Source organism: Rhinoderma darwinii, chromosome 13 (genome assembly GCF_050947455.1).
Source record: "Rhinoderma darwinii isolate aRhiDar2 chromosome 13, aRhiDar2.hap1, whole genome shotgun sequence".
NCBI lineage: Eukaryota > Metazoa > Chordata > Amphibia > Anura > Rhinodermatidae > Rhinoderma > Rhinoderma darwinii.
The window spans coordinates 31,250,966-31,539,323 of NC_134699.1; the positions used below are offsets into that span (position 1 = coordinate 31,250,966).

General features: G+C 41.9%; 3 protein-coding genes and 1 long non-coding RNA gene across 10 annotated transcripts; 2 read left to right on the plus strand and 2 right to left on the minus strand.

Annotated features, from left to right (window-relative positions):
• Positions 1-9,666: 9,666 nt before the first annotated feature.
• NDRG3 (NDRG family member 3) lies at positions 9,667-50,485 on the plus strand. Of its 4 annotated transcripts, none has more exons than XM_075845522.1 (17): positions 9,667-9,904; positions 25,960-26,049; positions 29,310-29,345; positions 36,168-36,273; positions 38,109-38,229; positions 38,357-38,419; positions 38,941-39,001; positions 40,273-40,359; positions 41,033-41,089; positions 42,613-42,716; positions 43,339-43,401; positions 43,967-44,018; positions 44,607-44,654; positions 46,281-46,316; positions 46,570-46,621; positions 48,409-48,447; positions 49,045-50,485. In XM_075845522.1, exons 2-17 carry the CDS (start codon positions 25,993-25,995, stop codon positions 49,224-49,226), a joined length of 1,164 nt encoding a protein of 387 aa, XP_075701637.1. In that variant the 5' UTR covers positions 9,667-9,904; positions 25,960-25,992; the 3' UTR covers positions 49,227-50,485. The 4 variants fall into 4 exon arrangements, with proteins under 4 accessions (XP_075701637.1, XP_075701636.1, XP_075701635.1 ...); XM_075845521.1 differs by having other exon boundaries at positions 9,668-9,947; XM_075845520.1 differs by having other exon boundaries at positions 9,670-9,884.
• On the minus strand, positions 34,242-132,582 carry LOC142665768 (uncharacterized). 3 transcript variants are annotated; one of them, XR_012851566.1, is made up of 4 exons: positions 127,574-132,582; positions 124,937-124,996; positions 115,716-115,780; positions 34,242-34,443 (listed from the first exon to the last, which is right to left on the minus strand). It is a non-coding gene; the product is annotated as an uncharacterized LOC142665768 (long non-coding RNA). The 3 variants fall into 3 exon arrangements; XR_012851565.1 differs by lacking the exon at positions 34,242-34,443 and adding an exon at positions 46,670-46,882; XR_012851564.1 differs by lacking the exon at positions 34,242-34,443 and adding an exon at positions 90,993-91,327.
• On the plus strand, positions 63,916-89,858 carry SLA2 (Src like adaptor 2). The gene is made up of 8 exons (XM_075845524.1): positions 63,916-64,114; positions 73,637-73,757; positions 75,462-75,561; positions 76,835-76,921; positions 77,675-77,778; positions 81,231-81,380; positions 85,562-85,691; positions 88,094-89,858. Exons 2-8 carry the CDS (start codon positions 73,682-73,684, stop codon positions 88,242-88,244), a joined length of 798 nt encoding a protein of 265 aa, XP_075701639.1. The 5' UTR covers positions 63,916-64,114; positions 73,637-73,681; the 3' UTR covers positions 88,245-89,858.
• Positions 132,583-132,707: 125 nt separating the features above from the next.
• On the minus strand, positions 132,708-234,603 carry MMP24 (matrix metallopeptidase 24). 2 transcript variants are annotated; one of them, XM_075847053.1, is made up of 9 exons: positions 234,137-234,603; positions 160,169-160,317; positions 157,962-158,078; positions 154,833-155,137; positions 151,195-151,356; positions 142,412-142,623; positions 139,275-139,413; positions 138,340-138,606; positions 132,708-133,928 (listed from the first exon to the last, which is right to left on the minus strand). In XM_075847053.1, exons 1-9 carry the CDS (start codon positions 234,254-234,256, stop codon positions 133,591-133,593), a joined length of 1,809 nt encoding a protein of 602 aa, XP_075703168.1. In that variant the 5' UTR covers positions 234,257-234,603; the 3' UTR covers positions 132,708-133,590. The 2 variants fall into 2 exon arrangements, with proteins under 2 accessions (XP_075703168.1, XP_075703169.1); XM_075847054.1 differs by lacking the exon at positions 234,137-234,603 and adding an exon at positions 187,837-187,953.
• Positions 234,604-288,358: the final 53,755 nt, after the last annotated feature.

Consider the following 288,358-nt stretch of genomic DNA (forward strand, 5'->3'; position numbering starts at 1 on the left):
AATAGAATGAAGAGGGGGGGGGGGGGGAGTAGACAGACACCCAAGGGCTGACAAAAGGGGGGAAACAGAAGGGGGCTGGGACCCCTGTGACCGATGTTGGGAAGGGGGCTATTACCCCTATCGTACAAGGGGGCTGGAACCCCTGCGATATCGTGGGTACGGAGGGGGCTGATACCCCTATCACCCAAGGGAGCTGGAACCCCCATAACCGTTCTGGTAAATGTGGGGAGTGGGACTCCTTCCACAGCATGGGGTCTGGAACCCCTCCTACATACATATCAAAATTGATTTTTTAAACCAATCTGTTTAAAGAGAATGGGTCACCAGAGCAGGTCCATGTAGATTGGGGCTGCCATAGTTGTCCACTCAATAGCTCCCCTAAAAGTACCATTCAAGAGGCCACAACACAGCTTGTAACTCATGGCATCCTCAGGACGCAAATACAGTTGAATCAAATGCTAAAGCAGGCAAACGTCATCTCCCTATTCCAGCATTCAACTATGGAGTCCCAGGCTAGAGCCGTCTTGGGAAAGCCCTTGACGTCACTGTCCATATATGGACAGTGACGACAGTGGCTCCTCCAGGAATCAGAATCCTCAGCCAGGATTGCGCTTGCGCTACTCTGGCCTCAGTGTATTCTGTGGGTGATAGCTCCATTGGGGCTCGCTCTAGGAGCTATCTACAGGGGGTGTTAGCACTGTGTGCAGGCAAGGTGGAGCTTTCTTCAAGGGGATGTGTGGCATTATCTACATGGGCACTGTGGCACAATATGGGCACCATCAACATGGGCACTGGTGCTTTATATGTGGGCACTCAATATGTGGGCACTGTGGTACAATGTTGGCACTGGCACTACCTACATGGGCACTGTGGCACTATATGGGCACCATCTACATGGGCACTGTGACACTTTGTGGGCACTGGCACTTTATATATGGACACTGGCACTTTGTATGTGGGCACTGTGGGGGTATGTGGGCACTATCTACAGTGGGCACTGTGGCACTATGGAGCATTATACAGTATGGGGGTATCTGTGTGGGCATTATACTGTATGGAGGCAGCTATGGGGCCATTATGCTGTATGGGGACAGCTATGGCGGCATTATGCTGTATGGGGGGCATCGGTGTGGGCATTATACTGTATGGGGGCATCTGTGTTGGCTTTATACTGTATGGGTGCATCTATGGGGGCATTATACTGTGTGGGAAAAATCTATTTGCCATTATACTGTATGGGTCAGCTATAGTGGCTTTATACTGTGCGGGGGCATCTATACTGGCATCATACTGTGTGGGGGGGCAGCTATAGTTCCATTATACTGTGGGGGCATCTATAGTGGCATAATACTGTGTGGGGGGTGGCAGCAGCTATAGTGGCATTATACTGTGTGTGGGGAAGCTATAGTGGCGTTATACTGTGTGGGGGTTCTACAGGGGCATTATACTGTGGGGAGGCACTGTGGGAGCATGATACTGAACCGGGTGTGTATGGACGGCAGTGGCGTAACTACCGCGGTAGCAGCAGTAGCAGCTGCTACGGGGCCCGGGGCTTGAGGGGGCCCGTGCCGACAGCCGACACGCCCTCCCAAATGCTTGGTGGCGCCGCTAGCAGCCGTTATGGCTGCTACAGGGGTAGCACCGGTACTGTGGGGCCCGCGCCACCGAGCCTTACACAGGCACTCTCATGCCTGTAGGTGTCGCTAGCACCGGAGGGGCAGCCAAATACATGTATTAGCACTGAATGGCCGGGCATGTTCCGTGCCTGACCATCCAGTGCCTTACAATGACACTGATTGGCTAGCGGCGCGATGACATCATCGCGCCGCTTCCATGCTTGGAAGGTGCTGATTGGCGGGGCAAGTCATTCTGCCCCGCCAATCAGCGTCATTGAAGGACGCTCATTCAGCTCCTGCAGACATGCTCAGAAGAGAGCATGTCTGCATCGCCAGTGAACAGCGTGGGAACCGGAGAATGTGAGTATGTCAACTTTATATATTTTTTTCCTCATAAAAATGTGAATGGCATTATCTATAGTGGGGGGGTCATCTTTATGTGGGCTATTATATATAGGGGGGTCTATATGTGGGGCAGTAGCTACAGGGGGGTCTATATGTGGGGAAGTAGCTACAGGGGGGTCTATATGTGGGGGTGTGGGCCACTATATACAGGGGGGTCTATATGTGGGCCACTATATACAGGGGGGGGGTCTATATGTGGGGCACTAGCTACAGGGGAGGTCTGTATGTGGGGATGTGGGCCACTATCTACAGGGGGGTCTATATGTGGGGCAGTATATGTGAGACACTATACAGGGGTGGGCTATATGTAGAGCACTATCTATAGGGGAGCTATTTTTTAGGGTACTTTCTATAGGGGTGGGCTATGTGTGGGACACTATATACAGGGGTGGGTTACCTGTGGGGCACTAGCAACAGGGTGGCTATATGTAGTGCACAGTCTACAGGGGTGGGCTATATGTGGGACAATATCTACAGAGGTGGGCTATACGTGGAGCACTAACTATAGGGGAAGCTATATGTAGGGCAGCACGGTGGCTCAGTGGTTAGCACTATTGCCTTGCAGCTCTGGAGTCCATATGTGGGCACTATCTACAGGGGCTTCTATGTAGGTCACTATCTACAGGGGGCACTATCTACAGGGGGCACGGTGTGTGTGTGTGTGTGTGTGTGTGTGTGTGTGTGTGTGACAGTTATATTTAGAGGTGTTGAGAATTTTAACTTAGTTTATAGGTGCAGAAATGTTTTAAAAGTGAGAAGCTGAAGACATCTAAACGGAAAACTGCAGAAATGGGTCATGGCCGGGAGAAATCCATCATAGATGTCTGAACCGGAGGGAGAAGAAAAGAACTAGAATCTGAGACGTCACCGGTGAGTCACTTAATGTAAATGTTTATTCTGCCTCTAATCAGTATTGTAGTCTCTGTATGATCTGCAGCGATAGGATGGGTGGTATGATTTTTTTTTGTGAAACCGCATCTCCCAGCATATCCTTATCATTGTTTCGGCTATGCTGGGAGCTGTAGTTTTACGCCGTACAAACCTATGCGCAGTGGCGTAACTACCGCTATAGCAGCCGTAGCGACTTCTACGGGGCCTGCAGCATGAGGGGGCCCGTGCCACCCGCCGGCACGGCCCCTCCCATGGCCGCAGGCTCCGCTAGCAGCCGCTATGGATGCTACAGCGCGACGCCACTGAAGGGGTTGTTCCTACAAAAGACATGCATCCCCTAATCACAGGATAGGGGATACATGTGGGATCGCTGGGACGCCCAGCGATGAGGAGAACGGGGGACCGAAAGTCCCCCCTAAGTTCTCCATGACAAACCTCGGACTTCCGTAGTCTGTCTGCAGCTCCATGGAAATGACTTGCGCACCGGTCGTGCTTGTGCGCATGCGTGACCAGCGCTCCTTTCATTTTTATTGAACTGCGCAGACGCCGGAAGTCCGAGGTTAGTCATGGAGAACTTCGGGGGACTTTCGGTCCCCCGTTCTCCTTATCGCTGCCAGCGATCACACATGTATCCCCTATCCTGTGGATAGGGGATGCATGTCTTTTGTAGGACAAACTATAGGCCGTTTTTTTTTTGGGGGGGTCTGTATGGCGTAATCTACAGAGGGGGCTGTATGGCGTTATCTACAGAGGGGGTCTGTATGGCGTTATCTACAGAGGGGGCTGTATGGCGTTATCTACAGGGGGCTGTGTATGGTGCTATCTATAGGGGGGCGCTGTGTGGTGGAATCTATAGGGAGGCACTATCTACAAGGGGGGAAGGGTTGTGTGATACCCAGCAGAGGGGGGGGGGGGGGCCCAGTCAAAAGTTTGCTATGGGGCCCAGTCTTTCCTAGTTACGCCGCTGATGGACGGGGTTAGAGGCGTAGCTTAAAAGGAGAAAAATTGCCGCGATGGTTGTCCCTCTTTGTGATACTTTAAAGTTGGGAGGTACGGAGCATATATGGATAACAGGACATGTGTTGTGCTTGATGATTTTTAGATAAAACTAGATTGAAGGGGTATTTCTATGTTAAAATCCATGATAGTGCCACTAGGTGGCAGGATTGTTACATACAATGGATGTTTTTCTCAGATACAAAGTGCTTGTAGTAAGTTTCTTCTTTCATTATAGTTTTATTATTCGAGCATAAAAAACACAGTTGCCTTAAAGGCTTTTCAAAAATATGAATGTTTTTTTCCTTCAATACTAGTCACTGCAATAATAATAATTATTATATAATAATAATTCAATAATAGTGCACGAGTGTCTGCATAAACAGGGCCAGGTAGAGAGTGCACGCATAAACGGCCAGGTAGAGAGTGCACGCATAAACAGTGCCAGGTAGAGAGTACATGCATAAACAGTGCCAGGTAGAGAGTACACGCATAAACAGGGCCAGGTAGAGAGTGCATGCATAAACAGTGCCAGGTAGAGAGTACATGCATAAACAGTGCCAGGTAGAGAATACACGCATAAACAGGGCCAGGTAGAGAGTGCACGCATAAACAGTGCCAGGTAGAGAGTACACGCATAAACAGTGCCAGGTAGAGAGTACACGCATAAACAGGGCCAGGTAGAGAGTGCACGCATAAACAGTGCCAGGTAGAGAGTGCACGCATAAACAGTGCCAGGTAGAGAGTACACGCATAAACAGTGCCAGGTAGAGAGTACATGCATAAACAGTGCCAGGTAGAGAGTACATGCATAAACAATGTCAGCTGCAGAAAGGTCCCATAAACAGTGCCAGGTAGAGAGTACACGCATAAACAGTGCCAGGTAGAGAGTACATGCATAAACAGTGCCAGGTAGAGAGTACATGCATAAACAGTGTCAGCTGCAGAGAGGTCCCATAAACAGTGCCAGGTAGAGAGTACACGCATAAACAGTGTCAGCTGCAGAGAGGTCCCATAAACAGTGCCAGGTAGAGAGTACACGCATAAACAGTGTCAGCTGCAGAGAGGTCCCATAAACAGTGCCAGGTAGAGAGTGCACGCATAAACAGTTTCCCTTAAACAGCGCAAACTAGAGTGCCCCCATGAAAAGTGTCAGAGTCTGCCCTCATAAACAGTTCCAGCCAGTGTCCCAATAAATAGCGCCAGCCAGAGTGTGCCACCCATAAACAATGGCAGCTAGCGTCTGCCCCATAAACGGTTCCAGTCAGAGCGCACACCCATAAATATGGCAGCATGAGAGTCCCACTGTAAAGAATGCCAACTAGTGTCTGCCCCCATAAACAATGTCAGGCAGAGTGCCCATATAAACAACAGTGCAGAAGAGAAGGGTGAGGAGAAATAGGGGGGCATAATAGCTCATTTGGACCTGCCATTATAATATGCTGCCCTTACCTAGGGCAGAATATTATAATGGCAGAACCACTTTTAAGGATACGTGCACCTTTACAAACAATTTTGTTTTTATTGTTTTACAGCATCATACTGTCTGTAGGACATCAAGAACAGGGGGTAGAGGTACGGAGTACTACATGACGGCAGGATCTGAAAACGGTTTGTGACCATGGAGACACATAGATCTGCATTGGAGCTGTTTACACAAAACGGTAGATTTTTTAAAAAAAATTCAAGGCTATATGCAAATTTGCCTCATTGTTTTTTTTATTTTACATGCCTTGGAGCAATAAAAAAAATTGTTGCAAAACGGCAATCACCTTTTAAACACAGCCGTTTATTATTGTTTTAGTAAATGATCTACTAATATTCATTTTTACAATATTCACCGCAAATATGCAATGGGCAGGTGCCACTGCTCTGAACAGATAGCCCTCCTTCCCTGCCAATTGGTAGATGTCCTAATTTTAAGCAGCCTGTCATAGAGATAAATGCCCGTACGTGTTGCCATGTAAACTACAGGTGCTTGCTGCCACATGAGATGGAAGGCAGGAGGAATTCATTATTTAGTTTCCCGCTTACATAAGAAATCATGCGCCACGACATACAGTGACTGTGAACGTCTCAGGTTGACTTGCCCACAATATCATGGACGCTGCGACAGTATTTGTAAAATGTAAACAATCATGGAGGATGTTGACGTTGTGCAATGTATTATGTATGATGTTGGACCTAAATATGATCACGTGACCCTTTCTATGCGCTCGTGTAGACCACGCAGTCGTCTCATGCTGTTTCTTCGATACTGTAGTTGCTGGGCAACTCTGACTGGGGCTGTGAATTTATAGCAGAAATCACTGTACAGAATATTGGAGCACGGTGAGGAATTCCAGGCAGAGATATTCATATGTGGTTACCTAGCCTATTGAGCTTGCAATCTACCGTTTTTTGGTTTGTCCTTTTCTGTCCAGTTAGAAATTGTCTTTAGCTGTTTTGGTAGTTATAACTGTTTTTAGGAAAGCTGTTAACAACCAATACAACTCCCACTAGGATTGTCACTCAGCTTTCCTAGAGCCCTGAATGGTAAAACCTGCAGTGATATGGCAATGTGGGGATGTAACATATCATAGATCACACAATCCCTGGGAGAACTGTACTACTAGTCATATTGGTTGTCAATCAGCTTTCCCAAAAAACAGCTCAATAAACTATCAGCAAAGAGCTCCAGGATTTCTGGCAGAGGAAGAGCTAGGAGTCTGGTCAGTAGGAGAAGGCTCCATCCAGAGGAGAACCCTGTCCTGGTGCTGATCTGTACAGATCAGTGGTGCCGGAGGAGAACCCTGTCCTGGTGCTGATCTGTACAGATCAGTGGTGCCGGAGGAGAACCCTGTCCTGGTGCTGATCTGTACAGATCAGTGGTGCCAGAGGAGAACCCTGTCCTGGTGCTGATCTGTACAGATCAGTGGTGCCGGAGGAGAACCCTGTCCTGGTGCTGATCTGTACAGATCAGTGGCGCCGGAGGAGAACCCTGTCCTGGTGCTGATCTGTACAGATCAGTGGTGCCGGAGGAGAACCCTGTCCTGGTGCTGATCTGTACAGATCAGTGGTGCCAGAGGAGAACCCTGTCCTGGTGCTGATCTGTACAGATCAGTGGTGCCAGAGGAGAACCCTGTCCTGGTGCTGATCTGTACAGATCAGTGGTGCCAGAGGAGAACCCTGTCCTGGTGCTGATCTGTACAGATCAGTGGTGCCGGAGGAGAACCCTGTCCTGGTGCTGATCTGTACAGATCAGTGGTGCCGGAGGAGAACCTTGTCCTGGTGCTGATCTGTACAGATCAGTGGTGCCGGAGGAGAACCCTGTCCTGGTGCTGATCTGTACAGATCAGTGGTGCTAGGGGAAGTGACATGCAAGCAGTGGCTAGTTGGCCACTATCATGACACTAACTGGCAACATGCAGAGGCGCTGGATGAAGAATGTACTGTATGTGTTTGCTTTTTTCTATTGGCAGTATTTACATTGACACTCTTTAATGGGGGTATTCCGTCTGACACTGTTAATGAGGGCACTCCTGCTGCCACTATCTGTTGGGGCATTGCCAACTTGGGAGGCCAGGGCTTACATATAAAAATAAATGTTTCATGTAAGATCTCCTTGAGCAGTTATGAGTGTGATGACCTCTTCCATGTAACCTCCTAGTACGAGACTATTATAAGGGCACTGTGGGTGCTGGTCGCTGCTGTTATAGATACACTGTAATTACTGCTTTGTTGGGGCTGGTACTGTTACAGGAGCACTGTGGGTACTACTGTACTGGGGGTATCCTGGATGCTACTATTATGGGGGTATTGTGGATACTACTGTACTGGGGGTATCCTGGATGCTACTATTATGGGGGTATTGTGGATACTACTGTACTGGGGGTATCCTGGGTGCTGCTATTATGGGGGTATTGTGGGTACTACTGTACTGGGGGTATCCTGGATGCTACTATTATGGGGGTATTGTGGATACTACTGTACTGGGGGTATCCTGGATGCTACTATTATGGGGGTATTGTGGGTACTACTGTACTGGGGGTATCCTGGATGCTACTATTATGGGGGTATTGTGGATACTACTGTACTGGGGGTATCCTGGATGCTGCTATTATGGGGGTATTGTGGATATTACTGTACTGGGGGTATCCTGGGTGCTGCTATTATGGGGGTATTGTGGATACTACTGTACTGGGGGTATCCTGGGTGCTGCTATTATGGGGGTATTGTGGATATTACTGTACTGGGGGTATCCTGAGTGCTGCTATTATGGGGGTATTGTGGATATTACTGTACTGGGGGTATCCTGGGTGCTGCTATTATGGGGGTATTGTGGATATTACTGTACTGGGGGTATCCTGGGTGCTGCTATTATGGGGGTATTGTGGATATTACTGTACTGGGGGTATCCTGGGTGCTGCTATTATGGGGGTATTGTGGATACTACTGTACTGGGGGTATCCTGGATGCTGCTATTATAGGAACATTGTGGATACTACTGTACTGGGGGTATCACGATTGCTGCCTTTATGGGGACATTGTGGATACTACTGTACTGGGGGTATCCTGGGTGCTGCTATTATGGGGGTATTGTGGATACTACTGTACTGGGGGTATTCTGGATCCTGCTATTATGGGGACATTGTGAATACTATTGTACTGGGGGTGTCCCGGGTGCTACTATTATGGGGGTATTGTAAATACTACTGTACTGGGGGTATCCTGAATGCTACTTTCATTTGGACATTGTGGATACTACTGTACTGGGGGGGAGGACGTGGATGCTGCTATTATGGGGGATTTGTGGATGCTAATGTACTTAGGCTTTTGTGATGGCTGCTGTTACAGAAGCTTTGTGGACTCCAGGTATCCTGCTGCTGCTGTTATGGGGATACTGTGACTACAAGGGTAATGGGGCTACTGTGGCTGGCACTGTTACAGGTACACTATGACTACTACTGTACTAGGGGTATCCTGGATCCTACTATTATGGGGGCATTATGACTACTGTATCGGAGCTGCTATGACTGCCACTGTTACAGGAGCACAGTAATTATTATTGTACTGGGGGTATGCTGGATGCTACTGTTATGAGGACACAGTGGCTACTTCTGTACTGCGGTGTATCCTGGATGCAACTATCATGGGAGCTCTATGGCTTCTATTGGACTCCACTAATGCTGGCTGCTGCTATTATGGGGGAAGGGTGGTTACTACTGTACAATAGGTATAATGATTGTTGTTATGGGGGCTCTGTGGTTACTACTGTCTAGTGTTTATGTTGTTGTTAGGAGGACACTGTGGTTACTACAGTACAATGGCTATACTGCTTGTTCTTATGGGGACACTGTGGTTACTACTGTACTTGGGGTGTGGTGGTTTTCGTTGTTGTTATGGGGACACTGGTTACTACTGTACTTGGGGTACGATGGTTGTTATGGGGGCACTGTGGTTACTACTGTACTGGGGTAATAGTGGTTGTTGTTGTTATGGGGGCACCGTTGTTAGCTCTGTTATGTGTGGGTTTGAGGGGCACGGTAGCATGTGAAAAATGTGCCTGTCTTCTTATGTCCGTCACTTCTGCCACCAGTTGTTTGTAGTGAGTGAAACATGAGAAGACATGACAGGATCAGCAGTGACATCATGTATCATCCGTACAGACAGTCAGGTGACATTGCGTAGAGTCATGAACGCCGCCCCTCCCGCTCATATAACAACAACCCTAATAATCATAACTCTGTGCCGGTAACACATGGAAATGACTAGAGCGTCCCGCCATCCAATCACAGCCGCGCTCTCATTGCTGGGAGAAGCTGTGACAGGCGGCCAATAGAAGGTCGCGTAATATAAGGATTTAAAGACGCGCAGAGGGAGGCGCTGTTTTTCTGTCAGTCCTCGGGTCACATCTGCCGGCCCGGCGAGGAAAAAAAAACAACGAGGGTGGAGCCAGCGTCAGTATCGCCTTGGTGTCTGCAGGAGCTTACAGAGGTGAGAGGTGGTGTGAACAGGTGTGTGCGGCTCCATAGTCTGCGAGCGACATTATCGCACTAGGTATGTCCATGTACCTGGGTAATAACAATGGTGACAGATGAGCGCTGCGGTTTGTCTTTTTTCCTCCGTGCAGACGTGTGTGCCGCATCTGTGCTCTCTCCTCTGTATATACTGTATGTGAGGAGGGGGCGCAATACCGTCTGTCTGTCCGTGGATGTCAATGATTAACCCCTTCATCTTAGCTGTAGATTACTGCATAAATAATTTACCTACATGACCGGATCTTCCCTCCCATCATCTCATGTCCTCCTCGTACATGTCTCTTCTCTGCGATCAGATGCTGTAGTTATTAGGGCCGTATCTCACAGGTGGTCTTGGGCTATGTTCACACGCACTGTTTTGTGGCGTAAACGCCTTGAAAATGGTAGCTGACCGTCTACGTACATCTGCCCATTGGAAAAAAAGGCTTTTAGTTCAGACGGGGCGTTTTTTTACACCCATGCTTTAAAAAAACAAAACTGTAAACGCCCTGTAACGAGGAGCATGTCCCTCCTTGAGCCGTTTTTATGTATTTCAAGGAAAAAAACGCTCCAAAAACACCCGAAATGTTTTCAGCTGCAAATCCGAATGTTTTCCCTTGAAAACCGCTCCGTCATTTTGAGGCGTTTTTAGATTTTGTGTGTGAACGTGCCCTTCTAATGGTCCTGTTTGGTTGGAGCTGATCATTCGGGCACTATATACCATTATATACATGGGGTGGCCTGCTGTGACTATTGCCGGTAATAAGTGACTGACTTCCACTTTGTGCCCGGTCCCTGTTGCGTGGTTTTCTCCCTCTAGTCGGTGGCCGCCATGTTTGCTGTATTCCTGTTTATTGGTGAGGTGGAGCACATGACCGACCACATGGTTTCAAGGTCAATGTGATGATGTGAGTTGTTGATCAGGTTCTTGCGATGGAGTCTTCTATATTTCTCTCTGCACAGCTGGCACTCGGTGGTTGGCACGATTGTCTTGTAGCACTTGCGGTGGCGGCCTGTAACCCGTGGCTTCCATTTGTAATAAAGCCATGACCGTTTTATAATGAACATTTTTCGAAATTTATACCAGGTGTGACCGCAAGAATAGCGCTGCCGACTGCAATATACCTGCTGCCATAAATACTGGAAAGGAAGACAAAACCTCCTAAGGCCTCGTTTACACAGAGTTTTTTGCATGAGGAAAATTCTGCCTCAAAATTCAGTTTGGGATTTTGAGGAAGATTTTCCTCTCCCTGCACGTCGTTTGCCGTGATTTTCGCTGTTTTTCACCTGCGGCCATTGAGTGCTACGGGCAAAAAACTCTGCGACATACGCTTTCTCTGCCCCCCATTGATGTCAATGGGAGGTCAGAGTCGTAAACGCGCGAAGATAGGGCATGTCGCTTATTTCTCCCGCGAGGCGGTTTTACCGCTCGCGGGAGAAAACCACCCCGCCTCCCATTTGAAATCAATAGGAGGAATTTTCGGACAGTTTTTGACGAGTTTTGCGGTGCGGTTTCTGCTCCAAAAAGCTCGTCAAAATACTCTGTGTGAACAAAGCCTAAGAACAGTTCTGGCTAGAAAACCTCAAAAACTGCATGAAACAGAGCTGTGTGAACTTGGCCCAAGGGTGTATTCAGATTTTGAGGTGCAGTTAAAACCGCATCCAACAAACTCATCAAGAACCGCATTTGTTTTTACCACAATTTGATGCGTTGTTTTTTTCCCCATCTAATACTGATATTGCTGGCCTTTCCTAAGGACAGGCCTGAACTGGATAACTGACCCGGCACTGAATACTAGAATGAAGGTTTCGTGACTGGCACTGTCTGGCGTTGCAACACCACCCCACACACCCTTTTAGTTTTCCATGTTGGGTGTGGGTTGAACATTGAAGTCTTCTTTGTTAGGTGTGACTCCTCACCACATCTTTGAGGCTTTGTTCCCGCAGGTCCGAGTGTAAGTCATGTCCTCCGTCCCCTGATGTATGACACGTGCTTTACAAACCATACTGATGACAGCCCCATAAAGGATCCCATAGTAGTCACCTATCCCAGTGCGCATAGGACCAGTCTGTTGTGTCATTGGCTTCCAGTTTGTAACCTGCGCCTCAGCATTTACCACCTGGCTCTATGGATGCCCTGTGTTATCAGGCCTGTATACAGCGGGGTGTGTATATACTTCAGTACTGTGGTTATGGTCCTGCACTCTCAGTTTTGGGGGGCTTTTTATGATCTAATTCGCATTTCTAAAAGATACAGTAACATGCCCTACGGGAATCAAGATGGACGTCTAAAAGGTACACCGCTCCTTTAATCAACATTAGAACTGTGTTTTTCCTAAGGTGTTCTGACGTAAAGGCAGCATTTTATAGTGTATTTCCACCTTAGAACACCATCTTACAGTTTATATCTAGAAATAATCCATAGGAGGTTGGGTAAGTTTTAGTAAATACTTATCTTGTACCGATCCTGAGTTACAGCCTGTATTATAGTTGAGAGCTGCATTCACAGTTCTGCCGACTTCAGAGCTGAAATCTCTCAGCATTAGTTTCTGGCTCATCCGTAATCTACATTGTACATTGTAGTGGCTCATCCACGCTGTTACAAAGAGGAGCCATATCTGGACAATCCTTTGTACTAGGGCAGTACCTGTGTTTGCCACCATGAAGGCAGGTGTGTTAGTGCGCCCCATCATTTGATAGGCTGAGGGGCATCACACAGTTGGTATTCTGACCCTTGCACATGAAGCGCATCAGAATGTTTAACGCGTGATCTCTTGCCAATCCACTAAAAGATTTGCATACAAGAAGTCCCTTTGAATGACACACTTGGGGTGCTTTCGAGTGGGTGCCGTATCAAACAAAAGCGCTGTTTAAGTTGGGCATCTGTTAACATATTTTAACCCCTTCCTGCACCACTTAGTACATTTACAATGCTGGCAGGGGGTGGCCCGCACAGCACCGTGAATGTACGAAGTGGGGATGGCATGAGCTCAGGGGCAGTGCCCCCACATCAGCTGCAATGGCCGGCATCAGAGCCGACTGGAACCCCGGCTGTTCAACCCTTTAGGTGCTGCAGTTGCTTTTGATCGCAGCATCTACGTGTTTCACTTGTACAATTGGCGATTTGAGTGTGAAAATACACCTTGGGCCTTGTTTTTTACAAGCAGAAAAATGAATTTTGAGGCAGATTTTGTCCTGGCTGCACTCTGTTTGGCAAGTTCTTGTGTGGCATTCTTTGGCCGTGGCCATTGAGCGCCGCAAAAACCGCTTTCTCTGCCTCCCATTGATGTCAATGGGAGGTCAGAGACTGAAACACCTGAAAGGGCATGACCTTTTTTTTTTTTCCGCTCGCGGGATAAAAACTCCTCAGCCTCCCATTTAAATCAATGGAAGGCGTCTTTGGCAGTTTTTTGGCGCCGTTTCCTCGTTACAAAAATCGTGCCAAAAAACAGAATTAGGTCTTACTGTGTAGGGACACACCCTATTGATAAGGGGAATGGAAACTCCTATTCACTTATTCACACATTTACAGGAGGAGTAACTGAGGAATGGCAAAATCGAGTTCTAAGAAAAGATGCTCTAGTATTGTCTTATGGGGAACACAAGGGTTTAATAAAAGGTGGTCAGGAGGGGTGACGGGTCTGGTCTCTCCTGGTTAGGTGCTGTAATGATGCCTCGTTGTGGAGCAGAGACTATCGGAACCTGTAGGACTCTGAAGCCATTGTGATGATTCTCCTTTGTTTTAGCGGTCGTCGTCTTCTCCTCTTCTCCTGCACTCTTGGCTCCTCGCAGTTCTACGTTATGCCTACTTTCTTTTGTTCTCGAGTGTATTTATAACCTTTAATGAAGCGTTCAATCCGAGGTGTAAAGAGAACCTGAAATCTTGCAAATGACTTAGAAAGACTTTAAAGCCCTGCAGTCATTTTCATTATCGCTCAGCCAATTAATGCCTTTCCACATGTAATGTATATTCATGAATGTGCCCACACTGCCCCTTGTCTGCCATTAAGAATACATTCAGCGAAATGCGCTGCACAAAGTTGTTTTCCTCGGAAACCCGATCAGAAACCTAGCGACACCGCACTCACCAGTGTTTCTATCGCTTTGTTTTAGTGATTTGTGGGGGTCTGTGCGTGGATCTCCACCGATCAAAACATCTGACATGTCAACAGAATTAAAGTTTAGTTCAAGGGGTTTTCCCCATGAGGGACATTTATGACATCCACAGGATATATCATAAACATCAGATGTGGGACCCGCACCGATCTCCAGAATGGGGCCCCCTAAACCCCGTTCAGCCGCTCTGTATTGCAGCTGAATGAGGTGAATTCCGACCATGAAAAACGTTATATGGTCGTTAGTTACGGAAACAGCGTAGCTCGCATGCTATTCCTCTTCCATAACTACCATTCACTACTCAGCGAGATGCGCTGTTTTCGTTACTCCTGACCATATATCCAGGAAGTGGCCGGGAGTCCGCAAGATCAGACAAAGCTGGAACCGGGTTTAGGGGGCCACGTTGTGGAGACGGGTGTGAGACCCAGAGGTGGGACCTGCATCTATCTGACATTTATGACATCCTGCGGAAACACCTGAAAAAACGGAAGCTGAACGCCTACAAACATCTGCCCATTGAAATCCATGGGAAAAACAGCATTTAGTTCATATGGGGCGTCTTTAAAAAAAAAAAAACAAAAAAAAAAAACACTGAGCGTAAAAAGTAGCATGTCACTTCTTGAGGCGTTTTTTGGAGCTGATTTTCCATTGAACACTGAAAAACGCCTCAAAAGAAGCTTCATTTTCAGCTTCAAAAACGCCTGGAAATCAGAGGCGGTGTTCTCTGAAAACCGCTCTGTATTTGGTTAAGCGTGTGAACATACCCTCAGTGTGAAGCCACGGGTTACCTCAGTCACACCCACTTTTTTTAAGGAAAAAAAGTGGTGAAAAAACAGTCACACAAATTTTTGTGGAAATATGGTCTTTTCTATGCCGGAACACTGGAATAGATTGCTTATAGGGTTATTCCTGTCGCAGACATTCATGGTATATCCACCGGATATCTCAAAAATGTCGGATAAATGTGGGTCCCAGCGCTTGGGGGTCACACAACCACTGATTCCAGATGGGGAGTACGCTGATATAAATTTCCCTCAGTGAAGACCATTGGGGGACTTAATAATTTTTTATTTTTTTTAAAATCTATATTTAGTAACTATTGTCATAGTTAGGGCTATGCTGGGTCTAGTCAGCTACTACTGTCGTTCCGGAAATCATCTGATCAGTCGATTCACCGCCAGGACCAATAGATGTGCGGTGTACGTGAGATCAGAGTAGACGCTAGCAGTTCTGCTTCTCAGACTTGGTCAGAAGTCTTGATGTTGTTGCAAGTCACCAGCAACCCCCCCCCCCCCCCCCCATACAGAATCTTTTGAGTTCCCGCGTGAATCATGGCAAATCCGCAGCCTCTTTGTGTTAGGCTTTATTCTTTATTCAGACGAACGGGAATTACGTCCGTGCAACGCGCATGATTTGCACGCGCGTTGCACGGACCTATATTAGTCTATGGGGCTGTGCAGTCCGCTGAAAAAAAGTCACGACATGTCCGTTCTTTGTGCGAACAGCGTGATTCACGCAACAGCTGTCAAACTCTGAATGTAAACAGAAAAGCATCACGTGCTTTTCTGTTTACAAACATCCAAATGGAGTGTCATAATGATGGCGACTGCGCGAAAAGCACGCAGCCGCGCATCATATGATGCTGCCCCACGGAGCTGTTAAGTGGCTTTTGCGCACGCAAAACGCCACGTTTTTGCGTGCGCAAAAACTCCACGCTCGTGTGAACCCAGCCTTAGAACGTGGCTGGTCACATATCGGACGGCAGGCTCAGATTTCTCGGGCAGATGCTTTCTGGGTTCTGTTCTGGCCTCCGGCCACTAAAATAATTGGCCCCTAAATCTACGATCTTTGTCTACCTGTGTTCGGGACTTGCCATTTCTTTCCTTTTATGCTCTGTATGGTCTTCACGTTTTTCCATTTTTGGGTCTGTGTTCTTCACATGAGTTTTTTTTCAGCGTCGTACTGTGCACGGTTTATTTTTTCCCTTTATGATGAAATCTTATGAGCTCTGAGACAATTGCCATAGATGTGAAGTATTTCTTATAGACTTATGTAAAACATTGTTAATGATTTTTAGGAATCCACATAATGAATCTTCACAGATGGAGCACAATTAGCTCCGAGTCCCGTGGCTGGTTTCCATGGTGAAGACGCCTGTGGGGTTCAGTACTTGTCTGCTTCAATCTATCAAGTGTTCTCCAGTTCTCTGAAGGAAACCCACAATTAAGAAACTACTAAAAATGAACTTTTCTTGAAATTCATGTTCTGGGCAAGTCGTGTGGCTCTTTTGTCTGTTCTTCTGCTGTGTAGACATTCGGGTGTATGATTGTAAGGCATGATGGTCTTATAAAGCAGTCATTCTTACTTCTTAATGCTTCCTATTTGGGATTGGCAGGACAACTTTGACTATATTTTCTGAAAACTACAAAAATAGTTTAAAGAGCATTAAAAATGATGTCCTACAATGTGCTGGGCCTCCCATGTCCCAATGCTTTTCTGCTTGCCATTGCAGAACATGGTGGTGCGGGCAGATGCTGGTGAATGCACCCAGCGCTCCATTCATGGTCTAGTAGAATGACGTAAACAGCTGAGCACTGTACTTGGCTGTTTCTGTCATTACCATAGACTTTGAATGGAGTGGCAGCAGTCGAGCCCTGAGGAGGAATAAAGGTTTGGGATGTCCGTTCTCACAATCATTAGGGTGCTGTGTGTAGTTTTGCGATTTTTCGATACCAAAACGATACTTTGCCAACCGTAATAAAAAATAAGTCCTTTGCATTTTCTGATGTGAGGCACGAGGTCTGAAGAATTTTGAATGTCCCTCACATTAATAGTAATTAACCCCATCATGTTCCTCAGTCATAATGGACAACATTGTGTGAGGTACATGATGGGGTTAATTACTATTAATGTGAGGCACATGGAGGTTCAAAATTCATAATATCACGTGCCTCACATTAATAAGTGAGGTTTTTATTTAACTTTTTTTTTTTTTTTTATAGCATACACATCATAAATGGCACAACAAATTTATTGTGCTGGTTATTACGGCCGCGCCAAAACCAAATGTGTGTTTTATGTATTGAGACTTATTTTAATGTTTGTTGTAAAAAAAAAATTGCTTTTATTTTTTAACATTACTTTGTTTTTACTTTTATTTTTCAACTTTAATGTACTGGCATATATCTATATTACAGTACATTAGCCTGTGTACAGATAGTATACAGGCATTTGTTAGGGCATACCTAGGTATGTCCTAACAGGAGATATGGTAAGACAGCCCTGGGGGTCCTTCAATGGACCCTGGGCTGTCTGCCCATATATGGTATGGCCCTCAATCGCGTCAGAGATTCCCTGTGATTTGATCCATGGGGCATCTCCCTTTGCATTTTCCCCTCAATGCCGCTGTGGTGGTTAGCTTTGATCGCAGCATTCAGGGGAATAGCGGCAGAGATTTGAGGTTTCTCTGATCTCCGCCGTTAGGGCTGGGGGTGTGTAATACAGCCATTGCCCCGCTCCTGACAACAAGTGTGCGTGTGGTCAGCATGAGGTTGAGCGGCGGCGCCGCCGGCACTCAACACCGAACGTGGGGGTGTTTTGCAGTGCGCCTGTCATGTTCTGACTTCAGTGCCGCCGCTCATTAGTGCAGCGCTGGTCACATCACATCATGCTGACCGTGGTCGCGCGCACACACTTGTCAAGACTCAGGAGCGGGGCAATGGCTCTGTTACACAGCTGCATATATTCATGTGTTGCTGTGCGGTATACATAAAATAACGGGATCAAACCGAATCTGTTTCGCTGCATCCTCCATCCCTAACCTATCCAATAGATAGGTGATAACGGTTAGGGCTTGTCCACACATAGCGGAATTGCTGCATATTTTCCATCCAGAATTGTGGAAGGAAAATACACAGCAGCAGCAAAGTGGGTCAGATTTCCCAATTTCCGAGCAGAAATTCACCTGTGGTGCGTGTTTTTAGTTACGCAGCATGTCCATACCCGCTGAGGAAAGTGGACTGAATTGCTGCGTTTTTAAGAGGAGATGTCACCATCTCCCAGCATTGAAAAATACGCAGTTAAAAATGCAGGAAATGGAGAGTAATTTCTGCAGAATTGCTGCAGGTATTTTCTGCAGCAATTCTGTTGCGTATGGACAAGCTCTTAGGCCGTTGGGGTCTGACCACTGGGACCCTCACCGTTCACCAGGACTGGGTCCCGTGTTCCCTACTAGCCGCAACTCCACTGCCAGGAGGTGCTGAATGGAGTGAAGTGCACCCTGTCGCTTCATTTAAAATCTGACACTGACCAGCACTTGGTATTTGCCAGTTCTGGCGATTGGTCGGACCCCCAAGCTATCTTACAGTTATCACCTATGTGGATAGGTGGTGCTTTGTTGTCACCGGAATACCCCTTTTTAGCTTAAAGAGGCTCTGTCACCAGATTTTGCAACCCCTATCTGCTATTGCAGCAGATAGGCGCTGCAATGTAGATTGCAGTAACGTTTTTATTTTTAAAAAACGAGCATTTTTGGCCAAGTTATGACCATTTTTGTAATTATGCAAATGAGGCTTGCAAAAGTCCAAGTGGGTGTGTTTAAAAGTACAAGTCCAAGTGGGTGTGTATTATGTGCGTACATCGGGGCGTTTTTAATACTTTCACTAGCTGGGCGCTCTGATGAGAAGTAACATCCTCTTCTCTTCAGAACGCCCAGCTTGTGACAGTGCAGATCTGTGACGTCACTCACAGGTCCTGCATCGTGACGGCCACATCGGCAGCAGAGGCTACAGTTGATTCTGCAGCAGCATCAGCGTTTGCAGGTAAGATCGACTTACCTGCAAACGCTGATGCTGCTGCAGAATCAACTGTAGCCTCTGGTGCCGATGTGGCCGTCACGATGCAGGACCTGTGAGTGACGTCACAGATCTGCACTGTCACAAGCTGGGCGTTCTGAAGAGAAGAGGATGTTACTTCTCATCAGAGCGCCCAGCTAGTGAAAGTATTAAAAACGCCCCGATGTACGCACATAATACACACCCACTTGGACTTGTACTTTTAAACACACCCACTTGGACTTTTGCAAGCCTCATTTGCATAACTACAAAAATGGTCATAACTTGGCCAAAAATGCTCGTTTTTTTAAAATAAAAACGTTACTGTAATCTACATTGCAGCGCCTATCTGCTGCATTAGCAGATAGGGGTTTCAAAATCTGGTGACAGAGCCTCTTTAAGTCCCCGTGCACTCAACCGTAGAATTTGTCTAATTGCATACTGTATTTATGGTCCGCAATTGTGGACCAATTCACTTTAATTGACCAGACACCTTCCCGTATATTTGCAGGAAGGCGTCCAGGCCGTAGAAAGCCTCCGCTAAAGATAAAATATGTCCTATGTTTTGCTTTTAATGGACCGTGCTCCCATACGTTTGTATGGGAGCATGGGCGCCGAAAATGCACATGGCTCTCGCCGGCCTTTCTCTTAATCGCGGACCGTGATTACGGGCATGGCCGTGTGCATGAGGCCTTAGTCTTGAGCCTTCATGCTGCTTCCTGTGAATTCTGCTGACTGGTAATGAATGGCATTGTGGAATATGATGGGTAAGGTAGCACGGGGCATTTTTAACGAAGAACAATCTGGAGTCATTACAGCCGCAGGCATATTACAAGCATGACCATTGTACATAAGCAGAAAAGAGAATGAAATCTGAACATTTAGTGTTTGAGCCCGATGCCTGCAGCATGTCACTCCGTCCTCTCCTCTGCCAGGTCTCTGTTGGTTCCCGCACACCTCACACTGCTGTATTGGGGAATGTCAGCATAAATCCTCATCGTGAACCGGTTGCTCGGCTACTGTCGAGGCTCTGCGTCACCGGTTCGCTAATTTAGTTCATGTAGTGGGTATTTTCTGTGGATGGCGAGGGCTTGTACCATCCTTCAACATTGTGTATTTAGTTTACAGGTATGGTGAGGGTAAATTGTTTGTTTTCCTGTCTACTGTATTTCTCAGTGTCCTCATTGTGCCATCTCCTGAGAGTTGGCAGGGACTGCCTGCCGTCATTGTACTATATATGTCCTTGGTTTTACATTAAAGGTGACATAAATGTTTCATGAACCTGCACTTCCCTCCCCCATGACCCTGGGGAGTGCGAGCTGCATGGTTATTAATGGTAGATTCCAGGCACTGGACTGGTGGAGGAGTTCCCTGCACTCATCTACATTGGATTAGCATCTAATTACAATTCCTCATAGGACTGCATGGTCTGACTGTAAAATATCTGGCCTGTGAATTCATCCTCCTTTTTAAGTGAATGTCAGCTGACCTTTAAAAGGGTCGCAGAGCTAAACTAATGCTACATCCCCTTTGTTCTCAGGATCGTTGGGGTCTCAGCCATTGGGGCTCCCACTGATCAGATAGTGATGATGTATCTAAGCAATATGCTATCACTTTCCTTTGATGGGGGAAAAAACCCTTTAATGGGCAACCATTCAACACGTGGTCACATGAGGTCCTCTTGAGAAAGCGGCTTCTCCATTCTGGGTCATCTGGGAATAAGACTATTTTGGGTTTAAAGAAGTTGTCTTTTAATGACCATCCCCTTTTTAAAGCAAAATGGTCGCTCATAAATATTCATTCGGAGTTCGGCCTCTGTCGATCCCTCTTACAATAAATCTTTTAGCAGCTTCCTCTACATGCAATAAAATGCCTCTAGTCTGACGTCCAGTGGTTCAAGCCCTGGAGCGTGAAAAATGGTTGTGTACTGCGGACTGTTGAAGTCCTGTACCAGTCATCGTAATGACACCGTAATGTCTGGCTGCATGTTATATATCCAGAGGTGTAACCTGCATTTCCTGGGCCCCAAGTCACATTTTTTTTTTTTTTTTTTAACAGGCCACAACTATCATTTTTCTCACTTGGTTCCGGTCTCACTTGGGGAAGGAAGGATCTTTTGGGCCCCCTCTGGGTCCGGGTACCCCTTAGGGTATGTGCACACGTAGTGACCAAAAACGTCTGAAAATACGGAGCTGTTTTAAAGGGAAAACAGCCCCTGACTTTCAGACGTTTTTTGAGCAACTCGTGTTTTTCGCTGCGTTTTTTACGTCCGTTTTTGGAGCTGTTTTCATTGGAGTCTATCAGAAAACGGCTCCAAAAACGTCCAAAGAAGTGTCCTGCACTTCTTTGACGAGGCAGTCATTTTACGCGTCGTCGTTTGACAGCTGTCAAACGACGACGCGTAAATTACAGGTCGTCTGCACAGTACGTCGGCAAACCCATTCAAATGAATGGGCAGATGTTTGCCGACGTATTGGAGCCCTATTTTCAGGCGTGAATCGAGGCATAATACGCCTCGTTTACGCCTGAAAATAGGTTGTGTGAACCCAGCCTTATAGTTACCCCCCTGTGAATATCTTCAGGTCTCCACTAGTTTAATGTTTTCTAGAAGCGGGCTGTTCACATTCCAGCGTGTAGGTACTTGTGTACACAGTTACTTATTACCCACCGTTCAGTTGTGAAGTTTTATTTTTGTAAAGTTCTTTGGTCGCTCTGTTCTCCAGGAGTATAATATATGGCCGTGTTCTCTAACCTGCGGCTCTCCAGCTGTTGCAAACTACAACTCTCAGCATTTGCTGACAACCTGTGGCTGGGGTTATAGTTTTGCAACAGTTAGTGAGCCACATGTTGGACATCAGTTCTATGTCCTGCAGTATCATGCCAGATACATAAAATACAGATGGCTTCCCAATTTGAGGATCCGAGCACCAATCTAGTGAACGATCATTCACATTTATCAACTTATGCATTCTATTGGAACGAGCAGCTTCTCCCGCTATGCAATGCAGCCAGGTGTCTGCCATTCTAGGACACTCCTACAACTTGGGGAATCCTTTGTTCAGTTTGTAATATTGTTCATTATCAGTGATTTCCTACTTTTTTAACCACAATGTAGGTTTTTTTTTGTTCTCTTCATTCAATGTCTGGTTTTCTGTTTTTGAACAGTGTTTTTTATTTTTCTTCTTCTTTCCCTTACCATTGGGCTGGAGATCTCCACATACTGTTATCTCTAAAAGTAGATGGCCCCAGGTCCTCATCATTTTCTAAATCTGAGGCAATTGGTCTGCCTAGTATTTAAGGATAACACACTAGATGGTTTTACACAGTGCGATTATCGGGCAGACTAGCGTTCATATAACGCTCGTTGCCAATAATTGCCCTGTGTGAACAGGAATGATCAGCAAATGAACAAGCAAAAGCAAGATCATCTGCTTGTTGTAGTTTAAAAAAAAAGTAAAATATTATCGTTGTCGGCAGCACATCTCTCTGTGTAAACAGACGCGCAGGTGATAATGGATGGGGACAAGTGATTAGAGTAACGACCGCTCATCCCCATCCATATCTCAATGACAGGAGCAAACGAGCGCCGATCAACAATGTCTCGATTGGTGCTCGCTGCACCGGCTGCTTAGCGGGTAAAAGGGCCTTTACACCCACGGAGTAGAGTATTACTGCCCTTCTCACTCATATTCTCCGATTATCACTACTGGCCCTGGTGCTTACTAGATATATATCCTATGCCTCTGGTCAGACCACGATTTTGGTTTAGCTTCCTTTTAATTATCCCCCACTCCCGGCTTACAGACCCCTCGTTTGTTCTGAAGTGCCAAAACTTACATGTTAATACTTCTCCCTGAATGAGTCGCAGAATTGTAACTCCCCCTGGAGCTGTTTGGCTCACAAGCCTTCATGAGAGGACATCTTCATAGTCTAGCCTCAAAGAAAGAGAAAAATTATCTGAGCATTTGGCTTTACAACGACAATAGACTGTTTTGGAGATCATCAATGCTCCACTCCTCTAAGCTCATCAGGCGCTCTAAACTTCAATTAGATGCTATCCTCCCCCTCTTATAGAATTGTATGTTGGACTTAGGGCGTTTTACACTGGCCGACACTCGGCTGGTGCAGAGAGCGCTGGTCAACGAGACTGATCGCTCGTCCCCATACATTATCATGTCGGCAGCGCGTCTCCCTGTTTACACAGATCTGCTGCCGACAACAATGATAATTCACTTTTTTTTTTTAAACGTTACAACCAGCAGATTGAGCGTTTGCTCGTTCGTCTGCTGATCGCCGCCCTTTGTACACAGGACAATTATCAGCAATGGGCGTTCTATGAAAGCTTGTCTGCCTGACAATCGCCTAGTGTAAAACCCCCCCAGTTCACATACTATAAAATTTCCAACCAGTCAGATAAGTTGTTATCCTGACTGAGGAATAGGAAACATGTAAAATCACCACTAGCTTTGGCTCACTCCTCCAATCCCAAAGTCTTTCGAGCCACCTTCCATGATTATTTTATTTTATTTTTTGTAGAAACTATTTGCCCAACCTTCTCAAAATCAATCCAGTATCTGTGAATTTATTTCACCTCCTCCTTTTTTTAAGAGACTCCCTAACCGCTGTGAATGCACCTATAGTCTCTGAAGTTCTTGACACTATCAAACTACTAACATAAGGGAGAGCCTTGGGTCCAGAAGGATTCTCTGCATTACACTATAACTATTCTTGCCCCATTTTGCACTATAACTGTATAACCCCCCCTGCCCCCTCCAGAGTTTATTTCTGTGCACATTATGGTTCTCCCCAAATAAGGAAAGATCCCCTTCTTAGGATTGTAGGTGCATTTCACTCCTCAATTTAGAATATAGATTCTTCACATCCATACTAGCCCACAGATTTCCCCTCACTAGTCCACAAGGACCAGCTCTCTTTATCCTGAAACAGGGACCTGATCATATCCATTAAGCATTATACCTTATCCACTTCGACCAACCATAGAAAATGTACCAAGTCTTGTAGCTTTAGACATAGAAAAGGCGTTTGGCATCTTGTCTTGGTCGCAGTTTGTTTTGCGTTCTCCAGATGATGGGGTATCGGCAGCCTGTCTGTAACTGCCCTCCAATTCTTATACTCCCAACTCTCAGCCACCTTGAAGAATCTTACTACTTAACACCACATTCATATTCAGAGGGGCACTAGACAGGGTTGTCCCCTTTCCCCGCTTTTGTTCACACTTGCCATGAAGCCACTGGCTGCTCATCCGAATGCTCACCTAAACATCCCGGGACTCGCCGTTCGTGATCATTCCTACAAATTGAATTTGTTCTCGGATGACCTTATCCCTCACTAATCCTCTTCGATCCGTCCTAAATTTAGTATCTCAAAAAGAAGTCCAAACTTTATGTTCCACAAACCACTAAAGTTGAGCTTCGTTTTGGGTTTACGTCGTTACTTTGGCATACATTTGACTCTCTCATTCTACATACAGTCCAGTATGTGGGATTATAACTTATTGTGGATCTCAAATTATGGGATTCTCCACAATTCTCTTGACGGGTAATATTAATTTTATAGAAATGGTCCTCCTGTCCTGGAGATTATACTTTTTTTCACGAGCCTTCCTGCCCTAGCCCTAAGGAGAGACGTTGACTCTCTCCAAAGACAAATTTCCCTTTTATCGGGGCTGGCAAGAGACCAGACATTAAGGCCTCAATCTCTTACAACCATAGAAGACTGGGAGGGTTCTCGGTCCCCCACAGTTACATGTATGAATTGGTGGCACAAATTGCTCAATTGATGGAAGCTGGGCATAATGCCCCGTATGGCTTTCCATGGCAGCGACTAGGTGGTTCCCTCAACCCTTTTCATACCCATATCCCTATTCTACACCATTCCTTACACCTATGGAGGCGCTGGCTACATTATGCCTGTTCTTGCACATCCCAAACTTCACCTTGTTCTGGTACAGCCGAGCTATTTTACCAAACGATCCCAGATTCTATCTAAACAAAAAACAATATCTGGGGATAAATGTGCCCCTCTGCAAAACCTTTAATTTTATTTAGGTCCGGTTATTTACAAAAATCCACTATTGAGGTCTACACGTTACCTATACCCACACAATTTGAGCATATATATGTCTCGTAACAGAGGTATTTCTAGTAAATATTTTACTCAACCACTGCCGGACCATAAATAAATAACCTTTTATGTGCAGGTGGGAGCGGCTCTCCAAATTCCCCTGTCCCTACCCGGACAACACCACTGCTCTATAACTTCTAACTGAAGCCATCGTGGATCTCTTGCTGGAATGGCCACCTCAATTCTACACCGCACTTGGGCTATGTTCACGCTTAGCAAAAAACGTCTGATAATATGGAGCTGGTTTCAATGGAAAAACCACTCCTGAATATCAATGTTTTTTTTAATTAACGCGTGTTTTTCACAGCCGTTTTTGGAGCTGGTTTTCTATAGTCAATGAAAACTGCTCCAGAAGTGAAATGCACTACTTTGTCATGGGCGTTTTTTACATGGCCGTTTTTCAGAACGGCCACGTAAAAAAAAAACGCCTCGTCGGAACAGAATGCAGTTTTTCCCATTGAAATCAATGGGCAGATGTTTGGAGGCGTTCTGCTTCCAATTTTTTATTTTTTCGCCCGAAAATAAACAGTGTGAACATACCCTCACCTGGTTCCACAGAAAATCCATTGGATAGAACCTCCTTATGTTCTAGAGGCGACTTCTGTGTGTATTGATTCACATCTCTGCCTTTTTTTTTTTTTTTTTTTTTTTTTTGTTTTTTTTAATGGTAAACTTAATAAAGCAGAAAGCTCCCTGTAATAAAAAAAAATGGAGGCTGCGTGCAGCCATCACTAAACTGTCTATGCCTGGGATTTGGAGCTCTGACTGCTACACAGATAACAACTATAAATGGGGTTCTATGGATGTGAATTATTAATCTAGGCATCCAGCGGAGCATGCTGCTTTTTTTTTCTCTGACTGCAAATACAAAACACTGTTGTAGAAAAGACTTTTCCATATAGATCCCAAATACTTATGTGAATAAGCCCTTATGCAGTATATTTCCTTCCCTTGTAACAGGAGTAACCTTGTCTTCAATTACTGAACTTAAAAATGGATGAACTACAAGATGTCCAGCTGACCGAGATAAAACCTCTACTTACAGACAAGGTAAGACCAGCACTTGTAATCACCTGAAATGTTATCTGGTTATGAATGTGCAAAAAGCTTTTACCAATTATATTTATGCTGGTAAGAAATTAAATGAAGCCACTGCAGCTCCTATGTGAAACGGTCTCCATGGTAACAGACAACAAATGTGTAGTCTGATCCTGCTGTACTCCCTTCTAGTTACCTCTTCTTTTTCTAGTCTACCAAATGTATATTAGGTTGAAGTAGTGGCTAGATGCAGTAGGTATGAGTGCAGGATTTGACTTTACAGGGCTTGTTTGTACTATATTTTAATATTTACATATTTTTCTGCTGTCTTATGTCTTTCATATCCTATCTGACCAGGGGAGAATGGCAGAAGTGTTGTACATAAACCAATATCTGAAATCCAATATTTTTCCATAATAAATTAATTCTACAGATGGAGTTGTCTTGTATAGACCTACAAACGCCATGAGATAACAAGAACGAATTCCCTCTGTATCATGGACGTGATGGTTTTTCTTTTGTGCAAACATGGTGATTGCACGCCGGACTGGAACAAATACTGTTTTGTTCATTTTATATTGATGATCTCTATAGTTGTGCCAGTGGGGCACTGGTACATCCCCCATGGCATAAAGAAGCTTTTTGTGTTCTGCTGATATCAGTTTGTGCCCGCTTATACCAGACGTGTCACACTTTTTTGTTTGCAAATTTGTCAGCTTATCAGTGGGAAGTGAGAACGAGACACCCCTATTGTGCCACAAACATTTTTCCAACCGCTGGAGAGCCACATGTTGAAGACCACTGGTCTAGGCAATCTCCTTAGCTGGACACAACAGCAGTACTTATTTCTTCTGTCTTGGATTGCAGTCTGGCAGCTATTTCCTATGCTATTGCATTGTTACAACCAGCTTTCAGCCTGTCAATGTGAACAAGAATATTTGCATTCACTGAAGGCAAGCAGAGATCTTGACAATTGGGAGAAATGAAAACACAAAGCTTAACACCTTCCCGACCGCCCACTGTCTTTTGGCGTCGCTGCAGGAGAGGCTGATGAGCGCTCGTGTGAGCACTCTTCCTCTAAGCAGGAGCTGTTACTAACAGCTCCTGATCTTAGAGCAGCCTCCTGAACACAGCTGGGGTCGACAAACATTCGGACCCCAGCTGTTTAACCCTTTGATTACCGCGGTCCGTGACCGCGGCATGATCAAAGGGAATTCCCCTCTTTGATCGCATTACCGGGATTCCAGTGATGCGATCAAACACTGGGGAATCCCTCTGCAGTCAGCCCTGGGGACCTACAAAGGACCCCAGGGCTGTCTGTTCCGTGTGCCTGCTGTTCGGGCACACTGTGCTGCCCGATCAGCAGCCTGTGTCATAATGACACAGTGTAATGTATTATCATACAGAAGTATGCTAATACATTGCAAGTAAAAAATAAAGTTACAAATAAAGTTATCCCTTGATGGGATTAAAAAAAAAAAAAGTAACAAAAAAGTGTCTTTATTTTGCATTAAATACACTAAATAAAAACAAAAAACCTACACATATTAAGGTATCTACACGACCGTAATAACCTGAAGAATTAATCTAATGGGTTATTTAGCGTGAACCGTGAACGGGATAAAAAATAAACATAAAAACCTATTCCGAGAATCGCTTTTTCCTATATTCACGCCGTGAAAAAAAAAAATGTTTTACCCCCAAACTGTGGGGAAAAAAAAATACTATTTTTCTTGCATAAAACAAGGCCTCATACAGCCACGTCAATGAAAAAATAAAAAAGTTATGGCTGCTAAAACGCAGAGAGGCAAAAACAGAAAAATTTAGCTGGTCATTAACTCCTTAACGCCGAAGGACGGATATATCCGTCCTCAGCAGCTGCTAGTTCGTGCAGGAGGACGGATTTATCCGTCCTGTGATCGCGTGGGTACTGTCACTGTACCCACGCGATCAGCGGCAGGAGCACGGTTGTTATACTCAGCCTGGCTCCTGCTGCAACTGCCGGAATCGAAGCGCGCGCCGATTCCGGCAGTTTAACCCATTAAATGCCGCTGTCAATAGTGACAGCGGCATTTAATGTGTTTGACAGAGGGGGGAGCTCCCTCTGTCACCCGATCGGCGCCCCCGCAAACAAATCGCGGGTCGCCGTCGGCTTTCCATGACAGCCGGGGGTCTAACAAAGACCCCCAGGTCTGCCTTCAGCATCTGCCTGTTAGGCGATGCCAGAGGCATGACCTAACAGGTTGCCTGTCAGTTTTACACTGACAGGCAATAATGCTTTGGTATACGAAGTATACCAAAGCATTATATATGCGATCGGCACATCGCATAGTGAAGTCCCCTGGTGGGACTAAAAAAAAAAATGTAAAACAGTTAAATAAAGTTTGTGAAAAAAATAAATAAATAATTACAGTCAAAGTCAAATAAAACTACTTTTTTTGGCCCAAAAAGTGGTTTTATTTAGTAAAACGGTCAAAACAAATCACACATACACATATATGGTATCCCCGCGATCGTAACAACTTGACCAATAAAATGAACATATTAATTAAACCGCCGGATGAACGGCGTCCAAAGAAAACGCAAAAAACAACGGCAAAATTCTCTCTTTTCTCCCATTCCCCCCATAAAAAATAAAATAAAAGTTAATCTATAAGTCCTATGTACCCCAAAATAGTACTAATAAAAACTACACATTGTCCCGCAAAAATCAATCCCACGTACGGCCACATCGACGGAAAAATAAAAACGTTACGCCTCTTGGAACGCGGCGATGCAAAAACAAGTAATTTTTTTCTAAAAGGCTTTTTATTGTGCAAACGTAGGAAAAACATATAAAACCTTTACATATTTGGTATCCCTGTAATCGTGCCGACCCATAGAATAAAGTTAACATGTTATTTACACTGCATAGTAAACGGCGTAAATTTATAACGTGAAAATTAATGCTGGAATAGCTGCTTATTTTCAGTTCTCTCCTAAAATAAAGTTAATAAAAGTTAATCAATATATTGTAAGCATCTAAAAATGGTACAATTACAAAATACAACTCGTCCCGCAAAAAACAAGCCCTTATACGGCTATGTCGACGGAATAAAAAAAGAGTTACGACTCTTGGAATTCGACCGTGAAAAAACAAAAAATAATCCTTGGTCATTAACGTGCAAAATGGCCCGGTCATTAAGGGGTTAAGGTCTTTTCAGGCCCGGTCATTAAGGGGTTAATTGTTTAATGCTTATTTACCTTATTTCTTTCTTGTGATTCTTTCTTAGACTACTGGCCGTAGCTTTGAGGATTTTGATGGACAGGTAAGTTGATTGTGTCACAACTTCATGTAAGAAGCAGAAGTGTTAGATCCCATTTACATGAATGTATTGGCCTTCATTTACATTTATGCCAGGAAAAGCTCCTGACGTATGTTTTAAGGTGCGACTGATGCCTAACGGGTACCCATAGGCTATACATTTAAGATATACCTAAAATCATAAACTTTTCATGACCGACTTTAAACGGATGTGATAATAGTCTGAGTGACACTACTGATGGGCATCAGTCACAGGCATCCATTTAACACGTCCTAAAAAGCCCACGACATTTGTTTAACGGATGACTGGCGTATTCCATAAAGTGGCTTGTCACCCGTAGGCTCTTTGATTGGTATGTATTTTTGTGTCTGTTTAGAGTGTACCCTGGGAGCTTTCCTGGCATTCATGCTAAATGTGATGTGAACAGGGCCATAGAGGGCTGGTTGTAGTGACATGCCATCACGGTCTTTGACTTCCTTCCAGAAACTGGCCAGAGAGATTTTCCATACAAATATATAGGTGGGTTCACAAGGACTGGTGGGTTAAGCCTGGCAGTCCTGATTAGCAAAAGAACTAAGTTGGCAACCGACTCCTAAATGCCCATATTATTTGATGGAGGAATTTATATTCTTGTCAAGAAGTCACCTGAATGGAGATGATGCGCGTCTTTATTCTTATCGATCAGGATACATTATGGCTTAAAGAGGCTCTGTCACCAGATTTTGCAACCCCTATCTGCTATTGCAGCAGATAGGCGCTGCAATGTAGATTACAGTAACGTTTTTATTTTTAAAAAACGAGCATTTTTGGCCAAGTTATGACCATTTTCGTATTTATGCAAATGAGGCTTGCAAAAGTACAACTGGGCGTGTTGAAAAGTAAAAGTACAACTGGGCGTGTATTATGTGCGTACATCGGGGCGTGTTTACTACTTTTACTAGCTGGGCGTTGTGTATAGAAGTGTCATCCACTTCTCTTCACAACGCCCAGCTTCTGGAAGTGCAGATCTGTGACGTCACTCACAGGTCCTGGATCGTGTCGGCACCAGAGGCTACAGTTGATTCTGCAGCAGCATCAGCATTTGCAGGTAAGTAGCTACATCGATTTACCTGCAAACGCCGATGCTGCTGCAGAATCATCTGTAGCCTCTGGTGCCGACACGATGCAGGACCTGTGAGTGACGTCACAGTGCTGCACTGCCAGAAGCTGGGCGTTCTGAAGAGAAGTGGATGATACTTCTCGTCAGAACGCCCAGCTAGTAATAGTAGTAAACACGCCCCGATGTACGCACATAATACACGCCCAGTTGTACTTTTACTTTTCAACACGCCCAGTTGTACTTTTGCAAGCCTCATTTGCATAAATACGAAAATGGTCATAACTTGGCCAAAAATGCTCGTTTTTTAAAAATAAAAACGTTACTGTAATCTACATTGCAGCGCCGATCTGCTGCAATAGCAGGGGCTGCAAAATCTGGTGACAGAGCCTCTTTAATGTCTGCCTCCATCCTGAATGACAGGGTTTTTATACATTTTCTGAGAATAACTTGTCTGGACTAGTTCTTGTTACATTTTGCTTCATATATCACAATTGACAACTAATTAGAAGTTACACCTTTGTCCAGAAATTCTAATCTCCCTTTTTAGGAATTCAGCTACCCCCTCATATATAATATCCGTTATCTTAACAATAAAACATACTAGACATTGTTAGTCAAGGTTTTACAGATACTGTTTTAGTCTTCATTAGATAAAGTAATCATAAATTTAAAACTTTTCTATCATTTTATAAAGAATATTTGGCCTCATGTAAAAATCCCACTGCACAAAATAAACACTTGCACGTTTTAGTCATAATTCCATTGTACTGTTTGTCTATTGCTGACAGCTGTTAATATATAGTTTCATAGGCTCATATAGTCTTCTCTTCCCTCACATACAATACTATTAATCTATGTCGCCCATTAAGATCCTTTTAGTTCTAGTTTTAAAAAGGCTTGCGTTCCCCATAAAATAATTTTCTTAGAACTTTATTGTGGTGTCCCTCTGTTATGCCTCCTGGAATTGTGTAAAGAAACTGATAAGTGGGTGTTTAACATTTACCTTGTCAGATGGGCGTGTCCCTACAGTTAAACGTTCCTATCATTGCTGAATGTTAGATACACCCCATTCACAACTCTGCATTACCAAACCCCATAAGGAGATGGGCGCTGTAATGTAGGTGACAGTAATGCTTTTTATTTTAAAAAAAGATCTATTTTCACCACTTTATTAGCGATTTTTAGATTTATGCTAATGAGTTTCTTAATGCCCAAGTGGGCGTGTTTTTACTTTAGACCAAGTGGGCGTTGTACAGAGGAGTGTATGACACTGACCAATCAGCGTCATGCACTCCTCTCCATTCATTTAGACAGCGCATAGGGATCTTTTTAGATCGCTATGTGCGGTCTTATACTAACACATTATCGATACTGAAGTGTTTAGACCGTGAATAGACATTCCACGGGATGTCTATTCACAATCTGTGCACTTCGTTACTCGTTCCGTGGTAGTTACAGCAGAGGAAGCGTAATCTAGCGAGATTACACTGTAGATGACAGGTTACGAGATTACGCTTCCTCTGCTGTAACTACCATAGAAACAGTAACGAAGTGCAGAGATTGTGAATAGACATCCCGTGGAATGTCTATTCACTGTCTAAACACTTCAGTATCAATAATGTGTTAGTATAAGGCCTGATTTACACGAGCGTGTGCGTTTTGCGCGCGCAAAAGGCATTTGACAGCTCCGTGTGTCATCCGTGTATGATGTGCGGCTGCGTGATTTTCGCGCAGCCGCCATCATAGAGATGAGGCTAGTCGACGCCAGTCACTGTCCAAGGTGCTGAAAGAGCTAACTGATCGGCAGTAACTCTTTCAGCACCCTCGACAGTGAGTTCCGATCACAATATACACCAACATGTGAATCAAAAAAAGACGTTCATACTTACCATGAACTTCCTGCTTCCTCCAGTCCGGTCTCCCGGCCGTTGCCTTGGTGACGCGTCCCTCTCGTCATCCGGCCCCACCTCCCAGGATGACGCGGCAGTCCATGAGACCGCTGCAGCCTGTGATTGGCTGCAGGCTGTGCTTGGCCTGTGATTGGCTGCAGCTGTCACTTGGACTGAATTGTCATCCCGGGAGGTCAGACTGGAGGAAGAAGCCGGGAGTTCTCGGTAAGTCAGAACTTCTTTTTTTTTTTACACGTTCATGTATATTGTGATCGGAAGTCACTGTCCATGGTGCTGAACCAGTTTAACTCTTTCAGCACCGTGGACAGTGACTGTCTCCTGCCGTCGCGTACCCGAACATTTTTTGCCGGGTTCGGTCAAAACGAGTTCGGCCGAACCCGGTGAAGTTCGGTTCGCTCATCTCTAATTTGACACTCCGTTTGGATGTTTTGACAGCTCTTGCGCGAATCACGCAGTTCGCACGGAAGTGCTTCCGTGCGGCATGCGTGGTTTTGCGTGAAAAACGCACGATTATAGAACATGTCGTGAGTTTTACGCAACGCACTCGCGCTGCGCAAAATTCACGCATCGTCTAAAATGCCCCATAGAGTAATATAGGTGCGTACGACACGCGTGAAAAGCACGCGCGTCTCACGCGCGTATATTACGCTCGTGTAAATGAGGCCTAAGACAGCACATACTGATCTAGCAGGATCCCTATGCGCTGCCTAAATGAATGGAGAGAAGTGCATGACGCTGATTGGTCAGCGTTATACACTCCTCTGTACAACGCCCACTTGGTCTAAAGTAAAAATACGCCCACTTGGGCATTAAGCAACTCATTAGCATAAATCTAAAATCACTAATAAAGTGGTGAAAATAGTTTTTTTTTTAAATAAAAAACATTTGTCACCTACATTATAGCGCCCATCTTCTTATGTAGGAGACAGGGCACTTATAATGTGGTGACAGAGCCTCTTTAACTAAAAGCATCAGTTCTAACGAATAAATGAAGTCACCGTAACCTGACCTGGCAGAACATTCAGAACGCCCTTTTACATTAGACAATGCAAATGTTCTCTGACTGTCGTAAATTTGGATTCATACAAACCCTGAATGTGATGACATACAGCAGTACTTTTAGTGGCATTTTAGTGATATGACTTGTCATGGGGATGGGAGCTGGGACCTCCAACAGTCTTCACAATTCAAGGGCTGCAGGATGGTCCATTGAATGACACCCCCCACCCCCCCCCCCCACCCCGATAATACCATCTTCTGCCGCGTCTCTAACATCAGATCATGGTTATCGTAACCTACAAGGCTGCCCAAGAAGAAGGCTAACACACTTAGGCCTTATTCACGTGGACGTGTTATGCGTCCGTGATACGCGCGTCGCATGGACCTATGTTAGTGAATGGGGTCGTTCAGACTGTCAGTGATTTTCACGCAGCGTATGTGCGCTGCGTAAAACTCACGACATGTCCTATACTTGCCTGTGTTTCGCGCAGCACGCACCCATTCCGGGTGCCGCACGTGATTCGCGCTACAGCTGGTAAAGAGAAGGGAAACATAAAATCCCCTCCTTTACGGTGTCGCATAAAAAGGAGTGTCATAATCATGCTGGCTGCGCGAAAATCACGCAGCCACGCCCCATATACACGTCACATGCGCACAAAACTGACACGTTCATTTGAATAAGGCCTTAGTGTGTGTGTGTGTGTGTGTGTGTGTGTGTGTGTGTGTGTGTGTGTGTAATATATATATATATCTCCATCTATATCATCCCGCTGTTGATTAATGGTTTGTGATAAGATATGAGAAATGGCATTTGTCACTTACACAGCACCTGGTAATCTAGGGCGTCACAATTGGCTATGGATAATGCAGCGTGTTTATTTCCAGTCACCCATCCTTATTACGTGTTGAAATCCAATTAGTCGGCAGATAATCCTCTCTGCTCGTGCGCTGCTATTGTTTGTTTGTTTTTGAAAGTTTTGCTCCTGTTGAATATCCTACACGCCACCTTCTCTACCAATGGCTTACCTGGATGTAGACCAAATCTATTCTTCACTGGTTCCATTGGTAAGTTGATGTGCAGGATTGGTTATCCCTGGTTGGGAGGAGGATCACTTTTAGTAAATGAAACACGAATGATCCGCAGAGACTTGTACATGTCTGATAATTGTAATGAATTGGTGTTGAGCGTTGGGTCTTTTATATCTGTACACTGGGGAGTACGGTTGTAGATTACCCCCCACCCCCTCAATTTGAACCTCTATTCCTTTCAACCATGATGTCATTTAAAACTGGGTTTAAAAAATAGGTGTCCTATGTCTTGGCTTTTGTTTTACTATATACTGTGGGTATTTTGGTAATGGGATAAGACCTACAAATGCAACTGGTGGTTTGTTTTGAGCAATTTTATCTTGAGCCACCCGGTTGCTTTCATTGAGTATCTGTGCAGGGCAGGATTTCTAGGTCTGTAACTCTTGACCTCATTACTATAGGGGGAACCCTGAACTATTTTTTTTCCACTCCTATATATTCTATAATTCAGGTTCTAGGGAACTCCTGAGATCAGGAAAGATCTGAGTGTAAAACGTTTGGTGCAGGTGGTTAGGACATACATTCTTAACATTCGTTCTCAGAAGATGCAGTAACAGGACTACCTACTGGTCTATTACGCTTCCTTTATTTTCTTCTATGGATTGCCAACATATTCCACAACGCTGTATAGGATGTGCACCCATCCAACCCTGTCCCAGCAACTCCTAAAACATTCAAAGGGCAATTTCCTAGGTAGACTATTAACCTACCAGACTGTCTGCTTATTAACCATGTACAATACACTGGTCAGAACAGTGCTTAATGTTTACTAGCCCAAGTTTTTCTAAATGGCAGAATTCTGATTGGTTATGTGAAATAATTACCGTTTCGCTTGTACATTAATATATACTTAGTGTAGCTAAACGTTTGACAAGCTTCTGACGTGTCATAGTGACGTGTCAGACGTTTGGATTGGTGGGGGTCTGAGCACTGAGGTGTACAGACTCAATAGAAGGTCTGAGCCCATACTCAGATAAATTTATTTCCGGAAAAAGCCGAACCGACCCAAAGCCTCACACAAGCGCTTCAGCTGCTTTGTTCTAGCGATTGGCGGGGGTCTCCGTGCTCGGACCCCACCAATCCAAACTTCTGACATGTCCCTATGACATGTCAGAAGTTTGTCAAACGTTTAGCTACACTTTCAATGAATCTTGCCATCAATGTTTTGGTTTTTCACCTATGTAGAAATCCCCTGCATAGTTAAATTCTGATGTTCCGGTAGCCACCACTAAGGGGAGCAGTCTGTATACTCTTTATATATTTAACGTCTGTCTAGAGCAGTTCTTCTAACACTGAGGCACAAGTTGTTAGGGAGGCAACTTTGATAAAGGCGATCATATGCTGCACGGACCTTTCTCTGGCTCGGATTCTGCAGCATAATTGACTTGTTTAAGCCCCAGTAGAAGGTGGAGCAGCCCTGGTCTAGAGGATCTGTTTAAAAAAAAAAAAAAAAATGGAGCTCTGGCCACTATAAAGATATGTTCTGAAATTAATACACAATCTTGGACCTAAAAATAAAATGGTTATGTGAACATTTTCTTTAAGCTTTTTTTTTAAAATTAATTAACACTGTTGTGGATATAGATCCTTTAAGTTGCTGCTAAATGATCTTGTAGCACATGTGATATTTTCTGATCGTTGTCGTATGTCCCGATCCTGAGGCTCTTCACCTTCCACACCGCGCATCTGTTAAGTGTAATAATTGGTACTTTTGTTTGTTTTATGTAGGAACATGATATTGAGACCGCTTATGGTGTGCTGCACGTCACTATGCGGGGAACCCCTAAAGGCAATCGACCAGTCATTCTCACATACCATGACATTGGCCTTAACCGTAAGTTTCTGTTTTTATTTTTCGTTGATTATGTTGAAAAATGTTACATTATGCAGTTTACTGTACGTGGTCCACAAAATAACTTGTTTTGCAAAGCACCAGTCGCCTTTCTTTGCACACATTGCAAGAAAGTAAGTTACAAATTGTAGCTTTAGTTCACAAACCGAAGTTCAGACCTGTAATAGACTCCAGCGGGAGCCCTACCCGCTACTGTCTGCAATAGACCAGACAAATAAGCATCAATGCGCTGAAAAAGGCAATATCCCTTGTAAACATGCAATGAAAATAACCATTAAAAGGTGAACCTTATTTTATTTTTTTCCCCCGTTTAAGAAACTGATAAGAAAAAAAAGTTGACATTCTTTTATTAATGGTTTCTAAAAAGGTCACCAGACTCAAGAGTTGCTGCATGAAAAAGCACAAATAAGAACAATATTTTTAGGTTTTTTGTAGGGCATATGGCTTTTTTCCAGCTCCTTAAAATTGATGGCCTAACCATAGGATAGGCCATCAATATTAGATTGGTGGGGATCCAACTCTAGTCACCCCTGCCCATCAGCTGCCGACCGAGAAATGTAGTATTATATTGACGGCTCAGAGCAGAAGCCGCTAATACTTGGCAGCTATCCCCTTTAACGGGAAATCCCCCACCCCAATTACGTCCCTATGTCTTAGTAGTGACAAAATCCCTCTAAGTGTTTTGACGGCAACTGTCTTGTCACATGTTTAATAACCGCAAGATATCATTTCTGTCTGGAGGGCACAAAGCCATGAACTTCCTGCATTACCATCAGCAGCATAGAGACCATATTTAGATTGAAAATTCCACCTTTAAAACAAAAAAGGAAATAAGGTTCGTATGTAAAAACAAGACCTTGTCTTTTCTATATTTTATTTAAAATGTTGATAAAGTTAACAATATAAACTTATATAATCCGGCTTGTCCTCTAGGGGTGTGGAAAGCTCACAATGTTATCTGACTGTCAGACCAGCTTCTAATAACTCCCTCTTCTTCTTTCCTTTTTAAAGTAATACTAAACCTAAAAAATTAACCAAAAAATATCCCAGCAACCCCCCCCCCCCCACCCAATCACCTGATTTTCTTTTGATCTTATTTTGTCTTATATAAATACTGAGGCTTGTATAAAGAAATCCTGTGCATCCCAGGAAATCAGTCATTTCCGTCCTTCTCACAATCCTGTATCTGCCTGTGAGACAACTGACTGCAACAGGAGACTCTGCCCTGTCTGCAGTAGGACACCGATTAAGCCCTCCACTGTTCACAAGCTTAAAATGTTAGAGACCAGCGGGAAATTAACCCCTGATTTCTACAACTTTGTTTGCTTGTTTTAGGAACGTGCAGAAGATCTGGCATACTGACAGTGTGGACATGTTTTCCTCCTATTAACTTTTATCACGAATTAACGTTTTTAGTGTTACTTTTAAATGGGCTATCCACAAAAAAACCCTCATTGCCTATCCACAGGATCGATACATGGCAGTACATTATAGTTTGTTCTTTAACTTGTACAATAAACTAATAACCTCACTTAAGATTATCATGGGACAGCATAAAAGTAACTAGCACAACTGCTCTTTATTTTTTTTATATACATATGCATTCATCCCAAAATAGAGTATAAATGAAGTACTAATGTAAATGTATGTAAAAAAAAAAAAGGCAACGCAAGCTTAGTCCGGCAAAAAACTCAAGCCTCTGTGGTGGGTGAAGAACTGTACATGAACCTAAACCTTGCTGCTTTTTATTTCTTAGTTCTGTCTTTCGGTATCGGAGCTGAATCTTCCAGTTGTTGATAGAAATCCCTGTATTACAGATAAGTCCTGCTACAGCACATTCTTTAACTATGAAGACATGCATGAAATTACCCAGCATTTTGCCGTTTGCCATGTGGATGCCCCAGGGCAGCAGATGGGAGCACCACCATTCCCGAGTGGGTAAGTTTAACTATTGGTTTTAAAAGGCCTGTATATAGAAAGGGTGTATTGGGGGTAAATTGGTAGATACATTGGACCTTCGTTATTATGAGCTTTGACTTATATTGAGTCTTTACATCTATTTCAGGTACCAGTACCCTACCATGGATGAGCTGGCCGAGATGTTATCTGCAGTCTTGACCCATCTAAGGTAAATGCCTCATTAATTACATTTCAAGTGGAAATTGGGACAAACCTTGAAAGGAATGATGTCCACTGAGTGCAATACAGGCAGTGAAATGGTTACAGCTTAGACTCTGTTCACATGACATCTGAGATTCTGTCACACATACATGTTGGTATTGCCCAACGTATGACTTTGATGGAAGACTGTCGTATGCTACAGTATATGAATATAGTGGCGTACGTCCTCCGGAGTCCCCATGTTTAAAAAAATAAAATAAAAAAACATAAATGTATACCACAAGCTGTTTTTTGTTTTTTTAGATGCCTCTGCATTGAAAAGCGGAAAATACTAAGGCCAAAAGGACACTCTTGGAGCCCAATGCCGGGAGTGTTTCCCGGCATATTCCAAATGTAGGGCTCGAATGTGATTTGAACAGAATCTAAGTCTAATCTTTCTCTCAATGTATCTTACCATTGGCCTGAAGGGTTAATGACCAATAGCACAGAACATATAGTTAATTGTTTTTACCTTTCTTAAACTTCTAGCCTGAAAACCATTATCGGAATAGGAGTTGGAGCTGGTGCCTATGTGTTGTCAAAGTTTGCTGTGAGTACAGTTTTTCTGCTCCTTTTAATTTATTTTTTTTATTTGCTCTCACGCCTTTAATTTTGGAATTTAGTTAAAATTATCTAAAGACCATCTTCGGCAGTGTGCGGTCTGACTTCTAGTAACCAATCTTTGAGCAGTGCTAAATGGGTTGAGGTGCTCTGTAGAACCCGTTCATTCTGGGAATTGGTGGTGCTCCATGAATGTGACTTCACCTGTATCTATGACGCTCCAGAACATTGACTGGATTAGTGCTCTTACAAAGGTTTACCCCTCTCATACTTTTAATAGCTGCTTTTGGCCTATTAAAAATGATGTCACCCCTTGACATGGTTTTTGTTTTTAAGTAAATTCTTGTGTTCCCCATGAAACTCAGATTCTGGAGCATTTTTGTTCCTCTGTTGTTCGTCCTGGAAATGCAAGACTAAATTAACAACTGGGGGTTTTCCTTCTCCTGTCAATGGGGTGATTGGACCGTGTCATGTGCAGGGACATGTCCCATTGACTAGGGAAATGGTAATACCCAGTTGTCAATTTATTCATACATTTACAGGAAGAATAATAGGGGAACCGCATAAGGCATAGTTCTAAGATTCTCCAGAATTGTTTAATGGTTAATACAAGTATTTACTAAATTGGTCATGTCAGGAGAGCTAAAGGGTCCTCTTAAGTATTCCACATAATAGTTTCTTCTAATCTGTATTAATTCTCATTGGCTTCAGTGACCAGATAAATTCACAAGTTACTGCAGCTCTTTAGCATTTCAGTGAATTAAGGGGTTTTCCACTGAAGCGACCACAGCGCGCAAACATGCAGGAGAAGCTTTGGGGTTTGTATGGTTGCCTAGGCAACGGTTAGGCCGGTTTTTCCAGGCTGCGTCTCCCTCTATCGACTTTACAATTCTGTCGGGAGACCAGCACCAGCGACACCAGAGGTACCTTTTTAATTTGATGGTCTGTGTGACCTATTCAGTATCCCATGCAGCCGTCCAAGCTCCCACCAGGCAGCAGATCTGTATCTAGCGTTGCAACCAATTTTCCATTGGTGCAATGCAAAAAAAAGGAAGTTTGAAAATACCCTAAAATGTAACTGCTCCGGCTCCTGTGCTGACCTGTGTTCATGGTAACAGACTACAAACAAATCCTATGTAGTCTGACGCTGTGGTCACGTTCTCTTCCATCTGCTCTTCCTTTAGCTATTGAAACTTCTCAAGGACAAATACTTGGTTTATAGTCTTAAAGCCGTTCCTCTTTTTTTCCCTGGTTTTACAGCTCGATCACCCAGACTTGGTGGAAGGCCTTGTTCTAATGAATGTTGACCCTTGTGCAAAAGGATGGATTGACTGGGCAGCTTCCAAGGTAAGACCACGTCCTGCGTATCCCTGAGAGTTCTGTATAAAATCTACGCTATGAATGTGACGTGTGAATAGACCCATACTGAACACAAGGGGCAGTCTGGAGGGATGTGATTACTGGATGTCATTGAACTAAAGGATTGTCCAGTTCTAAATAATTGTCCTATTCTGAGGATAGGCCATCAATCCCATCTGTCGGGGTCTGACTCCCAGCACCCCCACCGATCATCTATTTTGAAGGGGCCACAGCACTTGGACGAGCGCTGCTTCCACTTCGTTGCCTTTGCTACTCACACTCTGAATCGCGAGCACGCTTGTAGCAGCAGTTCATAGTACAGCCTTCTCCCTTTGAAGTGAATGGGAGAAGGCGGTAATTGTGAACAGCCGCTAGAAGTGCCACTAATAATAAAGGAAATGAAGGGGAAGCATCGCTCGTACAAGCTCTGCGTCCCCTTCAAAACGGCTGATCAGCGGGGGTGTCAGGAGTTCTGTCCTGACAGATAAGATATTGATGACCTATCCTGAGGATAGTCCAGCAATTTCTCAGGACTGCACCACTCTTCTTAAATTTGGTTTTGTTCCTTTATTTCTGAATAAACCTTAATGTGTTGTATTGGAATTAATACTCTAGTCACAAGGAAGCTGATGAGAATAATTCTGTTTTTGTTTTTGTTTAGCTCTCCGGCTGGACAACAAATGTAGTGGACACTGTGCTGACTCATCTCTTTGGCTATGTAAGTCTGATTTTTAGATCTGTACTAATGGGTTAATTCCTGACCTCTGTAGTTATGTCAAATTTGGAGCTCCGCGATCAATGCTCATGAGTCTAGTGGTGACGAGTGCCACTGTATGGCATTTGCCTGAGGAATCTGTTTAACGTATATGTCGCAAGCTGTTCCTAATGTATATATTAATCGTACACTGCAAATGACGTGTGAACACTGCCTTGGTGGGTAAAATATCCATTTTGCAGTTCAGAGAATTTGAGGTTTGCGGTCACTTATTGATATTAATTTTATACGTTTCATTCGGCATAAACTCTCCTTTTAAAGAGGTGCTCTGATGCATTTATTTTTATTTTTATTGTGGCACTTGTTTGGAGAGCACACTTGGTAAGAGGATTACCCATGTCACGTGCCCGCACTGACTGTACGACTCCTGCAGCGTCTGCTGTGCGGGCTGGAGCTCTATCACTATAAATGCCTAAGACGCTCAATGTGTGTCAGGAATGCATAGTGAAAGACTTCGGGTCCACACAGCAGACTCTGTAGGAATCGTGTGGGTTTCCCTTTATGATGGTGTAGGGTAACTATATACGGATTGACTGGTCATGGTTGTATTGGCTAAATTGTGTCTGAAGTTGTCTGGCAGCACATCTACTGGAAGTGGTTTATTGACATTGCTGGTGGTCTAGGGTAGAGGAGGGGGCAATACCTGTTGTCCCGTGGTGTACTCCCCCCTACCAGGCTCCAGTAATGTTTGTCGGGTCTCTTTGACTTGAAGTTGGACATGTGCTCCTCACATTGGCTGTCCCTTGCTCAGAAGGGGAAGAGGGTTGAACAGCTGCATAGTTCTTTCTGTGATGAGGCCGAGCACTTCATGGGCAATCCACTTAATCCTCAAATTAACACACCCCTGCCCCCCGGTCCATGGGTCAAATTTGAAATATGTTTGGGTATATGGACTAAGATTACATTGTGCCCTCCAGGTGCCGTGCATACACCATTTTATTTACCCTCTGTTGCCCCAAAATGGCAACCGCGCTTCTCGGTTGAACAGATGCACATACTTTTTGTTCTCCCAATTTCCAGCGCTAGTCACGGCCAATCCCGAGAACAGACAGAGCATCTAACGCCCTATGTATATTGTGCATTGATAGGCTGGGAAGTTCTGCAGCCATTTTGGGACAACAGAGAGGACCCTAAAATGGGGCAATTGGAGGGTACCATGTATTATCACTCCGTATACCCTATGACATTTAAAGTCATGCCCCTGGACCGAAGGGTCGCGTCAAGGTCACTGGGCACCACTGACCTTGGGTTATACTGTATTTTTTAGACTATAAGAAACCCTTTTGGGGGAAGTAATTCAGAAGTGACCGCTAGTCTAGCTGCTTTTCCTGTTGTCACTTTTTAGCAAACATTGCATTGCAAATCTGCTCCGCTCACTTCTTCTAGTTTACGAATATATGGCCAATTCCACACTTTGGGTGGACGTCCTGTTTCTACTTAGTAGCTTTTTGTTTTTTATTTTACAGGACGAACTCCAGTCAAATCTGGACTTGGTTCAGACCTACAGGTTACATATCGCCCAGGATATTAACCAAGAAAACCTTCAACTCTTTGTTAATTCTTATAACAGGTAACTCGCAAGAATCTGTGCACATCAGTGAGGTTATGTTCACACGGCATATTTTTGGCCGAAAAATCGGAACCGGAACACCTCCAAACATCTGCCCATTGATTTTAATGGGAAAAACGGCTTTGTGTTCCGTTGGGCTGTTCTACGCAGCAGTTTCGAAAAACTACCGTGTAAAGAAAAAAAAAACTGCCTTGAAAAAGTGCAGGTCACTTGGGATGTTTTTGGAGCCGTTTTTCATTCTCTGTAGAAAACCGCTCCAAAAACTGCTGTAAAACACTGCGAAAATCACGAGTGGCTTAAACGTCTGAAAATCAGGAGCGGTTTTCCCTTGAAAACAGCTCGGAATTTTCAGACTTTTTTTGGTGAAGCGTGTGAACATACTCTGTGTCCCCTGAAGAGTATGAAAAATAAATCTATCTAAAAAGTGTCACAATCTGCGTGATCCGTATTATAATGACCATTGATGTAAACGAGGGAACGCCGCTCATCACTCAAATAGCAAACAAGTCTGGAAAGCCGAGCTTCGCGTGTTCTGCTCATCCACGTCTGCACACAAACCTTAAGTTTTCAGCCTGTTGCAAATTTACAGAAAATTTTCTTTGTTTTTCTCCCCCCCCATTAGCCGCAAGGATCTGGACATAGAAAGACCACTGCTTGCATGCAATAATTCTGTAGGCACACTCAGGTAGGTGGGGTGAAGTTATTTTTTTTTGCTTTCTATTTGCATGATGACAATCATTGTACAAGATCATACACCCGGCCATCATACATAGCTGTAATAGCACACGTACATTTCTAGAGACACAATCTGGATGACTCCGATCTTCTATTGAGGCACATGGAGATGGTGTTTTCATTATTACAGAAATCATTTACTCAGAGGCCCCCATACAACAGAACTAAGTGAGCCTATTGAGGTCCATAATACAGACCTGTAGGCAATGTGTGCCGCCCTACAGACTTCTTGTACATGGCAGTGCCATGTACATAGTTCCTTCCATTGATTACTACTGAAGATTAGGCATATTGCTTCAGTGTTGGTTTATTATCGATGAAGTGTTTTTTTCATTTTCTTTTACATAGAGGCGAGTTGGTAGAATATTACTGAGAAGGATTATAAAGTGTTTTGATCTCAGACTTTGCAGATCGGACATTATTTAGAAGAGCTGCAGTTGATTTATCACAATCGTGGCATCTGTTGTGTTCCTGGTCCTCAAACATGAATAAATCGCCAGTGTTTTGTTTTCTAGGTGTCCTGCCTTGTTAGTGGTTGGGGACAATTCTCCTGCAGTCGATACTGTGGTAAATATTATAACTTTATTTAGCTGTGTCGCTGCACATAGCGTTACATTGTCCAGACAGAATCGTGTACATTTTGGAGCAGTAAATAAAATGGTTGTAATAAAGAAATGAAGCTACTTGGTTATCAAACAATCGCATGTTCAAGTCTCACAGCGGCCATTGTAATATTGACTTAAATAAAGTTATCCTGTTTATACTGCAGTGAATGGCGTTAAAGGAAAAAAAAAATCGACAAAATTATTGCTGAATTGCTATATTTTTTTCATTCTCTTCCACCCAATTATTTTTTTAAAATTAAAGTTATTTAATACATATGGACTCCATGCTCTGACTCCCACCTGACGTGTCACTGACACGTCAGAAGTTTTTCTGAAAGTTTAGTTTTTACTGTTCAGAATTGTTGCACACTATTCAGGTGCTCTATAGGGTTAAGGTGCCATGTACACTTGATATTGGGAATCTGACTATGAAATGTTAAAGGTCCACGATGGGTGCAAGATCATCAGCAAATGCCACAGAAATTGAGTAAAAAGTTGTAAAATCTGTTTGTAGGTACAACTCCTAACCTTCTTTCCTTGTCACTTGCAGGTAGAATGCAACGCCAGATTAGATCCGACAAGAACAACTCTTCTGAAGGTAACTTTATTACGGCTGCTCACAAGATTTAGAAAACTGCAATGCATTGTACGAGGGCCGCAATCTACTGTAACAATGTACAGCCGTGGAAAGGAAGCGACTTATTTTACATATCTGGCATGAATGGGACAGAGGTTCTTGTCAGACTTTCAGATCTGTATGTAGCCTGTATTCACACAAGTGCCATTTTTCACTATTTTTGCAGTAATTTTTGATTGATCACTGCCACATTTAAGTGAAATGATTGACAGATCTCTCAATCGGTGTATGGGGAGAAATTTGTTTATCCCAATGAGCAGTCCTGGAGAGGACGACTGGCACCATAATTTTTTAAACACGGCAGTCATTATTTAAAGAGGCTCTGTCACCACATTATAAGTGCCCTATCTCCTACATAAGGAAAAACGATCATTTTTGAGCAAGTTATGAACATGTTCGATTTATGCTAATTCGTTTCTTAATAGACAACTGGGCGTGTTATACTTTTTACCAACTGGGCGTTGTGAAGAGGAGTGTATGAGGCTGACCAATCCGTGTCATACACTCCTCTGTACAACGCCCAGTTGGTAAAAAGTAAAACACGCCCAGTTGTCTTAAGAAACGAATTAGCATAAATCTAAAATTGTTCATAACTTCGTCCAAAATTGTTTTTCAAAATAAAACCCACTGCTGTTATCTACATTACAGCACCGATCATATTATGTAGGAGATAGGGCATTTATAATCTGGTGACAGAGACACTTTAAAGGAAAACATACTGCCTTTAACGCCTTGACCCTGTCACTAACTTTTTTTCTGCGCTCAGATTAGGCAGATGAGTTCAGAGACTGGTTCACTTAAAAGGGATTTTGACGAAGGACATTTATAGTACATCCATAGTGGCAGATGGGAGGCATATACTTAGAGGGTAATTTATTAAGACTGGCGTTCCATACCAGAGTCTTAATATTAAGGCAGGTTGGAGTAAGATCCGACACATTAAGAGGTGACCGGCTATATCGCATCTTTCAGCAAACCGTGTTGGGGAGGGGGGCAATGTATGGGGCCTGGCAGATCTCCAGTATAATTTACCGCCAGTTTTTTTTGCATAATATATTGTCACTGTCCCAGTGTGTTCACTTTTGAGAAGCCAGGCCCCGTTTTGGCAAAAGTGGCTTAATAAAAAAAAAAACGTCTCATTGTGTCTTTTCTATGCCAGTTAACTGGTGTAGAAAGGTTGATCAATTCCCCTAATAGTTTCTAATCTGCTGCTGAGATGTAATAAGCCAGGAGGGTTTTGTGTCCTCCATTGCCTAAGATGCTGTGACACTTCCTGGAGCGTCTCCGCACAGACACAGCGACATGTCCGTGTCTTTTTCTCAGGTGCACGAGTATATACATCATTGCTTCAGGTACTGCAGTGGAGGTGGCTTGTTCTGCTGATTAATCGGATCCCCAACAAAAACACATTCATGGCTTATTAGGATTGACCATCCTGGAAAGTAGTTACACTGCTACTCATTTCTGCCTTTTTTTTTTTTTTCTTCCCACCTATAATCAAAATCAAATACCCATCTTCTGGACAAAAATGACATATCTGGGTCATCACTACATAAGAATATACTAATTCCTGCACTTGTATTTTAGATGGCAGATTGCGGAGGGTTACCACAAGCGGTGCAGGTTGGTTATCAATTTATTTTCTAATAAAATAAACAGTTATGAAGACAATAACCGGTTATGTGATTAATGAATCGCTGCTGCACCTCGGTACTTCATACTGATATGTTTATGGCTATAAAGAATAAGCTAAATAGGAATAGTAAGGAACAACAAACATTAGAAAAGAGTCACGTATTTATTAGCACTAATAGTCCTACGTCTGTGTATCTGATGAACTGAATTTATTTATGCTGCAATTTATTATATTATTTAGCCTGGAAAGCTGGCAGAGGCCCTGAAATACTTTATCCAAGGAATGGGATACAGTAAGTAAACTTTATTGTCCTTTTCAAGTATATTTCTAGGTCCGAACCCTCCAAATAAATTTAGATAGCCATAACTCGTGGATCTCTCAAACCCCTATGTTTAGTGGAATCTCTGCAGTAATCTCTCCAGCTCTTACCTCTTTATGAGCGGTCTGTCCTCAAAATATTCCTTCTAGGACTTCTACTGACAGGTGCATTGAACCCATATTTAACGCTTTCTATTCAGGACGCCCGGACCTCAGTGTTGGTCTTTATCTGAAACTGTAAGTTCAGTAAGTTTTTAAATATGGGTACAATAAGCCAGTTTATGGAAGCTCTTAGGCCATGTGCAGACATGGCAGATTATTAGATCAAAATTTCGTAATGAAAATCTGCGACCCGCAGCAAAACTGCTCGATTTAACTGAAATTATGAGAAAATGGTGCAGTTTGGTCATGATTCGCAGCAACAAAAAAAGAACACTGATTGTGACATGTGAACCCAGCCGCCACCTATGTTCACACGAAGGATTCCCGAGGCTGACCCTGGGATTTCTGCCAAGGTTTTTCAGTAAAACCAGCAGTGTTTCTGTATGCAGACTTGCAACATTTAGTGGGGTTAATCTGCATATGTCTACCAGATGCTGTTGCCATGGCGATATACACCACGGAAAACACGTCAAGAAGTGACGTCACTATTTTTTTCTTCAGTGAGGTGGTTTGCAATTCTGCCCAGTCTAAACAGGGAGGTCTCCCGTTAAAGTAATGGAAGCCTTTTTAGAAGTGGAATTGCCGCAGTCGGAATCGGTGAATGTTTTTCTATTGTGTGAACAAGGCCTTAGGATAACCTTACACGTAGCAGATTTCACCGCTTTTACACTGAAATGTCTGAAATCGCAGTGAACATCCAGAACAGAATGAGCATTTTGTAGATTTGAAAATCCGCAGGATCTGCAGATTTTTTAAAATCTTGTCCACTTGCCTGCAACAGTTTGTTCTTCAACTCAGCCCTGACCCTCTACTGCTGACACTTCTGAAAGAACTTCATGTTATTAGGCATGTGACTTTTCTGTCACCAAACGGGCCATTTAATCTGCCTCCTGGTATTTCCCTGTGGATCAGTCCATAAATGCAAGCAGCAGATGTATGAGTATATATGTAGCTGCCACTATTGTACAATCGTTGTTTTCTTTCTACTCTTTAGTATTCTATCATCTTTACAGCTTTATTTGTGGTATCCTTTGCTCCCCCCAAAAAATTTGACATGCAAATTAAACCCTGAAGTGCATAACCGCATACATTCGTTATATAATAAAGTTATACAATTTTCCAATGTACTTTCTGTATACATTCCACAGTTTTTTTCATGAGCTCTGCTTGCTGTCATTCGAAAGGAATCTTTGCTTTTAGTGGATAAAAATCCATCCTGGGTTTGTGTTGGAGACCGTTGCACGGCTCGTAACATGACAGAGCTCTGATAACAAACAAGTTCAGCAGCTGGATGTCCAACTTATAAGGATACAGTAGGTTATACACTAAGTACTATGAAGGTTCCTATGGAATGATAGCAAGCAGAGATCTTGAAATCCGAGAAGAATTGATACAGAACGTATGTTGCAAAATAACCTTTACTTACTGAAACCTTAATTACTTTTTTTTTTTTAAATCTGATCACGTTAAATTCTGGCTGTCTGAATAATGCGTAATGACTAACCCTTGACTTGGTGAATAGTGTGGTATAAAGTCAATTTCTTGTGCTCCTAACTGTTTCCCATGTGTGCCCTTTCCCCTTGTTACGTGTCCCCACAGTTCCGTATGTTCAGCTCAGTCACTTGAGCAGTGAATCAGGTATCTGTAGTGCGGTGTTCAGCACGTCTTGTGGTGTTGCTCCTGTTTGAGCACAATACATTGTGATTTGTGCTTTGCTGGTGAATGTTTTCAGTTGTATTGTACAGTGGTTTGGCATGTTGGTGTTTATCGACCAGTTACTGCATGATGCATGGCAGCATTTCATATATGTGCTTTGAGTATAAGGTTAAAGGGGCTCCCCGATTTTGTGTAACTTAATCTCTACATAATTGGAGCTGTGCATGTTCTGCTATGTGATTCATCCCCAGAGCAGATGCTGAGGCGTGCAGAACGGACAAGTTGTGTCTAGCATTGTTCCTGTAGCCATTTTCCTAAGATCCGTCATTAGAAACCTGAATGCTGAAATATTATGAAGGTTTGGAACAAACTTAAGGTTTTACACAAGAATGGGGATCCCTTTAAGATGAGATCTGACTCCAAATGGTGATGTAGAGCTCGGGGGGGCACATAGTGTGCTATATATGGCCACAGCATCTGGTCAGCCCTGGTTTATTGCTTCATACAATAAACTGTAAATTTCCGATGGATGAGTTACAGCCACATCTATTGTATTCACTAATACCCGTCTCCTTCCAGTGCCAACATCCAGTATGACCAGGCTTGTACGTTCTCGTACCCACTCTGCCTCAAGCTGTGGCTCGACCGAGGTGCCTCGTAGCCGCTCCCAAACGAGCAACGCCACGCCGGACACCGTGCCAGGCTCTGCAACGACGAACGATGCCCAAGAGGCGGCTCAGACAATAGAATTATCTTGCTAGATCACGACACTCGCCCGTCTGCTGTATTATGGACCCTGCAGACCTGCAACCTGAGCGGCTGTGGAAATAACCTTTCCCTCCCATGAAACATCGACCTGTAACTTGTGCATGAACAATTCTGTATCCTTATCAGATTAGTCTTTGATACCTATTTTCTTTCTTTCCAGTAAAACTAACTGCGGTAATCCTATCCCTTGTATCATTCCTGGAGTTTTGTTGTGGTTGGACTGTTCTGTGACCAGCTGAATCTCACGTGTTTGTTTTCTAGCCAATGAGGGTTCACTTTTTTTCTTTTTTACTTGGAGGGGGAAAAAAAATCTGCTGGTGTGGTTGTTTCTAGATTTCCTGTAGTATAATGAGCGTTTCTGCACTTAATGTATCTTTATTCATACTGCTATAGGCTTTAGGAAAATACACTGCCAGTATATCATATAAGCTAATCTGAGCCTTCACAAGAGACTAAGGGATCCTCTAATGCTTTTAACCTCACAAATGGACTTCACACCAATATCTCGGTGTTTTTGACCTACCTTTTGTCCTAGCTGCTCGTTTTTTTTGTATTATATTTGTTTGCCTTTGTCATTCCAGTGAATAATCCCCAATAATTTATGAATGTCCTTTTACCATGCAGAAGGGAGTAGATAATATGAATACACTAACAATTAAAGGGTTAACCTGGGATTAGAAAATAAGGTCTGCTCCCCACCTCTCCAGAAACTGTGCCTTTCTTGTCTATATGTTGTGTCTATTACAGCCCCGCTCTATTTACTTGAATGGGCATGAGCTGCAATAAGAGACAGCCCGTGCATTTGTGCCGTTTCTGGGGAGGGGGGGCAGACCAAATTTTCTAATCTTTTAATTTATTTTTAAAGGACCTGACCGTTCTCCTGACATGTCTGTTACAGTAAATAGTTGTACTCCCCAATTCTGGAGCATCTTTTCATAGAACTCTGCATAGTGCCATTGCTTTGTTATTCCTCCTGGAAATGTGTGAATATATTTGACAACTGGGCGTTACCATTTCCTTTGTCACTGAGGCGTGTCCCTGAACACCATATTAACGGTAACACCAACGGTTGTCAATTCCTCTATACATTCCCAGGAGGAATTAGGGCCTGTTCACATCAGCATTGGCTTTCCGTTCAGGGGTTCTGTCGGAGGTTTCAGTCGTGGAAAGTCAAACGGAAACCACAGCTTCCGTTTGCATCACCATTGATATCTATGGTGATGGAAACATTGCTTATGGTTTCCGTTTGTCACCATTCCGGCAGGTTTCTGTTTTTTGACTAACGCAATAGCGCAGTCTACTAATCTGAAACCCTCAAAGGAAAGCCAACGCTGACGTGAACAGGCCCTAACCGAGCAATGGTTCACTGCAGAGATCTGTGAAAAGATGCTCCAGAATTGTAGTACAAGTATTTACTAAGACGCATGTATGGAGAGCTAGAATTAATACTATATGTATAAATAAATAGATTTGTACCAGGACAGAGCCTTTTTGTTTGAACAACTTGGGCCAGGACTCAGGAGCATCATGGGTAAATTCTCCTGCTTCATATGCGAGTGGTTGGCATAAGGTCATTTGCCTCATTGCACACCTGCATTGAAAAAACATGCGGTTTTTAGATGTTTTTTTTCTTTACCACATCTCAACCACAATGTCTGAATACACCCTGGAGCCGCAGCGGCAGGACATATATTGTTAATGACACTCCTGCCATGACAGTGTTAAGCTGCAAGAAAGCAGTATATGGAAATAGGTCGGCCTTATAGAATGAGGAAAACCCAGAATAGAAAAGATTGGCTAAATAGGGGTTGGGTCCAGGTGAGGATAGATCTATCATGACATTAACTTAAGTCACTTGTTCAAATACCAAAAATACTGTTTCTATTGAAATGCTGCGAGTTCTAGGTTTCTAGAAGCCGCAGCTGCTGATTTATGATCCACATCTTACCATGTCCCCTAATGTAGAATGTAGAGTTCTCCATGTAGTCCTGTCTGTTTTATTTGTATCTTAGATCTGTGCCCCTCCTCCGCACGCCCTTTGTGGGTTACAGATGGACATGACTGTTTTGTGCCTAGTCACCTCTTTAGCCAGCAGTAGTAATAGACCAAGAAGACTTAAAGGGATTGTTACTACTTTCTATCTTCTAAGCAAGCCTATATTATATATTTTTCCTGTTGTTGGACAAGAATGTAGACTCGATATAACCGTTATTATAGTTTTCTGCTGTTTAAATAAAAGCATTGTCATTCTAATGGACTATGGTCTTACTAATAAAGAAACTGCAATGTGTCCTGTGCCTGGGTGTCCTCTTCTACAGCTCATCTCAAACTGACCATGGAATTCATACATTCAGATCTTGGGCCAGGGCTCCAAATCTGTTTTAGTCCCTGCTATACCCATACATTGTCTGTCATGTGCCTGATGTTTTCTTTGCTACCACGAAAATCACAATGTCTCTGTTGCAATCATAGGTCCTTCAGTGAAACAGCCATATAATGGACCTGCATAGGCTGAACATTTGGGATAGCTGTAACCACAATTATCACACTTTGTGGTAGATTACAATGCAACATTTGGTGTTGTGTATAAGAGGCCCTGTCACCTCTCCTGATGTGTCTGTTTCAGTAAATAACTGGAATGGTCATTTCATACAGAATCCAGAGCATCTTTTCTTAGAACTCTATGTTGTGCAGTTTCATTATTTCTCCTAGTAATTTATTAATAAATTGACAACTGGGTGTTACCATTGGGGGGGGGGGGGGGGGGGTGTCCCTACACAGACTGACCATGTCCAATCAGTGCTGACAGAGACTGAAGGGACGCATGCCCCTTTGAAAAAATTGACAACTGGGTGTTTCCATTCCACTTTTCATACATTTCTAGGAGGATTAACCCCTTCCCGACATTCGACGTATCCATATGCCAAAGTCTGGTTGGGGGGAGGGGGGAGTATGGAACGGGCTCATGGAGTGAACCCGCTCCATACGATCTGGGTGTCTGTTGTATATTACAGCCGACGCTTCAGAGTAACGAGTGGGATCGTGCTCTAATGCGATCCCGCTCATTTAACTCATTAAGTGCTGCGGTCAATAGCGACCGCGGCATTTAAATCGTTCGAAAGAGGGGGTAAAGATGGAGGTCCGCCATCTTTGTGCGATTAAGCCCTGCCGGAGGCCTGTCAACCACGATAGACGTATACATTAGGAATTAAAAATGTGTAAAATAAAGTTTTGTTTTTTTATGTACAAAACAAATAAAAATATTAGAAGTTCAAAAAAACCAAAACCTTTCCCCCCTAGAGCAGGGGTCTCAAACTCGGCCGGGTAGGTGGGCCACATATAGAAAAAATGGGAAGTTGACGGGCCGCATTACTTTCAAATTTGATACAATACAACATTTTTGTTAATCAATTAGTTATTTGAACTACTACAACACTATATTACTACTACATTACTATAATAATAGCGCTAGGTTTAAAATGAGATATTTCTCCACGTGCTTATTTCAACAATCCAGTTTAAGTGTCGCTAAATGCAGTCCGGCGGCTCAGTTAGCAGCGTTTGACAGACAAATGTCAAGATTGGGCAGCCCCTTTTTAGATGCTGCCGCAGTGATGTCAGGCTTGCCCAGAGCTGGAGTCCCGGAGCAGAGCTGCTTCTAGCACACTGCCTGGGATTCCAGCTCTGTCCATATATGGACAGAGATGTTAGGGACAACCCCGGAGCTGGAGTCCCAGGCAGAGTGCTAGTAGGCTCTTCCTGGCACTCCAGCTGTGCTCCTGACATCACTGGGACTCCTGCTCTGAGGAAGCCCCTGACATCATTGTCGATGTATGGACACCAATGTCAGAGGCTTCCCCAGAGCAGAGCCTATACTAGCGCTCTGCCCGGGACACTGGCTCTGGGGAAGCCCCAGACATCGCTGTTCATATGTGCAGAGCGATGTCGGGGAATTCCAGAGTCTCTTAGCAGAGCCGATACTAGCGGCTCTGTGTCCCGTGGGCCGCAGATGACAGCCCCAGGGGCCATGTGCTTGAGATGCCTGCCCTAGAGCATAGTAAAAAAAAAAAAAAACAATTGGTATCGCTGCATCCGTAAAAGCCTCAACTATTACAATATATCATTATTTAACCAGCACAGTATATGCCATAAAAAATAAACGCCAGAATCGCTTATTTTTTTGGTCACCACCTCCCACCAAAAAATTAAGTAATCAAAACGTTGCATGTACCTGAAAATGGTATCATTAAAAACTCCGGCTTATCAAGCAAAAAATAAGCCCTCGCACCACTAATCAACAGAAAAATAAAGTTATGCCTCAGAATTTGGCAACACAAAATAAATTATCTTTCACACTTAGGTTTTTACTTGGAAATATAGGAAAAACTATATTTGGTATCGCCGTAATCTTATTGACCCGCAGAAAAGTTAACATGTTTTAATTGCACAGTGAATTCCGTAAAAACAAAGCGCAAAAAACAATGGAGGAATTGCTGTGTTTTTGTTTTTTTTTCGTTTTCTACCCCACCGGTTTTTGTTTGTTTTTTTTCCCCCCCTTTCCTAGTACATTATATGGCACAATAAATGGTGGTACGAAAAACTACAACTCGTCCCGCAAAAATCATGCTCTCATAGGACTATATCGACGGAAAAATAAAGTTTATGGCTTTTGGAAGGTGGGGAGGAAAAACTAAAATGAAAAATGGCTGCGGCAGGAAGGGGTTAATCGAACTCTGGATTGTGCCGTTCATGTAAGACTATTATTGCCCATGAAATTACTTATGTTCCAGAATTCTTCTTACTAAAATAGACATGGCAGGAGAAGTGACCCGTTACTCTTTAAATAAATTCTTAATACATAAAATTTGCAGCAATTTTTAATGGTTAGGAGAGGGTTGTGATGTTTGGATATATGTGGACCACTAAGGGTATATTCACACTGTGCAGTCAAATGGCATTTTATTGCTGCGATTACCGCAAAACTGCCTCATTTTAACCGCACTGTGAATATACCCTTATTTGCTATACTGCAGATGGACGTGCAGTGTTTTCTTTCACACTTAAAGATTTCACACTACAAAAGCTAGATTAGATTTAAGACCGCGTACACTTTGTGAAGGCAGTCAGAAGATGCACCAAGTTTACGGTATAACTTGCACCACTCCAATTTTTCTGCCTTGTACCAGTTCATGGTTGATGCAAGTTTTGTTTTTGCGCCCAAATATTGGCGCATTTTTCACCCCTTTTCTAGACCCTTTAGAACAGTGGGTAGTGAGGTGCTGAAATCTGACTTATGCCAAAAAGTGCAATTTAGTAAATCTGCCCGATTGTGTCCAAACAACTGGAAAAGGGCTGTCTCTGGTGCAGGGGCTTCATAAATGTCATTCACCCTGAATGCCACTACTCTGACACAAACCTGTATTTGGGAGAAAAGTGGGCATTGCGTCAGAGCCACATGCCAGGTGATGTAGAAAAGTGGTTTGAGTATCCTGATAAAAGGGATGGGAAGATGCCGCCTGATGTTTTAGGCCTGGACCATATTCTTCACCAGGTTGTGTACCATGTTTAAGAATATAGTGCGCTAGGGCAGAAAGTGGCACACTGCTCAAAGTGCACCGGTATTACATCACCACTAAAAATGTGCAGCAAGTTCACTCAAACAGCTAGGGGACTTTTTAAAAAAATAAAAAAATTTAAAAAAAAAATCATGTGGTTTGCCAGGTCATGGCAGAATTGATGCAGCTTTCTTTAAATTCGTCCAAAACGTCACTTTTCTCTAGAGCTAAAAATGGCCACACTATCACCACCCCTACTCCTGGGCTAATACAGGTGGCATTGCTAAATACATACTTTATGGACATATCCAAAAAGTTTAATTTGCTATATTTTTATACCTCTTTTTAGGCTGGGTTCACAGTTTTTTGCAGGCAAAAAATCTGCCTCAAAATGCCGTTTTGAATTTTGAGGCAAATTTTGCTCTGCCTGCACGACTATTTTCGTGGCCATTGAGCGCCACGGGCAAAAAACGTAGCGAAATACGCTTTCTCTGCTTCCCATTGATGTCAATAGGAGGTCAGAGATGTAAACGGCTGAAGATAGGGCATGTCGCTTTTTCCCGTGAGCCCTTTTTCTGCTCGCAGGGAAAAAAAAAAAACTGCCTCCATTGAAATCATCGGGCGGCATTTTCGGCCCATTTTTTGGTACGTTTCCGAGTAAAACGTGTAAAAAAACATTTGTCATTCAGCCCTCTATGTAGGAGTTACACTTCTCTATATAACAGGGGAAAATGCATGTACTTAAAAAAAATAAACTACTGAGTGTAGGAAAGAGGCCTTGGAGTGCGACTGCCTTTGGGATCATCGCCACTGTGTAAAGGCCTAAAACCACAATCTGCAAGCTCTGGCTCTCCAGCTGTTTAACTACTACTCCTATCATGCCCTGACAGCCATTGTTTAACAGTAGGCGAGCTAATGGTTAAACTACTGGCCCATTGCTTGTTTCCCGCTGCTAAAGAGAAGCATTTATCTGTGTACAATAGTTAAATTAATAGACGGGCCATTCATTTCAGAGGTAACAAGTCCTGCTGAGCAAGAATCACTGTGCCCTCATATTACCTCCTTCGGTCATTATACAAGATATTTTATGAATCAAACAACCCCCCCCCCCCCCCCCCCCTTAAAGTCATTTAAAATAACCAGAATTCAGTTGGATTCTTTCAATCAGTCACTTTCAATAATTTCATCAACAGCTAGACTATAAAACTGTATCTAAAATACCAAACATCATGCAGTGTTACTTCCACTAGAGGGAGCAAAATCACCGCCTGAGTCCATGAGGTTTTAGCGATGACTTATAGAATACGGTTTGAAACTTTTTTTGTTGCCATTTTTTTAAGGTCACACAACCTCAAATGTCCCACTATGGAAGCCTCCACAACTAATGAAACTATTGCATAATTTCCATACCTGTTCAAGTCAATGGTCAGACATTGAGTGCTACTGTACGTTGAACCATAAACCGTAAAGCTACTCTGGTTATGCCTATGGGGTAACTGTGTAAAAGTGTGTCGTTTCTGTACATGTATCAACGTATGGCCTTTCATATGCCCTATGATCTTTTGCCATAGGGTTTATTTATTTCTTTTCAAACCTGCATTCAAGCCTGTAAAGAGCGCCTAATTTATTAAGCGGCTGCATCCCCTAATAAATTAGGCACATCTCTGGCTGTCTGTGGACCACGAAGGGAGACCTACATCAGCGACGAGCTGGTGTTGATTTCTGCTATAATTTGCAGCAGACTGCAGGTGCCCCTGTACCCTTCTGCTAGGCCCTGCCCACAAAAGATTGTGGTAAGCGGCGTAAATTAGTAGTCACAAATTTTTGCACAAGTTGTGACACAAACTGGCATCGAAGAGTTAACAAATTTCCCCTCATGTCTGACAATCTTGCGTATCATAGTAATGGCTTAACCTACTTGGATTAGTATATTTCGCATACCTCCCAACATCTGCAGGCCACTTTTAAGCCCTGCCTCCAAGCCACATGAGAACACCCCCTTATGCAAATCTGTATAAACCCCACCCACTTTGCAACCCGTTTGCAGAACAATCTCACAAAGACCGGAGGCAGGTGGGAGGTATGCGCTTTAACATCTTTGCCTAAGGCCAGAGCTACCTAGCTTTATAGTAGTACTACTAAGGGCTTCTCTACACGTAACGGAATTGAGTTAACAAATGTCATCCACACGCTGCGGAACAATTTAGTCCAGAAATTCACCTGTGGTGCATAATTTTAGTTCCACAGCATGTCAATTATTGCTGCATAAAGTTTTCCTGCGTTTTTTGGATGTACTGCAGAATGTGCTGCAGCATTTCTTACAGGGGGTGTAAATGACATCACAGGAAGACTACATATCACCATCACACAGTCCTTGAAAAAAAAAAAAAACGCAGCAAAAATCAGCACTATTTTGCATATTAAAAAAAACTCATTAAATAGTGCGGATTTTGCAGTGGATTGTCTGCTAGTTGATTTGTAAATGCTGTGGGAATTTTTGGCAGCAAATCTGTTACATGTGGACAAGCTGGAATTGATTAACTATTGCGTAACAGCTGCTGCCCAAATGAATACATTGAGTTGCGTGCAATCTTGTGGACTGCAGCTGACACTCAAGAATTAAAATGAAACCGTAGCACTACAAAGAGGCTCCGTGTATTCCTGGCCTCTGTGTAGGAGTGCCCCAATGTACCCTGGGAGCTTGTAATGCAAACGCCTCGTTTGTTCGTAGACATGTAGCGCTTCAGCTTCGGGTGTCAATAGTAATATATAAGATACTTAGAAAAGCGGTAAATACACTTAAGGTTTTGTTACGGAACATTGTTTGGAGAAGTGAAAGCTTTACCTTCTTTGTAATAACTCTCATAATGTAAATTATTTCTGTGAAAGGTTGTTTGCATAAAGAGAAGACAAAGCCTCTTGTTGTTACAGTAAATGGTTGGCGACCATGTCTGAGTTACGAGGGTTTGACTCTCTTATCTTGCGAACAGTCCTATACACACTCTGCTAGACCAAGAAACACCACTACTACTGATAACAGAAGCAAAGGCCTTCAGACTACGACTACAATATTTAGCCACAACTATTTTGGCAAGCATGGACAAGAATAATAAAACAGTTCCTTTTGGTCCTCTGATCTGAGAAACGTCAGTGCAACTTTTTAGAATGAGTAATTTAAATATTTAAGTACGGAGCTCCCTCAAATTATAATAGTAGTTCCAAAATGACCATCGTAACTTGAAAATAATGTAACACGAGAAAATAAGGGTATGTTCACACGGCCTATTTACGGACGTAATTCGGTCGTTTTTGCCCCGAATTTCGTCCGAAAATAGCGCCTCAATAGCGCTGACAAACATCTGCCCATTGAAAGCAATGGGCAGACGTTTGTCTGTTCACACGAGGCGTATATTTACGCGCCGCTGTCAAATGACGGCGCGTAAATAGACGCCCGCGTCAAAGAAGTGACCTGTCACTGCTTTGGGCGTAATTGGAGCCGTTATTCATTGACTCCAATGAATAGCAGCGCCAATTACGTCCGTAATGGACGCGGCGTTCAAGCGCCTGCACATGCCGCTACGTCTGAAATTACGGGGATGTTTTCAGGCTGAAACATCCCCGTAATTTCAGCCGTTACGGACGCCCTCGTGTGAACATACCCTTACTCTCAAAAAAGAAAAAAAAAGTGTTGAATAAAAAAAAAAAGAAGCAGGTCACTAATACAGACAAAGCAAGTCCTAACATATAAGGGTGTGTTCACATGGTGTTTTCAGGCGTATTTCGGGACATTTACGCCTCAAAAACGGAAGCTGAACGCCTACAAACATCTGCCTATTGAAATCAATGGGGAAAAACAGCATTTAGTTCATACGGGATGTCTTTTTATGCCGCTGTTTTAAAAAACGGAGCGTAAAAAGACGCTCTGTAAAAAGAAGTGCATGTCACTTCTTGAGGCGTTTTTTGGAACGGATTTTCCATTCAACACTATGAAAAACACCTCAAAAGAAGCTTCATTTTCAGCATCAAAAACGGCTGAAAATCAGGAGCGGTTTTCCCTTGAAAACAGCGCTGTATTAGCAGACGTTTTGACTCAGCGTGTGAACATACCCCAAGAGTCAAATCAGTGTCAGTAATTGTCAATTTCCGTTAGTTTTCCCCAACATGTGTAGTTAAGATTATTGTCACTGAGTCTCTGACCTGTTTAGGGGATATATAAATTGTCAGTCAACGCTTCACTGCCAATGTTTGTATCATAAGTATGTCGGCTTATACAAGATAAATTATACAATGGATCAAGAATATGTGTCTGGTGCTTTCACACTTTGCATTGACACAAAATAAATTAATCTAGTGTGGTAGTTAATAATGCTAAAAAAATAACCACGTATATTTATGTCCAGTTTGTACCTTAGTTACTATCTATTTTTATTTGTTTTTATATGTTTGTAAACTGGACATAGAATATCAGAGATATAGGTGGGGCCCAATAGCCGCACCTATAGAGATCTGCACAAGGTAGAAAGATTCAATCCAAGTCCCGCACGTCCAAGTTAGGTGCAAGGAATATTGTTCAAGTGCTAAGACCCTTAATTCCTATCCTACCCACTATTAGCCCTACACGTTTCTTTGCTATCTATTTCTGCCGCAAATCTTCAGGGACCACAGCAATCAATCTATTAGATCTTCTAGCATTCTAGAAGTCTAAGTGTACAATGCACTGAATGCAACAAATCGTGCTACAACGTGGACATAGTAAGCTAGCCACTGTTGGTGGCCAAACACTACATCTTATAAGGTGGAGGACACTCCCCCCACATGAGCATATTGAACCAATGGAAAGGGCCCAGCGCGTAATGCCAGTCACACCCACACAGGTGGGGGCGATTCCAGGTCAGCCAATCATAGTGCAGCATAGTGCCGCCTCCCCTGAGATGACGTGTGGGGCTGTGATTGGAGACTATGCGCTGTCAATCAGCGCATGGAGCGTCCCCAGCAGCAGTGGGCTGAAACACTGTTCCAAAATAACCTCCACGTCAGGGGAATGTGACAGGCAATGCTTTCTCTAAGTGTATATGCGCTGTGCCCACATTATGAACATTGGTAAGGGGGTCACAAAACTACGTGGGAAAGACCATCCCGGAGTTTAGGCAAAGAATTCTGGAGCACATGGGAAATATCCAAAGAAAAGAAGATACGTGTCTAGCGAGACACATGCTAGAGAAACATAATAACAACACTGAGGAAATGACTTCAAGTAATAGAGGTAATGAGATCGTCAGTACGTGGAGGGAATTTAGATAGACTCCTCCTCCAAAAGGAATGTAGATGGATCTATCTATTAAAAACAACAAATCCTGAGGGTATTAATGACTACATATCCTACACTAGCTTTATTTAACATTATACTTCACCCAGTCTGTTTATCTTCATCTCTGATCCACCCATTGATCTGAGCTACTGCTAGGATTTTTGTAACATGATTTTGTTATTTGCGCCTATCATTATAAATCTAGAGCATCATAGCCTTTATTTTATGATATACCTGCTCACACCTTATGTTACCCCCTTACCAATGTTCATAATGTGGGCACAGCGCATATACACTCAGAGAAAGCATTGCCTGTCACATTCCCCTGACGTGGAGGGGTTTTTGGAACAGTGTTTCAGCCCACTGCTGCTGGGGACGCTCCATGCACTGATTGACAGCGCATAGTCTCCAATCACAGCCCCACACGTCATCTCAGGGGAGGCGGCACTATGCTGCACTATGATTGGCTGACCTGGACGCGCCACCACCTTTGTGGGTGTGACTGGCATTACGCGCTGGGCCCTTTCCATTGGTTCAATATGCTCATGTGGGGGGAGTGTCCTCCACCTTATAAGATGTAGTGTTTGGCCACCAATAGTGGCTAGCTTACTATGTCCACGTTGTAGCACGATTTGGTGCATTCAGTGCATTGTACACTTAGACTTCTTGAATGCTTGAAGATCTAATAGATTGATTGCTGTGGCCCCTGAAGATTTGCAGCAGAAATAGATAGCAAAGAAATGTGTAGGGCTAATAGTGGGTAGGATAGGAATGAAAGGAAGGCTGTCGCGAAAAAACATTTTTTTAGATCAATTTGCTTTTAGTGTTTTATTAAAAAAAAGTTATTTATTTGTGTGTTTGTTTTACTTTTTCTAACTTTTACTTCTCTATGGGGGCTGCCATTTTTTTTTCATCTCTGTATGTGTCGATTAACGACATACAGAGATGGAATACGGCACATACATCCCCATAGAGAATGCGAATGGGAGCCGTTTGCATTCACTATGGTGTACGCCGTCTGTATGGGAACGGCGCATGCGCCGCTCCCACACAGTCCAAATGGAAGGTCTTCGGCCGAGCGACATCCGGCGCGATTTTCTTGTGGACCGGAAGCCGCGGCCGGACAGTAAGATGACTACTTCTGGTCGCGACATGTGTTCTGAAGCAAGCACTAGGAGCGGAGGGAGCGGCGGCGGCAGGAGCAGGTAAGTTATGTCTGTGTATGTTCGTGTTTTAGTGTGTGATTACCACTGGATGTAATCCTACTACACTGTGTTAGCTCAAAAAATGGCGGCACACAGTGTAGGAGGTTTGAACATTGAATCCCCTCCTTTCTCCTGGCACTAGCCAGGATAAAGGAGGGGGGATTCGGTGAGCACACTAGAGCGTGTGTGTTTACACCAAATTTGCAGCATAAAGCAATGTGGTTGCTTTACCACATGCCAATGCTGCAATTTTGGGAATTGCTCCCTCTAGTGACCAGCACAGGGAAATGTTATAAATTAGAATCGAATTTATAATATTTCCTGACTTGTGAAAAAATTATAACAATGTCTAATCATGTATACACTAACTGTTTAAGGGTATGTTCACACGAGGTCATTACGTCCGAGCTCCTAGCATCATAGTTATGTACGACGCTAGGAGTCCCTGCCTCGCTGCTGGACAACTGTCCCGTACTGTAATCATGTTCGGTCCGGTACTTGCGGCCGAAATACGTCCGTCAATTACGGACGTAATGACCTCGTGTGAACATACCCTAAGGGTCTTGGCACTTGAACAATATTCCTTGCACCTAACTTGGATGTGCGGGACTTGGATTGAATCTTTCTACCTTGTGCAGAGCTCTATAGATGTGGCTATTGGGCCCCACCTATATCTCTGATATTCTATGTCCAGTTTACAAACATATATAAAAATAGATAGTAACTAAGGTACAAACTGGATATAAATATATGTTATATGTTATTTTTTTAGCATTATTAACTACCACACTAGATTAATTTATTTTGTCTCAATGCAAAGTGCAAAAGCACTAGACACATATTCTTGATACATTGTATCATTTATCTTGTATAAGCCGACATACTTATGATACAAACATTGGCAGTGAAGCGTTGACTGACAATTTATATATCCCCTAAACAGGTCGAGTCAGAAAGAACTAAAATAAATAAAATAGGAATTAAAAAGTCCTGTACACAGGGGCATATCCAGGGGGAAGAGGCGCTGGGTCATTGGGACCCCTGTTTTCACAATCTGTGGATAGGTGATCATTTATGATTTTGGGAATACCCTTTAAGATATATTGCAATTAATATATTTTTAAGTTATATAATTACTTTCACTTCATGTAAATAAATAGGTTGGTTGCGGTACCAGGCCTCTAAACATTACAATCAAAAAACATTTATCTGACTCTATAAAGAGCAAAAGCTTCCAACCCGTCTGATGTGTACACTTATTTCAATGCCATGGTCGTGATTTTCAAATTTTTATTCTTTGGCATTGAAGTGGTGAAAACCCCTTTTAAATGGGTGTGATCATCGGAGTTCTCTGCTGAATCGGGAAGCCTATAGGGATTTTTGTTCTCAATACAAGATATCCAATGGGCCTTAAACACCGCCGTGACCTTATATATCATTACCAATAATAGTCTTACAGTCCAATTTTTAAGATTTGTTTCCTTCTTTTAGGCTTTTGCATACTTCCTTACACAAGATTGTAAATGCTTTAGGTTTAATCTATATGATGTGAGATCATCTGACATGCTATGATATGTTGAACTAAATAATATGATTGAATTTTTTCTGACGTGATGTATTTAAATACGTGTGTGGTTTTATATTATGACTAAGAACCATGATCTAAAGGAGATAGTCAGGGATCATTACCATGTATATTGTTTGCAAAAATATTATCCTCACACATATGTATATACATTTCAGTTCTTTGTGTAATATACTGATATATAATAAGTTCTTTGTTCATGTCGGACACACCTATGGAAGACACCGCCCCCTGGAATGCAAGAAGAGTGAGTCTGAGAACTTGCAGCTGAGAAGCCGTTGGGGGCTTGGGCACTCCCACATCCCTAGGAAGGAGGCATGTGTCTTTTCCTGTGTTTCTTTGTTCTGAATAAAGTCAGTTCGCTTCCTGCTGGACTGAGGGAAAGATGTCTACCAACATTTGTCTGTGTGGTGTACTTCTTTCCAGGCATGCCTTCAGCTTTCAATTTACAGAGGTGGTTATTCGGTGTGAAATAACAGGGGAAAGGAAGATACCCTGAAATACGGACCTGACAATACGGTCTGAAACGCATAAGCGATTTACAGATGAATACGTTTTAATGCTCCTGCAATAAGAGTTACTTTTTACGGGAAACGCAAGTGTTAAGATTTATATTTTACATTGATAAATTGGTGAAAGATTGGAGAATGGCTTAAAAACGAATGCAAAAATGCTTCTTTTTTTTCCTATTTTTTAATAAATGATGTCTTGTCTTATCGCAGTATTGCTGCCATTTTCAAAAAATTGTCGACAAAAACTAAACTCATATGTTTGCACTGGTCCACCAGAGTATATCACAAGAATTTAAATGAAATGGAATATGCACTTGTGGTCTGGGGATCACTGACATTTGAGAATTGAATGTCTTTTCAATTTGTTCTTTTTATTAAAGAGGCATAAAAACAATTTGTACTTTCCATGACCTATGTGTCTAGTGATATTGCAGCACACAATCCATGACACAAATAAGCCGGCTAGTGATGTAGTTTCAGACACTCCTACAATTTATACACTCAGGTCTCCCTTAAGAGTTCTGGGAGTGATGTCAGTGACAAACCTGTGGGCACGTCGCTTGTAATGTCACTAGAAGAGACGTCCCACATGAGATGCTGGTGACACTATTTGCTGTTCATTAAGAACCTTGCAGTCAAACTGGAAACCTCCTCCCTCATTAACTCTCAGTGCGTGAACCCAGACCATGCTCAGCTGATGAAAACATGCGAATAAAGTAAGCTTTACTATGTACTACCATCAACTGTATGTATCATTTAGCAGAGCGGAGTTTGTCAGAAGTAGTAGAGCCAAATTTGTAATTGAGATGTTTTAAACAGGACTAAAGGCAAGTATACTGAATTATCTTACCACAATGCATAAACAATTCAGCTCTTCTATATCTGTAATAAATATATGGATGTAGCCATCTTTATCTTGACTGATAACTTGCTGCAGCGTGATATCACACAACAAAAGCCATTGAAAAAGTAAAGGATCTTCCCACTGTTTATTTAGTGTGTTAAAAGTCAAGATAAAGATGGCTACATCTATCTATCTAATATCTATCTATCTAATATCTATCTATCTATCTATCTCATATCTATCTATCTCTATATCGTGTTTGTTTATCAATCTTAATATTAATTTGAAATTGAGCTACAACCTATAGGCTCTGTTACCAGTGTTTATTATACTTGTGGAGCAAAATGTAGAATTACCTCTATAGTAACACAGTGGGGCACATGTACAAATATTGGCCCACACGGGGTAAAATTAGGAAAAATGGTGCGTGTACAATGGGCCATAAATACAACTTGTTACATAATACCACAAACAGCTCAGGTCATTGCACATACTCCATACATAGGAGACTATAGGTGCTGTTTATTTTGGCCTGTTCTCTGATATCTACGGTGAGATCACTGCTCCAACTAAAAGAGTGACTCGGATAACATTATACAGTAAAGTTCCTTTAATGTAGCATTGAAGTCAAATATTCTAAACTATCAAACAGCCGTAGAAAAGTATATGAACCTCACTAGTAACAGTTGGGATTCTTTATGATCAAAATAAAAACAAAATGTTAAATAAAAAGAATGGTTATAGAAGCAGATTGTCTGTTAAGGGAAGTTTCTAATTTGCTATCTCCGGTTTATCTTCTACTTCTGATCTTTTGAAATTCCACATTGTATTGCAATTCTGCGCAGGAAACAAGTGGCGGATTACCAGAATTAGGTCTGGTGGTCAGACCCACAGCCGGGCCGGGATTAGCAGGCATAATACGGGCCCATATTACTGTGGTCTGAAATGCTGGATAGAAGGAATCTCACAATATGTAAACTAGAGGTTTTTAATACCAGTTGCCTAGAAGTTCTGCTCATCTCTGGAAATCATTCCATTTGATCATTTGTTATTAAACATTTGTGTTTATTCAGTTTTTCTTCCTGTATACCTATAATTATTCCTATCCATTACATGTAACTAGTCCCTTTACCTGTATAATCTGGCAAATGTTTCCCCTTCAAATGCACCTTTTGGGAATACACTTTAGTTTCATGTTTCTATGTCCTTGTCTAGAGGAGTGTTGTATTCTGTTTTGTTGCTTTTTGCTGCTGTTTCAGGTTCTGTGTGCACCAACATCTGCCAGGCAGCGAGTGTACAAATGCCTAAAAAGTGTGTCTTTCTAATAAACTACAGCTGTCAGAGTTTGATCATGTGTATTGATAAGATATCTGTATGTAATATGTGGACACTGGGGTCAGATTCATTGTATGTATATTGCTCCATTATAATATTAGTAGGCATTGTAATCCACAGGCAATAATGTGCTGGTTCTGTGTATGGCATAAATAGCAATTCTATAGTTACCATTTGCCAAGGTCTCTAGTTATTAAATCTTAGCTGGTCACAAGTTGTTCTTAAGAAAACTGGAAAGTAAACTTGGATTTGGAACCAAAGAGGACTTCAGGATTATATTTGGTGGTTCATTTGATTGTCTTGGATATGAGGTGTCTTTTAGGGTCCTAGAAGTATGGCGCACCATGGTTATAGCATATTTGTGTACTACCGTATAAAGCATACAGAACAAATATTCTACTCAATTTGTCACTTCATGTAAGTGGTAATAATGTCTCTGGAATTTGAAAACTAGAAGCGTTTCTCAGTTAGTCTGAAAAAGACATTACTATGAAAGTATACTTGGATCTACAGACAGTGACAGATGTAGGTAGATACAATGTGCACAGCGCAACATAATTTGTTGGCTCTAAATATATATAATGGATAAGAAATAATAAGATAAGTAGTTGTGAATTAACCAGAGTGTGGGGGAGGCACATTTTACAACCTGCAGCTATTAGTTTTTTTCTTCCTTTTGGGGATTACAGTGAAATGGAGATTAGAAAGATGGGCAGGCGGGGACCTAAAGACCCTTTTAGACGGGAAGATTTTATACCCGGTAAACATGTGCCGATCGACGCTCATTTACTCTATTTAAACGGAGCAATGATCGGAATGTATGTGGGCGAATGATCATTGCTGCGATCGCTGGTTCCCATACATTTCCATTTTATCGGCAGCACATCCCCTGTTTACATGGCGAGATGGGCTGCATAACAGATTTCCCCAGGGTGTTTGCTGCCCTGTTTACAAGGGGCAAATCCTGACACCACGGTCTTGGGCATGAAAAAAAGCTTTGGTGAGATAGATAGTCTTTGATTATGTAACGACATATTGATAAATATAAAATAATAGAAAAAAAAAGGAAGTACAAAGACCATGTACTTGCCTATATGAACTCCATAGCACTACCTAGCTTTCACATGAATCCCATATTTTTAAATAAATGGATATGTGGTCCTCTAGGTTACCAATATACTGTATGGTAAAATGTATTAAGTATTTGCCATATTTCTACATCTAAAAATTGCCAGACAGACTACACCAATTCAGACCAGACTTACATCGTAGACGCAGAGTTTTATTTTGTGGCATTAGATGTTTTCCTGAATGGAAAAATTTATAAAAGAAATCAAACTTATTACTGATCAGGTTTTTAAAATGGAAAGTTTGTAATGTGGCATAATTCATTCTGAAATCACGCGGAGGTAAACCGTCATCATTATCTTAAATACGGAAATATTCCGATGGTGGCTCAAAAGATTCAATGAAAATCCAGCTCCGCTACGTCTCTTCTCATATCAATTTCTCTTTCTACCCAAATATATGTCATTATCTATGTCATTTTACTTTATCTACTTACCGACACATCTCTTCATCTAATTATCTATTCATGTAATATCAATTTATAAACCTACCTGATCATCTCATTATTTATTACCCATCTATGTGATAATGTATTTATCTACTTACCTGACTGATCTGTTCATCAATTTATCCACTATCTATTTATCTTATGATCTATCTCATATCCATTTATTATGTGAATCTTATTCTCTCCACTATACACCGCACTATATTATCAGAGCCTGTGAGCTTTATATTACAAAAAGATAGGATGATTATCACGATTTTCCATATTGCAATGTAACTAGAAGCAGATAGGTTTGAAGAATAGTTCCTTGTAATGCAGGTGTAGAGAACATAAACTGCACTTGGCTTGTGGTTTTTTGATAATGGTGGCAGTGTAAGCTTACAATGTGCAGGAGAAGCTGCGGATCCTGGAGGCCGAGCTGTACTTACTACAACGATAGCATTCAATTTTCATTTCTTAACTTTCTAAAATGAATTTTCGCTTTTGTGAAACCTCACAGAATCATTTTGTAAGTAGCTCCCAGTACTAGTTAACACAGAAGGTTAAAAGTGGCTGCATGGAGCTCCATCACAGAGCTTCTGTGCAAAGGTTTACTAGCCCAACCACTTGGTACCAAAAATTTTCCATTAAAATCTATTATTTATTGCTGATGGATTGAAACCACAGGTCTGCTCAGCTTCCTGGACATGTACAGGGAAAGAAATGGGCAGCGATCTGCCAATCATTATCTTCTCAGCGTCACTGGTGTCAATGTTTATTAATGATATCTAGATACCAGCAGTTTTCCGCTGTTACCGGGAAACTGTCCAACAGGATCCACTTTAAAATGTGCACAATGTTAACATTAAGATAACGGATTTCGGTTGTTTAGATAATAAGAACATCAACGGGGGGGGGGGGGGACATTTGCTACTTTAGTCTTCAATACGATTACTGGTCTCATAGCCAAAGTAAACCACCAAGTGCCCTTTGGATTCTCCTATGTATGCCTATGCCTACACATGGGAATAAAGTAGTGCGGACTGTAGAGGTTCTGTCACTGCTATATAACATGTTAAGGTATGGAAGAGCCAGCACTAGATGTTTCCAAGCCAATGTAGACCAGATGGGCAAATGTCAGCCTCTGCAAATCAAAGCCATTTAGTGTCACTTTGTCACCTTCAGAGCTCACATTTTATGGTGTTAGTAGTAAACCCTTGTCAAATAAGGAAACTCATTATCTGTGTAACATAAAAGCCAACCACAGCTTCACGGTCTATGGGTCTGATAATATAAGGAAGGCGCCACCTATGAGCAACATGTTGATATATTTGTTAGCCATGCATTGAGAATTAGAGCTCGGTGAGTGATTTCAGTATTAATATTACTTCTCCTTGCAGCTTGTCTTCCCTGACAGCTCACCATGAAACCCTTCTTAGTCAGCATCAGTCGCTAAATGATCTACTGTAATTGTCTACTAGGAAACGCATTGACTTTCTAGAGTAATAATAGCAGCAATCGTGGTGCATTTTGGCAGAAAACTCAATGGGGCTCATGTATCGAACTGCCTGCAACAGAAAAATGGGCACTTGAATTAGGTCCCATATTTATCAGTGAATTTCACCATTCTATTGCCAAAATACTGACACCAGATGTAGCTACCAGCTACAAGTGTATTAAATGAGTAATATATGGAATATTAGGAGAGCAGAGGTCCCTGATGTGCAGTTACAGAAACAGCCATCCCCTACGTATGGGTGGTCCATATTGGCGTAATAAGTTACAGCACAAGAAAATTAACCGTTAATGCGGCATACAGCCATAAAATAACATGTTCATGTGATGTTACGTCACTATAGATGCAACGTCACTGCGACCTACTCACACAGGACCAAAACAATAAAACACTGGCATTTGAGCCCAGAGGAAGGGTTTGGAGTATGTTGTATTTTTTTCTTCTAGTTTTTAAAGCTCACCATTTTATTTTTTTTTAAATGTCCACGTCCCAGACAATCCATTTAATAAAAGTATCCACAGATAAGTGTATGTATCTCTCCCCCACACACAGTTTTCAATGTTTTTGGTTTTTAATTAACAATTTTTTAGCTACAACCCCCAACATGCTTTAAACCTGTAGAAAAACTGCTGTGAGAAGCATTTCTACAACTTTTCAGCCTACAGATGATCTATGCATTGTAAATGTAGTTATAAAAGCCCCCGTATACATCTCCTGCTGATTTCTACAAAGTCTTGCAAAACAGTTGTTACATTAAAAAAAGCATTATTACAAAGTAAAAAATAAAATGTGAATTGTGGCTTTTCTTACTTGAGTACCAGAGACTCCTCTGGTGGGCCCAGGTTCTGACACAATAATGTGCCCCCCGGATACATCAGAGTGCCCCAGATGAGTAGAACACAACCTCATTTGGAGGTGACTTTGGAACCACTCACTTGCTACTAGGGTCTATTTCTTATGGGGTGATTCACAAATAACCTGTTCGACCTTATTGATGATCTGTCCTACATGTGTAATGATGATAACAAAGGGGGGGATTTATTAAACACTGAACTTGTAGGAAAGTCGCAATTTTATTTTTACGCCGCCAACACCCCATTTGAAAAATAAGTGGGCAGGGTTTAGCAGGAGGGGCGTGTCCACCTATGGTCTAACAAATGTATTATCATTTATGCCAGAATAGCTGGTGTAAATTTGACTTTCTGGCGCACGGGCAGCCAGAGATGTGCCGAATTTATTAGGAGACGTGCACATCTTACTCCAGCATGTTTCAGATTAAGACTGATGTATGAAATGCCAGTCTTGATAAATTCCCTCCAAAGTGTACAATACTATTAAAAGTGGATGTGCACTTGTTCTGTATAGATGGAGAAGACCTTCAGAATCATTTCCTCTGGTGGGCCCAAGAATCCCATGTCAAACGCTGTTTACGGTTTTGATTTCTTGTATTAATCTACCCCGCTCCCCCCAAAAGAATAGAAAATAATATATAATGACATAATATCTACATATACTAAAGCTTAGCAGTCTGCACCCTCAATACAGCCACTATGTTATTTTTCCTATGGTTTTAAACCTCAACCACAGGTGGGAGGCAACATCTATATATAACTAGGTTCTAAGAACACGTTAAATTATGTTATTATTTTACGAATAAGGCTTCATCCACACGAGCGTATCTGATTCACGCAAGTGAAAAACGCGTGGGAATCGGGTCCGTGTGTGTTGCGTATGCATCAGTGTGCTTTGCGAGGGTCATGCGTTATTCACGCACTCGCAAAGCACTTTTTAAAAAATATATAATTTTCAACTGAATTGATGGGCAAATCACGCACAACAAACACGGATGGGCATGCGTGTGCGGTGCATGGTTTTCACGCACCCATTGACTTCAATGGGCGCGTAGGTGCGTGATAACGCACCAATATGGTACATGCATTGAGTTTCACGCAACGGATTCTCGCTTCGTGAAAAATCACGCATATGTGAACGGCCCCGTTTCAACGCACAGCATACGGACGTTATTCACTACTCGTGTGAACGGGACCTAAATGGGAGCAGAAGGAAAGCTTATCCACACTAGTAATCCTCTTGTGTCCATCACATTCTAAATATTCGACAGCACACAGTCCAATTGTCCCCAGCAGTAGGGAAGACACTATATGGCGCCAATAGGTCTTTTATCAGGGCTAGCCACCGGACAGGGGGTTGTCCTAAAAGTTAGCCCTGTTTTTCCTTCTCCCATTAGACCCAGGCTACAACTAGACTTTTTGTAGAGCTACTGATTGATTTTAACTATTGAGCTATAGCTGCAGTCCAAGTAAATACATAGAGTTGCATGTGATCTTGTGGACTGCAGCTGTTATTTAAGAGTTCAAGTCAATCAGTAGCACTACAAAAAGTCTAGGTGTAGCCCTGTCCTTAGGGTTTATGCAATTTTTAGGGAACCTAGGCATAGTGACCTCTACCGTACTCACAATGTCTAGAACTTTTACTCTGCAGATGCCAATTACAGAACAATACGACAGACAAGGAAAGACAGTACTACTTTTTTGGACCTCATTGCTGGGAATAATTGGATGTATAAAAAATATCTGCAGAATATTTATAATACTGTCCCAGGGTGCTATGTGGTTTTTGTATATTTTTTACAAGCATGTGATTTAAAAAGTTTATTTTACTAATTAGTGACACCATTCTCTGTGATTTGATTTTGGAATTATTTTGTAAGTTATATTGCGCCATCATTGGGCAATTGCTGTGAATTTTTTATAATAATACATAAAAATTCTGTACATATAAATTTACACACATACACATGGTAAAAGCTAATAAAAAAAGGCTGTCTATTTGAAAAAGAATAATTGGAGTACTCTGGTGCCCATCCCTACCAACATAGTAGTGTGCCACTACAGGGAACCCAAACAGAAAGTTGATCTTTATGGGTTAATCCCTTATGTTGAATCTGTAGGTACTCTTGTAGGACTCATGATAGGTGCACTTTAAAATATTCCCTTTTATACTTTTTGCATTTTTATGACCCTATGTTGGCTGTAACTTTTCCACGTACCGTCTTATCACCCGGCAGTTCTCCCATCACCCACATGAAATGAGTGTTTTTTTTAGTGTATTATTGGTAATGTGGAATCCGCACATCATACACCTGGAACACAGCATGTATGATTTTCCACCGTACAGGAGAGATAGACATTCATGTATTAACAATGTATATGTGATGAATAGGTTCATGTTTCACTTCTACTTTAAAAAAAAAATAAGTTATCAGGTTTGTAATCTTTACAGTGGTTTCCAAACCATTCTTGGTCTTTCATGGGTAACAGAAATCTTGTGAACGCTTTCGTTGGAAGTCAGGTGCATAAACTTCAGTGTATATCTATCTATTGTATATATAGCTGTGATATTACAAGGTCTTGTTAGTGGTTTTGCATAGGACTGCAGTAACCGGTTATGATGATGGACAAAAGAAATTACAAATTCAGATCTGCTACATCAGTATATGGAAAAGGTTACTCATAATAGATGTGAGAATGTTCTCTATACATTGTTATAAAGTGTGTCAGCAGTATATACAAATAATTGCATTTTTTTATTTTGGTATTGAGTTTTTAAACCCGCAGATACATTAGAGCTGAATTTGTCACATGTTCTATTGTAGTTTTCTATAGGACTGCAGGTAATCCTTCTATATTACCTTAAAATAAATGTCCAGTCTTAAACATCATGGTTTGTTTTACTCTCTCTAAGCCCTACATTCTGTGCGCATTCATTAATATATCTTTATATCGGTCTGAGCTCGGTTTTTCTGATATATAGAGCTGTAAATCTCTTTAAAAGGGACTTTATATTGATGGCCAATCCTTAGGCTAGGTCATCAATGTCAGATTCGTAGGGGTCAGACTCCCGGCACCCCCACTGACCAGCGGACTGAAGGGGCCACAGAGTTTGTCGCCATGGCCTCTTCATAGTTTACCAGGCACAGCACTGTACACTTCCGTAGAGGCTGTGCCAGGGATTGCAATTCCGGTCCCATTCAAGTGAATGCCGTTCTTCGCTGCGGCCCCTTCTGACAGCTGAACGGTGGAAGTGCCAGGAGTCGGACACTCACCAATTTGATATTGAAGGATAGGCCATTAATAGACAAGAAAAAATAATTGACTTCTTGTTGCCTGTAGTCACCACTAGAGGGAGTTTAGGAGCTTATTGCATACTATTTATACATTGAACTCAATAATACCACATTATGCAGTAAGCTCCTAAGAAGTCGATTTTTATCATTTAATTGTCTATGCATGGGATTTGGATCCCTGTATCACAAATGCGAAGCACTGACCTCAATATAAACCATATTGAGAAATTTAAATCAGCACAGATTGTTGGACTTAAAAACGACAGTGTAAAAAGGTAAACTGGCTTACATGTCCTTAGATTTAGGATAGGGTAATATTAACCTATTGCATAATTTTAAAGGGGTTGTCCTAGAATCGACAATTATCACCTATACACAGGATAGGTGACAGTTGCCTGGTCGCAATTGGGTGGGACCCCCACCGATCGCAAAAGCGTGGGCCCCAAACCCCCCATTCCTCCTCACTGAACCCCCGCACTGAATACCTCCGCTCCATTCAATGTCCTCCGAACTGCGGTTGAGCAGTGAGGAGGAACAGGGGGTTAGAGACCCTATTCTCGCAACTGGAGGGGGCCACAGCGATCAGACAATTATCACTTATCCGGTGGATAGGTCACAATTGTCGATAGTGTAAATACCCCTTTACTTTATGAGATGACCTAAAGGTCAAATTACTGAATGAACTCTGCTATATCTGTTGTCATTGGTGGCGATTCAAAGTAACTATTATAATCCATGATTACTATTGTACTTGTGTATCCAGGTGTATAACACATAATCCCATTAACAAATAATTATAAACAGGCTGTTTGTATAAAAACCTGCCTCTTATTTCCGCCAGATTTTTACTACTGAAGGAACTTCACTACTGAAAATAACCTGAGGAATGGGGAGCTTGCCCAGCAAAAGGGGATATTCAGCTATAGAGGCCGGCATGTCCAGCGTGGAGATAAACCCTGTTGGTAAGAATTGGACTCTTTTTACTTTACATTTCTAGTGACAATAATCTTCGAGGGGTTCGGTTCTCCAATACTATATATCTATAGATCTCAAAAAACAGAGCACAAGTCTAGCAGAAGATCCTGAGCTTTAATTTTGGGGGTCCCTACTGTAGGGGCAGTTTACATATGCTATTCTATATAACTAGGATGCATGATATGTAAATATCCCTCATCCGTGGAAATAATCAATACCTTCCCAGCAGTCACAGTCCTAAAGGGACTAAAATTGCAACATAAGGGATATTAGGAAATTAGAGCATGTCTCGTGCTCTGTTAATTGATCTGCAGTGATGTAGTCCCGGGGGACCCCTATAATCCACAGGACCCTCAGTATGGCATGCACAGCACCATTAGTACTACTGCAGCAAATAGGAAATTGTTCTGTATCTTGTCTGACAGTTCCAGTTGCAAAGTGTAAAATTATTTTATGTGCAAAGTAAATAAATTAATTGTTATAATTTGCTTCAAAATTGTGCTGGAGTGTAAACCATTGTTGAATGTGCCCACTGCTAAGTGCCCTACTTCTGTGTGCTGTGCCAGGAGCCTGCCTCCACTGTGCTAAGCTGCAGTATTCACTTTTTCCATTGCTCATAATGAAAGACAACACAACGACATGCAAATTATTTGAATCTCCTGTTATCTGAACCCAGTGACGCTTTTAATTAATTGTCAGCCTATAATATTTTATAAGTTTAACCCTTCCACTTCAATGACCTGCATGTGCCCATCTAAACTGTTATTAATAATTGCCAATCCTAGTATATAGCATATCAAAGTGTTTGTTGTAGTCTGTTACCCTGGAAACGCATAGATCTGCATAGGAGCTGTAGACACAAAATGATCGTAACTTTGACTATTAGCAAATTTGCTTCATCTTTTATTTTAGACGTATAGGTGCTAGAGGAAAAAAGTTAGATGAAGGTGGACTTAGCCTAGGGGTGGTCTCAACTAGACAAAAAATTGTGATTAAGTTAATATAGGTGGGTCTCCCGGGCACTACCCTTACCTGTTGGCTAAGGGATCATGCAATTGGTTGTATTACAGCTATGTGCATATATGGCGAGCTGTATATTTCGTGCCAATATAAAGACCAGATCTCATCTTGTTCGATCGGAAAAGGCTTTCCCAATCATATAGGACAGGATTAGATCCCATCCTTAGCTCTAAATATACAGTTCATACATGGAGCTGTTATATGGCCATGTGAATGAGCCTTAAAGTAGACCACTACAATCCTTACAGTTCTCAGCTCCAGGGGACCACAGGAGTACACAGATAGAAATAACTGCTGATGATAGGGGTCTACGGGACGATCAGGAGCTCTTAGAAGATCTCTGGATCAATTCATTCCAGTGAGTGCAAAACACCAAAAGGGATTCAACCATCTTCATTAGATATATTAGGGAATTTCTGACTTTCTTGGTTCCAAGCAGATATTAATATCGTGTTCTTGTATAGCTGGTTCCAGAAATCATCTAAATTTACACTACATTTACAGAATTGAATTGTCTACCATTTCAAGTAAGGAACTGTAAATCGTGTTTTTCCACTCTCACTCTCAACATCCTCATCATTTATATGCAGCTCTACTTACTAAGCTACATGCTCAGGCACAGCGTGTGACATTTTCTATAGTGTTGTATAACATGGCTTTCTGTTTTTCAGTAGTGGACAAGTGCGTGTTTGTGGCTTTGTACAATTTTCCAGCTGGTGGTCGAGGTGATTTAAGCATTCGAATCGGCGAGCAGCTAAACATCCTTTCTGAGTAAGTGACCTCATAATGCAGTGTTTTTCCTGCAAGCTAAACATGATGCAAATAAATATGTATTTAGGTTACCATAGTTTGAGATACTCACCCTGGGCAATGTACATGATCCTAAAAAAACAACAACTTTGTCCAAATAAAATTATATATAGAGTCTGCTGGGTCTAAGAACTGTAGGGAGGATACACTTCAACCGAACCCTTAATTCAAACGTTATTTTAGGCCTCATACCAACAGCAGGGTCATGTGCACAGAGGTGGCACGGAGGCAGAGTCCATCTGTAATACACATCTGTAGGCACTTCATGGTACCTCAATACGGCTCTGTATTACAGGGATATTCTTGCATTATTTCTAGGGAAGAATCATTCTGTAACATGGCATCCAATGGAGCATGCCATAAGAAATGGGAGGGATACTAAAAAGGTACACTGGTGCCCCATAGACTGCTATAGGTGCCCTATGACAGATACAACCTCAGAGTTGTACGGACCCGTAAAACGCTAGTGTACATGAGCCCTTCATTTGAATTCCATTTATTCATCCTACAATTAAAGTTAAAACAACTTAATCATATTAGGAAGGGATTCTGATAAAAGATGTGCAGGGTTGTGGCAAAATCACGCTCTGTTCTACAACCTCACCAGCACCATTGGAGGAATATAGATACCTTCAGTTTTATACAGGTTCCATTTACAGCAGCCTGTATTATGAGCTTCTTGCAGAAGCTGTGATGTGTGCATGTGTATTGTGAGTTGAAATATTCCCAGGTTAGAAGTGAAGTGGCCCTCTGGTTTAGGAAGACACCAATATCCCTTCTGCAATAGTGTTTTAGATATCACAACAATGTCTTCATTGCTTGTCCTAAATATATATGAAAGTGTTAATTTTTACACCAATGGAGTTACCAGGTATTGGTGGTAATCATAATAAATTAAACTTCTGAGCAAGACAATTGGACCTTTCCTAAGTAAGAGATTACTCAGCAGGAATTAGGCGCACTTGTAAATGCAAGGATGCTATCCCTATAGAGCTCTCTGCAACTGCATAACCAGGAGCACATACGAAGACTAAAAGGTCAATAGATTTTAGTCTGTCTAGCAATGAATGAATGGATTCTGGGAGTGACAGAATATTTCTGGGATGCGTCTCTTGAGAGAGACATTGAACATTCGTCGACATGCTAAACAGCTATATGTAGGTGATGGTATCAACATATTATAAGTGAATACTGACAAAAATATCTGTGACTGATGCTGGTTAATATTTTCCAGGGACGGTGACTGGTGGAAAGTAAAGTCAGTTCCTACTGGACAAGAATGCTACATGCCGAGAAATTATGTTGCCAAAGTGTACAACAGGTAAATGTTACTATGCGGACATCGTGCATATACAATTGCACATAAGGCTGCTGGTTAATAGAATTGCTATCTTGGAACATGGCGGCCATGGGTTCAAATCGAACAATGTGTAATGCTCCCGTGTTTGTGAGGGATTTCTACATATAACTAGGTTGAATATAAGTGGAATATTACTATGATCATTCAACACTATTAGAGGCTACTGGCTTTTAGGTGTCCTATGAAAAACACATGGCAATATAAGGAGTTGCACCATACAAACTCAACTTTGCTATAGCTGCCTAAAAGAACCCAATTAATTGTATTGTGACCTCTCCTGTGCATATTGCTATAATTATCCGAATCGTCTGGGAACGAACACATTGTGGGGCAGATTTATTAAGTCTGATGTTGGATTACTGAAGGCCGGTAGAGTAAAATGCGGCCATTTTTTTTACATTTATTAATAACTTGTTGCTGCGAGCTGGCGTGTATTCCTGCTATAATTTATGCCAGTTTCTGGTGTAAATTATAGTGAATCTGCAAGGCCGCTGTTGGCCTGCCCCCTTCCACTAGAAAAACAGCAAAGAGTTACAAATTATTGCGCAAATGTTCTACTTTTTATCGCCATGATACAGGTGTACAGCCGTTCTAAAATTCCCCCCCCCCCCATGTTTACTTCCTCTATACAGATTTATCACAAAAATATTTTCCACAACATGACGCATAAGGAATCAGGCAGTGCCTAACCTCAAGTTCCTGATTATTTTACAGGTGGTTATATAAAGGCATCAATCGGGAGAAAGCAGAAGAGTTGCTTCTTGTGAGCTGTAACCAAAGTGGCTCCTTCTTGATCCGAGACAGTGAAACCAGAAGAGGTACAGTACACGATAGCCAAGTGCTACTTCCTCTACGAAAAAGTACAATTCATCCACCACATATAAAAAATAGAAGTAACAATTAAATGCAAAGTGATAAATATATCTTTAGCTGAATATTTCAGCATCTAAGGAAATTCATACATTCGGTGGGTAAGCGAGTAGTAGTGGTCAGATAGGAAGGAGTAGACACATGACTGTAGGATCAGGCCACACAGGGTTTATTTATAGTCTGTAAACATGGAAACACATACATTTGCACATAAGCTGTATATGCTATACACTTTTTAATCTAGAATCTTTGTAAAGTTGGCCATAGTGGATTTTGGTTGATAGAAACAGTACCTGATGTTAACATACACAATATCAAAGAATATATATATATATATATATATATATATATATATATATAAAATTGGATTTATATATAGCCTTTAACATTGTGTATTTTAATATCAGATGCTGTTTCTATCAACCAAAATCCACTATGGCCAACTTTACAAGGATTCTAGATTAAAAATATCCTACCTTAGTGTGTACACAGCGCCTATGCAAACAATGTGTCTCCATGGTTACAGACTATAAATAAACAAAACAAGTGTAGTCTTGTAAGATTTGCCCGGAAAGAGACTGACAAGAACAGCTGCCATGTTATTTGGCAGTTAACATGTTGTGTTATGGATGTATAAGCCATTTTCTTTCAGGAGAGAAGAGGAGACCTGATGGGCGTTGTGAAGGTGTTGTGTATTATTATACTGGTTTTTTTTTGTGTTGTTGTCAGAGTCAGGTGGTTTGGAACATAATGGTGGGGAAAATACCACCCTTGGGCGCCATGTTATCCTGACAGAAGAGGGTGCTGTAACAGGAAACCCTGTAGTTTAGACATGCGGTGATTGGTTTAGCCATCTTGTGAGTGGGTGGAGCTAGCAATAAAAAAAAAAATGGGTGGGTTTCCTGCCTATGCTTGTTGATCTTTAGTTTTGCAGAAGCTGCTGTCAGAGGTGGGGGTGAAAAGTTGCACTGCATGGGACTCGAGCTGGGCCATGACCGTAAGAAGAGTGCCACATGTTTCCAAGGCAGAGGGACTAAAGGGAGGGGCTGAGACTGCAAGAAGGCAGTGCTCAGAGTGAGATTACCCCTGACAACAGGAGCAGAGATAATGAGACAGAGTGGCAAAACTAGCCTGCGGAAACATAATCCCAACCGCTAGGCTGAGACAATCCTGAAACTGAGCATTGTACCAGTGTGTGACAACTGGCAAGATAGATAGAGATTTCAAGATATATTTCTATTTCGATAGATAGATAGATAGATAGATAGATAGATAGATAGATAGATAGATAGATAGATAGATAGATGATAGATAGATTATATATAATGTGTTATTCGCCTCCAGAAGTAAACGGTTGTGTTTTGTAAAGACCATTATGTAAGTTGTTACCGCACTATTCCTTTTGCGTGGCGGTCACCACAGACCCCCTCGTCTTGCAAGGGGTTCCATGTCCCTTTGCTCGGTCCACTATTTAGTCCTTTCTATCTGTCCACTGCTCTTGCTAACCCACCAAATGTATGAATTTCTTTAGATGTATATACCTATAAAAGAAAGAAGTTACACATTGAGGGAGATTGTTCCCTAATGGATAACTCCATCTTAACCTGGAAATACAGATGTAACTGCAGTTAACCCCAGTGATCGACTCCCCCATTCCTCCCCATGTCACACTAAGGTTATGTTCACACGGTCAGGATTTCCAGTAGGCGAATCCACTGTGGCTTTTAAAGATAATTTGTGCCATAAATCTGCAACTGAAACTTGTATTTCTGTCACGGATTGGCATGTGGATATGCAAGCAGGTTAGTGTCATTGAAATTCATAGCGGAATCCACGTCAATAATGGGTATGCTTCAGAAATTAAAAACTGCAGCGCTTTCATTATTCTGTACTGATTTTTTTTCCAGAGCATGTGAATGGGGCATAAAATTCCTCATTTACATAGATTGCCAATGGAATGGTTGTGAATAAGTCCTAACAAGGGGAGAAAGGGACATTGGGGAGAACTACAATTGCTACTGTATTTTCAGATTTTGAGTGATTTTGACTTTTGTTTCCATGGCAGTTAAATTTAATAACTTGGCCCTTTAAATAAAACTGCTGCCCTTTATCTTTAGTCTAAACCCTAACAAAACAACAAATATTTATGGGGATGTAGCACACCTATTGGATTGTAATGTACATTATTCGGTTACCTCTGAACTCTAAAACAAAATTCCTGCTATAAACAATATCAATCCTCTATAAACTTGAAATATCCACCATAAGTCTGATAGGGTCGTACTTCTCAGAGAGCACGGTTGTCTGCCCTCAGGAAGTCCTCACACCTGTCAAACAATATGTGGTGTTAGCTGTGGAAATGATGCATTGAAGACATTAGTAACAGGAAACCATATAGCCTGGTGTTTATACGCAGGTGCCATGCACTATTTGTTCAGTCAGTCCTCCCATGTGATTTGCTGGATACCATAAAACAGCAGCAAGCATAACTCAAGTAGTGTGATATAGTGGTATGGTGTAGTAATATGGTGGTATGATGTAGTAATATGGTGGTATGATGTAGTAATATGGTGGTATGGTGTATGGTGTAGTAAAGTTATGCGGTGGTATAGTGTAGTAGTCTATATAGTTTAATTGGGGGTATGATGTAGTGAAGTGATATGGTTTTGATGGAGTATAAATTGAGGAGGTGTAGGGGTAAGCTATAATTTTGTGGCTTGAGGGTATAGTTTGGGGGTGTTTTGATATATACATTATATATTAAAAATTTGGTATGGAAATATTTATTGGCAGAGTTTTATGCTCTGAATATATTGTCAAAGACCTTTTTGGATGGGAGTGATATATAAATGTTGTGCTTTAAACTCAGACTCTTGTAATAAATGAAAGTGAACCTGTCAGATCAGGAGATCAGAGAATTGATGTCCTCATTTAGACACACAGCGTGGTACGCAAGAGAACACCTTAGCGGCTCTTTGGGAGCATTGGAAATTCCCTAGATGTATTAGGGAGAACGATATTGGGACCATACCAGGTATAGTTAGACTACTTGCATAGGTGCTTACGGGTGGGACGGAGGGTGGGCCGTGTCGGAAATAATTGTAACATCTTACTTGTATGGACGTTCTAATGGGCATTATTTTGTGTAGGATAATTGATGTCGATACATTTTGGCAAATGTTAATTTGTTCTTCAATGTTTAATGTTGTATTGAATTGTTATTATGTAAAATTGGAAAAATGCAAATAAAAATGAAGGTTTAAAAAAAAAAAAAAAAGTGAACCAGTCTGAAAACTGAAAGGTACAAACTAGGTAAAGACTTTTGTTCTTACATCTAACCATGAAGATGTAGCTCAGATCTATAGAACTCCTATTTATATAAGATATAACTTCATTATAGGGTGTTACAGTTTATCAGTACGGAAATCAACGCAAGCTACCCCGGACTCTATCAAGCATTATCGTATTAATCAGTTAGGAAATGGCTGGTTTTATATTTCTCCTCGTCTGACCTTTTCAACTCTCCAGGATATGGTGAACTACTACTCTGGTAAGACCATATAAAACTGTAAGGATTTTGTTTACACAAGGTGTTTAAAAGGGTTGTATGAGAGTAGAAAAACATGTTAATTTTCTTCAGGAAACAGCACCACTCTTATCCATTGGCCATGTTTGGTATTGCAGCTCAGCTAAGATGCAGTACGTGACGTGACACTAGGAAAAGAGCGGAGCATTTTCTGGAAGAAGTACAGATTCATTTTCAAATCTCATACAGCCATTTTAAATATAAGGTTTTAGGTTAGCCATTTAACATAGCACAGAAAATCAGTAGAGTGTTCCAACTATTAAGTTTCTAACATGTCATGAAAATTTAAAGGAGCATTACGACAAATGTTTTTATTCTCTGGCCCGTTGGAAAGGCACATTATGTAAATTGTGGTGAAGGTCATTTTCTTAGCGGTGGCTGTATTTGTAGGAAATATATGTGAGAAAAGACCTCCAGCTCACCTTGGGCAGAATCCCACTGCCAGCTGCGCTCGGATCCTCGTGTCGGCACACGGTGTGAATAGCAGGCAACGATGCAGGGTAGGTTCCAGCGCAACAAAATTTTCGTAGAAAGTGATCATTTAAAATGGAAAAAATTCCAGTTTTATTTGAACAATGGTAAAACAGGGAGACAATATCCCACGAAGAAAGGTGGATGAAAAATAAACCACGCTGAAGCCATGATAAAGGACGCGGAAGCCGTCTGAAACGCGTTGGCAGCGTGGTTTATTTTTCATCCACCTTTCTTCGTGGGATATTGTCTCCCTGTTTTACCATTGTTCAAATAAAACTGGAATTTTTTCAATTTTAAATGATCACTTTCTACGAAAAATTTGTTGCGCTGGAACCTACCCTGCATCGTTGCTGGCTGTATTTGTGTTATCCACTCCCTTCTGGTCCTTAGCTGTGTTATGACCAGTAATAGAACTCTCCAACTGCCACAGCTTCTCATGTGTGGACAAGAAGTCAGTTTCTCCATTCATTCCTATAAGACTCACATTGCGGCTGTGATAGTAATAAATGGAGAAACTGACTTCCTGTCCACACATGAGACGCTGTGTCAGTTGGAGAGTCCTATTACTGGTCACATGACACAGCTGAGGACCAGAAGGGAGCGGATAACACAAATCCAGCCACCGGTAAGAAGATTCCCTTCACCACAATTTACATAATGTACCTCTAACGGGCCAGAGAATAAATATTTTTGTGGGAGTGCTTCCTTAAGAATAAAACCATAAGTTTACAAAGAGATGAGGGGATAGCAATATAGACCAACTTGAAATGGGACCTTCTCTAAATTATAGGTCCTCCTCTCTTAAATTGCCACAATTCCCCCCCATTCCATGATAGTAAGTTTCAGTGCCTGTTATTTTCCCCTCTTTTCTTCCATTGGAAGCCGGACATTTGGTTTGAAAATTTTGCTGTGCTTGTGAAGGAGTATAAGGAAAAGTTGGTGTTAATTAGCTTGGCAACCAATCAGATTATAGCCATAATGTTGTAGGTTACTGTAGACTAGAAAATGTGACCTTACGTTGCCCTAATGGACACCATTACTTTTTCTTTGCTCTAATTTTCATCTGTTTTTTTAAGGGGTTGCTTAAAAATAGGAAAAGGCTCTACTTTTTTCCTCAGAAACTCTTGTGTATTGGCTTTGTACTGTATATGCAACTCAGCCTCATGCACTTGAAAGGAGCTCAGCTGTAAAAGCAGATACAGCCTATGGACCAGAGCGAGCCGGTTAATGGAAAAAAAAAATAGTTTTTAATTCTCAATCTCTTTGGGTAGGAACACACACAACGTAAACACTGCGGATATTCCACAACGGATTCATTGCGGAAAATCCGTTCCGATTAGAGGGGGGTAAGCATGAACGGGTTTTGTTTTTTTTTTCCGGCGCCGCTTCGAAGAGGAAATTCCGCTGGAAAAACGCATCACAATGTGGTGCTATTTTCCGGACGGCATTCCCTGCAGTGTTCAGGGCGGATACGCTGCACAGCCTAACACAGTGTATCCGCACTGAATACGTTGCGTGCGTTCCCACCCTTTAAGGGAAGTATGGGGTGGGCTCACAGGCTGGGCCTGCTCTATAATTAGTGGGTGTCAGCTGTAACATACAGCCGACACCTCATTACAATGGCCAGGATCTTAGATAACTCAGATCCTGGCCGTTTAACTACAAGGAAGCCCGGCCGTTTAATCCCTTCCCGACATCCACTATATATATACAGTGCACGTCGGGTGGTTGACTATGAGCGAGTGTGTCGGTTGTGTGTTACAGCCGACACTTCAGGTTATCGAGTGGGACCCGCTCGAGTGCGATCCCGCCAGTTTAACCCGTTAAATGCCGTGGCCAATAGCGACCGTGGCATTGAAATTACTAGAAACAGGGGAGCGGCCCCCTGTAACGTTCCAACCTCCCCCCCCCCACCTGCGACACCATCCGGGGGGCTCCGTTGGTTGGTCTGGGGGCCTGAAGAGGGTCCCCAGGTCTGCCATCTTTGTACTCCTATGAAACCCTGCCTTAGGCAGGGCTTCATACTAGATAGTCAGTATCACGATATACTGCAATACATTAGTATTGCAGTATATTGTGCAATTGATCCAATGATCGCTGGTTCAAGTCCCCTAGTGGGACAAGCAAAAAAAAGTAAAAAACAGTAAAATAAAGTTTTTACCATTTTCCCTCAAGCACAAAGTAAAAAAAAAAAAATGAACATAACTGGTATTGACGCGTCTGTAAAAGTCTGAACTATTACAATATATATCATTATTTAGTCCGCATGGTGAACGCCGTAAAAAAAAAAAATAAAACCGCCAGAATCGCTGTTTTTTGGCCACTTCATCTCCAACAAAAATTTTTATAAAAATTATCATAAAGTCTTATATACCCCAAAATGCTACCAATAGAAACTACAGCTCGCCCTGCAAAAAAAATAAATAAGCCCTCATATCACTCAATCGACGGAAAATGTAAAAAGTTATGGCTCTCAGAATATGGCGAAAAAACGCAAATTTTATATTTGAGGGTATGTTCATACGGCATATTTTCAGGCATTTTTCGGGTCATAAATGCACAGAAAAATGGCTGAAAATACGGGGGCTGAACGCCTCCAAACATCTGCCCATTGATTTCAATGGGAAAAACTTTGTTTCGTTCCGACGGGGCGTTTTTTTACGCGGCAGTTTGAAAAAATGGTGTGTAAAAAAAATGGGCCCTGTAAAAAAAAGTGCATGTCACTTCTTGAGCCGTTTTTGGAGCCGTTTTTCATTGTCTCAATAGAAAAACAGCTCCAAAAGATTGATGCTTAAAAAACTTCTGAAAATCAGAGGCTGTTTTCCCTTGAAAACAGCTCAGAATTTTACAGCAGTTTTTTGTTTAGCGTGTGAACATACCCCAACAATCAGTTTTTTCCTTGTAAAAGTAGTAAATCATAAAAAAAACTATATAAATTTGGTATAGCTGTAATTGTATTGACCCGTAGAATAAAAGTTAACATGTAATTTTACCTCAAAAACAAAACTCCCCAAAATATTGAGGAATCGCTGTTTTTTTCATATTCCACCCCACAAATATTTTTTTCCCATTTTCCCACCACATTATATGGTTCAATAAATTATGCTATGAAAATCTACAACTCGTCCCGCAGAAAACAAGCCCTCGCACGTCAATTTTGACGGTAAAATAAAAAAGCTTTGGCTTTTGGAATTTCGGCAGGAACGGCTGCGGCAGGAAGGGGTTAACTACAATGAAAAGCGAAAACCCATCAAAGCAATGGCTGAATCTACGATTTTTTTCCCCATTTCACCCCACAAAGATTTTTGTTTTTTCAGTTTCCCAGTACATTATATAATACATTAAATAGTGCCATTAAAAACTAGAACTTGTAACACACAAAACATGCCCTCATACGGCTTTATTGATGGAAAAATAAAGAAAGTTATGGCTTTTGGAAGGGGGAGAGGAAAATTTTTTTATAAAAAATACCTTGAAATTGGCTGTCTCTCCAAGAGGTTAATAACGTTTAGTACTTTATATGTTATAAATTATAAGTTCGTCCTGAAATGTACATATTAACATATATAAAACATGGCAAATAATCAGATGATTTATGCTAGTCATATGCACCTTTTTCCATTTATCAGTGTTTAATTTGCTTCATATAATTTTCCTTTTTTTTTTTTAAGAAATGGCAGACGGAATTTGCTGCATCTTAAAGGAGCCCTGTGTTGTACAAGGTTTCATCCCTCCTGCTGCTCTTTCATTAGAACCCATCATTGTCAGGAAACCCACACTGAACTGGAGAGCTCTAGATAGGTAAATTACAGATCATATTAAGAAATCCCAAATAACCATGTCCTCCTTTCCAACGCCATCAGAACATTGTGGGATTCTTCTATTATTATGAATGTGTCAAAGTTACGTGATAAATTAGTGGCCGTGGGGCCATCACAAACAATCTGACATTCGTAAACGTATTTAAAAAAAGGGGCCCCGCAGCAGAGTAAAGCTTGCGGCCCATCTCAGTGATGCTATCTAAGTTTGATTCTGCTGTGGGGTCCTCTTATTTCTGTACATCCCTGAATATCATATTGTTGATTATATAATGGGTCACTATTTTAGCACCACCTTCATTTCTCTTGACAGGCAGGCCCTTTGCTTAACCACTATCCTCCTCCCCATTTGCTGTTCATTATAGCAGAAAAAAGGGGCTTGATCTTTGGGACCCTTGTGGTGTCAATGAAGAGGGACAGCCCTGAAAAGGACATATGTAACCATAGTGTAATTTTATATATTAGGAAAGACAGGAGCTTACAATCTATACAAAATTAGGGGCAAATACAGGCAGTGAGGGAGCAAGTTGGTTTGGCAAATGGATATACTATATAAACCGTAGTTAAATAGAACCTGTCACCTTTCCGGAGATGTCTGTTTTAGTAAATACCTGTATTCCCCATGGAACAGGAATTCTGAATTATCTTTAGTAGAATTTTGCCTGGTGTGCCCTTTATGTTGTTCCCCCTGGAAATGTATGAATACATTTAAGCCTCATGCACACGACCGTGTTCGGTCCATGATATACGGACCCCATGTCGGCTGCATTTCCCAGATCGAACACAGTTCAGGGAGCCGGGCTCCTAGCATCATAGTTATGTATGACGCTGTGAGTCACTGCCTCCCCGCAGGACTACTGTCCCGTATTGTAATCATCTTTTTGGTACGGGACAGTTTTCCCGCGAGGGGGCAGGGACACCCAGCGTCATACATAACTATGATGCTAGGAGCCCAGCTCCCTGAACTGTGTTCGGTGCGGGACACGTGTCCGTATATCATGGACTGAACACGGTCGCGTGCATGAGGCCTAATAGCTGGATGTTACAGAGTAGAAAAGCACCTTGTTGGCAAGGGGAACTGTAAGTCTTGATTGGACAGTGGCAGAGTGTGTAGGGACATGCCCCAATGGAATGGTAACACCCAGTTGTCAGTTTAGTCATACATTTCCAGGATAAACAGAGGAGTGGCACAAAGGCAGAGTTCTAAAAAAAAAAAAAAGTACAACAATTGTTATTTCATGAGGAATACAAGTATTTGATAAATACTTAAGGTCCTCTTTAAAGAGGCTCTGTCACCACATAAGTGCCCTATCTCCTGCATCATCTGATCGGCGCTGTAATGTAGATAACAACAGTGTTTTTTATTTTGAAAAATTATCTATTTTCACCAAGTTATGAGCAATTTTAGATTTATGACAATTACTTTCTTAATGCCCAACTGGGTGTTTTTTTTACTTTTGACCAAGTGTGCGTTGTAAAGAGAAGTGTATAACGCTGACCTATCAGCGTCATACACTTCTCTCCATTCATGTCCGTTTGTACTCAGCACAGCGTGATCTCGCGAGATCATGATGTGCAGTCACATACACCCACATTAACTTTACTGAAGTGTCTTGAGAGTGAATAGACATCACCTCCAGCCAGGATGCGATGTCTATTCACAATCCCGACACTTCGGTAATGTTTGTGTGGGACTCGATGTGCTGTCATTTATAGCGTGATCTCGCTATCTCGATAATTTCACAGACCCTGGGATAGGACATGTTTTATAATTGCATGGCCCCATAGAAATAAATGGGTCAGTTTGCTATCCGCATTTTTACGGTGCATGAGTCCTAAGGGGGATGTTAAAGTATACCACCATTTCTGATCTTCCATCCGACCTGACATGAAGTTTGGAGAGATACTCCTGCACACTGAGAAAGTATTGTTCATGGTTCCCAATCTAACAAAGAGGACAACTCTCCAGGCGTTGCAAGGTTGCCATGGCAACTGTATTGCCCAGTGTACAGGAGCGTCTCTTCACGCCGAGGTCAGTTCGAACGGGAGATCACAAGTGGAGGTACACTAGGTAAATTTATAAGCTTGTTTGAACAGGTGAACCTTCAAGGTTTACTAAAGTTTCGGTAGTTTCGAAAGAGGAGGATATCATGAGACAAGAAATTGCAGAAAAAAAAGGAAAGTCCCAAATTAGACAGAATGAATGTGGTTTAAAGCAGCAAATATGTGGAAGCCACGTTGGCTAGAGCTTTATCTTATTAAATTGTACTCTGTGAGTAACGGACTGGAAGATGCGGACATTGCAGTAATCTACCAATGTGAATTCAGTGCTCATATCTGTGACCGCCATACCATTGCTAACCATCTTTTTATTTTATTCCCTAGCTCTGCCCTATTTACTGACAATACCAACTTAAATGAAGAAGATTGTCCGGTCAGCTTGGGTCTCAGGGAGGCGGTCAGTTCTTACATGTATATGACAGAAGATATGGACTCAATGACCGCTCTGGAGAGAGAGCGTCTGTGGAAGTCATGAGCAGTGGTTTCATGGTCTGCCGACTCACCTCATTGTTTGGGAAATTTCACGTAACAGTTGAGAAATGGACAATTTTCATGAGCCAATGGACTACAGTGAATCAGTATCTGTTCAGCAAGACGTTGCAGGCCAATGCTGTCTGACTGGTGCTGCAAAGGACATTACTATATTTATTGCAGCTGTGCTGCTTTGTTGTTTGTAAAGAAATTTGTGTTTGCTATTAACAGCTTTTTGAATTGTCCATTATGAAATAAACGGCCTCTGTTGCCTTGGACAAACCAATATACAACCAACATCAAACTCAAGAAAATACAGAAGCAAGACAGGCTTTGGTGAATTCAACACGTGAACATTTTTGATGAACCACAATAGTAAATAGGGTAGCAATTTGTGAATTTAAATCCGCTTGTTCTAAAACTGGGGATAACTGAACAAAAGGACCTGGGTATTTTGGTTACAAATAAGCTAAGCAGCAGTACTCAATGTCAAGCAGCAGCTGCAAAAGCAAATAGGGTTTTAGGGTGTATAAAAAAAATATTAAAAAAAGAAGAAAAAATTAATTAAAAAAAGAAGAGATAAAAAGCTGTCATATCACCCCTCTATAAATCCCTTGTAAGGCCACATCTTAATGAATTCAGTTTTGGGCTCCAAATTGTGAAAAGGAGAGCGACTAGATTATTATAATGGGATGGGAGGTGTCTCTTACAATGAAAGGCAAAAAAAATTTGGCTTGTTTAGCTTGGAAAAAAAAAGACGCCTTAGAGTTGATCTGGTTAACATGGTCAATACAAAGATGTAGCACATAATCTGTTCTTTCCAAGAGCTTTACAAATGTAAGAAAGGCGCTTCAGAACTAAATATAGGAAAGGATTCTTTACAGTTAGAGTAGTAAACTATGAAATGCCCATCCCCAAAAGGTAGAAAGGGCAGATACTATGTCAGAATTTAAAAAAAGGCTAGATGTTGATTTACTGACGAATGGCATTGGGGGTTATAATTAATCTAGCAATGAATGACGTGTAATTGATAGAGGTTGAACTTGATGGACCTGTGTCTTTTTTAAACCTATGTAACTATGTATAATACTATGTATAAACTGGCAGATTCAATGACCAGTGAACACTAATGCAGAGCCCTGCCTGTTAGCTCAATTTTCTAGGTATTTAATAGTCCCACTGTGATAACATTAAAGAATATATTGGACAGCTGCTTAAATATTAATTGCAGTGTGATATAATTGCGGAACAATTAAGAAGGAGCTTCATTTTAAGAAGCTACTAATTGTATCAAGGACTCTGATACTGGGTTTTACATGTGGCGGTTAAAATAGGAGTGCTTATGGCTCCACAGTACAGAGCTGTAGCGACTGCTGCCATACAGGCTCTGTGTAAACTGATGCAGTGGTGAAGGTTAAACGTAGTGACAGGGCAATACAAGGAACACATACTATAAGACAAGTTGGTGTGCCACACAACCCAACAGCCCACCAATCAAGACTCAAGGATTAACCCTTTTATTGCTAGCCCAGCCAAGTAATAGTACCCCAGACTGCTAATACAGAACTCTGTTAGACACTGCAGTATTGCCTGTGTATTTAGGGGGCTAGGTGCTACGTATGCCTCTAAGTTTTGTAAATGGTTTGCAAGAAGGCGTAGCATAGAGGGTCAATCCCTTCAGTATTTAAATACATGTGGACAAACGAGAATATCCGTTCAATAACATAAAATAGAATCTATTTGTCATTATCTCAACTGTACAATGACACGTTACATTCTATTTACGCCTGTACATAATGACATCACGTGACAACCACAGCCAATTGAGAGCCGTGACAGCACTGGAATAAAGAAGAATCCCTTTGGAAGTATACCGGAAAGTTTGTTTGTTTTTTCTCATCTTGTGGCCATAGGCCTTAAAGGGAATGTGTTGCCAGCAAAACATGTTTTTTTTTTTTAGTTAAACAATTAGTGTATAGGTGATTAAACATTGTTCTAATTATTTTTTTTTTTTTTCACGAGTCAGGAAATATTATAAATTGGATTCAATTGGATTCTAATTTATAATATTTCCCATTGCTGGTCACTAGATGGAGCCATTCCCAAAATTGCAGCATTGCATGTGGTAAAGCAACCACATTGCTTTATGCTGCAAAATTGGGTAAAAAGCCCTCGCTCTAGTGAGCTCTCAGCATCCCCCCTCCTTTATCCTGGCTAGTGCCGGAAGAAACGAGGGGTTTGAACGGTCTAACCTCCTACACTGTGTGTCGCCATTTTTTGAGCTAACACACAGTGTAGAAGGTTTACATACAGTAGTAAACACACACAAACACAAACATACATAGAAATCCCTTACCTGCTCCAGTCGCCGCCGCTCCCTCCGGTCCATCCGCTCCGTCTGCTGCTCCATGTGCACAAGTCCGGAAGCCGCGACCGGAAGTAGTAATCTTACTGTCCGGCCGCGACTTCCGGTCCACAGGAAAATGGCGCTGGACGGCGCGCATTTCAAATTGAACTGTGTGGGAGCGGCGCATGCGCCGTTCCCACACAGCGGCGTACATGTTAGTGGATGGAACGGGCCCCGTTCGCAGTCCCTATGGGACTGGAGCTGCCGTATTCCATGTCTGTATGTGTCGACACATACAGAAATGGAAAAAAAATGGCAGCCCCCATAGGGAAGAAAAAGTGTAAAAATAAGAAAAAGTAACACACAAACACACAAATTAATCCAAACGTTTTTAATAAAGCACTAACATCTTTAACATATTAAAAAAAAAATTGTGGTGACACTGTTCCTTTAAAGGCAAAATTATCTTCGGACAAAATTACAGTACATTGGTGAAGTTTATGATGATCATCGATTTCCAGAAAAAAAAATATGGTGAAATCCTGCTCCATGTAAAATCCCCAAAAAACGACAAGGGGGCACTCCCTCCGTCTGGAGAAAAAAAAAGGTTCAATTGCAGAGGTGACAAGCCTTCTTTGATGTGAGAACTGTGAATCTGCGGAGCAATGTTTCCTCTAAGTCTTGGCAGCTACTAAGCGGGGCATAGGGAGCAGGGAAAGTCCCCATCAATGGTGCGTGATCTGATGACCAAAAGTAATACCCTCGTAAACACTAATATAGCGACTAAATAAGAGAATAAGAAAACTTATTTTAAATTAGTTGTAATTACTTTTTTAAATATTACAAGTACACCTGTAAAATAGACAGTTATAAACTACAATTATAGGCATCAATGAAAGAATCCCGCTATTACACCACTGACCCTATAGATAGCACCACACAGACCCCCTGTAGATAGCATCACATACAGCCCCCTTGTATATACTGCCACAGAGCAAGCCCCGTTCCCCTTGTATATACTGCCACACAGCAATCCCCCCCCTCCCCTTGTATATACTGCCACACAGCAATCCCCCTCCCCTTGTATATACTGCCACACAGCAATCCCCTCCTCTCCTTATATATAGTGCTACACAGCCCCCTTCCCCTTGTATATACTGCAACACTGCAATCCCTTCCTCCCCTTGTATATAGTGCTACACAGCCCCCTTCCCCTTGTATATACTGCAACACAGCACCCCTCCCCTTGTATATACTGCCACACAGCAATCCCCTCCTCCCCTTGTATATGGTGCTACACAGCAATTCCCCCCTGTATATAGAGCTACACAGCCCCCCTCTCCCCTTGTATATACTGCCACACAGAAAATCCCTCCTACCCTTGTATATACTGCTACACAGCAATTCCCCCTGTATCTTACCACAGCAATTCTCCCCCTCCCTGTATATACTGCCACACAGCAATCCCCCCTCACCTTGTATATAGTGCTACACAGCCCCCTCACCCCTTGTATATACTGCCACACAGCAATCCCCCCCCCTGTATATTACCACACAGCCCCCTCAAAAAACAAAAGATTGTACTTACCTTGCCCCGCTAACGCGAAAGAATACACTTACTTTAAGGGGTTGTCTAGGATTATAAAAACATGGCCGCTTTCTTCTAAAAACATGACCACACCTGTCTTGAGGTTGTGTTTGGTATTACAGCTTAACCCCATTCACTTTAATGCAGTTGAGCTGCAATACCAGACACAACCAATGGACTGGTGTGCATTGTTTTTAGAAGACAATCCTGTAACTGGCATGCCTTAAAGACATCCCATTTATCTAGCCGTCAAGGCAGAACAGAAGTTTTCCTCACAGGGTCTGCACAGTTTGCAAAAAGGAACCAATAAATCCCTGCGACAATCCCCAATTAGTCTTCTGTTACCCCTTTCCTCAGTCATCCACCAAATATGTGGTTTGGACCTCACACACAATACAGGTGAATGCTGAAAAAGAATTATGTTATCACATCAGATGTCTAGCAAAAGTACACAATGGTGTCCATGATGGAGGATGAGAAATCGAGGAGGGAGCTCAAGGGGCTTGGCTGATTTATCCATGTGAGGCCCAGATACTTCTAATGACAGCACTGCTAACAATTAAAAGGGCTCCACGGGTATATTACATTGGTTAACAAAATGTGAACATGAAGTGTAATTTACTCTCTTTAAAAAAAAATGTGCCGCCTAAAGCAGTTAGAAAAAAAGTCTAAGGAGGAAGCAGTGAGACAAGCAAGAGGCTCATCCTTGCACGCAGCTACAAGCGAAAGCTTGCTTTCATATCACTTATACTCCTTATATATTCTATTCGATCCTGCACTCTAATATGAAAAAAATCTCTGTTTCTACAAGTAACTGTTCAGCAGACAGGCTATATGCTGATGAGAGATCATATTTCTTTTGTGTTAAAACTCAGCTCAACGTAAGCTGGCCATGCACATCTGTCGAACCTGTCGATTTCGGTGTGATCGACACACAATATCTATGGGGGTCAGGGAAAGAAGGATCAGGCAAGTTGGCTTCAACATGCCCGTTCTTTTTCTCCTGCAAGAGATAAGCCGCTGCCAGATGGGTCTAGTAGAAGCTTATTCCGCTCTCTCTCGAATTAAAAAAAAAGTGTACACTCAGCCGACCGTGCATGTTTTTAGTGGAGCCAGGAGGAATAGCTGACTATCAACTGCTGTGTAAAGTATATGGCATATAAATGAAAGAGGTTGTATGAGATTAGAAAAAAAAACGGTCTTTTCCAGAAACAGCGCCTATCTTGTTTATTGGCTGTCCTTCTGGGAGAGAAGGTTTCATTGTGGCTGCTCTACACTCCATATAACTGATGGATGCAACCAATGAGCCCCCCTCTATAGTATGAGGATGCCCCTAAATAGGGTCTTTGAAAATTGGTTTTCAACCAGACAACCCCTTTAAGTTTACATGAGTGGACATGGGAAACATACATAAATGTTTTATTGTCTTAGGCTGGGTTCAAGGGTGGGATCCGGCCGGTTTGCCCTGCTTCTCCTGAACCGGTTGTTAAAATTACAGCCGGTGAAGCCGGAAACCGGAACCGGTCCCCTGCACTCAATTGTATCCGCGTCCTTGGAACGCGGATACAATTGAGTTAACTAGCGTTGCCCGGACAAGGCACATGATGCCACGCCATGCGCTTTAGTGATGATGGAGTCGGTGCAATTAAGTCGTCGTTACGCTGTAGGACTGGCGTCGCTGGAGGATGGCGCGGGAACGGGACAGGTAAGCATATGTTTTTTTTCCTTTTACTGTGGGCAGTGTTGGGGGCCTTTTCCATAGAGGACACTAACATCAGGGAGGACTATATACTAACTACAGGGGACTATATAGGGGCCCCTATCTACAGGGGACGCCTCAGGGGGCACTATCAGCAGGGAACGCCACAGGGGCCACTTTGAGCAGGGAACACCACAGGGGGCACTATCTGCAGGGAATGATAGTAATAATAATGCCACAGTGGGCACTATCTACAGGGAGCACTATCTACAGAGGGCACTACGGGGAGCACTATCTACAGGGGGCTCTATAAGAGGCACTCATTACAAGGGGCACTGTGTGTGATGCATTACTTTACAGTGTTTGACAATTTTATTCATGGACACAGTGTATGGTACTATTATATTCAGGAGAACAGTGTGTAGCACTATTATATTCGGAGGCACAGTGTATGATACTATTATATTTAGGGGCACACTGTATGATACCATTATATTTAGGAGCATACAGTGTGGCCCCATGAGAATTCTATCTTCGTTTATAGGTGCGGAAATGTTGGATAAGTGAGGAGTGAAGACTTCTGAGCAGCAAACGCTGCAGAAATGGGTCATGGCCAGGAGGCGTCATCATAAACGTCTGGACCAGGTGGAAAAGAAAATATAAAAAGAACGACTCCACTCTGAGAAGTCGTCACCAGTGAGTCAAGAAATGTAAATGTTTATTCTCCCTGTGACTGATCAGTACTGTAGTAACTGTATGATCTGCAGCGGGATGATGGGTGTACCGTTCTTTTTTTGTGAAACCACTCCCAGCATATCCTTACCATTGTTCTGGCTATACTGGGAGCTGTAGTTTTATGCCGTACAAACTTATATGGCAGGGGTTAAACAGAATTTGCAAATGATCTCTGTATTGATTTGTATTTGTGCTTGTGCTATATTTATGTACTAAGCTTGGCTTCTGGTTCCGTACATATGTACTGAGCTTGGTTCTTGTGTTATATACATCATAACAACCAAGCTCGATACATATATAAAGCACCAAAAAGAAGCTCATTACACAAGACAACTCCAGAACCAAGCTCAGTACCTATATACAGCACCACAACAAAACTCAGTACCTATATACAGCACCACAACAAAACTCAGTACATATATACAGCACCAGAACAAAGCTCAGTATATATATACTGCACCAGAACAAAGGTCACTACATATATACAGCTCCAGAACCAAGTTCAGTACATAAATATAATACCAGAACCAACCCACTATATATATATATAAAGTACTAGAACTAAGCTCAGTGCATGTATACAGCACCAGAGCAAAACTCAGTACATAAATACAGCACCTGAACCAAGCGCAGTACATAAACACATCAAAACATATCTACATGTACCGAGCTTTGTTTTGGTGCTGTATTTATGTACGGAGCTTAGTTCTGGTGCTGTATTTATATGCTGAGCTTGGTTCTGGTACTACGTATTGAGCTTGGTTCTGATGCTGTATATATGTACGGAGCTTGGTTCTGGTGAGTATATATATGTACTGAGCTTGGTTCTGTATTTATGTAGTGAGCTTTGTTCTGGTGCTGTATGTATGTATGTGTGTGTATGTATGTATGTATATATATATATGAGCTTAGTTCTATCACCATATCTGTGCATTAGCCGGGAGATTTGTAGCGGCTTACTGCGCATGCCGCACTGTCCTCCACCTTTCACACAACTAAATGGGCTGAGCACGCTTAGGATATTGAATGTGCGCTTATAGGTCTATACGTAATGGGTGGGTTTAACCCCTTCACGACTGCCATACGGCTATATACATTCTAACTGCCAACGCCCCGTGCAGTTAGCACGTGTATAAATGTTGACAGACTGGAACGGGCTTAATGAGTGCAGTGCTGCTTCAGTGTGAGCAGCACTGCACTCATGCCTGACGGAGCTTTGAGAGCCCCGTAATATACCCCCCATTGTAGATAGTGCCACCCACAACCCCCTGTAGGCAGTGCAAAACCCTCTCTAGATAGAGATACCTAAGCTCCCTCCAGCATAGGAATCCACGGCCAGCGCTCTGGCCGAGGATCCCCCTCCTAGAGGGAGCCCCCACCGTCTCTCCATCCCCGGTGTAGATAGCACCACCCCCCTGCAGATAGCAACCCCCAGCTGTAGATAGCATCACACTCCCCACTGTAGATAGCGCCCCCTGAACTGACTCTAGGTGCGGAATCCCCGGTGTCAGATCACATTGGATTCCGCTTCTAGGGAGAGCCCCTGACGTCACTGTCCAAATGGTTAGTTAGTGGCTCTCTCTAGGAGCGGAATTCCGCTACTGGAGAAACCCCTGGTGTCACTATCCATATATGGACAATACCGTCAGCGGCTCTCTGTAGGAGCGAAATCCACGGTGTTAGATTGCTCTGTTGGGGATTCCACTACTGGAGAAGCCCCTGGTGTCACTATCCATATATGGACAGTGACGTCATGGGCCACTCCTGAATCAGAATCCCCGCTCCGGCAGGGGATTCCGCTTTTAGAGTTAACCTCTGATGTCACTGTCCATATATGGACAGAGACATCAGGGGCTTCCAGTAGGAGCGAAGTCTTCGGTCAGATGGATTCAGCTCCTACATTTGGATACAGTGGTGCTATTTACAGGAAGGGGGTGCCATTTACAGGGGGGTTGGCGCTATCTGCAGCGGCGATATTGCTAAATGCAGAGGGGATGTTGCTATCTACAGGGGGTGGCGCTATTTACAGGGGTGTGGTGCTATCTACAGGGGGTGCTATATACGGGGGGTGTGGCACTACCTATATGGGTACTGTGGCATCACTATGTTTGGCACTATTTGGGCATTATCTACAGGGAGAACTGTGGCACTATTTACAGTAGGCACTGTCTATGTGGGCACTGGCACTATCTATGTGGGCAATGTGGCAATCTCTACAATGGTATTGCGTCACTATCTACATGGGCACTGTGGTGTTTTCAGGGGGTTGGGACAAAAAACCCTAATGATTAAGATTCATCCATTTTTATTTTTTTTAACGTCCATAAAAAACGGATGGCAAATGCCAGTTAAAAACGGTCAGATGGCCGAGAAATGGATTCAAAGTTTGAGAAACATTGATGCAAAAAAGCCATGAAAAACTGACAGTTGATCCGTTGTTGACTGTCATTTTTTTTACGGTCGTGTGTATATAGCCCTCTTCACTCTCCCCTCACAGCGATCCAGGGTGACGGAGAGAGAAAAGGACTAATTGTTAGAGCTCAACAGTGTATGTATAGAGCTATATAAAAAATTATGAAAAAAGTGTTGTTTTTTTAATTTTTTGTGATTTGTATGCTCATAATAAAAATGAAAAACACTGAATTAATGTAATGTCAGGATAGGGAGACAGACAGGTGAGCCCTAATCTACCCGAAACTCCCAGTCCCTGCCTACTTGCACAGCCCGTCCTAGGCGATGGCGTACAACTGGGCGACGGTCCCTACGCTGAATATGTGCACGACAGACAAAACAAGACAGGGTACACAGAAGCAAGGGAAGTGGAGCAGTTGCCCACGGCAACTCCGTGAGCAACAGAGAGTAGTGAACGAGCCGAGTCAAACCAGGAGAGTACGTGGTAACAAATGCAGAGCAGGAGAATAGTCAGTTAAGCCAGGGTCAATATAAGCAGAGGTCAATGGTAACAGCAGAGCCAGGAAACAGGAGAATCACAGGCAAAGGACAAGCAGCAAATGAAGGTATAAGTAGACCAAGGGCGGGAGCTAGAACCATCTGGCCAGGCTGCGATAGTCTCTCCCACTCCTCAGCCTACCAGCCTGAGTGTTAGCAGATCGAGTCACACGATCGTTAATATACTTTTACCTCTCTTCTGTCAGAGGAAGAGAGGATCGAGAAATTAAACGGAAAGCAACGGTTCCGTTACAATTACTATTGATTTACTATTGATTTCAACGGTAATTCTTTCATTTCAGTTGCTTTTCGTTTGTCTCCGTTCACTAGGTTTCTGGTTTTTTTCACGGAAACAAAAGTTCTGCAGACTGCAATTTTGCTTCAGTTAAAAGAACGGAAACCTAGCAAAACTGAGACAGACGGAAAGCAACTGAAACAAAAGAATTACCATTGAAATCAATAGTAATTCTAACGGAACCGTTGTTTTCCGTTTAATCTTTCTATCCTGTCTTCCTCTGACAGAAGAGAGGTAAAAGTATATTAACGATAGTGTGAAAGAAGCCTAACAGTGAAGAAAGAGACTGACAGAACTAATAAGGTTTTTATTTATTTAGAAAAGACCCAAAACTATCCGAACTACAATATAAGAGTGGAACACAAGTAATGAATATATTGAAAAAACTAAAAATACTATAAAAGGAGTTAAAAAAAAGGATCAGATGAAATTCAGATTACATGTATAAAAGTCCATTTCCTTTTATAAAAAAATTCATTTTATAGGAGTTGTTGGTGTATATTGGCCTCACTCATGCAAGATTTAAAAAAAAAATATTTTTCACATAAAATGCGTTCCTCAAGAAATATACTGCATTTACAGTCAAGCTTTGGTTGCAATATTTTTTTGTATTAAAGAAAGATGTATAATGCATATAATAATAATAATAATCAAATCTATTTTCAGCGATGCACACAAACGTTATAATGTGGGAAATGGTTAAGGGTTAGAAAAACAGGACTGCACCGTCCATACCTGTCCATGGGTTGTATCTGGTATTGCATTGAAGTGAATGGGGCTGAGCTGCAATACCACACACAAACTCTCTAATTCTGGACAATCCCTTTAATTTTATTGTATTATTTATAATAAACATTTATATGTACCAATTACCAAAATGAAATAAAATGCATTTTTTGTTAATATTTATATTGCAGTTGTTGAAAATTTGAAACATAAGAAATTTTGTGAGAGAGGTATATTCAGGAATAGATCTGTCATACGTGTTTGATGTTTAGATAATGATTTAATTTATTAGTAATTTATTATATGTACAATGCATTAGCGATAATGTGAATATCGTTACCAAACAGATAATCTAGTGTAAGAAGCAGAGATGGAGAATTATTTTACAAGTTGGTATGTACATAGGGATATGAATTTCTTTTTCCATTAAAATTACTTATCTAACTTTTTTAATTTATTTTGTGTTTCTCAGCAAAATTTCAGAAACTATTGTTTAGTATCAACGATCAATGTAAAATTGTTACGAGCATTGAAAGAGCTATTAGACAATGTGGAAGATTTACCAGAACTAGTGAAAGGTAAAAGTAGAGATATCAGGTTGCAGTTTTTATTTTCCAAGAGAACTCTAAAAATTGGGAACTGGAATGTGACTGGTTGCTATGGGCAAATCCCCAACTGTACTTCTGTACTAGTTTTGATGTCTCCCCAAATGTATTTTGTAGAATCCGTAGTTAATTATATTAATAAATGCCCAGGTAATGCAAATCACAAAAAGAAAAATAATTTGAAATAATAAGTTAATACAATTAAATAATCATTATTTTAATGAATGTTTAAATTCCAAATTTCTTAATCACTATAATATTCAAATAAATAACACAGTATATTACCATGTATGCTCACCTTTTGCAATCATAAAAAAATATACTGCGGAATACTTTAATAGAGTTAAGTAAAGGGTTAATTTTGGACTTGTCCCCCTTTAGCTGCACGAATGTTCAAAATATATTTTATTTATATTATCCTCTATTCCATAGGCTGCTGTTTAGTGCAGCCTGTAACCTGTAAAAATTCTCCAAAAATCATACATTGAGATGGCTGGTGTCTGTTGTCCCTCTACCTTGCGTGTTTTTTATCTGAGTACAGTATATTAAAAGGAGCAACTATACTAAGAATTTTAGGATATTGTTATTGAAGTAATTTTTTGAGACAATCTTGTAGGTTCATCAACATTTAACTTACCCTTTATATACCCTAAGTAAAATGCTGCCAGCTTTGTCACGGCAGTGTTAAGAATATTTCCATTCTGATTGTGCCCAATCTCAAAGAACCGTGATCTGTGAGTCAAGCATTTTCCTAAAAGCAGTCTCTGTTGCTACATGATATTTCCACCCTATAATCTGAGCTAGTTTGTGATCATCATTAGTAGGTTAATTTCCTTTTATACAATGAAAACAAGAAAGAGTAATATTTCTTCCCCCGTGGGAGGAGGACATGGCAGAAGATTTTGCCTGAATCTCTACCAGACGTGTGAGTCATTGGAGAGAGCTGCCTACAACCTCAAGTTTTGAACAGGGCCACATGACTCCTACAGTCATTTTAAGGAGAGCAACCGCAGGGGATTCCTTTTTAACAAGAAGTTATTTATCTGAATTTGTACAGCTGAAAATGGAGAAGAAAACATCTGTAACCTACCATTTAAAGGAGGACTAAACTAATTTGCCCACAACATGTCATACTGATCTACAAGATGGCATAATATTAGTAAAAGTGAAACCAAATAAGTAATTACCCTTACTGGTGGCAGCACCTTAGTTTGTCTCAGAATTAATATTGGTGGCATATCGATATGATATTCCGCCAATGCCCAATCGATCTAACTACTGTGACCACTGACAATCACTAGAATGAAGTGACAGCGACGATAGGAAAGCAATGTGCCACCACTTTTTTTTCAGGCCGATCATGCTCCTCCAAAGAAAGCCAAGCAAAGCCGACAGGAGACAAGGTAGCACGCCACTCTCCTAGCACCACTGCCACTTCTTTCTAGCGATCAGTGGGAGTCACATTGGTCGGACATTGGTAATATACGCTAGTGATATGCCACCAATGTTTATGCCGAGACTACCAAGTGAAGCAGTAAAAAAAGCAACAAAATGCTTTACTTTTTCCCATCCTTAATGAGGAATTTAAGATAACTCTTCTTTGTAGAGCTGCTTATACCCAGGCACATAGGCATGAACTGCTGGCATCAGGTTCAAAGGAGATGGAAGGGAAAACAAAGTTGCTGAGAAAGAATTTATTTTGCTGTGCAACTTTATTGAACCACTATGGGAGCCATTACCTCCAAATAGGATAGATCCCCTGGGGTGATTGGCCTGCCAAAATTACTGTGAGCAGCAAACAACTCATTCAGAGACCAAGTCACTCACAAGACAATAAAAAGTGATCCAAAAGTCGCATGTATTTAAAAATAGTACCTATAAAAACTACAACTCATCTCGCAAAGAAACAAGCCCTCAAACTTATGGTCCTCAGAACAAGCATTGCCTTACTCGGGAGAAATTGCTTTACAAACGTTGGGGTTCTTTTTCTGCTTTTATTTGTTGAGAAAATGAAAAACTAAAGCTACATCTTACTGGAAAAAAAATTAATATTTGTATTTTCACTGCTCAATTCTAATAAAATCTATGAAACTCCTGTGGGTCAAAATGCTCATTTACAGCCAAAGATGAATTCCTCAAAGGGTGTAGTTTCGTGAATTGAGTCACTTTTGGAAAGTTTCCACTGTACTGGTAGCTTAGGGGCTTTTCAAAAGCGACATTGCGCCGAGAAACCAATCCAGCAAAATCTGTGCTCCGAAAGCTAAATGGCGCTCCTTCCCTTCTGAGCCCTGTCATGTGCCCAAACAGCAGTTACAGGTATTTCCATACTCTGGAGAAGTTGCTTTACAAATGTTGGGTGGCTTTTTCTCATTTATTCCTTGTAGACTAATGGAGAAAATACGACATCTTATTGGAAAAAAATTACCATTTTTCATTTTCACATCCAAATTTTAATAAAACCTATGAAACACCTGTGGGGTCAAAATGCTCACTACAGTCCTAGATTAATTCCTTGTGGAGTGTAGTTTCCAAAATGGGGTGTTCCCTTTGATTTTGGCACCACAAGACCTCTTCAAACCTGACACAGTGACTAAATTTATTCTAATAAAAAGAAGGCCCCAAAATCCACCATGTGCTCCTTTACTTCTGAGGCCTGTGCTTCAGTCCATTAGCACCTCCACTTTAGGCGTTTCACAGGAATTAAAGCAAAGGGTTAAGAAATGTTCTAAATGGTGTTTTGAATACTTTGAGGGGTGCAGTTTTTAAAATGGGGTGATTTATAGGGGTTTCTAATATATATAGGCCCCTCAAAGCCACTGCAGAACTGAAGCTTTTGAAATTTTCTTGAACACGTGAGAAATTTCTGCTAAACTTATAAGTCTTGTAATATCTTAGAAAAATAATAGGATGTTCAAAAAACAATTCCAACATAAAGTAGATGTATGAGAAATGCTAACTAGTAACTATTTTGTGTGGTATAACTGTCTTTCTTACAAGCAGATACACTTAAAGGGGTTTTCCCATAAGAGACATTTATGACATATCCACAGGATATGTCATAAATGTCAGATAGATGTGGGTCCCACCTATCTCTAGAACGGGGCCCCCTAAACCTCGTTCTACTGCTCTGTGTTGTGGCTGAAGCGTGTGATTTCCGACCATGAATTACGGAACCAGCGTAGCTTCGCTGAGCTACGCTGTTTCCGTAACTCCCAGAGTAGTGAATGGCAGTTACGGAAGCAGCGTAGCATGTGAGCTACACGGTTTCTGTAACTACTATTCAGTTCTATGGGACTTACAGAAACAGTGTAGCTCAGCAAGCTAAGCTATTTCCGTAATTCATGGTCGGAAATCACACGCTTCAGCCAAAATACAGAGCAGTAGAACGGGGTTTAGGGGGCCCCTTTCTAGGTATAGGTGGGGGTCACAGAGGTGGGACCCCCATTTATCTGACATTTATGACATATCCTGTGGATATGTCATAAATCTCTCTGATGGGAAAACCCCTTTAAATTTAGAAAAATGCCTATTTTTGCAAATTCTCTCTCAATTTTGGGGTTTTTCACAAATAAAGGCTGAATGCATCAACCAAATTTTAACTCTGACAAAGTGCAAAATGTCACGAGAAAACACAGAATTGCTCGGATAGGCAAAAACATTCCAAAGTTATTACCACAAAGTTACACGTCAGATTTGCAAAATGAGGCTCTGTCAGAAACGTCAAAAGTGGCTGCAGCGGGAAGGGGTTAAGGATTGCTAATCTAAAATTTTTTCTTTCTGGACAATTTATGACAGACACAATGTTTACGGACAAATTGAAAAATCATAATAAATCATAAAGATCATAAGTAATATAAGTCTAGAGAATACTGATATGAACACATAAGCAGCATGTCCGGTGACCTTTAATATGATCATTACAAAATCACGGATGCAATAATTTTTTTTATGAACACAGAAATAAAATCTATCTGTACGGACGGTAGGAATGTCTGCACTGCATTGGGGAAACCATGATGCCACCACCACCCACCCTCTCTGATGATCGTTCAGACATTCTATCCAGCCGAGTGTGTGGCTCTCCCTTTTGGAGTCTAAGGGCTTATTTTCAGAGACACGCAGGACCCGCTGACACTGAACCCGTCAGTGCCGCTGACCTGACGGATTCAGGTCTCAGAGCTAGATACAGCTGCTCTGTATACAGAATACAAAGCTGCTGTATCTCAAAAAGTGATAGAAAGTATTTAGAAAGTTGCATTAAACACGCTGATACACATTGTACATAGCTTTTAACTCTGATAGACTTCAGGGAAGAGGATGATGGGCATGCATGGCCTCTCCTATAGCTGGCTGCAATAAAGTCAGATGGGGTCTGGGTTTCAAAGGTCGGGGCCCCACCAACCTTAATATGTCCCAGTATTTATCTGTATAATCTGTCAGATTCGTATGCTAGTTATATATTATTGTAGGACTGCTGGACATCAGGATTTTTTACTGCACTCCCCTGATGCACAAGTCTTTTAATGTAATGTTGTTTTGTTTTGTTTTTATTACTGTGACTGTAAGATGTCTCTTAATTTGACTTTTATTTGTAAATCGGCGTTCTGTAAGAAAGCCGCTCGTAGGAAGTACCCCACCTTTTCTCACAGATCTCAAAGTCATGCTAGATATGCAGCCGCTTCGGACACCAATGACGTACATTGTTCGGTGCAAAGTACAATTCAATGTTATATGTCCCCATGATCAGTAAATTGACTGCAAAAGCTGAAAACCATAATAAGTGGGTGGCTAACAGGATTATTTTTAGTACTATTTGATTAACTGCATGTAAGGTATTAGTTCAACATCTAAGAAGAAACTTTACAGATGGTGACCCTTAGGCCAGATTCACACAAGCGTGTTCGGTCCGTGATATACGGACCGTATGCCGGCAGTATTTCCCGTACCGAAAACGTGATTACAGTACGGGACAGTTTCCCCGCAGCGAGGCAGGGACTCCTAGCATCATCGATAACTATGACGATAAGAGCCCGGATCCCTGCAGTGTGTTCCGTTCGGGAAATTAGGCCGACAAATGGTCCGTATTTCACGGACCGAACGTGCTCGTGTGAATCCGGCCTAAGTATAAGCTCTACCAGAATGAAATATTTCTGTATTGTTAACTTAGGAGCCGAGGTACAATTAATAGTCAAATAAAATAGCTGTCTAATTCGGTTATCGATGTCAATCCTAATTGTAATCTATTGTTAGTGTAACTTTGCATTAACACTTTTAGAAGTTATATATTTGTAGTATGTTACACTTTATAGAGAGGTGGAACAAATTTGTATAAATTTGTAAGTGTGTGTATGCGCGCACATGTGTCCATGGGGGGAGAGATACTGGCACACCGCTCAAATGTGTCACCAGTATTAATAATGACAAGTAAGTGACCAAGTATAATCCCAATGTTGTGAGGTCTGAGGAATTAGATATAATACCAATAGCCCACATTTATAAAGAACGGCAGTCAAAATGGATGAGTTAGTTGTAGTGATGTGCACAAATATTATTAAAAATTGCATGCCTCTTAATAAATGTGGTGAATTTTGACTTCTAGTACAAGCAGAAAATATAATTTAGATTTGCACCAGACATTTTCACTTAATTTTATAAATTTAATCTAAACTATTACTACTTGGAGACCACGCCCACTTTTCTAACTTTTATTGACGATAAAAGTTGCAAAAATTTTCCAAGTCACGTCTGTGCACTTTACGACAAACTGGCATAAACTTATTAGTAAATGTAGACCATAGACCATCAAAGATAAAGAAAACCTTTTTACCATTGAACCCCACCTCCTTTTGTTAGAAGGCTTCCCCAATAATAAGCTGATCACAGGATTTCCTGTTGTACAACCAGTGATCATCAGCAGAGAACCTGGAATTGTTTAATTTACCTGTAACGCCGCCGCAGCAGAAAATGAAGCATTACGCAGTTTTAAATAAAATCTATGGGGTGTCCATGGGATGCACAGACGTCTTGAGTCATCTGGAGCAAAAGGGGCTCTTTGTAGAAACAAGAATCCAGAAAAAGGGAGTCCCGTCTATCAACGCAGAATTCCCTAATATGGTTCTTGAAATTGGGTTTTCTATACCAAACATGCATATGCTGCAGAAACAACCCCTTTCAGATGTACAGAACGGATTTGCAGAAATATCTGCAACAAATGTAAAAATTGGCCATATATTAAGTAATCAGTTTGGCCAAAGTTTATTTAATTTTTAAATTTTTATTTTTTTACTTACTTGCCATTTTCTGTTTGCCATTTTTGCAAAAGGGACAACAGGAAGTGCCATTTTGTGGTCACTTATTAATTAGTTAATTTAACCCAACATGCTGAAAGTTTGCAATCAGTTTCTGAAAAGCGGTTTCAGAACCAATATTTGCAAAGAAATAACTGTCACAATTGATTAGAGATTTGCTAAAATATCTTTAGGTAAAAGAAACAAAATTAGCAAATGTTGGATACTGTAACTTATAATTTACTAATATAGGAGGCTCATTTTTACATTTTCAGAGACACGCAGGACCCACTGACACTGAACCTGTTAGTCCCGCGGACCTGACGGATTTAGGTCTTAGCAAACGATACAGCTGCTCTGTATACAGGATACAGATCAGCTCTATCTCAAAAAGTAACAATTATTTATAATAAAAACTAATTTGAAAGTTGCACCAAGAACACTGATACACATTTTTTTTTTTAAATGTACAAAAAAGCTATGTACACCTCACTTTCGAAGGAGTACCTAGCTTTCAAAGAGAACCGTTGAGTAAATACTTTGACAACTCGGCATTATTATTCCCCTAGTCAATAGTGTGTGTCCCTGGGTTCACACGTTGCAGTAGTGTGACGTGTGGCTATAAAATGTGTGTCAAATCCTTATGAGAATTGCTGCAGTTTGCGATGTGGTTATTTGTTGCACATTTTTTACAGATGAAATATGTTAAAAATATATGTGTTTCACCTGCAAAAACCAAGCAATCAGTAACTGGCAATTCGTGATAAAATGCGCACAATTTTAGCTGAGTGGCACACTACCCCAACGTGTAAACCCAGCCTATAACGGTCAGCTCTGATTGGACTGTATGGAGACATAACCCTTTGCCAAGGGGAATAGTTACTGCCAGCTGTCAGTTTATTCATACATTTCCAGGAGGAATAATAGAGGAACGAAACAATGCAGAGTTTAAGAAAAGATTTCCAGAATAGTTTTTTTTATGGGGAATGCAAGTATTACACAGACTTGACAGGAGAGGTGACAGGTCCTCTTTAAAAACATTTTAAATGCACATTTCGTTATATATAGCACATGCTTGTGAAAATGAAAATTGTTAGCGTATTTTTTCTTTTACTGAGCACTTATAAAAGTAAAACTTGTGACAAAAATATAAATCACCAGTATTAACAATATCCTATTACCACAAGTAGAAGCAGTAATCTATTCTGAGAAAGACGTGCTTTGATGCGGTTCACAGGATGAACTCATTTTGCTGACCAAATTTCCAAAACACTAAAGACCACTAGCTGTAAAGAGCAACCGTCAAACCGTCATTTCAATTTCTTTTATTTCAATCATTAGCGCATGTGACTTCATGTTTAGTGCTCCAGAAACCCTGCTGAAGTGTCCTGCAAAACACTATTCATACATACCCAACATGGCAGCCACTGCTCATTGCCAGGGGAAATCTGTATTCAATACAACCGACCTGTATTAATATTGACTGATCGTCGAGTTGCAGCTTACTGAATGATCAGATATGTATAGGCACATTGGTTGGTTGTTGTAGCTGGTATTAGAAATTGTGCATGAAATGATAGGTATGCCTTAAAGGGGTTTTCCACGTTCTGACAACTGATGACCTATCCACCGGATAGGTCATTCGTTTATGATTGGTGCGGGTCAGACACCCGGACCCCGCACCGATCAGATGATCCGGCTATCTCCGGGCACCGAATGTTATGCAGTAGTTGGAGCCGAAAGCAGATGGCTCTGATCACTGCATAACGGCTGTTTGGCAGAACTGCGGCTCTGCTCCTATTCACTTGAATCGGGGAAGAGCTGCAGTACTGCAGCTCGGACGCTATTTGACCGGAGCATCTGCATCCGGATATATCGTCCAATGCCCGGAGGCAGCCGCAGCAGCTGATCGGTGCGGGGTCTGGGTGTCAGACCAGCACCATTCATATACTGTTCAGTTGTCAGAACATGGAAAATCCCTTTAAAGACTACACCTTCGCAACCAATTATTTTATAATTCCAATGCATCTAAAATGAAGCATATACAATGTAACAGGATTTTTACATTTCATTATTAGGATATGCCATCACTTTCTGAATGGTGGGGGGGGGGGGGGACTGCCAGGATCCTTACTGATCATGAGAATGAAAAGGCCACAGAGCTAGTTTAGCACTACGTCCTCTTCAAAGTTCCCTGCACAATGGGTGGCCAGTGCGCCGCTTGAATGAGGCTATGCTCCAGTTGGCTGGAGAGTTGCAGGTAAAACCAGCACCTATTCATTCTCAGGATCAGTGGTGGTCCCGGCAGTCAGACCCCTGATGATCAAAAGACTATGGCCTATCATAGCAATATGCCACCACTTTATGTGATGGGTAAGCCCCTTTAAATAAAAATGAAAAGCAATAAGACACTTTTAATAAAGACTATTTAATGTGCGACTGCTACTCCATTCAAAATCCTGCGATCGTGTAGTTAGGAGGAACGGGGGTCGGGCCACTCGTTCTAGAGATCGGTGGGGGCCCCGACGATCATACATTTATCACCTATTCTGTGGATAGGTGACAATTGTTATTTGTTGTAAATCCTGTTAGGCTGGGTTCCAGTGCAGATTTTGCATGTATTTTCTAAGCCAAAACCAGGAACAGAACTTAAAGTGTAGCTAAACGTTTGACTAACTTTTGGCATGTCATAGAGATATGCCAGAAGTTTGGATTGGTGGGGGTCCGAGCACGGAGACCCCCACCAATCTCTAGAATGAAGCAGCTGAAGTGTTCGTGTGAGCGCTCAGCTGCTTCGTGTCTGTTCGTCTTTTTACGGAAAGCCAATGTATCAGAGTACGGGCTCATAGACTTTCTATTGAGTCCGTACACCGTACACATTTATTTCCGGAAATAGCCGAACAGAAACAAAGCGGCTGAGCGCTCACATGAGTGCTTCAGCTGCTTCGTTCTAGCGATTGGTCTGGGTCTCAGTGCTCGGACCCCCACCAATCCAAACTTCTGACATGTCACTATGACATGTCAGAAGTTTGTCAAACGTTTAGCTACACTTTAAACATAAGAAATATATAAAGAAAGGCATTACAGGTCTGCTCTCCTGGATCCAGTTCTGGTTTTGGCTGACAAAATGCAGGCAAAATCTGCAGCAAATCTGCACTGTGGGAAGCCAGCCTTGGAGGATCTGTCACTAGTTTAGTAATGCCCAATATCCTATCTAACCTAATAGGCGCTGTCAAGCTGATAATGCTACTGAAAATTGTGTCCCAAAACGTTTGTTATTTTAAAATTTATGAGCTTTTTTCTAAATATGTAAATGAGGCTATACTAGACAAGTGGGCTGTGGTGTGATTTTTTTGGCCAGACTTTCCACTGCGGTAGAAAAAAAAAACTTTTATACTTACTGTGGTCATTGTCATGGTGACGCGTCCTTCCTTTGCCGTCCAGTCTGGCATCACTGAATGACGCTGCAGCCCATGTGACCGCTGCAGCCTGTGTTTAGCTGCAGCAGTCACATGGGATGAAACGTCATCCCAGGAGGCCGAACTGGAGGAAGAAGCAGGGTTCTGGGTAAGTATGATTTTTTTTCTTTTTCTGAGTTGCGATTTTTGCAGTGGAATCGCTATGATTCTGCAGCAAAACTCGCAACACTTGGCTATCTGTTGTGTGTTTTGCATCGCAATTGAATTCAATGGGGAAAACCCGCACAGAAAAGCTACGAAAACGCAGCTTAAACTAACATGCTGCGTATTTAATTTCCGTACCACAGGTCAATAAATGTTTTTGTTGCGTTTTTTCCCCACAGTGTGGGCATGAGATTTTCAAAATCTCATCCACTTTGCTGCTACTGTAAATTTACGCACAGAATTCCATTGTGGAAATTTCGCCGCGTTTATGCTATGTGGGAATCGGGCCTAAGCATTGCAAAGGGTGAAATACACTGTGAAAAATCGCACCATTTCCACATGAGCGTACAGCTTTGTACTAGAGAATTGTAGGCACAAAGCAGTATTCTATTTTTAGGAATAAATTATTATACATTTACTTTGTTAGACCTACAGTGTAGCATGTTGTTTGTATTCTAGATATCTATTGAAAGGATGTTTCGCAGTCAGTGACCACAGGAAGGGGATGCTGATCTTTGACATACAATGGTTAAATTAAAAAACAAAACACAAAAAAAACAACAAAGCAGAAAGACCAAACCCAAATGCTAAACATAATAAGTAGGACACTTAAAAATTCTAGAAGCTACACCTAACCCCAAAAAACATACAGGCACATCTTTTCGATGAGTGACCTACTACGCCAGTTGAATAAATAACATGCTTGTTTATGTAAGACAGCCTGACAACACTGGATACAATAAGAATAAAGCCTTATGCACAAGGCCTCCAAGTTGTACGGAGTTGTAATGCGGCACCAGTAGACTCCTACCATACCTCCGTATGCAGCAAGTTTCATACGGAGGGATACAGAGATTTTTCCTAACAGACTCTGTATGTATCTGACAAAAAACAAATTGTGGCATGCTTCATTGAATGCCATATTACGGAGCATTGCTTCTGGGGGAGAATAACCCCATAATACGGTGCAGCATGGAGTACCATATGCACGGCACACAGTGCCTACGACTCCATAATTTGACACACAGGGACTTCATGTGCCAGCATACATCCTCCTGCACGTGGCTCTGAAGGAGCATTTCCTTAAAAAAAAAAAAAAAACAACCCAGCAACAATGCTGCATGGCTCAATGTCACGCTGTGTATTAAATGCGGCAAATCGCAAATCCACAGTGTAATACAGTACCAGCAAAGTAAATGAGGTTTCAGGAAATCATGTACACTGCGTTTTTTTTCTGCACGGAAATGGACCTGCGGTGCATATTTTACAAACCGCAGCAAGTCAATTTATCTTGCGTTTCCGCTTGCAAATTGTATCTGTCTAGTTGTAAGGAAAAACGCACCAAAACCCGCAGCAGAAAAACGCACCGATTTACGCATCAAAATTTAAAAAACGCACAATTGGGTTAGGTATTTACCTGTGAATTTTCTGCGTTTTCATGTGTTTTTTTCCGCAGCAAAACGTGCAACGTGTGCATTTAACCGAAGGGCCTGTTCACATCACCGTTCGCTTTCCGGGGCTCCGTCGGAGGTTTCCGTCAGGTGAACCCCGCAACGGAAAGTGAAACCACAGCTTCTGTTTCAGTCACCATTGATATCAATGGTGACGGAAACATCGCTAATGGTTTCCGTTCGTCACCATTCCAGTAGGTTTCTGGTTTTCCGACGGAATCGCTATTGATTCTGTCTGAAAACCGGAAACCTGCTGGAACGGTATAAAAGCACAAATACTATTTTGCTTTTTATGTGAATCCACTCCTGGTTTTGGCTGTAAAAACTGCGTAAGAAAAAAACCAAACATGATCAAGACTTGTTTGTGTGAATACACCCTAAGGCCTGGTTTACATGAGCATGTGCGTTTTTCGCACGCAAAAAACGCTGTGTTTCGCTCGCTCAAAAGGTACATAACAGCTCTGTGTGTCATCACCATATGATTTTCGCGCAGCCGCCATCATTATGACACTCCGTTTGAATGTTTGTAAACAGAAAAGCACGTGGTGCTTTTCTGTTTTCATTCATCCTTTTCAGTGCTGTTGCGCGAATCACGCTGGTCCCACGGAAGTGCTTCCGTGTGACATGTGTGGTTTTCACGCACCCATTGACTTCAATGGGTGCGTGATGCGCGAACAACGCACAAATATAGGACATGTCGTGTGTTTTTTGCAGCGGACTCACGCAGCGTAAAAATCACTGATTGTCTGCACGGCCCCATAGACTAATATAGGTCCGTACAACACGCGTGAAAATCACGCACGTTGCACGGACGTAATACACGTTCGTGTAAACAAGCCCTAAGTTTCACTCTATGGTAAAGGTGTGACTTTGAGACTCACCCCAAAGCCACGTGCAAACAGGACCTAAGGCCCCATGCACACGATCGTAAAAAATCTACGTAATTGCGGATTGTAATACGGTCCGCAATTACGGAACCGCCCGGTTCTTTTGGCCGTGGACACCTTTCCGTATCGCTACGGATAGGTATTCGTGCTGTAGAACCGTCCCATGTCCCGCAATTGCGGGCCGTGATTAAGGGCACAGCCATGTGCATGAGGCCCTGGAGGGTTAAATAGTTACATATGCCATGCACCATTTTTATGACTCAACTATGGCTGAATTCACACCGTGTTCAATGTGGGACCATTTGAAATGGCCAGATGTTAGCAGCTGTATGCCTATAGTTACATATGCCTGCCATGAAAATAAAAACGTATTTCCCTGTGGTATACATGTTTTTGTATGCAGTATCATTAAAATGACAGTAAACTGCAATTACAAATACAGTTGGGGCTGCAGGATTCTGCCAAACACTCTTTATTGAATATATATTTGGCCCTTAAAGAGGCTCTGTCACCAGATTTTCAAACCCCTATCTCGTATTGCAGCAGATCGGCGCTGCAATGGAGATTACAGTAACGTGTTTTTTTTTCAAAAACGAGCATTTTTGGCCAAGTTATGAGCATTTTTATATTTATGCAAATGAGCCTTTCTTAAGTACAACTGGGCGTGTTTAAAGTTAAGTCCAAGTGGGCGTGTATTGTGTGTGTACATCTGGGCGTGTATTGTGTGTGTACATCTGGGCGTGTATTGTGTGTGTACATCTGGGCGTTTTTACTTGTTTTACTAGCTGGGCGTTGTGAATAGAAGTGTATGATGGTGACGAATCAGCATCATCCACTTCTCTTCGTTATCACCCAGCTTCTGGCAGTGCAGACACACAGTGTGTTCTCCTGAGATCACGCTGTGACGTCACTTCCTGCCCCAGGTCCTGCATCGTGTCGGACGAGCGAGGACGCATCGGCACCAGGCGACAGAGGCTACATCGACTTACCTGCAAACACCGATGCTGCTGCAGAATCAACTGTAGCCTCTGTCGCCTGGTGCCGATGTGTCCTCGCTCGTCCGACACGATGCAGGACCTGGGGCAGGAAGTGACGTCACAGCATGATCTCAGGAGAACACGCTGTGTGTCTGTGCACTGCCAGAAGCTGGGTGGTAACGAAGAGAAGTGGATGATGTTGATTCGTCAGCATCATACACTTCTATTCACAACGCCCAGCTAGTAAAACAAGTAAAAACGGCCAGATGTACACACACAATACACGCCCACTTGTACATAACTTTAAACACGCCCAGTTGTACTTAAGAAAGGCTCATTTGCATAAATATAAAAATGCTCATAACTTGGCCAAAAATGCTCGTTTTTAAAAAAAAACAAAAACGTTACTGTAATCTACATTGCAGCGCCGATCTGCTGCAATACGAGATAGGGGTTTGAAAATCTGGTGACAGAGCCTCTTTAAAGTGTATGGGCCAGCGTACATATTGGGAGATTTTTTTTACTGGTGTATACACTGACAATGTACCACAGACGAGGTGTGAATGGAGCCCAAGACATTTGTTTTGAAGATGCTTATGACACACTTGATTTTTATCATATTTATGATTGTCCAAAGAAAGAAAAGTGTTATAACACTGGACAACATGCATGACAGGTGAGACCCAGTGCATAGCTTGTGCCGGTTACAATACGAGGCCATATTCACACATATATTATGGGCTTGTAAAAAATAAGGGACATTTAACATGACAAAAAAAGTTTACAATCACAAATTACAACTTTGACACAGAATAAACACTTATTATAATACAATACTACCAGTCATACAGCGTCAAATACAAAGAACAAATAAACCCCAAATGTCCAGCAACAGTCCCACATCCAAGTGTTATTACAGCTCACAGATCTATTGCTATGTAAAAAAGATGATACAGCTCACCAGTCACTGGGATGAAACTGGTCACAAAGTCTCCATATCTCTGGTGTAAGCCGCTTCCAATGTGTCTGCAGTGTGTGGTTTCCCCACAGCAGGAGCTAATCAATCCCTCTCCCCTTCCCAGCAGCTACCACTACCTAGATACTTTTTGGAGTATGTCTTTTTGTTGACCTGTATACTGACATGAGACTTTTTCTTTTTCATATTTTTTTTTGCCACTGTGATTTTACAAAAATGTTGCTGCAATTATGAAACACATTTCTATAGGACTCAAACACATGCATCAATCTGTCATAATCATTTGTTTTTGTTATTGAGGTCAATGGGTGATGGATGAAAAATGACACTAATGTGGTTTTGCCACGAAATGCAGCATTTCTTTGGCCATACTTTTTTTTACGTTTTTAATATGGACATCACATGCTAACCTTAGCCTCTACATTTTAAGTGTGGACGGAGTAAAATCGTGATGCAACTTCAGTTATTTAAAAGGTGCTAGCGACTGTGTGACTATCACTAAAGTTTAATCAGAGTCATAAACTTTTGCAACAGTTGCAAGGTGGCTTGCAGCTTCTTTCAACCACTGGGACCCCCACCACTGTGCAGGGAACTGCAACAAATCTCCAATCGGTCAGGAAGTTGCGTATCTTAGCAATATGGCATTATGTATAATGGTTGGAAAACCCCTTTAGTGTCCGTTTAGACGTTGCTGTGCTGTTACAACTGCATTGAAAAAACAGCAATTTGGTGTGTTATTCAATGTAGTCGCGGGTTTACCGCTACGGAATTAACCCCTTAATGACCAGCCTATTTTAGACCTTAATGACCAGGCTATTTTTTACGTTTTTCCATCGTCGCATTCCAAGAGCTATAACTCTTTTATTTTTGCGTCGACATAGCTGTATAAGGTCTTGTTTTTTGCAGGACAAGTTGTATTTTTTAATAGCACCATTTTTAGGTACATATTATTTATTGATTAACTTTTATTAACTTTTTTGGGGGGGGGGGATAGAAAAAAATCTGAAATTTCACCACTCTTTTTTGCGTCCTAAATCTACGCCGTTTACGGTGTGGTATAAATAACACAATAAGTTTATTCAGCGGGTTGTTACGATTGCAACGATACCAAATTTGTATAGTTTTTGTATGTTTTACTACTTTTACACAGTAAAAACGCTTTTTTTTCAAAATGATTTGTTTTTGTGTCTCCATATTTGAAGAGCCGTAACGGTTTTATTTTTTCGCCGATGCAGTTGTATGAGGGCTTTTTTTTTGCGGGAAGACTTGTAGTTTTTATTGGTACCATTTTGGAGTAGATGCGACTTTTTGATCACTTTTTAATCACATTTCTTTAAAGTCAGGATTCACAGAAAACAGCAATTTTTCCATCGTTTTTTATTTAATTTTTTACGGCGTTCATCGTGCGGGTTAAGTAATGTAATAGCTTTATAGTCGGGGTCGTTACGGACGCTGCGATACCAAATATGTGTAACTTTTTAACTTTATTTTTTTAATAGTAAAGCATTTTGTAAGGGGAAAAAGTGGGTTTTTAATTTTTTTTTCACATTTTTTTTAATTAACTTTATTCAACTTTTGTTTTTACTTTTTTACTAGTCCCACTAGGGGACTTCACTATGCGATCATGCGATCGCTATTATAATACTCTGCAATACTTTTGTATTGCAGTGTATTATACCTGTCCGTTTAAAACGGACAGGCATCTGCTAGGTCATGCCTCCGGCATGATCTAGCAGGCAGTCGCTCCAGGCAGACCTGGGGGCCTTTATGGCTGGGTTCACACGACCATGTTACGTCAGTAATGTACGGAACGTATTTCGGCCGGAAGACCCGGACCGAACGGAGTGCAGGGAGCCGGGCTCCTAGCATCATAGTGATGTACGATGCTAGGAGTCCCTGCCTCGCTGCAGGACAGTACGGGACAGCTGTCCTGCAGCGAGGCAGGGACTCCTAGCATTGTACATCACTATGATGGGTGAACCCAGCCTATTAGGTCCCTGGCTGCCATGGGAGACACAGACACTCGGCGATCGTATCGCCGGGTGTCGGTGGGAGAGAGAGGGAGCTCCCTCCCGCTCTCTAAAACCACTCAGATGCGGTGCACGCTATTGAGCACCGCATCTGAGGGGTTAAACGGGTGAGATCGATACTAATATCGATCTCACCCGGCAGAGCAGGGACGCTCCCAGCCCTCAGCTGCCTGTGGCTCTGGAAATTGAAGTAAAAACACTTGCGATTTTCAGATGCAGTGTTTCGATGATGTTTTAACCACACCATAACTGCAGGGTGTGAATGGAGTTCATGCACACATCAGAGCCCTATGCACATACCGTGTATTTAGGTGAAAGCCATACAGCCAACTCTGTTGGACCCTGTTGAATTCAATGGGGAAAACCTGCAAAATCAACAAAAACGCAGCATAAATTGACATGCTGAATTAAATTCTGCACCGCAGGCCAAATTATTAACGTTTACGCTGCGTTCTTTTTCTGCAGCGCGGACATGAGCTTTTCTAAATCTCATCCACTTTGCTGCTACTGTAAATGCTGTGGAATTTCTGCACATAATTCCGTTGCGGAAATTCCACAGCGTTTACGCTACGTGGGAACCCGGCCTAAAGGGATTGTCCGGGGTTTAGTTGATGACCAGTCCATAGAATAAGCCATCAATGAATGATGGGACCCCCACTGATCAGCAGAATGAACGGGCTATGGCACGTGCTGCAAAGACATATCCCCTTCATAGTTTATCCAGAGGCAGCGCCGTACAGATGGGTGTGGCTGTGCCTGGTACTGCAAACACAATACACAGTTGTCCATGGGATATATCTGGTATTGCAGCTTAGCCCCATTGACTTAATGAGCGACAATACCAGACACAGCCCATGGACAAGAGTGGCGCTGTTTTTGGAAGAAAAAAAAAAGCTCACCCATTTTACTGATCCTGGACAACCCCTTTAACCTTCTTCACAGACAGAGTCACAAAAGGACAATAGAATTGCCATAATTAAATTCTGTTTCAGTACGGTAGGTCATTTTTTAACCTAGTTAAGCTAACTTAGGCTTGATAAATTAATTTCGTAACTGTTTCCTTTAAAAAATTGAACTACAATGATCTGATGAGGAAGTTGTGTCTCAGTAGTGGATATTGAAATGGAACTGATGTAAATGATAAGATTTGTATCTGAAAAAGTTCTTATTATTGCAAAAGCGAAATTGAATCAACAGTTTTTTCCTCAGTCAAATAGAAGTTAAATACAAAAATATCTAGAAAGTGATACATGTGGTTCTAGTGGTGAAATGTGAAGTGTAGGTGTGGGATGAATGGTGAAAGATTATCTACACACTGAAGGAATTAGGGTGCGGCCACACGGAGCGGCCCTGACACGGTCGCAACACGTGGCCTTGCCCTAAAACTGAAAACCTTTATTAAAATAGCTGACCATAACTTTTCTATACATTCAATACAACTAGCAAATTTTCTTGTACATGTTGTGACCAATTGGATGTGTCGTATAGCAGACGTTCAGTCACAAACAGTGCAGAAATCTTCAGTAGGTATAAGGCCGGGTTCCCACGGGACGGATATGCTGCGTAAAAACCACGCAGCGTATCTGACCTGGAACCCACAGTACATTCTGTCCGAAAACCTTTGTGGTGCGTTTTTTCGGATGGAATTTCCGCTGCGGAAGGCAGCAGTAAAAAAACGCTCATACTTATGTAGGCTGTTGTTATGGCGAAGCGTCCCTCGCAGGGTTGCCAACCGTCCGTAAATCTACGGACAGTCCGCAAAAATGGGTGTTTTTTTCTGGCCGAAAAAAAAGCACCGTCCGGGATTTTTCTGCAGTCTCCCGGAACTTTGCACTGCGCATGTGCCAAAATGTGCATGCACGGTGCAAAGGAATAGTAGGCTGCGGCCGCTGCCAAATAAGGTTGGTGCCGGCAGTGGACCAATCCAGTCACCTGACATATAGTCAGGTGACTCAGGTCAGGTGACTGGACTGGTCCAATCCTGTGCTGTCACCGACCCCAGTCAAAAGTGATCCTCCTCCGCTTCACTTCACTGCATGACCACCTCCTCCTCCTGATGGTGAGTAGTGTCAGGCAGAGCGGAGAATGGTAGCAGTAGGCTACCGCTCTCCGCTGTTTGCACTAAGTGTAATGGAAGGGGAGGGAGGCGTTGCGGCGCTACTTTAGAGGGTGGGGGTGGCGCTATCTAGAAGGGGGGCTTTGTGTGCCTATCTACAAGGGGGCTGTGTGTGTGGCTATCTACAAGGGGGCTGTGTGTGTGGCTATCTACAAGGGGGGGGCTGGCGCTATCTACAAGGGGGCTGTGTGTGACTATCTACAAGGGGAGCTGTGTGTGGCTATCTACAAGGGGGGGGGGCTGTGTGGCGCTATCTACAAGGGGGAGCTATCTACAAGGGGGGCTGTGTGTGGCGCTATTTACAGGGGCTTTGTGACGCTATCTACAAGGGGGGCTGGCGCTATCTACAAGGGGGGCTGTGTGTGCTATCTACAAGGGGGGGGCTGTGTGGCGCTATCTACAAGGGGAGCTATCTACAAGGGGGGCTGTGTGTGGCGCTATCTACAGGGGCTTTGTGGCGCTATCTACAAAGGGGGCTGTGTGTGCTATCTACAAGGGGAGCTGTGTGTGGCTCTGTACAAGGAGGGGATGTGTGGCTATCTATAAGGGGGGCTGTGTATGTCTATCTACAAGGGGGGCTGTGTATGGCTATCTACAGAGGGGGCTGTGTGGCGCTATCTACAAGGGGGGGCTGTGTGGCGCTATCTACAAGGGGGGGCTGTGTGGCGCTATCTACAAGGGGAGCTGTGTGGTGCTATCTACAAGGGGGTGCTGTGTGTGGCGCTATCTATAGTGGAGGCTGTGTGGCACTATGTACAAAGGGGAGCTGTGTGGCATTATATACAAGGGGGGGGGGTGGCTGTGTGGCTATCTACAAGGGGAGCTGTGTGTAGTTATCTACAAGGGGGCTGTGTGGTGCTATCTACAAGGGGGGGCTGTGTGTGGCTACCTACAAGGGGGCTGTGTGGCGCTATCTACAAGGGGGAGCTGTGTTGTGCTATATACAAGGGGGGGGGGCTGTTTGGCTATCTTCAAGGGGGAGCTGTGTGGTTATCTACAAGGGGGCTATGTGGTGCTAACTACAGGGGGCACGGTTACTGAGGGGCACTTTTATTGTGTTACGAGTTTGTTTAGAGGATGTTGTATATGTGGGGAGGATGCTGGAAAAGCGAGAAACCAACATGTCTGTGTGTCAAATTCGGCAGAGACGAGTCGTGGCTGGAATAAGTGGTCACAGTGGTCTGGGCCCGATGGAGAAAAAAAAGGAAAATGAATGACTCAAGTCAGAGAAAAGATGACCTAAGTTAGTGCGAGAAAGCTACAAGCGGGGCTGTGATTGGTGAGTCACTCCCAACACACTGCACAGTGCATAGGCAATGATTTTGTAATGTGTCCGTAAAAATTTTGGTCTGTCCGTGAATTTTTGCTCAGTTGTCCACAAATTTCTGAAGTGGAGGTTGGCAACCCTGGTCCCTCCTGCGCAGTCCGATCCGGCCTCTCTGGATGATGTTGCAGCCCATGTGATAGCTGCAGCTTGTGATTGGCTGCATCGGTGGTCACATGGGACGTAAAGTCATCCCAGGAGGCCGGCCCTCTGACATCATCCAGGCCGGCCTCCTGGGATGACGTATCATCCCATGTGACTATCGCTGCAGCCCGTGATTGGCACACATGGGATGCAACGTCATCCCAGGAGGCTGGACTGCAGGAAGGAGGGCGGTCTGGGTAAGTATGATTTTTTTTCCGTAGTTGCCTTTTTTTGTGGTGTAATCGCTGCGAATACGCTGCAAAAGTCGCAACACTTGGCTTTCTGTTGCGGGTTTTGCATCCCCATTGAATTTAATGGGGTAAAATCTGCAACGGAAAATCAACAAATGCTGAATTAAATTCCGCACCGCAGATCAATTTATTAACGTTTACGCTGCGCTTTTTTTCCGCAGTGTGGGCATGAGATTTTCTGAATCTCATCCACTTTGCTGCTACTGTAAATGCTGCACCATTTCCTCACAGAATTCCATTGCGGAAATTCAGCAGCATTAACGCTATGTGGGAACCAGGCCTAAACAAAGGCACACGGTGGGGGAGGTCTGTTGAGCATTATTCCCTATCCTAGCAGCCAGATATATACATCCACACAGCACGGATGCGTTTGATCACAATAAAGACATTTTTTACACTTGAAAGGCCCAGAAAATAACTGCAGTTTTCTTGACTGTGTGATCCTGGCCTAACAGTTTTTTTCTCATGGATTGTGAAGCCCTCCTATATAACAGATGTAGATCAAGTTCTCTCTGCTCACCCACATTTGTATTAGGCCAGGATCACAAACACAGTGTTGATGCAGTTTTTAGTGCAGTTTTTGGCTACGTTTTCTTTTAGCCAAACACAGGAGTGGACACAAAAGAAAAAAAGATGCATCAGTCTTTTCTTTATGGGTATGTTCACACGGCAGCGTCCGTTATGGCTGAAATTACGGGGCTGTATTCAGGAGAAAACAGCTCCGTAATTTCAGCTGTCGTGGCATGTTGAGGTGCTTTTTCGCTGCATCAATTACGGACGTAAATGGAGCTGTTTTTCCATGGAGTCAATGGAAAACGGCTCCATTTAACGTCTGAAGAAGTGACAGGCACTTCTTTGACGCGGGCGTCTATTTACGCCTTTTGACAGCGGGGCGTAAAAAAAATGACCGTCGGAACAGAACATCATAAGACCCATTCAAATGAATGGGCAGATGTTTGCCGACGCTATCGAGCCGCATTTTCGGACGTAAATCGAGGCGGAAAACGCCCGAATTACGTCCGTAAATAAGCCGTGTGAACATACCCTAAACCTTATCTTCCTTTTGGATCTACTTCTGACTTTGGCTAAAAATAAAAATTAAATGCACCAAAAAACGTCAACTGTGTGTGTGATCCTGGCCTATGGGTATGTTTCAGTGGTGTAACTACAGCTGTAGCAGCCATAGCGGATACTATTGAACACTATGGCAGAGCAGGGAGGTATCTCCCTGCTCTGCCATTTACTAGCCTACAGGCCACGTTTGGATCACACCGGCCTACGCAAGGATCCCGCTGAGGTGGGGGTGGTATCTACAAGGGGGCTGTATGGCACTATCTACAGGGGGGAGGTGGCGGCGCTATCTACAAGAAGGGCTGTATGGCACTATCTACAAGGGGGAGGTGGGGCACTATCTACAAGAAGGGCTGTATGGCACTATCTACAAGCGGGAGGTGGGGCACTATCTACAAGCGGGAGGCTGGGCACTATCTACAATGGGAGGGGGGCACTATATACAGGGGGTAAGGCTGGCACTATCTACAAGGGGGAGGTGGCGGCGCTATCTACAAGAAGGGCTGTATGGCACTATCTACAAGCGGGAGGTGGGGCACTATCTACAATGGGAGGGGGGCACTATATACAGGGGGTAAGGCTGGCACTATCTACAAGGGGTGTATGACACTATCTACGGGGGAGGCTGTATAGCACTATCTACAGGGGGGGCACGATCTACAGAGGGGCACATGTTCACATGTAGAAATTTCTGCAACTGTTCCATATAACTGAATGGGGTTTGTAAAAATGCTGCAGAAACAACTCCATTCAGATGTAGGGAAAACAGTTTTAGTAGCAAATATTTCTAAAACAAATATGCCATGTGTGAACACTTCCCTACGGTGTCTACGGATATTTTGATTAGTTTAGATACATTAATTTACGGTATGTTATTGATTTGGTTTTTCCATTTCATGTCTTTTGTCTGATAATATGTACATGTTCACTAGTTGCCTTATTAGATGAAAGATCTTAGTTAATAAAGTAATTTAATCAATGTTGCCCCCTGGTGGATGATACTGAATGCCATCATATACTGGTAATGCACTGTAAATGTCTACTGCTGGGCTACTTCTGTATTTGCTCTCTTGCTATGTACATTTTAAAGACATATCCATAACACCTCTTGTTCATATGCAGGACTTGTTCTCCCCTTATAAATTAAAGAGGCTCTCCGAGGCTAGGAAATACAATTTACTGAACAGAGAAAACACCATGCTCTGTACAATGTGCAGCAATTCGGCTCTTGTATTTGTTTGTATAGACCATGCTCTGAGGCACTATATCGCTACAAAGCATATACAACACAGTATAACAAAGCGTGAACACGGAGTGGCAAATTTTTAACCGTATTTATGGGATTTTTTTAGCGGATTTTTTTTTAAATATATATATATATATATATACAGTATAGGCGGTTCGGGCCAAACGTCATATTTATGAAGACCCTGTGCTGAGTTTTCTGTGGCTTTTTTAATGTTTTTTTTTTTTTACAGTTTTTTTTATTCATTTTTTGGTGGGGCCAGATGTTACATTAAAGGGGTTCTCCAGGCATTTTATATTGATGGCCTATCTTTAGGATAGGCCATTAATATCAGATTGGTGGGGGCCCGACTCCTGGCACCCCTATCGATTAATAGGACCACGGCGTTTGTCACCGCAGTCTTTTTCCCGGATTACAGGCACAGTGGTCCGTTCATTTAGGTGAATGGGACTAAGCTGCAATACCAGGCACAGAAGCTATGGATGTGTATGGACGGTGTGGCCCCTTTGGTCAGCTGATTGCGAGGTTTGTCGGACTCACACCAATCTGATATTTTAAGGATAGGAATCAATATAAAATGCCTGGAGAGCCCCAGGCAATAGTGAAATATGAAATGCACTATATATAACTGCGTTTTGGTTTGTAGCGTTTTTGTTGCTTTTTTGTAGTCGGTGTCGTCAAAACACAGCATGCTCTCGGTGTGCCATTTTTTTATGCCATTTTTCCCATGGGCTTCTCTATAGGACATCAAAAACGCCAGGAAAAAAAAGCATGAACAAAATGACACTAATTTAAAAATGTCACAAAAACGTAAAATAAAAATGCTTTTACTTTTAACAAAACGCTGGGGTTTTAACGTGCATTTTTTTCATGCAGTTTAAAATGCCAGAATGCCTCCTGTGTGTGAAGGAGGCCATAGCACCCAAACTCATTTGTGCCGCTGAGAGATTTTCAGCAATTGGGATCTCTCATACAACCTACAAAGGGCTATTCAAATCAATGAGGGCTATCTGAGCAGTGCCAGAGTGGTCTTATACAACCTGTGATATGTTTAACCTCGGGTGTACATGCGACATCTCTAGGAGCTGGTCGCACACTTGATTTAGAAACGTTGAAAAAGCATGCTATAGAGTGCCAGAGCCCCTTCATTAAAATCAGAGGAAGTCATGGACTTCACCATGATCCTATAAGGGCCTGTTCACATCTGTGTTGGGGGCTCCATTAGGGGCCTCCGTCGCAAATCCAACCTAAATGACCAGAAATAATAGCGCAGCAAGCGGCGCTATTGTTTCCAGTAAAACCACAGACACTCAGTTACCCGATGGAACCCAGTAAAGGCAATGGGTTTAGTCGTCTGCCGGGGGTTTCCGTCATACAACGGAAACACCACTTCCGGTATTTTCGTTGTTCTGCTACTCTGACGGGGCAGAACAATGGAAAAACCAACGTAGGTGTGAACCTGTCCTAACCGGTTAGAAGATCATGTTTGACTATAAAATCAAAATGTTATGTTTCCAATACGTCATCACAGTTCTCATTGAATAAATTCGACTTGAGTCAAGTTTATTTTGGTAAATTATCAATCACATCCTGCTATAACCTTATACATCTTCTGTCATTCTACATGTTATACAGTGGAAAACAATATGGGAGGTACTCTCAGCCAAAAGCGGCATCACATAGATCAGTTCATTTCAGAGTTATATAAATGTAGTAAATAATAAGTTGCGTTAGAAACTCCACACGGAGTAAGGAACCCCACCTCCCGTTGTTGTCGTCATCTACATAGGCAGTAATAGGAGCAACGCCAACATACCTTTTATTTAAGACAATTTCATCATTTCCTAACACAACAATCAAGTTTACAGCCATTTGCTGCAATACAGTATAATGTAAAGACAATACAACTGTATGTCTGTCACCGTGCAGAAAATTAGACTTATACAGAAAAAAGTAGAAAAACTAAATTAAGGCTGAGGGCCTCATGAACCACAACTCTTTTAGAGTGGCTGTTTTACCGACAACAACCAATCAGAGTCCACGTTTCACTTGTCTAGTGCAGTTTACAATATGGAAGCTAAACTCTGATTGGTTACAATTCACAACAAGGATATTATTCTCTCACACAATTTTGATACATGAGGCCCTGACTGTTTAGGAAAAGCCTGATAAACTGACAATGATATATCATCCTATCTGCCCTCTGATTTTAGAAAGTTCACTAGTATAGCAATAATAGGGTGAAGAGGTACATACAGATTTCCCCTTTAAAAGTGTCAATTTATCATGACAATCCCTTTTTATATTTACGTTGGCCCAAACCGGCCTTCTGCAAGTCCGGCTTTAGAAACTCAAGCCTATCAGTTTGCAATACATTTCCCCTGCAGCGACCACTGCAGGGGAAATCTAGTATTACATGCCGACCATTCAGATAAGTGGCCGTTCATGTAGTACAAGGATAGGCCAGGTCCACAAGAAAGACATCTGCTCTTTGTTAACGGCTAAGGTGAGAGTGGGGGTCCCGGACAACTATATGGCCTAATATGTGCTATTAATTGACTCCCTAACTGTTATATTATACAGCAGATCGTTTATGTAGGTGAAATATTTCTACATTAATAGGTATAAGTTTACATTAAATAAAGCCCTGCATTGGCATGTACACAACCCCTTTCCTGCCAAGATATATGGTACAGTATGATAGGTACAAGGACAAGGCTTATAAGGACAACAAAGATAATAATACTAATAACAAATATAATAATAGTAGTAATAATCAATTATTATGAAAATTAGAGCAAAATACAGTTAGTTATGGTAATGTCCTGCTGTTGCACCTAGAAGCGCGGCCAAACTAGAAACTAGTCTATAATTGTTAATATCTGGAATTGTATTCTCATGATATGATGTATTATCAAAGTAAGGTTACCAAAAAATCATTAATTACAGACCGAGATATCAAAGAAACAAGAGATATTGCCTGGTTTTTTATCTTCTACCGATATGACTAGTTCTCCTTATCGTATTTAAGATTGAAAGTGTGTTGAAGATCGAGAAATCAGATTGTGAGCGCCATTGGAGACAGGCGCTGATGCGAGAGATTCTATATACCGTGCTGTGGAATAGATTGGTGCTTTACAATGGGAAATGAATACATTTGTTTGGGCAACCATCATAGTAGTCTCTATTTTTATCTTACAAAGCAATTGTTGGCACATATACTAAGGATAAAGGAATGAACAATTGGACAAGCAATTCTTACTCAGAAAATAATATTCGGAACTCAGAAAATAAAATGTGCTAAATGTCCGGATGTACTCTAACTTTTACTAACGCCAAGAGAACTTAGGGGCCACATTGTTTACTTACATCTCATCCATGGCTGAGGTAAACTCATCAAGTCGAACCCTGCCGTCAGAGCCCTGGTGCCTGCAAAGTGATGTACAGTGCTCAGTGTATAGAAAACATGAGGTAGAGGATATCCTAATGTGCTCAATCAGATAATTGCCAGAATGTTGTTCCATGGATGCTATTTTTCTTGGGAAGAAAACCTCTGTAATACGACATGCAATGCACAGTAGGCAGCCTAGGCACAGTAGGCAGCCCAGCTGAAAGGAAACCTGCTAGTCTAGCCTGTTGGAGCTATCTAATTACCAAGTTGGGCCAAGTTGGGCCTGACTAAGAGGCAATCATTTATTATGGGACATACAATTATTAAGGTGTAGGTGCACCTTTACAGTAACTTACTGAAAGTAAACCCACACATGTATGAGGGACTTGCTTTGGGTATGGCTGTATTGATGGATGCCTCACCCTACAGGCTCTTAGAATGTAAATTGTTAGAGCCCAATGCTCCATTCAATGTCTGTGAGAATGGCGGAAACAGCCGAGCGCTGTACTTGACTGTTTCCATCATTCCCATAGATTTAGAATAGAGCGGCAGCGATTTTCGTTTAGAAAATGGTCACCTATCCTGTGGGTAGGTGATCATTTTTGATTCTGGGATAATCCCTCTTTTTGCATCCAAGATTTCTAAAGCAATAGAGCAAATTTATTAATGCAACTTTATTTATCAGGTTAAAATGTGCGACACACTGATATGGATCAAACGTAGGGACTTTCCTTACACAAGAGTGACATTTGGGAGCTATGTATGCTTCATTTGCATCGTTTTGTCAACTATAGAATTATGAGATGACACAATTTTCATGGCCATGTTGTTATTTAAAAAAAAAAAAAAGAAAGTATTGGGATAACTGGGGGAGATTCATTTCAATTGATGAATCTGGAGTAGGCTAAAAATGCAATCGGCGTAAAAAAGTGGCGAAAATGATAACAAATTGACGCAACTCTAAAGTCTTGTGCATTTTTTCTGTCAGTTTCGGAAAAGCAGAGACCTTGTTGCCATAGCAACCTAATCAGAGTCTATGTGTAGGTTAAAAAATGAAAGCTAAATTCTGACTGGTTGCTATGTGGAAAAAAAAAAGATTAAAAACTGAAGTTGCATTGGTAAAACAATATGACACTCCTATTGTACATTATAAATAGACCTGTGCGTATATTATACATATCATATACTGGCCCTCATTCATCATGTTTCTCAAACATAAGTATCCTTGTTGCCCATAGCAACCAATCACAGTCCATGTTTAATTCTGCCAGTGCAGGTTGGAAAATAAAAGCAGAGCTCTAATTGGCTGCTATGGCAACAAGGACTTGTTTTGATTATTACTTGAATGGTTGGGTTATCTTACCTTTTATATTATGCCTAGTGCCAGAAAAACGTTCAGAAATAACTTTTCCATTATTGCGCACTAGTTGCTTTACGTAAATACATTACAATTGTTTTAAAAGGTAAAGATTGTCTAAAGTTCAAGAGTAAAATTTCTTTACAGTTAAAACCTAATAAATAAGACCAGGCAGAAATGGCATTTTCTTAAAAAACAAAACAAAAAAACCCCCCACGAAATGTAATAAAAGTTAGTGCAGTCTATCTAATGGAATATAAACAAAGCAATATAACGTTGAGTATAAATATCAGGTTTCACAACCTATATAATGTAAAATACATACTGACTCACATGTAAATATGTTTTATAGAAGTAGCAGAGGTGAGCAGGTCCCTTTCTACATTTTATTTGCTTTGTATACAAGACATCGTGCTTCTAGACCCCAGGGGACTGAGGGGACAGAAATATGTGTATAGGGTTGCTGATAAAGGCTCCATCGTGACACTTGACAAACCCCAAGAAGTTCTGTCTTGGAGCAGAAATGAAGGTCCTATTACACTAAGGGCCCATGCACATGGCTGTATTACGGACACGTGTAATATGGATCTGTAATACGGAGCCTATAGACTGCTGTGAGACCATACTGTACTTCACTGATCCTCTGGTTTTATACACAGGCACACCAAGGTCAGGGTCATGCTCCAACACAATCTATAATATGGAGGTAATCTTCCCTCGAAGCTTTGCACCTCATAGAAGTACCATATGGTAGCACAAAAAGTACGTACAGCTCTGTAGTACAAAAACCGTAGGGACTTTGCATGCCGCCTTACGGGGTCTGCAAATGCCATGTGCACTGACCTTTATACTAAATCCTGCCACCTGTTGCGGCACAGTAAATTTTCATCACATGAAACAAATAGAAAGGGACCTGTCGATAAATAGCAAATTCAGCTCTGCTACATCATCAGTATAAATTGTGGTAATGCACTTTATCAGTGAATTTATAAAATACCAGTTTTTTTGTCTATTGCATCTGGTATGCAAAGCTCACAGTGATTTTACTGTTCAATTTATTTTTTTAATTGATAAACCAGTTCACTCATGCATCATTAATAGTAAATAAAAAAGACATTTACAGTATATTATTGCAAATGATTTTTAGTAAATTTCCATAAACATGTCAGAAGATGCAATGGTGAACTTGGACAACCACCCACTTAAAGTGAATTTTTTCTAATTAGTGAAATGGACCTGACAGGGTCATGTAACATACCAGGGCTGTAAATTCTGTCACGTTGGTTCCCCAAATGCAAGTTTCCAAAGTGCTCCGTACACTATAGGACCTTACCACAGAAAAAAACAAAATGGCCGCAATGGCTGTACAGGAGAAGTTTCTATAATGTTTGCTCCCTCTGTGACATCACTTCCTGCTCTGCAGCTATTGGCTGAAACTGCACCTCACAAACTCCCTGCTCTGCCCGCCCCCTGCCTGCACTCTGCACATACTACTGGTAATACTGAGAGTTCTCTGCTCCATTTTAGATGCTTCCTCTTGTATTTGGTCCAAAAAGCAGAATTAAAAAAATAAAATGGTGCAGAGAGCTCTCAGAATGACCAGTATTATGTGCAGGCAGGAAGCGGGCAAGGCAGCAAGTCTGTGAGGTGAGGGTTAAGCCTATCCTTAGGATAGTTCATTAATGTTAGATCGGTGGGGGTCCGACCCCCGCCATCAGCTGAATGAAGGGGTCACGGCGATGAACGCCACTGCGTCTTCAATGCTTACCAGGCCCAGCACCGTATACATCTGTAGCTGCTGTGCCTGGGATTGCAGCTCAGTCCCATTCACTTGAATGGGACTGGAACTACAATCCCATGAACAGTAATCTATGTACTTCAAGGTAATGAATGACACAATATTCATATCCACAATCCAAAACTTCATATGGATATGTAATTATTTAATAAACTAACTGCTCATTAAGGTTATATACAATTGGCACATTTAATAAAGCCAATTAGTCATTAAACTGATGCTTTAGCCATGGTTAACCAGGGTCGATTTAGGAACCAGAGCCACATCCTGTACACCTCATTCTCCCCTACTCCATATTTAAATGTTCCTAACCTATGCGTCTGTATACAATGAGTACATTACATTATTTCTATGTGATGCCAGATGTAATTGTTTAGAAAAATGTTAGAAACGGCCGCATGGGTCTGCGAGCTTTGGCCCCAGTCTCCTCCTCAGGAGACGCCAGCTCTCACTTCCACTCACCTCGGTCGGGTCCCGTAGGGTGCACGCGCATGCTCGTGCCCGCTCTTAAAGGGGCAACGCGTGCACCAGACTTTAATGTGAAATCAGCCCATGAGTGCCCTGGACTATAAGAAGGGCCCAGACCCTTGCTTCCATGCCTGAGCGTTGTTTGTCGTATCCTAGTTTGTCTAAGCAAATGGTCTCCTAGTGTTTTCCTGTTCCAAGAGTTCTCTGTTCCTGTATCCGTGCTATCCTGGTCAAGTGCCGTGCTGTATTCGACGCCTGTCCTACTACTCCACGCCTGACGTCTACCTGCTGCCTAGTCAACAGCCGAGCCTGTCTTACTACTGTCCGAGCTGCCACAGGTACCCTATACGAACTATAGACTGTGACCTGCGTCCTGTTGGCCAGCTGCCATACCGCCAAGGTGGTACGGCCCAGTGGGGCCATCTTGCCTGAGCCACTAACAGCATTTAGAGATTTGCTTTACAGCAGCCACGTGGACCATAGGAACCTGTAGATTGGAGATGAATCATTGACCTTTATGGTAGAGTGTTCTAGGCATGGTCTGTGATCTGTACAGAGGTCATTGTGCAGGGTGGCAGAGGCAGGGAGCTGTGTCCATCACCTATTCTCAATGGCTATCTATGTTATGATAATGAGATGACTGCTGAGAAACTACCTCTACGGAACAGGAAGTGTCAAATCTATTATGAGCCTCAATGGTCAGTGTGAAAACTGCATGAATATAGGCTTATTTTTTCAATTCAGATAGTGACATGAAAATATATTAAAAAAAAGAAAACATTTCTTCAACATTATGTTTAACATAAAATCTTGATTTGAACAATAGGTCATTTTTTGATGACACATTCCCTTTAAATGGTTATTAACATTCAGCAAACTTTGCATAAATTAATAGTATAAGCGAATACAAGAAACTTATTGTTAAATATCTTGCTAGAGAAAAATCCCTCTTTTTCCACTTATCGAGCTCCCCATTTTTCCCTCCTAACAGTTCGCTCACTCTGAGTTTACTGCTCAATTCAGAAGACGACACAGACCATCTGGCTCACTGAAGGATCAAGTTACAGTTGCTCATAGAAGTCTATGGAGACAGGAGGGGGGAGCAGGAGCAAACTGAGGGGCACACAGAGGGGCTGCAGCTGCTGGTGTTTTCTATCACTCCAGTGCTGGATTCACAGCTACACTGCTCATTACTGCTGTTTAATGTCTTCAATGTAGCTACTATTTCTGAGGACGTGCTATAAAAAGATTGGGGAGCAGGATATTCTCTTCTCTATGTGTGCTGTATATGGGAGACATGATAGCAGTTAGGCTCCACCCACAAGATCAGGCAGAACTGAGAATTAGAGATAAAGCCTGCAGAGGCGAAGAAGGAAGAATACAAGTCATATAATGGTCAGAAATCTTCTTATTCCTCATGTACATACACATGACAGCTTATCTGAAAAGTCACCTGAAAGTTTAGGTACGCTTTAAGAAAAAAAAAGCCACCTTTGCACTTGTGCCACACTGAGCATAAGCATCCCACTGATAAATGACCTACTATCACTTGTCTCATCCTACTTTAATTTCTTAGACCATGGCTACGCAGCGTCATATTGTGGATGATAATTGCACGAGCATGTTTACATCAGAGTGCAGTGCTGTATTGCGCGACATCACCTTTAAAGTCTATGGGGGCAAATGAAATGGCTTGTAAATATTCGATGTGATACATCAGTAATGGCAAAAAAATACAATACTATTAGATTCTTTGCTATTGTTGAAGCAATGCGTTAAGTATGTCCTACTCTGCTTGCCATGAACTTGACCCAGGTTCTGATTTACATTTTTTGTTGGTAATACTTAAGCTAGGGCTATACGGCAACACAGGTCGCACGACCAAAAATTACTGTGTCGCCCTGCCTTCCTCGCAGTTAATGAATGCCAATGTTGCGACCCTCAGATTGCCGTGTCCGCGACACGACAGTTGCGAGAAATCCAAACCTGCTGTCACAAAAGGGCCCAAAAGTGTTAGGTCAAATTTATTATATTTTACACTAGAAAACTGGCGTAAATTATAGCGGAAATCTACACCAGCTTTCTCAGATCAGACTACGCCCCCGCCATAGAACAATTAAAGAAAAAAGTATACTCACCTCCTTTTCTCCCCTCTGGCTTCCTGAGCATGTAGCAAGTGGGATGTATGGGCAGCAGAAAACCAGATCAAAATAAGGGTAAAAATGAAACGAGGAAGAGCCCGCCTGCAAAGATCAGATAATTATTCTAATATTTTACATTAATAGACCAGTTTGTTTTCCGAAAGGTACACATACAACCATATATACTATGATGTACGAGAAAAATCCTCAAATATTATATTACCTTATACTGTAAATTATCGAAAGATTGTATAAATGCAACAACTATCGACCCAAAGTATTGTGAGACAAATACTCCAACAGGTAAAGGAAAGTATGCTTGTAATAGAATATTTTGGTACTATAGACATGGCAAATTTCACAACTGATGTTCTTTATTGCATCAGATAAAAAATGTCAACATCAGTGGCCTACTTATAGTATTCATACAATTAGAAAGAAATGTTATACCTCCCAAAACCTCAATCAATATAATCTCACCAAACCTCTAATGTCCTACAGTAAGAATTCTGATAATAGGTTCTTCAGATGTATCAAATATTTTTTTTTTTTGTGTGGGATACAATGACCCAACTAAAGATTCAGATAGAAAGGAATAACGAAGTATGGTAATACTCGCTGAGTATATATTGGCGCTATAGGTATCTAACGATAGAAAAACCCGGAGGGCTTCTTTAAAGGACGGGTGTCGTGGAAAAAACTTTTTTATGTCAATTTGCTTTTAGTGTTTTATTAAAAAATCTTTTATTTATTTGTGTGTTTGTGTTTTACTTTTTTTTATTTTTTAACTTTTTCTTGTCTATGGGGGCTGCCATTTTTTTTTTCATCTCTGTATGTGTCGATTAACGACACATACAGACATGGAATACGGCACATACAGCCCCATAGTGAATGCGAACGGGACCCGTTCCATTCACTATGCTGTACGCCGTCTGTGTGGGAACGGCGCATGCACCGCTCCCACACAGTCCAAATGGAAGGTCTTCGGCCGAGCGACGTCCGGCGCTATTTTCTTGTAGACCGGAAGCCGCGGCCGGACAGTAAGATGACTACTTCCGGTCGCGACTTCCGGACATGTGTTCTAATACGAGCACTAGGAGCGGAGGGAGCGGAGGGAGCAGACGGAGCGGACGGACCGAAGGGAGCGGCGGCGGCAGGAGCAGGTAAGTTATTTCTGTGTATGTACGTGTTTTAGTGTGTGAGTACCACTGTAGCTAATCCTCCTACACTGTGTGTTAGCTCAAGAAATGGTGGTAGGAGGTTTGAACGTTCAATCCCCTCCTTTCTCCTGGCACTAGCCATTGTTTGAGGACGCTAGAGCGAGCGTGTCGTCTCAAATTTTGCAGCATAAAGCAATGTGGTTGCTTTACAACATGCCAATGCTGCAATTTTGGGAATTGCTCCATCTAGTGACCAGCACTGGGAAATGTTATAAATTAGAATCTAATTTATAATATTTCCTGACTTGTGAAAAAATGTAAAAAATTAGAACAATGTTTAATCATTTATACACTAATAAATTTCTAGCGACACATTTCCTTTAAATAACTGTTCAATCTTTCCACTATTTTATTATTTGGTTTTATAGTGTATTAGCAGCAGACTGATACATTGTCATACTCTCCCCCATTTTGTTCTGTAAAAAATGCTTCATTGCTTTTTAATTGGATTTTCTCAAAATGAGAAATGTCACATAAATAAAAAAAAATTTGCTAAATATACATACAGCTAAAAAATCTCCCTGCATGTACACAAATTGAAATGTTGTCATTTTTTAAATAAATGCACAATGTTCATTTGGCAAATATGAATGAGCAAGGTATAAATGTAAAATATTGAGAAACTGCGAATATTATTTGACCTCTGTATCCTTTGTGTCCATATTAGTAAAAAAAACAACCTAAATTCTAAGATAAAACAACGAAAAGTTTTTTTTTAAAGAAAAGAAAGACCTAGAGAGCATAGAATTTATTATTCAAACTCAGGCAATTAAAAAATGAAATAAATAATCATAATAATAACATATTACAGTATTTCAGTATGAGTAGTTATGGAATTTAAATGGATTCTTACTAGTTACTTCTCTGTTCTTTTACATTGTCACATTCAGCAAAACCATTTTAATATATTTCCTTTTTTGTTTTTTCGATCTGTTTTATGTTTCTACATGAGTACAACATTTACCAAATATTGTCACTGGGCAAACATGTTTTTGAATCTCCGTCCTAGGCTCCACACAAGACCGCAAACCGAGGAAATCTTCCGTTTGAACTGTAACAACTATTCATGAATGCAGGCAGAGAATGCCAAATTCAATAATATATATTTAACAACTTTTGTATGTAATTATAATTCTGACCAGCAGGGTTTGAACAAAAAAAAGAAAAAACAAAATGAGTTCCTCTTTGTGCATTTAAGTGGCGAGTCATATGGAGGAACAGATGTTTTTAAAGACCTTCTGTGACAATTCTTTGCCTTTGTGTGCTTGATCTTTTTCTGCTCAAATTGATTTAAGAAACAAGTCTGAAAGTATCTGACTTCAATGAAGAAAGCTGGTTTCCAGACAAGTTCTCAGCTACAGTCTTATTCTTTTTTCGGTTTTTTTCTGAAGAAAATTCCAAGCAAGTTACTCGGCGCTCAGAAAGTGAACCGAGGAAATGGCACACTAGAAAAGATACAAGTATGAGGCAGTAAGAATGAAAGAGGCTCCATTGTGTAAGGCCATCTCTGTATACCATAAGGTCTTCCCTTGGTGATACAACTGGGACCACCATCGATGAACGTTTGTTTCCAGTCTGACCAGTGGACTTTGGATCCCAGCATCCGCTTAGCCCTCATATGAACTAAAGAAAACAGATCCAGATCCTGTCATACCCATTCTTGTACGGGTCGTTTGTAGTAATTAACGTTTTGTTGTACACCTTTGTTTTTAAATTGGAAAATAGTATATACCAAGACCAGGATGCACAGGGACAATATACAAGGGATTACCACTGCTATAGCGTTTACGGTGCTTGGCACATCATTTATTGTCACCATAATGTCCACATCATCGTGTGGTAGGTGTCGGTCTTTGCTGTTGTCCACGTCTTTTTGGTTGCAGCCCATCCAGTCTTTTACAATTGACCTTGGGTAACCCACTTCCACAGACAGCTTTTGATTATCAAATTTCCAATATTCTTTTCCTTTATAGAAATAAGTATAAGCTGTGAAAGACAAACATACTGAATTATTAAAGAATTTATAATATACACATCATAAAGCAGTGGCAGAATACTCAAAGGGTTTGCTTACTTCTGTCCTCTTGCTCCCTTAAGCCGAGTTCACATGGGGCGGATACGCTGCGTAAAAACATGCAGCATATCCGCCCTGTGCGCTGCAGGGAATTCCGGGCGAAAAACCACATCAAACTGTGGTGCAGTTTTTCGCTCTGAATGTCCGCTGTGAAAAACTGTAGCACTAAGCCGGCTAGCAGGCCGGCCTCTTGGGATGACTTTTCATCCCAGGAGACCACTGTGGCCTGTGATTGGCTGCAGCAGTCACATGGGATGAAACGTCATCCCAGGAGGCCGGCCTGGGGGAAGAAACACAGACTCCTTGGTAAGTATAATTTTTTTTTTCTTCTGAGTTGCATTTTTTGTGCCGGAATTGCTGTAAACCCACCGCAAAAAAAGCAACAACTGCTATTTGTCTTACCTTCAATGGGGAAAACCGGCAACAAATAAGACGCTTTTACGCAAATACAATTGACATGCTGCGGAATAAAATCTCTGAGCGTTTTTTTTATGCCAGTATTTACGCAGCGTGTGAATGAGATTTGTTTTATCTAATCCACTTTGCTGCTACTGGATTTTTCACATCGAATCCTGTTGCGGAAAATCCGCAGTATTTACGCAACGTGTCAACTGACCCTTATGGGTAAAATAAATAGCCAGGCTTGCCATCCATGCATCCTGCAGAGGTACCTTGAAAGGGAACATCCCATTACTATATTACCATTGGAGGCAAGTTATTATATGTGTGTAATGGTCAAGAGTAAACAAACCCTTTAACCCCTTAATGACTGCCGATACGCCTTTTTACGGCGGTCATTAGTGGGCTTTATTCTAGAGCGCCGCTATTCTACGTCGCTGCTGTAGAATAAAGTAAACAGAGCAGGGAGCCGTGAAATCTCCCTGCTCTCAGCTGCCAGAGGCAGCTGAGGGCTGGGGGCGTCCCTGCTCTGCCGGGTGAGATCGATATTAGTATCGATCTCACCCGTTTAACCCTTCAGATGCGGTGCACAATAGCGAGCACCGCATCTGAATGGTTTTGGAGAGAGGGAGGGAGCTCCCTCTCATCTCACTGACACCCGGCGATAAAATCGCCGAGTGTCTGTGTCTTCTATGGCAGCCGGGGGTCTAATAAAGACCCCTAGGTCTGCCTGGAGCGAATGCCTGCTAGATCATGCCGCAGGCATGACCTAGCAGATGCCTGTCCGTTTTAAACGGACAGGCAGTAATACACTGCAATGCAAAAGTATTGCAGTGTATTATAATAGCGATCGGAGGATAGTGAAGTCCCCTAGTGGGACTAGTAAAAAAGTAAAAAAGTTTAATAAAGTTAATTTAAAAAAAAAAGTGAAACAAAAAAAATGAAAAACCCACTTTTTCCCCTTACAAAATGCTTTACTATTAAAAAAAACTACAATAAGGCAAAAAAGTTACACATATTTGGTATCGCCGCGTCCGTAACGACCCCGACTATAAAGCTGTTACATTATTTAACCCGCACTGTGAACGCCGTAAAAAATAAAATAAAAAATAATGGAAAAATTGCTGTTTTCTGTTAATCCTGACTTAAAAAAAATGTGATAAAAAGTGATCAAAAAGTCGCATCTACTCTCAAATGGTACCAATAAAAACTGCAAGTCGTCCCGCAAAAAACAAGACCTTATACAGCTATGCCGTCGCAAAAATAAAAAAGTTACAGCTCTTCGAATGTGACAATGGAAAAATGTCAAAAATGGCTTGGACATTAGGGCCCAGAATGCAAGCAGGGGGAAGGGGTTAAGATCATGTAGTCTATTCTATTACAGTATGTTAGAAAAAAACAAGAACTACACCCACACTTCAAAGTCAGAACTTCCAACTCGAAAGTCTTAGAAGAACACTATGCACGGTTATAAAAATAAATCTGTATAAGGGTACGTGCACACTGGGAATTAGTTGCTGCTTTCCTGAAATAAATTTAATTGTGGATAATCTGCAGCGTATTACAGTAGCTGCAAAGTGGATGAGATGTGAACCAATCTCATCCCCAAGATACAGAAAAAATATGATGAGAAAACATTCATGAATTCACCTGCGGTGCGTTTTTTTAATCCACAACATGTCAATTTATGTTGCGGTATTTCCCCATTGAGTTCAATGGGGAAGTAAAAGCCGAAACAAATAGCAAAAAAAGCTGCAATTCTAACACAAAAAAAATGCAAATCTGAAAAAAAACAAAAACTTTTTTCTTGTTTAAAAAAGACCTCCGGTGGTAACACAACTTTCCATGTCTGCATTCCCCACCTGACTGTATACCACACTCTAGACTTCTTTTATGTATTCTGTACTTACTTTTTGAACTGCTGCCTTGTCTGTGCTTAGAAAAAGCCTCCATCTTGATTTTAGATTTCCCCAGCTTTCTCTTCCTCTCTGTCTTGCTATCAATCCTATGATGCTTCAGCACAGCATCACATGACCAGCTAAAGACCATACCATTTCTGCATGCTGGGGGACACTGATTATCATTCTCTCTATATTCTCCTAAATAAGCTGAGTAACCGTAAGTATACAGAAAGGGAGGCTGCACCGAAGCGTGCAACCCGGCCTCCTGGGATGATGTTTTATCCCATGTGACTGATAATGCCAATAACAAGCTGTAGCAGTCACCAGAGGGAGGCGTCACCAAAAACCTGCCGCACTCTTTTGGAGCGTTTTTTTTTTCATTTGCTTCAACAGCTTAAAAAGTGCGCGCAAAAAATGCTGCAAAAATACGCAAAGAAAAAAGCGTCCAACAACGCTACCAATTCCATATCTGCCTCAAAATTACTGAACGAATTTTGAGGGAAAGATTTTTTATGCCTGTCAAAAAACTGTGTGTGAATTAGGCCTAAGAAGTGTTGCCTACTCTCCTGGAATGTCAAGCGATTCACATAAAAAGGGGACATTGTTTGGATTCCTGAAAGAGTAGGTTATTCACTAGAACAAGGGCATTGGGAGGGAGTAGTGTGCAGTCGGAGAAGGGGCAGAGGGGGAGTCAGATGAGGCACTAAGCATGAAGCTTTTGTTGCTAAGTGGTAGTGAGTGGTAACCATCTGGGGTCTGCTAAACTGTTTGGGTGCGAGGGTCTGCTGTGTCTAAGTGTTGGTGAACACAGCCTATGTGTACATACAGGGAACTAGAGGACTGTCTAAAAGTGCAGTTATACAACGTATATCAAAAAATAAGAGAATAATTCACATATATCTAAATAGAGGCGTCCAAACATGTAAACCAAGAGTAACTTGGTGCATTGACCAAAAACATATGAATCAAGCCTACAAAAAAAGGTCAATACTAGCACAAAAGATCATGAACATACCTATGTTCATGATTCTGCACAAGGGAGACGCCAAACCCGACACACGTTTCGGCTGATGCCTCCCCCGGACGAATGCATCAGCCGAAACGCGCGTCGGGTTTGGCGTCTCCCCTGTGCAGGACCATGAACATAGGTATGTACCTTACTCTTTAGGCTTTTGTCCTCTTCAGCCCTGTGGCTACTTAGGTCTGTGACGATGCCAACGCTCTGTCCATTGTTGCACATATACATATGTTTTTCTACTTCCATGTCACTATTATCAGTATGATATATTGCTATTTCTTGTAGAAATCCTTTATATATACATTTCCTAGTCAGGTGTGTTTATTGGCCTTGTCCTCATCCCTGCATCCACATGTCTGTATATTACAATTTATGTATGTACATGCCTTGACTCTATTACATCTTTTCCTGCTTAGGCTGACGCCATGTTTTTACATTGTTTGACTCATTCTTTAAATGTTTTGTATCTATCCCCTAATAAAGTCATTTTTTTTTATAACAGTTCATGATCTTAAGTGTTGGTGAAGTCTGGGATCTGGTATCTTAGTTTTTGTGCCTCACACTAAGACGCAGAAATTAATTTATTTCAGTAAATTTCATATGCACCACTCAAAACCCATGTGATACGGGCATAGTCTATATATTAAGGCGTGGAGTATTACATGTTACAAATGTCTTACATTTTGACGGTTTCGCCTAAAAACATTTCTCAAAAGTCGTGAAGAAAACAAGACTAGACAAGGAAAGAGTGGAAATATATGTCATACATTGTATGTTATACCTTAAGGGGGCATTTCCATCTTATGAAGTAATGGCATATTGCTAGGATATGGCATCACTTCATAAGATGGGAATACCCCTTTAACTAACATTTACAGAAATCACACACTATTATCTTTCATTACACTGAATAAAATCAAAGTTGTCGAGTATACTGGCATCTCCTTTATTGATTCTTCTCCGTATTATCTTGAGATCTTGTTGAGTGTAGATAATAGTACTTACTCCCTTCTTTGCTCACAAAGGCTCCTTGAGGTGCTTCCGGGATCCCTTTCCAAACAGTTATCGATTTGGGGTATCCAGGATCCGCTGTCCTCTTCTCTTCATTGTATCTCCAATATCTGTCCCCTTTGAAGAAGTAGGTTTTCCCAACTGGCTCCCATCTCAGAGCTGTGTCAATACCTTCCCGTGGGAGACAACTTCCCAACTCCACCAAACTGTGTGGATACCCAGGTTCTGCTGTTACTTCTTTAAAAACCCAGTATTTGTCTCCTATATTGGGAACCGAATAACTGAATTAACATTTCATGAACTAATTGTTACGTTTCATTCGCTATATCACAATAAATACTGGACAATGGGAGAAAAGTTTGTATGGTTGTCAGTTGTCTTCTCCAGTCTTGATCAATGGATGAGGACCAGAACTGAGAACGTGTTGATGCTTTTTTTTTTTTTACTAGTACAAATGATAAAGTCTCCACTATGCCAGGAAAATAAATATAACTATGGGTACAAGTCTATGTGGGAAGGAGCAAGTTCAAATCCATTGAACGCAACTATCTACACATGCATGCTCGCCATTACTACGGTTCTCAAGAGATCAGGTGCTGGACTTCAAAACCGAACAAACCACATAAATGTAAGGCCAGAGATTTGCCCTGTCCTAAAAACCATGCACATTCAAATTCAATGTGAATGGGACTTTTGAGGTAAATGGTTGGTGCTTCAGGAAGACAGGAGCCCATTACATAAAGCTACTAGTGGAGAGAATTACTTTCTACTATTGATGGGTAACTAGAGGTCACTAGTCATGACTCAAGGGCACAGGGCAGTCGCAGCTCGCCGTTATCATAATTACACAAACAAGGGGATCTTGTATGATCGATGTCTACTTTATTAAGACAAAGATTTGCAGGTTTGGGGTGATATGCAGAAAGTACCTTTAAAGAAGACAAATTTCCCATCTGATCTCTCATAAGCGGCATCTATTTTAGGTGGGAGTCCTTTCCAGAACTGTTCAATTTGCATTGGATATCCTTCCTGCACTTTGTTATTACGAAGCCGCCAAAACCAACGATCCTAGAAAAATAAAAAAGGCAAAATATTTGTATACTGACTAAATTTTACATGTTTATTCTTAGGACTCATGCACATTGTCGTGCCCGCAATCACGGCCCGCGATTGCAGGCACGGCCGGCCTCCGACGGCTGCATTTCCGGGCCGTGCTCCCATACAAAGTATGGGAGCATGGCCCGTAAAAAATGAAAAGTAGGACATGCTCCATAATTCCCGGCACGGTTCTACGGCACGGACACCTATCCGTAGCGATACGGAAAGGGACGGGGACAGGGGTTCGACTCCCGGGACCCCGCCAATCGTACAAGCGCTGCTTCCCCTCACTTGCTCACACTGTGAATCGCTGACACGTCTGTGTCGGCGATTCAGTGTGTAAAAAAAGTGACCGGAATGAAGGGGAAGTAGTGTTCGTAAGAGCGGCTGTACCCCCTTCAAAATTGCTGATTGGTGGGGGTCCCAGGAGTCGGACCCCGTCCCATCAGCTCCAGCAGACCGTGGTATTAAACTTACCCTCTTCTTCGGCCGCAGCGGAGGTCCTGACTCTATCCAGGGTCGGGATGTTGTGCGCAGCGCATAGCGTTGTGACGTCATGTGTTGCACAGCGCTGTGACGTCAGGATCTCGGCTGCGCTCCGGAAAGAGGGGGGTAAGTACTGTCAGTTACTATAGTAACGGGGGCCCGTGTAGTTTATTACATAGGCCCCAGTTACTATAGTAACTTTTCAGTGGCTTCGGGCCCGGTCGCAATTGCAACCCCTTTAGTTACGCCACTGCTAACAAGAAACAGTGACAGACAGATGAGAAGAACCAAACCAAGTCCTGCTGACAACAGCAATTCTCAAAGTAAAGCAAAGGCCAAAGACCTGAGTGAACCTGACAGCAACATCCAAGTGTTTTACAACTGAAGATAAGTGACCAGGAGGAGGGAAATGATAAATTCCCCACTGGACACCACGGTACAGTCTGACTCCATAATTGTGTGGGTTACCCTAAGGGCGACAGTCAGTGAAGAGCAGAAGACAGAAGAGGATGAAAATGTACAGGACTTGTCAATGCACTGATGGAACCCTATACCCAAACCTGAGATTGGTGATGGCTTTATATTATTAAGTTGTGGCCCTATTGATATATTGTTTGAGGTTTATAATCATAATATATCATTTCTGTAATTTAATATGAGAAAAAGGGGGGTTTGTGATGAATGATCCATTTGCTTATATTCTCTGTATTAAATTACATTGTAAATGATCAAGCAGGAGGCCGAATTATACAGAGATATGGTTTAGATCCCACCTGCAAAGACTTTCTCCCCGTCTCAGGAGATATTTGTGCATGTATATATATATATATATATATATATATATATATATATATATATATATATATTATAAATGCTGATTTTGTTCTTCAGCTAACTATATGTTTCTCTGAGTTGTTATCTAAAGTTTGATAAGGAGAACTGTGTGTTTGACCTTGGGGGAGTTACAATTGTATGAACAGACTCTTCATAACGAAGAAGGGGAGTGAGATGAGAATAAAATAGACACTGATGTGGCCTCATGGGAAAGAATAACTAAGGAGGATTCTATTATATTCTTGCCGATAGAAATAGACCAGGTGTTACCTGATAATGAAGAATTATAATAATGCATTTGAAATATTCTCATTGTATGCTATTGGCTGAGCAGAATTATTGTCACATTGCCTCTGATTGGTTAACCTCAAGCCTACACCCCTTTTGAATGATATTATTGCAATTGAGTTTGGCAATAAACCTCAGATGAGTATTTTGAGCATACCAGCAATGTCTGTGTTTTATTTGTCTTCTCTCATATCAATATGAAAGTTCCTGGCGTGAGTGTCGGTTGAAACATTCGTCTAAATTTCAGTTTAATATTTTTTGAGCCATTGACTTCCACAACAAAAGGGACCAAATATTCAGTGCCTGGTTTCACACGAGCACGTTACGTCCGTAAAGGACGGAACGTATTTCGGCCGCAAGTCCCGGACCGAACTCACTGCAGGGAGCCGGGCTCCTAGCATCATAGTTATGTACGATGCTAGGAGTCCCTGCCTCTCTGCAGGACAACTGTCCCGTACTGTTATCATGTTTTCAGTATGGGACAGTAGTTCCACAGAGAGGCAGGGACTCCTAGCATCGTACATAACTATGATGCTAGGAGCCCGGCTCCCTGCAGTGTGTTGGTCCGGGACTCGTGGAAGAAATACGTTCCGTCCTTTACGGACATAACATGCTCGTGTGAACCCAGCCTAAGGGCTTATTCAGACGAGCATGTAACTCGTCCGTGTGATGGCCGTTAAAACAACGGCCGTCACACGGACGCATGTATTTCACACGGCCGTTGTTTTAATGGACCGTGCGAGGGGTCCGTGGAAAAATTGGACATGTCCTGTTTTCGTCCGTTTTCACAAATCTCTCAATAGACTCAAGTCTATGAGGGATCCGTGAAAACGGGTCCCGCACGGGTGCAACTCGGATGTAAAAAACTGCAGTTTTTCACATGGAGTTTGCACTCGTTCGTATGAATCTGCCCTAAAGGTGATTTATTAATAAGGCACATTACATGGTATCAAGTGGAGATCCGTACACTAGTCTACATCATATGTTGGAGAGTTGTTTTTCCAAAGTAGTGGAGTGTGGGGCAAAAGAAAAGATAAGTACATTAAATGTTATACTACATAAAGTGCATTATTTCAGCAGAAAATGTAAATGGCTGCATTATTTTTACCACTATTGGCACTTTAAAGTGCTGTGCTACATATGTGTAAATGCAAATACGATGTGCTCCATGAGGATATTTCTCATAACAGCAAACCTTGTGGTTAGGAATGGCACTACAGGTAAAAAAAAGAGCGAAACCTATTAAATATATTCATTGTGAAACAAAAGCATTATGTAACCGGTCTTCAGAATGTATGAAAGGTGATAGAACTTGAACCATATAGAATATATATGTTGGAGTTTTGCGTCCTTTAAATACCTTAAACACAAACATTTCTCCTCTAAAAAGGGCGACAGTGTTAAAATTTCCATCACATATATTTGGCCTGTTGCCGGGATGGGAAGGCTTCTCTCCAGATGGAGGACGAGGCCTGGGCTGTCTTTCATGTTTTCTTTCGGACGTGGATTGTATCCTGCGTGGTGGAAGTGTGGGCAAAGGTCTTGTAGGCTCCAGTGTTTCGGCAGGGGGACCTTGAAGCAAAAAAAAAGTCAAACAAATTATATCACAAATGATATCACAGATGAATACTTTCTTACTCAATAGTGAACTCTATGAAAACATCTATCTCTGCTCCATCTGCTTGTAAAATAATGGAATTGTAATGTCGGGGTAGGGAGACAGACAGGTGAGCCCTAATCTACCCGACACTCAGTCCCTGCCTACTTGCACGGCCCGTCCTAGGCGACGGCGTACAACTGGGCGACGGTCCCTACGCTCAATAAGTGCACGACAGATAAACAGACAAGGGTACACAGAAGCTAAGGCAACACCGTGAGCAACAAGAGTAGTGAACGAGCCGAGACAAACCAGGAGTGTACGAGGTACCAAACGCAGAGCAGGAGGGTAGTCAGTAAAGATAGGGGCAATTTGAAGCAGAGGACAATAGTACTAGCTGGAACAGCAGAGCCAGGAAACCAGACAGAATCACAGGCAAAGGAAGAGCAGGAAATGAAGGTATAAATAGACCGAGGGCGGGAGCTAGCTCCATCTGGCCAGGCTGTGATAGGTTCTCCCACTCCTGAGCCTACCAGCCTGAGTGGTAGCAGATCGAGTCACTCTATCAGACCTAGGAACAGATGCAGACTGATTAACCACGGGCGTCGACACAGAAGCTGTGTCTGGCAGATCCTTTACAGGAATGATAGGTTTCCACTAACAGTTTATATTATTATATTAGTATATTATTCATAGATTTAAATGGAGAGTCACCACCCATTCTTGGACTGCTCTGTTCTCAGGATTGGTGGTGGTCCAGCAGTCAGAGCCCCATCGATTCTACTTCTGTGATATATCCAGTGTAAAAAATCCCTTTAAAAAAAGCCATGTGCAAATGCCTCAACTTGTAAGATAAGCGGTCTCATGGATAAAATCAATATATCATGGTAGAGGGCTCAGGGCAGAATCTGAAGGGGGTGAGATCTGAGACATACGGGCAGCATCAGTGTAGAGATATAGGGGAGAACCCATAGTAACACAGTGATATTGTAGTACTGCCTGGGACACATGCCCTGAGGGTTTGTTACTGGATAGTTGAAAATATTCTTAAAGCCAGGAATTCTACAAGTTCTGTGTCTCTACTGCTATGTCTTTTACATCTGTTTGTTACATAATCAGAATTCAGACAGGACAATCTGTATCGTCTTTGTGAGTCAGACGGACTGGTTGGGTTGGCTGTGTTGGCAGTCACGTTGGTTTAAATAAGAAGCGCAGGGCTGCGTGCGCCACTAACGTAACTGCCTAAATCTGTTATCTGATCCGAAGTCTGCCAGTGTACTTGAGAAACGTGAAGTAAAATATGGCTTGTAAATCCATTAAAAAAAATTACGCCTTAGCTGGTACCTACCTAGACATTATATTGCACTTAATTGAAAGGACTTTTGACAGGTATTCTGGGCAAGTACTGGCAATGTGAAATTTCAGCAACCCCACAGATTATTAGAATTGTCCTGCAGGTTACCCAGTTGCGACATTTCCTGGCGTCATTGGACCATCCTGGAGCGCAAATACGAGACTGCTCCTCATTTGAACTCCTATGTACAGGTACGGGCACGATCCGTCACTCGTTTTCCAGACTCTATACGCTCTTGATCTCACCCTCCAATTTGCCTCCACCCTCTTACCTGCTTAGCTGGGACAGGGACTTGGGCGAAACATTCACCCCTGAACAACAGGAACGCTTGTTCACCATGACACATAAGTCCTCCATGGCCAGTAGATTTCAGGAGGCAGGGTTCAAGATTCTGTGTCGTTGGTATAGGGTGCCTTCCAGATAGCATGCAATGGTCCCGGCGGCCTCGCCATTATGCTGGAGATGTGGGGACCATGTGGGTACAATCATGCATATTTTCTGGGACTGCCCACTCCTGACTAGGTTCTGGTCCGAGGTGTGGCGCATTTCCTCAAAATGTACAGATTTCCCCCTCCCGCGATCCCCGAGCTTCTTCCTGCTTCATTTGTGTGAGGTCCCCCTGTCCTCGTATAGACGCTCGGTAGCTCGCCACCTGGTGAACGCGGCTAGGGCGTGTGTTCCTGCACTGTGGAGACAGTCCTGTCCCCCGACAGTGGGCATGTGGTTCGGCAAGATTCAGGAGATCATGAAAATGGAGGACATCACGGCATCGATGAAGGGGACCCATGCCTCCTTCCTAAAAACATGGCGTGAATGGATCCGATTCCAAACAACCGAGGAATATAAGACCATCATGGCCTCGTGAATTCCCACCTAGATCCGGTGTGTCAGGTCAGCTCCCCCCCCCTTCCCCCCTTTTTTTTTTTCTCCTCTCTGTTTTTCCTCTCCCTCTCACTGTCTCTGCTTTTCTATCCTCCTTTTAATGTTCTCATGCTCGCTTCTGGAATACCATGCACGGCTGCGGGTTCAGGGTGCATATCGGAGATTCCTTAAACATTTGTCTCCAGCGACATGGTACTCTCAGGTGACCCCATGCACTTATGTGATGCTGATAACTGACCTGTGACCTATTGAATGTTTTGCACTGCCATTTTCGACCTATGTTGTGTATACTTTGAACGTTTTGTGATACAAAATGAAAATAAAAGAATTAAAAAAAATAAATAAATAAAAGAATTGTCCTAAGGCTAAAGGGAGCATTTCCTACAATAATCTTATATAAGGAAATTGCTATTTAAGCAGTTCTTTCATATATTATTTAAAGGGGATCCACACTTTGTTTAATCCTGATGAGGCTGGCAAGTGTCCTACTCCTGAAGGACTCACAATTAATGGTGGAAATAATGGGTCATAACAGATTGTTCAAAGGGATCAAAACAGATCATAACAGATCTGTCAGTTCCGCCAGTGTGAACAGAGCCTAAGTCAAACATTACTGCCAGTAAGGCCCTTTTAGCATTGTGTTTGGATTCCCTGACATATACTGGCAGTATATGGTTTTTTTAATGGCTACCTCTGTATGGAATCGCACAGTCTGCTGCGCTATTCCTTACAGCAGAAAAAAAGGTAAACCAACGTATACCATAACCGAAGGAGACCAGAAAGACACTTTTGGTGTCCGTTGAGTGAATGGGGGCCTATGAATACATTTAACGTATGCACTGGGAGCTTTCCCGATGCATACGGCTCTGCAAAAGCAGCATAAAAGTAGCTTTATGGTACATACAAATTACTACACATGTGCTCACTTATACCTGTAATGAAAAATCTGGCTTTACTAGGCCACGAGTTCTGTTTCAAACATAGTCTATGAACATACGGAAGTATTTTTATATGAGAAGATGTTACTAGCTTGTATATATGACTTGAAACCTGGTCACAGTAGAAAGCAGCAATCACCTATAGCTGTAAGATCTTATGAGCACTCCCAGTATTTGCCACTAGGGGTCACCCTTTACTGGCCAAAAATCAACAATTGGTAAAATAAATCTGATATCATGGCAAATCTCAAGACAGTGTACACTTCATAAAAGGGTTTCAGAGAAGCAGAAGTGCCCGTCAGTACACATTTAAGCATAATTTATACCCACCAATAATTCTGTGAACAAAGTAACTAAAGAGGACGTAAGATGCTGTTAAAATGGATGAGTCTGCCTGCGGTGGTAACGCAGATCTTTTTAGTGGCTGAAAGGACATCAATATTTGCAACTTTATGTGGATATGTTAATAATACAGCATGAACAGATTAAACCACCAATATAAGATGCATCCTGTCAATTCATATAAATATGGTATCATCTAATTATAACACATGTTGGATAATGAGAGCACACACGTCTTAAACAACGGTGCTAAACCATTAGTACGGTTTTATTCATGCTCCTACATTATGCCCTGCGTTGAAACGGGAGCAATTCCTTTCTTGGGACCTCTCTCCCGAAAGTGAGCTGATCACCTGGGTTCCTCTGGCTATCAGCCAATATTACCAGGGATAGCTGGCGATGCATCCACATGTCCGCTGCAGGGATCATTTACAATTACATTGACCCTTAAGCTCAATGGGTGACTATGTAAGAGAAGTCTAAAATACGTGATGTGGGCAGCACAGAGTACCTTATGCCTGTAGATGGAGACCCAGTTCATAAAGTAACATCGCATGTCATTATACTATGCTGCCCTGTTTAATTATTGTAAAAATGATTGAACCCTTTGGCTAATAGAGTCGTATAATGACCAGTCACTAACGGGCTACCGTGTATACAGATAGATACAAGGCAGCAGTCAGTCACTAGTGAGAGGGGGAGGACTGCCCTTGTGAATACAGATCACTCTGTAACTCTGTACAGATAACTATGTCCGATGTATTATTTGTTAGGCTGTATTAGCCAAATGGCACAATTTTTTGTGTTGATTTGGCTAATAGTGCAGCGAACCTGTCCCCATAACCTTAAACAGGAGAGCATAGTGGACCCGCTTTAAAAAACAATATGGTTTTCAAGAGTTAATATTCATGTTAAAGAAGCAGCTTTATTAAATATTCCAAAAACGGCTTTTTTGGAAAACTGTGTTATAGTTATTGCATATAAAGAACAGGGTAAGATTTTAACCTGCGGCAAAAGATTGAAAAAAGTTCGACCATAGAGCCATTCTCATATATATATATATAGCATCTAGCTCCAATCTGTGGCATGTGGTGGCATAAAAGCCAGATTGAAAGCAAAGTTTTTTAGCCACACGAAACCTCAAAAATCGGATCAAGTGTATGTGGGATGATTGTGCGATTCCTCCAGTTCGTCGACATGTAAGTTATCACCGCTTGTCACAAAACTGAGAGGGACAGAATCCTCAAACTGAGACCTTGGTTTCTCACCCCGGCAGATCGCTACGCGCGTAGGCCGAGATGTCAGCACTGTTCAATGTCACATGTCCCGGAGGTTGGGAGAAACACAACGAACAGGTATGACAGCAAGAGATGTGCGGAGGCGAACCTCTGCACGGACAAATCGTCTGATTGGAAGAATGGCGTGTAGTGATCCATTCCGTACTGCAAGTGAAATTGGATGTCAGATCCCAAGCCTAGGGCGCCAACCAATAGTGACACAAACCATCAGAAGGCATTTGCATGACATTGGGCTACGAGCCAGACGTCCACGAAGTAAAAATTGTTCAATTATTGTCATTATTATTTTATTGGGGGAATGGAGATCTGGACGGGCGGCTGGAGATGGGGACAAGAACTGGGAGATTGATCATAATCGTGTGTAATGGGGTAATTACATGTAGAATGTGCAATAGTGGGAGGAGAAAAACAAAGAGGGAGGACATCAGTTGTGATTCTAAAAAGTAGATTGCGTCAAAGAATGGCTTCCAGACCAAAATCCTTATCCCGGCCCTCCTGGGGTTGACCAGTTGCTTTATTCCACTTTAACCCGTTCCCAACATTTGACGTATGGCTACGTGATAGCTGGGTAGGGGAAGTATGGAAGTTATGGCTTTTGGAAGATGGGGAGGAAAAAATTAAAATGAAAATTGTTTACGACTGGAAGGGGTTAAGGAGTTGTTATAATGCAGCCGGCGACTCCTGTGACATTTCTTTCTCCAGCAGAGATGACCATAGTCGTGCTGTGATCTCCAGAGTCCGATCAGCGGAGGAGCGGCCCGCATGATACCGGGACATCGTGGAGAACAACTGGGATTGGACAACGACATAGCGGTCAATGATGATGTGTATTTAGTTAGTTGCATGTACAGCTCTGATCCTGGGTTCTCGGACTGATCGCCTTTTCTCGGGATCAACAAGGAATTTTTTCCCTAGTGAACAAATTGGCCAAAAAGTGTGCAGGGTTTTTGCCTTCTTCTGGATCAGCAGCTTAGAGTAGGAATTGTATTTATTGTATGTATCATGTTTAACAATAGAGATTTGTCTCCTCATTTCTCCATATTATCCTGCAGTCATCTATTATATATTATGGGAGCTTATTATGGTTATTTTGCTTCTGATTATCCAATATGACTGTATCCATGATGCATTGGATACTATTCACATACAGAAAGATAAAAAAGGAACGCTAAAAGTAAAAAATACATAAACTAAAAACCTAGATCAGCTATTTTCCCCTCCTCCTTCTTATAACAACGTGTCAGGCTGTATACGTCCGCAAGCTGTAGAAGGAGCTTCCCCACACTGCTCTGTTTGCAATATTAGACAAAAAATGTAAGCCCCACCCCTTTACTAAGCCACACCCCTCCGTCTTCTGCCAGTGAAAATTAAAGCGATCGGGAACCCAGCAGCAAGTGTTGGATTTCACTGCAGTTGAAATCCATAGGTTGTATGTGTAATGCATGGATGTGTCGATCCTCCAAATTATGGAAAGTTATGCAATTTTTCTTTATACTTTAGGTTCCAATACCTCACCATTATCATAGCCAGATGATCTGAACAGCATTATGATACTTGTCACTATTGAATTTGCTGCAATACCAAAAAAAGCCTTTGGACAAGAATGGCGCTGTTACTGGAGGAAAGCAGCCATGTTGGTCCAATTCCAAGTATATTAGTGTACAACTTTTATTATTTTTCCTCTACTAGATGGCGATGATGCTCTGCAGCGGAATACAATATACTGAATGAAGTCAGATCTGCCTAGCGCATAAGAAAGAAATATGACATTTGTGAGATTTATAGATTCCTTTGTCTTCAGTGCTTTGTCGGCTGTCTCTGTAGTAATAACTATTTGTTGTGCTTTTAAAGAGATGGGTTGATCCACTGCCGCCCTACCTCGCCGTGTCTATAGTGAACACCACCTTTCTATCCGAGCATTGAGAACTGGGTGTTACCATTCCCCATGTTCTAGGGCTGTGTTCCTACATACTGACAGTCTCCAATTATCGCTGACAGTATCACACTGTTTAAGGACACTCCTCTTGACAAGGAAAATGGCAACCCTCAGTTGTCTATTAGTCCTGGGCTACATGAAGACTTTTAGTTGAACATGAGGATTTCCTATAATAGACATATCAGGAGAGGTGACAGCCCCTCTATAAATCCAGACATTTTCTTTGATTGCAGACGTTCTCCTTCCTTTTCCTCTAAATCCGGCCTAGTGGCTGTGACAGGGAGACTGGTCAGGGTTGAAGGGAAGATGAATGGAACAAAGTACAGAGATATTCTTAATGAAAAGCTGATCCAGAGTGCTCTGGAACTCAGACTGGGCCGAAGGTTCACCTTCCAACAAGACAATGACCCTAAGCACACAGCCAAAACAACACAGGAGTGGCTGAGGGACAACTCTGTGAATGTCCTTGAGGGGCCCAGCCAGAGCCCTGTCCTGAACCCAATGAAACATCTCTGGAGAGACCAGAAAATGGCTGTCAACCGACGGTCCCCATCCAACCTCACAGAGCTTAAGAGGATCTGCAGAACACAATGTCAGAAAATCCCCGAATCCAGGTGTGAAATCCTTGTGGCATCATACCCAAGAAGACTGGAGGCTGGTATCACTAACAAAGGGGCTTCAACTAAGTACTGACCGTCATCAGTATAAGTTGAAAAGTGGAATTCCCCTTAAAGGGAACCTGTCACCAGAATTTCACCTATTAAATCAGTAATACCTGGTGGTGGTGGGTGAAATATCATTTTTGTGTAACCTATAATTATCTTCTAGGTCGGCACTGTAGCTTTAGTATTCTGTTTTTAAGTTTCCTGTGCTGTATGCTAATGAACATAAGAGTCATATCTTTGTTTGAATAGTCATATCTTCATTCCTCAAGACTCTTCGAGTTAACTCCGCCTCCTTATTTTTGATTGGCAGCTCCTCGCCTCCCCCCAGCACATACGAAATCCCATGCTTGCACATTGATGTCCTGTTCTGGTCCCTGCGCACAACCGGAGACCATAGCGGCACATGCGCAGTTACTAGATTTGAGGTCTGGACGAAGCAGGGAAGGGTGTCGGACCATACATAACGGGCGCATGCACATTATCCCAGACGAGATTTCGGCATTCAGGGCGGGCCAGTTTTTGGCGGGGGTGGGCATAAGAAGAGGAACGAACGAGACTGCCGGATTATTGCCATAAAAGGCACAACACGTTTGCAGACCATTATTTAGGGTCGGATGAGGAGTTTAGGAGCGGGGATAACGGCAATGAACTTTTGACAGAAGCGGCCAGCGAGTGCTGAGTAGAGTTCAACAGGTGAAATGCTGGTGACAGGTTCCCTTTAAAGAACTAGTCACATAGTCTGCTGCCACATATGTAGCATTGCCTGCTGAAGATAGTCCCAAAAATTGCATTCTGTTTTGAACATTTTGTACTAAGGTAAATTGTGTTCTGTTTTATGTACATTTTGTACTACGGTACTAACCTACTTATGCAAGACCTATAGCACTGTTTATCCAAAGGTGTCTATATACTAGTACTATAACTATATGAATTACTAAAGGACATGGATACAAATGCAACATCAGTGCACAGAAAAATACTGGTGTCATCCATATGAACCTATTACAAATATTTTTTTAGAAAAGCTATTAATGGCAGCTATCAATATTTTTATTTGTAACCTTTACTAAAATATGACAATATGATTGTTACTAGTCCATGTAAGTAAAATACATGCATACATACACTTACCATAGATTTTTTGTATTCCCAGTAAATCATCTTGGGGAAGCTTGAAGTTATGTGTTTCCATATATTGATAGAAAGGTGCCATTATTGCACTGGGATCGTTGGAATGCTCCAAACCCAGGGCATGGCCGAGTTCATGAACAGCAACTAGAAAGAGGTCGTTACCTGCAAGGACAAATAAGAACAAACTGTAAGCACAGGTCATGAGGCACACATAGTAGCTGAAACCCGCTGAAGGGAAAGATCCCGTACATTGACGTTACGGAGGGTCGACATGGAATTATAATCCTCCCATATAAATTTTGTTTAGGGTTTTGTTTAGCTGGATGTTCTCCTGCCCATTATTTCCGCCGGTATCAGAGAACTTTTACCACCCTGGTAACGGCAGATCATTGTCTCAAGTTTTGGCCAATCTGAGCTGTTGCTGGGGAAGATTTGGAGTTCCACCTGGTAACGGTGGGGTAATTGATACCCCGGGAAGCCCATGTGACATTGGCTGTGAGGTTAGATTGCAGGTTTAATAAAGGAGGGTCTTTGTTTAGAGCTCTCTCTGTAAGCCAGAACCGCATTAATGGAGCTCTCTACTCTGGGGGTCGGCAATAGAAAACTATGGTCGTTCTTTGAGTTGCTTTGCTTCTGCTGCTAGAAAATGATCTGTTGACAAATAGGTTTCTCCGGCAATATCGGCTGATTGGAAGACCCCTGGAATAAGCTGTAGTCGATGGGAAATGCAAACTAAGATGAGGTGGTCCAAACTAGCCAATCCATTAAACAACTAAGGATTTAGCATTCAAGAAATCCAATAGACACGGGTACATAGTAGAGTACAGATAAAAAAAGTTATGAAAAGAAACATCTAGAATTTCATGTTCCTGGATGGTCTTCTTGGATGTCATAAATGGACAAGAACATAGAATCTATTGACAGCTTCGTACAGAGACTTTTGAGAAATTAAATAATTGGATTCTTGACCAAGCCAAGACTAACTTTGACCAGACTGAAGTGATCTTATTCCATATACATTATGAGAAGACCCTGCATATTGAAAAGACAATAATGTTTTTGAGAGCTGGTGGAAAAAGGGTAAGAACGAGACCAGCGACAAGATGCATCCATACTACCACACAATGAACAGCCCGATGCCCCAAACAAAAGGCAATGCATTATGGAGAATCACTATTCACCTGATCGCAAAGAGTCAAAATCAACTTGCAGGCACATAATAATAATAATAATAATAATAATAATAATAATAATAATAAAGCATTTTAATATGTTACATATCATGTGCTACAGAGACTGGACCATCCATACACTGTGTTGAAACGTAGCCGATCCAACTAATGCACTGCACTACCTGGAGAAGGGGAAAATGTTTCCCAAAGTTACCACTATTCCAGTTATTAATACAAACTATGGAAATCAAAGGGGAAGATATTGGGTAAATATTAAATTTTTGTTGGAATTTATCAAGTTCTGATGACTATAAAATATTTCCTTACATTTCATAAAGGAAATAATAAAATCATATTTATCCTAAGGTAGCATCATCAGATTTAGCTATAAAATGTACCTATGCTTACAGTGAGACAGGAGAGACTAAGGCCTTGTTCACATCTGCATTGGATCACCGTCAGGAAACTCGATAGAACCCATTAAAGTCAATGGGTTCCATCGGGTGCCGATGATGTCGGTCATGCAAAGGAATCGGCGCTTCGGGTATTCTCGTTGTTCCGCTCCTGTGACAGAGCAGAAGAACGGAAACACAGACATATATGTGAACGTGGCCTCAGAGCAGGAACATGAAATTCCTAATGGCTGTTCTCTCTGGCACCACCTGTTTATAGTATTATGTGTATGGTACCAGTCGTGGTGGCCATCCCTAGGTGAACCTTAGCAATTCACAGCTAGACGGCAAACTGAGTCTGACAATCATATGCAATGTGTCCTATTATAATCCATAGCCCTAATTGTTCTCGGCACTTATCTATAACCCCGGCCCGAGTGGTGATAGACAGAAGGATTTGACTATGATATAGATAGAATTTTTTTTCTCATAATGAATCCGAGAGAAAGGTAATTGTGACATATTCTATATTACAGTTATATTCCCCTAGAAGCATGACTTACATAATACTGTGAGGTCCAAAGGCACTATATGCCGGCACATGGAGTGTCTACAAACTCCATATTATGGGATCGCAGGGACTCTTGTACATGACACCTTAATGGGTCTGTTGATCACTACATTGGTCATTGGGGCTCACCATTTACTGCAGCCGCCCATTTCCTAATCCACAGTGGACAAAGTCCGGATACATTCAGATACTGGATTTACAGTCTGAATGCAGAATAATTACAAAGTCTATCTCAAAGAGTGAGTAAACCATGGGAAGTAATTTACAGTTCATTTTATGATAGAACCCCTAATAATTTACTTTGTAATACAAAAGTGTATTTAATAAGGTAACATAAATGCAAATGTGTGCATCTTAGTTCTGTCACAACTCAGCAACAATGGTTACCTGCATAGGAAAAGACTCTAGCAGACCCGCTCATTGATTGTGGCCATGCAGTTGGCAGTCAGGTTCATACGGAACCCCTTTAGGGGGAGTTCACACACGTTTTTTTACGCGGAAACCGCGCCGCAAAACGTGACAAAAAAGGCGGAAAAACCGGCTCGCGGGAAAAAGGGACATGCCTTATCTTCGGGCGTTTATGCCTCTGACCTCCCATTGATATCAATGGGAGGCAGAGAAAGCGTATTTCACTGTGTTTTATGCCTGCGGCACTCAATGGGCGTGGGCAAAAAACGCTGTGAAAATACGCGTGCAGGCAGAGGAAAATCTGCCGATTTTCCTCCTGCAAAAAAACTCAGTGTGAACCCAGCCTAACATGGGTTTAACCGTGTTATGTAAATAAAGCTTAATATATAAAGAAAAGTTCTGCAACTCTCGTTGTGTTTCAATCCCTCGCCAGTTTTAAGTTTTTGTTTATATCCTGGGGCTGAAAACGCCTATATATCTCATACATTTCACAGCCGAACACAATACAACATATCAAGTCAGGGCTTCTCAAACTTTTTTATCCGGACCCCACCAACTATACCATAGTGATACTTTAGCCTCACCAGTTGTTGACATTCATGCTAAAATAGGGACATGTAGCGTAGCTTCAGTGCCAGCCAGAGGGTCTCCAGTCACCAGTCTTCGGCTGCAAGAAGGAAGTTAACTTGTAACGTCCTGGTCTCGTGCCAATCTGAATAGGAGAATGTCTTCCTGAATGAAGTGATCTATGATAGATACTTCTGCCAGGACAGAAGAGTCGTGTTCCGAGAAAATTAATGGGGCTAAGCTGCAATAGCAGAAACGGCCCATGAACAAGAAGACCCTTTTTTCTAATCTTGTACAACCCTTTTAGCTTTTTCCCACAATGTTTTTTGTTATTGCATCTATTGTGATTCCATCAGTTATGTCATCTGTGTTGATGCCACCAATATTGGCATATCAATCTTTTTGAGGACATAGTTATACCATACCACCCAGTGCAATGCAGCTGAATGAGAACCATTGTAATACAGCCAATGCTGGGAGCTGAGGGAGCACCATATTAGATATCTTAAGGTGAACGGAATATCTCACCATCATGATTGGAATTCCCCAGTGTCCAGGGCTCATCCGAATCAAAATGTGTATCTCCTCCGATTCCAGGTCCAGGAAAATAGGCATGTGCTAAAAATCCACCCTCCCCATCAAATGGAGAACTATCTCCGTGAAATCCAGAAGCAAAAAATATCATAATGTCTGCTTCTTTATGCGACGTTTTAATTTCTTGATAGGGGATTTCTTCAAATGTAAGTGGAGTCACCTTCTGCCATACATCAAAGGCCTGGCGGATTGCTTTTCTAGTGTCCAATTCTCCTACTTTAGGAGTATAATTGTGTATGCTGAAAAGAAAGATAAGGGAGATATAAATTCCCGCTTGTTATAAATGTTTCTAGGACAATTTATCTATAAAGCGGTATGTTCACCTTTGGACGCCAATTTACAGTTTATGTGCAGCATTCATTCATATAAAAAGTCGATCAATTTTGTAAATACATTGCATTACTTATCTTGTACTGATTCTGAGCTAAGGCCCTTTTACACGGGCCAATGGTTTGGAGAATAAACACTCATATAAATGCTCGTTGGCGATCAGTGCCCTGTGTAAACATGCCAATGACCAGCCAGCAAACAAGCAAATGCTTGTTTGTCAGCTGATCGGATCTTTGCCCATGTAAAAGGGCTCTTTTTGTTTGCATTATGCCTCATTCACATAGATTTGCCGATTCTGCACCAAATTATTTTTTTACAGAACAATTCATGTGGATGAGATTTTCAGGGATGAGGATTTTAAAATCCGGAGAATGACCCTTTTTACATAGGTTAATGCTATGGATAAACTGGTGTTGAAAGGTGACAAAAGGTCCCTTTACTCGGGCAGATTTCTGCCCATAACGTTTGCCAATCGACGATATAAGTCAATTGGTGCTTGTTTAAAGGCCCCTTTACATGGGCCAATGTAAACTACAGTATATATGGACGTCAATACATGGGGATAACTAGGCCAAGTATGTTAGAGATAAGATGTGCTTTCAACCATTGAGGCATTTACTATGACACGTAGAGATTTTCAAAAATGTTGGACATTTCTAGACAATGAATTCGAGCCAATGAGAAAATAGTAGGTTGTCGTCGACTACTTATGCACATTGGAGTGAAGAAGCTGTGAATAAGTATTTGGCCTTCACCCGATTTCTTCTATTTTTCCTAATTTGTCACATTTAAATGTTTCAGATCATCCAACGAATTTCAATAGAACATAAAGACAACACCAGTAAACACAAAATGCAGCTTTTAAATGATTATTCCATTTATTGCGGATAAAGATTTATTCAAAACCTATATCATTCATGGTTAAAAGTAATTGCCCCTCTAGATCTAATAACTGGTTGTGCCACCCTTGGCAGTAACAAATGCAATCAAACGTTTGTAATAACTTCGCCGTGGTTTCCTTTTGGCCCAATCTTCTTTGCAGTATAGTTTTCATTCGGTTTCATTGGAGGGTTTTTAAGAATGAACTGCCCGTTTAAGGTCTTGCCACAGCACCTCAAGAGGATTCAAACCAGGACTTTCACTCGGCCACTCGAAAACCTTCATTTTGTTTCTTTTGAGCCATTCAGAGGTGGACTTGCTTGTGGTGCTTCGGATCATTGTCCTGCTGCATAACCCAACTGCGCTTGAGCTTTAGGTCACAAACTGATGGACGGACATTCTCCTTCATGATTTTCTGATAGAGCAGGATTCATGGTTCCATCAATTATGACAGTGATTATGAGGCCAATAATTGGCTGCAGGGGTCACGTGTGTAAACAGAGACTGGTGGGAGCACCGGAGTGGCGGAATTTGAGCGACAGGGCATTTAACAGGTAAGTTATGCTACTTTCATTACTTGATGACATTTCTCTTCCCCTGGTGCACTGTTTGGCGATAACCGGACAACCCAATTGGGGTGTGGAGTTCTTTAGATGTTAAAACCCTTTTACATGGAACAATTATGGGGCAAACGAATGTTCATGTTAATGCTCATTCTCGATCATTGTCCTGTGTAAGCAGGACAACGATCAGTCAATGAATAAGCAAACTCGTTCATCGGCTGATCGTATTGTTTCTGCAGAATAAAATATCGTTTTCGGCAGTACATCTCTCTACGTAAACTGGGAGATATGCTGCCAACATAATAGAAATGCATGAGGAAGAGCGATAATTGTAACGAGCACTCGTCCCTAAACATAACTCCTTTATGAAAGGAGCAAACGAGCGCCGATCAACGAGCTGTCTCGTTGATCGGCGCTCGTTTACACGGCCTATGTCGGGCCATGTAAGAGGACTCTTAGAATGGGATCCTTTTGTGACCTCCTGGATAAATCGTCAAAAAGGTGATCTTGGAGAAGTTTCGAAAACTGTTCCAAGTTTTCTACATTTGTGGATAACGGCTCGCTCTGACTGTGGTTCGCTGGAGTCCCAGAGACTTAGCAATGGTTTATAACCCTTTCCAAACTGGCAGATTTCAATGTCTTTGTTTGGCATCTGTATTTGAATCTCTATGGGACGTGCCATCATGTGCTTCTTTTTGAGACCTTCTAACCTTTTGTGTTTACTTGGTTTATTTTTATCTGATATTATTATTTTTTTTTGATGATCTGAAACATTCAAATGTGACAAATAAGCAAAAATATGTATGTATATGTCTCACCAACCATACAATCCGCCTGTGAATGGCCTCCCTTATGCCCTATATACCCCGATCTGTGCCCATTCTTTTCTAATGAATACAAGTAAAACATGTTGGTAGGTGGCCCCTGATATGATTTTCATACATGTGATGCATGGAGTGCAACACATCGACACATGTGTAAAGTTAAAAAAAGTAACACATTAAATTGGGATCGAAAGATCTTGGGAAATATAGTCAAGGTGAAATTAGTAGTCACTTTACAAAAACTAGAAAATTATTTTCAATCTTTTGTCACAAGTATTCATTATTTTTCCATTCCGTCTATTCAATTCCCCCTGTTCATTGGAAAGTTAATAATGTTGTGTATATACCACAATGGAAGAGTAGAGTAGAAGGTCTTGTAGGCTGGAAAAAGTGTGGCTACAAATGTGACCGGCACCATTAGCTTTGTAGAAGCCCCACAATTACTCATCTTTACAAGCGAAGCATACCTGTATGTAATGTGTTTCTGCCTCCACTTCTGGCCTGTTAGTGCATATCTCTTGTTCCTTCTTTTATGGCTTAAGTGAGGAAGGTCAGGCACCCCGCAGCGAGGCTTTTTCATCCACCTACATGATCATTATATAGGAAATGAAGAGCAAACACCACTGTGATCACTGAGCCACAAGAAATACATCAAAGTTAGCATTCCTTATTACAAGCGGCCACAAAGCAGCGCTAACAATAGACCTGAAGCTTTGACTATATGGTAAATTTAAGTTTTTCCTGAATGACGGCCATTATATTGCATTTTATTTTTACAGTGTGTCATAGGCATTTTGTACTCATGTCAAAAATTGCTATGCTCTATGAAGTTGACTGAAAACCCTGACATACTCTGCACATTGTGCTATGGCGTTCTTAGATCTAATATATACTAAGTAAAAGATATGTATATTTAATAAGAGAACGTCTCGAGAATATGTCAGACCTGAAGGTGTGTGAAACTGGTTAATGTTCCATTCCGATTTAAGGCAGCGACATAAAAAATTCCAAATTTAACTTTATTGAAAAACTAAAAAAGAGGGCTTTAAATTATTGCTGGAGGACATTGGGAGGTAACTGGTTAAACTACTTATAATAATCCCAAGGACCATTTTTAATCAATTTACTGTATAGGGACTTAAAGGTGCCTAGTACATTAGATGACAGTCGGGGGTGTCCTAACTCTCCCCTGAATGCAGATATATTTCTACATGCCCGATCCCTTGACCCTGTGGGAGAAAAGTCTGACAGTCGCTTATTTCCCTCTCCCTATTGAAAACATTGGGGGCGACAGCTATCTAAAGTGTATGGGCAGCTTAAAGCGGGCCATATACATGAGATCGCTGTCGGTTGAGTCGTATCTCTCTCAGCTCAAACATAAAGGCAGTGGCTTATCTCCTGTTGGAAAAAATATATTTTTTGGGGTTGCCCCATACACATTAGATTATTTGCCAATATTGATCTAATTTGTATGCCCAGTTCACTGTGAGAAGATAAATATGGCATACACTGTAACAAGTATTAAGAAAAAAGTTAACATATCCTGTATGTACAGAGTCATTATGTCTGTCTCTATGGTGCCAATCCAAATTTTTAGGGTCAATGAAAATTTGTTCAGCCGCTCTAGAAATGTATCACAATCACTTAAAAATTATTCTCGGCCACTCATCATAATTGCGAAGACATGAAGTTCTCATGTGGTGCTCAGCTGGAAAATAGTTCTTAATGTACAAAAAAAAGAGATGCAACATTTTTTGGACCAAGACAAATATACGTATCTGGTACAGTATTGTGTCAGATGAATAAATGAATGAATAGATCTAAGGAGGCCTTTTTGTTTTTTCAAGTTGGTCTTTTTGAACGAATGATGGGTTTGTTTTTTGTCTTGTTTTTTGTACTGGTTGTACTTTCTATATGCAACATTTTGGTGTTAATACATATATATATATTTATTTATTTTTTACCTTTTAATCGTTATTTTTTTTAAAATACAGAGAAAAAACAAAAACAACACATTGTTTTTCTCCAATATTTTTTTTGTTTTTTTTTTAACCCCATTTGTAACCTAAACGAAGTGAATATATTTCTACTACAATTTGTTATGGTCATAAGAATACCAAATATGTGAGCATTACGTTACATAATATAGTTTTTATTAGACCAAAAATATATTGTTGAAAAATATGTCTGTGTCACTTTTTTAATATTATATTTTTTTTTTTGCATTACATATTTTTTGCCTCATATATGGAGATCACTCGAAAACATTTCTTTTCTAACTATAATATGCTTGAAAATTTCTGTATGTCAGAATATTGACCCTGTGTAGAGTAATATGCACAGGCACCTATTAGAGCATACTGTCTATATGCCCTAATAAGCAATTGCATGTGGCAGCCCTGGTGACCTTTGATCGCCGGACTGACAAGGTTAACTGCTGATAGCAGAGATCCCAGCAGCTGTGCCAAGAGTAGGACTATGTATCACAGCCACGCTCCAACCGCTGATCACATGGGTGCAGTCGCAGTACTGATGAGATCGTTATGATAAATATATACATTACAGTGCTTCATTTATTTATTTTTTAGCTGTCATGCAGAATATGAATGTGGTTTTATCAAATCAAAAATTCCAATTTGATTGAAGCAGAAAATGTAATTTGGGAATGACTTACTCAATAGTCATTTGGTCCAGCACACCGGTCACCGGAATCCCGTAGAACTGTTGCATTGTTGCAACTGCGGACTGCATAGCTTTTCCTGAATGTAAAGCTGATATCCTGATATCGTATGGGAGCAAATAGCCATATGTCTTCAACCAGCTCTGTGGAGAGAGAAAAAGGTCAACCGTGAATTTCAGGCTGGTCTTAAAAACATTCCTTGTTGCTTTGGTCATCGCCAAAAATGTGGCTAAACATTTGACAAACTTCTGACATGTCATAGTTACACTACCGTTCAAAAGTTTAGGGTCACTTAGAAATTTCCTTATTTTTGAAAGAAAAGCACAGTTTTTTTCAATGAAGATAACATTCAATTAATCAGAAATACACTCTATACATTGTTAATGTGCTAAATGACTATTCTAGCTGCAAACGTCTGGTTTTTAATGCAATATCTACATAGGTGTATAGAGGCCCATTTCCAGCAACCATCACTCCAGTGTTCTAATGGTACATTGTGTCTGCTAACTGTGTTAGAAGGCTAATGGATGATTAGAAAACCCTTGAAAACCCTTGTGCAATTATGTTCGCACCGCTGTAAACAGTTTTGCTGTTTAGAGGAGCTATAAAACTGACCTTCCTTTGAGCTAGTTGAGAATCTGGAGCATTACATTTGTGGGTTCGAGTAAACTCTCAAAATGGCTAGAAAAAGAGAGCTTTCATGTGAAACTCGACAGTCTATTCTTGTTCTTAGAAATGAAGGCTATTCCATGCGAGAAATTGCCAAGAAACTGAAGATTTCCTACAACGGTGTGTACTACTCCCTTCAGAGGACAGTACAAACAGGCTCTAACCAGAGTAGAAAGAGAAGTGGGAGGCCCCGCTGCACAACTGAGCAACAAGACAAGTACATTAGAGTCTCTAGTTTGAGAAATAGACGCCTCACAGGTCCTCAACTGGCAGCTTCATTAAATAGTACACAGACATTGGACAGAGGAAGATTGGAAAAAAGTGTTATGGACAGACGAATCGAAGTTTGAGGTGTTTGGATCACACAGAAGAACATTTGTGAGATGCAGAACAACTGAAAAGATGCTGGAAGAGTGCCTGACGCCATCTGTCAAGCATGGTGGAGGTAATGTGATGGTCTGGGGTTGCTTTGGTGCTGGTAAAGTGGGAGATTTGTACAAGGTAAAAGGGATTTTGAAAAAGGAAGGCTATCACTCCATTTTGCAACGCCATGCCATATCCCGTGGACAGCGCTTAATTGGAGCCAATTTCATCCTACAACAGGACAATAACCCAAAGCACACCTCCAAATTATGCAAGAACTATTTAGGGAAGAAGCAGGCAGCTGGTATTCTATCTGTAATGGAGCGGCCAGCGCAGCCACCAGATCTCAACCCCATAGAGCTGTTGTGGGAGCAGCTTGACCGTATGGTACGCAAGAAGTACCAATCAAGCCAATCCAACTTGTGGGAGGGCCTTCTGGAAGCATGGGGTGAAATTTCTCCCGATTACCTCAGCAAATTAACAGCTAGAATGCCAAAGGTCAATGCTGTAATTGCTGCAAATGGAGCATTCTTTGACGAAAGCAAAGTTTGAAGGAGAAAATTATTATTTCAAATAAAAATCATTATTTCTAACCTTGTCAATGTCTTGACTATATTTTATAGTCATTTTGCAACTCATTTGATAAATATAAGTGTGAGTTTTCATGGCAAACACAAAATTGTCTGGGTGACCCCAAACTTTTGAACGGTAGTGTACATGTCAGAAGTTGGGATTGGTGGGGGTCCGAGCACTGAGACCCCCACCAATCGCTAGAACGAAGCAACTAAAGCGTTTTTTCCGGAAATAGATGTATCGGTGTACGGATTCAATAGAAAGTCTAAGAGCCCGTACTCCGATACTTCAGCTTTCCGTAAAAAGCCAAACAGACACGAAGCGGCTTCGTTCTAACGATTCATGGGGGTCTCAGTGCTCGGACCCCCACCAATCCAAACTTCTGACATGTCACTATGACATGTCAGAAGTTTGTCAAACGTTTAGCTACACTTTAAGAAATCTATAAGGAGTAAAAAGGCGCCACATAATGCAAATAAACCAGAGAGGATGGTCAGAAAGGTAGCGACTAAATTGCGTTCATCTATACAGGTTGTGCTAATTCAGGCACAACTCTGATGCAGCCAAAGGTTGTATAAATCCGTATGCTGCTGCCACGTCCGTTCCAGTAACAGGTTGTATTATCCGTAGAAAAAATAGTTTTGGGACATAATTTGTTATCACGCGTTAGCCTTTTAGCAATAAATATTTAATTTGTTATCACACATTTGTTTTGGGACTATGTATTTTGGGTCCAATTTTTTCTATGGATAATTCTTCCCAAAAATGACGTAAGAACATTAAAACCAATAAAGATAAGTGAGAATATTGATTATTCAACATTTAAATGTCAAAAGCGATCTTTAGGAAAATATAATGACCTATCAGCCATGGTTCTTAGCCATGCACTTCGAATATTTACTGCTTAGGGATCGACCAAATGCTATAGGCTTTAGGAGAAAAATGACACTTTTTTAGGCCCCAACAACAAGAACTTTGAACATCAATCGTAAAAAAAACAAAAACCTGTGGACATTAACAACTCATCAACGAAAGGGGTCGGAGGAGGATGTCAGAAATCGTTCTGACGAAAAGCAAATTGCAGCTGAATACAACGCTGGTGCTCCAACTAATGTATCCGAACGCACAACTCAACGCAACAACTGTTCCTCAGCATGGATGGGATATAACAGCAGGCGACCTGTTCTAGTGCCATGGCTGTCTAAGGGAAATAGAAAGACAAGACTCCAGGTGTTCAGGCTGACGGAGGTTGAGTAATGGTGTAGGGAATGTGGGGGTAGCTATGGGAGGCATTATACTGTGTGGGGGCAGCTATGGGGAGCATTATACCGTATGGGGACAGCTATGGGTAGCATTATACTGTATGGGGCAGCTATGGGCGCATTATGCTGCATGGGGGCAGCTATGGGGCATTATGCTGTATAGGGGCATCTGTGTGGGCATTGTACTGCATAGGGCATCTATGTGGGCATTAGACTGTATGGGGGCATCTATGGGTCAGTATACTGTATGGGGGTATTATACTGTATGGTGGCAGCTATGGGGGCATTATACTGTGTGGGGGGCACTATGGGAGAATGATACTGTGCGACCGGAACCGGGAGTGTATGGGCGGGGATTGGGTGGGATTAGAGGCGTGGCTTAAAATAAAAAAAATTCTGCTGCACGCCGCATCGATTGTCCCTCTTTGTGATGCTTTAAAGTATAGCACTGTCTACAGGGGGCGCTGTATGATACTGTCTACAGGGGGGCTGTATAACACTGTCTACAGGGTAGGCTGTATAGAAATGTCTACAGGGGGGGCTGGATGGCACTATATACAGGGGGCACTATCTACAAGGGCGGGCTTTGTGTGGCACCCAAGGGAGGGGGGCCCAGTCAAAAGTTTGCTATGTGGCCCAGTGTTTCCTAGTTATGTCCCTGAGCAGGACACTTCCTGCTACGGAGGACTCTTTGTGTCTAATTACCATACGGTGCGTAGAGGTATTTAAGTTGAGTTTTGTAGTTTTACAAGAACCAAGACATTTAATAAAGGTATGTGGGCAATAATTTTCACAATACCAAACCAGCAGTGTAAGCGGCATGGGTGGGGGGGACTTATTAATTTATTTTGATGGCTGCACGTATACACATAGCTTATAAATGGAAAACACCAACGCTATCCTACCACACAGCATGTTAATCATATTATGCCATAAAATAACTTCCAATATTATAGTTCATTGTACTACCTTTTTGTTAGATATTAGACAGTTTTTTTTTATATTACCTCCTCCATATATATGTGACCTCTTATGATCTCTTTGTTGTACACCGTACTGTCTGTTTTGTGTTTTTTTTTCTTACATGCCATTGCTATTGAATATACAGAGGGGTGCATAATTAGGTACAAAGGGGGAGATTTTTCAAAAATTCCAATTTTCTGAGGCAATTTTGAATGAAGAAACACAAGGAGATGGCATTATTAGAATAATAACTTGGTTCGATGAAGCCAACGTCAAACTTTCAGGTGCTGTTAATAGGCACAACTGTGTTTATTACTCAACAGAAAATCCCCCTGCAACAATTGAAGAACAGTTGAATCAACCTGGGGTTACAGTTTGGGCGGTCCTTTCATGTAAAAGGGTAACTGGACCTATCTTCTACAATACAAGGGTTACCATGTTAAGGGTACCTTAACATGCTCCAAGAAAATGTAATACTACAATTGTAGTTGGAGCATGAAAATGAAGACTTCTATTTTCAGCAAGATGGCGCCACTCCTCACTATGCTTTAGCTTTGCGTAATTTTCTTGACGAGAAATGACCCAATAGGTGGATAGGTAGACGAGGCCCGGTTGAATGGCCACCACAATCACCAGACTTTACCCGATGGACTTTTTCTTTTGGAGAGTTATCAAAGAAAGGGTATATTCAAGAAAACCACGCACGGTAGATAACATGATTCAGTTAATAAAAGAAGCATGCCAAGAAATGAATGCCAATAAAGAACTTTGTGCCAAAGTGTAAAAACTAGATTAAGCAATGTGTAAATAATGGGGGTTACTGATTTAAGCATATAAGAGATTGTACTTATTTGTTTTGTTATTCTATAAAATACTATTTAAAGAGGCTCTGTCCCCAGTTTTTAACTGCCCTATCTCCTACCTAATCTAGTGGGCGCTTTAATGGAGGTAATAACAGTTTTTTTTTTTTTAAACGTTTATTTTTGAACAAGTTCTGATCATTTTTAGTTTTATGCTAATTTGTTCTATATGCCCAACTGGGTGTTTTTTTTAACTTTTCACCAAGTAGGCGTTATAAAGAAAAGTTTATGACACTGACCAATCAACGTCACTTCTCTTCTTTCCATCCCAGCTTGTTTCACAGTACAAGTGATATCGAGAGATCACGCTGTGACGGGACTTCCTCCCGCAGGTCCTTCACCAAGTCAACAGACATCGCCTCCAGCCATGTCAGGACGCTTATCCGAATAATCAGTCTTCCATGGCTCCGCTGAAGGACCTGTGGGAAGAAGTTCCGTCACAGCGTGATCTCGCGAGATCACGCTGTGCAGTGAAACAAGCTGGGCATGAATGAAAAGTGACGTTGATTGGTCAGCGTCATACACTTTTCTTTACAACGCCCACTTGGTGAAAAGTAAAAAACATTTAGAACAAATTAGAATAAAACTAAAATTGATCAGAACTTGGTCAAAAATAAACTTTAAAAAAAAACAAAACAACAAAAAAAACTGTTGTTATCTCCATTAAAACGCCTATTAGATTATGTAGGAGATAGGGCAGTTATAAACTACATAAATACTATCATTAATTTCTGCATTTTCATTGAGTAGCAGCGCCGTGGTTATATCCCTCTTTTTTCTACTTCAAAATCGCCAAACTGGAGACAGAGCCTCTTTAAACTGTATACCTATTATTATATTTATCTACGATTATTATTATATTTACCTATTATTTAAACTGTATACCTACTTATGAAGCGCCCTGTATGGATGACTCTGATGAATACTTTGTATTAGATTTTTGTTGATCATTTGCTATATGTCTATTTTTCATTCAATATATACTTTTGAAACCAAAAACAAGGGGTAAAAATTTTGCAAGCTCTAGTCCTACGGACTAGAAATCTAAGAGTCTCCCTGCAGATTGTGGTAGGCCTCTGTTATTAAAGGTAAAAGCCTGGCTCCTATGGACGATAAAGCAGTTTTAAGCAACCCCAGTAAAAATGTTCTACCATCTATTTCCATCTCTGTCCCACTGGGCTGCTGTAAGCCTGGTCGTTTTTCTCATTCAGTCAGATACTCCTGTGTCAGCGGAAAGATTTGCATATTCATGAGAAATCCAGTGTCTAGCCCTCCCACCCAGAGGCTTCTCACGTGAAGAGACGAGAAAGGTGAAGAGTGCAAAGAAATTGAAATTTCTTTTTCTGTCGGTGTAAAAAATGACATCACTGATATAGACTGCCTGTAGAATGCACACAAAAGTACGGCCAGGAATTATTACTTACTGATTTTATACGGAGGCATACTGAGTTTTTTCTCCTCCTATTTCTTCAATTTTTTTCCTTCTCTTGGACTTCTATTAAAGTCCGCAAAACAAAAAATTGTACCTGCTACCTGTATACTGTATTCCGTGCTACCTTGTTCCTGTGCCTTAGAAAGTTGGAGTCGTGTTGTGCCACCGGTCACGCCTGCTGTGTTACACCACGCCTGGTGTCTGCCGCCAAGGTCCCATATCTGAGCCTAGCCGTTACTACTGTCTGAACTACTACAGGTACCCTTGTGCTTGGACTATATATACATTGACTTGCTACACTGTTTAGCCAGCTGCTATCCCGCTACGGCGGTACGGCCCAGTGGGTTCACATACCCACAGATTGTTACAGAGCTAATACTACTTCGGACCCGAAAGAGATAAATTCTAGAGATCTTTGGTGCTAAGCGATACGATTGCCTTGTGGAAAGAAGCTCGCAAAAATTTTCAGAAATCCTTTCAAATATCTAAATACTAAGTATTAAAACCTCCCGAATTCCCCCAGGGTAGAGAAAGTAAACTATTTCTAGAATGGCGAACTAGAGGCATCACCACAGTTCGTCATCTATTATATGACTCTGTCCCCCGTTGGTACACCGAAAATAAGCTTAAAGCGAAATATGGTCTACAACCTGCACAGTGTTTACAATACGCGCAAGTGCAGAGTTTGTTTTCTTATGACCCACTTAGTAAATGTTCGTAAACAGGTAACTCAGAATGACATGGACAAAATCTTGATCCCAGGAACAAGATGTACTTCCAAATAATTGGTATACGAATGCTTGAGTGGGGGACTTTCCACCATTTCGAGCAACTCCTTTTTTGATGCCTGGGCTAAACAGCTCAATCATCCGGAGGTAGGAGAGAAGATTCTCCTGCGGTGGAGAGCAGTCCGTCGTCATGTTTTAAATGAAGACTGGAGGGACACTCATTTTAGAAGTATGCATAGAGCAGTCTTTGCCTTTAATTTATTGCCAACCCCACCCAAGCCAGATAGGATAGCTCATTGCCCTAAATGTAATGCTCCTAAAACTGACTTATACCATGGCCTATGGCAATGTGGAATTGTTCAATCCTTTTGGTCCAAGGAAAAGGCATTGATCCACAAGGTGATTTACGGTGCCCCTTTCTCCATTGCTATTTCTCTTTAATTACTCTGTGGATATGGGGGGTAGTGAGACGGGTAGTGGGAGATACCTGCCTACTTTAATCCATACTATCTGTCTAGTAGCTAAGAAATGTTTGCTTCGAAACTGGTTGCAATCTACGATGCCTACTATTCATACTCTGACAGACCAAATTAAAATTGTTCTCAATTTAGAGCGCTGAACATTTTGTTTAGGAAATGGAGACGTTTCATTGGAAACTTATTACACAGCGTAGGAAGCTGCACAATTTATAGTTCCTTTTACCCTTATGGAACGATATCTGCTACAAAAATTGAAAAGGCAAATTAGGACTCTTGAAAGTTACTTAAGAGGCTTCTCCTTCCCATGACGATGCGGTCATAATTAAAGCGGTTGTATATGTCACCACTGTACTGTCATGACTGTCATTTCTGAACAATTTTTTATTTTGCTATATATTTCTCTGAAATGGCATTATGGGAGATATGTTCATCCGTATTTTTGGACATATGTGCCAGTGTATATGTTAAACATTATTTACAAAAAAAACGAAACCCAAAAAACTGGAAGAATAGCAGTGTTTTTTTCCAATTCCATCTCACAAGGAATTATTTCTCAGTTTCCCCAAACATTATATGATACTTTAAATGGTGCCAATATAAACTACAGTTCATCCCACAAAAAAATAAGCCTTATCACCACTCATTTGATGACAAAATAAAAAAGTTATGGCCTTTGGAAGACGGGGAAGAAAAAACAAAAAACGTATACATAAAAAATGGCCTAGTTCTTAAGGAGTTGAAGACAAAAATATGCATTTGAACAAGTTAGAGAAATGTCATATCTAACTGCACTGGCTCTTTAAGACACGTAATTAAACTGATAACATAAAAAAAACAACTTGCAAGTTCTTAATGAGCTATTATGTGTTAGTATAGCGCTTATATTAATGATCAGTATAATGAGTGCAAGCATCATTAGTTTACCTTATGTATTAAGGGCAGAAATGAAGATATCTTTCAGTATAATAGACCCGTCACTCAGAACCATACACTCAATTCCTTTTTTTTAAGGACCATCAATTAATTTGTGTGCTGCTTCCAAACTTACTTCAAGTACTTCACGACGGATAAAGTTTTAATCCAAACTAATTATGTAAAAAAACGGGAAGATAATTAGTCCGAATCCTCATGTTCTATATAAGCAATTTATTAGCACCTTGTATTGTATAGTGTTGTCCTACATGTAATGATAACAAGTCACGTTCTCCACTCCTGTGCTAGAAGAATGATTGATTCATAAGGTAGGGACCACCAAATACAGATACTCATTGGTTGGAACATCATTGTGCATGTTAAAGCATTTTAAAGGGAACCTGTCATCTGCCCAAAATACTGCAGCTGACATCTCATTTAGATTGCAGATGCCTCACAGATTCTGCCGTTTTTTATCCCTTTCTTCTAGCCCCCACCGTTGCTGAGATATCGTGGCGTTAGTTTTTGTGCCCGTCACTTCATAAAGGGTAACCGCCCACTTGACAGTTAAAGGCCTTATTTGCATATCAGACACCAGAACTAACGGCCCCGATATCTGAGGAACGGTGGGGGCTAGGAGAAAAAAAAAAAGAGCATCAGAATCTGTGAGGTGCCTGCAATCTAACTGAGATGTCAACTGCAGTTTTTTGGGCAGGTGACAGGTCATCATTAAATGATGGATTTAAGCTACTTTGGGGAGTTGAGCGTTTTTCTGTACAGCTTGTAAAGATAGTGTTTGAATCTATAAACACTGACTAGCTGAAGTTTTCAAGCAAAAAAAGGAATCAGCGATGCCAATTATTAAATGTGCAAATAAACGTTGCGAAAACGCAAGTAAACGCTGTGTGTGAATCCAGACTAATATGGTGTTTGATTACCAAAGATATGTTACCAATAATGCTAACAGTGGTGGATCAGCTATGGCAAGACAAGCAATGTCAGGGGTATAACAAATATATAAGAACGCAATAATGGGTGAGGTATAACAGAGACCTACAAGATCTACAGAAATATTTCCAAAAGGCCTTGTGGAAGCATCCAAAGTCAGCAGAGTGCAGACTATGGAGATCATCACACAACATCGGTATACGGTTCTGGCCTTAGGGTGAATATTTAGGTATCAAGGCCTCTGCACCCCCTATAGCTACACCCCTGTGAATATTTTAATTATACTTGGGTTTATAACATCCTCCAGAAAGAAACACAACTTCATCCATAAATTAAAAGAGGGAGAAAGGAAGGATGGGTAATGGGGTAACGCCATGTGGCAGTATAGACTCAAACTAACCCAATGCAGACATGGAAACTCTCCCGGTTTGAATTGGAGTCACCCTACTATTTGCCTCCATCACCCGGTGGCTGCCATTAAAGGTTATCACCTTGAATCTATGTATGGCACCAAGATAACTCAGAAAGACTTAAGAGAAGAACGTCAGCTGGCCAAACACAGGATATAGCTGTTGGCCAAACGCTTGTTCAGCTGACAACTATTTTGACCAATTCCCGGGTTCTGGCAGCGGCGTATTACCCTCCCCATTGAAATAATCCTGAAATCCAACATGCCGGATACTTCTTTCCCCCCGTTATCTGCCGTCAGGGGAGATTTGGGAGGCCCCCATACACATCAGTAATTTGGGTGATTTTGCCCAAATCAGGGGGTTCAGCAGACTTTTACCTTATGTGTATGGCCAGCTTTAGATTCCAGGAATTTAATTTCTTTTACTATTTTAAGAGAAGGCAACAAAAGTCAGACATCTTTATTCTAAATCCTATATAAAGCGGTTCACATTGCTATAATACATGAGATTAAAAAGGGAAGAGAAAAATGATTTAATGGCCGGAACTATTCTGTGCGCTGCCGTTTCTAAATTAATAGTTACTACCTGTGAAATATCTAGCGGCTAAGAATAGCTTGCAGTTGCTACACAATTCCAGCCTCCTGTGGGAAAGGAACAGGCATGAACCAAATGTTTTCATCTGTCTAGCAGGATCAGAACAATCCCCAGCTGTTTTTCCTATTTCCGTGTGACAGAACTTAATATTATGTTTTCATATTTCTTTCTCACTATTATTCACATTCTGCCTCTGCTCTCAGAAAGAAGCCATGGTAAATCAGTAAAATATATGCAGATTTGTCTGAAATCAGCCTATGACCCAATGATCAATGAAAATTATGAATGGATTAAAGCTGTGGAAATGCTCAGGGACATACGCCTAACGGGTCTATTGACCACTATGGGCCCAATGGATGCCAAAAGTTTTTTTACACCTCCTAATATATTTGGTAGCTTTATTGCTGGAGATAAGCTTTGACATAAACATCCGTCCTGTTTTACCGTATGGAAATCAATGGAAACTGGACAATGGATGGACAAACTGAGCTTGGTTGATCTCATTTAGTGCATCAGCTGTCTAATCTATCGCCTCTCAATGATAAAAGCAATGACCATGATGGTTTACATTTTAAAATGTATGCCAGTATATCATGCTTCAGAATAGAAATATTATACACCATTGATATGCTTTAAAAATCCAATGGATTATACAGAAAAATGCACTCCTTCTCAAGGCGCTCCTGTATGAACGTGGTGTATTTTGTGGTTCTCCTTCCGTTGGGTAAGGAACGATCCACTAATTTCCCGCTAGGGTAAAATTTTTAATTTATTCCATAAATATGATGAAACAGTAAAAACAATAAAACAGTACAGGTGTGCTACGCGTTTCGACCCAGAACCTGGGTCTTCATCAGGCTAGATTAGGTGCCTACCTGCCGCCGGTGCGAACTCCAAGGGTATGCTATGAAGTTTAAAAGTTGAGTTGTGCCAATGAACTTTGCACAACTCTAAAGGGTGAGTAAACCATTTCACCAGCTAGACTCACCTATGCCGATGAGTTGCCGTCTTTTGAATCATTTTAATACAAATTGGTCATACAATATTACCTTAGAGCAGCGCCTGTTTTATTTTTCACCCTCTTTCCCCCCCCCCCCATTCTTTCCCTCCCCACTTCTGTTTTTTTCAAGACCTCATATGCTTTAAAAAGGCATTTACAGGAGACAGCCGTGGGGGCCTTTATTAGTGACAAAACGGTCTACATGATGATGTCAGCCCTGGCAATCACTGATACACAGGATCGGCTGAGTATTATAGAACGGCCACAGGTCCTTGACATACTTCTACATCAAGGTCTGGGTAGGTGTTAAAGAACATTGGTACCTTATTTATAACCGTTTCTGGGGAAGCTGATTGACAGCCAATTTTGCCACCATTACAGATAACAATGCATTTTGTCATTTCAAGACTACAAATAATAATAATAATAATAATAATAACAACCATTAGTTATACCTCACCTGCGTATTCTGCTGCATTTTGCAATTAGTGGAAGCCAAATAAAAGGCACATACCACTGCCCATTATATTGTATCAGTCGCACAGCAGTTTCCCCACATTAGTCACAGCAGTGCTGCCCTACTCCACAATACACAGTAATCACAGCAGTACCCCCAGCACTGCAGCAGTCAACTCAGTACCTCGCCTCCGGCCAGAGTAGTCACAGTACCTAGCTGCCTTTTAACTTATCCCCGCCATGTCCTTGTGCTGTAAGTTCTGTCGGCGGGCACAATAATACAACACTATAGCATACCAGGGCTGGCATAACTTCACAGGCAATGTATTCTCTATCTGTGGCTGCCTCTGCCAGAATAAAGGTGTCAGGCGCTGCCAGTGACAGCCTGGCTTCATGCGTATGGCTCCATGCATTGGCAGCAGGTGTAAGCACCCCAGGATGCGAACGCATACCAGGCCGGGAAACAGTTACAGTCATCAGGGATTATTTTTTAGTCACCAAGGTGGCCTAGCAAATTGATTTTATCCAGCGTCGACATATACTGTGCCAGTTTATTAGGCTATTTACATTTTTCCATTGACAATGACAGCTTCTTGATATGACTAGAACAGCAGCCTGCATAATGTTCCTTTTATAGTGGCTGACTTTTAAATTGCAAAACACTGAATTACAAATTTACTATAGTGAAATGCTCTTAAAAACCCTTTCAAGAAGGATCATAAATCAGGGCGCACGCTGTACTTTAAGTCTTTCAATAATTAAAAGAGCAGGATGAATGCAGATGTAATATATCATCTTATCTCGCGTCTTTGCTACAAAACGATCTAAAACTCCTTTTTCACATGGCTTTTTTTCTCCAACGTCACCTATTAAATGATACCAATCTCCAAACTGTCTATTCTGCACAATTACAATAATAGATTGCCATCAAGGAAGGAACTACAGCCAGAATGTAAAACAGGATAAAGGTAAACTAAAGAAATATAAGAGAGATTAGAAAAATAGATCTGGTTTTTTTTTTCCAGAAACAGCGCCACTCTTGCTCATGGGCTGTCTGGTATTTAAGCTCAGCCACATTCAAGTAAATAGGGCTGATCTGCAATACCAGACACAGACTATGGACAGGAGTGAAGCTGTTTCTGGTATAAAAAAAAAGCAGGACCTATTGTATTGTTGTTCATCCTGGGCCTCCTGATTACATAGTTTCATCGGCTGAAAAAACTCACAGGTCCATCAAGTTCAACCTTTCGCAATCTACTACACACCTTTCATTGCTAGATTTTTTTTTTCAAATGCTGACAAAGTATCTGCCATTACTACTTCTTGGGGTAGGGGTAGTTTGACTACTCTAACTGTAAGGGTATGTGCACACGATAGCTGCCTTTTACGTCTGAAATGACAGACTGTTTTCAGGAGAAAACAGCTCCGTCGTTTCAGACGTAATTGCTCCTCCTCGCATTTTGCAAGGCGTCTTTGACGGCCGTAAATTTGAGCTGCTCTTCATTGAATTCAATGAAAAAAGGCTCAAATTACGTCCAAAGAAGTGTCCTGCACTTATTTGACGAGGCAGTCATTTTACGCGTCGTCGTTTGACAGCTGTCAAACGACGACGCGTAAATGACTGGTCGTCGGCACAGTACGTCGGCAAACCCATTCAAATGAATGGGCAGATGTTTGCCGACGTATTGTAGCCGTATTTTCAGGCGTAAATCGAGGCATAATATGCCTCGTTTACGCCTGAAAATAGGTCGTGTGAACCCAGCCTAAGGAACCCTTTTCTATATTGATGTCTGAAATATCTTTTTTCCCTATGCAATGAATGTCCCCTGGTCCTTTGTAAAGTCCTTGGAAAGAACAGCTTTTGTGCTAGTTCTTTGTATTGACCACACACATATACTTATATATGTCAATGAATCCACCGTTAAGTTGCCTTTTTTCTAGGCTGAACAAGCTACATTTTTCTAGCTTAGAACCACTTAGAGTTCTCCTATATCCTTTTTACAATTTGAAGCCCAAAACTGAATTCCATATTCAAGATGTAGCCTTACAAGGCATTTATAGAGGGGTGATATTACATTTAAATCACATTTTTTTATCTCTTTTTTTTATACACCCTAAAATCCTATTTGCTTTTGCAGCTGCTGCCTGACATTGAGTGCTGCTGCTTAGTTTATTTGTAACCAGAATACCCAGTTTTATTCCATTTCATGTATATGCATTAATACTATTATTCTATCCTCGGTGTATTACTTTACTTTTAGCAACATTAAAATTCATCTGCCATGTTTTTACCCATGCTGCCAGCTTATCTAGGTCTTTCTGTAATATTTTATAATTATGCTGAGATTTAAGTATTCTACAAAGTTTTCTATTGTCAGCAAAAACTGACGCCCATCCACAAAATTCATGAATTTAATGCAAGACCTACTGTAACAGAAGCAGAACAGTAACAGGTGAGAGTGTACTATTATAATAAATGCTCTTCATTGTCATTGTCTGTACTTATAGGTACAAAAGAAGCCGCTTGTCACCTTTGGAGATCCAAATTCTGCTCCATCAAGATAAAAAAGAAACAGCTAAGCATGAGAGCTCATCGACTTCTATTTCCACGTAATTGTTTGATTTTAGAGGACAATGCTCTAAACATTAGAGGCAGCTATTGTTGCTTTAGCAATTTTCCGGTTCCAATTTTACTCCCTTCTAAAGAAATATCTGAAAAGCCAATTTCAAAAGAAATGTTTGGTTAGAAAGGATGACTCGTCTTAAGTCCGGCAGCTAGGGGTAGTTTATGTTCTAATCTAAGGTGAGGCAGGTAGGGTCTAGAAAAGAAGCAGAGTACATGGGACCTCCAAAGAACCTCTAAAGCCTTCATGCTGTGGTAAACAAGCTCAGTATATTCTGCGCATATAGAACGGCAGAACATAAAAATATAAAGCAATTTCAGGTTTTCTGTTCTGCACGCAGCACTAATAAAGAAGGTAGCGTCTTGCTGTTCGTCTTGTAGGACACGTACTGAGAGCTTTGCTGCCTAGACACACATTACTTGACTATAGAAGAACCCGTGTGTGGTCAGGAGATGACAATGTCACCGTATACTACAGCCGCTCTTTAGGCCTCCAATGATAACTCCTCACGTCTCCCTGTATTTGTCCAGAATCAGGAGATGAGTTTTTCATGTTCGGATATTGTGCTGCATTGATTTCAAGGAAAAAATCCTGCTCAGAATCTAAGAACCATGCGGCCAGTAAGTAACCATATTTCCGATAAAGTGACTACGGTATGTTATAAAGTAAATTTTTTGTATGTAATAAGTGTAGATGGAGGAAGGGTAGGCATTACTGGGCAGGATTGGCGGTTGGACAATCACGTAACAAAAAAAATACAAAAACGCTGTGGCTTGATGTTAGCTTGGAGTTCATGGGGAAATATAAAAACGCCCTACAAACGTGGCAGTTTTTTAGATGCCTTTTTTGGTTAGTGGCGTTTCTCCAAAATGGCAGCAAGTCTGGCTTTGATGTTTTTTGCGTCGATGTTTTAGCGGTGTTTTGTCTCATAGACTGCCATAGTTTTTTGTGGGTTTCTTTGCAAAATATGTGTTGGGTTTTTTTTATGGTGTTTTTGGTGGCGTGTATTGTAAAGAGGAATTTTTGCATCACATGATTTGCAAAGTGAAAAACACCACCAAAAAAAACCCACACATTATTAGCCAAAAACACACCATTAAGAATGCATGTACGTAAGTTTATTTGTATTACATTTTTTGGGCCAAAAAACACCACACAAAAATTGTATTTGTGAAAGAGGCCTTAAAGGAGTTTTCCAGGTGTTCATATCCTTGAGGTATCATCAATGTTGCATAGGTTTTGGGTCCGACATCCCGCCAATCATCAGAACTAAGGGTAATGGCACTTGCTGCAGTGCTGTGGCCAATTCATTCTTTATCCAGATGTAGCGGGTCATGCGACGGTGCCTGGTACTGCAGTTTAGCCAGTTCAAGTGAATGCATTTTAGTGCAATTGAAAAAAAAGTGATTGGATCTTTGACATTTGCATGCCCTATCTGTCCCAGTTTTGCGGCAAAACCATGTACTAAAATGCAGTTGTGTTGCATTTTAATTTAGCGTCTGAGATCCGCTCCACAACGCTACATGTAAACCAGACCTACTTGCTGGAGAACACGTGATTTTTGCAGAAAGTTCTGCGACTGTCCTATTTATCTGAATGGGGCTTGCAGAAATCCATGCACATTCTGCAGAAACAGACACATTTACATGTACAGAATGGATTTTCAGTCGCAGAAGTATCTGCAATGAATCTGTTGCATGTGAACATACCCGTAGGGTACCTGTACATCTGGTAGTTTTGTGGCGTATTATTGGCATGATATTGTATAACCAATAGTAAAAAAATAAAAAAAAATTGCTCTATACCCGCCAGGTGTAAATGCACCTGTGATTTCCACGTGAAATGTATTTAGTTAATCTATTAGGGTGCGCTCACATGTGGTGTACTTGCATTGTATGCCTATGGGAAAAAGAATCTGCAACGCAAGAACTACAAAATCTGTCTACGTTGCTAAATATTTTTCCCATAGGCATACTTTGTAGTTTTCCGCATTAAGACCCATGATCTTAAAGTGCCTTATTGAACTAGAATACTGCCAGACAAACATGCCATACAGTAAAGCACTAAGTGCAATCCAAATGCACTGTTCTGTAATGGAGTATGTAAAAAGTGGGACTGTAATAGGACATCACGGTACTTTTCATAAGCCTTCAAACATCTTTTAGCCAATGTATGCAAGAGATCAAAAGTGCATAAAAACAGTATACATACCACGTAGAGTTATAGGCGCTATGAATGAGCTATTAAAAGAATATATGTAAAAGGGGCCTTAGTGGGTGAGTTGTCGAGGAAGATGGAAACAATAAGTCATATGAATTCTTTAAGAAGTCAATTCTGTATATAACTGTATAGTGTTGAATAAGAGAAGTAACATGAAGCTCTGAAGCCCTGGTCATACAGCTATACCTGTAGCCACCAATGACCTCTCGTTCAGCCACATATGGTGACATTACACTGTATAGGATCTATGCACTATAATAATATCTATAGTAAGACAGATATCATTGTGCTTTCCTATTACTCCAGTTCTTAAATGGGGGTGAGGACTTTTATAGCACGTGTATGGGTATGTGGATATGCCATAAATGTCGGAGTTGGGGATACCTCTTTAAAGTGAATGCCCACCTGTAATCCCCATTTTGTTTCTTTTGTAGAAATGTGTCCACAATTTATAACATATATTTATAGGGTTTGGATCTTCTTTTGTTGCTGTTAGGCTATGTTCACACTGAGGCCTAGTTCCTGCAGGAATCTTGAGCCAGATTTTAAATTGGCAGCGTTATCTGACATTTTTTTTCTGCGTTTTTGCAGCGTTTTTTTACTGCGGCCGTTGAATCAAATGCAAATACCGCGGGCAAAAAAACGCTCCAAACGAGCGCCGCAGGTTTTTTCTGCTTCCCATTGATTTCAATAGGAGGTCAGAGGCGGAAAGCCGCTCGAAGAAAAAGCATGCCGCTTTTGGTCAAAAGCCGCCTGGCAAAAAAAATAAAAAAATGCTTTTGCCTCCCATTGGGGCGTTTCTTGGCACAAATTCTGATTTCAAAGATTTTTGAAGCAGATTTTGAAATGTTTCAAATGCAAGCATTTTTGGATGATTATTTTAGTCTTTTTTTAAGGGTGTTTTTTTTTATTAAGCAAGTGCAAACACCCTATCAATCACAACCAAACGGAGCGATTTTTTTCTGGCTGCCATTGATTTGAATGGAGGTTTAGGGACAAAAGCCGCTCCACGATAATGAATGATGCTTTTTTTTCCGGCAAGTGGTCAAAATACGCCCAGGAAAAAAAAAAAGCCCCTTCCTCCCATTAAAATCAATAGAGGGAGATTTGGTCTTTTTATGTGACGATTCCAACGCGGTTTCTGCGGTAAAATCAGCTGCAAAAAACACTGTGTGGACTAGGATCTCAAAAATAAAGACCTAAAGATTAAAGGAGCATGGCATTCAGAACAGCGCCATGGGCTCCTTCATTATAGTCATACCTCCCGACTGTCCTGGATTCAGCGGGACAGTCCCGGATTCAGGGCGGTGTCCCGGGCGGCTGGTGGTATGTCCCGGTTTCAACTGTATCTGCGTCCCCAGGACGCAGATACAGTTGAATCCAATGCGGAATCCTCGGCCAGAGCGTTGCCGATGCCCTGGCCTGGGAATACCCTCCTGCAGAATACCCTGGCGTTGCTGCGCATATAGGGACAGTGACGTCAGGGGCTCTTCCTGAAGTGGAATCCCCGGCCAGAGCGTTGCTGACTCCCTGGCCGGGTATTCCCCTCCTGGAGAAGCCCCTGGCATCACTATCCATTTATGGACAGTGACGTCAGGGGCTCCTCCTGGAGCGGGATCCCCGGCCACAGAGTAGCCGATGCTCTGGCTGGGGATTCCGTTCCTAGAGGGAGCTCCAATGGAGCTATCTACAGGGGTTGTTAGCGCTATCTACTGGCAGGGTGGAGCTATCGAGAGGGGGCGTATCGCTATCTACAGGCAGGGTGGTGCTATTTTCAAGAAGGGTGTGACATTATCTACATGGGAACTGTGGCACTATATGGGCACCATCTACATGGGCACTGTGGCACTATATGGGCACTGGCACTTTATATTTGGGCACATTGGCACTATGTGGGCACTGTGGTGGTATGTGGGCACTGGCATAATCTATGTGGGCACTACCTACAGGACATTGTGGAACTATGGAACATTATACTGTATGGGGGATCTGTGTGGGAATTATACTGTATGGTGGCAGATATGGGGGGCATTATGCTGTAAGGGGGCCGCTATGGGGGCATTATGCTTTTGGGGGCAGCTATGGGGGCATTATGCTGTATAGGAGGCATCTGTGTGGGATTTATACTGTATGGGTGCATCTATGGGGGCATTATACTGTATGGGGGCATTATACTGTGCAGGGGCAACTATAGTGGCATTATACTGTGTGGGGCTTCTATTGGGGCATTATACTCTGGGGAGGCACTATGGGAGCATGATACCGAGTGGGCTGAACCGGGTGTGTATGGGCGAGGATTGGGCAGGTTTATAGGCGTGGCTTAAAAGGAAATTGCCACGACGCGCTAGCCGCTCCACATCGGTTGTCCCTCTTTTCGATACTTGAATGTTGGGAGGTATGATTATAGTGGGTGTGGGGGAGTCCCAGATCATAAACCTTTCCAGTTGACATTTACTATCTTGTCTCTAGGACATGACAGAAAATATACAGTGGATATTATGTTAAAGGTTTTCTATACTTTGACATATAAAGGGGTCCGTTAAAATAACATGTGTTGTTCACACTTTTTAATATGGACGGTATTTTTTTTGAGAGTTCGCTTGCGCGAGAGATTTTATATTTACACGCTACATATTTCTACCTGAGGTTCCTCATAGCTTTCTATGGACTTATACTACATATCTCATCCCTACATATAAAATCTCCAAAGATCAGCTCTAGGGGACAAATATTAACCCCCTTAAACAGGCTTTTCAGTCAGAATGGTCAATATACACGTTAGCAGTGGCAGAAAACACTTCTCAGCCCTGGACCCGAACTTTCCATGCAATGGAAATGTCACAATGTGACCTACTTATGAAATCAGCAGAGGAAGTATATATGCAAAGATGTGCTAGACTATACTATCTTGTTAATCATGGAGAATGTACGTCAGCAGAGATTTAACTGAATGACTTTCTAAAAATATCAAACGACTCTGTATATTTAGTCGCTTCAATTGCTGGGTAACATTGCAGTAAAATTTTCTACGTCACAAATTGCACTTTGTTTTTCTCCATGCAATTTCTGTCAACAGGAAAAACGATGCCATCTGGTGCCAAATTATCATTGTGAAGCCGGTTATATAAAGAGCAATGCATCTCACAAATGGTCCAGGTGTTAGAGACAGTTTAAAATTGTCAAGAATGATAATGTACATGACAGTAATGGTCAGATGTTTTCCTGCTTTTGACAATGCTTGCATATAATATTTTCATGCTTGTATTCTCACAAGTGGACTGAAATCTGCCATGGCTTGGGATCTTTTACATTTTAGGGACTTGAACAATCCCATTTTGCTAGAAGGGTCCTTTGATCATCAGCTAATCACATGGTACTCCTTTGCCAGGATCTCTCTTATCTGTGAAGGAACTTGTGAGCAACTGTACAACTTCCCTGCAGTGCCACCGGAGGAAAAATGACGTATTACACAGTTCCCATTGAAAACAATGGACTGTCCTTTAATGTATGGATGTGCAGGGTACTGCAGTGTGGGAGACACTCTTTCAGGACACTTTTTGTTCTGGATAATGGATGATAGTCCTGAACAAGGCCCCATCTATTAAGTCACAGCTACCTAAAAAGGTTTTCAATACCAGACAACACCTTTAAAGATATAGCTAGATAGAAACTTTAACTATTCCAAGGTAAAGGTAAGAGTTATATGAATCAAGCACATTCTATCCAGAATGCAATTTCAGAAAAAAAATTCTAATCTTATACAAACTCTTTAATCCCCTCCTGGTCACTGAGGGCCAAGGGTTTAGGCTTTTCTAAGGGGGCAGGTCTTAGCATGACTTGTGCCCTATATCAGACAGAACAGTGAAGGAGGGTTTCTGCTACACACAGTAGCCATACAGGTAAACACAAGTCTGATCTTTCGGCCGAATTCAGACGACTGCAGTTTTTCACGTCCGAGTTGTTATGGAATTGCAAGTTGAGCAACTCCCCAAAGGCTGCTGGAAAGAGCGTGCAAATAAAACCGCAACCTCAAATCCATCACAACTGTGATCGACACAGTCTAAGGCTACTCTAAGGTTTTCACCAGAGCCAACCGCAAGGAGGGATGGTCTTTGCAGCATAGAACTCAGGTTGTCTTAGCAGACTTCAGTGTTGGGTAAGAGGTGCAATGCAGGCAAACCTGAACAAGATAACCAGCCAGCCAGAGGGTAAACAGAAAGTCCAAAACAGAGCAAGTGGAAATCAGGTACAGCAGAGGTCAGAACCAGCTGGGAGCAGATTATCAAAATCAAGGGGTTAACGAGAGACAAACCGAGGTCAGTTTCCAAGAAGTCCAGAAGTAAGAAGTACGGGGAGTGTCAGAGCTTGATCAGAACATCAGAAGACTAGGAATTCACAAGCAAAGACCAGATGGAGGAAGCTAGATATAAATACAACCCCACACATAATTGGCAGAAAAACAGAGAAAAGAGATAGGCTCAAAGTAAAACAGAACCGCCCAGAAGCTAGAGCAGTAATCATGGTGATTTTAAGGGAACAGGCGTTTTCCTAACACGAGTTGCACCCGTGCGGGACCCGTTTTCATGGATCCCTCATAGCCTTAAGTCTATAAAGGGATCCGTGAAAACTGAAGAAAATAGGACATGTTCTATTCTTCAACGGACCCTTCAAACGGTCCATTAAAACAACGGCCGTGTCAATGGCCCCATTAAAATACATGCGTCCGTGTGACGGCCGTCACAGGGACGTATACAATGTTCGTGTGAATAAGCCCTACGTTTGTAAAGTGGGGTTGATTTCCTCAGACAAATATAGATGAATAATTTATATATTTCTCGCAGTTTTATTTGTACTATGGGACTTGATATAATCAAAGGAGAAGAATATTAAGGGATGAATTTTCTTGACTTTTTTAGCTGCTTTCTATAAGTGTATGTTCACACGCTGTGTTTTCAGGTGTATTTTGGGACGTAGTTAAACGCCTACAAGCATCTGCCCATTGAAATCAATCGGAAAAACTGCATTATGTTCAGATGGGGCGTTTTTTTTACGCCGCTGTTTTAAAAAAGGGCGCGTAAAAAAATGCCCCGTAAAAAGAAGGAGCATGTCACTACTTTCATTGGTTTTTCATTGTCAATGGAAAAACAGCTCCAAAAACATCTAGAAAAAAAGTTTTCAGCTTCAAAAACAGCTGAAAATCAGTGGCTGTATTCTCTGAAAACAGCTCAGTAATTTTCAGCCGTTTTAACTGCAATATTGTTTTAGTATGCACAAATTGTACAAGTGGAGCACATTAAAACCATGGGCTTCATCTGTACAAGCCGTGTGGAAAAAAACACACCGTAATGGCACAGAAATTTGCGGTTTAACCGTGGGTGGCTTTGCTGTTCGCTTTTTGGCGGTGCAGCACACTACCGCCACATAGCCGCTAGGAGTACGGGCACCCTTGGGCCTGAGCTAATCATGCTAATAAAGTAGCCTGTGATCAATTGCCTTAGAGTGGGACCGATAGTTGTATATGTGATAGGAGGTCTGGGACAGCGCTAAATTCGGGCACAATCGCAGGTCACTGATTCCTAGAAAGTGCAATCCTTACATTGTAAAAAACAAAAACTTTTTTGATCCACACATCTTGAGATCTGTGCTGCTGTAGGAAGCCTGATCCAGCCACACATTCTCATCTCATAAAAGCATGAGTGTGATGTTACGTTAGAGTCACATAGCTGCGGTAATTTCCCTCTCTTGTTATTGAATAAATATAATGTGACATACAGACTAGACATGAATGCAATTCAACTCCCCAGAAGACTGCAAGACGCAAAGTAACTAAATTACCCTGTAAAAACCTACATTTGCCACTTATCTGCACTGCCACAAAATAAATTGCAAATGAAACACTCATATTCCAACACTATTATGCTCAAACTACTGCTGCTCTCAGTACAGTGCCTCGTCAACGTATTCACCCCACTTGCTGTTTTTCCTGTTTTGTTGTATTTCAACGTGGAATGAAAATACATTTTAAATGCGATTTTATGTAATGGACTTGACAAAATAGGAAAAATTGTTACAGTGGAACGAAGAAAAAATACCTTGTTGAAATTAAAAAAAAAAATAATTAAAACGGAATAGTTGTGAGCGCATATGTATTTCCCCCTAAGCAAAAGTTTGTCCAAACCAATTAACTTCAGAAGTTACATAATTAGCTGAATAAGGTCCCGCTGTGTGCGCGCGCAATCAAAGTGTCACATGATCTGTCACCTGATAACAGTATAAATGCACCTGTTCTGAAAGGTCCCTGAGTCTACAACTCCATTAACCCCTTAATACAGAAGGTATTTTAAACCTTACTGACCAAGCCATTTTTTACGTTTTTCCATCGTCGCATTGAAAGAGCTATAACTTTTTTATTTTTCTGTCGACATAGCTCTATAAGGACTTTTTTTTTATTGCGGGACAAGTTGTATTTTTGTTATAGCACCATTTTGGGGTACATATAATTTATTGATTAACTTTTTATTTACTTTTTAGTGGGGTACTGGAAAATAAAACCAGAAATGTTGCCATTCTTTTTTGCGTCTTAATTTTATGCCGTTTACCGTGTGGTATAAATAACATAATAACGTTATTCAGCGGGTCGTTACAATTACGGCGATACCAAGTTTATATAGATTTTGTATGTTTTATTATTTTTACACAGTTGCGGGACGACTTGTAGTTTTTATTGGTACTATTTTGGAGTACATGCGACTTTTTGATCACTTTTTATCAATTTTTTTTTAAGGTAGGATGAACAGAAAACAGCAATTCTGGCATTGTTTTTTATTTAATTTTTTTACGGCGTTCACCGTGCGGGTTAAATAATGCGATCGTTTTATAGTTAAGATCGTTACGAAAGCGGCGATACAAAATATGAGTAACTTTTTACTGTTTTTCATAATAAAGTATTTTGTAAGGCGAAAAAGTGGGGTTTTAATTTTTTTTACTTGGAACTTTTATTTATTTATTTCAAACTTTATTTACGGTAACTTTTTTTTAGTCCCACTAGGGAACTTCACTATGCGATCTTTTGATCGCTTTTATAATACACTGCAATACTTCTGTATTACTGCCTGTCAGTGTAAAACTGACAGGCGCCTGTTTGGTCATGCCTATGGCAAGGCCTAATAGGCAATCACTAAAGGCAGACCTGGGGGCCTTTATTAGGCCCCCAGGCTGCCATAGAAACCATTGCCACCCCACGATGCACGCAAGATGCCAGTGGGGTGAGAGAGAGAGCCCCCTCCCTCTAAAACCACTCAGATCTGGCGCTCGCTATTGAGCGCCGCATCTGAGGGGTTATGGTTGCAGACCAATGCCAGTGGTCTCCAATCGTTGCCCTGAAGCTCGAGGCTGTTAGCAACAGCCCAGACTTCAGGAGCACCCCGCACGATGCGGGAAAAGTTCTTCTGAAGTGCCGACTTGAAAAGGTGGCACTTCAGAAGAACTACCCCAAACAACTGATGTAAAAACACTATACGCCGGTCGTTAAGGGGTTAATCACCATGAAGACCAAAGAGCTCTCCAAACCGGCCAGAGACAAAGTTGTGGAGAAGTATAGATCAGGGTTGGGTTCTAAAAAAATTATCCCAAACTTTGAACATCCTACGGAGCACCATTAAATCCATTATAAGAAAATGGAAAGAATATGACACAACTTAACAAGCGAAGGCCGCCCACCAAAACTTACAAACCGGGAAAGGAGGGCATTAATCAGGGATTCAACAAAGACACCAACGATAACACTGAAGGAGCTCGGAAGATCCACAGAAGAGATGGAAGTATCTGTCCATAGGACCACTATAAGCCGTACACGCCACAGAAAAAGTCACTTTTTAGAGAAAAACATTACAAAACACGTTTTGAGTTTGCCTAACAGCATGTGGCGGACTCCCCTAACACATGGAAGAAGTTTCTCTAGTCAGATGAGACTAAATTCAAACTTTTTGGCCATCAAGGGTAACGCTATGTGTGGCACAAACCCAACACTTCCCATCACCCCATGAACACCATTCCCGCAGTGAAGCATGGAGTTTGCAGCATCGTGTTGAATGCTTTCATCAACGTTGGAGCTGTTTTGCCAAGAAGAATGGGCAAAAATCCCAGTGTCTAGATAACAGAGACATACCTCAAGAGACTTGCATCTGAAATTGCAGAAAAAGGTGGCTCCACAAAGTATCGATTTTCAGGGGGTGAATACTTATGCATATTAAATTCTTTTGTCTTAATTATTGTCTGCGTCATAGTAAAAATATTTTTCATATTCAAAGTGTACAATTTGATTTACCAACCTCCCCCCCCCCCCCCCTAAAAATCCATTTTAATTCCAGGTTGTAATGCAACAAAACCAGAAAAACATCAAGGGGGTTGAATACTTTCTCAAAGCACTTTACATAGTTAGCACAGCATATTCTGCCTTCTGGTTTTACTGTATGTAATTAAAGCTTATTCAAGAAAGTTATTCACCTTTCTAATATACTTTGGGGTAGATTTATTAAGACTGGCGCCAGAAAGGGAAATCTACACCAGCTATGAGTTTGAGTGGATTTCTGCAATAATTTACACCATTTTGTGGTGTAAATTCTAATGCACTTTTTTTGAAAGGCGGCGTACAAATACAAAAGTCGCCAAATTATTGCACAAAAATTCAGTTTTTAGCGCAAATTATGACTTTTGTTAAATTATCAAGTATATTAGAAAGTTGCATATCATTACTAACATATAAAACAGAAAGCCCCTTTAAAGGGGTATTTCCATCCTTGAATGTAATGCCATGTCCTAGCAATATGCAACGATCGGTGGGGGTTCGGAGAACGAAGGGACCGAGGTCGATTTCTCCTGCACAGCAGCGCTCCCGGCCACCCGCTGTACAGTGAAAAACATAGTAATCATAGTCTATGGGCACGTTAGGAAAATTTCCCAGTGTATCTGTTAAATGCAATAGAAGAAACCTAGCCTAATACATGACTGCAGGATTTATTTGTAGTCTGTAACCATGGAGACAAAAGGTCTACAGGTAGGATTTTTTTTAAATCAAGATTTTTTGATCCCTTTTAATGCATTGAAACAATAAATAAAATCTAACAGTGCACATACTAATGGTTAAGTACGGGTCTGCTTTCCTCAGTACCGTTACCAACTGAAATAAACGATACATTTGTGATCAGTAAGTCAGTGCAAAAACACTGAATTTTATATTTTTCACCTAATTTGCAAAAAGCTGAAGTTGAAAAAAACCCAATTCACATTCCTTCCACCCACAGACCTCAATAATAAAAATATAATTTGGTAATAGTAAGTATTGACTTTTTTGTATTGTTGTCTGCTCTTCTTTTCACAGCGACAATTCTGGACGAAAATCTGCACCCCAATTTGGTGCTGTCTTTCGGCTGAAATTCCCTGTGGCTTCCAGGTCGGATGCACTGTGGATTTTTACGCAGTGTATCTCACCAGTGTGAACATACCCTTAGGGTATGTGGGTATGTGTCCCTAACTCCTTAACTGGAACAGAATGTTCCTGATGCACAGACAGAACCGATGGCTGTGCATCAGAGCCTATATTGCTGATTTAGGGTATGTGCACACACACTAATTACGTCCGTAATTGACGGACGTATTTCGGCCGCAAGTACCGGACCGAACACAGCAGGGAGCCGGGCTCCTAGCATCGTACATAACTATGATGCTAGGAGCCCGGCTCCCTGCACTGTGTTCGGTCCGGTACTTGCGGCCGAAATACGTCCGTCAATTACGGACGTAATTAGTGTGTGTGCACATACCCTTAGTGTTAAACATTGATTATAGTAAGGTAAAGGTGCACCTGCGAGATTCCAACCGTTTTTTATGTGTTGCGAAATTTATGCTCCCCATTCAAGTCTATGAGCCAAACACGCAGCATCTCCGCCCAGAACCTGCAGCATAACTTGACATGCTGCAGAACTGAAAGTTGCACCATAGAACACTTTCCACACGACTTGTTTACGGTTTTATTTCTGCAGCGTGACTGAGATTTGCAAAATCTCATTCACTTTGCTGCTATTGTAAATTTCCACATGTTCTGTTGCTGAAATTCCGCAGCGTTTACGCTACGTCGAAACCTAGTCTAAGGCTAGAAGCACACGACGATTTGTGCGGGTTATAAACGCAGCGTATTTCCAGCAGTTCATGTCCGTGTGCCATCAGTGTGCTTTGCGTGTGATGCGTGGCATGCGTTTTTCACGTTTTTCTTTTATAGTTCTTTATATAGGACATGCAGTGAGTTTCACGCAATGTACACTTGCTGCGTGAAAACTCACGCATGTCTGAATAGCGCGATTGAAATGAATGGGTCCATGTGCTGTGAGTTATTTCAAGGGACAGCACATGAACGAGTATTACGCTCATCAGAATGAGCGCAAAGAGGGTTAAAACAAAAAACAAAAATTCAGTCCCTTCTTCTACCCAGCCTTTACTGCTTTTTCATCCATTTCTAAGGCCCAATAAATGTCTAGGGTGGTTTACTCCCGAAATTAGTACCTATTCACATGAACGTGTGTCAAATTGGCCGTGCAAAACGGCCATTTTTCACGGATTCTTCATACACTTGAGTCTATTGAGGGATCCGTGAAAACTGGCAAAAATCGGACATGTGAATAGCACCATAGAAATACATTGATTTTTATGGAGACGTGTGAAGGCCGTTAAAAAAACGTCCTTCACAAAGCCGTTTTCACCATTCGTTTGAATAAGGCCTTAGCCATGCTCGCTGCCTCTCCGCGGGACTACTGTCCCATACTGAAAACATGTACGGGACGGTAGTCCCGCAGAGAGGCAGTGACTCACAGCAACATGGATGTCTATAATGCTAAGAGTCCGGCTCCCTGAACTGTGCTCGGTCTGGTAAATGCTGCCGACATACGGTCTGTATATCACGGACCGAACACAGCCGTGGGATGCGGGCCTTAGACAAATCACCAGAGCCAGGTGACCAATGTGCCTATAATTTTGTTTTGGATTGTGATATGGAACAGAACATAAAGAAAGGGAAGGATATCAGTTTTGTTATGTTTTTAAAGCCAATGTGAGCTGTAAATAGGGTCAAAGATCCTACAAATCACCCCGGCGAAATATTTATGTATTGCCTTGAAATACCTTGTGTGTTTCTCCTTCTTCAGTGACGAGCTCCGCATTATCATTAATAGTTAATCAGAAAAAGGCCCTTCTTCTGACATTCCTGCAGCGCCGGGCAGAGAAGTGATTGCATCATGGCCACTAGTGGGGCTGAGATGTTGTGTCAGGTCTGGTTTGATTACAGTGAATCTTAATAGCTTTTGAAGTCAAAGGGTTATTCAGTTTAGACTCCGTTTGTCAAAATTTCAGCGTCCATCGCAATTATATCCGACCCGGGGACTTCACAGCCAGTTCTTCATTTGTCTGTCCATCAAATTAACACCAGTCTTCTACAATACAAGCCGAAGACATTTTACAGTGTTTGATACTTCATTAAACTATCACACATAGATCTAAGAGGCCATGTTCATACGCTGCGGATTCCGAATGCTATGGAAAATATCGGCTTTGATTTTAGGGCACGTTGTTGATTTTCAGATCCGGAGCATGCCCTAAAATTACGCTACAGGTTTCAACCTTGGCATTGCAGGTGAGGGTGAATCCACGGTCAAATCCACAGCATGTTACACATGCAGACTTTTTCATGGATTTGCTGGCCTTTTATGCAGCAAACTTAGGGTATGTGCACACACACTAATTACGTCCGTAATTGACGGACGTATTTCGGCCGCAAGTACCGGACCGAACACAGTGCAGGGAGCCGGGCTCCTAGCATCATACTCATGTACGATGCTAGGAGTCCCTGCCTCTCCGTGGAACTACTGTCCCGTACTGAAAACATGTTTACAGTACGGGACAGTTGTACTGCAGAGAGGCAGGGACTCCTAGCATCGTACATAACTATGATGCTAGGAGCCCGGCTCCCTGCACTGTGTTCGGTCCGGTACTTGCGGCCGAAATACGTCCGTCAATTACGGACGTAATTAGTGTGTGTGCACATACCCTTACCTGTGTGTGAACATGGCTCTCAAAGGATTCTCCGGTTTCAGCAAATAAAGAGTATTTATTGTAAAATGAAAGGTTATAATCTATTACTAATATACTTTATGCATTAATTCTTCAGGGTTTTCAGGATCTCTTCTTGCAGTCATTGAACTGAACCTGAGGACAGTCCTGCTCTTGTTAGGGTATGTGCACACAGGGCGAATATGCTATGTAAGGCCGGGTTCCCACGTAGCATAAACGCTGCGAAACGCAGCGGAATTGTGTGCGCAAATTCTGCAGTGTTTACAGTAGCAGCAAAGTGGGTGAGATTTAGAAAACCTTATCCCCACGCTGCAGAACAAAAATACAGCGTAGACGTTAATAAATTGACCTGCGGTGCAGACTTTAATTCCTCAGCATGCTGCGTTTTTCTTTATTTTCCGCTGCGGGCCTTCCCAATTGAATTCAATGGGGATGCAAAACCCACAACAGAAAGCAAAGCGTTGCAACTTTTGCGGCGTAATCGCAGCGTTTATGCCACAAAAATCGCAACGCCGGAAAGAAAAAAAAATCATACTCACCCAGAACGCCCTATTTCTTCTTGCAGTCCGGCCTCCTGGGATGACATTGCATCCCATGTGACCGCTGCAGCCAATCACAGGCTGAAGCATCACATGGCCTGCAACGTCATCCAGGGAGGCCGGAGCGGACGGCAGAGGAGGGAGGGGGTAAATATGAACAATTCAAGAGGGAAACCCTGTAACAAAAGTGCAGAAATTCCACAGCAGAAATGAACACGCTGCAGATAAAAAAAAACACACTGCAGGTCAATTTATAAGCGTTTTCTCAGCAGATTTTTTTCCGCAGATTGTGGATGAGACTTGTTCAAATCTCATCCACTTTGCTTCTACTGTAACACACTGCGGATTTTCAGCAATGAAATCTATGAAAATCTACAGCTAATTCGCCAAATGTGAATGTACCCTTAGGATGCAATCACACAGTGCCGTTTTTTTTTTGCAGACGTTTCTGCGATTAAAAATCACCTGAATGGGGTTGTTTCTGCAGCAAGTGCATGAATCTCTAAAAGTTGCATTTAGATGAATGGAGCTGATTTTCAGTTGCAGAAATTACGCCCCGTGTGAGCGGAACGCCGTTTTTCGGGGCGTTTATGGCCCAAAAAACGGCTGAAAATAGTCCGTGTGAACATACCCTTAAAGGGGTTGTCCCCACCGATCATATACTGAAGGCCTATAATGTGGATAGGTCATCAGTTGTCTGTGCCCGGACAACCCCTTTAAGATTACAAGAGAAAGTTCTACACTGTAACGAGCTGTACAGCTGTGAGATCATCACATGACCCATGACAACGCATGCCTCTGCACCAATATTACAATAAACACGGATTTCAAGAATTAAAAACAGTAGGATGCCTGATCCATTGTAGATTCTTCTATGGCAAGACTACGTGGCAATATCTGTATCAAAATTCGCCAAGCGCCAGGCTCCCATTGGCACCTGAGGACAGGGACGTGAGAGAACATTCAATTATTTTATAGCAAATGGTTGTGGGTTTGTAGTGAAATGAAAGACTTTGGCAACTAATTGATTTTTGCTATTTATGTGGAAAAAAAGGCATCAAAACACTTGTAAACCAAGGCCGGGAGTGCAATGTTATCCTGTCAAAATGCCTGAAGCTGGAGTTAACAGAAGCTGCGCAGTGTTTGACTTCTCTTATGACGGCTTTAATGAGTGCGAATAACAAGTGTTACTCCGCCATTCCTATTCAGGGCCTGACTGCCCCAGAGCAGAGATGTGAAGCCTATACAGCATAGGGCGCACGTACCTGATTACAGGAGAACATATATGGTGCCCCCACTATCTATATATGGTGGGGGGTGGGGGGCGGTCTTTTTTAACATTTATTTTTAGTTGTGTTTGTTATTTAGTGACATTTTCTATTGGTGCTTTTGAAATTTTAAATAAATGTGAATGGAGAAGAACCCCAGAAAAAACACCACTGACTCCAAAAACGTGAATAGCCAAAATGCTGTGTAATTCTCAAAATGTCATATTTTACTCTAGACTTCAAGCTAACATCTGGCTGCAGCATTTTTTGGGCCCAAAAAAACAACAAACAACCAACAAAAAACAGACCCTAAAATGTGGCTGCATTAGGGTATGTGCACACGTAGTGACCAAAAACGTCTGAAAATACAGAGCTGTTTTCAAGGGAAAACAGACCCTGCTTTTCAGACGTTTTTTGAGCAACTCGCGTTTTTCGCTGCATTTTTCGCAGCGTTTTCGCGGCGTTTTTTACGTCCGTTTTTGGAGCTGTTTTTATTGGAGTCTATGAGAAAACAGCTCCAAAAACGTCCAAAGAAGTGTCCTGCACTTCTTTTGACGAGGCTGTATTTTTACGCGTCGTCGTTTGACAGCTGTCAAACGACGACACGTAAATGACAGGTCGTCTGCACAGTACGTCGGCAAACCCATTCAAATGAATGGGCAGATGTTTGCCGACGTATTGTAGCCTTATTTTCAGACGTAAAACGAGGCATAATACGCCTCGTTTACGTCTGAAAATAGGTCGTGTGAACCCAGCCTCAGGGTCCATTCACCCATTGCGGTACAGTTAGAACCGAATCTAAAAAAACAAATAAAAAAAACACGTGTTTTTCTGCACTTTGGTGCATTTTTCAATGCAGATGCATAAAAAAACCTGCAGCAAATCGCTGTAAAAAACGCTTGCAGTTTTCCAATACGGTTCTAACAGCACCTCAACCGCATCGAGTGAATGGACCCGAATTGCATCTGCCTAGTGATGTGGAAAATCACACCAAAACCCACAGCAAGAAAAACGCACCAAAACGTAAAAACCGCAGCGAAAAACGCACGATTAGGTGTGCTTTTTACCTGTCAATTTCTTGCGGTTTTGGTGCGTATTTTCTGCGGCAAAACACGCAATGTGTGCATGTAGCCTGAGTTCACACGGAGCGGATACGCTGCCTAAAAGCATGCAGCTTATCCACCCTGTGCGAAGGAGGGAATTCCAGGCGAAAAACAGCACCAAACAGTGGTGCAGTTTTTTGCCCGGAATGTCTGCTGCGGAAAAACTGCAGCACTTATGATGTTTCATCCCAAGAGACCTCTGTAGCCTGTGATTGGCTGCAGAGGCGATCACATGAAATGAAGTGTCATCCAGGCTGGCCTCCTGGGATGATGTTGGCTGCAGCGGTCACATGGGATGAAACGTCATCCCAGGAGGCCACGCTGGAGGAAGGAACACAGACTCCTGGGTAAGTATGAGATTTATTTATTTTTTAGTTGTGTTTTTGCGGCTGAATCGCTGCGAACTCGTCGCTGCAACTGCTTTTTGCGATATTTACCTGCAAAACCTGCAACAAATAAGCAGCGTTTACACAAATATAATTGACACGCTGCGGAATAAAATTCCGCACCAGAGGTACATTTCTGAGCATTTTTTCCACTCAGTATTTACGCAGCGTGTGGATGAGATTTGTTTTATCTCATCCACTTTGCTGCGGAATTTCCGCAACTAATTCCGTTGCAGAAAAACCTCAGGCCGGAAAGTGCTGCAGTTTTCTGCAACAGACATTCCGGGCCAAAAACTGCACCACTGCTTGGTGCGGTTTTTTGCTCGGAATTCCCTGCAGCGCCGTATCCGCCCCGTGTGAACTCAGCCTTATGGTTGTCTGAAACTGTCCAGGTAAACAATGCTATGTGCTATGTAATACATTTCCATTCAGTAACATTGCACATCTGGCCATAAAATGATCCCAGAAAACAACAGTCACGAAATGTCCCCGTGTGAACGCGGCCTCAATCTCCATCGTAGAGTTTCAATGAATCACCTGTCTGCCATGAAGACAGACCCAGTGACCTCCTTCTTTATGATTGTATTAGACTAGTGAAGTATAACTCATGACATACAATGCACTGAATCTGCCTCCGGATGGTATTCACCGAGCTTTAGCATAAATACGAATATTAGACACCATGACGACCGCCTCGCCATACTGCACATAGATTTATAGTAACCTGACACGACATCGCCTTGTTTTCATTATGCAATATGTCTTTTTGCATTATATTTAGCATAGGTAATGAGCCTAATTAAAATAATTCATGCAGGTGACACCAATCTTCTGAACTCATGTTAATGAGGTGTTTAACGCTCATTTAAATATTCCCCAGTGTCTGGCAGACATGAATCAAACAATCTCCGGTACATAAGGTGAGATGTCTTTCAACCTTACAATATCTTGCTGGCTGATCATTTCCCTATAGTCTGTCCCACATTGCACCAGTTCTTGTATTGTTCTATCATGTCTGCCAGGACAAGGACAGACAAAGGCATTGGCGGATACGAATATTCTGTTTTCGCAAAGAAAATTGCAAAAAAAAAGCCTCAGGCTAGGGCTACACCTAGACTTTTTGTAGTAAGTCTTTTGTCAATAGAATAACCCAAACCTTCAAGGGGTTTTCCCAAAATCATAAATTATCACGAATCCCCAGGATCGGTGATAATTTTCTGATCACTGGGGGCCCCAATGCTGGGACCCACACCGATCATGAGAATGGGGTTCCCGTTCCTTCTCACTGCTTGACTACATTGAGGAGGACAATGAATGAAGCGGCGGCTGCCACTCCATTCAATGACTATGGGAATGACAGAAACAGCCAAGTACAGTGCTTGGCTGTTTCCGTCATTCTCATAGACAGTGAATGGAGCAGCAGGTGCATGCTTGACCACGGCTCCATTTAAGCTGGGGAGGATATGGGGGTTGAGGACCCCGTTCTCATGATCGGTGGAGGTCCCAGCGATCAGAAACTTATCACCTATCCTGTGGATAGGTGATAATTTATGATTTTGGGAAAACCCCTTTAACAAACTATTTTTAAGACATTTCCAATAGATTTCCAAGCGATTTTCATGTTACCCTATAGAGGAAAAAAGTATCAACTAGCAAATCACTTGACAGGACCAATTTTGGAGAGATTTACAAGCTACTCAATGCATTCCTATAGACAGCGATATTACAGAATTTTTTTGTTGTGAGTTAAAAAGTCTAGGTGTAGCCCTAGGCTGAGGCCGTGTTCACACTTGGCACTAGCATCACCCTAGCTACTGTATATCGTAGTAAAAGATGCATAAATACCAATTTATAGAAAAGTTTTTGATAAAAAGTCTGAGACTTGTTCTTATTACCCTACATTCACACGAGAATATCAGATACACGCCGGTGAAATACGCGCGTAAATCTGGTTAGTGTGCGTTGCGTTATTGCATCTGTGCTTTGCGAGTGGCATGTGTTTTTCACGCAAAGCATATCTGTTTTTATTTTTCAATGAAATTAATGCACAAATCACGCACAGCACACGGATATGCATGATTTTCACGCACCCATTGACTTCAATGGGCGGCTCGGTGCGTGAAAACCGCACCAATAGAGGACATGCAGTGAGTTTCGCTCACTGCGTGAAAACTTCTGCATGTGTGAACGGCCCCATTGAAATCAATGGGTCCTTGTGCTGCTCGTGTCCGTCTTGCGCGCGTAAAAACGCAACGTTTTTCTTGCATTTCAGTTCCGTGCGACATCCGTGTAGGGTGCGTGTCTGCGTTTATTAAGCGTGTATGTCATCCGTATGTCACACATTTTTTACGTCGGCAAAATAAACTGAAGGAGGTGTTTTTTTTCCCCTCATCATTTCTTTAGCAACTGTTGCGTGAATCACGCACAGCAGCCATATGGCGTCCGTGTGCTGTCCATTTTTTTCATGATTCCATAGACTTCAATGGGTGCGTGATGCGCAAAAAACGCACAAGTATAGGACATGCAGTGAGTTTCACGCAGCGGTTACAAGCTGCGTGAAAAACACTGAATGTCTGAATGGCCCCATTGAATTGCATAGATCCGTGTGACGTCCGTCCATTAGCAAAGTTTCCGTCACCATTGACATGAATGGTGATATAAACGGAAGCTAAGGTTTCCGTTTGCCTTTCCGGTGAGGGATTACGCCAACAGAAACCTCCGACGGAACCCCTTAACGGAAAGTAAACGCTGATGTGAACAGGGCCTTAGGCCTCATGCTCACGACCGTAGCCTTGTGCACAGCCGTGATTTTCGGGTCGGCCGGCCACGGTGTGTCAGCCGCGAGCCGCCCGCAAATCGCGGGCCCTGCACATGGCCGCGCCCATTATTTTCAATGAGCCGGGACCGCAGAACACGGCCGTAATAAGGCATGCCCGTTCTTTCTGTGGTCCGGTCTCCGGGGCCATGCACGGACCATGGAAAGCACGGTCGTGTGCAGGGCCCCATAGGAATGAATGGGGCCGCAATTCTCCCGTGGATTTTCGGGGGAATAGCGTCTGCAAAAGCACGTTCGTGTGCATGGGGCCTTAGACATCCGGCCTGATTATAATAAACATTGCACTAGAGGTCACAAAATACTATATAAATCTATACGACTTTAATGCTCATAGAAAATTTGGCCAACATTATCTATAAAACCCAGAACCCAGAAACTGATACCATCTTATTTGTATGCCACGTTGGCTTGAGCTCATAATACAATCGACAGCAGAAACTTGGCCTTATGGGAGGATGTTACTCATATCAGCAATAACACATTCTGTTCCAGGATTGAGCTATACAGCCGTTCTGAACCATAGGTCCCCAGCAAATTTTAGTTTGGTTTATTCATTTGTCTTTATCAGTGACGTTTGTTTCCATGAATCATGCCAAGTTCTTATTAGTATTTGGCCTCTAAGTCACTCAAGTCAAAGATTCTGTTAGTTTTTCAGTATAAATAAAGGACTAGAAATAAGAGTAAAATATTGAGAATGTTATATTATCTGAATCTTTTCATATATTAATATTAAATCCTATATGTTACAGAGGGAAAACATGCAAACTCCATGTAGATGTGACCCCGGTTGGACTAAAGTCTCATGCGCACAGAGCCTGTATGAGGTGCACGGGGCTGTGCTGCTCCATATTACGCCGCCGTACAGGCTTCATCAGGTGCAATCCTTCTAGGTCAGAGTACCTCCATACATATACCATCCAATGGAGCATGCCATGATTCATAGGGAATTCCATAGTAAAACCTCTGTGACTCTGTATAAAATTTAAGGCATAGATAGGTACCATAAAGCCCCAGTCACTACAACGGGAGTCCTATTACAGCTCCATACCAAACAGAACCGTAATTTGGGTGTGTGAATGAGGCATATAAATCAGGATCCCATGCCAAGTAAAAATACCAATTCAATGGGTAAAAAGCACAAGCCTTCTATAATTCTCCAATGAGAAATCAGTTTTATCCCCCACCTACAGTGCTAAAGAATATGAAGCAATACGTTTTGGAAAAAGGCAAGGGTAACGCTGCTTTATCCCTGGTTAGGAAGGAGAACTCACACACTTATTCAGTCAATATCAGGCATTTCCATCCATTCTATTTCTGATGTTACAATGATACATATTGTTAGAAAAGTAATAAATATGAATATATATATATATGGGCACAGTATATATTTACATCCTGTTCCTAGGATTTAGTTTGACTTTCATACAATTCACTAAACCCTGATGTCATCTGTCACCTTATGTCATTGTCATCTGACTCACATATACCAGAAGAGGATGTCATTATGCTCTCCACTTATTTCAGCTATATCATGGGTGCATTCATCTGAGAAAGCAAAGGAGTGTGCAATTAAACGCAATATAAGTGACAAATGCTCTGAATCCCGGCCAAATCCAAACATCCAATTTAAAGCACTGCAACTAAATTATAATCTTACCGATCTAGTCCGAAGGGCTTATGCGATGCCAGCACACTCTGCAAACTGAAAACGTATGCCAAGAGTCTTGCATGACTGTGATTTCAGTAGGCATATACTGGAAATGTTGTATTAGGATATGCATAGCCAACAGGTCAGGCATTACAGCGTCCACTGTCCCAAGTCATGGTAAGTGGTAGTGGGAAGTCAAAGTCAACCGGACAAAGTCAGTCTTGAAGATGAGTGACTTCTGTAATTCATTTGAGTAGTAGGACATCTTATCATTAACCCCTTGCCGTCACAGCCATTTTTCATTTTTTCCTCTGCTTTCCAAAAACCATAACTTTTATATTTTTCCATTAACATAGCCTTATTAGGGCTTGTTTTTTTGCGGCATGAGTTGTAGTTTTTAATGGCACCTTTTAGTGTGCCATAATGCACTGAGGAACTGAACAAATAATGGTGGGTTGGAATAAGAAAAAAACAGTGATTCTTCCATGATGTTTGGGGTTTCGTTCTAACTGGGTTTACCGCGTGGAAAAAACAACAAGTTAACATTATTCTTTGGGTAAATATGACTACGGCAAAACCAAATATATTTATATATATATTTTTTTTAAATTTATTTCTTTTTAATGATATGCTACTTTACAAAGTTAAAAAACTTATTGTTATAAAAAGAAAAGAAAAAATAAAATAGTTTTGTTGCCAAATTCTGAGAGCCGTGACTTTTTTATTCAGTGGAAGGGCTCGTATTTTGTGGGGTGCGCTGTAGTTTTATTGGTACATACAACTTTTTGATCACTATTTATTACATTTTTTTTTGGGAGCTAAGGTGATGAAAAAAACAGCAATTCTGATGTTTTTGTTGTGTTTTTTTCTTTTTACATTTGTTTTATCCAACAAGTTAAATAATGTTATATTGTAACAGTTTGGACTTTTACGGACGCGGTGATACAAATGTTTATTTTTATTTTATTTTTTTACGTTACTTTTACATTCATTTTTTTTTTTTTTACTCTTAATAGTTTTTACATTTCTTTTGTACAGTACTAAAAACTTTATTTACCTGGTTTTAACTCCCCTTCGGGGACTTGAACAAGCAACCGCTGAAAACCATTGTTTCCCATGTGAACTCTAACTTGTTCAATCATTATGCCTGATGCTACTGCTGTCTCTTTTTAGTTTCCGAGTGATACAATATGAGGCCAAATGTTCCTGGGCTGTGGCATAGCAATAATGAAGGAGTGCCTTGTGTGGGTGACAACCACAAATCTTCTTAGCCCTCGTGTTCTGCTGTTATCACTGAATTTTCACCAGACTGCTTCCTGCAGATAATGTCTTGCCATGCAACCAATTATCTCTGCCCCTCCATGCGCCGGCTGGTTTGCACACTGCCTATGACATGCTCCATGCTGCTTGCATGGGGCACAGTTTGCAGCCTTTCCTGGGCCTTTCCTGCATCTGTGGCCCTTTAGCTTCCTGCTAAACAATTGGAATGATCTATAGAATGATAAATTCTGCTAGATGTGATCTGGACTTGCTTTGTGATAACTGGACATGGTATCATGGGACATGTAGTTACCAGAGCTATTGCCTGCTGACAGTTATTTCTACATACAAGGTATTCATTTTATTCAAAATAAATTTAAAAAAAGCTTATACTTACCCCCAACTGTTATCATGGCGACGCAATCGTCTGTTCTCAGTGCAGCCCGGCGTTCTTGGATGATGTTTCCTGTCATGTGACTGCTGCAGCTAATCAAAGGCTGCAGCGGTCACATGGCATACAGTGTGATCCCAGGGGGCTGGGCTGCGCTCAGAACAAAGGGATGTGTTGCTATGACAATGCCTGGGTGGTAAGTATGGACTTTTTTTTTTGTTTTCCTGCAGTAATTCAGTTGCGGACATGCTGCCCAAAAAACTGCACCATTATTTGGTGAAGTTTTTCGGACGGGAAATTCCCTGCGGTTTCCAGGACTGATACGCTGTGTATGTTTACGCAGCATATCCGCTCTGTCTGCTCCTACCCTTAAAAGAGTATTCCCAACTCAGACATTTATAGCATAGCCGCAGAATATGCTATAAATGTCTGATAGATGTGGGTCCCAGCTCTGGGGACTCGCACATATCTCCAGAACTTGGGTCGGGGGACAACTTTCTCGATATAGTTGCAGGTCCCAGAGATGGGACCTGCATTTTTTAGACATTTATGGCTGTGGATGCCATATACATCGGAGTTGGGAATACCCCTTTTACATGTTCACAATGCTAATTTGTAAATCTACAGTATTTCCGGCTCCATAATAAACGTATTCCTATAATTAATAATCATCTTGACACTCTACCCTTTACAATTTACATTCCTATCGAGATCGTTACCTCAGAAAATGGAGGCCGCCATTTTGAAATGTAAGCCTCTATTCATCTAACTTCATGAATTCATAACTCGTGCTATATTATCTCAGTGATATACATACATGGGGGCATCCTTTCGAGAGACACTAATGTAATAGTACAACGACCACACAAACTGGAGGAAATCTATCATTTGGAGTTAGATATAAGGCTCTTCTAATAACTGATGCATAACACTACGCCCAGCACTTCATAAACCACAACCCTCAGACTTGAATTACATTTATGACGACCGTGACTGGCTCTTTGCCTGATTGTCTAAGTGATAAACCTCCTTCCAGATATTTTCACTTAGATGTAATTATTGCAGGAATTCAGCAGAGAGAGATAAAGCTATTTCCTGCATTCAGGCTTCTTTAGAGCTCGTACAAATGGTGTATTAAGTACTGGGGAATGATATGAGAAAATAATCAAAATTTATAGAAATTACAACGATAAAACCCATTATTCGCTGAATGTTACATAAGCGCCACTTCAAATAAGGTTCAGTGACTCTGATGAAGATGGCGCCAGGAGTAAACGTGAGTGGTCACGGTAAATGATGGGCAGTTCATGGACCAATGACAATTATATATGAATTATGCCCTCGTGACTACACATGGCGCTCATGACAGGGGCCCCCCAGAGCAGTATTGCTTGGGGGACACATGATGGTACAGGCATATTTCAATTATTTTGTGTTATTAGGTATTGTTGTGTTCATTTAAATTCTGTTTTTAGGTGCTTTGGTGTTGCCCCCCCCCCTTTTTTTGTTTCAGGTGGTACTTACCTGTTGGCTTCTAGAAGTTTTCGTTAGTCTGCCCATCACCATCACCATCACCTGTCGCAATTTTTTATTAGAGGTTTATATTTGTCTCCCAGCTATTGCTGGGTGGACTGATTGATTAAAAATGGTTTATTTATTATATGTGGTTTTTATTATATTGGTTTTAAGTATTTTGGTTTTAAAAGTATTTATTATTATTGATTATATTTGGTAACCCTTAATAAAAACATTGCAGTCTTTTTCATCCACACATCTGTTTTCTGTGTCTTATTTATTTTCATTTTAGGTTATTTGAATTGTGCCTTGTACCTTCATGCTTCTCTTATCAACGGGTTACGTTGTGCTGTATTATTAGCATTATATTTACATAATTGCATAATTGACAGCATTAAATGAGAACATTATATTCATGAATCAGTTATAATTGGTACGTACTATATGTCACAAATAGGTTGGAGAAGTCCACTTATTGACGCTCAGTTCACACTAACGTCATGGTCTTTTTTATAATCCAATAGGTAAAAGAGAAATGCAAGCGTGGCCTTGAACGCAAGTATTAACAGAGCCTAAGGTTTGTAATGGAAGCCATGACACTCTGTCAGGTCCCTTGTATGCCGGACACTACCGGCACCCGACAGATCCTATTGACTCACAAAAAGAGGTCTGTCGAGGTTCCATTGTAGTGTTCTCCATTTTGACAGGATGAATAACGCTGCATGCAACGCTATTCCTTCCATCAACTCTGACTTTAGAGCCTCCAGCGCAAATGTGAACAGTGCCTAAGATTAAGTGCTCAAAGACCAAAGTTAATCTTGGGATTTGTGGCAGAGTTTTTATTACTATACTATTTTGTATTGGTCAGAGTAAAATACAATCTGCAAAGAAAAACATAGTAGCAAATCATCATGACTATTTTTTTAAAACTAAGATAAAAGAAACAAATATATAATAGAACATTGTGGAGAAACTCACAGAGGAGAGAATTAGGGCCTGTTCACATCAGCGTTGGCTTTCCGTTCCGGGGTTCCGTCGGAGGTTTCCGTCGGGTGAACCCCACAACGGAAAGTGAAACTGAAACCACAGCTTCCGTTTCAGTCACCATTGATATCAATGGTGACGGAAACATTGCTAATGGTTTCCATTCGTCACCATTCCGGCTGGTTTCCGTTTTAATGACGGAATCAATAGGGGAGTCGACTGCGCTATTGATTCCGTCGGAAAAACGGAAACCTGCCGGAATGGTGACGAACGTAAACCATTAGCAATGTTTCCGTCACCAATGATATTAATGGTGACTGAAACGGAAGCTGTGGTTTCAGTTTCACTTTCCGTTGCAGGGTTCACCCGACGGAAACCTCCGACGGAACCCCGGAACGGAAAGCCAACGCTGATGTGAACAGGCCCTTAATAAGTTGAAAATGTAGAGGTTTTTTTTTAAATGAATTGTCTTACTGAACCACACGCCATCAGATCAGCTTTCAGGGACCAAATCTGGAAGTCTCAGTAAACATTGTGAATACTTGAGATGCTTAGTCTAATGAGGCCTCATTCTTAAAAGTGGAGTTCCCCTAAGATGAAAAACTATTGTTTCCGTTAAAAAAAACTGAAACTTTACAGAACGGAAACTAACGGAAACCAACTGCAACACAAGCATTACCATTTAAATCAATCGTAATGCAAACGGAAGTTATGGTTTCCGTTTGGCTTTCTGTTCATCTGTTCCTCTTATGGAATGGATGAATGGAAACCCCAAACGGAACCCGATGCTGAAGTGAACGAGGCCTTTGTGGTGGTCTGGTGCAGTTGTTGAAAGTAAGGGAGACATTAATGGTGATCTTCAGAAGTATCCCATTCACATGGACTAAATGTATTGATAAGACCAAAATAAAACCATTTACAATGACCGCAACCAGGGGTGTAACAATTGAGTACAGAGATTGTGATCCCACACCAGCCCTGGAGCCTAAGAGGGTCCAAAAAGTCTCTCTGCCCTATATGAGTAGACCAATACTATGTATTACACATGATAGTTGGGGGGACTCTGTTATAGGTTTTGCATTAGGGCCCAGGAGCTTCAAATTACGTCTCATGTGGGAAACCGACTTAAAAAGTCTAATAAGCGGCACCTCAGGATAAAATATTTTAGATCCCGAATAACTGTTAATGTCCTCATCTTACCCATGACCTCCTTGGGAGAGCAGTAATTGAATGCGTCACAGAGCCAGGTAAAGGACTCTGAGGCCAAATAAAACCCAGCTTCTCATATTGAATAGTCCTCTCACATATGCAGCAAAGTTTTGTACCAAAATAGTCAGTAATGTCCCCACTGGAGCCAGTTACTCTCAGTTCTCTAAGTAGCCATTATGTGATGACTAAGAGCAGCAAATGACTTTTAAGAATACGAGTAGATAAAGCTGGATAGGAACATCCTATGAAGTACAAGTGAAAAGAGCATTGGGAAGAGAATTCAATTAAAGGAATTGAAGTTTCCTCAAAGCATCTCAAAAGTTAAAGCCAGGTGCTTCTTGAAGAACAGAACATATACTATGTCAAGAAGGATGTCCCAGGATAAGTGGCAAGATGATCAGACGATGTTAAAAACCTACCCTGATGAGAATACGCCAAAAATGATCTCATTTATGTTTCTGGCAACCAGAATCACGATAGCGGGGGCATGGAAGACTCCTTTGATTAGCCTAGATCATGTGAAACTGAAATTGTCATGGATTATGGTCAATGATAAACTCATGAGTATTGTTCAGGATAGGATTAAATTGCATGAGATGATTTGGTCCCCCAGGATAATTTACTCTGCAGGCATGAGTGTAATCTTTGCTCCACCTTGACTGTATGGTGGCGCTGACACTACTTTTGCTCTTCCTAAGTTGGCACTCCTGATGCTGGAGGGATCGGGGACTATTCCTTTCTCTCTTCTTCCCCTTTTTCTACTTTCTTTTTTCTTCCCCGATTATTTGTAAAGTTTTCTGTATATGGTTTTTGAGACCACCTACTGGTCTTTTTGTCTCTTACGTGGATACAACCCCGTTATGTGCTTCATCTCGCTTCATACTGTGGGGATACTGTATGATGACTCTGCGGATCTTGCTGCTCTCATTTGGAATGTTATGTCATCCATTGCTGTGCTTTGTCAGTGGAGAACCACGACGAAAATACCGTAATGCTGGTTCCATTGTATGACGAACAGCGTCGGTGCTTGACGGAACCCATTGACTTTGGGTCCTGTTGAGATACCGTCAGGGTGTCCATGGCTTTACCAGAAAAAATGGTGCGACGTGCTGCGTTATTGTTTCCAGTATTTTCGGCCCGATCTGTGACAGAGATGTGAACGGACCCTTATCAGGATGTGATATTTGCACAAGGTAACACTCCAAATTGTGTCAATAGCTATGACTACAAACAGACTGACCAATTTGGACATTAGGGCAGTGCGCCAAAAGAGGACCCAAATTACCACAATCCTTAAAGTGGTTGTCTCATTAATCCAACACTTTTTTGTTAGGGCATATGGACATCATAGATCGTCTCTCATACTTGCGACCCCCCCCCCCCCCCCCTCCAAAAGCCAGAGTGGAGAGCTGTGAAATAAGAAAAGCTCTGGCTGACCCAGCCCATCTATATATTACATGGTCGGCCATTTATTTAAATGGCGGGCATGTAATACTTCGTTTCCTCTACAGCAGCTCTTGCTATACCATGTTTTATATAAAAGTATTTTAATTTGTTTTATATCTTTTTGTATCTTGCCACTGCTAACTGTATGCAAACAACTACAGCAACATCTGTCTTATCGTCCCTTGCAAAAACTGAGCTCTTCTTTAGAACACATAGCAAATCCAAATATATCAATATTTCATCTACCTTTTAAGCATGTTTTATACATGCTGTCTTTTTTCTTCTAAATATATGTCAATGTTATGTACCATTAGTGAACATGGTACGTAGCTATGTTAACCATGCATAGCTAGAATCAACTACATAAAAAAAACCTCTTCATTTCTAATTATAGTCTTACAGTTTAATTGGTTCAAAGGAGCCGCAGGAATATGGTGAGTATATGTAACCTCTCACAGTCCACCTTTACTTTTGGGCATCCTTGGCTTAACTAGCAGGTGTAAATAGTCCGTAAAGTACCACGTGTTCCTCAAAAAAGTCCTCTTGGCCATACACAGAAGACTCCTCTGAAGCAGGTAGTAGCAAAGGTATCCAGCAGAGTATCTCAAAACCGCTATAGACTAGGGCTGGGAAATTATGACTAAATCAAAATCACGATTAATTGAACATGTAACATTGATTACAATTATTTAGGTCACACCCCTTTTTGCATGCCACGTCCCTATTTGTATGCTTCGCCCTTTAAATTAATATTTAACCACTGATCCTGCTGTATATTACTATATAATATACCCCAACACTGCCCCTACACAGTATATTGCCCTCATAGTGCTCGCCACACATTATAATGCCCCTATAACTGCCTTTACACAGTATACACAGTATAATGCCACTATAGTTACCCCCACAGAGTACAATAGTTGCCACCACATTATAATGCTCCCCATAACTGTCCTCCACATAGTATAATATAAGTGTCCTCTACACAGTATAATGTCCCCTATAACTGCCCTCCCCACAGTATAATGCCCCCATAGCTGCCTCTACATAGTATAATACCCCCATAACTGACTTCCACACAGTATAATGCCCCTATAGCTGCCCCCAGCCTGTATAATGTCCCCACAGCTTCCCCAATAGTGCCTGATAAAAGTAATAATATACATACTCCCCTAACAATGATGAGTGGAAGAGATCCCTCTGCTCCAATGGTCTGTGCAGCACTGCCTTGCGTCCGGTGATACATAGTGAATGGTAGAGCAGGGACCATACGGTCCCCTGCTCTACTGTTGGGTTCAACTGTATCTGTATTCTGAAGATGCAGATACAGTTTAAACCGGGAGAAAATAATTGATAAAACCAAAAATCTCAAGATGACGTCTATTAATTACGTTGAATTTAGATTTTTATTATTTTGCGATTAATTGCCCAGTCCTACTATAGACCACTAGAGGAGTCATCAGATTTGCTCATTAGTATATGGGACATGCTTTAGGATATGTTTACACTGGTGTTATGGCTTCCGTTTGTGACATTGTGCTGGCTCCATTGAACGACAGATCAAAATAAGAGCCCGACGGACCCCACTACCATGTTGTTTTGTCCACCACTTTCTGGCTTTTTGACATCAAAAGTGATAGGACCCACAATGAAAATACTGGCAGAAGATCCTAATTTCAATGTGAGCAGAGCCTTACCTGGCACCGAGGTCAAAACTTTGGAGGGTACCTTGGGTGCAATTAAGCGCCAATTGCTCACATCTGCATTGGATACTCTGGTTGGGGCCTCTGTCATAGATCTGGCCAAAAATAACGGAAACAATATCAAAACCACGGACACCCCGATGGAAAACATTGAAGTCAATGGGTTCCATCGACGACGGTGGTGTCCATTGTACAACGGAATCGGCGCTTCTGGTATTTTCATTGTACTGCTCCTCTGATGGAGCAGAACAATGGAAATACCAATGTAGATGTGAACCGGGCCTTAGCAATAAGGAAAATCAGAATCTCTTTGTGGTGTATGGGTCTATGTGGAGATGGTGGGAAAAAAATGAATACCTCTTGAGACAATTATAGAATATTTTGGGTACATGTAGAAAAGCCTGGCAGGTTTGCAGCAGAAAGCAAGAGAAGAGGGTGCGTTATTGTTTTCAGTATTTTCTGCCCGGGGAGGGTGAGATCATACCAGGACGTGGGAAGCCAAACAAGAAATACGATTTTTATATAAGTAAGAATATAAGGATGCAAGATTGAGTACAGAATAGAAGGAGATTAATAATGCAAAAGGCAAAGTAAAGGGCACAAGACAAAGTTCTCTAGAGATGTAACTGGTATTGTGAAAGCACAAAAGGCAGCCTACATGAAATAATGAAACATTCAATTAAAAGACTGGAAACATAACCGATTGTGCAGAGAGAGGAAAAATGTGCTACAAAGACTAGCAGGCGTACATCAGTCTTCATGTACGGAAAAACCTCATTAACAGAGGGCACCGCACAAAACTAAAGATGTCATCGGTGGTATGACCCGAACAAAAATTACAGATTGTAACAGTAATCAGGAGGAGATTTATCAAAACTGGTGCCAGGGTAAAGTGGCACAGGTGCTAGTTTTTGTACATTGGTATTTTTTTTATGTCATTGATTAATATCTTTTAGGCTCTATTCCCATTGGTGTCATGGTTTCCAGTATTACAGGAGCCATGGTGGATGTGACAGATCCTTGTGTAATGGATTCTAATGGATCCTACTGACTTCTAAAGGGCTATCATGAAGCCAATGTGAACAAAGTTAAATTTAATCTAAAACTATAGATTAAGATTTAAACAGAAAATATATTTCTTATACATTCATATATTGGTGGTTCACATATAATGTATATATGTAGCTCGATAATTATAAATGTGCCAAAACCTTGTAAGCATCAGAACGTTCATTTAGAACAGTGCCTGATGAGAGTTACAATTGATTCTTTCTGCTCTCATCATTATAATGGAGGGGTCAATGAAATTTTCATAAGGGGACAAGTATTCAGTCCCAAATGAGTTAAGGGAGAGAATTATAAATTATGAACATCTTCTTCGGTCTCAAAGAGAAATGACAATAATATATTCTACTACGTATAAATCAATAATAATCTCTTCTGGGAAATACTAGAAGCTCAGGCTTGCTTCTTAATGTTTACCTGTTTTACTAATGAAGGAGCCATAATTACTCTGAAAAATGACATATGTACAGCTTAGCCAACCATAGGGTAGAAACAAATATCTTTATACAACATGTACAGGTCTTAAATGTTCTACAGGGCGCACATCTAATGGTGTATTGGGCAAGGCCCTTTTGTAAAAGGTCCCCAAGACATCTTCAACTCAAAAACATGGGATCCTTTTTTATATACCCTTTTAGGACAGGTTTAGCTAATGGGAGGCAAGACTTTCCAGAATTAAGTTGCAGGGAAAACAAGTATAAGCATTGATGCCCCCGCCAACATCGGATGTGGGACCTTACATCTCCGAGACACTCTACCGCCTGAAATGGGCTTCTGGTAGGGGACCTGCTATCTGAAACTGATCGATCCAAACAAATATGTGTCCCGGCTGATAATAATATCAGATCGTTGCACATTGGGAGGCTCCATTTGTGGTCCAGGTTAACAGGTTTCTTACCACAGCTTTAATGCACAATACTGTAGAACCAGAGGAGAATGACATTTGACACGACTATTGAAACAGAAAAAGATACCATGCCAGTAAACCATGTCATATAAATAAGTGAGAACTGACAGTAGTACCAGACAAATAACCCATAATCATCAAAACAACTCTATGAAGAACTAACTACTCCCTCCATATGAACAATTCTGAAATATGCAGATTTATTAAGCTGGTTTCTTCAGCACTGCCCTGAGTCTTGGACCACACGAGGTGAATGGTCCCCCAGATATGTACACAAATTACAAGGAATCAAACCATTGTTTGGTGGATCGGAACGTTGTTTGGATAGATGAGGGATAATACGATTGTGCCAGGTCTTTACTTTATAATAAATTGCATGGTTTATACAATACCTTTTTTCCCAACTTTTTAGACACTAAAAAGAAAACAAGTAAAGTCATGACCAATAGCTGTTCTGGTCTTTATATCGTATGTGCCAGCCAAATCTTATATGGGTTTTGCCACCACAGTGATGGCACTCCGATAGGAGGTCATTAATTACTGACTGGTGTAGTCTGACTTCTGGAATCCCTACCATTCCTATCCGCATTTTCTATGTATAGCGCTGCTCCAGGATCAACCCCGAACAGGAAATATGCAAAGAAAAATCTCAAGTATTGTAGCCCTCCAATGGTACCAGAAGTTGGAACCTCACTGATCAGTATGTTATCACATATGCTAGTAAGATGCTATAACCGGAGGTCACAATAACGCCTCTACAGATGTCATTGACACCTGTAAAGGCTCTTGAACGCTTTGAAATCAGTCTCATGCGGGAGGATGGCACATTGTTAGAGCAGTGACAAGGGCCCGGAGGACCTCGCAAAATAGACTCAATTGTATCCGCATCCTTAGGGTGCGAATACAATTGACAGCGCTGGCGAGGCAAGGAAACCATCAGTTCCCTTCCCCGACATTCACACTTTTCTTGTGTATTACATCTGCGGCACTATTTACAGTGGCCACTGAGTGTGGCACTATCTACAGGGGCACTGAGTGTGGCACTATCTACAGGGGCACTGAGTGTGGCACTATTTACAGGGGCACTGAGTGTGGCACTATCTACAGGGGCACTGAGTGTGGCACTATCTACAGGGGCACTGAGTGTGGCACTATCTACAGGGGCACTGAGTGTGGCACTATCTATAGGGAGCGCGGTCTTCATTTACCTAAACTAGATATTTATCCATGAAAGCATTGTTATACGTTATAGTAATGTTTCCCTGCATAAATAGTGAGTTTTTAACACCATGTACCTCTACGTATTATTGATTTTAATTACCGCAAATTATGAACTCCTACTTCACTAAAAATACTCCTCAAAAGTGCTATGAGGAGTATTTTTGCTCTACTGGAAAAAATGTAGTGTGACCTCCGGCCATAACTTAATATGGTGGGAAAAAATCCTTTAAGTCATATACTATTAAAATATCTGGATATAGAAAGAGGATGTGTCATATAATACACTTGAAATGATGGATTACAGTAGTGATGGCTAAGAACAATAATGCATAAGATCCTGTCCTAGATAAACCTTAGAAAGCCTATGGCCGTTTAATTAGGTTTTGATCTATATATCCGATGACCTCGAGAGATTTGAGCCAGCAGATTTCCCTAGGAATTATCACAACATAAATTCCTCCTGTAGAATATTGTGAATGGATTATAATTTCGGATCTTCTCTGATATCAAAAACTCTTTTTAGTAGCAGAATTGACAACACTGTACCTGAACCATATTACAAAAGTATTATTTGTTTCTATGCATTACATGTTCTTCCTTTGTTTTTAGCAACCGTTACTTTATCTCGTTAGGCGAATATATTTATGTCATTGCTCTGAGATACAAAACACAGAGCTGGTCTCTGGATACAACTCTATGCAATAGGGAGAGCACTGAGGAGCTCCATGGTGTGTCAATGGGGCTGTAAATATATAGATGAAAAGAGCACACGGAGATCAGGGGTACAGCAATGCATGAGGTCAAGGCCGGATTATAGGGAAAGCACCCACAGGGGCCTCCACCCGACAGGGGCCTCCATCAAAACCCCTTCCTTAATTCAGGATCTAAGGACCTTACTGAAGAAACGGCTGGGCCATGGGCAAAGCACAGTGTTAAAGGCATCAAATTTGCAGCTCTATCCTGCCAAGGGGAGGCTGGAGCACTGGCATCGGTGTCAGCCCGCCTCCAGCCAACTCCTCACATCCCGCCATGTGAGCCATCTCCTCATTGTCCTGAAGCATGACTGAGCCATGAGGAACTCTGTGTTGTACCCATTGTGTGGACCTGGAAGTTTGGAGCGGCCATTCTTGTGGTGACGCTTGAAGACAGGCTCCAGGGGAGAGGAGCCTTCCCCCCCTCTCTGTGTGTCGATGATGCGGATGAAGGGGCAGGATGCCTCGCTCAATTCATCAGCTAAGCCTGTCCTCTTCTCGGTCTCTGAATCCACCATGACGGATTACTACTAAATCTTCTAAATCAAAACGTCCCAGTCACCATATGGTTTCAATACTACTACAAGACGGCAGTTCTACAACATCGTGATAAATATACCTTGGAGGTAGAAAAATTACAGCAAATAGTTAAGCCCTCTGTGCCGCAGCCATTTTTCGATTTTTATTTATTGTATTTTCCTCCCCACCTTATAAAAGCTAAAAAAAAAATATTTTTCCCTCAACATGGCAATATGAGGGTTTTTTTTGTTTTTTTTGCGGTATTGTACCATATAACGTACTAGGGAAAATGCACAAAAATTCTGTCTGTGGTGGAATGGAAAAAAAAACAGCAATTCCTACATTATTTTTTAGATGTCCGTACAGTAAAAACGACATTTTAACTTTATTCCGTCGGTCAATACAATTACGGCGATACCAAACTAATATAGTTTATTTCTGATGTATTAATTTTACAAAAAAAAATTATAAAAAAAAATAGTTTTGTGTCACCGTATCCTGAGACCCACAACTTTTGTGTGTTGTGAGGGTTTGTTTTTTGTGGGATGAGCTGCAGTTTTTATTGGTTCAATTTTGGGGTACATATGAATTTTTGATCGCTTTTTATTTCCTTTTATTTGGGAGGCAAAGTGAGCAAAAAAATCTGTCTTTTTTGGTTTTTACGAAGTTCACCGTGTGGGACAAATAATGTTATATTGTAATAGTTCAGACTATGACGGACGCAGTGATATCCATTATGTTTATTTTTTACATTACTTGGGAAAAGGATTATCATCCCTCTAGGGCACTTTGAACCAGCGATTGTTTGCGCACAAGTATAATACAGTGCAATACCTATGTATTACAGTGTATTGTCATTTTTACAGGCTCCTATTAAGACCTGCCCATGACAATTATCGGCATTCCACGATCGTGTCACGGGTAGGGGGGGCAAAGGTGTTGCCGAAGGGGCTCCCCCTCTAACAGGTTAGAGACTGCGGTCGCTATTGACTGCAGCATCTAAGTGGTTATACGACCAGGATCGGAATTATTTCCTACATTATTACATAATTACTACATTATTTCCTGTAATACATGCCCACTCCATACTCTCCCTTAGTAGCCAGAACGTACAGTTATGTCATATGTCGTTAAGGGGTTAACATCCCTGCCAAAATAAGTTTTATGCCAAACTCATGGCCTCAACCAAATTAAACTTGTTTTCTCATTAAAACGTACATACACTTACATTTCAAAGGGTGACTTCTAAAACCGTGTCTGTCTAGAATCTGGAGACACAGCAGGTGACCCAACGGAGGACTCTCTAAATGCACACACATATTGGGAAAATTGTATGTTTTATATTTCACACTACACTCTGCATTATTAAAACTCAACAGAGAAAGTCCTTGAACATCATGTTCCTTTACTACAATAATGTATACTTCACACTGGGTTGCAGCTGTTCCCTGAAAGATATATATATATATATATATATATATACACTACCGTTCAAAAGTTTAGGGTCTCTTAGAAATTTCCTTATTTTTGAAAGAAAAGCACAGTTTTTTTCAATGAAGATAACATTAAATTAATTAGAGATACACTCTATACATTGTTAATGTGCTAAATGACTATTCTAGCTGCAAACGTCTGGTTTTTAATGCAATATCTACATAGGTGTATAGAGGCCCATTTCCAGCAACCATCACTCCAGTGTTCTAATGGTACATTGTGTTTGCTAACTGTGTTAGAAGGCTAATGGATGATTAGAAAACACTTGAAAACCCTTGTGCAATTATGTTCGCACCGCTGTAAACAGTTTTGCTGTTTAGAGGAACTATAAAACTGACCTTCCTTTGAGCTAGTTGAGAATCTGGAGCATTACATTTGTGGGTTCGATTAAACTCTCAAAATGGCTAGAAAAAGAGAGCTTTCATGTGAACCTTGACAGTCTATTCTTGTTCTTAGAAATTAAGGCTATTCCATGTGAGAAATTGCCAAGAAACTGAAGATTTCCTACAACGGTGTGTACTACTCCCTTCAGAGGACAGTACAAACAGGCTCTAACCAGAGTAGAAAGAGAAGTGGGAGGCCCCGCTGCACAACTGAGCAACAAGACAAGTACATTAGAGTCTCTAGTTTGAGAAATAGACGCCTCACAGGTCCTCAACTGGCAGCTTCATTAAATAGTGCCAGTGTCAACGTCTACAGTGAAGAAGCGACTCTGGGATGCTGGCCTTCAGGGCAGAGTGGCAAAGAAAAAGCCATATCTGAGACTGGCTAATAAAAGGAAAAGATAAATATGGACAAAAGCACACAGACATTGGACAGAGGAAGATTGGAAAAAAGTGTTATGGACAGACGAATCGAAGTTTGAGGTGTTTGGATCACACAGAAGAGCATTTGTGAGACGCAGAACAACTGAAAAGATGCTGGACGAGTGCCTGACGCCATCTGTCAAGCATGATGGAGGTCATGTGATGGTCTGGGGTTGCTTTGGTGCTGGTAAAGTGGGAGATTTGTACAAGGTAAAAGGGATTTTGAATAAGGAAGGCTATCACTCCATTTTGCAGCGCCATGCCATACCCTGTGGACAGCACTTGATTGGAGCCAATTTCATCCTACAACAGGACAATGACCCAAAGCACACCTCCAAATTATGCAAGAACTATTTAGGGAAGAAGCAGGCAGCTGGTATTCTATCTGTAATGGAGTGACCAGCGCAGTCACCAGATCTCAACCCCATAGAGCTGTTGTGGGAGCAGCTTGACCGTATGGTACGCAAGAAGTGCCCATCAAGCCAATCCAACTTGTGGGAGGGGCTTCTGGAAGCATGGGGTGAAATTTCTCCCGATTACCTCAGCAAATTAACAGCTAGAATGCCAAAGGTCAATGCTGTAATTGCTGCAAATGGAGCATTCTTTGACGAAAGCAAAGTTTGAAGGTGAAAATTATTATTTCAAATAAAAATCATTATTTCTAACCTTGTCAATGTCTTGACTATATTTTCTAGTCATTTTGCAACTCATTTGATAAATATAAGTGTGAGTTTTCATGGAAAACACAAAATTGTCTGGGTGACCCCTAACTTTTGAACGGTAGTGTATATATATATATATTCCAGTGGGTTTTACAAAATATGTGAACATAAAATTTCCAGTGCAACAACCAAGATTATTTTTTATTGGAGCGTCATATACCCACAAGATATTCTAAGAGGTGACCTTGCAGCAGGTCCCTTTCTATGTTTTGTTTGCCCCCATTAATGATTCCCAACCCTGGGCATTATGCACTGGATAAGGCTACCTACCTGCTCAACACATGCTGCTCTCCCCAAAGACAACGGGCTCCGTAGTAGCGATATTTCTTTACCAATTCCCCAATACAAACTTATTACTGGAATTTAGTTGCCATCAGCATAATACAGGTGTGATTTATGGCGCTGTGAATTCTCATAAGTGTATGAAATCTGCTGTGAGCGGTCAGTCACAGAGTACAGGCTGCAGGAAATTGATTGATATATTCTGCTGACAGTGTGAAGGGCAGTGGTGGGAAATGTGATCTCTCCAACGCTAGTCAAGAGTCAAGACCACATCGGATCCCACAACTGTCCGATAAGAACGGGAAAATGGGGCCTTCTTGAATTCATGTCTCAAAGGATGCTGATGTTGAAGAGCGTATTATTTTTTTTACACATGGAAAGAGTCTAATGGAGGAAACATTGTTATGTATGGTATGAGCGCCATGACTATAGGACACTGAACCATCAACCTTGCCAATATTGCAAATAAAAGACTCTGCAGGTCAGACTTGTGCAGTAGGGTGTTTCATTTTCATTTCATTTTTCCATCGTCGCTTTTCAATAGCCATGATTTTCTTATTTTACCATTACTGTATTAGGGCTTGTTTTTTGCAGGACAAGTTGTATTTTTTATTGTACCATTTAATGTACCATATATAATGTATTGATAAACGAAAAAATTATTTTGTGGGGTCAAAATGAAAAATTTGCAATTCTGCCATAGATTTTGGGGTTCCGTTTTTCTGGCATTTACTGTGTGGTAAAAATGATATATTAATACAATTACAGTGATACCTAATTTATATTTATTTTAAATATTTTACTACTTTTACAAGGTAAAAATAATATGTTTTATGCTGCCATATCCTGGGACCATATGTTTTTTATATTTCCATCCATGGGGATGTGTAAGAGTTTGTTTCTTGTGGAAACAAGGTGACCGAAATTCTGGCATTGTGATTTTTTTCTTCTCTAAGGCCTTCACCCAGCGGAATAAATAACGTGATATTTTAATAGTTCATACTCTTATGGACACGGCAATACCAATTACGTTTACTTTTTTTATTGCTTACATAATTTTTTGCGAATAATAGGAAATTTTATTTTTTTTAACTTTTCATTTTTTGTTTTTTTTTTAATTTTATTTTTTTGTTTTTTAGTTCTCCTAGGTGACTTTACCATGAGATTATTACTTATGTATTGCAGTGTATTGTCTTTATCTGTGCTCTACTATTTAGCCCGATCTCTGACAAAGAGATAAAGCACTGATGGTAGACCTGAATAGGCCGCTGGCTGCCATGGCAAAATGATGGGCAACCCACAATTTTATAGCGGGAGAGGGGGGGGGGGGGCAGTCAGGAAACAAAAAAAATCCCCTCCCTTTATCTAACTGCTCAGATTTAACGCGGCGTCTGAGGGGTTAAACGGCCGTTATCAGAGTTATCTCCGATCTCGGGCCGTGGCAGGTGGGTGGCAGTTATTTAGGGCCTTTTCCCATCAGCGTTGCCCTTCCGTTGAGGAGTTCCGTCTGAGGTTTCCGTCGGGTTCACCCCTCAATGGAAAGGCAAACTGAAACCTAAGCTTCCGTTTGCATCACCATTGATATCAATGATGACGGAAACGTTGCTAAAAGTTTCCGTTTGTCACCGATGTGACAGGGTTATGTTGTTTTGACGGGACCAATAGCGCAGTCTACTGATTTATGAGCAGTTTAATGTGCTTCGGATCCACACGAAGACTATCCCCGTTTTATGTGGCTAATCCACCATCTGTTCTGTGCAGAATACACAGGAATAAGTATTATTCTCCCAGAATTATTTTCCACGGCACAGAAAAAAATCTGCTCAGATTTTTTTCAGGTGCATATGAGCAGGGTTACAAAAACCTCATTCACACGCATTGAATGTGGATTGTAATGGGATTTGATTTGCGGATTTCGGCACGGATTCTGCGTCAAATCCTGAACATGTGAACAGGCCATAAACGAATAGTGTGAGATTAGAAAAATTCAGAATTACAGACACAGGTCCCCTCTTGTCCAAGAGTGGCGTTTTTTTGTGTTTTTTTTTTTTTTAGAAAAAGTAGACCCCTTTTTATAACCTCACACAACCTGTTTCATGCTTGGTAAGTAGTACACATCTAAAATGGGTTGTCCAGGATTAGGAAAGACCTGGCTGCTTTCTCCCAAAAACAGCACCACACCTGTCCACAGGTTGTGTGTGGTATTGCAGCTCAACCTCATTCACTTCAATGAAGCTAAGCTGCAGTAACAGACACAACCCATGGACAGTTGTGGCACTTTTTCTGTAGAAAGCAGCCATGTTTTTCTAATTCTTCTCAACCCCTTTAACTAAGCAAAGTTACTCCATCAATGTCGGTCTACAATTTCTGCAGCCACCATGTGCATTACACATCCTGCCAACACAGTTAAACACTTGATACTATTTTAGGTCTAACCATTCATGAAAATGAAAAAGCTGTGAAGTTGTAAATACACACAGCTCAATGTCAGTGCGGATGATTCATAGTTGATAGTGTAGTGATCCAGCTGTTATTTTCACCTGGAGTCAGCTTTGTGTGCAGGGGCGGATAACATGTCACTTACACCAATTCTCAGCTTTTCTGCAGGTGACAGAGACTACAGATATGTTTTTGGCAAGAATGATCTAACCAAGAATTTGCTTCTCACCACGAGGACTCCAGACTGGAATAACAAAACATATGAGTTTAGACAATTGGTCTGGCCCAACTGTTGTGAAACCACAACTCCCAGCATTCTATGGCTATTATAGCATGCCGAAAGTTGTAGTCTCACCTGGGGACCAGAGGGTTTTAGACCTTTACTTTAGACATTCCACAAAAACAAAGCCATTAATGATATTCATGACAAGCTTTAGGGAAGCGTGTATTTAGAGCCATTTTCTTTGTTTTTATGAAATGTTATATAAGCTTGTATTTCCCAGATACACCGCCAATAGCCGTATATCAGCATTGTTTGCTCGTGCACATTGTTGATAGGTTGATTACTAGCTTTGCTCAGAACGATTTCACTGGTGTCACTGTCAGAAGACTATTCCTATTGTTCTATTTCTAATTTTCAAAGCATATTTGGGAGTTACTTGGGTACCAGTGGTGGATCATCATATGGGGGTTTTGAAAAAAAAATCAGTATTGCAGCGCACTAGCGTCACTAATGGGGAGGAGGGGCAGGGAGAGCAATAGCAGGGGCGGGCTGGGAGGGAAAAGGGCCGCTGCTGATGGGGAGGGCAGGGCCGCACCGTCCGGCCTTCTGCCTTTCTGAGGGGGCGACAGTGCAACTGAAACCAGCCACCGCCACCCCCTCCTGCACTAATTCTACCTGCGTCTATAGGATGCAGGTACAATTACATGCATAAGCGCTGAATGGCCGGATACGTTCCGTGCCCGACCTTTCTGCGCCTTACAATGACGCTGATGGCAGGGCAGAATGACTTGTCCGGCCAATAAGCGCCTTTCAGCGACGCTAGCGGCTTCAGTTGTTGAAAGGCGCTGATTGGCGGGACAAGTCATTCTGTCCTGCCAATCAACGTCTTTCAAACACGCTAGTGGCGCGATGACGTCATCGTACCTCTTCCGTTGTTGAAGAGCACTGATTGACGGGGCACGTCATTCTGCCCTGCCAATCAGCACCTTTCAATTACGCAAGCGGCGCGATGACGTAATCGCACCGCTTGCGTCGTTCACCCCCAGCAGACTTACTCAGAAGAGAGCAGGTCTGCATTGACACAGGATGCCACGGGAACGGGATCAAGGTGAGTATGTAAAGTTTTTGGGGTTTTCTTCACGTGAAAGTGTGAGTGCCATTATCGACGGGGGGAGCTATATGTGGGGCAGAATCTACAGAGGAGGCTTTATGTGGGACACAATCTACAGGGGGGGCTTTATGTAGGGCACTATTTACAGGGGGCTATATGTGGGACACTACATACAGGGGGCGCTAAATGTAGAGCACCATCTACAGGGGGGCTATTTGTAGAGCGCTATCTTCAGGGGGGCTATATGTGGGGCACTATGTACAGGGCGGTTATATGTGTGGCACTGTCTACAGGGGGCTGTATGTGGGACACTATCTACAGGGGGACTATATACAGGGGGATCTATGTATAGCGCTATCTACAGGGGACTCTATGGGGGGCACTATCTACAGGTGGCTCTATGGGGGGCACTATCTACAGGTGGCACTATCTACAGGGGACTCTATGGGGCACTATCTACAAGGGGCTCTATGGGGGGGCACTATCTACAGGGGGCTCTATGGGGGCACTATCTACAGGGAGCACTGTGTGTGTGTGGGACACAGTGTATGGTGCTATTATAATCAGGGACACAGCGTATTGTGATTGTATTGTGCTATTATATTTAGGGGTACAGTGTGCGGCACCGTGAGAATTTCATCGTTTATAGGTGCAGAAATGTTTGAAAAGTGAGAAGCTGGAGACATCTAAGTGGCAAACTGCAGAAATGGGTCGTGGCTGGGAAAAGTCAATAGAGGTCTGGACCGGATGGAGAAAAAAAGAGAAAAATAACAACTAGAATCTAAAAAGATGTCACCGGTGAGTCACTTAATGTAAAAGTTTATTCTGCCTCTAATCCAGTGGTTCCCAACCAGGGTGCCGAGATATTCTGCTTATCCACTGCTACAAGCTCAGCCCCCGACGCTTACTCCAACTATGCTTGTAGCAGACGTGACGCACGCATGTATGCTACAAGTACCGCCCAACACTTCCCACTAGAAGAGCCTGACGGAGGGAGAGGACTCATTAACACTGGGCAGAGTAAGTATTTTTTCTATAGTTTGTTAGCAATTGTGTGAGAACTGGAGCCAGGGGAATGCTGTGAGTTGTAGTCCTCTCCTCTTATACCTCTTCCCTGTAATGTCCTCTGCTATCCCATAATAACAGTCTGGACATGCAGGGAGTTGTAGTTCTCTCCTCTTATACCCCCTCCCTGTAAATGTTCTCTGATATCACATAATAACAGCCTGGACATGCTGGGAGTTGTAGTACTCTCCTCTTATACCTCCTCCCTGTAATGTCCTCTGACATCACATAATAACAGCCTGGACATGCTGGGAGTTGTAGTTCTCTCCTTTAATACCTCCTTATTTATTCCTTCCCCAGGAGTAAGCACACTTTGTCTGTGATGGTCACTTTACAAGAGGGGCTGATGGTCATTTTACTGTGAGTGGGGGGCTAATGGTCATTTTATGGGGTTGGTCTGATTGTCATTTTACGGGGGGGGACGACTGAGGTGTATGGTCACTTTACTGGAGGGGTCTTATGGTCTCCTTACTGGGGGGCTGATGGTCATTTTACTGTGAGTGGGGGCTGATTGTGACTTTACTGGAGGGGACTGATGGTCACTTTACTGGGGGGGCTGATGGACACTTTACGGGGGGGGGGGGTGATGCCAATGGACACTTTACTGGGGGGGCAGAGGCTGATGGTCACTTTACTAGAGGGGGCTTATGGTCTCTATACTGGAGGGGGCTTATGGTCTCTTTACTGTGGGTCTGAGGCTGATGGTCACTTTACTGGGGGGGCTGAGGCTGATGTCACTTTACTGGAGGGGGTCATTGACACAATACTGGAGGGGGCTGATGTTCACTTTACTGGAGGGGCTGATGATCACTTTACTGAATAGGAGCTGCAGACACAAAACATTAAGGGTATGTTCACACAGCTTATTTTCAGCCGTTTTGCTGTAAAAGCCCCGAAAAACAGCTGTAAAAATGGAAGCTGAAGCTCACCAAACATCTGTCCATTGATTTCAATGGTAAAAACGGCGTTTCGTTCCGACGGGGCATTTTTTTCGGGGCTTTTTGAAAAAAGAAGTGCATGTCACTTCTTGAGCTGTTTTTTATTGTGTCAATAGAAGAACAGCTCCAAAAACGGCCGCAAAAAATACCTCAAAAAATATATGTGGTTTCAAAAACCGCTGAAAATTAGAGGCTGTTTTCCCTTGAAAACAGCTTCGTATTTTACAGCCAATTTTAATTTTGAGTGTGAAAATAACCTAAGTTTCAAACAGTCCTGCCAAACGTAAACATTGAGCGTAGTGTCAATTTTGCCTGATTTATCCCTTTGGTTTCCATGATCTATCTATATGTCTGTGTCCTCTGACTTTACAAGAGATTGAGAATTTTCTTATATCAAGTATTTTCAGAATATTTTAAGAATATTGAATGTCAGGGTAATCGCTTACAATCAATGCTGGAAACCTTATATACCACTAGTGTTGAGCCTACATGTAACATACACAAGAAAGGAAAAGTTTATATTTCAATTGCCCAAGTAAAAACACAGTCCGTAAAATATTCCCTATTCTGCTAAGCAAAATAAACAATAAAGCTCAAAGGACTTATTCAAATATTTCTTGGATGGCAAAATAAACATAATTAAAGGGGTTCTCCGGAGTAAGCAAATATGGCTCATTTAACAAAGCACAAGATGCAATATGTAATATACCGAATGTTTGGATTTAGTTCCAGGGGGAGGGCAGGGTTTGCTGACATATTTAGGCTCCATGGATGTGGATTGCTTACATCGATCCTTAAGTACATACAGCATACCATTAATATGGATGGATATGTTAAATAAACAGAACCCCCTGCAGCAACGGGCCCTGATATGAGCGCTCAGGGAGCAAATTATAAAAATGAATATATTAGGAATTTGGAGAATTACAAGTGCTCAGTAATTGAACAGCTAATTATATAAAAGTATAATAAACACCTATCCAGGATAAAATCCGAAGGGTGGATTCTCGCGTTGTGACAAAACAGAACTGTTTGCAGAAAAAACGCATTTTGACCACAACGTGTGAACCCAGCCTAATAAATGTGATCAGTGTATATCATGGTGCCGTCCTAGAATATATACAAAAATACAAAAAGATAAAGGATTTTCAGGATGCATTTAGCATAAATTAGGGGTAGAAAATGTATACAGATGTATTAGATTAATCTATAAAACGATCTAATTATATAAAATCCTTTAAATAAATATACAGTATAAACAACATACAACACAAACAAACACGCTACACTAGACCTGAATTTTATGCATCAAATTGGCATTTACAAATACATGCCAAACAATATACAGGTGCATAAATAGGAAGATTTGCCATACATGTTACACAAATTAATTTTGGTGCGGAATTTGTTGCTGATTTTGTTTCGGCCATGTAAAATCTTCACCCCTCTTATTGAAATAAGTGAAATCTGCAGTAAAAATCTGCAACAGATATTGATTGACATGATACGGATTTTAGAATCCGCACTGCAGATCAATGTCTGCACAAATGCAGGAGGAAAATCAGCAGCATTTCCACTACATTTAAAATCCCCCGTGTGTTCCTGTGGAGATAAATACATTTAGGTACCGAACCTCTAAGAATTGTGTCTATAAAGCTACTATCTTACCACCCTGTCTATTCTTTACTTTTTTTACAGCGTTACTTTTTTGTGGAACTACTTATATCAATGCTGCTGTTTTTGATGGATTCTTCTTCATCCCTGGCGCATAGATAAATTCACTAAAAATAGACTTTTCAAGAAGAAGGCAACAGACATTTTAAGTCCACTACTTTAATGTCAAGGATCATATAACATTTGAAGTTCTGACATTACTCTGTCTGGAGCGTTACGGGGATTTTCAGAGATGGAGCTCCGGGCCTTACAGAATATGCAAAATTATGTATAAAATGTAAGATAAAAAACAAAATTATATCTGGTGAGGCAGCTACACAGAAAAGAGTAGAATACTGAATTTTTATCTACAAAAGTACACATTGGCAGTCAAAGCTACAGATGGAATATCTATCTAATAACAATAAGGCCTCATGCACACGGCCGTGCCCGTAATCACTGCTCGAGACTGCGGGCACGGCCGTCCGCCCACGGCTGAAGACAGCCACCCGCATTTTAGACACGTGCGTGCTCCCATACAAAGTATGGGAGCACGGTCCTTAAAAAGCAAAAGATAGGACTTAAAGGGGTTGTCCAGCTTCTGACAACTGATGACCTATCCACCGGATAGGTCATCGGTATGTCATCGGTGCAGGTCCGACACCCGGAACTCGCACCGATAAGCCGCTCCGGTATGCCTGCTGGCACCGGATGTTATGGCACATAATGCTATGACCGGAAGCAGTCAGCTCCGACCATTGCATAGCGGCCGTGCTGCAAAACTGCAGGTCCGCTCCTATTCACTTGAATAGGAGCAGAGCTGCATTACTGCAGCTCGGCCGCTATTCCGTCGCCGGAGCTAACTGCTTTCGGCATGTACGTCCGGTGCACGGAGTCACCGGAGCAGCTGATCTGTGCGGGGCCCGGGTGTCGGACCCCAACAGACCATGTACTGATGACCTATCCGCTGGATAGGTCATCAGTTGTCAGAACCTGGAAAACCCCTTTAAGATAAGATCTTTTGCGGTGTCTTTTTACGGCCCAAACACCTTTCCGCAAAAATACGAGAGTATGTCCGCAGTCAATAGAAGTGAATTGGTCTGTAATTGAGGACCGTAATTGCGGACCGCAATTACGGACAAATTCTACAGTCGTGTGCAAGGGGTCTTATACAGCATTATAGCTACCAAAGTCATTCATTCTTGCATGAAGTAAAGTTAAGATACAAGTGCAGATTTTTGTCAAAACAAAATAATAGTAATATAAGGACAAGAATAATTATAAAAATGTAACAAAAGAATAATTTAGGGCACGCAAGATAAAAGGGTTCCTTAATATAGTGAGGCAAGTCAGCACCAATAATGTATAAATTACTTTGTAGCACTTTGTAGTGTTCTGTTTATGCTGGAAGCTGCAACTGCTTTTCTCGGCCGGAGGGAGGGTCAGCTTGCTGTCTGTTTCTAACCTTACAGTAGTAGTAGACAATTTACTGTAGACTGCCTAACATAACCCTGAACAAGCTGTAATGTACAGTCCTGGCCAAACGTTTTGAGACTGACACAAAGTTTGGTCTTGACTAAGTTTGCTGCTTCAGTGTTTTTAGATCTTTTAGTCAGATGTTTCTATAGTATACTGATTTATAACTATAAACATTTCATACGTTTTTAAACTTTTATTGACAAATATATCAAGTTTATGCAAAGACTCAATATTTACAGTGTTGACCCTTCTTTTTCAGGACTTCTGTAATTCGCCCTGGCATGCTGGGTATCAGCTTCTGGTCCACATCCTGACTGATGACCCATTCTTGTCTAATCAGTGCTTGGAGTTTATTACAATTTCTGTGTTTTTGTTTGTCCACCCGCTTTTTGAGGATTAACCACAGATTCTCAATGGGATTGAGATCTGGGGAGTTTCCTGGCCATGGACCCAAAGTTTCAATGTTTTGTTCACCGAGACACTTAGTTATCACTTTTGCCTTGTGACATGCTGCTCCATTGTGCTGGAAAAAGCATTGTTCGTCACCATATTGCTCCTGGATGGTTGGGAGAAGTTGCTCTTGGAGGATGTTTAGTTACCATTATTTATTCATGGAAGTGTTCTGAGGCAAAATTGTGAGTGAGCCCTTGGATGAAAAGCAACCCCACACATAAATGGTCTCAGTATGCTTTACTGTTGGCATGACACAGGACTCATGCTAGCGCTCACCTTTTCTTCTCCGGACAATCATTCTTCCAGATGTCCCAAACAGTCTGAATTGTGCTTCATCAGAGAAAATACTTTTACCCCACTCCTCTCCAGTCCTGTACTTCCTGCAGAATGTCAGTCTGTCCTTGATGTTTTTCTTGGAGAGAAGTGGCTTCTTTGCAGCTCTTCTTGACACCAGGCCATCCTCCAAAAGCCTTCACCTCACCGTGCGTGCAGATGCACTGACACCAGCCTGCTGCCATTCCTGAACAAGCTCTGCACTGGTGTTTAACCGAATAATCAAGAAGCGGTCCTGGCACTTGCTGGACTTTCTTTGGCACCCTGAAGCCTTCTTCACAGCAATTGAAACTCTCTCCTTGAAGTTCATCATGATCCCATAAATGGTTCATTTAGGGGCAATCTTACAAGCACCAATGTCCTGTAAAGGCCTTTTAATGCAAAGCAATGGTGACTGAACGTGTTTCCTTGGAGGTAACCATGGTTAACAGAAGAAGACAATGATTTCAAGCACCATCCCTCTTTTAAAGCAACTAGCCTTCTCTTATAATTCAATCAGGATGACAGAGTGATATCAGCTGCCTTGTCCTCGTTAATACTTTCTCCTGAGCAAACGAGAAGATCACTGAAATGATGATAGCAGGTCATTTTGTGGCAGTTTTTATTAAAAATTATTTTTACTTTTTGAGATACAGCTGCTCTGCATTCTCTATACAGAGAAGCTGTATCTTTCGCTATGACATGAATCCGTCAGTACCGCGGACCTGACAGGTTCAGTGTTAGTGGGTCCTGTGTGTTTCTGACATGCAGGACCCACTTTCACTGAACCCGTCAGACCCGCAGACCTGACGGGAGCAGGATTTAGCGAACGATACAGCTGTTCTGTATAGAGAATACGGAGCAGCTGTATCTCAAAAAGTAAAAATTATTTTTAATAAAAACTATTTATAAAGCTGGACTAATCACACTGACTCTAATTTATTTATTTTTTTAAATGCCATTTAAAGGTTTATGTAGCCTTTAAGTTAATTTTCATGGCAAGAAATAACTTTGCAATTAATTGAAATTCATCTCATCACTCTTCACAACAATCTAGAGTAAATTTAAATTGCCACTATAAAAACTAAAGCAGCAAACTTTGTGAAAACCCAAATTTGTGTCAGTTTTAAAACTTTAGGCCAGGACTGTAGACATGAACAGATCTTTTTGTATTTTTACGGATGGGTGTCCATTTGGTAGAAATGATCCGAAAATATAGAACATGTCCCATTCTTGTCCGTAATTATGGCACGGACTCCCCATAGAAGTCTATGGGTGATTCCGTAGTTACGGACAGCTACGGAGGTGCATCCATAATTACGGAAGCGTTGCTAGGCGACGCCAGCTTTGCAGATGTTGCACATCATTTGTGGTTTTCTTCTTTTTGCGGATCTGTATATACGGATGCACTATGGACCGTATTTGCGGACAGTATTTACGGATGGATGAAAATACGGTCCTGTGAATGGGGCCTAAGGCTTTTTTATTTTTTCTTCCTATATTTCAATTCTTCCTAGTCACTTTTTTTTCACCCGTCATAGCCGCCATACTTGCAGATTACTTTATGCATACCTATGACTACCCTATGAATAGCTAACCCATGCAAGTGTCATTTTGTGTGCATGGGTAGTCTGACCCTTTCTTTTCTAAACCACTAGGGCACAGCGCTGATAATATCAGTAATGTGTACAACACCCTAATTTTCCTCCACAGCTCCAAGAGCCATGGAAAGGACACGTTTACGACGATCCACCGAGGGCACGCAGAAGATCTCGGAGCAGAGCGGCATGTTTGCAAGGAGAAATATGTGTTGAATTGCAAGTAATGCTGTTGCTAGCGAAAAACGAATATATAATGAAGGAAGAAAATTTCAATTTAGTCGTGTTACCATGAGGATGAGCTAAAAACAATGCAAGAATTGTCGGTGCTGCAAATTCTAGCCATCTGGCAAGGAAAACGTATGCTCAACATATTCAGATTTACTGTACTATTAAGTAAGACCTGTCAATAGGACACATCCATTTAAATTAGGACATCTGTAAAGAACCGATATTTTGATAAATAGTGGATGCAAATGCAACCAGTCTATTATTTTTGTAACATTTTTATATTTTGACACTACTAAAGGGCATTTGGGCATAGAATAGGATCTGAAATAAATGTTTAATTGGTAGGAGTCCAAATAATGGGCCAGCACTGATACTGAGTACAAAGGACTACTCTCCAAAGAGGTTTATGGCATCTTAGAGGGCAGTAATACTAATAAGAACAAAGGTGGCAGCAGCTGCTGCTCACTAGCCTAATGCACGCAGGTCATATAATGTTTATGCACCTATATACCACCTAATGCATTTATCACCAGTCATTTTGTCTGGTAAATTACTTTCCAGTTCAATGCTGGAGTAGCAGGCGGCTGATGTCATTATTGATTGGTGATTTCATCTTATTATTGTTTGGAAAGAAAAAAATAATCTTGCTTTTTCACGTCATTATTAGCGAACTCTCCCTGACAGCTGTAGAAGATAAGGTTACATAATTTCAATCAATATGTTCTGAGCAGAAATTTGATTTAGTCGATAAAACATCATGTGCCCGCTGTTAGCGGGATCAAGGCAAGGGTTCACAATAAAAGATGCCAAGTAATAGGAATTTTCAACAGGTGAGTAATATTAGTGTTTACTAGGTGAAGCAGGACTGGCAAATTGGCCCTGGCGACTGGGTTTTTCTTCCTGCCCTTTATAAATTCGGCTGCTGGCGCATCCACCTGGTGTAAAATATATGTCTCCAGCTATGACCAGTCAATAAAAGCTCGGGTCGTGCATGGGGAGCACACACAATCTGCCACATGTTAGCAATTGGCTGTGGGGGGCTTCTGTAATTACTGTGGAAGTTGGGAGGGGCCTGCTATCACCGCTGGAAGTAGGGTTGGTCCTGCTGTGATCACTAGTGATTGGGGAGCTGCTTTGGCTACAGAGGAAATGGGGAGGAGCCTGTTTTGACTACTGTAGCGGGGGAACGTTGACTACTGAGGAAAGTATTGGGGGCAGTGCTCTGACTACTGCCATTGTTATTAGGGACGTTATTGGGGACTGTGAATACCGGGGAAGTGGGGAGGAAAGGGGGGAACACAATCAATATCAACATTTATCAATAGTGGCATTATTTTAGCCAATGCCTAAGTTAACGCTAAACTACTTTGACATACGTTACGACAAATTTGTGACTACATCTGCCTTCTTTATCCACACTCATCACAGCCATTAACTTTCACCCTGGCTAAAACGAAGGCCGTTTTTCTACGCCAGGGCCTGTGTGGAGTAATAAACATTTTTTTCTGATTTGTGGGTTGTTTTTTTTTAAAGTTGTATTTCCTATAGGTGTCTAAATCCTGGCCAAGCTGTTAGCCATGCCCACTGTTCACGCCACTTACAAACTTACGTGCATGGCACAAATGGCTCAAAATTCTTCTGCAAAAGGATAATAAATATGTCGCCCAGCAGATTAGACGCTATTTTGTTAGATTGTTTAGTGAAGATTGGCCCAGCCTTCTCCAATCCCTTAGGTGTTGTGCTTTTTCCACAAATCAGATTTTGGCACAGCATCTGTATGAGGAGCAATCATTTCTGACTAGCAAAAAATGCCATGCAGCAATGAATGGATCCCAATAAGACACTTCATATAAGAGTTGTGCCAAAAAGGGACTTTCACCCACAATGGGGTACATAGAAGAAAAGGGGCCCTATAGTTAAGATAAATATAAGCCCCCAATTATGGTGAGAAGGGTCTGGTGTTTATTTCCCCCTATACCACCTTTAAATGAACCTTAGGCCCTACCAGTTATTTGCTAGAAATAAAATTCTGTAGAAGAGATGCTTCTTGTCTGCTCCCGGCCAATAGCAAGGAGCTGCGAGTAAAGGAGCGTTTTTCATTGGATTTATTTCATTTACATAAGAATTGTACCGTAGCGCACCTCTTTCTTCCCTTACCACAGTAAATACACATTAGACGGATAAGAAATATCTGTAATTGGTATTAATACCGAATTATTGTCTGTGTTATAGATATGATTGCAGTGTGATCTCCATGTTATAGATATATTGCAGTGTGATGTCCATGTTATAGATATGATTGCAGTGTGATCTTCATGTTATAGAAATATTACAGTGTGATCTCCCTGTTATAGATATGATTGCAGTGTGTTCTCCATGTTATAGATATGATTGCAGTGTGATCTCCATGTTACAGATATGATTGCAGTGTGATCTCCATGTTACAGATATGATTGCAGTGTGATCTCCATGTTACACATATGATTGCAGTGTGATCTTCATGTTATAGATATAATTGCAGTGTGATCTCCATGTTATATATATGATTGCAGAATGATCTCCATGTTATAGATATGATTGCAGTGTGATCTCCCTGTTATAGATATGATTACAGTGTGATCTTCATGTTATAGAAATATTACAGTGTGATCTCCCTGTTATAGATATGATTGCAGTGTGTTCTCCATGTTATAGATATGATTGCAGTGTGATCTTCATGTTATAGAAATATTACAGTGTGATCTCCCTGTTATAGATATGATTGCAGTGTGTTCTCCATGTTATAGATATGATTGCAGTGTGATCTCCATGTTACAGATATGATTGCAGTGTGATCTCCATGTTACAGATATGATTGCAGTGTGATCTCCATGTTACACATATGATTGCAGTGTGATCTTCATGTTATAGATATAATTGCAGTGTGATCTCCATGTTATATATATGATTGCAGAATGATCTCCATGTTATAGATATGATTGCAGTGTGATCTCCCTGTTATAGATATGATTACAGTGTGATCTCCATGTTATAGATATGATTGCAGTGTGATCTCCATGTTACAGATATGATTGCAGTGTGATCTCCATGTTACAGATATGATTGCAGTGTGATCTCCATGTTACAGATATGATTGCAGTGTGATCTCCATGTTATAGATATGATTACAGTGTGATCTCCATGTTACAGATATGATTACAGTGTGATCTCCATGTTATAGATATGATTGCAGTATGATCTTCATGTTATAGAAATATTACAGTATGATCTCCCTGTTATAGATATGATTACAGTGTGATCTCCATGTTATAGATATATTGTAGAGTGATCTCCATGTTATAGATATATTGCAGTGTGATGTCCATGTTATAGATATGATTGCAGTATGATCTCCATGTTATAGATATGATTGCAGTGTGATCTTGTTATAGATATGATTACAGTGTAATCTCCATGTTATAGATATGATTGCAGTGTGATCTCCCTGTTATAGATATGATTGCAGTGTGATCTTCATGTTATAGAAATATTACAGTGTGATCTCCATGTTATAGATATATTGCAGTGTGATCTCCATGTTATAGATATGATTGCAGTATGATCTCCATGTTATAGATATGATTGCAGTGTGATCTCCATGTTATAGATATGATTGCAGTGTGATCTCCATGTTATAGATATGATTGCAGTGTGATCTCCCTGTTATAGAAATATTACAGTGTGATCTCCCTGTTATAGATACGATTGCAGTGTGATCTCCATGTTATATATATGATTACAGTGTAATCTCCATGTTATAGATATGATTGCAGTATGATCTCCATGTTATAGATATGATTGCAGTGTGATCTCCATGTTATAGATATGATTGCAGTGTGATCTCCATGTTATAGATATGATTGCAGTGTGATCTTCATGTTATAGAAATATTACAGTGTGATCTCCCTGTTATAGATATGATTACAGTGTGATCTCCATGTTATAGATATATTGTAGTGTGATCTCCATGTTATAGATATATTGCAGTGTGATGTCCATGTTATAGATATGATTGCAGTGTGATCTTCATGTTATAGATATGATTACAGTGTAATCTCCATGTTATAGATGATTGCAGTGTGATCTCCATGTTATAGATATGATTACAGTGTGATCTCCATGTTATAGATATATTACAGTGTGATCTCCATGTTATAGATATATTACAGTGTGATCTCCATGTTATAGATATATTGCAGTGTGATCTCCATGTTATAGATATGATTACAGTGTGATCTCCATGTTATAGATATATTGCAGTGTGATGTCCATGTTATAGATATGATTGCAGTGTGATCTTCATGTTATAGAAATATTACAGTGTGATCTCCCTGTTATAGATATGATTACAGTGTGATCTCCATGTTATAGATATGATTGCAGTGTGATCTCCATGTTACAGATATGATTGCAGTGTGATCTCCATGTTACAGATATGATTGCAGTGTGATCTCCATGTTATAGATATGATTACAGTGTGATCTCCATGTTACAGATATGATTACAGTGTGATCTCCATGTTATAGATATGATTGCAGTGTAATCTCCATGTTACAGATATGATTGCAGTGTGATCTCCATGTTATAGATATGATTGCAGTATGATCTTCATGTTATAGAAATATTACAGTATGATCTCCCTGTTATAGATATGATTACAGTGTGATCTCCATGTTATAGATATATTGTAGTGTGATCTCCATGTTATAGATATATTGCAGTGTGATGTCCATGTTATAGATATGATTGCAGTATGATGTCCATGTTATAGATATGATTGCAGTGTGATCTTGTTATAGATATGATTACAGTGTTATCTCCATGTTATAGATATGATTGCAGTGTGATCTCCATGTTATAGATATGATTGCAGTGTGATCTTCATGTTATAGAAATATTACAGTGTGATCTCCATGTTATAGATATATTGCAGTGTGATCTCCATGTTATAGATATGATTACAGTGTGATCTCCATGTTATAGATATATTGCAGTGTGATGTCCATGTTATAGATATGATTGCAGTATGATCTCCATGTTATAGATATGATTGCAGTGTGATCTCCATGTTATATATATGATTGCAGTGTGATCTCCATGTTATAGATATGATTGCAGTGTGATCTTCATGTTATAGAAATATTACAGTGTGATCTCCCTGTTATAGATACGATTGCAGTGTGATCTCCATGTTATATATATATGATTACAGTGTAATCTCCATGTTATAGATATGATTGCAGTATGATCTCCATGTTATAGATATGATTGCAGTGTGATCTCCATGTTATAGATATGATTGCAGTGTGATCTCCATGTTATAGATATGATTACAGTGTGATCTCCATGTTATAGATATATTGCAATGTGATGTCCATGTTATAGATATGATTGCAGTATGATCTCCATGTTATAGATATGATTGCAGTATGATCTCCATGTTATAGATATGATAGCAGTGTGATCTCCATGTTATAGATATATTACAGTGTGATCTCCATGTTATAGATATATTACAGTGTGATCTCCATGTTATAGATATGATTGCAGTGTGATCTCCATGTTATAGATATGATTGCAGTGTGATCTCCATGTTATAGATATGATTGCAGTATGATCTCCATGTTATAGATATGATTGCAGTGTGATCTCCATGTTATAGATATATTACAGTGTGATCTCCATGTTATAGAAATTATTGCTGTGTGATCCCCATATTATAGATATTATTACAGTGTGATCTCCATGTTATATATATGATTGCAGTGTGATCTCCATGTTATAGATATATTACAGTGTGATCTCCATGTTATAGATATATTACAGTGTGATCTCCATGTTAGATATGATTGAAGTGATCTCCATGTTATAGATATATTACAGTGTGATCTCCATGTTATAGATATATTACAGTGTGATCTCCATGTTATAGATATATTACAGTGTGATCTTCATGTTATAGATATATTACAGTGTGATCTCCATGTTATAGATATATTACAGTGTGATCTTCATGTTATAGATATATTACAGTGTGATCTCCATGTTATAAATATATTGCAGTGTGATCTTCACATTATAGATATATTACAGTGTGATCTTCATGTTATAGATATAATTGCAGTGTGATCTCCATGTTATAGATATGATTGCAGTGTGTTCTCCATGTTATAGATATATTACAGTGTGATCTCCATGTTATAGATATGATTGCAGTGTGATCTCCATGTTATAGATATGATTACAGTGTGATCTCCATGTTATAGATATATTGCAGTGTGATCTTCACGTTATAGATATGATTACAGTGTGATCTTCATGTTATAGATATGATTACAGTGTGATCTCCATGTTATAGATATGATTGCAGTGTGATCTCCATGTTATAGATATGATTACAGTGTGATCTCCATGTTATAGATATGATTACAGTGTGATCTTCATGTTATAGATATAATTGCAGTGTGATCTTATTCGCTTGTGGGACGTGTTAAACCCTGCAGTGACGTCTACAGATGGGTATTGATCATTGTCCAGATATTATGGACTCCATTTTTAATTGAGGCCTTTCCGACAATGTGCCTGATCTGCTTCCTCCTGTCTAATAACAATGACTTGTTAGAAGCACCAGCACAGAATGCTTGTCTAGCAACAAATGATGCTGATGTATGACTATTGCCGGCCGCAGCCAATCACATCAGTCCTCCATCCTTATAGTGCTGCTCCCGTCTATTTATACATTGTCTCCTGAAATATCTATTTATGGAAAACTCTGCCTCTGAACCCCGTAGATCTGTACTCGTCCCTCTGCTTTCTACATTTATTTCAAATTCCAATCTGTCGCTTCTAATATTTGTCATTATTCAACAAAAGAGTGCAGCTTCCAAGAAACGGGGCATTCTAAGAAGGGCACCACGTACACACTGCTCTGGTTAGCTTGCCATCAATATCTACCACGCTCTGTGGATGAGACAACATAGGACGCAGTTTTTTATGCAAATCCTAGCTGGCATAATGTGCAATTGTAGCAGAGCTGAATATGTTGCAAAGCTAAAGATGTAACAGAGCTAAATTTCTCATCTAACTCTTTGTGGCTTCTTTGTTTGTGAACTGCGATAATATGATAATGCACTAGTTTAACCTGCAGTCCTATGTAAATCTGTTAATTATATTAAAATGAGCTAAGATAACTCCCACTGAGTTAACCTGCAGTCCTATGTAATACCAGAAATAACACGCTGTGATATCACAATTAGTTGAAATTAAGATTAACCTGCAGTCCTATGTAATACCAGACGCAAACACTCTCATACTGCAATGAGTTAAGATAAGTGTCAGCTTAACTGCAATCCTATGTAAAAACAGATAACGCACTGTAGCACTGCAACGATCAGTAGATTAACATTCAGTGCTATGTAAGTCATCAGATAACAGACATTGATATCAAAATCCGTTGCGCCAATTGACAAGCTCAGCTCTGCTACACCTCTATGTCATGGTGGAGGGAGCTGAGCCTTAAAGGCACGGTGCAGATTTGCATGCTATGATGTGCAGGCTCACTAGTACAAGCAGCCAGCTTCTTCTATTGTCTCACTTCAGATGATAACGTTACAGCAGACGCATACGGTATTGGGTTTCATAGCTCTATACATAATATGTCATCGGGCCCCGCGCTGTAATCCAAGTCGTCTAGTAGCAATCATCAGCTCATATACAATAATAGTCAATAGGCCTGGAGGATAACTGATGGCAGTGTTTACTTTCCCCGTGATATCGGGTACCATTGTAAATATATATTAATTGTAAGCTCCATAGGCCACAGATTCCACATGGGTCTATATATCTGTATATGCTACCATGAGGTATAGGAATGCTCCGCCAACCAATCTCCATGTAGTTAAAAGCCCTTTAATTCCGGGCCGTTTTCACCAAGATGAGATTCGGTCCGCGACTCTCTCACGTTGTGACCTTAGGTGGTCATTAACATTTTTCAGACCTGCACGATAGATTTCCAAATCTTTCCTAAATTATCACTTTGCTCATTGACACTGGGTCATTATCACGTAGAGCGCTCATTATCATCCAATGTGGACGAACAAATGGCGCCATAGGCCTTAATAAAGCAGCAGGAAACTGAACCTGCAGGGCCGACTAAGCCACAACGACAAAGGCAGCCGGATAATATACATGTACACGGGTGTATGAGCCCATAAAATCAGACATTACATATAGGAATAGTCTATACAGCATAACAAGCGGTGCCCTGTCTGCCAGCATCATGTTATGTGTCTACAGCATGCCCTCCCACAATGCACTGTAATGTGTGCCACCCCCTCCAGGATTGTTATCGTCACCCTTGTTATACATGTGTATGTATGACTAGATAGATAGATAGATAGATAGATAGATAGATAGATAGATAGATAGATAGATAGATAGATAGATAGATAGATAGATAGATAGATAGATGCCAGTTATGTGCCCATAAATATAGTGACTGTATATGTTTATTATGAATATGTGCAGTGTGTGTGCCAGTTATTATCTTCCCTGCATTATGTGGAAGTGCATATATGAGCCTACCAGTGATGCCAATTATATATCCCTATAGATAGATAGATAGATAGATAGATAGATAGATAGATAGATAGATAGATAGATAGATAGATAGATAGATAGATAGATAGATATGAGATAGATAGATATGAGATAGATAAGATAGATAGATAGATAGATAGATAGATAGATAGATAGATAGATAGATAGATAGATAGATAGATAGATAGATAGATATGAGATCGATAGATAGATAGATAGATAGATAGATAGATAGATAGATAGATAGATAGATAGATAGATAGATAGATAGATAGATAGATATGAGATAGATAGATAGATAGATAGATAGATAGATAGATAGATAGATAGATAGATAGATAGATAGATAGATAGATAGATATGAGATAGATAGATAGATAGATAGATATGAGATAGATAGATAGATAGATAGATAGATAGATAGATAGATAGATAGATAGATAGATAGATAGATAGATAGATATGAGATAGATAGATAGATAGATAGATAGATAGATAGATAGATAGATAGATAGATAGATAGATAGATAGATAGATAGATATGAGATCGATAGATAGATAGATAGATAGATAGATAGATAGATAGATAGATAGATAGATAGATAGATAGATAGATAGATAGATAGATAGATATGAGATCGATAGATAGATAGATAGATAGATAGATAGATAGATAGATAGATAGATAGATAGATATGAGATCGATAGATAGATAGATAGATAGATAGATAGATAGATAGATAGATAGATAGATAGATAGATAGATAGATATGAGATAGATAGATAGATAGATAGATAGATAGATAGATAGATAGATAGATAGATAGATAGATAGATAGATAGATAGATATGAGATAGATATGAGATAGATAGATAGATAGATAGATAGATAGATAGATAGATAGATAGATAGATAGATAGATAGATAGATATGAGATAGATATGAGATCGATAAGATAGATAGATAGATAGATAGATAGATAGATAGATAGATAGATAGATAGATAGATAGATAGATATGAGATAGATAAGATAGATAGATAGATAGATAGATAGATAGATAGATAGATAGATAGATAGATAGATAGATAGATAGATAGATAGATAGATAGATAGATAGATAGATAGATGAGCTGTGTTGCTGGCTCTTGTTGACCTACCTCTACTATGAAGGTCTTCTCTTCCCCAAATACTGAAACAACAAAAAACTGCAGGACACAGGTTCTGATGCACAATCCCAGAAGCTTGAGTCTCCGTCTCTTGATTCCAGGTTCAGCCATCACGGTGGCTCTGGGTGGAGGGAGCTGCGGCAGCTACATGGGGATCACATGCATACACACCCGGGGATAGAGCGGGTGCCCCCGCCAGTGGAGGGATGCGCTGATACTAACGAGAAGGATGATGGGTGCCGCTGTTTCTTCTGTTATTTGGTAGGCATGACATCCCTGCGGCCAGGTGAGGTGCCCATCCCCGGGACAATAGCGGGGAGGGGCGGGCCGACCTCGGCGTACCGAGTAGCCAGCTCTCTGTCACATTACACGGCGACTTCTCATAGTAGCGAACGGGGAAGAGATGATGCCCTAGTAACAGGCGCACCGAGGAGAACGGTCACACAGCGCGGGCCAATGGGAGAGAGGGGGGGGGCAACATTGGAAGGATGCGGGGAGGAGAACGGGAGCACGGCGATGGCCAATACGAGAGCGGGGGCGGAGCTACTACTGGAGGGATGCAGGCAGGATGCTGAGGAGAATAACACCTGACTCCTTCACAACCTGATGATGATTGTCACTGATAGGGTTAATATTCATGTTATTAATAGCAGTATTATAATCATTAGTGTGATCCACTCCTTCCCCGTAACACCTGACTTCTATTAGCAGTAATAATCTTGTAATTCACCCTTAGCTATTCTTATGTCCTGTCATGACACAGAACTCCTCAGTGCCTTCTAATATTCCTATCATTTACAGTGGGAGAAAGGGTGAAATGACCAGGCAAGTGGGCACTGCCCTAGTGTCCAGAGCAGTAGAGGGTCCACAGTCAAACGGTACTATGAAGCTCGGGATGAGACTGAGCTCTCTTGTATACAGCTTTTAAATTAAATGATAAAGTCTGACTACCTGCAGCCACCATTAGGGGGAGCTCATTGCATACAGATGTATAAAGCTAGTAGAATTCAATGGGAAGGTTATAAGTCCATAACTAGTGAGCTCCTCTAGTGGTGGCTGCAGGCATTACTATCTATGACAAGAAAGTGGAAATTCAAAGCTTCCTACAAAAACTATGCTAAACTGAAAAAATGAGGAAAGGAAAAGTCTGTAAAATAATTCCTCACCGATCCACTCTAGTGCAACGAGTAGGCCAAAGTGGTGTAGTGTCCATAGTTCCGTCATTTTACGTCGATCATCCGTCGACGTTCACTGCGGAGACATCTCAACCATAGTGATATAACGTGGCATTTTGGACATGTGACAGGATATCACTGTGAAAGCAGTGTCACTGCAGCCTAGTTAGTCACACTGGAGCGCAGAGGACTAATCGCGTGGTAATACAAAAGAAAAAGCTTTATGGATGGTAAGAAGCCCATGACCATTATAGCAGAGGGCACACGTGACTCTCAGCCCACCTCTGGCATATTATCCCATATGTTCAAAAGGGTTTTGTTGGACTTTAACTTAAATGGTACTGAGCGGCAGTGAACTGCGATACCGGGCACAGCCACAACTGTATATATGGCGCTGTGCCTGAGTAAACAAGGGGACACAGCACTTGATGGAGCACGTCGGCCCATTCATTCAGCTGTTTGGCGGGGACGTTTCTTCATTCTTGATTGACTGGGGTGCCAGAAATCACGCCCCCAGTGACCAAATATTAAAGAATTTTCTAGTGAAAATTAAAGTCTCGGAAAACCCCTTATGCTACCAACTATATACCCCATTCATCCATATCAGTAAAATCACCTGCTTAATATTGGGTAGGTCCCCCTCATGCCGCCGAAACAGCTCTAACCCATCAGAGCATGGACTCCACAAGGCCTCTGATGCTGTCCTGTGATGCCTGACTATAAGATGTTAGCAGCAAATTTTTTAAGTCCTGTAAGTTTCAAGGTCAGTCCTCCATGGATTGGACTTGTTTTTCCAGCACATCCCACAGATGGTCGATCAGATTGAGATCTGGGGAATTTGGATTCTAAATCAGCACCTTGAACCCTTTGTCATATTCCACAGACCATTCCTGAACAATGTTTGCTGTGTGGCAGGGGGCATTATTCTGCTGAAGGAGACCACTGCCATTAGGAAATACCAGCGCCATGAAGGGGTGTACTTGGACTGCAGCAATGTTTAGGTTGGTGGTACTTGTCAAAGGACATAAGATTTACCAGCAGAAGATTGCACAGAGCATCTCACTTCCACCTTGTCTTTTTCCTATAGTGCATCCTGGTGCCATCACCTCCCCAGGTAAGCCACGCACATGACGCCGGCCGTCCACATGATGTAAAAAAAAATTCTTCATAAGACCAGACCACCTCCTTCCATTGCTCCATGGTTCAGTTCTGAATCTCACATGCCCATTATAGGTAATTTCGGCGGTAGACAAAAGTCAGCATGGGCACTCTGATCAGTCTGCGGATACGTAGCCCCAAACGCAGCAAGCTGCACTGCTGGTACTGTAGCATAGACGTTCTTTTAAGGCCTCATGCACACTTCCGGCACAGTTTTCACGGCCGTTTGTGACGGATCCGTGTGACCGTTTTGTGCACTCCCGTGTACACTCCGTGTTTTCGTTTCCGTGCGCCGAGCATGGTACTGTTCAGGCTGCTGAAAGAGTTAATGGGCTGCACTGATCAGAGGTAACTCTTTCAGCACCCTGGACAGTACCATGCTCGGTGCGCGGAAAATACAATTTTAATGTAATATAAAAAATAAGTTCATACTTACATTCCTCCTGTCCGGCCTCCAGCGATGACGTTTCATCCATGTCAGCCTGTGATTGGCTACAGCGGCGGTCGCGTACGTCAGGATGATGTCAGAAGGCCGGCCTCCAGGGATGACGCTTCATCCCACGTGACCGCCTCTGCAGCCAATCACAGGCTGTAGTGGCGGTCACGCACGTCAGGATGATGTCAGAAGGCCAGCCTCCAGGGATGACGCTTCATCCCACGTGACCGCCTCTGCAGCCAATCACAGGCTGCAGCGGCCTCTGCAGCCAATCACAGGCTGCCGCGTCAGAAAAGAAGGTCGGACTGGAGGAAGAAGAGCGACTCGTCACCAAGACAACGACCGGGTACGTATGAAATGCTTTTTATTTTATTTTTAATCAGCAGCCTCTTTTCTCTATCAGTGATTGATAGAGATAAGTGGCTACCGATTAGTGTAGTACTTTTGTCATGTTTTTCTGCCCGCCCGGCGGTTGCTAGGCAGTGGCTCCGTCACACACGGACGGCACACGGATGCCTTCCGTGTGCCTTCAGTTTTTTTGACGGCCCCATTGACTTGCATGGGCCTCACGATCACGGATTCTCCGACCAAAGTAGGACATGATCTACTTTGGATCGGAAAGGAGCAACGGACCGTCAAAAAAACTGAAGTGTGCATGGCCCCATTCAAATGAATGGGTTCAGGGTGCTATCAGTGACAAAAACGAATAGCACCCTGAAGGAAAAAACTGAAGTGTGCATGAGGCCTTACAGCTCGGTTGGAGACCTAGTCGATGGATGAAAAAAGGCCATTAATGTAAGGCTACATTCACACGAGCGTATCAGATTTATACGCGTGAAAAACGCGCGTGAATCTGGTCCACTATGCATCAGTGTGTTTGCGAGGGTCATGCGTTACACACGCACTCGCAAAGCACATCTCTTTTTTTTAAATTATTATTTTATATTAAATTAATGCGTAAATCACGCACATCACACGGATGTGCATCCGTGTGCTGTGCGTGATTTTCATGCACCCATTGACTTAAAAAACGCGCCAATATAGGACATGCAGTGAGTTTTACGCAACGGACACATGAAAATAGAAAATCTCGATTCGCGTGTAGCGGGCGCTTCCTTGAGCCATCCGGACCACATTCTATTCATGGGTAAGGCACTTTGCCTCTGACTTCTTGATGAGACATATTTCATCTTTGGTTAGTAATCTGGTTTATCTCAGTTATATGCTACCCTTGCCTTTACCATATATATCACTGCTTATCCCCTCTTTGTATGAACATGTTATCCATCTGTCGTGTTCTTGATGTACTTCATTCATACCCACAAACGGTACAGTGTATTTCATTGTTATTACTAGGCATTTTATGTATCTTTAAACAGAGTATTCTCCAAAAAAGGTGCATTGCACCACTACATCATCATTTTTGGACTATACCTTTTGTATGCACCAGTCCTATAATATCTTGTAAATCACACTGGTCTTTAGTGGCTCTTATACAGTCCAATGTCATGTTGGATCCCCTACAATTTTTTATTGTGTAAACTTGCATTGTGTATTTTTGTGTATTAATAAAACATTTTTTAGATTTTGCTATTTTCATAACACTGATAGTCTATGACTCCTTGCGTTCTCTTGTTTTGTCTATGATATTATGGGGTTTCTATCCTTTCGACACTTTGGAGGTGGTATGCCGTACACAGGAACCACCTAGCCTTTGACCCACTGTCCTGTGAGACTAATGTTTACCATATTACTTATAATATATTAGCATACCCCTGTATATTAATACATTACACTGCGTCACTATGACACAGGCCGTTGTTAGGGCAGCATATAGTGTGCCCTAACAGCAGGCAAACTGCGCTGGATCCAACCAAACCCCTTCTTTTCAAAATAGCAAGTCTTTCCGTGTGCCACCACGAGGATCCAAGCGCCAAGATTACCATCCATAAATTCACACATCTACTACAAGGTGAGCTGGAGAAATTCTTTCTATTTTAGCAGGCAAACTGAATAGACAGCTCCAAGAGGGGAGTCCCCTTTGATCATGCCGCGGTCACGGGAAAATGGGTTAAACATCTGGGGTCAGATTTTGTTCCGATCCCAGCTGTGTTCAGGAGGCTGCTCTAAGTTCGGGAGCTGTAAGTTACAGGAGCACTTTCAGCCTTTTCTACAGCGATGCCAAAGATGTCGCTGTAGACTGGGGTTCCGCACTGCCTGACGTTAACCGACAGTGGGCAGTCGGAAAGGGGTTAAAGCGAATGTCCACCATCAAATACTCAAATACTATATAGTTTTTAAATCTTAATAAATACAAAATTATTTGCTGATTGAATATACTGTATCTTTATAGCGGTCAGAGTAACTATCGACATTGTATACGCACAGTCAAATTATAAAACTGTTTTCCTGCAGTCACCACTAGGGGGAGCTTGCGGCACACAATTTATACATTGAACGCAATAATAAAACAGTATGCAGTAAGCTCCCTCTAGTGGTGGATGCAGGAAGTCAAAAAGATATAAATTAAATCTCTGTGCAGGGGATTCAGAGTTCTTTAAAAGAAAACGTGGAGTTGCAGCTGCTGTGCTTTGAAGTGTCATGTGGTAAATTATATTTGTGTCTTTTCAGTGGGGTTCAGACTAATATTGTTTATAATTATTATAGCATTGGTTAAAAAATCTCTTGAAATACCACATGAAGGCAGTTGCTTATTTAACTTCAGAGGAATGAAAAAAATCTATCCTGACCTCACAATGACGATTGGATTAATTCCCTAGAGGAATCACCACACATTTTTTTTTTTTATTAACTAATTATAGTTATTGCGTTTTGTAATTATTTTTTTTGTCATTTTTGACTAAGGATCTTTTAGTGTGGAATTGGAATGATTTTTTATAAAACACGATCAACAAATCAATACAGACTTCTCAATGATGTTGCCCACTCTTAAAGGGGTATTAAATTTTATTTAAATTCTGAATTTTTTTTTAGTCAGGTCATAAGATGCCAAGGACTCTCATTAGCTATTTTAGCATGCGCCAACCCATCAGTCTCTTTCACCATCTTTATTATAGGCAAGGAGAAACATTGGATTCCGGCGTGCAGACCAAAAGGGTTTTTACGAGATTTAAGTGAATCCTGAAAAATAATTTTACTGTGGCTGCCGTACTAAAAATAGTATTCACCAGCACAGCCCATTGCGTGCGCTACACTGGCCTCTTTTTACAATGCCAGGATGTGAGATGTAGTCCATTGAGTTAAAAGGCATGGCGCTATAGCTCAAACATGACAATGTCAACCTGTGATTGACCACCACGTGATGTAACACAATGGACTACACGTCACAGACTGGCATTGTAAATAGAGGCGGAAACAGTGAGGGTAGTAGCAGTGAACGACGGCATTTTCAAAATGGCAGTGTATTTGAAATAATGCGCAATTCACCTAAATCTCGGGAAACCCCTTTAAAGTTAATTTGCGCTGTGTTTCTGTAGAAATCGGATCCCTACATCTGTGCAAGCATCCTGATTGGCTGTTTCTGTAACTCCCATGGACTAATATGGAGTGTGCTTGCTTGATATGTATTACTCCTCACATCCCCACTCCTCCTGTTCCGATATCAGAAAATGGGAGAACAGCACTCCATTCTCATGATCATGGGGGGCCCAGTGTCCGACCCCTACAGAGATCACACATGCCTAAAGAAAGGCCTGAGGGAGTGGTGAATGACTTGGGAAAAAATTATTCTCTGCCGTATGGGATAAATGTCTGATGTCCGAGAAATCAGCCCCTTGATGTTCAAATGCTCCAAGCTCTACTCACTGAACGCTGCCAGGCCCTCCTATCGGAGTGACGGCTGAAGCGTCCAATCTGGAGACCGCTAGAGCCATCACTCAGAGCAGTATTCCCCTTTAAGGGATAGGCTAATTTGCAGTATACTTTAGGGTTACAGTTTGTTTTTTATTAAAGGGGTTTTCCACCTTTTTCAAACTTTTTCCCCAAATATTTTAATTATGTAGAAAACGAAGATTTTAATATACTTACCTATGCAAAGATCTTGATATCTTCTAATAGCGAGTTGTGTCACGTGACACCGAAACCATTGGAACTTAGCACTTCCGATGACGTGCTGCTTTACTTTTTGACGAACTTCTCTTCCTGTCTTCTCCACGAACGGCGTGTCATCAGTGATGTTCCTGTAGTGGGGAGTTCCTATCGTCAATGCTGTAAACCAGCGCATGCGCATTTCAATATTGAATCACGCATGCGCTGTTAAATGAAGACGGACACAGGTGTAACGTCTGTGGTCGCTGACCACCAACTCCTTCCATCCAGTAGACGCACTTCTCTCAAGAGATGTCTGCACATACGGCCGTCCTGCTCCACAGTGACCACCAGTGTGCGCTCACAAGCTCAGTCCAGACTTAAGAAGCCTAAGCGCACGCATGTGGGAGATTGAGCTGATTGCTCCCAGAGCACCCAGAGGCCATAAGAAGGTCCCAGCCCCATCCTCCCACGCATGAGCGCTGTTGTCGTATTCCAAGTTTGTCTTGCAACTGGTGCCCTAGTGTTTCCTGCTCCCAGTATTCCCTGTTCCTGTATCCTGTAACCTGTATCCTGATCTAGTGCCGTGCTGTGCTGTATACCACGCCTGTCCTACTTCTCCACGCCTGACGTCTTACTGCTGCTTAGTTCCTGCCAAGCCTGCCTTGCTACTGTTCGAGCTGCCACAGGTACCATATATGAACTATAGACCCTGACCTGCGCCCTGTTGGCCAGCTGCCATACCGCCAAGGTGATACAGCCCAGTGGGTCCACGAACCCTACGTGACAGTACGCTCAAACCATGGACCCCGCTGGTCGATCCAAGACCATGACAACGTCACAAGAGATGCGGGCGGATATGCTAAACCTCCGGTCTCGACAAGACCAACTCCTCCAGGCCTTGAACATTCTCGCACGTCGGCAAGAGGCACGAGCTGCCATTCCTTCTACTACACCTCCTGGCAGTGTTGATCCTCAGACTACACCTCCTGGCAGTGTTGACCCGCGTTTTTCTTTGCCACTTCCGGACCGCTATGATGGAGACGCAGGTACCTGTTGTGGATTTTTGAACTAGTGCCAGATCCACTTCAGCCTGTATTCTAGGACATTTTCGTATGACGGCGCAAGGCTTGAGGGCCATACAGCGCTTTCTGGGATTTGCCAATTTTTACAGACAGTTTTTTCCAAACTTCTCCTCACTGACTTCTCCTACCCCTAACCTCACTAAGAAGGGCATGAACGCCAAGGCGTGGACTCCGGAGGCAGAGTCCGCATTCAATAGCCTGAAGAGTGCCTTCACGTCAGCCTCTATCCTCCATCATCCAGATGTCTCTCTACAGTTATCGTTGGAGGTGGCCAGCACCCGCGAATTCCTCTCCCGGTTCCTTTTACGTCCGAGGTGCCAGCTGCTGACACGGCTTTTGGGGACTTTCTGCAGATCTGGCAGCAGACTCGATCCTCCATCCTGCTGGTGGTCGACCGCATGAAGCGGAAGGCGGACACAAAGAGAAGAGAACCTCCTCAGTTTCTTCCTGGCACGAAGGTCTGGCTATCCTCCAAGAATATTCGACTGAGGGTGCCGTCGTACAAATTTGTTACCAGGTTCCTTGGCCCCTTCGAGATCCTGCAGCAGATCAACACTGGCGCCTACAAGCTTCAGCTGCCTCCTACCCTCACGATCCCTAACTCCTTCTATGTTTCTCTCCTGAAACTAGTGGTTCTGAACCGCTTTACCAAGACTCCAAGCCCTGCGGTTGCCTCCAGCGGCCCTTCAGACACCTTCAAGGTTAAGGAGATCTTGGACACCAAGAGAGTGAGAGGAAAGACTTGTTATTTGGTGGATTGGAGGGGGTTTGGTCCAGAAGAGAGGTCCTGGGAGCCAGAGGAGAATCTCAATGCTCCTACCCTCATTAAGAGGTTTCTCTGTCGTTCTGATCCCAAGAGGGAAAAAATGAGGGGGGATACTGCAACGTCCGTGGTCGCTGACCACAAACTCCTTCCATCCAGTCAACGCCCTTCTCTCCAGAGATGTCTGCACATACGGCCGTCCTGCTCCACAGTGACCACCAGGGTGCGCTCACGAGCTCAGACCAGATTTAAGAAGCCAGAGTGCACGCATGTTGGAGATTGAGCTAATTGCTCCCAGAGCACCCTGGGCTATAAGAAGGTCCCAGACCCATCCTCCCACGCCTGAGCATTGTTGTCGTATTCCAAGTTTGTCTTGCAAATGGTCCCCTAGTGTTTCCTGCTCCCAGTGTTCCCTGTTCCTGATATAGTGCCGTGCTGTGCTGTATACCACGCCTGTCCTGCTTCTCCACGCCTGACGTCTACCTGCTGCCTAGTTCCTGCCAAGCCTGCCTTGCTACTGTCCGAGCTGCCACAAGTACCCTATATGAACTATAGACCCTGACCTGCGCCCTGTTGGCCATCTGCCATACCACCAAGGTGGTACTTCCCAGCGGGTTCACGAACCCTACGTGACAACAGGGGTAAAAAAAAAACTCAAAATGTAAAACATATAAGCGTTATGCTAAAATAAAAAATAAAAATGTGAAAAACATTATTCAGGGTCGTTTATTTATGATAATAATAAGCGGAACAGTGTCACTAAGGGTTCGTGGACCCATTGGGCCGTACCGCCTTGGCGGTAAGGCATCTGGCCAACAGGACGCAGGTCAAAGTCTATAGTTTGTATAGGGTCCCTGTGGCAGCTCAGACAGTAGCAAGGCAGGCTAGGCAGGAACTTGGCAGCAGGTGTATGTCAGGTGTGGAGAAGCAGGTCAGGCGTAGAATACAGCACAGCACGGCAACAGCAAGCACGACACTAGATCAGGATACAGGAACAGGAAACACTGGGAGCAGGAAACACTAGGGGGACATTTGCAAGACAGACTAGGAATACAACAAAGCTCAGGCATAGAACTAGGGGGCTGGACCCCTCTTATAGTCCAGAGTACTCACGAGTCAAAGTTCAAGTTAAGAGCGGGCACGAGCCTGCGCACGCACCCTACGGGATCCGGCAGTGGTGAGTAGACGCGAGCGCTCGCTTCTCCTGAGGAGGAGGCTGGGGCCAGCACTTGCTGACTCAGGGCTGTCAGGGGGAGAATGTAGCTGACAGCCCGCAGCCACGGACATGACAAGATAAAAAAGAAAATGAGGTATCGGAAAACCCCTTTAATGAATTGATAATATTTGCATATTTATAATGTAAGATAAATAGATATTGCTCCTCTTAATTACATTAAGTAACAAAGTCATCTGATAAGAAAATTAATTTTCGTACTATATATATATATAATGAACTGTGTAGTGGTACATATAATTTACCATTTAATGAATTATATGAATTGCGCTAGCATTTTTTTATACTTGATACATGTTATCCGTTTGTCATGTGTTATTAGTTATAATACCTGTATTATATAACGTAATTGATTGTTGTGTATTTTAGCTGCAGGATTACATTCAATTCTTAGGTCTGCTGTATGGTAATTAACTCATTGATTAGTGGATAAGGCTAATAATTGATTAGTTGTTTGGTAGGTTCAGTTTACTTGTTATATTAAGGATTATGTTGTGCCAAAAAGCAACAAATAAGATATGGCGGCACATCGTCGCACGCAAATCACTAATATTTCAGGATTACTGTACCACAATCTCTCCCTACAGAATAAAAAGGTTGAAAGTGACTGCAAAATATCTGACATAGTTAATATTGTTATAACGGTCGCTATTTTGACATAGAGACAAAAAATGAAGTTGTGGCGCAGTGTTGCTAATCCCACAAATGTACCACATCATGTAGGTGATGCCATATCATTGTGAGAGCCTGGCTTAAAGAGGCTCTGTCACCAGATTTTGCAACCCCTATCTCCTATTGCAGCAGATCGGCGCTGCAATGTAGATAAGAGTAACGTTTTTATTTTTAAAAAACAAGCATTTTTGGCCAAGTTATGACCATTTTTGTATTTATGCAAATGAGGCTTGCAAAAGTCCAAGTGGGCGTGTTTAAAGTAAAAGTCAAACTGGGCGTGTATTATGTGTGTTACATCTGGGCGTGTTTACTACTTTTACTATCTGTGCGTTCTGACGAGAAGTATCATCCACTTCTCCTCGTTACCACCCAGCTTCTGGCAGTGCAGACACACAGCGTGTTCTCGAGAGATCACGCTGTGACGTCACTCACTTCCTGCCCCAGGTCCTGCATCGTGTCGGACGATCGAGGACACATCGGCACCAGAGACTACAGTTGATTCTGCAGCAGCATCGGCGTTTGCAGGTAAGTCGATGTAGCTACTTACCAGCAAACGCTGATGCTGCTGCAAAATCAACTGTAGCCTCTGGTGCCAATGTGGCCGACACGATGCAGAACCTGGGGCAGGAAGTGAGTGACGTCACAGCGTGATCTCTCGAGAACACGCTGTGTGTCTGCACTGCCAGAAGCTGGGTGTTAACGAACAGAAGTGGATGATGCTGATTCGTCAGCATCATACACTCCCATTCCTAACGCCCAGCTAGTAAAAGAAGTAAAAACGCCCCGATGTACACACATAATACACGCCCAGTTGTACTTTTACTGTAAACACGCCCAGTTGTACTTTTGCAAGCCTCATTTGCATAAATACAAAAATGGTCATAACTTGGCCAAAAATGCTCGTTTTTTTACAAATAAAAACGTTACTGTAATCTACATTGCAGCACCGATCTGCTGCAATAGCAGATAGGGGTTGCAAAATCTGGTGACAGAGCCTCTTTAAACGGCACATAATAAGTGTCATGTCAAGTGGTGGTGATGTTTTTGAGGGTGCACACCAATAACTTGCAGGAAGGGACCAGTAATTTCAATGGGACAACTAACTAGGACATCCAAAGATCTCCAAGCTAAAAGCCAAAAGGGCATGGCACTTGGAAAAGCGCCAAAAGTACTGTCATTTTAGATATCGGCAGGGGTCTCAGCTCATTGGCCCCCTACTAATGCATATCTTGATGACATCTTCGAATATGCAGTGAACTCACATGAAAATTGGGTCCCCAAAAAGATGTTGGGTATTGTAAGCTCTTACTTACACTTGACAATATAATAGAATATATGTATGCTGTGCATAGATTGAGCTTTGTGTAAGCATTCACATATGTCATCCATATATTTTGGTACTGGTCATCAGCGTTTTTGGAATATGAGAAAGTTCTGCGCTAGGAAACCAAATTTCCGTACACGTTTTTGCATTTATATGCATGCCTACCTAGCACATACAATGCTTGAATGCTATATACTGAAATATTGGCACATTTATTAGACCCATCAGCTGCCGCTAACTTCCGATGACTCACCCTTATTTGGATTCACGGCCTCAGTTATCAGTGAGTCAGACTTCAGTGGCAAAATTCAGCGCTCATCTGTTTTAAAATGTCATTTCCCAAGAAGGATTTCAGATATAATACATCAGTGTTTGTTTGGTTTGGCACTAAAGAACGCAAAATAAAACAGAGAAAACTACAGAGCTGTGAGTGCGCCACATTCCTACTGCAATAATACAGTAACTTACTGAAATATATTAAAGCATTGCTTAAATATTAATTCTATAATATAGTATTTTTATTGGGGTTGCTCGGACCAACTTTACCTCCCCACACTGGTGAAGGAAACAGGACACCCCTGGAGGAGGGCAAATCTCCAGCCAAAACGGGGTTGAGAATTTAAAAGGATTATGTTATGAAGATATCACATTTTACAACTAAAGCCGGTGCGCCAATCAGCTTATTGCTGCCCGTCTGGCTTCAGACCAACTGTTATCTGGGGCAATCTGTGGATGGCCCTACATTTTCCTTACAGGGTCCAATGTAGGAAATGTAGCATTACATACCAGTAATCAAATTCAAATAATTGGCTGACCATTGACTACATGGACGGGTCGTGTCTGCCACTTTTTGTTAGTGGCTCTACACTCAGGCTCATGGAGGGGGATCCTGAACGTGGGTCCCACCTATATACTAATAATGGGGAATATTAATTGGGGATGAAATTACAGCAGGACATATATCCTACCCTTACGCTATCACCCCTACTACCCACGCCAGTTAACCAGTGCCACAAGGTGCTATTGATGTTTTCAGAGTCTAGCAATACCTGTGGAGAAGCACCACAACTTTATTTTTGTAAGAAAAGTTACGTTGAGGGATTTATCTATTACTAAATCCATTATATCAGGGACTACTTTACACAGCAATGCAATATGCAATATTTGCCTCTAAACATGTACCACTGGATGTGAAGTAAAGATGTGCAGGTATTCAGATCTCATTCTGGCACAATATATGGTATAGAAATTACAAGCCTCCAAATACTTTACTGGACTTAATAGATCTCCTTAAAGGGAAATTCTCAGGGCATTAGATGAATGCCTCTAAATCACTAAGTTCTGACTTTCTACCATCTACAAAATGAAGTGGAATGGCGAAACTCAATTTCTATTTCAATGGGATATGGCATTTATCACCTGTTGGTGTGCAGACTACTCTTTCATTTTCCTCTTTCTTTGATGAAAATTATATCCCGATGCTCCAGGAACTGACAAGAGATGTGACTGAATGGCCTCCTACATTTATCTCGGCTCTGAGAAAATTCATCTATACTAGAAATTGCCCCATATTTTTATGTTTTGAACCATAGCCATATATTTTCCTAAAGCAGTGTCTCAGAGATTCTATGTTGAGACGCCTCCTGGAAACTTGGGACACAATATTATTATATTTGTCTTTTATATGTTATACAATTGGATTACCCTGTTCACGGATGAATAGGCGCTATGTATATAAACAAGTATATATAAGTACAATGCCAATGACAGCCAGTTAGATGCCATATCTTATTTTGCATGCAAATATTAGAAAATAAAATCAAGCATCTCACTGCTTGTCATGGCACTATCCTGGGCACTGTTGCTCTGCACTAGTTTTTATACTACTGTGCATGAGAAAATAAAAAAATGGCCATATTTTGTACATTTAGCTGACCATAAAAATCTGAAATTTGTTGGTTGTACTCAATTTCGATAGCATCTGCACATGGGAAGCCTGACTGTATCCTAACATCTCCTGCCAGGGAATAGTAGGATGGAATGGGTTTTTAGCCATTCTATCCTTTCTATTTAGAGGTGTCTCCCTCCTTCTCTTGAAATAACATAGCCTTTTGCCTGTGCTGAATGTGTAAAAGGAGTAAGATATGTGCAGACAGCGGAACTTGCATGCGGATTCTCAGCCGAAATCTGCGTAAATTAAAGCTCCAATTGTTGTCAAAGGGAAATCTGTGCCATAGTTCTTACGGTGTGGACTGTTGCCCTGCATCACAGAAAAAAATAAGTGACATGTAATTTCTTAAAGCGGTTTTCGTTCAGAAACCACATTGGGTAGACAAGTAGCAGCAGATGAAACTGCAAATTTGCCACATAAATCCAAGTGTCAGGATCAGATTTCTGCAGCGGATTCTTGGCCAAATCTGCAACGCAAAATTTGTCCTCTAAATGTAGACATACAGCTATTGTGTGTACAGCCAGCAAATTAAAGGGTTATTCTATATCACACACTTATGCCCTTGCGCCAAAGAAAACTACTTGTTTTCCCCTAAATACACAGCTAACGGTGGTTTTACACGGGCAGATATCGCACTTAACGAGCGCCAATCAACAATACAGCATTTACAAGGAGCAACGATCGCGAAGTGTGTGGACGAACGATCGTTACTACATGACATGAAATCATGACTTGAAAATAGAAACCGGTTAAAGCAAAGCTAAAGTGACTTGCTCATTAAATCAGGGAGCCTACAATGGGATCCAATAGGGTCTCCGTTAGATTTTGTGTCACTTTAACATGTCCAGTTCGAGCTGAGCAAACCCATCTCTCTATATGATAAGTACCACCAGCAGGGTAATTATTTATGCAGATAGTACTGTACATCTACTATATCAACCAAGTAGTATTGGCTCCTTACACTGGAATGGTTTTTAGTAGTTTGTTTTTTGAGTGACTACATACAAGAATTTCTGGGTGGTCGAGGAATGAGAAAGAATTTAGTGATGGCCCCAGGCTGCAGAGTTTGCTGCGCATCAGTGTAGAATTAGAAAACTGCAAAGGAACAATTGAAATAATAAAAATGTTCTTAAAGAGGCTCTGTCACCAGATTTTGCAACCCCTATCTGCTATTGCAGCAGATCGGCGCTGCAATGGAGATAAGAGTAACGTTTTTTTTTGGTTTTTTTTTAAACGAGCATTTTTGGCCAAGTTATGACCGTTTTTATATTTATGTAAATGAGGCTTTCTAAAGTACAACTGGGCGTGTTTAAAGTAAAAGTACAACTGGGCGTGTATTGTGTTCGTTACATCGGGGCGTTTTTACTTGTTTTACTAGCTGGGCGTTGTGTATAGAAGTATCATCCACTTCTCTTCACAACGCCCAGCTTCTGGCAGTGCAGACACAGCGTGTTCTCGAGAGATCACGCTGTGACGTCACTCACTTCCTGCCCCAGGTCCTGCATCGTGTCGGACCAGCGAGGACACATTGGCACCAGAGGCTACAGTTGATTCTGCAGCAGCATCAACGTTTGCAGGTAAGTAGCTACATCGACTTACCTGCAAACGCTGATGCTGCTGCAGAATCAAATGTAGCCTCTGGTGCCGATGTGTCCTCGCTGGTCCGACACGATGCAGGACCTGGGGCAGGAAGTGAGTGACGTCACAGCGTGATCTCTCGAGAACACGCTGTGTGTCTGCACTGCCAGAAGCTGGGCGTTGTGAAAAGAAGTGGATGATACTTCTATACACAACGCCCAGCTAGTAAAAGAAGTAAAAACGCCCCGATGTACGCACATAATACACGCCCAGTTGGACTTTTACTTTAAACACGCCCAGTTGTACTTTAGAAAGCCTCATTTACATAAATATAAAAATGGTCATAACTTGGCCAAAAATGCTTGTTTTAAAAAAAACAAAACGTTACTCTTATCTCCATTGCAGCGCTGTTCTGCTGCAATAGGAGATAGGGGTTGCAAAATCTGGTGACAGAGCCTCTTTAACAGCCCTCACTATATGATATTCAAACTATCTGTGACAGATCCAGTCACAATGAGAAATTTCAGCTATTACGCAATATATTGCTGATTAGAATCTTCCCGGCCTAACTACTCCATAAAGAGTAATACTGCATTTTGGCAGAATTCACCAAATAAACATGCTCCGTCCTACTTTTACTACTGATTAGCAAGCCTTAAGGTGACCATACCCATTAAATAACTGTTGGCTGATAGTTATTTCTCCCGAATCCCTCATGAACATGTAAACTTGGTTTAGCTGGACGTTCATGTTTATTTCAATAGGGAGGTGGGAATAAGCAGTTGCCAGATCTATAGGATGGTGGGCCAATAATGAAAAAATCATCAGGTTTAGCAGAGTTCTGTCTAATATGAATGGCCAACTTTAGTTACAAAGTACGGTTGAAAAAAGACACATGTCCATCAAGTTCAACCAAGGAATGGGAAAGGGAAGGGAAAAATTTCTACACATAGGAGCGAATATTTTTTTGTTCTAGGAAATGATCTAAGCCTTTTTTAGTCATCTACTGTCCCTGCTGTGACGGCTCCTGCGGTCGGCTATTCCATAGATTCACAGTTCTCACAATAAAGAATGCTTGTCGCCCCTGTAGGTTGAACCTTTTTTTCTCCAGACGGAGGGAGTGCCCCTTTGTTTTTTGAGGGGGTTTTACATGGAACAGGATTTCACAATATTTTTTGAATGTGCCATTCATATATTTAGTTAATCATGTCCCCCCTTAGCCATCTCTTTTCAAGGTTAAATAGGTTTAATTCTTTTAATCTTTCCTCATAACTTACATTCTCCATGCCTCTTATTAGCTTCGTTGCTCTTCTTTGTATTTCTTCCAACTCCAGGGTATCCTTTCTATGACCTGGAGCCCAGAACTGAACTGCATATTCTAGATGAGGCCCCACTAATGTTTTGTAAAGTGGTAATATTACATCCCTGTCCCGTGAGTCCATGCCTCTTAATACACAACGATATCTTGCTGGCCTTTGAAGCAGCTGATTGACATTGCATGCTGTTTAGTTTATGATCTACAAGTACACCCAGATCCTTCTCAACAAGTGACTCCCCCAGTGTAGCTCCCCCGAGGACATATGATGCATGAAGATTGTTAGTACCCAGATGCATAACTTTACATTTATTTACATTATACATAGTCCAATGCAATTTACTGTAATTTTTCTGCATTCTCTATGATCAGCGATAAGCAATGGTATACATACACTTCTCAACATTGAAATTGCAACACCAAGAAGGAAAATATTTGGAATTGTGGAAATCACAGAATCGATAGACATGTTCATGATATGCAAATGATAAAAAACATTGAAACAAAATATTACAAACATTTTGATTTATTTCGTATTCAGTATGAGCACCACACTCAGAAATACACGCACTTACACGCCTTGGTATGGTATGAATGAGGTTATTAATGGTTGTCTGAGGAAGGTTATGCCATTCTGAATGCACTTGGGCACGCAAATCATCAGGATTAGCTGCTGGGAGCTCCCTTTGCAATTGACGACCGATGGTGTCCCAGATGGGCTCGATGGGAGACATGTCCGGAGACACTGCAGGCCATGGTAACACGTTTAGGCCACGCAGGCTGCTCACAGTAGAACGAGCAACATGCGGCCTGGCGTTGTCTTGTTGAAAATTGGCTTCTGGGACACTTTGGAGAAATGGTCGTACCACTGGTTTCACGACCAAATCAATGTAATGCCGAACTGTTAGTGTGCTTGAAATGAAGACTAAAAGGGTCCAGCTACCGTACATTATGCCACCCCACACCACAATGCCGGGAGTAGGACCAGTGTGACATTCTTTTGTGAAGGCCTCTTCAGACAACTCTATGGCTATCACTGCGTCCGAGACTAAAGCAGGACTCATTGGTGAAGAGGATCGACCTCCATTCCAGCCTCCATTGCCGTCTTGCTGTGCATTATGATAGCCTTTGAGAGAGAAGTGGCGTATGGTCAATGGAACACCTGTAGCTGGATGTCTGGCTTTTAGCCCAATGTCGTGCAAATGCCTTCTGATGGTTTGTGTCGACACTGGTTGCCATCCTAGGCTTGGGATGTGACGTCCAATTTCACTTGCTGTACAGAATGGATCACTACACGCCATTCTTCCAATTAGACAATCCGTCCGTGCAACCTCGAGACACACAACGTTGAACAGTGCTGACATCTCGGCTTAGGCAAATAGCAATCTGCCAGAGTGATGAATCAAGGTCTCTCAGTTCAAGGATTCTGTCCCTCTCAGTTTGCGCCAAGTGGCGATAACTGGCATGTCGACAAACAGGAGGCATCACACAATCATCCCACACCACTTGATTTTGAGGTTTAATGGGGCTAAAAAAACTTTGCTTTCCATCTGGCTTTTATGCCTCTCCCACATGCCACATATTGGAGAGAGGTGCTTGAAAATGTAATCATTTGCAGATCTTAGCAACAACTGCTACTTTCAATGTCATGGCCTCTACCTGTTGTGAAACTACACCATCCCAGCATAACCTGACAGTCTGCAACTGTTAGGGAATGTTGGCAGTTGTAGTTCCCAACAGCTGAGGAGCCACAAGTTGGAAACCACTGACATAGAGGTAGCCCATACAGCTGCTATTGGGCCAATGAGAAGAGGACCTGGGTAAAGTTAGCCCCATCCCCCTTTCCTATGTCCCGTGTGAACCTGCACACGGTAGTGAAAGAGAAAGTGACAGATGACCATAACACTCTTCACTTACTATTCCTTCTCAATAGAATATCATTAAAATTTTAATATATTTCAGTAATTCAATTCAAACAGTGAAACTCATATATTCTATAGATTCATTACACACAGAGTGATCTATTTCCAGCATTTTTTTTCTTTTAATGTTGATGATTTTAGCTAATAGTTAATGAAAACCCCCCCAAAAAAATGTACACTTTTTTTTAATTAACTTTATTAAACTTTGTTTTTACTTTTTTACTACTCCCACTAGGGGACTTTAATATGCGATCATCTGATCACTTTTATAATACACTGCAATACTTTTGTATTGCAGTGTATTACTGCCTGTCCGCTTAAAACGGACAGGCATCTGCTAGGCCATGCCTCTGGCATGACCTAGCCAGAATTCACTACAGGCAGACCTGGGGGCCTTTATTACACCCAGTGTCGGTGGGATGAGAGGGAGCTCCCTCCCTCTCTCCAAAACAACTCATCGAGCTGTGATGCCTGCTGTTTCCAACAGCAGGCTATCACAGCTCAGTATGCAGGGACCATTCATGGTGGTCCCGCCTCCACGATCGCCGCTATTGGTTAGTCAGTGACGACCGACCAATAGCAGCGATCGCATACATAATTTCCTGCTCTGACCTCAGATCCTGCCGCACCCACTCTCTGTTGGAGTTTGAGAGTCGTTGAGTGCGGTTGTGGCGATGGACAGTGCTGAGCAGTCAAACAAAAACACCACATATATCGTTTGCTTGTTTTTTTGCTTTTCCCACCTTTTATCCAATTCCCACTCCTGTCCTTGTGTTCCCCTTGCCACCCATGTTTTGGTCAGTGATCTCTATCACTGACCACTTTTGAGTCTTTAGGGCCACATGTCTGGTCCCTCAGGATTATATTTTATTTTTATTTTCTTTATAAAATACAATAAAAACAATAAAAAAAAAAAAGTTTGTTTAGAAAGTTAGCAGCTAGTTAGTTTAGTATTAGTGTTAGTTAGTGTCAGGGAACCATCATAAAAAGCGTAGTTAGGTATAGCGTCAGGGAATTTAGCGTCCGGAATCAGTCACAATACTTAGGATTAGCGTCAGGAATCTATCACCGTAGTTAGGTTTAGCGTTAGAGATCCATCACTGTAGTTAGGTTTAGCGTTAGAGATCCATCACTGTAGTTAGGTTTAGCGTCAGGGAAGTTCACATAATATCAGTTGTTAGTGTCAGGGAATCGTTAGGTATAGCATCAGGGAATTTAGTGTCAGGAATCCGTCACCGTAGTTAGGTTTAGTGTTAGGGATCGCTCACCGTAGTTAGGTTTAGCGTCAGGAAAGCTCGGAATAATCTAGTTTGGTTTAATGTCAGGGTATCGTCGCCGTATTTAGGTTTAGTGTCAGGGAAGTTCACATAAAATCTAGTTAGGTTTAGTGTTAGGAACCCTCGCCCTAGTTAGGTTTAGTGACCAGGAAGTCTACTCATTCTATAAAAACCAAAACAAATAAAATGAAAAACGTTTTAGGTAGCAGTCCATTGCTTCTAGTTAGGGAAGTATACTTTTATTTTGTTCTTCTCAAGCTTTCTAAATTGTATACACAATACACGTGTCTAAGCACAAAATTTCCACCTGTCTAAACGCATAAATAATAAAGATGTCCAAAAGATAATTTTCTGCCGAAGGGGCCCATGCGTTTTTTGCCTCTGACAGAGACTCGTCGGGTGGCAAGACTCTCTTTTATTTGTCAACCTCCTCATCCAGCGAAGAGTAGGGACCACCTAGGAGATGCCCCAGGACCACCACCACAGTTGAAACCCCTGAGAGAAGTGACACCGCAACAGTTGAAACCCCCGAGCGAAGTGATAATATGGCAGGGCTCAATGTGATGAAAGTTTCAAGTTCTTTTTCACTGATGAATTTATAGAGCTGATGGTGTCCCAGACAAATTTATATGCCCAACAGTATATTACTAAGAACCCCACATAATTTTATGCCCAATCCCACAGGTGGACTCCTATAGACGCAGCGGAGTTGGGCAAGTTCTGAGGACTGCCCTTGAACATGGGCCTTCTGAAAAAGCCATCCATTAGGACCTACTGGAGTACAGACATGTTATACCATACACCGATGTACCGCATGGCCATGTCCAGGATGCGTTATGAGGCAATACTTTGCTTCTTACATTATACTGACAATGAGCAGTGCCCACTCCGAGATGACCCCAGTTTTGACCGTTTGTATAAACTGAGACCCCTATTAGACCATTTCAATGCCAGGTTTGCCCAAGCATACACCCCCGAGAAGTTTATTTCTATTGATGAGTCCCTGGTACATTTTAAATGGAGGCTTCAATTCCACCTGTACCTGCCGAGTAAGAGGGCTAGGTATGGCGTGAAGATGTATAAGCTGTGCGAGAGTGCATCAGGGTATACTTACAAATTTAGGAAAAATGAAGTGAAGGACACCAGTATTCAGCCCCCAGAATGCCCTCCCTTACTGGGAGTTAACGCAAAAATTGTGTGGGATTTGGTGCACCCACTGCTGGACCAGGGTTACCACCTCTACCTGGATAATTTTTATACCAGTGTACCACTCTTCAAGTGCCTCACTTCCAGAAGTACTGCAGCTTGCGGCACTGCTAGAAAGGCTCTGCTTGGGCAAACACTCAGAAGGGGTGAGAGCAGGGCACATTCTAGCAGCAACATATTGTGTGTCAAGTACAAGTACAAGGACAAGAGAGATGTCCTTGTATTGACAACAATACATGGCCACACCAGTACCCATGTACCTGTACATGTACCAGTACAGAGACCCCCAAAGCAGACTCCATCCTGGACTACAATAGGAACATGGGAGGGGTGGACTTGTCATATCAAGTCCTGAAGCCCTACAGTGCCATGCGGGGGTGTGGTATAAGAAGCTGGCCATGTACATCATACAGACAGCATTGTAAAATACGTTCGTGCTACGTCGATGTGCAGGCCAGAGGGGAACTTTCTTGGAATTTCAAGAGGTAGTTATCAAGAACCTAATCTTTAGGGACCAGGAAAGAGGGGCACCCAGTACTTCTGGAAGCGAGGCCACACGCATCGTACCAGGGCAACAATTTCCAGGAGAAGTTCCCCAAACTGGCAAGAAGGGAAAAAGTTAAAAGAGGTGCAAAGTCTGCTATAAGAGGGGGGATAAGGAATGACACAATATATCAATGTGACACGTGTCTCGAAAAAACAAGGCTCTGTATGAAAGAGTGTTTTAAAATGTACCATACATTCCATGATTTTTAATTTACCCCAGTTTTACTTGACCCTGATGCACTTAGCACAGCTTATCCTCCTCATCTTTCTCTTCTGAACCCTGCCGTGTGCCCAGGCAGCTGATAATGGCCACATGTAGGGTATTGCTGTACCCGGGAGAACCCACATTACAGTTTATGGGGTGTATGTCTCCGGCGGCACATGCTGGGCACAATATATCGGACACTCAAATGGCATATATGTATAGAAAATTGCAAATCTCACTCTGCACCATCTCCTGCACATTATCTTTTACACAATACCTGTGGGGTCAAAATGCTCACTACACCTTTAGATGAATGCCTTAAGGGGTGTAGTTTTTAAAACAGGGTCACTTCTCGGGGGTTTCAACTGTACTGGTACCTCTGGGGCTCTGCAAATGTGACATGGCACCCAAAAACCAATCCAGCAAAATTTGAACCTCAAAGAACACATAGCGCTCCTTCCCTTCTGAGCCCAAACGGCAGTTTATCACCACAAATGGGGTATTTTAATCCTTGTGAAAATAAAACATTTTAAGCCAAAACTATTATTATTGGAAATATTATTTTTCTTATAATTCACATCCCAATTGAAATAAGTTCTGTAAAATAACTTTGAGGTCTAAATGGTCACAACACCCATAAATGAATTCCTTGAGGGTGTAGTTTCCAAAATGGGGTCACTTCTGGTGGGTTTCCATGGCTTTGATACCTCTGGGGCTCTGCAAATGCAACATGACACCTGAAAACCAATCCAGCAAAATCTGGACTCCAAAGAATGCATAGGGCTCCTTCCCTTCTGATCCCTCCCATGGGCCCAAACAGCAGTTTATTACCACAAATGGGGTATTGCCACACTTAGGACAAATTGGGCAACAAAATGTGGTATTTTATTTCTTGTGAAAAAAGAAATTTTAAGCCAAAACTACATATTATTGGAAGAAAATTACATTTTTTTTAATTCATATCCCAATTCAAATAAGTTCTGTGAAAAAAACTGGGGGGGGGGGGGGGCGTCTAAATGGTCACAACACCCATAAATGAATTCCTTGAGGGGTGTAGTTTCCAAAATGGGGTCAGTTTTGGGGGATTTCTACTATTTTGGCACCACAAGGCCTCTTCTAAACCTAGCATGCTGCCTAAAATATATTCTAATAAAAAAAGAGGCCCCAAAATGCACTAGGCACTTCTTTGCTTCTGGGGTTTGTCTTTTAGTCCACTAGCACACGAAAGCCACATGTGGGACATTTCTAAAAACTGCAAAATCCGGCCAATACATATTTAGTAGTGTTTCTCTGGTAAAATCTTCTGTGTTTCGGCAAGAAAAATGAAATTTGCAAATTTCACCTCCACTTTACTTTATTTCCTGTGAAATGCCTAAAGGGTTAAGAAACTTTCTAAATGCTGTTTTGAATACTTTCAGGGGTCTAGTTTTTAAAATGGGATCTTCATGGGGGTTTATAATGCATATGCCCCTCAAAGCCTCAGAATCGCTTGGAGAGGTAAAAGCATTCCGAAGTTATTACCACAAAGTGAAATATGTCAGATTTGAAAAATGGGCTCTGAACCTTAAGGCCCAAACTAGGCTGCGTCCTTAAGGGGTTAAACGGTTACTGGTCTGGATTTTATCCTATAACTATTCAACAGCCTTTTATAAGATGGGAGTAACCCTTTAATGGAACTTTCATATAATAAGCTGTAGTTTGATTGCGTTGCATCACCCTGTGGTTATGTTGTCCGTCTGTTAGCATACAACTGCTTGCGTTACTATCACCAGAATGTCACCAAGGCATTTGGTGTGAGAAAATGTTGATTTTAGATTACTTGCAACTGAATCTAATCTTAAATTCTGGAAGCCCTAGCTTGCAAAAAAAATAAAAAAGTTACACACACAGCTCTAACTCTAATATAACATCAACAGACAGACAAAATTTATTGGACATGAAATTATAATTTGCCATTGCTTGGTCCATGATGTGTCCGTGGGGAAATTAAAAAAAATCTAGGACAAATAATGCAGAGATCATTAATCTAATCACAAAAACCAATTTAGTTGCATAGCTACTTGTGTCCCAGAGGAATAAAATTGGGCAGTGTGCTATTATTAACACCTGTTCGAAATAACCAGGATTTAGATTCCGTTTAATATGACAAGGATATAATGATTGGTCACTTAAACGTTGAGACACATTGCTGTAAAAAGAGGAAACAAATCATGCCATATGATGACCAGTAATTTCATGATGCAAATTAAACAGACACCATCATGAACCTGTCATAGAGTAATAGCGAACCGATCAACCTTCTCATCTACCTTGTTTCTCTACTTTGTCAGTTCTATGGGGGTGAAACATTAAATGATTGAGTTAAAGGCTACGGCCTCCTTCACAACAATTATTTTTCCAATGCATCTAAAATGAAAAGCTTTTCAAATAGTCTTCTTTAAAAAAAATACTCTACCATTTTGTTTATATACCTGCTAGGCAGATTAATGAGTCTCCATAGTAACAGACAACAAACAAACTATGTGTAGTCTGATCCTGCAGTCCGACTTCTTGCTAACCTATCTAATATATATATGTTAGAAAGAAGTAGAGAACAAATAGAATGAAGTATGGCTGCAGAACCAGACTACACAGGGTTTGTATGTTACCATGGAGACACAGATCTGCAAACCAGCTGTAGACATAAAATTACATTTAAAAAAAAGACTATTTAAAAATTAGCCTTATTTTTTAATTTAGATGATTTGGAGTTATAAAAAATAAAATAAAAATTGCCAACATGTTCCACCACTATGGGCCTACGATTTTCATCATTATCAGGTAAGATGACATTTAAAAACGTCCTTAAATTTCATCATTGATTCAATTTAAAAGAATGTATATTTGGTTCAGGCATCTTTATCATGTTGTTATTCCTACTATTACCCAATGAAAATAAGATTTTCAATATAATAACTTGAAATATTATGCATTGCTTCAAATTATATATAATGCCCAAGTTTGTCTAAGTAGTTAGTAGTTCTTGGATATTATCTACAGCAGATGTGGGAGCAAATATCCTGTCACTGCTCTTTATCTATGTCTTTCATTGTCAGTCCCCAATGTACTATTGACAACCTTGGACATATGTGTTGTGCTTCATTCTTATGTGGAATAGATGTTAATCTACAATCATCATTCTGGTTTATTCAAGGTCATCTTTAACGTTGTGTTCCGATTCTGAATTCCTTACATAATTTAGTCTCATCAGCAAAGATTTTCTCACCATGTGTACACCAAGGTTATTAATAATGAACAAGGGAACTGGCTTGGGGTCTTTGCTCATAGACATATTACTAAACAGATTGTTCTGTGCATGAATAGAGAACACTTGTATGCCAAGGCCAATATCTTTAAAGGCAAAATCCACCTAAAATGAGAAATCTTCTGGAAACCATGAGCACAGACAGTGGCATAACACATTTTTGCACCTGGACCCCCCCCCCCCTCGCTTGTTTGTTCGGATGCCCAGACACCAGTGTCATTGCAAGTCTCAAATCTAACTTAGTTATAGAACAAATTACTATGTATCATAATATACCACTAAATTATACAGTCATAAAGTTACCACATAATACCACTATCCACTATAAATAAATAAAAATAGCACCATATGGTTACTGAACAAAACTCAGTATACCAAGTCAATATTACCAACGATACCACTACACAAGGGACAAACAATGACCACAAAGTGACTGAATAATACCACCATACTGTTACTGAATAATACAGCCACACCATGATCACATATTACCAACACATAGTGTCTAAATAATACCACAATAATATTGCAGAATAATACTTCCAAACCATGATCACACATTACCACTACATAGTGACTAAATAATACCACCATACTGTTGCTGAATAATACCGCCACATCATGACCACATATTACCACCACATAGTATTTAAATACTACTACTATAGGGTTACTGGATAATACCTTCACACCATAACCACATAGTGATTAAATAATATCACCATACTATTACTGAATAATACCTCCGAATCATGATCACACATTATCACTACATAGTGACCAAATAATACCACCATACGGTTACTGAATAATAACCACTATACAAAGACCAATATAACAATCATACAGTGACCATATAGTGGTAAAAAACAGTTCTACACGGGCGCTCTGCAGACCATATAAATTAATCCAGTGACTCACAGGCAACGTCTTCTCAGATTGCAATTGTTTATTTTCCCTTTTCTTCTTCATATGGCCTAGACCGCCATGACGTCTTCTCCCAACCATGACTTTACTTACAGAATTTACAACACTGACATCTTTGGCTCCTTGATTTTCCAGCATCCTTCCCCCACATTCCAAAACAATAATAGAACCCACTTTGGGCCCAGCACTGTAATAGTGCTCCTCTTAAATGCCCGTACACAGTAGTAATATCCCCCTCTGTGCCCTCCACACAGTACGAGTCCTCTTTTGCGCCCCCATATAGTAGTTCTCTTTCGTGCCCCATATAGTAGTTAGGTGCCCCCAATCAGTAGATAGTTGCCCCAATAGGTGCCCCCATATAGCAGTTAGGCCCCCATATTTTATCAAAGCAGGAGGGTGAAAAAACAAAATATATTTTAGTTTTTCACCCTCCTGCTTTGCTTTTGTGGAGATTTGGTGAAAATGTATGGCCCTGGACTGGGAATACCCTGGAATATATTTTTCTCCTTATCCGTCCCCCATATAGTAGACAGGTGCCTCCATATAGTAGATAGGTTCCCTCCTCCATTAATTGCACCCCCCTTGCGCCAATGAAAAAAAATGAATTGAAACTCACCTAACCCTGTTCTCATGATGAGCCGCTGCATCTACTGCCTACTGCCCAGCACAGGCATTGCGATGCAGTGACATAATCATGCCGCCTGCGCCCGGATATCTGGCTGACGTCCATAGCAACCAATAGTAAGCCACAGGCCTAAAGCAGTCTGTGGCTTACCAGAGTCAGTGGCGATTGAGAACCAACCTTCTACCAATTCCTAAACAGATGTCAGCATGCTGTGTGCAGTGGCCACATAAATATTGTATTATGAAACACCTAAGCCCCTTCAGAGATCAACAGAAATCTCCATCACTGGTGCAACACTGTGCACATTGCCCAAGACACAAATGTCAGAGAAAGTATATCTGACATGATCGTTTGATGGTTTTTAAGTGAACTTCCCCTTTGTCTTTTTGGAATATATTGTTTCCAACTATACTTTGTATAAACTTTTTAATGTGTATATTCTTTTTTAAAACATATAGGGAAATATTATATTAGCACTAGATGGCAAAAACATCTTAAAATTCAGAGCATTTATTATTAATACAGCCAGTTTAGCAGTGGTAACCAACCTGTGTCGTTGGACATAAGAAGAGGTATATATAATGTAATTAATCTATTCTTAGTGACAGGCACTGTGCCAATAGGAATTAGTAGTGAACACTTTGGTATGAGGGAGCAATGATCACAAGCCTTCTACAAAAATAACATTGACCCTTGGATAAAGAGCACATCTGTGCTCTCCACATCTTTTGTAATTGGCTCCAGGGCTTCAGGTAGATTTGTCTCAATAACTAAAATTGTGTAAACCAATATGGCTGCTGCTAACTAATCAACTGCTTTCATAGCAAAGTATACCAATCTAGGTACTAAACCTATATCAAAGTAACGACCACCTTTATATACACCTTTTCCACTGCAAAATCAAACAATGCATCAAAGCTTAAAGGGGTTGTTCAGGCATTTTATATTGATGGCCTATCCTTAGGTTAGGCAATTAATATCAGATCGGTGGGGGTCTGACTCTCAGCACAATGCCAAACAGCTAATTGATGAGGCCGCGGCGTTCGTCGGCGCAGCCTTTTCCCAATTTACAGGCAGAGCGCCATACACATTTGTAGCGGCTGTGCCTGGGATTGTAGTTCCTGTCCCAAATAGTGTTCAAATAAATGGGACTGAGCTGCAATCCCAGACACAGCCACTATGGTTGTGTACGGCGCTGTGCCTGGCAAACAATGAAGAGGGCGCGGCGACGAACGCCACGGCCGCTTCATACAAGTGATTGGCGGGGGTACAGGAAATCAGACCCCCTACCGATCTGGTATTGTTGACCTCTCCTAAGGATGGGTCATTAATATAAAATGCTCGGTGAACCCATTTAAACAAACAGAAATTTCAAACTACCCATATTTCACCCTTAAAACTAAAGGGGTTATCTGGAGAGATAATATCTGATCGGTGGGGGTTCAACTTTTCCTGTAAGAGAAGGCTGTAATACTGTAAACCGCAGCTACAGTGTGTCGGCGGTTTACAGTACGGAGCAGTGATAGGAATGAAGAGGAAGCACCACTCGCCGAGGGCGTTGCTGGGGTCTTAAAAGATCAGGGGCACAAGGCCCGAGACATATATTTACCCCCACTCCCCCAAAAAAAATAAACATTTTTTTTTCATACATATCGAACATAGCATATCTATAAGACTAGGACTCCTATAGCTACACCGCTGGATAGAATTGGATGCATTGTCTCAGCATACAGCATCATACATGATAGGCTTAGATACATGGCCCCAGCAGACATTATCACACATCACAGACTAAGGCCTCATGCACACGACCGTATTTTTTCCCACCCGTAAATACTGGCGTAAATACGGGTCCGGTGTCACACGTATTCCACCCGTTTTGCACCAGTATTTACGAACCCGTGCTCGTAAATATGGGTCCGGTGTCACACGTATTCCACCCGTATTTACGAGCACGTTTTTGGCGGCAAAATAGCACTGCACTAATCGGCAGCCCCTTCTCTCTATCAGTGCAGGATAGAGAGAAGGGACAGCCTTTTCTGTAATAAAAGTTAAAGAAATTCATACTTACCCGGCCGTTGTCTTGGTGACGCGTCCCTCTCTTCACATCCAGCCCGACATCCCTGGATGACGCGGCAGTCCATGTGACCGCTGCAGCCTGTGATTGACCTGTGATTGGCTGCAGCGGTCACATCGCCTGAAACGTCATCCAGGACGTCGGGCCGGATGTCGAGAGAGACGCGTCACCAAGGCAACGGGCGGGAGACCGGACTGGAGGAAGCAGGAAGTTGTCGGTAAGTATGAACGTCTTTTATTTTTATTTTTTACAGGTTTATACTGATCGGTAGTCACTGTCCAGGGTGCTGAAAGAGTTACTGCCGATCAGTTAACTCTTTCAGCTCCCTGGACAGTGACTATTTACTGACGTCGCTTAGCAACGCTGCCGTAATGACGGGTGCACACATGTAGCCACCCGTCATTACGAGAGCTCCATAGACTTCTATGGACTGTCCGTGCCGTTATTACGGCCTGAAATAGGACATGTTCTATCTTTTTCAACGGCACGGGCACCTTCCCGTGAGAAAACGGGAAGACACCCGTCGCCAATAGAAGTCTATGAGCCCGTTATTAGGGGTCGTAATTACGACCCGTAATAACGGGAGTTTTTACGGTCGTGTGCATGAGGCCTTAGGGCTCATTCAGACTATTGTGATTCTCGTCCACGTGCTGTGCGTTGAAATAACGCACAGCACACGGACCCATTGATTTCAATGGGGCTATTCACACGTGTGTTTTCACACAGCGTGTATCTGTTGCATGAAACTCACTGCATGTCCTATATTGGTGTATTTCCCGCACCTAGCCGCCCATTGAAGTCAATGCGTGCGTGAAAACTAGTGCCAGGGGCGTCGCTAGCATCAGGCCTTCGGAACCCAAGCCCCAGATTTTTGGCCCAGTGCCCCGGCGACTGCCACATTCGGGTCGCAGAGGTCTCAATTGCCACCAGGTCGCGATTGCGACCAGGCCGCGGCCGCCCGCACAGCATCTATATAAGTTACTATAGTAACTGGGGCCTATGTAATAAAATACAGGGACCCCTGTTACTATAGTAACGACACATACTTACCCATCTTCCTTCCCGAGCATAGCGGAAGTCCTGACGTCTTCTTGAGTCATGACGTCACAACGCTGTGTTTAGCGGATGACGTCACCACGCTTGATGGTGTTGGGACATCCGCTGCACTCGGAGCTGAAAAGGAGGGTAAGTGGAACATTACGGTCTGCTGGGGTCCTGTATCTAAGCCTGCCTTGTGGTAGGCTTAGACACAGGGTCTAACAGACAGCATCACACATGGGCCCTGTATCTAAGCCTACCACATGTGTCACTAATGTTTTTTTTTGTGGTTTTGTTTTTTTACAGGTTTGGTGGTTGGACTATGTCAGATTCGAGGACTACTTCAATGACGGCTTTTTTTATTTTCAATAAAATGGTTAATGAGGGTTGTGTGGTGGGGTTTTAATTCAATAAATGATTTTATCTATATCTTTGTATTTTCTTTTAAACTTTATTACTACCACTTTAGTAATGGCCCCTGGCTGATTGACAGTGTCCATTACTAAGATGGGGCTTAGTGTTAGCCGATGCGACTGCTGCCCGGTCACAATCGCGACCACTGCGATTCCTGTAGCGACAGTCGCCCGGGGATCCGGGGCACCAGGCCAAAGATCCCCGGAGGTCCGGTGCTAGCGACGTCCCTGCCACTCGCACAAGCGCCGCAGCCTTTTCAAACAGCTGATTGGCGAAGCTGCAGAGTCGGACCCCTGCTGACCAGATCTTGATGGTCTATCCAGAGGATAGGCCATCGATTTTATCTATTAGGTTGACACCTTTAATGCTATACATTTATTAGATCTTAAAGGACCGCTTTATGGGAACCTAACCATAGGAAGTTAATGGGGACCATTGATTTCAATGGATGCCTGTAATGTCCGTGGCTGCGGGCTGTCAGCTCCGTTCCCCCCCCCCCCCGACAGCCGCAGCCACGAGTTGGCAAGCGCTGGCCCCAGCCTCCTCCTCAGGAGATGCCGGCGCTCGCGTCCACTCACCTCAGCCGGATCCCACTGGGCGCGCGCGCGCGCGCGCACACGCTCGTGCCCGCTCTTAAACGGGCAGCGTCCGCACCGGACCTTCTTGATGAACTTTGACCCGTGAGTACTCTGACTACGAGGGGTCCAGCCCCCTAGTTCTATGCCTGAGCATTGTTGTGTTCCCTAGTTTGTCTATGTGATGGCCTCCTAGTGTGTTTCCTGTTCCTGCACCTGTCCCAGTTCCTGTACCTGTACCAGTTCCTGTTCTTTGCATTTCCATACCATCCTGATCTAGTGCCGTGCTGAGCTGTGCTGTATACCACGCCTGTTCTGTTTCTCCACGCCTGACGTCTACCTGCTGCCTAGTCCCAGCCAAGCCCACCTTGCTACTGTCCGAGCTGCCACAGGTACCCTATATGAACTATAGACTTTCACCTGTTCCCTGTTGGCCAGCTGCCCTACCGCCAAGGCGGTACGGCCCAGTGGGTCCACAGACCATTCGTGACAGTACGCTCAGGCCAAGGACCCCGCTGGTCGATTCAAGACTATGACGACGTCTCAAGAGATGCGAGCGAATAGGCTAGGCCTCCGGTCTCGACAGGACCAACTCCTCCAGGCGTTGAATATTATCGCACGTCGGCAGGAGGCACAAGCTGCTGTTCCTCCTACTACACCTCTTGGCAGTATTGACCCACGTGTTTCTTTGCAATTTCCTGACCACTATGGTGGAGAAGCAAGTACCTGTCGTGGATTTCTTAATCAATGCCAGATCCACTTCTGCCTGTATGCTAGGACATTTTCGTCTGATGGCGCTAGGGTCGCTTTCATCATTTCTCTCCTCACCGGCATGGCTCTTGCATGGGCGAACCCTATCTGGGAGAGACAAGGACCAGAGACCCGTGACTTCCAAGCCTTCCTCCGGACTTTTCGCATGGTGTTTGAGGAGCCTGGACGGGTCTCATCTGCAGCGGCATCTTTGATTAACCTGCGCCAAGGAGACACCTCCGTGAGTGAGTACGCCATCCTCTTCCGCACCCTGGCGGGAGAGCTGTTATGAAACAATGAGACTCTGGTAGCTGCATTCTGGCATGGACTATCTTCCAGAAGGACGAACTTGCCGCCCGGGATCTGCCGTCTACCCTGGATGACCCCATCCTTCTGTCTGCCCGGATTGATATACAGATCTGAGAACGCCTCCAAGAGGTTCGACGGGAGGGAGCCCTTCCTAGTCTGACTCCTACTGTCCTCAGATCTCGATCCTCCTAAGGAGTTGCGGTTTATTGCGGTCTCGATGGCCATCTTGTGCGCCTGTGTCCCCAAAGATCCCAAAATCTAGAGTTGCTAGGAGTGACAACCTTGGGTAAAGATGGACTTCTGTCTAAATTGTCCATACTTGTGACCATAGTGTCCGGCGAGAAAATGCATCAGGTCTCTGTGTATCTGGACTCTGGATCCGCTGCTAATTTCATCCGTAGGGATCTGGTGGACCTTCTGCAATTGCCCACCACCCCTCTGGAGAGCCCGTTGACAGTTGCCTCATTGAATGGACTACCTCTGCCAGACCCTGTTATAGCTGTGATCAAGCCGCTGAGGCTCCAAGTGGGAGCCCTTCACTCCGAACTTCGGTCTTTCTATGTCCTGTCCAAAGCTGTTAACCCTGTGTTGCTTGGTCTGCCTTGGCTCCTACTGCATGCCCCAGTCCTGGACTGGAATTTTGGAGAGGTTCTCCAGTGGGGCCCTGAGTGTCAAGGTCGTTGCCTGGTACAGATTCGTTCGGCTCAGCCTTCGCTGCCTCGGTCATTGGCAGGATTGCCGAGTCATTATGCTGCATTTTCAGACGTCTTTAGCAAGAGGGAGGCGGAGACATTGCCTCCACATCGGGCGTATGACTGCCCTATTGAACTGATTCCTGGTACATCCCTTCCCCGTGGTAGGGTATATCCTCTCTCCTAGCCAGAGTCTATGTCCATGTCCGCCTATGTGAAGGAGAACTTGGAGAGGGGCTTCATACGGAAGTCTTCCTCCCCGGCAGGAAGGGGCTTTGTCAAAAAAAAAGATGCCTCTCTTCGTCCTTGTATTGACTACAGAGGTCTCAAACAGATCACAGTGAAGAATAAAAATATCCGTTGCCACTGATCTCTGAACTGTTTGATCGTATACGTGGTGCCAGGATGTTTTCTAAACTAGACCTGCGTGGGGCTTACAACCTAGTCCGGATTCGCCAGGGTGATGAATGCAGACTGCATTTAACACCCGTGATGGACACTATGAGTATCTAGTAATGCCCTTCGGCCTGTGTAATGCTCCCGCGGTCTTCCAGGAGTTTGTAAATGAAATTTTCCGTGTCCTCCTCTATGTTTGTGTGGTAGTCTAAGTTGATGACATCTTGATTTTTTCTCCAGATCCTATAATGCACCAGAGACATGTCCGTCAAGTTCTGCTACAATTAAGGGAAAATAGTCTGTACACCAAGCTGGAGAAGTGCATGTTTGACAGAGATGCTCTACCCTTCCTGGGCTACATCGTCTCGAATCGAGGTCTCGAGATGGATCCTGAGAAGGTAAAGTCTGTTCTGGAATGGCCACGTCCTCAGGGCTTGAGGGCCATACAGCGCTTTCTGGGATTCGCACATTTTTACAGGCAGTTTATTCCAAACTTCTCACTTACTTCTCCCATCTCTAACCTTACTAAGAAAGGTGTGGACTCCTGAGGCAGAGTCTGCATTCAATAGCCTGAAGAGTGCCTTCACATCAGCCTTTATCCTCCATCACCCGGATGTCTCTCTGCAGTTCTCATTGGAGGTGGACGCATCCTCTGTCGGTGCTGGTGCACTCTTGTTCCAGAGAGGTCCCAAGGGCAAGTCAAGGGTATGTGGATATTTCTCTAAGCTCTTCTCTTCTGCAGAACGCAACTACTTGATGAGGGATCAGGAGTTACTGGCCATCAAATTGGCCCTGGAAGAATGGAGACATCTATTAGAGGGCGCAGCTCATCCGATCCTGATTTTTACAAACCACAAGAATCTGACCTACCTCCAGACGGCCCACCGGCTGAACCCTCGTCAGGCCAGGTGGTCACAGTTCTTTACAAGGTTCCAGTTTGAAATCCATTATCGCCCGGCCGACAAGAATGTGAGGGCCGATGCCTTGTCCAGGTCTTTCGAGATGGAAGACACCATAGAGAGTCCACAGAATATTATTGATCCGTCTTGCATTATCTCTGTCAATCCCCTGCAAGTTGGGGACATTACTCCAGGGAGGACTTTTGTGCACCTGGCTGATCGTGGAAGAATCCTCCGCTGGGGACACTCCTCTAGACTGGCAGGTCACGCGGGGGTCCGTAAGACCCGGGATCTGATTGCTCATCATTTCTGGTGGCCCACGCTGCCCAAGGACATTATGGACTTCGTTTCTTCCTGTTCTGTATGTGCAGCCAACAAGGCTGCTCACTCCAGACCTGCTGGTCTGCTCCAGCCACTGCCTGTGCCCAATGCTCCCAGGCAGCATATAGCTATGGACTTTATTACGGACCTGCCTCTCCCTACTGGATGCAGTGCTGTCTGAGTGGTGGTGGATCGATTTTTGAAGATGGCCCACTTCGTTCCTCTGACCGGTCTCCCTTCTGCTCCTCAGTTGGCCAAGCTGTTCATCCAACACATCTTTCGCCTGAACGGCTTGCCGCAGCATATTGTGCCTGATCGGGAGGTTCAGTTTACCTCGAAGTTCTGGAGAGCCCTCTGCGGACTCCTCGTTGTGAAGTTGGACTTTTCATCAGCCTACCATCCTCAGTCCAATGGTCAGGTCGAGAGGATTAATCAGATCTTGGAGAACTACCTACGCCACTTCATTTCCAAGCAACATGATGACTGGGTACAGTTGCTCCCATGGGCAGAATTCTCCTACAATAATCACACCAGCGAGTCTACAAGGAATACACCGTTCTTCATTGTTTACTGCCAGCACCCACTAATTCCTCTCCCGGAGCCTGATACTTCCGAGGTACCAGCGGTTGACTCCACGTTTAGAGACTTTCTGCAGATCTGGCAGCAGACTCGATCCTCCATCCTAATGGCAGTCGACCGCATGAATCGGAAGGCTGACACAAGGAGAAGAGAACCTCCTCAGTTTCCTCCTGGCACGAAGGTCTGGCTGTCTTCCAGGAATATCCGACTAAGGGTGCCATCATGCAAATTTGCTCCCAGGTTCCTCTGACCCTTTGAGATCCTAAAACAGATCAACCCTGTCGCCTATAAACTTTGGCTGCCTCCTACCCTCAAGATCCCCAAGCCGGTGGTCCTGAACCACTACACCAAGACTCCTAGTCCTGTGGTTGCCTCCAGTGGCCCTTCAGACACCTTTGAGGTTCAAGAGATCCTGGACACCAAAAAATTGAGAGGAAAGACCTTTTATTTGGTGGATTGGAGGGGGTTTGGTCCTGAAGAAAGGTCTTGGGAGCCAGAGGAGAACGTCAATGCTCCTGCTAATCTGAAGAAGTTTCTCTCTCGCTCTGGTCCCAAGAAGAGGGGGCGTAAGAGGGGAGATACTGTAATGTCCGTGGCTGCGGGCTGTCAGCACCGTTTCCCCCCTGACAGCCGCAGCCACGAGTCGGCAAGCACTGGCCCCAGCCTCCTCCTCAGGAGACGCCAGCGCTCGCGTCCACTCACCTCAGCCGGATCCCATAGGGTGCGCGCTCACGCTCGTGCCTGCTCTTAAAGGGGCAGCGGGCACACCGGACCTTGTTGATGAACTTTGACCCGTGAGTATCCCGGACTATAAGAGGGGTCCAGCCCACTAGTTCTATGCCTGAGCGTTGTTGTGTTCGCTAGTTTGTCTATGTGATGGCCTCCTGGTGTGTTTCCTGTAAATAGCACCATACTGCGTCCTCGTAATACCAACATTCAGAATCCAAATAACAGCTCCATACATAAAGTAAAAATATTGTTTTACAATTACAGTATTATTAAGATTTGTGAAGATCACAGACCTAAGGTACCAGGCCATGTAAGTCATTCAGGAGGGGGGAACTGATGTGCCCTATGCAATGATATCGGTCGCACACCCCAAAGGCTGTCCATTTAGCTTATAGAGGGTGTCCCTAAATTATATACACCTTTAAAGTTACTAGGATTATACTTCTGAATGTAAGTATTGTATACTTCTATTAAATACCGAACATGTACAGTCTACAAAACTGTTTACTTACAGGACATTCATAGTTAAATGTGCTTCCTTCCCTTCGTCATTTATATGACATATAACAGCATAGTATAAAAGATCTGAAGCTCATTGACTTACGATATGGAATTAAGTAAATGGTTCATTTCACATTGTATCTAAACACTTAATAATCTCAGCTCATTAATTTTCAGAGATAATAAAAAATATAAACAGCACACTCAGAAGCAATAATTCAATATAATTCATTACACCCTGAGGGTTTATGCAAATTACACCCACAGGCAGAATTCCCTTGCTCATAGACTATTTGATTGCTGCTGAGGTTTAGATATGCAAAGTAAAATTATAGCTAAACACTTTATGGGCAAAGTGCCTCCAAGGAGCCCATCTTCTATACAAAATAAACAAGAGCAGAAATAAAGTAAAAAATAAAAATAAAAAATCCAAAAAAAGCTGCCGGGCATTACTTCTACTTCTAAAAACAATAACTTGTTATAGATTATCATAACCAGGAGAAAATATATAATGTATTGTAATGCAAATGTAAAGGAGACCAAATGGTTTATTCTTTAATAAATGTTGAGCGATTTGGAGCTTTAATTCTCTGTAGATCTGAAATTCTGAAACAGTTGAATACCAAATATAGTCAAATTTGATGCGTATTATTCAGATCTCAATTGGTTTAAATGCTACAAATGCAATGTCTAGGCATTGACCAGACACTTAATGGCCGGACACTTTTTAGCTATTTTGTCCATGGAGATTTAACGGCCCTAACTTTTTATTCTTTGGGCTAGGTTGCCTATTTTATTGCAGTAGTTTTGACTCATAATATAATGTATAAGTACTGTGCAAAAGTTTTAGGCAGTTGTGGAAAAACGCTGCAAAGTAAGAATGTTCAACCCCTTAATACCAAAGATATTTTAAACCTTAATAACCTTAATAACCAAGCAATTTTTTTTAGGTTTTTCCATCATCGCATTCAAAGATCTATATCTTTTTCATTTTTCCGGGAAAAGTTGTATTTTATAATAGCACCATTTTGGGGTACAAATAATTTATTAGGCACCCAGGCTGCCATAGAAATCATTGGCACCCCCCCTCGATGCACGCAGGGATGCCAGTGGGGTGTGAGAGGGAGCCCCATCCCTCTAAAATCACTCAGATGCGGCGCTCGCTATTGAGTGCCGCATCTGAGGGGTTAAATATGATCAGAGACCACTGCTAGTGGTCTCCGATCGTTGCCCTGAAGCCCCGAGGCTGTTAGCAACAGCCCGGGCTTCAGTAGATCACTGCACGATGCGAGAAAAGTTCTTCTGAAGGGCGGACATGAAAAGGCATAAAAAACACTATACGCTGGTTGTTAAGGGGTTAAAAAATAGAAATGTTAATAGTTTTTATTTACTGCAGCCACTTTTGACCTTCCTTACAGAGCCTCATTTTTCAAATCTGACATGGTAATAACTCTGGAATGCTTTCACCTATCCAAGCGATTCTGAGATTGTTTTCTCATGTCACAGGTAAAATGTTGTCCATACATTCATTGCTTATTTGTGAAAAACACCAAAATTCTGACAAAATTTGCAATAGTTAGAATTTTTCTAAATTTGAATGTATCTGCTTGTAAGACAGATAGTAATGCTACACAAAATAGTTACTAATTAACATTTCCCATATGTCTACTTTTATGTTGGCATCGCATTTTGAACATCGTTTTATTTTTTTAGGATGTTACAAGATTTAGTAGCAAATGCTCACATTTTCAAGAAAAAAATTCAAAAACCTATTTTTTTAAGGATCAGTTCAGTTCTGAAGTGGCTTTGAGGGGCCCATATATTAGAAAACCCCATAAATAACCCCATATACTCTTGCGTGTCGCGCTCGCGCAGATATACAAAGTAGATGTATTAAGTTTAGAAAGGCTATCTTCATGGAAGTCTGCTTGGATGATATATGTTTTCTTTTTGTTCATTCTTTTTCTATGTTGTGTTACCATGACGTCTCTTAAACCACGACTATTTTAGCACTTTCCCTTTTATAGAGATGTTCCTGCTGTTCTGATGACATTGCAATGTTTGTCTACAATACTGTTCTTTTGTTTTCTTGCAAATACCAATAAAAAATATTGAAACAAAGTTTAGAAAGGCTACACTTGACCGCATCCAATAAAATGCTAAAAATAGTCCATTCAGGAGTAATATCAAAAGATATCTGAAAAGTTTAATATGTCGAGGACCATAACAATCGAGTTTGTGGGAACTCCCAAAATTATGACAAATGACAGAGTTGGTTCGACTGGGATAGCTTTAGTCAAATGAAGAGTAGCTTCCAACAAATCTTTCATGTTGTAACGTGAAAGTTGGGAAGACCACCTTTCGGCCCCAGTAGATTCTTATGACCAATCTATACATACTATAATAACGCTGTAAATAGCACTCTGTAACGCCTTGCAGGTATGTGGACCCACTGGGACACTCTGCCGTAACGGAGCTGCTGCTGATGAAACAGAGTCTGTAAGAGTCAGTAAGGCAAAAGTAGCTGGTAGGTCAGAAGTGGGTAAACGCCAGTCAGCGGGAAGCAGCCTGTGCAGTATGATGACGTGAGGCTAGAGCTCCAGACTAGAGTAGTGCAGTCGTCTCGGACACTGGACTTGGCTAGGACACCAGACTGGAGTAGTGCAGTCGTCTCAGACAGCGGACTTGGCTAAGACACGGAACTGGAGTAGTGCAGTCGTCTCAGACACCGGACTTGGCTAGGACACCAGACTGGCTGGTGAAGTCGTCTAGGACACTCAGTATGGCACGGGTACCCAACAAAGATTGTGAAGTCGTCTCAGACACATCGGTATGGCACGGGCACCGGACACAGATGGTAAACTCGGCTCGGACACTCGACTTGGCACTGGAACTAAACACAATTACTGGATACAGGATACAGCTAAGGAACTATTTGCAGGACAAATATGGGTAGATACAACATTGCTCAGGCAAGGAATCAATGAGCAGAGTTCCTTAAATAGTTCCTGGTATGCTGGGATAGGCTGGGGGAGGTTTTCCTGGTGCGCACGCTGGCCCTTTGAAAGTGGGAGCGAGCGTGCGCACGCACCCAACGGGCATCTACGGAAGAGGACAGTTATGCGCGCCGGCGTTTCGGAGGGAGGAGACACCGGCTGGAGTTTAATGGTCTGCGGTCGCGGCCGCTTGTAGGTAAGAGATGCCGGCTGTCAGCGACAGAGGCCATTACACACTCATTGAAGTTTGAGCAGAATGAAACCTCTTAATGAAAACTCTAGTTTATGGTCTAGTGTATCTACATGTAAGTGTACCATGACTTGACTGATATAACTATGTATCTGTAAATATATATAATGTCGCCCCTCTAAGACCGGAAAATTTTCACAGGCTACAGGACAAAACTAATATCTAAGAGATCTATCAGAAAAACACAGCCCTGTGACAATAACAGGTTAGGCCCCATGCACACAAATGTGCTTTTGCGGCCGCAATTCCCCCCGAAAATCCACGGGAGAATTGCAGCCACATTCATTCCAATGGGGCCATGCACACGACCGTGGTTTCCACGGTCCGTGCATGGCCCCGGAGCCCGGGCCGCAGAAAGAACGGGCAAGCCTTATTACGGCCGTGTTCTGCGGTATGGGCTCATTGAAAATAATGGCCTCGGCCATGTGCACAGCCCGCAATTTGCGGGCAGCTCGCGGCTGACACTCCGTGGCCAGCCGACCCGAAAATCAGGGCCGTGCATATGGCTACGGTCGTGTGCAGGAGGCCTTATATATAGGAGATGGTTTAGCTGCCAAAAAGGACGGATTACCCACAAAAGTAAGCAATAATTATACGGCAGCTTATAGAATTTCCCGATTTGTCACCATGCTTGAATGGTAGACCATAACAAAGGATTATTTCTGACCTCTAAAGGGATGTGATCAGTATTAAGATGTAGTATAGCCCCTAAGCGATATAAAGGGAAACAATTTTTATGGAGCACATTTGTGAAATGAGAGGAACCAGTCTGCTATATATCTTGGGGGTACTTTCTTGACTCCATTGAGGGAATTACTGCAATAAAATGTCTCTCATTGACTCTTTTGACATCTTCAGATTCTAATGGATGAGAGGGGACAACATTTGCAAAAACAAGATCTTCAATTACCTTTTCCTGGTAATCAAGAAAAGTTTCCTGCCTTTTTGAATAACACAAAAAAATATGTGGCAACCTGAAATAGGTAAATAACAAATTTTTTGTACCAGGTATATGATTTTCTTGATTCCTGGTATGGCTGTAGAACCTAGTCAGCAAGGTATACTCCCCCCATGTATTTATTTTAATCAATGATTGACACAGGTTTTTGCTTTGGGGTAGTAGAACCTCGTTCAACAACATCCATTGTTGCATCAGTTTGGATCGAGCTGAGGATAAATATATCCTACTTATCTTTGTACATTAGGGCAAGAAGCTCTCCGCTGCGAACACCGCATGACTGCCCTTTTTTGAACTTTTAATTGACCAATGATTGTGGAAACTCCTGACGGTTTTTCCGAATTGTCCCACAAGCCTCTGTGCTATGTTCGAACAAACTTTTAAAAAGGGTATGCTGTACTAGTTGTCTACATACTGTTTATGAGACTTTTCTAGAAATCGGCTAATCGGCTCCAAAACTATTTGTCCCTAGATAGGAAGGGCATCCTGGCGGATTTAGTTGGCTATCTTTTCCCTCATAAACGTGAAAAGCTGATGTGTACCCTGTTGCATTTTATGGAGCTTTAGTTCAAACCTTGCTCTTTGAGATGGAATAAATTGTTTGAAGTGCAGTCTCCCTTTTAATTTTACAAGGGACTAATCGATAGAAATGTTTTTTTGTGGGGGTGTAAAGCCTTTAAAACGTGTCTGTCTGAGCTTTGACGATGGGTCGGATTTTGTATAGTCAGTCATAATATGGGGCACTTAAGGACGGCACTAACTATTATCATTCAAATGACAAAATCTCATGAGCATTTCATAACGGATTCTAGGAAGAATGGCAGAAAAAGCAGGGGTGTTTAGAACAGGACTGGTGGAACAGTAAGACTGAATGCTTGTTTTTTTTTAACAAGCCCCAGGGAGAATGTGAGGCCTATACATTTTTTTCATTTCATGAATATCTGTTGGCCTCCATAAATTTTGTCTGTCTTTATAGTATCGGGGATTCTGAGAAATAAATTTGGAAGTGTATAAATTAGTTTGAAAAATAATATTTTCTAGTAAATTGTTCATGATAAACAAGTTAAAAAAAACTGATTGGGATGGCATTAAAGTCAGGGATGAATGGAATACAAGAATTTTAAGCATCCCATCTAATAAATGCTACATCGAGTGGCAAACTCCCCATGCTCCTCTTCACTATAAAAAGGCATGTCGCTTGTACTAGGCATCGTGCCCTGATTTGGAGAAGTTTCTCCAATAGCCCTCTCTACCTCTCCTGTACTGGTCCTTGTCATTTTTGAGGATGGACCAGAATGACTGCTAATTTCTGAGCTGTCACTTTCATTGAGAGCAAAATCCTCAAAATTGTCATCATCATCTGACAAGACACATTCTTCACTGTCAGAAGATAAAAGAAGATAAGCCTCTTCTGCAAAATAAAATTGACGGGCCATTGTATTAATTTTTATATTTTTTTATACGTAAACGTATATAAACGGAAATTATTGATTAATCTCTGAACTAAAAAATGTTATTAAACAAAACAAATCAATTGCCACGACAAATTGATTGATTAACTGGCACAGCACTTCCTATCAAATGATGTATAATGAACTAATATAACCGGTTTTAGAACTAGTTGTAAATTGATAAATTAATTAATTTAATGAAAATAATTTGAACAAACACAACTAATTCACACAGCTAATTGATTAACTGGTACAGCACTTTCTATTAAATTAACTGATATAAATGGTTTTATTGTAAAAAAAAAATCAAATAAATGATTTTACAGCACATTAATTAATAATAATTGAATGTAATGAAACCTTCACTCAATAATGTGTGTGTGTTTTTATATATATATATATATATATATATATATACACACACATATTTATATACACATATAAAGTATATATTAACTTATACTACCCTAACCTTCATCCTAACTTATTACTAACTATACCCTAATACTTGTATGTCCTAAACTCCTAGCCTACTTAACCCTAAATTCTACCTAATAGGATAGATTAATGGAATTAATTGGGGAGAATTGGTTATTTTGTGTTTTTTTCACAGTATTGTTCACAGACGTAACACGGTCTCTCCTTTGTTCACTCTCTGACAGAACTGCAGAGGAGAGACAAGGTTAGATAGGTTAGATCCCCGTGAAAGTTTGTTGCTACAACAAACTTTCCCTTTGATGGCCATGATTGGTTACATGATTGCCGTGACATGATTAAGACCTGAACCAATCAGGTCCTGATCATGTCTCCGGGACCAGAGGCAGGTGTCAACAGCGTGATTCAGGTGTCAGCGGCACTGTGAGGCACCCGATCACTGTGAGAACACCCACGGTAAATTCACGTCGGCACTGCAGAGAGCATAGCAAGTGCCAACGTGAATTTTCAGTCAGTGGTCCGGAACTGGTTAATAAAATTAATGAACAGAACTGAAATCTAAGTCAAATCAAGAATTGGTGTGACCACCCCTTGTTTTCAAAGCAACATCAATTCTTCTAGGTACCCTTGCACACAGGTTTTGAAGGAACTCGGCAGGGAGGTTGTTCCAACCATCTTGGAGAACTAACCACAGACTTTCTGTGAATGTAGGGAAAAAAGTTACGAGGTCCAGCACACGATATAATGTGAAAAAATACAAAACTGTTTATTTAAGTCTAAATTAAAACAAGAAATTTAAAAAATCCCGGGAGAGAACGCCTAAGCGTTTCAAACTTTTCAGATCTTAATCATAGCTGAAAAGTTCGAAACACGTAGGCGCTCTCTCCCGGGATTTTTTAATTTCTTGTTTTCATTTTGACTTAAATAAACAGTTTTGTATTTTTTCATATTATATCGTGTGCTGGACCTCTAACTTTTTTCCTTGGATTTCTACCTACTCCCGACGTAGCTCTCTTGCCCGTGTACCGAATAATCATGGAATGTGGCGTCTTTACTTCGAATGAGTGGTGAGCGGACCAATTTTTCTTGTATATGTTTTACTTCTGTGAATGTAGGCGTTCTCAAATCCTTTTGTCTCTTTATGTAATCCCACTTCTGACCAGACTTCCCCGAACAGTAGATGGGTGTACCTGAATCCCACTGGTTTCTGCCAGTTCTGAGCTAATAGTACTTTGGACATCTTCAGATTTTTAAAGGAAGTAAGCGCAATGAATATATATTGTCACAATCCGTGGGTATGTGGACCCACAAGGCCGCACCGCCATAGCGGAGTAGCAGCTGGCCAAACAACAGTCTATACAAAAACCTAGTACAAGAGTACCCGTGATAGTCCAGACAGTAGCAGAGGCTACTGTGACACGTGGCAGATGACACCAGACGTCGTATATGACAGCAGGGGTGACAAGTGGCACAACGCGACTCCAACACTCTAAGGCTCTGGAACAAACATAGCACGGGATACAGGATACAGGTAGCAGGGCACGGGAACGATGGGAGCACGATAACGCTAATGGACCATTTGCTAAGACTAACATGGGAATACATAACGCTCAGGCAAGGAGTAAAAGGGTCCTTTTTATAGTCCAGGGTGTTCTGGGGATAATTAATTCCATATGTGTGCGCTGGCCCTTTAAGGCCGGGAATGAGCGCGAGTGCCTAGGGACCAGTGCAGCGCTTGATAGATGCGAGCGCTGGCATCTCCTGGGAGGGAGGCTCCGGCTCGAACGTGGAAGTCTGCGGTCGCGGCTGTCTGGGGAGGGGGGGTGAGTAGGAGCGACGGTCCTTCTCTATAAATTAAAATATCATCAAAAAGTTAATTTATTTCCATAATTCAATTCAAGAAATGAAACGCATATATTATATAGTTTCATTACACACAGAGTGATCTATTTCCAGCATTTTTTTTCTTCCGTGGGCTAATAATTCCTGGTAGACGGCTGCGTTGACTTTGGACTTGATATAACTTAGTGGACCAACACCAGCAGATGACATGGCTCCCCAAACCATCACTGACTGTGGAAACTTCACACTGACTGGACCACAAGCAACTTGGATTGACGCCTCTCCACTCTTCCCCCCAGAGTAAGGGACCTTGATTTCCAAATGAAATGCAAAATGTACTTTCATCTGAAAACAGGACTTTGGACACTGAGCAACAGTGTTGGGCCACTGTGTTATATCAAGTCCAGAGTCAACGCAGCCATCTACCAGGAAATGTTTGAGCACTTTATGCTTCCCTCTGCTGACAAGCTTTATGGAGATGCTGATTCCATTTTCCAGCAGGACTTGGCACCTGCCCACACTGCCAAAAGTACCAATACCTGGTTTATTAACCACAGTATCACTGCGCTTGATTGGCCAGCAAACTCGCCTAACCTAAACCCCATAGAGAATCTATAGGGAATTTCCAACAATGCAGACGAACTGAAGGCCGCTATCAAAGCAACCTGGGCTTCCATAACACCTCAGCAGTGCCCAGTGGCGGATTATCATATGGCGGTTCGGGCGGCACATAATTTTACAAAAAAACACATTGCAGCGTGCTAGCGCCGCTAATGGGGAGAAGGGGCGGGCTGACTAAATAGGGCAGCACCGTCCGTCCTGCTGCCTCTCTGAGGGGGTGGCGGCGCAACTGAAACCAGGCGTCGCCACCCCCTCCTGCACTAATTGTACCTGAGTGTATCTGCATAAGTTCCGTGCCCGACCATTCAGCGCCTTACAATGACGCTGATTGGCAGGGCAGGATGAGTTGTCCGCTGATTGGTGGGGGAAGTCATTCTGCCCTGCCAATCAACGATGGTAGCGGCGCGATGACGTCATCACACCGCTTTCATTGTTGAGGGGTGCTGATTGACGGGGCATGTCATTCTCCCCTGCCAATCAGCTCCTTTCAACGAAGCAAGCGGCGCGATGGCGTCGCTCAGCCCCAGCAGACCTGCTCAGAAGAGAGCAGGTCAGATTTGACACAGGATAACGCGGGAACAAGATCATGGTGAGTATGTAATTTTTTTTGGTTTTCAACTAAAAAGTGGGGGGGGCATCATCTACTGGAGGGGGGGCTATATGTGGGACACAGTCTACAGGGGAGGCTTTATATGGGACACAATCTACAAGAGGACTACATGTAGGGTGCTATATGTAGAGCGCCATCTACATAGGGCTATATGTGGGACACAGTCTACAGGGGAGACTTTATGTGGGACACAATCTACAAGGGGACTATATGTAGGTAGGGCACTATACATAGGGTACGCTATAAGTAGAGCGCAATCTACAGGGGGCTGTATATGGTGCACAATCTAAAGGGGGACTATATGTAGGGCACTATATACAGGGGGAGCTATATGTAGAGCGCTGTCTTCAGGGGGCTATATATAGAGCCCTATCAACAGGGGGGCTATATGTGGAGCACAATCTACAGGGGGCTCTATGGGGGCACTATCTACAGGGGGCTCTATGGGGGCACTATCTACAGGGGGCACGATGTGTGTGTGTGGGACACAGTGTACAGTGCTATTATATATAGGGACGTATTGTGCGGCACCATGATAACTTTATCTTTGTTTATACTGTAGATGCAGAAATGTTTGAAAAGTGAGAAGCCCAAGTCATCTGAGCGGAAAACTGCAGAAATGGGTCATGGCCGGGAGAAGTCATAGAGGTCTGGACCGGATGGAGAAGAAAAGAGAAAAAGAACAACTAGAATCTGAAATGAAGTAATCGGTAAGTCACTTAATGTAAATGTTTATTCCGCCTCTTTTGAGATAAAGCTGCTTTATATCCTGAATACAGAGCAGCTGTATCTAGTGCTAAAACCTGTATCCGTCAGGTCAGTGGCACTGATAGGTAGAGTGTCAGTGGGTTGGTGGGGTTGAATTGCGTGTGAGGGGGAAGGAGGGGGCCCAAGTTGTGTGAACAGCCCAGGGCCCATGGTACACTTAATCCACCACTGGCAGTGCCACAGGCTGATCGCCTCCATGCCACGCTGCATTGATGCAGTAATTCATGCAAAAGGAGCCCCGACCAAGTATTGAGGGCATATACTGTACATGCTTTTCAGTAGGCCAACATTTCGGTATTAAAAATCATTTTTGAAATTGGGCTTATATAATATTAAAATTTTCATTAACGGTTTGCCATAATCATCAACATTAAAAGAAAAATGCTGGAAATAGATCACTCTGTGTGTAATGAATCTATATAATATATGAGTTTCACTTTTTGAATTGAATTACTGAAATAAATTAACTTTTTGATGATATTCTAATTCATTGAGAAGGAATACTATTTATATAATTTTTTTAAACATAATAGGTCAGATTTACTAATGCTGTCCAAATTTTAGACAACGTAACCTTATACAAGGCAGTCAGAAGATGAGCCAGATTTAACAAAATGCTGTATGATAAATTTGGTGCATTTTGCTAGACATGTTAGACACTTTTCTCTTCCAATGCCACGTTTTGGCTGGCTTAGTTAATGCCAGTTTTTAGCACCAAAATTTTGGCACACGGTGCATTTTTAGCCATGCCCTTACTATTAGACCACTCCCCTTTTCCATTAGGCCACACTCACACAAAGGCACAGCACAAAAAGTGTCTAAAACAGTTAATAAATATGGCACATGGCATTTGCACCAGAATTCTGGCACATTTTTAATAGCGAATGTGCCCCCATATGGTGACATCAGACACTGGCAGAGCTGATTGCTACAGCTGCAGATCTGCCATGCCTGGGAGAACCAATGATGATGTGATCCAACAGAGGCAGCTGCATTGCCACAGTATATGCCATTCAATCCTGATAAATGTGAGTACCACCTCTAGGGCTTAACCCCTATTGGGAGAACGTGGGTCTGGTGACCCCTGGGCACTGATTTGCCCTAGTCTGCATAAAGTTCATTAGAGAGGTGGCTGCGTTTGTCTGCAGCCCTCTCCATCAAAGTGTATAGGAGTTACAGAACGAGCCGAGCAAACAGTATATGCTAAGATATATACAAAGTAATATTATGAGGACTGCGCATACACATCAGATTCCCTATTATAGCAGATGTCATGTCAAATAAGAATACGGCACTCTTAAATGCAACATTTTTAAAAAGTGAGTAGAACTGGGCGGGGCCACTGCCACCCAGCGCATTTACTATAATTTATGCCAGAAACTGGCGTGAATAATAGCGGAAATCTACACCAGTGTCGCACAGATAGCCAAAGATGTTACAAATGTATTTTTACAAAGGATAAAGGAGAAAAAGCACCCAAACGCTTGTAAAGCAATTTCTCCCAAGTACGGCAATACCCCACGTGGTCATAAATGTTTTTTCATTAGAAATTAATTAACCCTTTCAGGACTGATCCATTTTTGGTATTACATTTTAGATTTTCCCTCCCCGCTTTCCAAGAGCCATAAAGTTTTTACTTTTTCCATCAGTAGAGTAGTGTGAGGGCTTATTTTTTGCGGGAGGAGTTGTAGTTTCTAGTGACACCATTTAAAGTACCATTTAAAGTACTGGGAAACTGAAAATAAAATTCTTTGCAGGCTAAAATTGGAAAAAGCTGCGATTCCTCCATTGTTTTTTGGGCTTAGTGGGTTTAGTTTTTACGGCTTTCACCGTGCTATAAAAACCACAACTACGATTAAGGTCATACCAAATTTATACAGTTTTTTTTATGTTTTACTACTTTTACAAAGTAAAAACTATTTGTTAAAAAAACAAAACATTTTATTTCACCACATTCCGAGAGCCATAACTTTTTTTTATTTTTTGTTCAATTGATCGCTGTGAGGGCTTATTTTTTGTGGGACGAGCTGTCGTTTTATTGGTACAATTTTTTGGTACATACAACTTTTTCATCACTTTTTTATAAAAAATTTTTTAAAAGCTACGGTGACCAAAAAAACAGCGATTTTGGCGTTTTCAATTCTTTCTTTTTTACAGCGTTCACCGTGTGAGTTAAATAATGGTATATTATAATAATTAGGACTTTTACGGATGCAGTGATACCAATTTTGTGATCTTTTTTACATTATTTAGAGGAAAAATGGGAAGGGTTTTTTTTGGGACTTTAAATATATTATATATTTTTTCACTAATAATAACTTTATTGACTTTTTTTTTTACACATTTTAGTTGTCCCCCTAGGAGACTTGAACCAGCGATCATTCGCTGGTACAATACACTGCAGTACTAGTGCAGTATAATGTCAGTTTTACAGGCTCCTGTAACAGCGCGATCGTTGTTCCTGTCCGTTAGTCTCGGGTATCAGCTGTAATACACAGCTGACACCTGCAGTATATATAGCGGGCTCAGCTCATGAGCCCGCTCCATATATAACCCCCCCCCCCTCACCCCCACGACATGCTATTAAGTCATGGTGCTCGAAGGGGTTAATGCGCAGCGGATGGTGCAAAGTGAAAATTACAATTTTCCACTAATATGCCATTTTGTGCCCAGTTTGTGCCACTGAAGACTAAGGGTATGTGCACACAACAACTGCATTTACGTCTGAAATTACGGAGCTGTTTTCAGGAGAAAACAGCTCCGTAATTTCAGACGTAATTGCATGTACTCGCGTTTTGCGAGGCGTCAATTACGGCCGTAATTTGGAGCTGTTCTTCATTAGAATCAATGAAAAACGGCTCAAATTACGTCCCAAGAAGTGACCTGCACTTCTTTTGACGAGCCGTCTTTTTTACGCGTCGTCGTTTGACAGCGACGCGTAAATGACAGGTCGTCGGCACAGTACGTCGGCAAACCTATTCAAATAAATGGGCAGATGTTTGCCGACGTATTGGAGCCATATTTTCAGATGTAAATCGAGGCTTAAAACGCCTCGTTTACGTCTGAAAATAGGTCGTGTGAACCCAGCCTAATACCTCATACAATGTTGAGCAGGTTCTCCCGGGTATAAAATGTCACATATGTAGTCGTTATCTGCTGTTTGGGCACGCTGTAGGGCTCAAAAGGGAGGGAGCGCCATTTGGCTTTCGACGTGCAGATTTTGCTTGGTAGTAGTTTTGTTTGGGGTTTTACTGGTATTTGAGTTTATGATGTGGGAGCATATGTAAGCTGTGCGGAGTACATCAGAGCATAATAAGTGGTTATAAGAATGCAGTAAATAAAAAATAAATCATAGATATGTGGCCGTTGTCGCACTGATAAACAGTGCCCAATCTTATCTGCTTTTGGAACGCTCTGCACAATTTCTGTCGCTATATTCTGAGAGCCAGGACTTTGTTATTTTTTTCTCCACCGGAGCTGTGTGAGGGCTTATTTGTTGCGGGACAATCTGTAGTTTTCATTGGTACAATTTTAGGGTACATGCGATTTTTTTATCACTTTTTATTCAATTTTGGCAAGCAAGGCGACAAAAAAAACATAAATTCTGACAAGGTTTTTTGTCTTTACAGTGTTCACCGTGCGCTATAAATTAAATTTAACTTTATTCTGAGGGTCGATACAATTATGGCGATACCATATGTATATAGTTTTTTTATGTTTTGTAGCGTTTGCGCAATAAAATCACTTTCTATAAAATAATGTATTTTTTGTGTCACCATATTCTGAGAGCCGTAACTTTTTTTATTTTTCAGTCAAAAAAGCTGTGTAAGGGCTTTTTGTTGCGGAACGGGTTGTAGTTTTTATTGATACTATTTTGGGGTACATGCGACTTTTTGATCACTTTTTATTCTATATTTTGCGAGGGTGGTGACCAAAAAAATAGTGATTCTGGCATCGTTTTTTTACTTTTTGATGTTTTCACCATGTGGGAAAAATAATATTATAGTTTTATAGTTTTGGGTCGTTACAAACCTGGTGATACCAAATATGTGTACTTTTTTTAACGTTTATTTTTTTTCATAAAAGACATTATATAAAGCATTTTTTGTAACTTATTTTTACACTTTTATAAAACATTTTTATTACCTTTTTATTTTCTTTTTACTTGCTTAACTTGAAGACCTGCAGGACTGATCGCTGCTATAATAAATTACACTACCTAGGTAGTGTAACGTATTATAAACGGTCAGTGTGACGCTGAGAGTCACACTGACAGGAAGCCTATGAAGACCAGCCGGAGGCTGGTCCTCATAGGCTTCCGTGCATGGCAGACCCGGAGGCCGTTGTATGACCTCCGGTTTTGCCATGACAACCAATGGCAGCACCCGCAATGAGTCCCCTGGAAGGTTTGTTGTAGCAACAAACTTTCCAGTTTGTTGCTGCAACAAACTTTCCCTGCGATCACATGATCGGGACCTGAACCAATTAGGTCCCGATCATGTCTCTGGGACCAGATGCCGGTGTTAACAGCGCGATCCGGGTGTCAGCGCTATACTGGAACACCAGATCGCGCTGCTAACACTCACCGTGAATTCACGTTGGCGCTGCACAGAGCCCAGCAAGCGCCGACGTGAATTTACAGTGAGCGGTCGGGAAGCGGTTAATAAATGTGTTACATCTTACTCTAGATTGCTTTTTACATCTACCCTAAGTATATTGGAACATTTTCACTATACAAAGAATAACCTTTATTTTCTGAAACATTAAAGGGGTTATCCAAGGAGATTAATTGATGGCCCATCCTCAGTATAGGCCATCAATATCTGATCAGTGAGGGTCTGACTCTTGGCGCTCTGCTGATTAGCTATTCAAAGGGGATGCGGTGCTCCTGCTAAGCTGCTTCCCCTTCATTCCTTTCACTGTAGCAGCGGTTCACAGTATTACAGCCTTCTCCCATTTAACTCCCTAAGGTTGTTTTTGTAATATATGACCTAAAAATCATAAAGTAAGAGTGAAGAAGTTACCAGCCAAGTCTTGACAACTGTCCGGACAAAACAGAGGCTTTATGAGAAGAGATAGTTTCTGTCTGTCGTGGACACAATAAAATCCTATATTTAATTTCCTTCTCCCTTATCACTTGAGTTGTAGGTTATCTCAGGATACATAAAGCAGACGTCTGCACTCCGTGTACTGAACTCATCTCTGCAGGCGAGCAACAATTTATGGTTTCATTGAGCATATGATAGGCCACCCACACAACTATACATAAATAATTAAACATAACTTGGAAAACAAAAACCAAGATGGTGTGTGCACAAATGTACAAAACATAGAAGCATATGGGGACAGAAGACGCACAAAGTAAATCAAAGCAGCCACTTCTGTACATTCAGGTGCTTTCCAATTTCCTGAGATGAACACGGCTGCGGCTATCATTGGTTCTTGTTATACCCATGGTTGACCTGTCTGCAGTAATTGTCTAGATTGCCTTGTAATTCACTGAGTAGATGGATGATTGCAATCCTACTAATTACCGTCTTTTCCTGAACATGTCCTTGTGCTAAAGCATTTTACTGATCACTGGATTCTAAGATAAAATTAGCAAAAATGTCACAATATTATAAAATAAAAACTAAACTTTTCCAGAATGTGTTGTGTGTAATGCACAAATAGTGATAGCGATCAATAGTGGCGTAGATAGAGTGGACAAGGTCTCCCCCACTCTTTTTCGCTGGCCATATGTCCCTGCATGTATCGCACGGAATTCAATTGAATGTGGCCGCATTGTGAACCGCGGGTTGCTGCGGCTGTGACCTGACAGTCACAAGAAATCCAAATTTGTTGGATTCCTAACCTTATACTAAATGTAAGGGACTGAGCTAATGAATTTCATGGCTCACAATTATTAGTGAATTGTTAGGAAGAGATAAGGTGGGTGCCCCATGTTGAATTATGAGCAAGGGGCTAATACACTATTCTTGAACAAAGGCCCTCTGCTGTCTATGTATGCACTCAGTGGCGTAGCTAGGGCTTATGTAATAAACTACATGCGCCCCTGTTACTATAGTTACAGAGAGTAAACTTACTCTTATTCCCGAGTACAGCGGAGGTCCTAACACTGGATGGCATCAGTACCTCAGCTGCCCCCGGATCTGAAGAGGGTAAGTATAATATTACTATCTGCTGGGCCCCTGTATCTAAGCCTACCCTGTGGTAGGCTTAGATACAGGGCCCATCAGACAGGATCACACATGGTCCATGTATGTAAGCCTACCATGTTGTGAGCTTAGATACCGGGCCCAGCAGACAGGATCACACATGGGCCCTGTATCTAAGCCTACCATGTGGTAGGCTCAGATACAGGGCCCATCAGACAGCTGCTAGGCCCTGTATCTAAGCATGGGTAGGGCCACGGTTTCTGGCCTTTCCTGGTCTAATAATACCAGCCTGCGGCCGCCCCGGTTAGTACCCATCACTACAGGTGGTCGGGTACTGGATCGCAACCAGCTCTTCCCGATACTCCTGATAGCGGTGGGTACCCAGAGTAATAATGGGGGTCAGTGCTAGCCTTTTCACCGGCTAACACAAAATCTTGCCTTAGTAATGCATGCTGTCAATCAACCAGCGGCCATTACTAAGGTGGTCGTATTAAAGTTGAAAGAAAACCCAGAGACATAGAAAAATTATTTTATTGAAATAAAATAAAAAAAACACGTAATCCTTATTAACCAATTCTATACATAAAAAAGAAAAGCAATTATTATACTTACCTTTTCTGGGTCCAGCGCTCAAGCCGTAATGTTAGCCAGCTGGGCCCTATATCTAAGTCTATCATATGTGATAAAATCTGCTGAGCCACTGTGTCTAATCCTATCCATAGCTATAGGGTTGTAGTGCTATAGATATGCTGTCTCCTCTATCCATCCATCTATCTATATATTTACACACACATATTGTCACAATTCAGGGGGATGTGGACCCACTTTGCTGCTCCGTCATAGCGGAGTGGCAGCTGGCCAAACAACAGTCTATGCAAAGTCCTTATCACAAGAGTACCTGTAAGAGTTCAGACAGTAGCAGAGACTTTGGTACGGGTGGTACTTGACGTGGCAGATGACGCCAGACGTGGTGGATGACACAGGGCGTGGCAGATGATCGCAGACGTGGCAGATGATATACACGACACCAATTGAAGGCTAGCTGCAGGAGACAATACAGCAGCAGGATACGGGAACACTGGGAGCAGGATACCACTAAGGAACCCTTTGCAATACGGACATGGGTAGACAACAACAATGCTCAGGCAAAGAGAGGAAGGGCGGAGCCCTTTTTATAGTCCAGGGTGATCTGGGGATAGGTTAGGGAAACTTTAGTAAGTGTGTGAACTGGCCCTTTAAGACAAGCACGTGCACCCTTATACTCAGTCCAGGACAAGAAGGCCGCGCGAGCTGGCGTCTCCGGGGATGCTGGCAGGCGGCCAGGTGACTGCAGTTGCGGCTGTCCGACGATGGGGAGCCATAGCCGTTACACATATATACACATTATTATTTTTTTTTGGGGGGGACGTATGTATTGGTTGCTTTTTCCCCTGACGTTTTAAGACCTTAGCGACGCCCCTGGCTGCTAGCGCTGCATCATTGGATCACTTAGGAGACCCAACGATGCAGCTAAATGCTGCGGGCCGTCGGCCATGAGAAGACGTCTGGGGTCGGGGGTCCAAGAAGGACTTTTGCACAGGGGCCCATGAGCCTTTAGCTGTGCCCCTGTATAGACATCCAAAGACGTAATCCATGCAGCGGCTATTACGACTTGTGATAAATAAGAAAAAAGAACATGCAGTTATTAAGTTGGGAAAACACTCTGTTTTCCTCACAGTCACTTTCTTTTGAAAACCATTAAATATTTCCTAAAAGCCGGAAGATTCTATGAAGAATAAATATCTGCTTGATGTGACCATTTATGCTAAATTGACCGGAAAGCTATTTCTGATGAAAAATAGCTTTTCGAAATTTCCTAAGAAACGTGCATGAAATCTAATAATTGTGAGCAGAACCTCACAGGACCTCACAGTAAAACGATAAGGGGAATATTTACTTAAGTGGCTACTGCTGGAGTAATAACAGGAGCTGTATTTATGGCCTCACATAAAACTGCAATGGAGTTTGTGACTGTGTGTACACAGAAAGTAACCGTTATAATCATAATACTTTACTATACTCCCTGGGAATGCCAATGCAGATTTTTAGAGATAT

Bases quoted from the DNA above. Each gene is read 5' to 3' on its own strand.
- NDRG3 (XM_075845522.1), top strand. From the start codon at position 25,993: ATGGATGAACTACAAGATGTCCAGCTGACCGAGATAAAACCTCTACTT. The intron at 41,090-42,612 runs GTAAGTCTGATT...TTTATTTTACAG, and splicing joins TGACTCATCTCTTTGGCTAT to GACGAACTCCAGTCAAATCT. The intron at 44,019-44,606 runs GTAAATATTATA...TGTCACTTGCAG, and splicing joins CTCCTGCAGTCGATACTGTG to GTAGAATGCAACGCCAGATT.
- SLA2 (XM_075845524.1), top strand. From the start codon at position 73,682: ATGGGGAGCTTGCCCAGCAAAAGGGGATATTCAGCTATAGAGGCCGGC. The intron at 76,922-77,674 runs GTAAATGTTACT...ATTATTTTACAG, and splicing joins GTTGCCAAAGTGTACAACAG to GTGGTTATATAAAGGCATCA. The intron at 81,381-85,561 runs GTAAGACCATAT...TTTTTTTTTAAG, and splicing joins TATGGTGAACTACTACTCTG to AAATGGCAGACGGAATTTGC.
- MMP24 (XM_075847053.1), bottom strand. From the start codon at position 234,256: ATGGCTGAACCTGGAATCAAGAGACGGAGACTCAAGCTTCTGGGATTG. The intron at 155,138-157,961 runs GTATGCTTCGCT...CTTTCTTTTCAG, and splicing joins CAGAAACACATTACATACAG to CATACACAATTATACTCCTA. The intron at 142,624-151,194 runs GTAAGTGTATGT...TTTTGCTTCAAG, and splicing joins GGGAATACAAAAAATCTATG to GTCCCCCTGCCGAAACACTG.